Source organism: Melozone crissalis, unplaced genomic scaffold (assembly GCF_028551555.1).
Source record: "Melozone crissalis strain CALT ecotype California unplaced genomic scaffold, PUWL_Pcris_2 ptg000013l_1, whole genome shotgun sequence".
Classification (NCBI taxonomy): domain Eukaryota; kingdom Metazoa; phylum Chordata; class Aves; order Passeriformes; family Passerellidae; genus Melozone; species Melozone crissalis.
The window spans coordinates 16,112,911-16,401,268 of NW_026535791.1; the positions used below are offsets into that span (position 1 = coordinate 16,112,911).

A 288,358-nucleotide genomic window follows, 5' to 3' on the forward strand; every position below is an offset into this window, starting at 1 on the left:
CACTTCTTGCCAAAGAATTTAAATTAGATTTTCCTGGGAACACTGAATACCCTCTGGGTTTTGTGGTGGTTTTTTGGTTTGTTTTTAAAAATGTACATGGGTTTCCATTTTGTTGTTTCCACTTGTTCTTATGTTATTAAACCAATATTTTGAGTTTTCCACGGTGTATTGCACCAATCTCAAGGAAACCTATATAGCCACAAGAAAAGGGGAAGTTAGGAATGGCAGGGGTGCTGGGTGTTGTTTCCATCCATCCCACTGAAGCAAGCTACCAAAACAGGCTGAAAAAACCAAGACTTACTCTCCCTCCCATGCTGTGTTGGCTGAAAGGCAGTAGGAGGCAAAGGGAGGGGCCAAGACTGCTTGTTTGCTGAAGGCATGTGGCTGCAGAGTTAGAACAGGAGAGCAGCTCTTCAGTTATTTGTGTTGCAGTAGTGGCAGTCATAGTCCAGGAGCCCATTGAGTCAGTCACCATACAAATGTGGAACAAAAGCAGCAATCTTTGAGCTTTGGTTAGCCAGTATTTCATGCCCCTTTAAGGGATGGGGATTTGCATGTTTATGGTTGGGAAATGTCTGAGTCCATTGGAGCCTCTCCTGCTACCAGTGCACAGGGGACTGTGTAGATGGGAAGAAAAGAATCAGTGTTACAGCCAGTGACCATGTACTGCATCCAGCCCTTTCCTCTGAGCGAGGCAACTGCACTTCATTTCAGGAATAATTATTGAGCCCTGGGTATTTTCCCCGTTTTTCTCAGCTTCAAATAATTTTTGTGACAAGCCATAGTAGAATCCTGTTTTCATCAGAAATGGAAGTTAAGTAAACCATGTTTTAATTCTCCTAGCCAGAGGGAGGATCTGTGACAGCAACTTCTTCCATATGCCCATTTTCTATTTTCAACTCTTATTTCACAAATAACAGGCTTTCAGAATTGCTCACTCCATACTGCCCAGCTCTACTAGCTGCACATCTACGTCAGAGGACTTGCATCCAAAACTAGAGCTCAGAGCATTTACACAAGAGGGAAGCAGTTAAAAAAAATAAAAGAACATGGAACACCACTGCAAAGCAGAGGCTTTGCCACTGTAGACACTTAAAAACCACGGTTCTGCACATTCAGATTTGTCCTGCCGGGGCACTGAGAAGCATTTGTATTGCACCACTGTATCCAGGGCTGCTTGGGCTTCCTGAAAGCAAATTCAAGGAGCACACACCTACTCAACACTTAGCAGAGTGCCTCGCTTGGCACTTGACACAGATGTGAGCTTCCCATTATCAGAGCAAGATTACAAGCTCTCAGTGAGTAGGAGAAGACAACAGAGGAAAAGAGGTGGTCACCAGAGACAGAAGTACCTGATGTGTTTTGGAGGGCTTCTGTCAACATGGTCAGTGCTCATGAGAGGGTGGCTAATAATCGAGAGCCAAATGCAGTGACAACTTTCTTCTGATCGGTTATTTGTTGCTGCCAGTTCCACAATATCCCTGCCCCCCAGCCTGGCTCCTCTGAGATGGCCAGGATTGTGAGAGGTTATCTGTGAAACATGGTAGGGAGAGCCAGGCATGGTCATAGGAAACACAGAAAGATCACAATTTCTTCTAGAAAAACCCTACTTCCTAAGATGGAAGGTGATTGAGAGGAATTTGTACCTTCCTTGAATGGAAGGCCATGTAAAAAACAGCCTGCCACACCTATGTGCAGGCTGCTCATCAAATCCTTGATTAGCCATTGCTGTCTTTTCATTGTCTACCCATCTGTAATCAGTAGACAACCAACCCACATTTGCCAGGTAAGGTTCCTGCTAAGCTGTTGGCCTGAATCTGTTCACAGAAGCAAACAGCAAGTGCCAGAGCCTGAAGTGGAGAAGGAGAATGAAGAAATACAGTGGGGAGAACATAAAAAGCTTTTAGCAACATATTGTCAGAGAAGCTCAGGAAATCACACAGATATACATATTTCAGCACAATTTGTTACAGTCTAGGTGGCACTTCAGAAGGAAAAAGGAAATCAGCCTTGCAGATCTCAATTTATAGATTGAGGTCTGCAATTTTCAGATCTCTGCAATAATTTAGATGTCTGGCATCCTGAGGTGTCCATAGCTTTGCACTGGATATAGGGGTGTCCCTATATACCTCAGAGCTGTCCAGCCTTCTGGATTTTTATGAATTCATTGCCTGTTAAACCAGAAAGACTTCAGTGAAGGTGTAAGCTGCCAAAGAGAAGATGGACTACACCTGTTGATATCACTACAGGGCTGTTGGTTTTCATTACCTGTCCCCTGGAGAATCACCTTATGGCCCCTTCAGTGCTCACAAATGACACAGCTGAGTGCCGTGGTCCTGAGCAGTGCAGGAGCACCAAGGGACTGCTGGCGTTCCTCTGCCACTTTGGGGATGGATGCTCTGCAATGCCTGAGCTAATCACCAGTGCACAGCTCACCACCTGCAGCAGTCCTCCAACCCCTGAGCAAACAACTCATGCTCTCTCTTATGGATCCCAAAAGAATTTATGCATGGCAAATCTAACAGCTTCATCCCAGTGGTTTGAATTTTCCTGGACAGGTATTAAGACATGCAGGGAATGTGTTACTAATAGAAAAGTTCCTCCAACTTTAGGAACTCTCAGAGCTCATTTGAAATACAATCAAATGCATGGATTAGGTAACATTTGATTAAATCTCTCCAGTGGCAGTTAACAGACTCCTTTGGTGCTTGATGCCTTTTGTGGATTCCTGGATGTCTTTTGCACTGTCTACAGAGCCTGGCCTCAGGCAGGTATAATTTGCTTGCATTTACAGAGAGGCTTTATGACAGTTGACTACACAGCCCAAACTAGGGGTTTACTACATCCCCTCAAACTAGGGGTTCTCTGTGCTAGGCACTGTATGGGGAAGAGGAAGACAGTTCCTGCTCTGGTCCTTGCTTCCTCCCTTCTGTGTTGCTTTAAATATGAGCATTTATCATATTTATAGATCATATCATATGCTTGACCTCTTCCTAGATGCTGCAGCTGCAGAAATGTGAGAAACCACCCTTTTCACCTTAAATCAGTCCTAAAACTACCATGTATTAGTTCTTCCACCTTACTGCATACCTAAAATACATCTAGGAACCTCTCAAAACCTGAGCCTCCTCCTAAGTGCTAACAGCACGTTCTCAAATACTTTGTCTAGACTTGAAATATGTTCAAGCAGCAAGGTCCAAGTGAGGAACAGACAACATGTTTAGTTCATGATAAATTAACTGGAATGAAGGCTAATCTTCAAGGCTGACACATTCTGTCTCTCTTCAACAGCCTGAAGGCAGGAATGGAGTTGAGTGAAACTTTTTGCACAGGACATGGGATTTCCCAAAAAAGCCGATCTGATCATCTGTGGGCTCAAACATATTTTCCCAAAATGTCTGTTCTCCAGTGCTTTGAAGTAAGTCTAACCAACTGCCCTCTCAACTTGAGATCCCCACATCAGTGCCTACAGACAGCTAAGTTATACAAACACGAGTCTAATTCAGATTTTGAAGCACATACAGAACAATGACCTCTCTCCAATACCTGAAAGGAGGAAAAATATAAGCATTTCCCCACACTCTTAGTACAAAACAACACCTACAAGACTTCAGCGTTTTGTTACTATGAAAATATTCTGGATGCAAGGCTTCCCTCTAGTGGAAAATCCACGAACTTTTCATTAGGAGCCGCAGTTAAAGCTTGGAAAAACAAATGCCATAAGTACATATAATATTGCTGCTGAAACAGCAAGTGGCAAGTGCATTCACACATGCCAACACGATTATGTTTCAACCTTCTGTGTCACACTTAATGCTTGACCTCTTCCTACATGCTGCAGCTGCAGAGATGTGAGACACCGCCCCTTTCACCTTCATTGCCAGTTCAGGACTAAATGTTGGCTATCTGTACATGTATCAGGTCAGGGTTTTCCATTAGGGCCTGGGTTTTGGAACAAGCTTATTTTCTATGATGAGAAGTTGTTAGCATTGGGGTATGCCGGCCTGCAGGAACAGGAGAAGGAAAGCGGTACTGTGTGAGATGGCAGGACCCAGTGTGAGGTTAGATTAGATGCTAAGTCAATGAGTTCTCTTGGCATTCATGCTGTTAACACAATTATTCAGTTGGTGAAGGGATCAGCAATAGGAATTTTTAAAAAGCCACTAGAAACCAGCTCAAAAGAAAAGGTTTTCAAAGATTCAGAAAACAAGACACGTGAGTAAGTAAACGTACTGTAATTATTAGCAATCATAATCAAGGCATCTATAGTTTCACATCCAGACTGTGAAGGAAATTTGAAGGTGTTGCCAAGACTGGTAAAGAGCAAATGAAGCCTAATTAACCTATATAGCAAGAGACCACAGAATAATTCACACAATCATAGGGCTGCAGAATATCTGGTGGGGGTGGGCAGCAAACCTAAGGTCAAGTCAGAATTGTACCCGTGCCTTGTTGCACACATATCCCAGTGGGGTTAGTCCTTCATTCATCATTATGCATTCAGGAAGCACTGCTGCTACTCTTGTTGTTCTCAGCTCCTCCTTCTGTTGGAAGGGCACAGCCACAGCAGATCCAGACTGAAAGGCCAAGCCAGAAGGGCAGCTTCTTGCATCAGAAGTGCAACACTTCTGATACTCTGCTAGTCAGCATGGATAAATCCTGAGCCACGCTAGCTGGCAGTGCTGGCAGTGTCCCAAGCAGCAGCAGTGCCTGCACTGCAACACAAGAGGAGCTGCCCTGCTTCAGAGCACTGCTGCCACATTTCCCTGCACTGGGTTCTGGCCAGATGAGTCTGATGAACTCATTAACCACCAGAAATCAGAGCAGTCAAAACATAAAACATTTTTATCAGTTCAGGCTGCTCAATTTAGCTCATGTCTCTGAATGATCTAATGCTGCCAGGCTTGTTAAGGTAAATGAGGTCCTTCATTCTGCCAGCAGCCTTGTGCTGCATTTGCTTATTTTCCTTCTTTGTGCCTGGACACCTTAAGGTGCTAGGGTACACAGCACACCCTGCCCATCTGCAACAAAGATGAAATTTGGAAGAGATCAGACTGCCAGGCATTTGTTACCCCAAGAAGTTCACACCTGCAATGACAGCCCTGAGGAAAACAGCAGGCTGCATGCCTCCAGCAGTTCTAAGAGAAAATGAAACCACTCACTGCATAACAGAAGACTCAATTTCCAGAATTAAGTTTCTACAACTCTTAGCCTAGATATGAAAACCATTCATCTACATTATCAAGGAATCCACTGCTGAAGAGGAACCCTGCGTGTTTTTGCTGACATCTGACTTCAAGTGTCAAGTTAAACAGCACAGGACTGGATAAGTAGTCCTGTCTAGAGTGCCACAGCCTTCTTTTTGAAGGCCTAAATTACATCTCCAGCAAGAGAAGTATTATCACTAAAAAAAGACAGAAGACACTGTATCACTTCATGTCTTCACCATACAGTGCAAGTGGTTCTCAGGTGCTGCTGAGCCAAAGCAATCCCATTATGGTCCACCTTTCTCTGCCTAAGACATCTTTGAGCCAGGTGTTCCACAGCAAACAGCTCATGGTGAATACTTAAGACAAAACCACATCACTACTTCTCAGTATTACTATCACAGAATCATAGAATGGTTTGGGTTGGAAGGAACCTTAAACACTGCCTGATTCCAATCCCCCTGCCATGGGCAGGGACACTTTCCCATAGACCAGGTTGCTCAGAACTCCATCCAACCTGGCCTGGAACACTGCCAGGGATGGGGCATCCACAGCTTCTCTGAACACTCTGTTCAAGTGTCTCACCACCCTCACAGGAAATAATTTTCTCCCTGCTATCTGATCCAAATCTATTGATTGCAGTCTGAAGCCATTACTATCTATAGATACACATCTCAATCTGCTAAATAGTCATGTTTTTCATAACTACTTACAGTTAACATTAAACCAGTGAATACTGCAACTCCATAGAAAAAATGAAAATGATGGGTTAAAGTTTGATTGCCAAAAATATGCAAAAATTCCAAACCAAAGGCAAATGTGTACAAAATAATTTATTACAGCATAACATATGTTGGCAATATCTTACAGTGAAATTTCCATTCAACATTTTTTTAATCTAAACAGATGACACACAAAGGAGAATTTTAATTAGAACAGTTTATTTGTCTTAATAAAATCCCCTCTTCATGAACTGGTATTTGCCTTTGAGGGGCTAGTTAATATTACTGAAATTATTTACATTGCAGTGAAATAAAAACAAACTGAGATTGAATAATTCCATTACGGTTTCCAGAAATTTTCTGTACAAGCCACAGTATAATTATGTTTTGATAGCAGTCTTTATAGAATGTAAAGCTGTCATGTGATATGTAGCCATTTTGTCTAGCAATGCTATGCTTTAAATAGGTATATTAGATTTAAACTTCCATTTTGATGTGTTGTATATTTAATAGTTAATGCACCAGAATACAAAGTAAGAAAAATGTTCATTATGATTTATAGTCAGCCTCTTTGTGCTCCCTTAAACAGTTTTATAATGTAAAACATATTTCTCTGTTTTGCCTTTCAGCACCTACAGCAATAGCATTTAGGCAGGAGAAATTCTGGAGTATTGGCCATAATACTTAAGTAGACAACTAAGACTTTTAATGGAGGTAATACAGCACACCCACCAGTGAGTTTTTATGATGTAGAGAAAAACTGTATTCCCCATTACTGTACCTTCTGCACTTGCACAAAATTGGAGCAGCTTTTTCATCCTAAGTGTCAATAGGTGAACAAATGGGGAGAAACCAGAAGAAAGAAGAGGAAAGGGGAGATGGAACAAAGGACAAACAACAGTATTCAAATTCATTATGTCTTCTCAGGGAATTGCTTCAGGATATTAAAACCTTAAAATGTTAAACTGACCATAAAACTAAGAAAACGATAGCTATGGAACACAAGATAGAGGGAATAGGTTTCAAAAAGCCTTAGATATTTGTTGGTTTGGGTTTTTTTACACAAACCTAATCTTCATATCTGTCAACACTGGTTCCATATAAGACACACACCTGACAAAAACATGCAACCCCCCGCAATGCTTTCATTGTTGCTGTGCTTCAAAAGAAACCAAACTGACCAAAGATTAAAAAAGAAATCCAACCAAAACAATCCAGAAAAAAAACCCTAAAGAACAGTAAAGACAAAGAGGGCAATTCAAGCAGCACTTCAGTCTTAATCTGCTAAAAACTCTCAAATGATAATTTATTAACAAGATATGTTCACATATCTGCATATGTAACAACACTTAAGTGAAAGCAGTCTTTAATATCCATATTATTGTGAGGGAGGGCTGATGAATTATTAAAAGACTTAAACCTGTACAAGTATAAACATGAAAAATGCTGATTAAAGATGTTTACATAAATATTGGCAGTTTTCATTGGGAGGAAAAAAACCCTAATAGCATACTCCATTTAACTATCCAAATATTTTGTTTTAGATACCTGTTAAAGATATTAAAATACAACCTGGAAAAGTAACCCTGATCTGTATCCAGCCAGCATGTAATGAGTCAGAGTTTCATAAACATGTGTGCATGTAGGTATACACACACACACACAGGGGCTTGCACACACTACTTCAGATTTCATTGGACAGCAAATCATGGTTAATGGCCGTGTGATTCACAGATGCAATGCTGCTGTTGTCTTCGTTTGTGGCAGGCATGAAGGCAGATGTAAAAGGAAACAGTTTATGACATGCTGCTTGATATTCTTCACATTGAGCATGGCAGCTTCCAAAACTGCCATCAAGCAACGCCTCAAAAACCTTCGTTAATGTCTAAAGAAACAAAAGCATCAGTTAATAAATGTAATTCAAAATTGTTTATTTTTAAGGGCACATATTGTTAAACAACACTAGTTTGAGCAAACAGGTTTCTCTGTTGGTATTTACGTATCTTCTACTCACAGGAAAGATTTGAAACCTTGTTCTTTCAAGTAATCATTTATCATGGTTAATATAAAGCATGCACATTATCCTGCATTAAATTATACACTATTTAAGACCCCACACAGTTGGTGGCTTTATATACTGTATCTTTTACCTTCACATTTTTGTCTCTCATGTTTTTATCCAATCTAGTTGCAACAGCAATTGCCTTTTCTTGTCTTGATTTGTCCAGGAAATACATCATCTTTGCACCTTATCACAAGACAAAACCCACACTGTTTAGTTTTCCTAAATGCCATACAACATATACAGACAAACAGAACCTGAAAACTTAGACATAAACGTGAATTAGACTTCTTACAAGTTTTAATAAACTATATCTTTCTCCCTGATTTGCAACTGGAAACTAATGAAACTAAAGCCATTTTGAAATTTATTAGAAGCATAAGGATTGAATAATACAGGAGACCTGTTCCTGCAAGAGTGACATGCCTCACTTGACTGACAGGTCTTCAGGAGAGAAAAATATCACAGAGTACATTGATAACAAGCCCTTCAAGTCAGCAGGCTAAATGAAATCCATCCAACAAATGCAGGAGTGAGTAATTCTCAGAGACACATTGAATTCTCTTTAGAAGTACTGGAGCTAAGTGAACAACAGTTATTAAACAACTGTGGAACATGACCCAGTAAAAGTTCAGACCAGTCCACATGGCAGAACACAGGGCCATGGCTCCTCACCCAGAGTTAAGGACAGCTCAAGTACAAGGAAAGTGCAGCACAAGTTTGGGGCTTTGCCTGGACCAGACTACACTGGTGGAAAGGAACTACACAGCTTCTCAGAGCACAAACAGATTGTCAAAACTGGCCTAGGCATCTCTGCAAAATTCTGCTCCTTGTATCACAGCTGCCTTAATTTAAAATCCCACCTTAATGAATGTGTTGGCATTTCATGTACTTTCCCCTTTCCCCAAGTACAAAGTCCAGACCCACACCACTATGTAATCTACTCCAAAACCCAAAAAGCTTAATCATTTTACTGGAAAAGTTAAAACCTCACATTCTGGATGTTTTGTCTGTCTTTTGGTTTTGCTCAACTCATTTCCCCAATTATTAGTTTTCCTAATTAAATAAAATTTCCTAGTTCTTACTGCTTTTTGTAGGTTTAAGAAAATAAATTGCTAGACTCTATGCAGAGCCATTATGGCCCAAACCACTAATATTAGCCTAGTTACTCTTGCCTAAAGTTAGGGAGGCTTTGGTACAGAAATTGGAAAGAGGTTAGAAGTCTGCTTAGAGTTTTTCACTAGTAATTTTAAGCTGAGCAAGCACTCATTTGTGCTCTCAGACTTAGGGTTTGGTCTTCCAGATCTTCATATGCAAACTTTAACTAAAGTAACTGTTCAAGAAACTTTAAAATTGTACAGTAGGTAAATCAATTGCCTCAAACCTGTTCCAGCATAAACAGAAGATGGACACACAGTTGAAGTCCTAAGGCTACTAAAAACCTAGCCAGGGACTGTAGTGTTTTCCATAACACTGGAGGATCAGAAAATAAGACCTATAAAGCAGACAGTGAGATGTTCAACAGTCTCAAGAGTGGAAGAACACATCCCTGAGAATTAGGACCAATTGACTGCTGAGAGATCTGTACTTGACTTCCCAAATCTTGACCCTGCTTGCAGGAAAGAGGTAAAAGTATTTCTCTAAAAATGCTGTCCTGAAACACAGATCTTACAGAAGCCAATGGAAGTTTGTGGTACTCTACCTAACCTTCTTTTAGAGTAAATGAGCAATCCTCTGAAGCTAACTTCTTCTGGTTATTCTGGAGAGACCCTGGGTCACTTTCAAAGACCAGGTGAGGTTAGCACTAAGTACTTGAAGTGCCTGATAAAACTACACTTACTTTTGTTCCTTAACTGCTTGAAATGCATTTTATTTTCTCTACCAGCTTATCAAGTCACATCAATATTCCAAAACTTTCCGTAATCATTCATAATTTTCTTTGACTTAGCTCCAGCAGCTACTTGTGGCTCTTCTATATAAACAGTGTCTGAGTGTCAGATTTCAACATTTTCACTGCTGACAATGAAGCAGAAAAGCAAAGACTGCATAACAAGTCCATCATGGTACTTTTATTGATGCTGTTGCTACATGATAAAGTTATGAGTAGGAACAGAGATATTTCAGCTGAAAAGAAAACAGGGAAAAGCACTTGCTAATGGATATGGGATTTTGTTTTATATTTTCTAATACTTAAGAAAAAGAAGCTGTAACAGGAAGGATGACAGTGCTTCAAAACTTGAGTATCTATAGTGGTTTGACTGTACTTTTTGAAGGTAAGGAGCAAATTTCTTATGCATCTAATAAAGTGAAGTACATTTAAAAAAATGGTACAAGCAGACAGAAATGCCTTCCCCCCCCCCCCCGCCCAAAACCACATAATTTTACATCTCATTAGAATTTATGTATGAATTCATAGAATGGTTTGAATTTGAAGGAACTTTAAAGCTCATCTAGTTCCACATGCCCTGCCATTCCCAGGGCCACCTTACACTGGACCAGGATGCGCTAAGCCCCATCCAACCTGCACTTGCAGATTGCAGATAAAGATTCTGGTTTTACATCACTTAAATCATCTCCTTTTCAAGAGCATGAAAAAGTTAGACAAACCTGACAGCTGGTGCTGAATGGAGGTAGCATTGTGTTTGAGAAATTCTTCATTAAAACTCTCCAGGTTTTTATTAACAAATATTTTCTGCATTTCTTGTGTTAGGACCTTGCTCACAATTTCTGGGAGGTTACTATGGTCAGACACTAGAAAAGGGTAGGCAGGGGGGAGAGAAGCAAAAAAAATTGCCATTTAAACAACTGTAGAAAACACTGAAACCACATAAATCACTGCTAAAAGTCCCAGTTTTAGAATTTGTGCACAGAAACACAGATCAAAATGTGTCAACACAAACACTGCTGATGCATTTACAGAGGAAACTTTCATAAAGGATGCTCTGTCATGTAAACTTTCTATTACATGTTCACCACACAAACTGTTACAGACAGAATCGTTCTCCTATATCTACCACTTATTTTCTTAAATATTAAGCTTTTCCAGGATCCTTAGAACACTCATTTTTCTGTGAAATCTAGCCAAAATGAGTTGTTGGGTCCACCTGGTGGATTAATGGAGGAAGGTATAATACATACAAAGTACACTGGGTAGCACAGCCTATGTTTTCTTTGGTATTGCCATGAAAGAAATATATTTGTTTTTATTTTTCTTTATTTGTGTTTCAAGAGTACACATCACAAAAATATGTAATTATGTACTTGCAAAATGTAACTTGTATCTTTATAATTACACAAATATCTATTTTACACACATACCAGCTTTAGAGAATTTAATCAAGCACTCATGTAGCCATGGGTTATTCCTGTCGATAGCAAAAGCTCTTTTGACAGACTGTAACATTAACAGAAACTTGCCTGCCGCAAGAAAAAGAAAAAATATTAGGAAACCAAGATTAAGAACACAGAACATTTTCTCTTCATAATCAATTATTGTTTTCTTTAGTAAACCTAGTAAAATACTAGAAACATCAGTTTCTACACAGAATTAGAAACTAAGCTTATTTTCCCATTCATATTGCTTAATAAAGCAGAAGTTCTTGCTGCTCCAACTCTGCCAACACTGCACAGATGTTACCACCTCTTTAGCTTTGGTCTCCTCTAGATAATTAAAGATCACACCACAAATACCATTCCACAGTATTTAAGAGTACATACCACAATATAATCTGCTCTTAGGGCTTTTTTTTGTTGAAGGGTGACTAAACAAAAATGCTATTTACTCTATTATTGGGTATGATGATTGCCTCAGCTTCAGTCAGGTAAGTATTTCAGATCATTTTCCACTACACTTGGATAACATGGCTGAACTGAAGCAATCAAATTTTGTAAAGCAAAAATAAAATTAAGCAGTACATTACCTTTTCTAAAGTATATTTCGAATGCTAATAAGTGTGTTTCTATATCATCTCCAATAAGATTCTTAAGTGGTATAAGGAACTTAATGGCTTCTTCTAATGGATTTTCTACCTGTTTTAAGAAAAGAACAGTGAAAATTATGGCTTAAAACAAACATCAAATAAAGTCCACCAATAATTTCTGTTACTCAAAGCATTTAAATAATCAGAGGTCAAAGGTGAGGTGAAGCCAGCTTTCTGAATTAAACTGCACCATAACAAATTTTGCTGTTTAAATAAAAATGTTAAAGCATTTACTCATCATCTCATGTTGACAAAGACAACATCATTGCTAACTCTGGCATTGCTTGTGCACTCAGTGCTGTAATTTAGCATTTAGGAAACTATTAAACACAACCACTTTAGATAACAAGCTTGAAGTTTACTGTGATAATGAAGGTAGCTCTTCATGCATAGCAAAATACTGGCTCATGCCTTCAAACTTTACAAACTGCAATAATTTCTGTTACTTTTTCCACTATTCACTGTATGAAAATCAGATTTCTTCAAGCAAAATGCCTTTTTTTTTTCAGTATCTATTTTAATGAATATGACCTACTGCTTGGAAAAAATCCCTGAAATCTAAGGACAGTAACAATGTTAATGTACAACTTGGATTTATTGATGAAAAATACTTCTCTTCAGTGTAAAAAGAGATGGACTACAAAAAAGTACCTCTGCACGCAAAAATGATTTTATAAAAACACCTGGATTCTTTTAGGAGAATCTGATGGCAAACCCATATTATAAGCTTTTTATGATAATCATGGGAGTTCAACAAGAAAGACCATGCTAACCCTTTCCAGTTTTTCAGGAACCAACTCTTCCCTGGGTCCACTAGTTTCCTCCTCCTCTTCATCTCTCTTCTTCTTTTGATTTTTTTGCTGTCGTTCTCTTTCTGCATGCTTTCTTTCTTCTTCAAGTTTTGCTTTCTTCTGTGCTCTTCTTTGCTTACTAAGCATTTTCTTCAATTCTTTGGCTGAGAGATTTTCTACAGATTAAAGTAACAGACAACATATAAAGTATTTAATTCAAAATCTTGTTTCTCTCAAACAATTCAGGTCATTATGCTTCTCCCCATCTCAATTTGGCAAATTTTTAAGTGATTTCCATAACTACCAGCAGTCACAAGAATATCACCACTACACAGGCCAACACTCCTGCTGGATTGGTATTTACAGCCTAACACAACACTTGATCTTGCATATTTTCTCTTACATGGCTGTTAAAGAAACCTCAGTGATTTCAAAGGTTAGCTACATAAAGTTGTTACATCTGTCACAGGTCTTAACTTAGAAAATGAACAACGGTAACACTAAGCTCTCATTTTGACTGCAGCTTGGCCCGCTTCTAATGCCATCTAGAAATATCCAGATGGATTTACACTCCACCTGAAAACATGCTAAACTTGCTATTTTCCATTAAAGTGTCTGACTAATATACAGCCATGATAACTGTACCGATTTCAGGCAAATGCCATGGGATAACAAAAGGGAAATTATCAGTTTAGCCAGAATAACACTACAGCCACCAGTCTGTTTACTGCGTGTTTCACTGAGAATAGAATTTTTGCTAAATGCGGCAAGGCACAGAAAAATGAGCTCCCAAGGGACTAACACATCTTTTTTGAGGCTAGGGCAGCATGACCTCCCTGCTTGGGTCATCCCTATTCTGACACAAGGAAGCACCATCCACACAGTGCTGCCTTCTCCCACAGGTAAGCCTACTGGATCCCAATAAGCAGCAGACAAATGAACTAACATGACTTCTTAGACACCACCCACCTTTATGATATACTGCTATCCTCTGTGATAGATCCTCTGCCACACGCTAATCTTACATTATATACAGAAACAAACTAGTTGGAGAGAAAAAAGGTGCAAGTTCAACTATTCCAATATGCCTCTTCATTATTCATAGGCAGGTATAGAAAAATTTATTCACCTCTGAATAAAGGTAAGAATTTATCTGCAATATTAAGTGGCATTTTTAGTTTAGCATCCCTTTTTCCCCATATCAAATATCTTTCCCTTTGCAAAAAGCCAGACATGAATTTCACTGCTTTAGTCAACAGCCACTGCAATGCTGACAGTAACTGCAATTCCACCAAAGGAGAGGCAACTATTTATCCTAAAGTTAAAAAAAATCTCAAATAATCTGCCATTGAATCCTCAAATTTCCAAACTACACCCCACTGGCTTCCTAAGAATGTCTGTTGTCCATTTAATACTAGTTTTAAATAATGTTCTACATGTATTAATATCACTAACACATTTATCCATTTATTCTTTGGTCCTCAAGTTGTGTGAGAAGTGGTAAAACTTAATGCAGTAGTAACTAGTACTACCATGTAATTAATTAAATGCATGAGACCAAAATCAAATTCTTCCACAAAATCTATCCATTGCTCCATAATTAATTTGTTAATAATATTTATCTAATGGCTGAACTGAATCTGATTTTAATGCTCTGAAATGTCACTCTTCCCCAAGTACTCCAAAACTACAGTTAGGTTCATTCATGTTCTAGTTCTGCAAAGTAATGGGATGTGAACAGAGCAAACTGTAGCCTGTTACCTATGATCTCTTTTCAGTTATTACAAAAGATGAGAGGAAAACTTGTGTTCTATTTACTCTGTAACATGTAACTTACTTAGCTTAAGCTTTTACATGTGTCAACATATGAACCTTCATTAAAGTGTAGATACCTGAATTCACTTCTTGCTCTTTGCTTTCATTGGTAAGAGGATTATCATGGAGCTTCAAGTAAATTTCAATTGCTGATCGGGCAGCCTTGAAGTAGAAGGCATGTTTCCTGAGCACATCTTCTAATCTCAGAAGGTCTACATAGGCACGGAGAGTCATCTTTCTCATGCAGTACGTGTGGAAGTCAAATTGATCATCTGTTATCTCAAAAAAATGCTTTAAAAAAAAAAGAACACACTCATATATTCATCCTTTACACTTAGTCTACTTTTTATTAGAGACAGGTGAATAAAGTTACAATTGATATTATTTACAGACAATATTCAACAAGTATAGACATATCCTTGTAATGTTGACTGTTCAAGAGAATGTATTGGTATGGAAAAACCTTAGTTACCAAAGTCTATAATGTGATTATCCAAAGACTTAGGCACTCTAAAAGCCAACTGAAATGTGACTATTCTGATTAGAAACACAATTGTTAGAAGTCAGCATAAAGTAAATGTAGGAATAGCTGCATAGAAGATACGGTATTTTATACTGAAACATTTTCACTTCAATAATAAGTCTTTCACATAATAGCTAGAGAAGACATCTGTTACAAAAAATCATCAAGTATTAACCTGTTGTTAAAAGCCATTATACTAGAAGTTTTATATGCTTCTAGCATACAAAACTGCTGATTACAACAACAAATATCTTCGTTTGAGTATGAGAAATACTGGGGAAGCAGTGGGTGGTGTTTGCAGCTACTTACCCTTTCTACTTCATGACATTTTTTCAAGGCATCACCGTACTTCCCCAGCCTTTGATAAGCTGCAGCACATTCTGTCTGGAACCACATACACTGCATCTCATTAAGGTTCTCCATTGCAGAAGTTCCTTCCTGAAAGAAGAGCTATCATCAGGTTTTGCTATTGTAATTTACCAGCTGCATCATTCAGTGCCTGGTTCAGGCCATCAGGAGCAAACAATCAATCCTTCAATGTGCTTGGAATACAACAGGACATGAACACCCAGTGTTCAAGTGAGAATAACACTTGTGATATTCTGTGCTCCCCCAGACAGAAAATAATAGATTGAAATTATTTAAAAACTCCAATTACCTGAAGATTAATGTCTTAAGAGGTTTTTTAGATGAACTCAAGCTTGCACAGTCTCACTTCTACAATTTGGGGGGCACAAAATAACATTATTTAAAAATAATGCTTGAGTTCAGCAAACAATTTTAGCTAGTTTTTCCCCATCAGGTAAGTGGCATCCACCAGTCTATAAATCCACCAATATATTCATTGCTTTATCACACATTTCTTAGAACACATTATTACACATTTCTTAGAACTTGCTTGTCTAAATAAGCAAAGTTAGATTGATACATGATATTTTGACAAGAAAAAAATCCTAGGATTGAGACTTTATAATAGTCATAATGCTCTAGAGTAAGTGAACTGGAAAAACATCCCATATGTCATTAATATTAGCCATTAGGCTTTCAGAACAATCTTTATAGCAGATAAAAGACCCAGTACTGTTACTGAGGATGATATCCTGTCTTTCCAGAAGTCTATGATAAAGTTCTGTCTTTCTTACTTTAACACTTCTGACAAGCAAACATGATGAGTTTTAGTAATCAAATTTTCAATTATTCCTAGAAATACCTAGCAAGCTTGAATCCAATTTCAAGTGTTACCACATCTAGAATTTAAAGGAACGAAGGAGCCTAATTTATGTACTCCACGATATCCCACAAGTAGTCTTCATGTTTAGTTACAGAAATTACATGAAAATCTGATATTTATTAATACAAATTTTGTCCAATGTAAAAAAAATAGAATTTGAAGTCCTTATCCCATCTTTTAGGTATAGACTGTTTTAACAAAATTTTTGTGTGTAATACTAGCTTCAAGGAATGAAATGTTCAAATATAAATTAATTTATATTAATATTAAATCATAATGAGTATAGTACTATGCTCCTGGGCAGTTAGATTGGAAAGGGGAAACAACGAGGTATCCATCAGATGCATTTCAAAAGCAGTATTTTGAAGTATGGCAATAAAAAATACTCCTGGACAACTGCCCTTGAAAAACCTTTTCCAGTATTTAGTGGGTCTACAAACTGGAGTGCTGCATCTACCTCTGCGGCCCCCAGCACAAGAGGGACATGAACCAGTCAGAACCGATTCAGAGAAACACCATGAAAAATCAAAAGGCTGGAACTTGTCCTGTGACAAAAGACAGAGAGTTGAGGTTCACCCTGGAGAAGAGCAGGCAGGCTCCAAGGAGACCTTACAATAGCCTGCCAGTATATAAAGGAAGTTCATAAGACAGAAAGAAAGAGACTTTTCACCAGGATCAGCAGCAACACCAACAGGAGCAAAAGATTTGAAATAAAAGAGGGCAGCTTTATACTGGATGCAAGGAAAAGAAATCTTTTCTGTGAGAATGAGGCAATACACTGGACTGTAGTTGCCCAGGAAAGCTGTGCATGTCCTGTCTCTGGAAGTGTTCAAGACTGGGATGGATGCAGCTTTGAGCAACCTGAGTTAGCCAAAGGTGTCCACACCCATGGCAGTGGCATTGGACTATTCAATCTTTAAAAGGCTCTTTCCAATACAAACCTTTCTACAATTCTGTGTAGTTCCTTACCATCAGGCACAGAAGTATTGTAATAAAAATGGATACTAATAAAAGATATTTGATCAAAAGTTACCAGTTAAGAAGTACCAGAGGCAAGCAAAACACCTCTTAATTAAAGCAATATACTTGCCCTTGTGAATTTAGAGCACATCTCCTCTGCATCCTTCACCATATTTGCTCGCAGCATGTATTTAGCACATTTAGAATTGATAAATCTGTCTGCAGTATCCAAAGACTGTGCTTCATCCATCCATTTGGCAGCTTCCTTGATGTTACCTACATGCTGTTAGGGAGAAATTAAATAGTTAACTTTCAGTAGAGGCCTGCTATTGACCAGCTCCTGAAATCTGTACTTGTTACTGGTATTTCTCCATCAGAACCAAAACCAGTGTTATTCTCACTCCCCCCATTCCCAGATTTTTTTCAGAATTACAATTCACTGTAATTTGTGACTGGCTTTGCAAAACCCAAACAAAAGGGTTTTCATTTCCTTCCTGACAAAACAGTGCCCAAAAAGAAACCCGCATGAAAACTGATGCCCATAACAACTGCTAGCTGAAATATTACCCACACATTCACACCAGTCTGATGGGTTGATTATTTTTTTAATACACTAGGTACTCCACGTGTCCAAATTCCCCTTTTACCTTGTAAATTTTTGCTTTTAAATAGAATAGCTCTATTAATGTTGGAGTGCTTGCAATTGCAGCATTAATGTAATCCAAGGCCAAAGAACACTGGCCAAGTTTGTCAAAGTGCTGTGCCAGGAAATACCGAACCCAAAGCAGTGTTGTTGGGGGCTCTTTCTCTCCATTTTCTGCAACAAAATGGGAAAGGTTACAATAACCAGTAAAGCTGAAGACTGCATTTAAAAATGAACACAAAAACAAAGCTTGGCAACTTCACCAAATATTTCTTGTGATGAATTATTTTACTAGAAAATACAGTAACTATTTTTTTTCAAAAAGTATCAGCACTTCAACGGTTCTTGATAACTTTCATGAACAGTATTAGTAGTTACAGGGTAATTAACATAAGACCACAGAAACTTACCACTTGTACTAAAAAGGTCACAAGTTTTCAAAGAGGCTTCATAACCAGTAACAAGTTCCTGGATTGTAGAAACCTACATATAAAAAATAGCATGTGCTTAAGTTTTGCTTTACTATCATTTTAACAGAAACAAATACTCTGAAAAAACCACTTGACCAAATTAGAGAAACTATACAAAAATAACTACTTAATTTGGAAAAAAATGGATGTATCTTCACTTAGTTTACTTCACCTTTTGCAGGTATTTTGATCACCCATTTTAACTAGTGATGTGGCAGAGAAACGTGTTGATCTCAAGCAGCTTACAACAGAAGGTGTTCAAGTGCATATGATTAGTATCTGATGTAAAAATTCCAAAACATAACTTATGCTATTCATTTTTAAGCGTTGAAACGGAGACAATTAAAAAAAAAGTACCTTGAAAAAAACCATGCATGAACTTCCCATAACAATGATGAAACAGACTTTTGTGGTTTTTTGGCAGGTTGATCTGTATAACTAATGATTTCTGTTTTGTTTGAAAGGTATTGTTGCCTAGACTGCAGGTTCTATCTTTTGACAAAAATCTATACATTGACTGAAGGATAATACTTCCTGAAATCAGACCTTGTCAACAATATTGGTTTTCATTTCTAGGTTTAAGACTCAAAATTCATCCATGCATTTTTAACTCACATTTTATAGGTCTGAAATTGACAGTAAGTACAAACATTAGGATCTGTACATTTCATGGCAACTATTCCAATTCCAGGTCCACCGCTCAAAAATGCTACTCTGTATTTCTAAACATTTTATGAAGTGCTCAATCTGTTTTGTAGCTTCATTCAAAACATGCCTGCCATATCCAGCAAGTAACCAGTGAGCCTCTTTAGGTAACAAGAACAATATTACAGAAAAAATATGAGGGACTTTAAAATGTAAGACCTGACTGTAAGCACAGCAGGGTAATGGCTACATTCACCATCAGATGAAATCTCCAGATGGTAAAAACCTAAAACTTCAATGGTTAAAAGTTATGATGATCCTGCATTTAAAAAGTTGATTGCAAGAGTAAAATAGAATTGTAGGGAGACAGTAAAATTTTTTAAAGGGACAAATTTACAATGCATACATTCACTTCAAGATATATTTTGGGAGAGAAGGGAGAAGAGAACAAACCTTGTTTTAGAAGATCAAAGTATACAATTTGAAGGATACTACTTTATTTAACCTAATCCAGCACAATAGGCAAAAATGCTTTCAAAGAGAGCAGAGAAAGCGACAGGCCCAAGTCACACACAGCCACTGTAAATATCTCAAAAGTGTAATAAAATGTATAAGCACATATATTCTGGGAAGCTCTGGGCAAATCTCATAAGAAATGAGTTTCAATAGCAAAATCTCATAAAATATAATAAAATGTTACTGGACTTCAAATAACTACAAAGTGATAAAGGAATGTGAAGAAGTCAGAAGTAAATGGATGAAGGCAAACAAATGCATTAAGTTGTTCCCTGGCCTGCCTCAGACATCTGTTCACTGGAAGAAAACACCCCCAAAAATATCTGAAGATTCTTTTCTCTAAAAAAAAAGTTTAAAAGCAGAAACACCTGCTTCAGATAGCAGGGCTGCAGTGTGTATATGCAACTGTGTGTTATTTTCTTGCTGACTTTCACTGCAATTTCCAAATATTCCCAAATTTTCCTCATCTGGCTGCCACTAACCTCATCATCAGTGAACTGTGCGTAAAGGGAGAAAGACTGCTTCAATTCTTGAATAAACACGCCCCCTCCCCATTCTAAATAGAAATGTTTAAATTATTGCACACTTGGGAATACAGCTTCACATCTGGACAAAGACCAAGCTACCACCAAAAAGAATGGCATCACCATCCCTGAGCCACATGTGGCTGCTCCCTGCTTTGGCTGAGTGCTAGTGACTGTATCCAGGGTTATGAGTGATTCCTCCCTGTTCCACCTCAGTGCACCAATGCCCAATTACTCTTTTACTCTTTACTCACTGCCACTTTCCATCAGCAGTGGGCAGTGGCAGTGGACAGACCTGGGACATCCTTGTATGAGGGTCTTCAATCAGCTGACATTAACAGTTAAATAAAACATTCTGAATCTTGGTGAGATGGAGAACAGCAACATGTGTTCTGTTGTTAAAAGATGCAAAGTTCTTCCAAACTCAGAACTCTGCAGAGGTTTTGGCTTTTGTAGCTCAAGAAAATGCACTGTAATTGTCATTCTGGAAGCTAGTATGAGCAATACATTTGGAAACAAGTATTCAGTGAAACCAACAGCTAAGAAAACACAAATGGAACAGCTGGATTTTTGCAGACATACTCCATGAAAATGGCCGTATCTTTTTCCCTTATTTTTTATTGCTTATGCTTCAGTCTCTTGCTAGTAATTTAGGAAAATAATTCCAGGTTGATGTGCCCCTTCAGGGAGCTAATGATCTGGAAATATGAACCATAATTTCTTGTCCGTATTAACTGCAAATTTAGTTACAAAATCTGTCTCTTGAATTTGCTATTATCTGTATTCTAGAATTATCACTGCCATCTTAAAGGCAGTAATATTTGACTTTTAGAAAAGCCACGGCATTCTTCATAATTTTATAATTTCCAAAAAACTGAGCTGAGGTATCTGGAAATACCATACTGTCCACAAGCTAATTTCAAATAGAATTATTCTAGGAAACCAGTGTTTGTTCTCTTGCCATTGAGTTGAGAAAGCTTCAGGTATCACAAAAGTGTAGCTGAAGTCACCAACAAATCTCTTATTTCATTACAAAAGGACTGAATTGATTCCTGGGGTCACCAGTTTCAGAAGCCTCTTAATCAAAATTCAAGCCTCAAACATTTTCATAGGTCACTATTCACATCTTTCATTCATTATGGAAGAACAAAGAGCTGAGCAACAAGAATCCAAGAAAGAGGAAATGGGCTTTAGCCTTCTCATTTGCACAAACAAGTGAAGTGCTCATTTTTCCTCCTATACCCTAAAGATTGAAATTGTACATGCTCACAAACCATTATATATTCTTGCCAACTGCAGTAATCCTGAAAGTCAAAAAAACATCTTCCACACTTGGTACTACATCAGCTAAAGACTCTACAAAGGTGGCAATGCTCTTCCATTCCCGTGCAGTTTATTTCCATTGGAAAGGACAATTTTGTAAGTAAACTTTGAGTAAATGTCTTAAAATGAATAGTTGAGGAATAGAAAAAGACAGCAATAAATATAATGCACACACACCTTAATTTATTTTTAAATTATAAGTAACAAGGATCCAATTGACTTAAAATACCTTTTTCTGTGAGCACTAATTCATAGTTACCTGATTACACCAAGATATGTTTTGTGTTCTCTTTGTAAGGGACAGCCTAAGGGACTGTTCCCCAGGTAAACAGGCAATGACCAGAATTCTTCTACCATCTTTTGTAGCTATCACAGTGGCAACCATAGGCCAGTCATCAAATCAAAATGTGTGCTGCATGCTATGCCATACACCAAATGACTACAGCTGCAGACATTTTTCTTTAGACAAAAAGTGGTCTATAAAAGGCCTTAAAAAACAGCAGGTAACAATTACAGTAGCCTAAATTTTATCTTGATTTTTTTTTCTATATTCCATGTTATAATATGTAATTAAGTTGAATGAGATGACGAATGTGAGGTGAAATACATAATGGAATATGACCTCAACAGCCCACTACCACAAAGCAAGGATGCAAATTTTTCAAGCACAAGGCCTAAATTCTCTGGTTTATTAATGGAATCTAAATATCTATATTCCATAGCCTATTTAGCCTATTAAAACTGTAATAGACTTCTGTTTCAATAACAACCTTCCAAACACCAATACAGTATTTTCTTCAACAAAACAACTGCAAAAAGAGGAACTGAATTATTGTAATGTACTATAAATTGGTTAGATTTAAGTTGTGTCAATAGTAATTTATAGACTTCAGCTTGTTAATTTATCAGTTACAAACACTTCATTTAAATACTTCTGCAAGTTTGAAACCCCCTTGAGCTGGAGACTCTTTCATATGGGAAAACTTTGGCTAATCATTCTCATAACCTCCTACAAAGGGCTAGAGGAGAAAAACCAGACAACAGTTTTCCATCAGGCAACCTAACAATGCTTCTCTTAAGCAACTTCTGGGTACTTGTTTGGTAGTCCTTAGAGCAGATAGGCACTGGAAAAATAAAAATTTCACGAACCTCACCTATTCAGGTTTATCTGTCTCAGAAAGCTCCTGAACAAAAATGTAAGAGAAGGATGACATAGAGGAATCACTCTACATTCAAAAGTCATCTAGTATCAGACTGGAAGAAACAGAGTGAAAGTCTGGGTGCTTCTTATTCCCCATCTAAGCAACAGAACTCATTTAAAACATCCAATTGTGAAGTACATCAACCTTCAGTTGCAGGAAAAAGACCTGTAACATTCAGGAATCAAAACTGCCCTGGTATTACTGAGCGGGTATCTTCCAAATAGTTAACAGTCTGAAAGTTCAAACACTAACTATATTTTGGCACATAGATCAGATATATTCTCTATGGGCAAGCCCTTCATTTCATGGACTGTTACATGGAGCATTACCTTCTGAATTTCAATATGCAGACAATTTTAGAGACAACTGTAGCACTTTCCTGAGGAGGGCAACCATTTGCTGCCAAACTTTTCTCCCACCTTCAAAATAAGGGAGTAATTTTAAAAGAATATAATCTTATATTGATAAAGCACTTCTACTTTAGCAGAAGTTCTAGCAAAAGGCCAACTAATGCAGAAAAGCCTGGAAAAGAGACTGAAAACAGCCGGCAAGAGGGGACACCCTTTATGAACATGCTCATCCTCCACAGGATGAAGGTATTCTGTGCTGTAAAATAAACAGGATGATTCCTAAAACAGATGTTCTCTAATCTGGAATCTGATAATTTCACTCAGATGGCAGGCAGCTTCTTATGATTTGCAGTGTTGATATGGGTGGTCTTCACCACTGGGAAGATGGATTTTTCAAGTGGTTCTGCAGCTCTGGAGCTGCAGAGGGACTGCAGAAACCAACCTGCAAAGGCAGTATTTCCTCATGTTGCGTTTTCACTTAAGGCAAAATGATGCTGACAGGGGAAAAAAGAGCATGTATTCTTGCCCTTCAAGGAAAGATTATGTCTTCTGTCCTTGAAAGTTAGAATTGAACAATGTTTCTGCTTAAATAGAGAATTCTCCACAGAAGCACCTTCCCCAAAGAAAACTTGTTTCTTGCAGAAAATACATGGTGCTGACATTATTGGTCCTGCTGGTCACAGAAACTGATCCCAAAGCAGCACTTGCTTTATCAGCAGCAAATCAAATGTCTCTGAACCAAATGAGTACTTATTTTTGAAAAACCAACTCCTAAAGATGCAAAAACTCCAATAGCAGAAAAGTACGTCTCAAGGCTGAATAACATCTACATCTCAAAGTACAACTGAAATTTTCCAGGATCTCCCTTCACTGGCTTTGCTAACAGGAGTGCTGAAAGTGAAAGCTTTCTGGTTCCACAAGAATAGTATTCTTTATTGAGGAATATGGAATTTTATTGAGTTTGTGACACCACTTTTCCAGCCCAGCAGAAGCAACATCCATTAAACTTATGCCTATTTGTCATTATTATGCCTATCTGAGAAACTGAAAAATAGCTGTACTTATCAAAATATCTGACCCTCCTATATCTACATATCTCCATATTGACAGATTGAGATATTTAGAAACCATTTGCAAATGGCTTTGCTGCAGAGTACCCAAAAGAAACTGATGTTGTGCAACTTCAAAATAGTTAATCCTCATCATCTAGAAAAAAATGGGATACCTAGAGACTGAATGACAAACAGCTTTTTAAGTATTATCCGTATTATCCTTGTGCCAGAAAACCATGTTGACATTAACAGAAAGTCCTTGTGACCAAATTAGGAATATCTTTCACAACACAAAGAAACATCTACTGCATGCCCTGAGGCAATACTCTAAATGCCTCTTGGGAAATGGAGAAGCAACAATAAAAACAGTCCACAAGAGTCCTGTGTCAATACTTGAAGTCTTTGCCAGAACGAGATTTTATCTAAGAGAGTGATAAGAAGGTGCATGAAGAGGTAACACTACCAGATCATGCAGAAGTGGTATCAATCCACCCTGACTAACATTTATGAGCCTAGTACTAAATAAATTAAGACTGAAAACATATCATGCAGTTGCTAGCACAGAGTTCTGGAGAAGGCCTTTGATGGCAACATTTTTAACAGGGTTTGCAGCTGGTCTGTAGAACACCAAGCCAAGTCTTTCTTGAGTTTTCTCCAGTATCAGTCCATTTCTGAAAAAGTGCTAATCATTCACACACAGAGCCAGCCAACACAACAGAGCTGAAAGCTGAACTCACTAAAAATGAAGATTCCCACTATAATAAGCTAGTTCCCTATTCTTCTTTTGATTCTATGGTCTCCACACCATTCCAAACTGAACTTTCCCCAGAAACAGCTTAGCACTAGAAAAAGCTCTGACACAACAACAGCACAAACAATAATGTCTCCTGCTGCTCACAGAGACACCTTCATAGTGTCTTTGTGAGCAGAGACTTTTACTTCAGTAAACTGAATATTCAAATAAATTAGTCCAATTGTGAAAGCCTAGTCAGCCTCATACAGACAACTTCCATTGCTTGCACATAAGGCTAACATTTGAATGAAATAAAAAAAGCCACAATCAAAAGTTATTCTACAACCTTCACACCGTGAAAATCAAACCAGAAAAAGAGGGCAAGCACAACTTGTCCTTTACTTAACACAAGTCATCTTAAATTTCTTGTTCATCTTTGACATATGCAGATATCAAGGATGCAGCTTTACTGTTTTGTTTAACACCCAATGAAATAGTTGCTTTAAAACTAACAGCAATTCACATGGTGGTACATCTCTAAATTTATTCAACTGAGCCATCAATATTTCCTTCTGCTTCCCTGAGAAAACCATTTTTAAATGTGTGCATATGCTTATGTTACACTGGGAAAGACAAAAATACGTAAACTGCAGTAGAACACACATCTTATGGCATCATGGTTAGTCACCAACTTCAGCATTTCTCTGTGTGTGGTGGTTAAGCAGACATTTACCCTCAGGAATTTTGCCACAGAGCTACCAGCTTGTAAGGACTGGCTAACCACAAAGCAGTAATTTTGCACTACCATATTTAAAACCACTGGTGTCCATTGCTGCTAGCACTGCTAACAGCTGATCTTGAAAAAAAACAAGTGATACTTTTTCTAGTGTCAATAGCACAAATGAACACACAGGCTATCAGAAACACTAAATTCCAGAAGAAAAAACTTCCTCCATTTATCTAAGTGAATCTAGTTTGCGTTTGTCATTCAAAAAATAACTTGTAACAGCTATTCTGTATGCTTGCTCTGGCGAAGCAACGTGCCCTTAAAAATAATTGCTATGTACAAGCATAATCAACTGGAAAATTTATAGCAGCTGTAGCAAAATACAAATACAAATTCAGAGCACACCAATACTAAGATGACACTATGGTCATCACAAAACTCATTTAACAAGAATCTGGTTTTCTGAAAGCTTTTGGACAAGTCGGGAGACTGCACTAAAGAAATCAAATCATTTCACATGAGCAAAACATCAGTAAGAGCAATCATGAACAGAGGTATCTAGAGGATTTCTTGTGAGTCTCCAAATGGGTTAATCCCAATATAGACCACTCAAACTAAAAAAGCTCTCTTGATAAAATAGTTCATAAATTAACTTCTAGACCTGTCAGCTCCTGGCTTACATGTTACCTCAAAGACCTAAACTGTCAGCCATCAGCGTGTTTTACACTCCCCATTCACTCTGCAGAGTGGAAGCATTGTATCCTTGCGGTACCTACAACGACATATCCAAGCTTGCTCCTTCCTCTACTTACTTTAAAATATTTCCTTACTCCTCCTTATCATCCAGCAGCACAATACAAATGCTATCTTTCGCTATGAATGTACCAGTTGTCAGCCAGATCCTAGGTAAATCCACTTACCAGATCACACTTCCTGGAATTTTAACTCAAAGACACTACTTCCTAACACTTGAAATGATGGAGCCAGCATGAACAAAGGACTGTCCTTGGTTAATCTTTCAGAACTATTTCTTCTAAAATGCAGAGAGTTTCCTAACAGAATTAATGTTTTTTACTTCCTTATGTAATCCACCAATAATCTGCAGATAACATCTAACTAAAAATAAAAAAATAAAAATCAACCAACAGTGGCAACTTGCTTTGTGTTGCTTTAGCTTTCCACATTAAGGAAGAAATATGCCTTCTTTCCAGAAAGGTTAAAGAAAGTTCTTCACTGAAGACAGCCTACCTTCCTGTGTAGACAGTCTTACACCTTTTTTTGAGACTGTTGTTTCTGATGTTTCTTCCAGCCAGACATTTTCTGTCATCCAGTATTTCCTCACAGTCTCCATGATTTTAGATACTCAGAAAAAGGGCACATGGTGCACTAATGTCGAGCTTCAATGGAATCAACCAATGCACCTGCAACACAATCGACGTAAACCTTGATGTTGACTAATTGAAGATCTTCACTCTTTGGATTTTTTATCTCATGGATGCAGAGACCAGCATGTATGGGGAACCAAAGAGGATTTCTGAGCATTGATCAAGTACAAAGAGAATTTTCTGGGGAGGAGGTGAGGGTAGCACTTCAAGATCCATTTCTGTGAGGAAGAGTAACAAATGAGGCTCTTCACAGATATTTCTAATACATCTGGACTGTAGCTTACAGAATGTGAAAATTACTTCATCTCATGTAATTGCTTATACTTCAGGTTATTAGCTTCCAGCAGAAACACGTGGCCAAGAGCCACAGTTACATTCACCCTGGGCAGTAACTTTGCATAAACATCAAAACTCATAATAATAAAGTGGCACCCCTAAATCCTAGTTTCTCTTCTCAAACATACAAAGCCTACAGCTTATTCCTGACATAAGAATTACACCAACTATGCAAATTTTATTCAAGCAGAAAGATATCAGTAGGATGTCATTTAGTCAAGTACTCTTGCTAATTAGAAGCTAAAAAAAACTGATAAAAAGATTTCGTAATCCTCCATATTATACAGTAGGCTTTTTAAAATAAAAGTTTTACAAAATCAACTGCCAATATTACAAAAAAAGTAAGCAGACATTGACTCAAATGGCCCTTGTCCAACTGTTCATCCTGCAATTCAATGCCCCTCTCCTTATTCCAATATTAGAGTAATTTTATGCTATGGCATGGTGTAAACTGGACTCAGGATACTGAATAGTTGGAATGTTTTTTTAAAAGTATATTTATATTTTTATATTTTTTGTATTTTATACTATTTGCAGTATTTTTATAATCAAAAGTTCTATCCAGGAAAATGGCTATAGTTTGCTGATATCAGTATTTTTATAATAACAAACTCCAGATACTACAGCACAAAGCAAAGTATAAACACTATGAAACCACTTGTAGCATAAAAGAAAAGCCCCACAGCTAGATAGAAAATCTCTGCCTGCATGGGAGACTAAGACACCCACACTACAGTACTTAAATTTACACACAGACTATATTGTGTTGAGACCTTTTCCTTGTAAATGCTCCATGTTTCTCAGCATATAAAAATCCCCATATATACAGTCACATTTGAAAACCTTTCATTCACATAGTAGTAGTTTAGGTGATTATTCCAAAAAGTCTCAACAAATGATGAAAATTAAATTGTTCATACCATTAGAGAAATATCAACTGTAAGTAAAAAAAATACAGTAGATTTATATTTTTAAAAGCTGTGTTTTAAGTAACATCTCAAAGTTGTAGAGGAAAGCAGGTTATCTTGCAAATAAAACTCCCAAAACACAACCATATAAGTTTCTTTGTGTTGGATGAAGTTTTTTTTATTATGGCTATCCTCCCATGTATCTCTCCTGCATAGAATTCACTGTAATTAGCCACATACAATTCTTACTACATGGTCTTTGGTTAAAAGTCACAAATACCAGAAATTCACTTTAAAATACACGTAACCTCCAAATATGTTTATGAATTGATGATGCAAAAATCTTAGTATTTTATGGCAAGATCAAGAATATCAAGTGAATAAATCTCTAATGGCAATATGAGAACTACATGTCTTGAATGTTCTTAAGAAACTACTTTTTTTCCGAAATAACTACAATTCTTCAAAACACACTATCATAACTGGCCCCACTACGCACAAGCACCTCTTGTAGATTTTTTGTTTAAACATGTCTGTGGACTTTCCCAACTAGGACAGCTAGTATTTTTTATTTTCACATGTTTAATCCATGCATCTTTTCGAGTTTGGCATTGCAGAAACGCTTTGTTGAGCAACTCCATTTTAGCTTATTAGCACAACATACAAAGGAAAAAACTGAGTACAAATCTAAAGCTGTACAGACTCAGACACTGGTACTCAAACACTTGCACTGTTCTTTCAGCAAAAATGGCAGGGCGGAACAGACAATTGGAAATGTGAATTACTCTGTCTGCAAGTCAGGCTTAGATAATCCATTCTGAATTGCATGAGAGACTCATAAATCAGCTTTTTAAGAACATAATCTGCTGGAGTCCTATAAATTCTGTGTCTTTTATTCTCCCCTTCAAAATACACAGTATAGAAAGAACAAGAACTTTTCTGATGCAGAATTTCTATATATTAAAACTCCAATATGAGGATGACAGCTCATGGGACTTGTTTTATCACCTCCCATAAAGCAAACTATTTTTTGGGCTAAAGGCCATCTTCTCTTTAAACACATGGCACTGTAGTTGTCACCGTAGATCACAGTAAGGCACCAGGTACTGGCAACAGCAGATACAGGTAATAAGTCCTGATCTCCAAAGCACAGCACCTCATTTATAAACTCACATATGATACTTGTCAAGCCTTAGACAACTGCACCACTGAGCACCTCCCCACAGCTGCACACTTACACAGCACATCAAGGATAGGGGCAACAGCACACTGACCCCACCAGTGTCACACCAACAGTCCCATCTGCATAATGTTACCAACAGCAGCAGGCTTGCTAGAAGAAACTGACTCCATCAGCAGAAACCTACTCAGTGAACATGAGCTATCCCACCTGAGAAATTAATCTGGATGCAATTGTGACTTTATTAGACTTTTATTAGTATTTTGTCCTCCGCTTTTCCTTCATCATCTAGATGGAGGCAAACTCATATTCAGCGAGCATCTACATCAACAGCCTGGCCAAATGATTGCTGAATTCTAAGCTGGACGTATTCTTTACACAGCTCTTTTTCTTTAATTGAGACTACAAGCAGATGATTACTGACAAAACACCAAATGCACAACACTTGTTACTAGGATTTGCACTGTGAAATTTTGCAGAAATAAAGACAGATACCATATGTGCCACTTTGAGAGCTCCAAAATTAAGGCTGATGAAGGACTGTATGGAAACAATCATATGTGATATACAAATTACATCCTCAGCCTAGCTCCACTGCACTCTTTAATAAACAACCTGTTCTTTGGCCTACCTTGAAGCATCAGCTTCACATGCTTCATGTGCCCTGTGGTGAACCATGCATTTACTCACATATAACATAAACCTAATGTGGGTCTGCAGCTACTCAGCTGTATTTTGAAGTTAATCCATTTCTAAAAGCCAGATTCTGTGACAAGTTTTTTCCCTTTGTGAATAGCCTGAAACAAGAAATTCTAGGAAGTGATTATGGCTCTGCTGGCAAATGGATATAAAAATCACAGCTGGAGATTCCAAATTGCAGTATGTGGATTAGGGATCTCAGTGCTTCTGTATATAGGCATTCAGGCATATCAGCATGTCAGTCTTTACTGTGCCTTCCTGCACTGTTTGCTGCAGTGTCTCAGTGCCGCCACACTAACATAAAATGCACTTGCCCTGGCACCACAGCAGCAGTTCAGACAAGCCTGCCTGTTGGCAAGTAAATGGAGACAAGCTGGTCCTGGACTTGCAGGTGAAACAAAGTAACAAGATTAAGAATTATGAAGGTTTGAAGAGATTTCTACAAATTGCCTAGTCCAACCCCTTGTTACAGAACAGGGACAGCTGAAGCAGACTATTCCTGGCCATCTCCAAGAAGGCAACTTCACTACCTCTAACAAACCTGTTCTTATGTTTGACAACCTCTACAACAATTATGTCTTTTCTTTTGCTCAAATATTCTCTTGTATTTTAATTCATGCATGTAATATCTTGTCTCTGAGCACCAATGAGAAGCATCTGCCTTGTCTTTTCTCGTTCTTGCCTTCAGTTAGTTACATACACAACATTCCATCTAAGCCTTCTCTTTTCCAGGTTGAACTAAGTCACTAAAAGATGCCCCCACTACTGGCCCCACTGTCACCTACTTGGGGTCACCAGCTGGAGTTCATGCAGCAGGTGACAACACTGAGCCTGGCAGTTCAGCCAGTTTTCAGTACAAATTACTGTCTACTAAGGTGTACTTCAACATGTTGTCTGTGTTACTACAGATGGTGCCAAAAGCCTTGCTAATACACAGGATCAACTGCTGTCCCCTTGCATGCTGAAGTAATTTTGTTACAGCAGGCTATTAAGTTACTCAAGCATGAATTTGCCATCATAAATCCATCCTACCTACTGTCCTTTGTGTGTTTGGTAATGGTGTCCAGGATTATTTGCCTTATTAGCTTCACAAATATTGAGATCAACCTGACTGGCTCATAGCTCCTCAGATCCTCCTTTTTATACTTGAAAACAGGAGACATTCACTCTCCTCCAGACCTTAGCAAGCTTCATCCATCATGATGATCTCTCAAAGACTGAGGAGAAGTACCACTACATTGTCTAGCTCTGCTAAGAGTTGGAGATGCATCCCAATCAAGTTTGATGTGCATATCTAGTATGTTTAGACATTCTGTCCTCCAGTACCAAGATGTGTGTATTAAAGAAAGCAGTTAAAGTGACACCCACATACCCTCAAAAATGACAAAAGTGGTGTACATTCCCTGCTGCCTTGATATACCAAACTACATACTTCAGCAACTCTCAGAAGACTACCAGAAGATTTACCAGAAGAGTTGAGCTTGAAATGAGAATCTTGTTAGAAAAGATGACAAAAAACAATATCATGGAAGGTGCTTTGAATTTTACAGGACTCTGTCTCATGAAGAAGTGTGAAATTGTATTTTCATTCATTTGCTATTGTTTTTAGCAAAACAGCAAAATTGCCAATGAAGTCACTAACAATTGGTATCTTCTGTTTCTCCTTGATAGGTAACAGGAATCCACTCTTGTACATGCAAAAGAATAAACACATGGATCATCAAGACAGCACTACATGCACCAACTAGGCATCAGCTGAGCAATGCACTCCTGTTGTGCTGTATGCAGTCAATTACAGAATGTATGCAGGTGCCTTAACTGAGTCTCCTGATTTAAAAAGTGTCCTATCAGAGGAGCAAAAGTCCTAGAAGGTGAAAAGATAAATATCACCATATCCAATGTTTGTCTTGGTGCTAGCAGATATGAAGATGCCAGATGAGATGACAAAAGAAACTTAAGTACCTGCTTGGGACAGGTCTTCCTCCCCAGAAGATGAGGCACATGCTGTATCTACCAGTTAAAGCCATAGATGCAATACATATGAAGAGTAAAGTCTAAACTGCAGATTTAGTGTCAACACCACCATGATGTTGTTTATCACAGAGTGCTTTGCCTTTACAGGTAACTCCTATCATAAAATGGAAGAATTCTGGGGTAAGAATTAACCAAATGAAGTTAACATGGGGGGGAAAGGTCTGAGAAACAAACAAACAAACATGGAATGAACTTTGAGAGTTTTGTAGAGCAGTGAGACGTTCACAGGGTTCTCTCAGGATGTCTTAAACAATAGCCAGAACACACAATGTGTTTCAAGATGAACGATGTGAACAGGCAAAGGCTGGCATTTGAGAAGTTGACCGAACTCAAGATTAGGTGAGAAAAATTAATACCAAGCTCAGAACACAAGTTCTTTAACACCAGTAACCTGTAGAGGAAGCTCTCAGCTCTTGTTCAGATCAGCCATTTCCTTTTTCCAAACCTCATGGGTGAGTAGAATCTGGTGCAAAGCTTTTTACATTTGTGAACCATTTGTGAACTTTGCCTTTATATAACCAGACTCATTTACACTACTTCATTATAACCAAGGGTTTTCACGTTTAAAAAGCCTCAGGCTGCCATATAATGAATAGAAGGAAAGCACAGCTAATTTCTTCACAATGTACAGTGGTTACTTTAAACATCACCTGAAACAAGCTGATAGTGATGAACATTATATTTCAAGTATTTTTTTTTCAACACAAAGCCATCAAGACAGTGTTCCATCAAATGATTTTTCTAATATTTTGCAGATAAAAGTGATCTATGACTGAGTATCAGCCACGATGTACCACTGAACATAGTGTATATATTATAAACTTCCTTTGAATGAGACACTGGAAAACAGTGTAAGACTGAGTCCAGCAGTCTCTATCACCCTCCAACTGACCTTGCCTTCAGTTGGAAAGACATGCAATCTGGCTGTGTACCAGTGCAGCAAGTCAGGAAGTGATTAGTGCATGCCTTTGGTAACTAGAAACAGGGAGCACAGTAACAATTATCACTTGAGAAATAACTTGAACTCTTTACATCCTAACTCCTTTTTCATGCACATAACCTGTACAAAATCAATTGCCAGTATTACAAAAAAAGTAAGCAGACATTGACTCAAATGGCCCTTGTCCAACTGTTCATCCTGCAATTCAATGCCCCTCTCCTTATTCCAATATTAGAGTAATTTTATGCTATGGCATGTTACAGAACTGGACTCAGGATACTGAATAGCTGGCATGTTTTTTAAAAAGTATATTTATATTTTTATGATTTTTGTGCTTAATATTTTTTGCAGTATTTTTATAATCAAAAATTCTATCCACAGCACAATACATTGATCAAGTTAAATTGACAGTACAGTTTCTAGGCAAAAGACAATCGTTAGCCTCCTTTCTTATGGCTTCTCACCCTTCAGCATGAACTACTTAAGTCTCCTCCAGTCTAGGTGGCTTGACAAAGAAGAAACAGTAAAAAAGCAAACCAGTTCACATGCTACTTTATTGCAGTAGCATAACAGCACAAAGCCTGAAGAAATCCTAACCTCATCTGAAGAGCTTTGAAGGATTAAAGCATGACTTGTATAATTCCCTTCTAAAACTATGGAGAAAAACATAAGTCAGATCTTCGACTTGCAAGCAGTGATGGACCACAAAGTCTGAAACCGGGTCTTGCTGCAAAAGCATGCACAGTAATTTACAGCAAATCCAGTTTAATACCTTCTACACATCAGGTTCTGTAGTTCTTTTAGTCTGCTTTAACATAATCATTAGTGGGTTACCACCTTCCTCCTAAGAGGCAACAGTATCGCTGGGAGTGATGAAATCCAGCACCACCTGTCCCAGGTTTCACCACACCACCTCTGTTACTTTCTCAAGCATCCAAGTATCACATTTACCAAATCTTGAAGTTTACTTTTAAACCCAATTGGGCAGTTAAATATAAGCCTCTGCACATCACAAACTGAACACAAGGCCAACACACATAAAATTTTTTTCTGCTCCAGAATTATAGGAAAGGCATAGATTGCATAATGAAATATGAAGCATATTTTAACTCATTAGAGACTTATTTATTAAGGAATTATTTACCTCAAAACAAGTCTGAGAGTATACATAGAGCTTTGTTGCTTTTTGGCAGTCTTTCTTTATTGAACATATTTCGGATTCTCATGTCTTTGGTTGCTGAAATAAGGTTTCTTCCAGCAATAACCTTAAAATTACTTTTTTATTGAAACAAACAGCTTTACATTTCCTACTTACAGCACCCTTCTGAGACTTCACCCAAAGGATCTTAAACAGTTCTACTTGCACTGTGAAGGAAGATTAAAACCACCTTTCCTACTTAATCAAAGTAAGGCTTATTCTTTTATGAAGAGCAAGTTGCAATCCACACCCTTCATTACACCAATATTTGCACAAGTATGTAAACAAATTTCAATCCAGTAGCTGAAAAAATAACACGTCTTGCACCCAGTTGGCACCGGTAATTTCAGTTTTATTTCTGGTAGGGCACTCATTAATTCTTTCCAGAAGCAGCTGGGAAAGCTTCCTCAATGTTAGTTTCATAGATATGAAGTGCTCATGTAATAGATACCTTGGGAAGAAACCTACCTAGCACAGCCAAAAGGCCAAGTACCATCTTACAGAAATTAGATAATAACATTTTCCTGAACACATCTAACAAATGTTTGCCTTCTACACAACCACCCTTTTCTCCTTGCTGTTCATGCAAGATCACAGACCTACCTGGGGCTCTAGAAAGAAGGAACTTCCTAGCCTTACATACCAGCTCTTTCATCAAGTCTTCATACCTATGACACTTCAAAATCCAACCACAGCTGACTGTGCCAAACTACACTTGTTTCCAAAGAAACACAGGGGCAACTTTCTTCCTAACTGGTAGCAAAATCAGAATTTTGCTAGGTATTTTCTAGAAGGCACAACACAATACTGACTACAACCCTCTTTCAGTCAAACTACGCAAGTAGTTTATGTAAGAAGCTACTACTAAGCTCCAACTTAGACAAATTAGATACCAAAATAGAATATTTTCCTTAAAGATGTAGGACATGTTAGTTGGTCACAATTTTCTGCCCTCAACCCCTAAATTTTAATAATTCTAAAATTCACTGTCAGAGACTAAAATTAAGTTTCTCTTAGTTTCAAAGATTCTTCTGTCACACTACAGCTATAAGTAAACACAAGCAAGTGAAATGTAAAAGACAGCCTGCTTTTGTAAGGACATAATTTGAAAATGGCAAAAATGTTTTCGCAGAAGTTAGCAGCACAAACACATCCCAAGCATGTTTGGAAAAGGCAAAGCTCTTGATTTTAATTACTTTTTAGGATTAAGCTGGCAGTCTTGAGCAGCACTGATTTGGTATAATGAAAATGTCTACCAGAAAGGAACCTTTCTGTGTAAGTTTGCCTCAAAATATGGTAGCCCTCTTTTTTAACCCATCATGTCGAAAATTAATTAAGTGCTAAAAATCTTTTCAGATGCCAAATGAGTTAATACATATCTTTCAACATCCAGATTCTTTGCACTTCAAATAGCAGAAGTTAGACTTCCCTACCATTGACTGTGCTTCTATCTGGATACCCTGTGCATCACAATGTAAAAAATTTCAATTCCACTTCATTTACATTGATAAGTGTGCATCAGCAATAGGCACTATAGAGAAGCCTGTACTATACAAGTATCTTGTTTCTAGCTGGGATAAAGTTAATTTGCTTCTTAGTAACCAGTAGTACAGTGCTGTGTTTGAACTTAGCATGAGTACAGATAAGACACTAATGTTTCAGTTGTTGCTAAGGGGTGCTTGCACTGAGGTGAGGACTGTCCAGGCTCCCATGGTCTGTGGGGCAGCAGGGGAAAAAGAAGCCAAGAAGGACCATGGCCAGGACAGATGACCTAAAGTAGCCAAAAAGATATTCCATACCATACAGTGTCGTGGCCAGTATATAAATGGGGGGGAGTTTGCTGTGAGCTGTCAGTCACTGCTCAGGGATGGGCAGGGCACTGGTCAGCAAATGGAGAGCAGTTGTTCTGTGCATGATTTGTTTCTCTTGAATTTTATTCTTCCCTCTCTCCTTGTCATTACAATAGTTTATTTTGATTCAACATTGAAGATAAAGTCCTTAGCTCAGCCGACAAGGTTTAGGTATTCCTGATTCCACTCCTCATCAGGCAGGGCAGGGTGAGCAAGCAGCTGCATGGCACTTAAATTGCCAGTTGAGGTTAAACCCCACCAACATGATGCCAGAATTTACTAAACTTATGTCAGCCTTGGAAAAAGTAGAGATTACAGAAATGTACCGAAAATTTCATGTTACAACCCCATCAAAGAAACTCTTTAAAGAAGAATAATTCTAGTCCAAAAAAGGAGTATTCACTTTGGTTGAAAAACTGCATCATGTATTTAGGGTTTTTCCAGATACAAATCCCTCTTTTAAGTCATGAATGGCTTCAAATACCTATAATGTTTGTAGCAAAGATCTGAAGAGATATATCTGAAGAGACTGATATAAATTATTCTGATTTCTACACACTTGAGTAACATGCTTTAGTTCAAAATATTTTTTTTTGGTATACCTTACTGTCAGTTTGGAAGGAAGAATTACATTTGAAACAACAGTTCTTTTGTGACACAATTACACCAAAACAGTTTAGAAGTACAAAAATATACACTGAAGTTTTAGTGAAAGACTGAAAAAGGAAACAAGCCTTTGTGGAAAATACTTATGTATTCATGCAATTCAGAAATCTACATAGAACAACAGCCACCTGTTATTTTAAAAGCATTACTTCTGGTGACATCATAAACCATAAGTTGAAAAAATTCCGTAACACTTGCACTCAAAGCATACAAAGTTAATGATCTTGATTTTTCAAGAACCTCAGTGCACTCTGTACCAATCTGACTTCAAGCATTTTGACATCAAGTGATCATTCACATATGACAAAATAGCACATTAGGGAAAAATGTTCAACAACTCTAATTGGCAGTTTACAGGGAAAGCTACAAAAACTCTTAGATAGTCTATTAGCAATTCAATACAGAAGACTTCATTAAAACCAAATAAATACTAAATTTTACCTTTTCTGGATTGTAATATAAAGATTTCAAAGTGGTAAACAAGGGTGGGCAGCCTTTACTGAAGTTAACCCTCAGGAACTTATCCGTTAGTTCTCTAAATTTTTCACCTAGGAACAAAAGTGTGTTTGGTTATATGTCAGTGATTGCAAGTGTTATATAAATATACGCACTAACTGCTGTGCAACTCTGCATAACAGAGGAACTGAGAAACTGCAATTGAGGCCTTTAGTCTTTCCTGTTATTTAATAAGACACAAATATGCTCCAGATTAAAAAACAAAAAAACCAAAAACAAAACCACAGAGTAAAATGCTTAAGTTGCTAGTGCTTAGGAGTCTGCTGGCAGACATGGTAACAGTCCTCAAACCTGCAGTCTATTAGAGAAAATATTGAGTGCTGACTACAGAGGATGCAGCAAAAGCCATTTAAACAAACACTGAAAACACCCTATAATATTAAGAATAACAATGGAGATTTTGCAAAACCTCCATCATTGGAGGGTTTTATGATTAAGTTAGACAAATATGTGTTAGGAGTAGAGCAGATATAAAGTATCCTGATTTGAGGAAGAAGGATGGATGAAATGAATCCTTTGCTACTTCTCTAGTCCTATTTTTATTAGTAGGACATGACTTGTGATATGATTGTTTCTGGAATTAGAAACAAGACTTATTGTTTCAGAAACATAAGCTCCATATCAGAATCACTTGTATCAAAATATACTTCAGAAAGCTAAAAATCTGATCCAATTATATTTTCAGTTAAAAATTGCAATACTTGCAGTTAAGTGCTACCTTTCTGCAAAATGTTGTTAAAAAACAAAACCAAAAACCAGTACTTCTAACAGAAGACATCCAGCCAGGAAAACAGCTTGTTTTCTTTGTTTCTTGCTGTGCTGAAAGTGATTGTTTACAGCTGGGGGGGGGGCAGGGGGGGCTAGAGGGGGTGGTTGTTGTTTGGTTGGGTTTTTTTCTATTATTTTTATTGACTTTGTTTACTTTGCATGGGGATGAACTTTTTCCACACTTCAGTGCCTCCTCTGTTGTGGACTTCTCTAACTTTCTCAACAAGAAAGTACCACACTTCATGTAATTCTAAGATTCACCCATAAAATTGACAAAACTGTTGAAATAACTTCAATAAGAACACATGAAAAATTTTATTAACAGCTTTTTTTAGATATTCAGAAAACGCAGACACTACTGCTTTGTATACATTTTCATTTACTCCTCTCAATTCTCAATTGTCCTACAATGTTATCAGCAGTGTTGCTAATGAATACTGAGATTAATGACAGTAATTCATGTTCTCATCTTGCTGTACTAAACCAAACTGCTGCATATAGAAACTCCTACTACCTGTGGATTGGAATCCATAATTGGACTGTAAGCACGTGCTTTATTACAGATGGATTAATTAAAATGTGTTGTCTCACAGTACAGAAACTCCCTTATAAAAAGAAAAAAATCCATCTCAGTCTCTCCTGTTGAATTCTTCTAATTATTATCTTGCTGGAAGAATCATAATTTAGAATTTAGGAAAGCAAGATTCAAGTGTCCCTATTTACTTACAGAAAACAACAGTTTTAAAACAAAATTAAAAAAAAAAGAAGGCACACAGCTGGGCACCCACCTATGACAAGAAGCTGAGTTTCAATTTAGTCTGGGGCACACACCTTACCACAAGAGCATAAACAAATCTAAAAATGCATGCACACACACTTGATCAGTAAAATTGATGTTAACAGCCTTCCTCCATAAAGGTGTTTTCCAGCTTGATCAAAGAGCTAATTTGCCTCAAATACAAGGTTAGGATTCAATGCACAGCAAGGTCTGGACAAGAACTTGTCCTTGTAGCATAAGCCTGGATTTTAAAGTATTTTAATTTTTAAGAGCAATTTAATTCTGAATCAAACAGCGACAGCTGTAACTGGTCAGTGACCACACTGGAACAGTAACTGCATTTAGCCAGAAATTGTATCATCTTGAAACTTGCCAACATTTTTCTGCAAAGATGTTTCTTTCTACACTTCCATTCTCACTATCAAATTTCAACCAATATAAAGTCTTGCCTCCTGTACTCGTAAACACAGAAAATCATTAGTAAATAGACTAATCTCTACAGGATCAAAAACAGTCTTACACATTCATGCCTGGTAGGCTTAATAAATAAGTTAGCAGAAACAAATTTTAATTTTGAAAAATTCTTATTTGTAATAAAATGCTACAGAAAGCAACCAAGAGATTTTTCTTGACCAAACTAATAATGGATTTTGCTTTCATTCATCCTATTGTTACAGCATGAGCAACTAATTCTTGTTACTATACATATTTCTACTTAAATGAACACAAGCTGTGAAACTGCACTGCCAGGTGTAAGGCCACCTAGAGCAAAACACAGAGAAATGAAGTCAACAGCAAAACACAATATTAATAAAGATATAGGAACGTGTTTTGCAGGTTATTTCCTTGTTTTCTGTGTTACCATAACAATCTTATTACATATTAAAAAAAAACCCCAGAAACAATTACTCATCACCCAGCTTTTCAAAATTTGCTGAAATGCTTTAAAATTTGCCCCTGTATCTACAAATAAACTAAGGTATACAGGATGATAAAAGGCACAAGTGGTCACTTCTTATGAAGCAGTTAAAATCTTTGGATTTTACACAGGAAATGTGTATGCACATTCAGACACATGAGCAACAGCAAGGGAGTGGAATAGATGCTCTGGAACATTTAAAGGTTGCAACAAATGTGGTGCTGAGCAAATTAGCTGAACTAAAAACTAACCTTAGAAATTCAAAAGCATGAGGAGGTATGTTGGGAAACTGCAACTTGTCTCAAATTTCTTGACGTCTGATATCTAGCTCATGTACTTTCCAAAAGTCTTCTACTGGAATTTCAGCAGCTAGACAGCTACACACTAATTATATATTTTTATGGTATTTACCATTTCATTTAGTTTCCTTCCTTTCATTTTAGAAGAGCCCAGCTCTTTGTTATTTTAACAAGTATGTACAAATTTTCCTTCCAAAACTGAGGGTATTTGTGCACCATATTTCAAAACAAATTTTTCAAAGGGAAAAGTCACAAAGAACTTCGCTATAAAATGAAATAATTTGGGCTTCATAATACTGCAGATATTTTTGTTCCTTTTCTTATCAAAGGTAGTTTTTCAGCACAATGGTAGTTTTTGTTGTCAAATTAAGTCCCAATGGCTCTACAAGAAAGTAGGCGTAGGTTTTAGTAGTAAAAGTATGCATATTAAAGATACAGGAGGGGGTATGCATACATATATACACCCACACCTTGAATTAAAGTGTACTATACCCTTCATTTTAACTTATGATTCTTAACTTGCATAAAGTAAAAAAAAAATTATGTATAGAAATTCCTACAATCTACATATCATTCTGTACTGTAATTTTATCATGACAAATATTACACTGCTCATATCATCATATTTGAGTGTATGAAGCTCTTCTATCAACTCCTAAAACATAAAAGAATTATGTCTAACTCAAGAGAAATGCATACATTTGATTTGCCTATATTGTTCAAGTAGGTATTAAATGCACATGTAGGTATTAAATACACATTAAACAGCCTGAGGAAAACTGCAGAAAAATATAGGAAAAAAAACTATTACAGAACAGATATGCAACTTGTTACCTGAAACAAAGTTTAAAGGTAATCTTCTAGGTGAAACTGCTCTGGGATGTCTTTTACTAACTTCTTCATAAATCTGAAGCCTTTCTTCTAAAGTGCCTATTATCAGCAAATACAACAGATATAAGTAACAGACATAAAAACCTATTCCTTTATATGTCTTTAGATGTTGAGAATTAATCGAACTAGACTCCTTATGTGGATTTGGAACAATTTAAACATTTCATGTTACTTCTTCCAGTTAATCATAAACAAAAATTGTACTGAGAATACACTGTATATACAATACACAACTACCAGCATTAATCACTCTAAGGATAAACTGTAAACAGGACCATAACCTTGCACATTCAATCACACAGAGCTGGAGTTTGGTTTCTTTCAGTTACATGGCCCTTCAGACCCATTCACTCATTGTATTACATTCATAGGTTCAATTAACCCTTTTTTCACTATGCATTCATTTCAGACTTAAAGCATTCAGAGAAACATGCTGCATTTCTAAACCACAGATATACAGCACACTATACAAGTACACCTCTATTACAGGTCCTCTGGTGACAGCAAAACCAGGGTACAATACTGCCAGTAAGTACTGAGCACCAAACTCTTTATACCTTAATGTTTAACAAAAATAAAGCTACTTGAAGATTTTCTACCCACTCCTCCCCTTTCCCCCATAATATGCTTTGGAGCTCCAATGTGGTTAGAACTTAAATAACACTAATCTTTTGCTTTAAAATGCCATTTTTCATGTAAATAAAATCGATTTTGCTTAAATATTAAAATATTAAATTCATCAAACAATTTAAAACTGAATGTACAGATCAAGGCTACAATACACATGTATTAAATATATCTGTTTTCCTTTCATATGAAAAACAGTTCATCTTGTCACTGAGCTCAGATGTTGGGGAAGGGGGGGGAATCTATTACCCAGTGTCTCCAACAGATGTAGAGTTATAAAAGTAATGCTAAAATATTGTTTGGACTGGAACTAAAGCATATAAAAGCCCTAATTGAAGTCACAAGTTGGAGCTCCAGAACTTACCATGGGGGAGGAAATAGTCCTAAGACCACCTAAAAAATAAAGTAGCATTATTAGTTTTATAGAATTAGTACAGTTTAGTCTACATAGGATTTTAATATGTCAAAAACTACGGGACTGGTTCTTTGTTAAAAGCTACATGCTTTTGTCAACAAATTTGTTGTATCAGAGAGAATAACCGAGTTCCTGGGTAGCTTAATTTCTGAGACAATAACCATGTGATTCAACTCTATGGATTCACCAGGAAAACCACTCAAAGAGCAACACTACACTCTGAATACATTTAACAAATTAAAATTTATTTTCATTACCCAATCACTAGCTGTATTCTCAGAGCTCATGAGACCTAATGGTAAAACTTTCTAGAAGAAAGTTGGTTGAGAAACGTAATGCAGCTATAACATCTACAAATAATATACTCCTGAGCTTATGATTTATGATGTCATCAGAATAATTCCAATAAACTTTCACTAATTATTGAAAAAATGAATACAAAGAAACCATTCCTGTATAAATGTAAACACTCTGGAAAGTTATCACTGCAAAACACTTAATATAGCATAAATAGTTGCAATATTGCACTTTTGAAAAATGAGCTATTTTTTCTGGAAAAACAGTATAGCAGAAACCTGAGCTGGCATTGAAGTAACAAAGGCATTAACACATTTATCACCTTTACCTTCTGAAGTGCCAACTTAAAAAAATAGGGGAAAATAGGGCATTTTTTTCAGATAGTCTGCCTTAAAAGGCCATCCTAAATAGATATCTGAGTATTTCCCACATGCCCCTAGAAAGAGGTACCACATAAACACATTTCAGAATTCTAATTACATAAAATTAATTGTGGCATATGATAACAGTCTGATAATCAACTACTAGACAGGAATTATTAGCCATTTGGTTTCCAAGTTCACATGTGGCAAGGTAATGTTCTTCATATAAGCACCTTAGTAAATACCACCCTTAGTTCCAAGACGATAAATACTTGGTATTGGTATTTTCATGCATACAAATTTTTCAATGAACATTTTAAAAATGAAAGAACTTATTAGATACAATTCCAGATCAGAAGGTATATGATTTTCTGTCAAGTAGAACTTTCTAATCTAAAGCAGGGCCATATCAAACAGTGTATCCTATACCATAAATATTTTCACTGTATCTGTGTAGCTTAACTTACTGGGTTGTAGGGCCTTTTCCAAGCCTTCATAATAATACCAGTTTTCTGCATTACGCTCAATTAACTCCTTGTATACTTCACCAGCTTCTTTCAGTCTTCCTAACTTCAGTAACATCTCTCCTAGAAACAACACAGTACAGAACTATGAATTACATCACAAAACACGTGTGAGTAAAGTTTACAATACTAGATATATAAAACTGTTCTTAAACATACATAGACTCTTAAAAAGAGGCCTTATTTCCCAAAGGCATGTGCTGCATGTTACGAATGCTACCTGAAGCTACCACATATCGAGCTCAGAATATTCATCACCTGTGAAGACAAAGACTACCTGAATGTCTATACCTGAGTATTTAAAATAGCTATTGGGAATATCAAATAAAAGCAACTCCTCCTTCCAGGACTTCATCACATAACTAGATCCGTTTTTATCAAGCTGTTTACTTAAGCACATTTTTCACATCAACTAATCAGTTTTTAACTGATTAAATCACACTGATTTCCTGCTAAGTAAACCATTGTCTACCAGGTTTAGCTTGAAGGGAATTCATTTTCTTCACAGCAGCTCATGCTGGGCTGTGTTTTGGGATTTGCGACTAAATGCTGGTAAGTACACCAATATTTCCACCACTGCTAAGCAGTACTTGCAGACCACCAAGGCTTTGGCTTTTTACCCCTACTCTGCCACCCATCAAGTAGACCAGGGCGGACAATAAGGCAGGAGTGGACACAACGTGGCCACCTGATCCAAAATGTCCAAAGAGATATTTTGTGCTATTTAGTTTTTACTAAGCAATGAAAATTAAGGAGGAGTGTTGGGGCAGGTAGCCATTGCCTGGAGACTAGCTGAGCATATGGGAAGTGTACAGGGACTGTGTAAGTCAAGGAGCTAGGTTTGATTTTCCTTCCTTTTCATCACTCAAGCTATCTTCATCTCCATGCACAAGTTCTCCTCCTTTTGCTCTTCCTATTCTCTCCTGACTTGACAAGAGAGGCCGGGTGAAGTGAGTGGGCAGCTGTGTGGGGCTTACCCCACAACTGTGCAGGCAAGGAGTAGCTGAAGAACAAGTGCCATTACTCACACATATTCAGAACTCAGTCTTAGCACTGCAAATCCACAAAACAACTCAGAGTTATTTTTAACCAAAAAGGTCAATTTCAGTATTCACTTCAATAAGTAAGTGCATTAGGAAACTTGAAAAGGAAACAAGAACTTGATACTTCAGTCAAAAAAAGAAAAATTTATGTTTGTACTTCAAACAGTATTCTTTATGAAATTCTTTTTCATAAGATTAAAATTGGATTATAATAGTTCTGATTTATGGAAAGCTACTCTGGTGTACCAACATAACCTCTGAGATTTCCTCTATTTCTGTGTCAAACCCAGAGAGACTACCTGCATCCACTACCACCTTTGGTAAGAAAAGTTATTTACTCATGCACAAAATTGTAAATCTGTTAGTATCAGTTTTCCTACAGTAATTGTTACAAATAAATTAAAGACTTTACATGCTGTATTTTCTTCCTTTCACTGCTTTATTGTACCTGTAAGCTATTAGCAAAAATTTCTAACAAAACTGGGTAAGGGAAGAACAATAATGACTTACCTTTGATTTCTTCGACTATTAATTTATCACATATTTGCTTTTCATAGGTCTCTATATGTTCTAAAGACTCCTGAAAAAGATCTGCCTCTCTCATCACTTGATTCTGATATAAAATCAGTTCACTATATTCATAATCTATTTTGTTAGGAGGAACCTGGGGGGAAGAAAACAATGTAACAGTTAACATTTACCTTACCTTAAATGTATGCTGTATTACAGAATACAAGATTTAAGCCATGGACCATAACTAGGTCTGTTTATATACACCATCTAAACATTCAAAATGTAAAACTTCCATTACTCACAATCAAATCAGATTCATTTAAGGATATCCATTGTAGTTAACATTTTAGAAGAAATCCTTTATTTCTCTTTTTTCTATCACTGTGGCAAGCTAATTAAAAAGTGAATTGTATGAAAGAAAGCAAACATCTTCATACGTTTTCTTTCTGAAGCACTTATGTGCTACACAACAACTTTGACATAAATTCTACAGCAGATGGCTGGGGTCTAACAGAATCATTTTTAGTATACCAGAGTTCTGGATCAAACTATTTCCAAGAGGAATGACCCATCAATACCTTGAAAACTGGAATTTTTCAGATAGAAAACTTACACTATTTCTCTCTAACCAAGTGTTCTCTGTATTAAACTTCAATTCCCAAGAAAATACAGCGCACAAGCATATAGAATTTTTCAAGCAACAGATAATTATTTTTAGGCCTGCCTGCAGTTGCAAACCTAGGACTTTCTAGAGGCTACAGTACAACTACTGGCTTATCCACCTTGCAGGGCTAAAACAGCCAGGGAAGCAGGGTAACACTGAAAATCATTCCTTTCAGAGATGACTCCCTAAAGCGGATTTAGGCAATGAAAAGTCTTGCCAGAGTTATAGTAATTCTTTTCATAGTAAATGCTCTTCACTAATATCCAAAACTACTCCAATTACAAGAATGTTAGAGAGCAAATGCAATCTCCAGAAAATGCCCAACAGAGCAAGAAAATTATATGAAACGTACTGTCCCAATAGAAATTGTGAGAGAGACTTATAACCTAACATGATTTTTTACATAATAGAAGATGAGAAGTGGGTGAGTTTCACAAATGTTAATGATATTTTTCCTGTGACACTACATACTTTGTTTCTTCCTGAGCAACCAACACTTCAAAGTCACATCGGTCACTAAACAGTTTACTATGATTCTGTTCCCTAAAAAAAACTTTTCCTTGATCTTTAAAGACAAATTATTTAATAAGAAAAAAACAACACAAACAACAAAAACATTACACTGGGTGAAAGGAATTTTCTTATTAAGAATAGAATCCTAAATCACTACTTCCAGCCCTCCCAAAGCAGAAACAGATCGTATAGGATTTAGCATTTGTGATTGTATGCTCTTCAGATTTTGAGAGCTAACTTTTACAGTACTGCTAGGCATTTTTAGAAATATTTGCTTTTATATAAAAGTGGTCTGAAAGATAGTATAACTAAATAAAATACTGTAAAGATGTATGTATCTGACAATGAACTATGAAAATAATATCATTCAAGTACGTTTTTGACCAGCTCATACAGTATAGCAAATGATCACTAATGGAACAAGACTATACCATACACAAACTAGTGAGCAGGTAGCATGAAATTCTATACACTTCTCAAAGTAGCTCTCAACCACAGTTCCACTTCCATTTCCACCTTTGCACAATTTCTAGTCTCTATCACCCACTGGACATCACTAATAAAAACACTGTTACCAGCAAAGCATTTTAACTGCTTCACAGCATGGACTCATGGAACGGGGTTAAGCACTACGCATGATTCCTGTTTATCCTTACTGCAGTACCATGGAACCAAACTGCAGAGCACCAATTCAGTTCTTTCTCCTTCACCTCCTCCTAAAAATATCCTCTCCTCCAACAAAACACACATATCTAAATTCCAGATTCCACAAGCAGCACAGCTTTTTTGGCACCTAATGAACTGGTTTTAGGCCTTTGGAACACAGATTACCCAAAAAGCCATAAAGAATATATACACAATACATATCCAATATATACAGAAACATATCCATTGACTGCCTCATGGCTGTTTTGGGTCAGCAGGATAACAAAAAAAAAAAAAAAAACCAAAAAACCCAAACCAAAACCCCAAACAAAAAAATCCCAAAAACAGAAAACCAACATAAAACCCCACCAATAAAAAAAAAAAAAACCAACCAAAAAAACCACAAAAAAAACCCCAGCAAAACAATTAAATTATTCTTACACATAGAGTAAATCCACCAGAAAGATACTGCACTTACTATCACTCCATTTAAGAAGTTATTTTTAAAAGTAATTTTAGGAAAAGTCCATTTTCAAAGATACCTTGACATCTCATCAATTTAATGAAGATTTAAATCTGTAATTCATCAGAAGGCAAGCAGTTAACAACCCCAGTAGTTAATCTGAATAATCAGATTGTTTTATAAAGATAAGATACTCTATAAAGACAATGTCCACACCATTGTTATTGCTGCTTAATACATCTTTACTCCTCTCTCCCCCTAGAAGAGTTATGATTCTCCCACAGGAGATGTCCAACTTTCTCCTGAACTCAATTCTGCTGTTTCAGAATAGATTTTTTCCTCTCCTCTTGGACCAAAGAAGGATCAGCTTTTCAACCACAGGCCCCCTAACAACTGTCACTGAAAGAATGTGACAAGATGCCAAAACATACCTAAGAGGAGACCCCCAAAACTCCAGAGGTTTTCTGTCCATATCTGTATTTGTGGGCCTGATGCAAAAATTAGGAATAAAATAAAAAATTAAGAATAAAAAAATTGTTCCAGAAAAGAAGAAAGGAAAAATGGGACATACAACAGTAAAATGAATTGCATAGTTGCTTTACACCTTGGTTCCCAAAATTTTGATTCTGAACTGACTCTTACATAATTTTGACTTAAGCTAGGACAGCACAAGTTGTTACATTTCCTGCAGTGATGTCTGCCTTTTACCTCATAACCTGTTTTTGACTGAAATATTGTGCATCTGGCCAATTTACAGCTTTCAGATGACAGGCAACATTGATCTTAACACACTAAGAGAAAATTCACCATTTCCAGTGATAACTTAGCCACTAGAATAAAACTGTCAAGGATAAAAAGCAATTTATCACTTTGTTGATCAGCTTCCTGACACTATTCCTTCCTTTATTTTCCCTGCTAAGCAAGCTTCTTAGCTACTACTCTTCCCAAATCCAGCATACAGTTTTAAAGTCACATAGGCCTTTTTCTGTTTACAGTTAACAAAGAAACTCTCTGCCCTTCAGACAGCTTTCTCTGTAGTCATCTTATCTTGCCATATTCTTTTCATTTTCTAACTTTTTTTGACAACAGGCTCATCACTAAGTCTTGATCTCTCAGTAATGAGTACTTTATGGATAAAAATCCCTGCTTAACTAAGAGTGTACTTTACTTTTCACCCATAAGCTTGCCCTGAGGGACAGTTTTACAGCAAACTAAGTCAGACTAACTGCAGCCTGGATCAACAAAGGCAGCTCACTTCCCTCTATTATTCCTCTTCCTCTATCACCTCACAGTTATTCAGTTCAGCCAATCAATCCTTCCCAAGAGTGATTATCTTTCTGGCACTTAGGCTTCCTGAACCAACCCTCCACAAGTCGGCCAGTACTGCACAAGGAAGTGGTGTGAGCACACAGGAAAAACTCAGATTCCTGGTTTTGGCAACAACTTGTAGCTAGATTAGCTACATTATTTTGTAATACTGCATCTTCAGATATTCATCTACGATCACTAAAATGACAGTCCCTTGATTTTTTTTTCTTAGTTTTGCTGCTTGGTCTTGGCTGTTTGCATTCATATCTGAAAGATATGAAATATGAAAGAGCTGCCTGAGTAATTCACATAAATAAATATCATCATCCTGGATTACCATTATTTCTCAATTATTGCAACAGCAGCATTTTAGGCAACGTGCCTTGTCTATTCATTAACATGAATGGTAGACAGTATCAGGCCTAATACAGATTGCCATAAAACTCCTCAAAAACATCAGCTTGTGGAAGAGTGCTGCTCACAAGTAATTTGGAAACCCTTCAGCCTTTTAATCCTCCTTTTAAATTACCACTTTTCTATTGCAGTCACATGCAATTGTCTGTAAAGTCCATCACAGAAGTTCATCCATCAACTTGAGTGCATATGCACTACAGGCCAAGAGGAGAGACTTGGGAAGGCAAGTAAGCAATATGTGTATCTCCTCAAAGATGCATGCAATGTCCTGAACTTAATTATTTTAACCGCAGGACTGAAAAATCCAGACACTGCAAAAGCAGTACATTTGGGGAGTATTGTGGAAGAGCCAATGCATGGCAAAACTGAGCTGTGAGTTCGCCTGGGCTCTCCTGACTGTTCTGGACCCAACTACATAGATTCTCTCTTCCAGTGTTTGGGGTTCCACCTGGGCCTACACTCTTCAGGGAGCTGGCACAACAAAGCACAAGACTATGTTCAAGAGAAATGCAATTAATGTGTGCATACATATTTTTAGTGTTTTGGAGGAGAAAAGATAATATACCTACTTAACTGTCTCTAACAATCTCAAAAAAAAGAAGAGAGGCTCAATGGGACTAATTTCCTATAAAACTATGTTGTCCAATATTTGTAGCATATTTCTGTCCTTCAATGCCTAAGCAGCTTTTCCACCACTTGCCTCTGACTGACGCAATACTAACCAACAGTTAAACCAGCTCATTGTACAAGTACAAGCCATCTTCCTATTTACGTGAATTTCCCAAATAGCTCCAGCTTTATCAGAAAATGGCATCAGTGTTTGCACTCATCTTAAGATCATCTTTGTTTGGGTGAGATTTGAGATGGTGCTAACTTGCACAGAAGACTCAGCAGATACAATGCATTCATCTACAGTATTTAAATCTGGCTTAGTCACTAGACTGCACAGTGTATCATGACAGCCCTCAAACAAACATATTTACACACAACCTTTTAGGGAGACAACAACACAAACACCATCACTTCCAAGGCGCCAATACCACTACTAAGCTCTCTTTGTCCTTCACGAGCCTCAGTTTCTCATGCGACATTTTCTGGTTTTCCATCTACTATATAGTCTTTCTTTCTAACTCAGTCATTTTGGTACCCAACTCAGACTGGGTGCTGCTGACTCATTTGAGAATGACGACTTTTTGGTTGTCAAACACTCACAGAAGATGACCCAATTTTGATTAAAAGTTACTCTTTCCAGTTTTTACTCAATGCTGAAGTTACAGCTCTTCCGAAATATCAAGCTATATATACCCAGCCTGCAATATCCGTTTTTGACCATGATAAGTGACACTTAATCCCATATATAACAACTCAAAAAGGATATGAGATTTTTGTTTTAAAAACACAGTTTAGAGGTCAGGTAATATCTTAGTATTTTTACACACTACTTCCCAGATGCCTCCCCAGCTGAATGGATGTATAAACATGTTTCTTTTTCTTTCCACACTGCAGAATAATCAACACATCAACTCTGTTCTGCTAATATAGACTTTATAGCTCTGCATTACCACTAACAGAACAAGGGAATAGCCTCTCTCTAAACAAGGTTAAATTCAGTGATTTTAGGATTGTACGATTTGATTTACTCAGATCTTACCAACACCACATCTGATCAAAGACTCTTCAGCTACACATTACTGTTACTTTGAAACCAAGCATTGATTTTAAGTGTACTAGATACAGATGCATACAAACTATTGACAATATTTCATTCTTTGTAGAGATGTAATGGCATCCAGACTATGGCAGGAGAAAGGGCAAATGAGCACATCCGAAATATTAACGTATTTTCTGTAGTTTCACTTACTGTAAAGGGGCAGGATCATCACAGGTTTTCTCTAGCTACAAGTTTCACAAACATTAAGTTACTTCACATGAGACTACTCTTATAAACTAAACTCTTACAGTTTATTTCTCAAAGCAGAAAGCTTCACAAACAACAAATTTATTCCAAATTCATAATTGTTTTCTATTTTTAAAGAATTAATTCCTCAGATTCCATCACTTATACAAAAAGTGTTCTCTTTCCAGACCAGGAAATCTTACCTGCTGGGTTTTCCTAAACTCTTCAAGTAATTTTAAGGCCATATCATAATCTTTTAGTAGGTGGTATGCAATAGCATATCCAATCCAGGAAGCGCGTTGTGTGGGGCGCAGTTGAAGCAGCTGGTATCTTGTCTCCTTCAGTAAAAGAAAAGCAATTTTAAAAGAAGAATTTTTAACCAGAGTTACTACACATGTATCATGATTTAACACCAAGACAGCTAATATTTTCAAAGATTTTTTGAAAATTAAAAGTCCTAGGCAACCTTTGAAATTCTAACAGCATGGTGAAAAGCAGCACATTTCTGTTTCAAAAATTTGGAGGTTACATTGTAAATACACAAGCCATGGAACAACACATAAAATCTATTTGAGGAGACAAAGGAGATGTCATTCTCAAGAGCACCTCCTAAGGGCTTAAATTATTTCCAAAGATAGAGCTTTGAAATCTCAGAAAGCCCTTTCCAGCAGAAGGCAAGAGCTCACTGCCACTGAAAGAGTAGCATTCACTCTCAGGTACAAAGTCCTCACAAACTACTGTAACACTTCTCAGAACTTGTTCTCGAGTCAAATCATATCCTTGGGTCAGAGATTCTATTTTCCCTTGGCATTAGCAAATTCAAGGGAATGAACATCCTTAGTAAGGAGACCAACTAATGCCAAGCCCACAGTCCAGTCCTCTACTTCATATGAAACAAACAAATCAGTTCAGCCATTTTGAAACAACTCACTGGTTTTGGACAAATTTTAAGGTTTTATTTATAATAATAATCATCATCACTGGGATTCCAGAATCAGTCATCATGGGGCAAGTTACCCACATACTAACAAGAAATGTCATAGTGTACTTCTTACCAAAAACACCCTCAGCATTTGCACCCAAAACAGAGTTTGTAGGGTTCACAATTGCTTGGTAAATACTTGCTAATTTAAGTACTGTACCTTTTTCTTACTATTTTAGTAAAAAATTAGTTAAGAACTATTTTTACAAAGTGACTAGTGAATCCAATTGCACAGAACAAATATTTCTAGTTCTTCTCTCAACCTCATATAGAGCTTTACTGCAATATCTTTTCCTGCTTTCCTAAACAATAGTTTAAAATATTTTTGAAACAGATAAAGAGTGGCAACAGAAATACTACCAAGAAAAGGCTCCACAGAGGAATAGAACAAGAGAAGGTGAGCAGCAATGAGTGGGAATTCAAAGAGAATACTTACTCTATATCCTTCTAAATCCCTCATCTGAATCTGCAACAGAGAGAGATCTCTCAAGATCTGTAGGTTATCTTTATCTAGTTTGAGTGCATTCCGGTAACACTTGATGGCTTCATCATATTTCTTATCTGAACGCTGCAGAAGACCATAGACATGCCAACCTAATGCAGGTTAAGGAAGATACATTTACAATTTTCACAAAGTAACTGCAGTGCACTTGTGTTACAGGCCAAACAACTTGACATCTTCCTTGAAGATCAGTACCCTTACAAAGGAAGATGGATTACTGCAGCCAGACTTTACTAACACATTGCAGACTATTAAATGTTTCCAATTTTTTTTAAACGACATGTTACTGCTTAAGTCACATTCAGAACCCTCTGAGCACTGTTATACAAAATAAATTATCCAAATTCCACCAGACTGTAAGAGTTAGGCACAGATTTATTGTTTAAAACATGCTGCCACAAGTACAGTAGGAATTCTTACTCATAGAAGTGTTTCATTCTAACAATGGAATTCGTGTGTGATTTCTACTTTTCCTTCCTTGCCTATCTGTAACCTCAATTAGACTCCAGCTTTTACAGTAAGAAAAACACACAGAACTCCACTTGATTCGCCAACAAAAATTTTGTGCATCAGAAGTGTTTGTCACAATCTCAGCATCTTAGACTTCCATCAGCAGTGTGCCATAGCAAAACGATCAGGTTTTGTACTACAAAGGATACAGACGTGACTCTTCACATCATTACGAAGTCCTTTCCGAACAAACTCATATGCTTCCTCCTTCTTCCCTAAGCAGTTCAAGGTCAGTCCTTTCATCGCAAGAGTCTCTGTAAGAAGTATCAGATACTTATGCTTCTGACTTCCATATGCCAGCTTCACAGTGCAGTTTTCCTTTGAAGTTGTTACACAGTAAAGTCCCCCATTAAAAAATAAATTTAGATCACGACAGCAGCCTAGCACAGCTGAAGACTATTACATGGATCATTTCCTTTCTTGAAACTCATTCTAAACAGATCACTTGTAGAGCATCACGCAGATGTGATGAAAACAGACAAAACAAACTTTTATTAATTAAAAAATACACTTACCTGGCTTTGAGGGAGTTAACAATAAGCTAGAGCAAATTTAAAGAGCTCCTCAATGTGTATTAAAGCTCTCCATGAAAAGACCAAGGGGAAAAAAGGGCTGTGTCCACCACAAGAAACAAATCGCTGTCACAGTCTGTTCCCCCGTTCCAGACTTCTTACAAAACATGAGTTAAGGGAAGCACATTTACTGCTACCCTACTACGAGTGTATGAGACCACAATGCAATAACATTTTAATCAACATTCTGAGAGGCACAGGATTGCAAACAGTATGCTGGTATGACTACTGCTCTCCCTCTTCCCCCATTCTTCAAGGCACACAGTAGACAAGCAAGTTGCGTGTAATGCATGCACTATGTCTGAAAGCTGTCCCAGATTCATATTTCAGTGTTTTTGTTAAATAAAAGACCGCTTGTTTTGGTTCCTGCCAGAAGATCAGTCACCTTTTTCATCATAATGCTCTGTTTTTCCTCCAACTACAACCTCTTCCCCAGTATTAATAGCAACAGACCATGACCTCAAGGTCACCTGCAACAGCAGTCTGAAGTTTTGTTGATAGACCCATTTTACACTTTTTCTGCACAGTACACCTATAAGTGAATGATGACCCAAAATTAGTCAAGGGCTTTTTTTTGTTGTTGTTTTTTAGTTGTCCTACATCCACACTGTAAGAACAGAGAAAGCCAGAATGATACCTTTCAAATAACATTAAGACATTTTATGAAGAATATCTGCACTGTTGGGAAAGGGAGCAAGCTAATCCTGCCGTCCCACACCAGGGAGATAACTGCCCAGCCACATCAATCCATCTCTTTTGCCACCTTCTCACTAAACTTTTGAAACTCCTTTTCTCTGAGGCTTAAGGTGACAAGTGCAGCTTTCCACCAGATCATTTCACTGGCTTAGTTCTGCTTCAGCTGTCCATTCCAGGCTTTACTCCCAAGGTTCAAAGCCATGAGTGGCTCAAAGCCACGCAGTATGTGGCTTGCCAAGGCAGCTAGCTGTCCTGGAAAAGTTTAAGAGGCAGTAAGAGCAGAAAAAGACAGATCTGTATACTGAGATGTTACAAAAACAGAAGTGCTAGTAGAGACAAATGCATTGGGTCAGAGCTGAACCACTCTAGATTTGAAGCAACAAAAAAAAATACTTTTATCTCTAGGGAAGTAATGAAGACAACAAAGAAACACTAGACATGGATGGAAGCACAAAAAGGATTAGTCAAACATTTTGACAAGATCTGACAACATCAAGTAGGAAAATAATTTTACTGACACAGTACATGCACACTCAGTGTTAGGTTGCTTCAACAGAAAACAATCTCCCAAAAATCCACTGTATCAGAAGCAAAGTGTCTGAATAATGTAACAGAAACCTGTAATACAGTAAGACTAGAGTATCCTATTGAGGATGTAAATAGAATTTAACAGATGTAAATTGAAGCAATATTCTGCTGCCCTGCTTCCTACAATACTTATCAGAGCAGGATCACCAGATTCTGTCTTCAGCTTCAAGTATTAACAGCAATAGTATTACACTTAACTCTGCTCCCTTTAAGCAGCAACTTGGTATGCAGTGCAGGAAATTTAAGCCTATGAACTTGACAAAAAAACCGTCCAGATTTTTAATTTATTGGCAGAACACATTCATATAATATTCAAAAAAAAGGCTGGGCTTGCTTTAAATAGGAACATAAGGAAAACCCACACTAGCATTCTGACCCAGAAACCTAGAAAGGCAAGTTGGAAGCTTCAGTGAAGTGCTGCTTCCACCACGTATTTTCATCTTCAACATCCCAGTGCACAGGAGTGTTTGACTGAGGCAGAGTGGAAACCTGATCTGAATCCACAAAGACTGAAAATCTAGAGTAATTATTCAGTCATAACAGAATCACATTCCACAACATGCTCTTTTTTTCTCAACAGTATGATGTAGACTAATAAAACATTTAAGCTCTTGACAGGAGACAAAAAAATAATCTTTAGTCTGCAGTTACCTCCATGTTCAGCAAATTTTGGGTTAGAAAGGATCATCTTGCAGAACTTGAGTCCATTTTTGTACTGTTTTTGTTCGTAACATTTCTGTAAAAGATGTGAAATATAATCATTGAAATGCATTTAAAACCACAGTACCTTAAGATATGATTACAAATGTAGTCACTCGTCCAGCAAGGTATGGTGATCAGATCACCACCAACCTCTAGACAAATATACCTATTCATATTAAATTGCTTCTTCTCAGCATTCAGAACATGCAACAAATACTCTACCTCATGGTCTACTTTTTTATTAAAAAAGTAATTCCTTTTCAACAGAAATAGGAAAGGGAAGTAGCAATATCTACTTCAATTCAGAAATTCTTAAAACAGAAATCAGTTAGGAATCTTGACTCAACAGAAGTTTTGAGGAGAATTAATCTCAGAGTCTAGACACTTCTTTCAAAATCCCATTTCCTTGGCCTAGTGACTTCCCAGAAAAAGACATTTCAAGACAGAAAACTTTCTTAGTTGCCGATAGACTTTTAGAAAAAAGAGAAAAACCATGAAGTAGGAAACACTTATTATAACCTCATTTGATTAAGTGATAGAGGTATCAGGGTGGGAGAATTTACTTACCTATTAAAAAAATAAAACATTTAATTTCTACCTGTAATAGTACAGCTAAAGGCTACTTATAGATATACTTAGAATACTATTTACCTAATTACTAGGTAAACTGGCAAACTGTACGGTTCAGCTGTGGGAACAAATGGAAGAAACAAAATGTGAACGTGGATCCCTTTTCCTCTTTAGGAAGATACTACCTAAATCACGAAGGTTTTAGCAATTTAAATCAACTACCGAGCACTACAGTGGATCACTAGGACAAATCTGTTTAAACCAGTTAAAAGCATGCTTGTGTCAGTAAGCATGAAAGTGATTCCAGGTCACTTATGGTTTTTAACTGTAGGAAAGCTACCAAACCAGGCTTAACCTGGCATCATTTTCAGCTAATAAGGAGTATTGTCCTGCTGTAATTTAGATAGCTATTCTCAGGAGAAGATAGGTCATTTCAGTTACGTGCTTGAGTGCTTTAGCAGTCTCTCATAGATCATTCCCACTCCATCAATCTTCCAGGATAAAGGCAAAATCTGTGTTAAATTAATATGGAGATAGTAACTCCTTTGCAATCAGAACAGATTATCCCATTATTTCACAGGGTAAAAGCAATACAGAAACATATGCATGCTCACTTCGGGGAATTGGCTAAGGTGGCAAAACAAGGGTCCTCCCCCAGTCTGTGAGGAAGGGCTTAACTGCAGTCAGTTTTTAGGTTCTCGCTGCCTGCAACTCGAGAAGTTGCAGCTAATCATGACTAAGTGCAGATTGAATCATAGAATAATTTAGGCCAGCAGGAACCCTTGGAGGTCACCAAAATCAACTCTCAAAACAAAAGAGCTAACCCTGATATGAGATCAGGTTGATCCGCCTGACTGATTTCTGGCAGGATGGCTAGAGAAGCAAACAGTTGTACTACGGGAATTGCAATTAAAACAACAGCAACTGAAAAGATCTGCTTGGCTTTTTTTTTTTTTTTTTTTAACTGAGAACTAGTTTCAACATCTTTTACCAGAAATCACATAGGTTGTGGCAAAACTTGGAGTCCCCTCTTGGGAGGGTGACACTTTCCTGTTCACCTACTTTCTTCATTAACTTAGGATGCTTTGTATCATTTTTAGGGAATCCTAGGAAAATGCCAACAATGTTGTATATATTCTTTCTAAACTTATTCAAGCATGCCTAAAAATTAGCAATAGTGAACATTCATTCACAGTTCTACAACTCTTGCAATGTTGAGTGAAACCCCAGATATACAGCAGTGCTGAACCAGAAGCTATTTGAGACAAGTGTGCACTGAAAATAGATTAACTACTGGAGAAAATCAGATCCATTATCCTTGTTCTGACATTTTTATCCTATAGAATTCAGTCTCAGACCTAGAATAAGAACTGAATTGAAGATAATTAGAGACAAATGTGATTTTTGGAGGACAGACAAGATGACATTTTCTAATGCCCAACAGATGAATGGGAAGAAGAAATTAACACACTTCACACTGAGAGGAAACCTGAGTTCAGTATTCAGTTTTTTGGCTTGCTGACAAGACAACCCACATCCTTAATTTAGGTTGAGAGAAAACCTCGGAGGCCCAAGTCCAAACTTCAATCCAGTACTGCCAAATCCACCTCTAAACCGTGTCCCCAAGTGCCACATCTACATATCTTGTAAGTATACATGGTTGGTGATCTAACCCCTTCCCTTGGCAGCCTCTTCCAATGTTGGACAACCCTTTCAAGTCAGGAAATTTTTCCTCATATCAAATTTAAACCTCCCCTTGCAACTTGAGGCCATTTCCTCTTATCCTGAAGCTTCTAGGAGAAAAGACCAACCCCCATGTTACTACAGCCTCCCTTCAGGTAGGACAGATGGACATTACACAGTTGGGAAACCTGATGTCTCCATATGTGTCCTCAAGGTTTTTTTACTTATCAGGACAAGTGTAGCTGAAATGCATTTACTAGAATCTGTCTCATTGCATGAAGTCTTGGTTCACTAAAAGCACAAGTTAATTTGCTGAGTTGTTTTTTTTAACTGTCTTATCTGTAGTGCTTAATGTGATGCTCCCCATCACCCCCTTATGGCAATCACTTCCTGCTGAAGCTAAAATCAGATCGCGAATGTTTACACACTGGAAACCTCAAAGGGAAATTGTGGCAAGACCAAAATGTTTTTCAGAACTTCTGCTATAAGATGTTCCTAGAAGGATCCTACCTCATCTGGCAAAAATCTCATTTATTCCCTTTTTCAACACTAACTCAACCATATAATCTGCTTGTAGACTGCCATACCAATCTAGATATCATTTTGTGTACTCTCAGGTAAGTATCAAGTGCCTCTACACAGATGTCAAATTGGCACTGCATCTGAGAAGAATCTGTAATTGTAAAGGTAAGAAATCCTACTAACAAGGATACAACAATGAAAAACAAGAAAATATTTGATTCCTGTATTACAATTCTTTGCTGCATCTGCTTAGCAAAATGCCATTCATAAATTCTATTTTTTTTTGTATGTTATTTTTTTAAAGACCTAAAATCCCTTCCACTACTAAACATGAACAGAATCAAGGATTTGAATCACTGGCATTACTTGTAAAACAGAAGGACTCCACATATCACTACTCAATCACATGTGTCATTTATATCTTACTTGTGTTTAACTATTTACAACATCAGTGCAGGGATGATTTTACAAACCACATCTACCTAGACATAGCATCTGCTGCTTTGAAAAAGGCCCTGCACTGAGACAACAGTTACATTTTTCACACACAGAGTTTAATACACAGGCAATTTTATGGCTGAAGAACATCCTATTATCTCAGACATTAACACTCACTTCCAAGTAGTCACCTTAACAAAAAATAATCTCAGCTGGTGACTGGAAGAGAGACTGCAGCTGCAGCAACCAATTCCCTTCTTCACTCCATGGCCCCAGTGCCTCTGAAGGTATTCAAGTGATGCATTATTTCACAAAGCATTTTTATGTGAAGACTAGATAAAGAGCAGTATCACAGTCAAAGCCTGAGGACAGCTATTGCATCAAACCAAATAGTGTTAAACACAGCAAACAGGCTTCCCTGATCAGCTTACATGTTTCAATAATTTAAAGTTGTTTAAGATGGTCTGTGACTGTAACAAAGCTGCACTGACCTTCAATCCAAATTGTACGCTGACCCACCTGATGGTGAGCTTGTGTAAAGGGGACTTGTAAGAAAGGTGGGGACAACTGTTTAGCAGGGCCTATTGTGATAGGCTAAGGGGTGATGTTTCTAGCTAAAAGATCAATTCAGACTAGACATAAGGAAGACATTTTTTATGATTACAGTGGTGAAACACTGCAATAGGCTGCCCACAGAGGTGACAGATAACCTGTTCCTGGAAATATTCAGGGAGTTCTGAGCCATCAGATCTAGCTGAAGACGTCACTCCTAATGGCAGGGGGTTGGACTACATGGCCTTTAAAGGTCCCTTCCAACCCAAGCTGCTCTGTATTTCTATGTGCAATTTCTTTAACAACACCACTGCAATTTAAAAATTGATTCTGCTGTCTCTTGATAAGAGCTTATCAAACACAAAATCCAAACCATAACCAGCATTTTAACATTATTCTTCGATCCTACTTGTACAGCCCACATTCTGTTGAGACAGGTCTGCACATCAATAGGCTGCCTTGCCACAAACATGATGGAGCATCAGAACCACCTAAGAGAAAAATAAGCACTTCAAACCAAATTAAACAATTTTAACATAGCTGGGTAAACACAGCTTCAAGTTTTATTAGCAAAACAAATGAGAGAAACATTAGGCTGGAAATGACCTCTACAATTGCCAAGTCCAGCTGCCATGTTCTCAATGAACTACGTTCACGAGTGCCATATTTACACACCTTTGCAAACACTCCCAAGGGCTGGTGGCTCAACCACTTCCCTGGGCAGCATGTTCCAGTGCTTAACCACCCTTTCTGTGTGGAAATTCTTCCTCATATCCAATCTAAAGCGCCCCTGATGCAACTTGAGGCCATTTCTTCTTGTCCTGCCACTCTACTGACTCCCACCTCATTACCACCTTCTCTCAGGCCGTTATAGCAAGTGATAAGGTCTCCCTTGAGCCTCCTTTTCTCCAGGCTAAACATCCACAGCTCCCTCAATAAGGGATTAAGATTAATAATGTTTAACATTTTTAAATGTTAAACATATTAACATTAACAATGTTTAAGACATCACTTGTTTTAGTCTTCCCTGCTACTGTTCTTCCATATAATCCTGCCTGCAGACCTCTCAGCACTCAACAGTTCCTACATTCTTCTTGCCAAGTAGTGTCTTGGCTCCTGTTGCCAAGATTTTGGTGTAGAACTCGGGGAAGATTTCAGCAACACCTAGGATTCATTTTAAAGAAAATTACTCTTCTCAATGCTCTGTAACACTGATGGAAGTGCTGCTTAAAGCAGGAAACCAAGGACTAAATGTGAAACTTCAGAGCCTAGGGAAAAAGGGCAAGACTTCCATCAAGCCTTATGGGAAGAGTGTTGGAAGTCAGTTATGCCGGAAATCTCTCCCAGTCACAATGGTGATCAAGTTCAGTAGTAAAAACCCACAGAGTTATCAATGGCACAGCTTCTCATCAGCACCTTTTCCTAGGAGCTATCTGACAACTACTTTGGGATTGATCCAATTACTGATACACATTTCTGACCAAAACCAGGCACAACCAATACAGGAACATCAGCAAGCTGTCAGTATACTTAATTGGCACTTGACACTCGGACCTTTTAAAAAGGCTTGTTTTACTGCACATCTATAAAACAATGCATCAACATAAAACAGGCAATCCACTTCCTACAGCAGCTGACAAAATTAGTTGAATCAGTACCTTAGATTTAGGCAACACTCAGCAGTTACTGCTTCTAAGCTAATAAATAATTGTTAAATTATTCACCAGTTTGATAGCAAGGTCTGTCCATCTTGTTTGAAGGCATTCAGCATCTGTGTTGGAAATGCTCCTCATATTGCAAACTATATGAATATTTCCAATGCTGATACACAAAAAGAAAGTATCATGATACCACTGAAGTTCAGAAACACTAGAAACCTCTTCATGAGGTTTTCCAAACAGCATCCCTCTCTCTCTCTCTCCACACTGACTTCAAGTCACCAGTGTTTTAGAGAATGAAAAGAAGTATCAGCTGGAAGGGGCTTTGGGTCATGGAGGCCAAGAAAACCCTGTCTCAAGCATCTTAAACTTCTAGTCCCAGGGTAACCATTCCAGAGTATCAACATGTTTTTCTACACATTCTCCATACCCTATCAGGATTTTGTATATGCATGGCCACTCCATGTCTGCTATTACTCCACTGGTAAGAGCAGTTAACATAACCTCATCATCTGAAATAAAAAGAGGAAGACAACATGGATACATCCTTGCTTGCTTCAACTGCAAAAATGGACAGGCCACATCATTCCTGCCCAGACCTGGGGACTTAGCAATGCAGAACAGTGCTGAGTCAGAACACAGACAATGATGTGCAACAGAATAAGCAGCCAGCACTACACGGTGGTAACATTTTGGTCAATGTATTAATGCCACAGTAATATCTAAGCTTTCACTTTCATGATACTCTGTATACAACAACAGCATTTTTTGCTCCTCCACCAGATTTTCATAATTATTCAAGTTCAAATCATCAGAAGATGCAAAACTTGGTACATAATGCAGCTGGTAGTAACAGCTGTAATCACTTGCTGCTTGTATTCTTTATTATTGGCAGAATGAAATTGATATTCTATTTATTATGGGAAAGAACATGTACGATAAGAGAATGTTTTTTCACCATTTATTGTCCACAGACCTCTTTAACAGCCCCCTAAACTCCACCTCTTTTTAAAGGGGAAGGCATTATCAATAAGCTTGACTTAAGGCCTAGTGTAATTTTGTGCTGTACACACACACTCGATACAATCTCAATTCCTAGAATATCCTTTGCTTTAAAAGGGCAGAAATAAGAAAACAGAGTAGAAAGAGCTCTTGCTGGCAAGTACTTTGCATTTGTAACTTTTCATTGCTTGACTTAATACAGTTCTCTCCTGTTTATGAACATGTGTGGCCCTACAAAGCAAACACCATAACAGCAACGCTAGAAATGAGACAAGTCATAGCCCAGACAGACATTTTCCAGTAATTTTCAATCTGCACTTTGTGCAGAAGTACTGAGGAGCCCAATCTACCCCATCTCCTGGGATAAATTGCAATTTCCTTAGCAAGAACTCAGACTAAGCCGGTGGCTCCACAACCTAGTGGAACTGCATCTGAGAGCAGTTAAGTAAATGAAACCATGAACACCAGCACTGTTTTGTGGTATCTGATACAAAACACAGTAAAATAAGCATCAGGCTTTAAAAGTGACAATTTTATTTTGGCATCTTCAAGCAAGTTCAAGACATTTACCAATGCAAGCCTTCAACATCAATTTAATATTGACATTCCATCCTTAAGAACACAGTGATTCAGCCAAAATCGCATGAATCACAGCAGATCAGAGCTGACATCAGACACACCCGGGACAGGCCACTAGAGGGAAGATACAAGGGCTGGATGCAGAGGGAGGCTTTTGAGTAAGACAAGCTCTACTGCAGTTCTCACCAGAATGTTCTCAGCCTCCACTTGTTTGTGCCCCGTCAACTTTCCAAGCAAAGGGTTTATCTTCACTCACAAAAAGTTTTGTTAACAAAAAGGATTCCACCTTTTTGTTAACAGCTTCTTGTTTGGAGCCTGCTACTTTGCAGCCACTGTTTCTACGAAAATCAAAATAAATCATGATAGCTTGAAGACAGGCAAGTACTTAACTTCTGAATCTTCTGTTAGGGTCTTTCTCCTTCTAATTTCATACTCCTCCTTCCAAGGAGGCCTGGGGGAGGAAGCAGGAGAAAGAGCAAAGCACACTGCACTGCAAACATAAGACTTGCAGTGTACTTGGGCAGCAGCACAACAGCCTATGGATTTCCCAGGAATCACCAGTTTTCAATATATAAGGGGAACTGTTTTAACAAAACTTCAAATACCTGTAAAAATCTCAAATCTTGGGGCAATCCATCTCACAGCCCATACAAGGTCTGCAATAAATTAGGATTTCCAAGTCCTACATTCATGTACAACCAATTTTACATGTTATGACTCAACTTGCTCCAAAAACATGGAAGCTTTCAAGTGGCCTTCACTTTTTGTGCCACAAATAGTTCAGAACTGAACTCTTCTTGCTATTCAGTGCTTGTTCTGTTCCATATAAACAGCCAAATAAGAAAAAATTCCAGCATAAAACATGGAGAGACTTAACTCTGAAAAATTAACATTTTTAAAAATAAAAGTATAAATAAAAGTCCAAAATCAAGAAACAACCCACAGCATTCCACAGAAGCCTCCTTTCTGAGCTTTGCATGACGGCCTTCACAAACACCTTTTGAAAAACTAAACCAAGAATATCTATCTGGGATTAAGTCTTCTCCAAATGAGACTGACAAATGTGAAGTATGACTTTCCCTTTTGAAAGCCTTCCTGACTCTTAGCACCAGCCTGGCATCTGTCCTCTGCAATTGTGTCATTTCAGCAGTTGTCAGTGGCCAGGCATCCTCACTACCTCGCCTGAAAGTCTGTACAGAGGGAACCCCCTGCACTCTTCCTGGGCCGCCTGTCCTCCTGCACAAGCAACAACCACACCAAGAATCAGTCCTAAGTTACACCAGAAGGTTTTAAGCAACTGCTCCAAACTCCTGTCTTTAAAAGGAAGGGGTCTTTAAATGTCAGAGACTTCAAACATCCACTGCTCCAGTGGTGGGTTAATAATGGCTACCTCAGCTATGGTATCTATCTCATTTGGAAGACCCTAACTAGCATAACATAACTTCCCAATTATCAAATTTAGTAGTTCAGTAACTTCCCCACATCATTCCCAGGAGACTGACTAGTTCCATGCTTATAAACTATTATTATTTCATTAAATAAAATTTTAAAAAAGCTTTCAGAATTCTATGGATAAGAATTAATTAAATCCTACAAACACCTGTATATTTATATTTTATCAAAAAATAAATCTCTAATGTTATTGAAGAAGCTGGAGAACGAAAAGGACATTACAGAGAAGTTGAACCATTCCTCAGAGAGAGCACTTTAAGTAATTTCTAATATTTCCTTACCCTGAAAAATGGAAAATGTATGCCTGAATGAACTGAGCAGCAACAAGCCACTGCTGCAAGGTTATATACTTCCAGACTTTTTGTGTCTTATTAGCTGAAGTCATCTGCAATTAAAGCAGCAAACCTTATTTTCGGCAACAGCAACATGAGGAATTTGCTAAGAAATCCTTCCAAAGGATTAGTCAGTTACAGGTACAATACTATCCACAGTTCTATCAAACATGAAACATCAGATCAGCCTTACACTGCTTGAGCCTGGGCTCACACCAATACATATCAGAAGACAGTAACCATTTCTTGAAAACAAAACAAGAACAACTTGGCAAGTGAGCCATGAAAGCAAGACAAGAACCCCAAGGCTTTCCTCTAAAGCCTACTAGATTACTTACAAAGACTGCTGCCATGCCCTGTACAGACAGGGCTGACTTGATTCCATAAAGCCAATGTTTAAGACTATCTCTGAGACAGTTTATAGCATGGATTCTTGGGTGAAAGAAAAAAAATCAAAGCTGCTTAAACTGAAACAGACTCTGAAGGCAAGTATACAGCTCAATTTTCAATACACAAAATAGAAGATTAGGCTAAGCTTACTAGAAGTAAACACCAAATACATGACACCAAACTTCAACCTTAACAAGAAGCCTTTCTAAGCTACCATGAGTATGCTTATTTTAGACAGCATCTGCCCCATTCACTTAAAAAGTCACCTAAGCTGAAGACCGACTTTAATTGGCAAGAAACACACAAGCACTCCTATATTAGTTCTTATTTATGATGCTTTTTCCCTTCCATGAGAGGGGAACGTATTCAAATACTTCATCCATGCCTTCTGTGAGGCTGTGAAGTGGCAGAACTTGAAGCTGCTCAGCCCCTCACTCCCAAACAACATCACACCTGTAAGCACAGCAGGTCTTCCAGGGGAAAAGCACCTAGACTGAGAAAGTCTCTGCAGAACAATGAAAGTATGGCCTAGGAAACAAAACAGAACTGGAAGACAGAAGAGAGCAAGAAAGGAGCCTTAGCACTACCTTACAGCAGTCCTGATCAACTACTACCTACACCACAATTGCTATTCCTTCCCTCATCACCTAAGTGCTAGTTTTAAGTCAGCTTGTTCAAGCCCTGCCAAACATGCAAGCACACAAATTGATGTGGCTTAAAGACTATTTACTCGGCTTCTCGAGCAGACTTCTCAGCTTACACTGATCTCCAAGGGGCCACACCAGCCAGGGCAGCTCTGACAGCTTTGCTGTTACTTGGGCATCTTGTTCAGAACATTGATAACCTGTCTGATATGTTACATCCACCCCTCCAGTCACTGTGAAGGATTTCTCATGATCTCCAAATGAGTTTTCCCTTTTTCAACTGCTAATTCTCTGCAGAGCATTCATAAAAATACTAAAGTCTTAATCTATGAGTATAATTTCCTTGCATCTGTCCCAAGTGATTAAATCACTACATGCTTGTAGGGTCTTATTATGCAGCCTCCCACTTAATCCCTGCCCCCAACTTTGGAAATTACTAGGAATGCTATGGGCATTTAAAATATTATAGCAGTGCCAAAGTAAGCAAAAGCTGGTGTGATTAAAGGGCCTTTAGCACCACAAGCTATACTACTAAACAAAAATACTCTGAGACATGTCAAGCAAACAAAGGGTTCCATTTGTAGTATGCCAACATTAGTACTCCAGAAAGAAGTGCACCATAAAAGAGTCAGAGCTAGTCAGAAAAAAATTTTAAGAAATTAAGTTTCAAGAAGAGACACTATATGAAGAGACAAACTAGTAGCTTTGTGAGCAACGCTTTAGGACTGCAACTGGCCACTACACAGCACCAGTTAAAGGCTTCTGAAAGCTTTAGAACATAAGTACATTTCTGCATGAACTTCACTGAAGGTTTATGTATCTCTCCTCCTTGCCTAAGCACTAATTTCCAACACTTTTATCCATCGTTTAATATTAAAAAAAAAGTCTAAAATATGATCTCTAAAAAAGCCATTCTATAATCCAATCAAAAAAACTTTGTAAGTGGCTGCTACTGTGAACTTGTCTGCTGCTAGTAAGAATAATCACTTAACTGTTCTAATATTAGTCACTTATTTTTAGCCGAGAGAAAGAGGAGTGCTAGAATGACTTACTAAGATGCATACCATAAGCATGCAGTAAGCAACAAATCACCATTAAGAACCAGTAAGTTTTTAAAACCTGTACACTACGCAAAGCAGCCAAAAAAAAACAGCTCTGAAGAACCAGCTGAAAAAAACCAGCTCTGTACAGAGTACAGGAGCTTACTGCCACTGTTTGACCTCAGCTTCCTGAAGCCCAAATGTCTACCTCTGAACCACTACGGTGGTTCTGAAGCACTGGAACTACCTAACCAACTCCGAGAGAACTAAAGAAATTTCCACCTGCCAGCAGGATTGCTTAGCGTGCTGCACAGACGTCCTCTGCCTGCAGAGTGGTAAACTGAAACAAAACACCTCAATTTTGTTGAGGCTGGAACTCCATTACTATCACACTGACAAGCTCGCAAAAAAGGGAGTGTGGTGTTTTCTTGTCTCGGGAGGGAGGAGTGGGGCTTTTTCTTTCCATAAGGTGTTATCATGATAAAGTACAGTGATTGAGTTAGAAACTCACAGCTAAAGCGAGCTCCTTCCTCAAAGTTATGTCGCGAACACTAAACGTCCCTTGCACCGTTAAGCCTCAAAGAGCGGAATTCGTCCAGCACAAAGGAGTTGAGACAAGTCCTCCAAAGGACGCACGGAAGCAGGACACCTCATTCCACCACACGTCTTCAACTACACTCAAAACTGCTGAGCGAGCGAACTACTTTTAACCCGGTCCCTACACCAAAGCCGAAGCTCGTGCTGGAAATGAAGCGCAGATGGGAATCAACCAAGCAACAGCAAGCCCTGCCGCACTCGCACCGTGCCTCGAGGTCTCCTCCTTCGGCGCTGCGCGGCGTGGGGAGGGAGGGAGCGAGGGAGGGAGGGGAGCGGCGGCGCAGCCCCGGCCGGCCCCGCAGTCCCCGCGGCGGGCGGGAGGAAGGCGCTCGGCGGCCCGGGGAGCCCGGAGCCCGCCTGGCTCCCTCCCTCCTTCCCGCCCTCCCCCGGCCGGGGGCCACACCAGCCCTTCCCGGCCGCCAGCACGAGCAGGGGCGGCTCGCCCGGCCTGCTCGGCGGGCCCCAGACAAAGGAAGGAAGGAAGCGGGGACGAACCGGGGCGAGGAGGCGACGGCAGCCCGGCTCCCCCCGGCGAGCGCGGCCGCCGCATCCGTGTGCGCTCAGCCGGGGCCAACTCCGGCGGCGGGCGAAGTGACCCGGAGGGCACCGAGCGAGGCCGGCGAGCCAGAGGGAAGAGGAGGGAGAAGCGGCGGCGGGAGGAGGAGAGAGGAGCGGGGCTGGTGGCTCACCAGGATCCGCTTGAAGAGGTTGCTCTCCTTGGGCGGCAGCGGCACGGACGGCATGGCGCGGGCGGCCCTGGGACAGGCACGGCTGGCGGGGGTGGGGGCGGCCCGGGAGGGGCGGCTGTCGGTACGAGGGACGGGAGGAGGGGGGAACGCCGGGGAGGAAAAGCCCGAACTCGGCGGGGCGGCGGCGGCGGCACTTTAACTCATAGCCCTGCGCCTCCCGCCCTCCCCGCCGGCTCCCCCGGGCCCCTCTGCGCAGCTGCCGGGGCGCCTCGCCGCCCGCCTGACGCTGCAAAATGGCCGCCGGGGTCCCCTCGGCGCAGGCGCACTGCCGCTCCCCTCACAGACACCCCCTCCGCCCGCCCGGCCCCAGGGCAGGGAGCGAGGATTCCCTCCGTGATTCCCTGCGCGTTTCCCGGAGTGGCGGCTGAAGCGTTCCGTTCCCGGCGCTCAAACGGCCGCTTCGGAGAGCCAGGCTGCCCGCAAGGCTGGGAGGGAGGCGGCCTTGGGAAGGAGCGCAGCCTCCGTCGGCGGCGGGGCTCGGAGCGGCTCTGCGGGCTTGCAGTGCCCTGGCTGGTATTTAAGGAAACAACAGCAAACTTGGCAGCCAGGCTTTGAGCGAGCGGGGACGGCCCCCGTCGCATTAAGGCATTTTCAGCAGTTGGTTATGTAAAACTTCCCGACACCATCGGGCGTCCTCAGAACAGCGGCATTTTTTCATCGCTTGGCTCCTTCACCGAAGGAGGTCTAAGGTCTTTTTTTTTTCCTTGTTATTCCCAAAAATCGTTCTTAAAAACAAAACCAAACCAAAACCACCAACAACCAGGAAAGCTAAAACTGCATGGCCTAGGGCATTACTTAGAAGGAAAATCGGTTAAACTGTCAAGGTTATAACCAATTTAAAAAGCCATCTTAGAGGGAAAATAAACTAGGGGACTGCAATTAAAATCTTTGTTTACATAATTAACCTTTAAAAATATTAATTATATTTTGGCATTTATTTCAAAGTATCTTAGTTCTGTATTAATATGATTACCCACCTACAGTCGCAGATGATGAACATGATAGATATCCCCAAGTAAAGCAAGTGTGCAAAACAGTAACTCACAAGAGCCAATTAGAAAGTCTGTGTACTTAATATATTTTATTTGGTACTCTGTAAGCAGATGGCTGTGAGACTGAAGATCCCAAGCAGCATGTCCTTGACTTGACACGAGCCTTGCTGGAGCTGATGACATGATAGCTGCTTTCCTTTCTGGCTAACAGAGGGAACAAGACAGTAGGCAATTTCTTGGAAGAGAGTAACCTGCATGTCAGCCTAATAACTTGAGGACTAATAAGTTAAAAAAAAAATAAAATGGTATGTTTAGGAAGCTCCCTGAGATGAAAATAGTAAAGATGAGAACGTAAAGTATATGCTTTCCTATAGTTCTTTATAGCTGAGCCATTAGCTTATGGACAGTTTTTGTGAATGGTTGTTTGCTTCCGTAGTTAATCTGTCTAGATGTATGGTCTTTCATAAGGAATATCTCGGTTGTGTTTATTTCTCACTTTTTTGTTCTGGCATGCTTCTAATGATGTCAGTCAGCAGGGTTGCTGATCACAGGATGTGTGTTTTCCACACGCAGTACCCAATTCACTGTTCTTTCTGCTATATGCTATAGTAGTGCTGCACTGGGTATCCGATTTTTACAAAGCAGGATTACTACTGAGAGGGATGGCAGCCTTGGCTTTACCCTGCAGCATCATTTTCAGAGCCTGTTTGTACCATGGCGTGTCTTCAGCACTTCTGACAACTAGCTAAAGCCTCGACTCTATGAACCCTAATTTCTGTCTTGGCAAAAAGGCATTTTATGCCTCTGGCTGGGCTGAATGATAAACTGATGCATCATGGAGAATGATCAGACAAATATTGTGCTAGGTGGACCTTTGATCTGAAGCAGTAAGGCTGTTCTTCATAGCTAAAGGTCTCTGTTTCCTGATAGTCCAAACACTATCCACTAGTCCACACAAAAGAATGCTGCCTGAAAGTAGGCAAATTGCAAATAAGAGGCAGGGGTTTGATTTGCATCTAGATGTGTCCATATTAAAAGTCTGTTAAAAGCAGCAAGAAAAGGAAAGCAGAGAGGCAATTAAAAAAAATGTTTGCAGGCTAGCTGGGAGAGAATAAACAAAGAAATGAGCTTTGTGGGAAGGCAGAGCTCCAACTGAAAGTGAGGTTTGGGAGCGCAGTCAAGAAAACTTCTTGTCATTTAATCCCACTGTGCTGGGCAAAACAAAGCTCTCTCTACAGGCTTTGTTATTAAACAGGACTGTATTCAAGATGCGTGTGATTCTGTCACCGTTTATTCCTTCAAACAAAGATTTCAGAAGTCTGACCTGTTTGGGCTGAAAGGGGGGAACAATACTGAAGTGTTACATACATTGTAACAAGTTTGCTATTTTTGCAGTGTGTCTCTTCGCTCCTGTGGAAGTTGCTGGGAGATGCTGGCACACCACTAAACCCAGTTAGGGCCCCCTGGGCGAAGAAGGGCCCCCGTGTGGGCATGGACCTGCCTTCAAGCCAAGTGTGTTGCAAGGCCTGGAGCCTGTTCTGTCTGATGAGCCATCCCTCTGCCTCCAGTTTCTAAATTGGCAGGTTAACAGTGCCAGCTTTTAAAGTACAACACCACCATATCTATCCCAAAGCCCCAGAACCCAGCTGTCTTCCTGCTGTGACTCTTCCGTTCTGCACCCAATGTGCCTGTGGGCTGCTGAGGAAGGTGGTGGCACCCTGCCCCAAATAGCCCATGCCCCATAACCCCTTGTCCTCACCAGCTCCATCAGCACCTGCTGCTCCACCCGTGCAGGTTTTAAGGCATTGAAACAAACTGTGAGAGGGGTAGAAGCAGATTTCACATCCTTCTTACTCAGTTCCCATACTGCAGTCTAAAAGTGCACGGTAAACTTAGGGAAGGAGTGTATCTTACATATTGTGAGTATGAGATGCATGGACAGGTCCTGTGGTGGATGGTCCCTGGCAGCCCTGCTGGCTGCACAGAGTCCAGCCCTTGTCTTGGCAGTGTTGCCCCTGCGTGCTTTGCTGCCTGGTAGGGAGGGAGCAGGACTTTGTTACAGTCTCTGTTTTCACACTTAAAACATTCAGCCACAAGGCATAATAAAAACTGAACATGATCATGTTAAATCAGAAGATTCAATGCAATAACCATTACTGACTGGAGTAGAAGCTGATTTGATTTTCCTTGGCCTACCGTCTTCTTTTAAAACCAATTTTGGAGCATGAAGTCTACTTGCAGTTTCAGATTATTAGGTTCCTGGTTGTCCTCCCAGAGAGGACCTTCCCAATACTTTTAAGTATCAAATTGCATATTTAGAGTACCAATGCAAGTACAATTTTATTATTTCATTTCACTGAGTCCCAGAAGTCATAGTGGAAGAAGAGTGAGGTATAATGGGAATGGTGTCTGGCTGATGGAATCTCTAAGGGCACATCAGTGTGGGCTCAGGCCTGGGGAAGATTTCAGGATGCCGTTCCCTGTAGCCCTTCCTGTGGACCAACTCCTGTTCTCTGGAAGTGGCTTTCCATCTGTCTGCCTTGCCTCCCGTACCCACGGGTAGAGCAGAGCCAGAACCTGTCCTCAGGCCTAAACAAGGGGTTAGTTGTCATTCAGGCACTGAGCTTTGATCCAAATCCTACCCATTGATTCATCCTGTTTTCAGTCTTTTGGAATATTTACTACACCAAATCCCATGTTTTATATGCCAAATACAAAAGTTTTACCTTTTTTTTTTTTTTTATTTCATAGAATGACAGCAGCTGAGAAGAAGAAAGGTATTTTGGTGATTATAGGTATAAAAAAACCCATTGCTTAAGTATTTTTAAATTTTTAATTAGGGAGGTAGAGGTTTAATAATAGCTTTTAAAATGTCCACATACATAGTATGTTTTAATGCATACTTTATGAGGAAGCTGCAACTAACTAGCATAGTCATAATCAGAATGGTAATTATTATTAATATTTTGCTTGCTTTTAGTAGAATAGTAATTCATTTTAAGTAGAATTGAATAGTGAGCTTTGACACAAAGTGGAGCTTAATGTTATTTCATTCAGATGTCTCTGAAATTAATCTTTTACTAAGCAGATTGGCAAGGCGGAGGCCGCCTTTGCCGCCGGCGCGGCTCAGGCGCGGTGCCGGTGGCGGCGGGGGGACGGGAAGCGCGTTTTCCCGCAGGCATGCTGGGACCGGGAGCGCGCCCGCCGCACTTCCCGTCTGCCGAGGGCCCGCGGGCCGGGCCGCGATCCGGCGGTGTCCGGGCCTGCGTGCGGACGGTGAGAGCCGGGGCCCCGCCGTGGGTACCGGGCAGCACGGCCCCCGCCCCGCCGGTGAGCCTGCCGAGCCTGCCCGCTCCTGCCTCTCCTCCTGCCCGCTCCTGCCGCCTCTCCCTGCCCGTCCCTGCCGCCTCTCCCTGCCCGCTCCTGCCGCCTCTCCTGCCCGCTCCTGCCGCCTCTCCCTGCCCGCTCCTGCCTCTCCTGCCTGCCCCTGCCGCCTCTCCTGCCCGCTCCTGCCTCTCCTGCCCGCTCCTGCCGCCTCTCCCTGCCCGCTCCTGCCGCCTCTCCTGCCCGCTCCTGCCTCCTCTCCCTGCCCGCTCCTGCCGCTTCTCCCTGCCCGCTCCTGCAGCCTGTGGCTGCCCCGTGAGCCCCGCAGCGGGCCCGGGCTGCCGGGGCGCTCCCTGCGCGGCTGTCGGGCCTTGGCTAGGTGGCCGTGGTGGAGGCAGAGGTGTGTGGGGGGCGCTCCCGGGGCCCGAGCTGCTCCTGGTCCGGTCGGTGAGCCTTGCAGTGCCTGCTCCTGCCGTGCGCCTGCGGATCCGTGTGTGCCCAAGTGCTGCTGCCTGGCATCTTTGGTTGTTAGCAATGCATTTTATAACCTCTGAAAGAGTTCGCAAGATTGAGAGCTCTTTCCCGTCTTGAAATTCTTTTTAAAAAAATTATTATTTTAATTGGACAATTACAGTTGTCACTTTCGCTTATTGGTTTTTGATTTGTGGCGTGCACGAGGGCGTTTTAATCATATTTAAAAGTTATTAAAATCTGGTTTGGAGATCATTTAATAGGTCATCTAATGCTTATAGCTCTGTAAAAATTATGTCTGTTTATTTTTATGCAAATAAGGTGTGGCAGCCCCACTCTGAGGAGGAGATATTTTTTTTATTTAACATAGCAAAATGATTTTGAAATTTCTGACTTCCTTGAAGGTCTGTGTTATTTCATTACTTTTTTTTTTCTTTTAAACCCAAGAATATTATTTCTGAGAGCTCAGGCAAAGCAATACAGCAAATGTGTTATTTGAGTGCATTGCTTCTTAACTACACCAGTAAAAATTAGCTAGATGGTTGTAATTAATAATTAATATGTTTAATGAATTAATTAAAATAAAATATAACATTAATGTTTTAAAATTGAGTTGACGATGGTCAGCACTTAGCCAAACAACAGTGGGCCATGCTGATCTGGAGCAAGTCCATATTCATTAGTGGAATTAGGTCTTTGGAACTGAGTCCACTCATGCCAAAATCTAGGATCGTGGATGATGAGCCTGGTTTGTGTTTTTTGCTGTGTTCCTGGTGAAGGGAGCAGGATCCCTGTGCTGCAGCTGGTTTTAGTCACTACAGGATTCCAGGAAGGCTATAATTTTCTTTCTGTACATTAAAGCAGTCTTGAGATTGCTGCTGTGGATTCAATAGCACCTGCCGACTGGGGAATCTGGGGAGGGTACAAAATAGAATAAAGGTCCTGGCCTCCTTCTGTAGGTAGTAAAACAAGCATTCAGACAGGATGCAGTACTTCTGGTTCTGCTGCATATTGCTCTTTCTTCATTGTGGACAAATGCATGACAGTAAATAGGTGAGAATAACGGGCGAGTTGAGAAGTTAGAGTGTCACAGTAATTTGTTGGTAAAGTGCATGAAGATGCACAGAAGGTCTTGTCACTGATGAGTAAAAAATAATTTTGTCAGGAAACTGAAACGTGTGTTTCCAGGAGATCTTGTTGCAAAAAGATTCATGCTCTTATTTTCTCAGAATCCACATTTTTGTAAAAATCAGTGGGCAGATGGGACCGTGGCACTGGCAGGGTTACTAGGAATGCTTCTTTGTATGTTAAACCTTTCCTGTGTGAGTAGCCCTAGAGTAAGTGTGATCTCAATGTAGTTTTCCTGGCAGAGCCTAGCAGTCCAATATAATATTTTAGAGCACAGCTGTAATTCATAACATAGTTTGCAATGTTGATGATATAAAGTGAAGAGGAAATGAACTTTCATAGAGCAGCAGTAATGCTAAGGGGAGCCTGGGTCCTATAAAACTGTAGGCCAAATGTCTCAGAAAAATACAGGAGTTGTATTTCAGAGTACCTGCTTCTTACTCACTTTTTGGATGGAAAATATTATGTTGGTTAAGTGTAAATATATCACAGTAAGGAGTATGCAGGGGACATAAAGCACATAAAGAAGTTCTCCTGTCTTCTTCTGTCCTCTTCTCCAGTTCACTCACTTCTCATATGAGTGAGTGATTTTTTGTAAGTGCATTAAAGCCCTGTTGACTGATCTGTTGTGTGGTCATCTACTAATGTCCTCCTTTTATGGTAGTGGATGTAATTTGACACATAATTCTGGACATTTATTACATTCTCTGTATAGAATTCTTTACCTCTAGTATTGATTTGCCTTCTCAGCAGCATTTTTCTTTCTTCAGTAAGGCATGAAATGGTTGGATTTTTCTGATGAGACATATGGCAAAATGAAGCTACTGTCTGTAAAGCCTCATCCACAGGAGCTTTTCCATAGTATAAATAAACTGTTTGAGGAGGGGGGAGAAAAGACTTTTTCCAACCCTCAGTCAGTATAATGGTAGTGATAAGAGCTGCTGGTTTAAACTGGGACTGAAACAGGAATAGTTTTGTCCATGACAGTTGCATTTGTGTTGGTGTAATCAAACCAGGATATGGCCTTGATACCATCCTTGTGTTTGTTTGTTGTGGTTTTTTTTAATAGAATGCTTTCTTTTTCTAGATAACAACACTGGCCAATGTACTGTGTACTTTTAATTTCAGGAGGTGGAAAAATAAGAAACAAAATGAAACCTCTCCAAAAGGTCTGCCGTTTCAAGAGCCTGCTTGCCAATTGCTGCTGTCACAGCCAACTTGACAGCTGTCTTCTCCCTCCTGTTGCAAAGAAGATGGGCTGCATGGTGGGACTGCACAGCCATGGATTTTGGAGGCCAAAGCCTTTATTGGACACAGCTAGATTCACTCTGTCTTTTAACAGTTGGCACAGAAAAAACCATCAGGATTCTCAAGCTTTGTGGAAGAATGAGGCTGTGCAGAAGTATCTGGAGTCTCTCAGCAAGGAATACCAGCAGGTTAGTCATCAGTTAAGTGCACACTCATTAAATGACTTTGAGCAAAGAACCCTGAGGAGAAGATGTGCCGATCTGTCCCCCATTGCAGCTGCGTTTCAAGAAATCAAAGAGGCTGAAAGAGAAGTTCAAGAGTTAGAAGCGATGTGCTCAGGTAAAGGAAAACGCATCTACTTGCTTGCTTCAGAACAGCAGCTGTGCTTGGGATAAATTTCATTGCCCAGCCTTTGAGGAAAGCTTGTGAGTAAGTTCAGCCAGACCTGGAACACTCCTTGGTCCCCCCTGCTCCCAGGAGCTCGTGTGCTGCAAGGGCTTTCTGCATCCTGCCACATCCTTCTGGTTTTCATCTCGCCTCATCTTAGTTTGAGGTCTTAATATGATAATTTTGGGAGAGTAGGGATTGTCTGGAACCTCAGGGATATCCATCTAACAGAAATAGATGGGAAGTGTTCATTTGGAGGTTATTTTTTGGTTGAACTGAAGGAAAAAAATTAGCGAGGCTCAAACCTTTGATAGATGCAGACTTCCGCCGTGTTATTTAAAGTGGGATTCCACCTGACCAGTTCAGTGATATTTGTTGAGCAAATGACATGAACTTTCATTAGGCTCTGAGTTGTCAGCTTCCAATTTAAATGGCAAAAGCTAATATTTCTTTGAAAATATTTGGGGAGTCCTTTAAGGAATAAAAAAAATGGTTTAAGAAGCTGCTGTTTTCATAGTTTGCTACAGTAGAAGTGGTAAAAAAGAATTAAAAATTGTAACTGGTTTTTGTACCAAAAAGAAAGTACAGAGGGAATAAATAAAAGAATTTACAAAATAAGTAATGGTGCAGCATTTGGGAAAAAACCCAGCATTGTTACAAGTGTGAGGAGGTGCACACAGTAGGAAGGAAAAAATGGCATCCATTCTGCTACAGTGGCAAGTATTAAGCCAAGAGACGGAGACACTGACCTGGAGAGAATGGGATTTACATTAAGGCAGAGAAGGAGGGGAAAATCAAAGGATGGGAGAAATCAGTACCCAGCAGTGTAGATGGAGGAAGACAAAAGTTCATGGTGCTTTTCAGAGAGAGACAAGGGGTGTGGACAAAACAGTACTGAAATAAAGATGTAAATGTAACTTACTTAGAAAGAGATAGAAAACATTTGTATACTTTAGTTTTAATAGTAAATAGATGTTTGTGCTTTTGGAAAAATGTGGGTTATTTAAAATATTTTAATCCTCAACCCTCTCTAATTCTCTTCACTGGAGAAAAGAGGAAAATGAGTGAAGGAGACAAGGTACAAAAATTTAATGCTGAAAAATAAATGCTCTTGAAAGAATCAAAAAGTATTAAGAAAATTCTGGAAAATTTGTATTTCAGCTTAGGCTGGTTTTGAATCAAATGAATGTAATGAATTTTTCTAATTCCATAAATTATGATATGGAGGGATGGAGTGAGTTCTAGTTGAAAGAAGAGACAATAATGGTAAAAAATTACAGTCCATAAATTACTTAAATAGAGCCAAATTGTTCTGTCTGTATAAATGATAAATGTCTGTACCATTTATCCTGTGGCCAAGTTAAAACACAGATGTCCCCTTCATTTGGCTGTTCACTGTTTTCCACTTAGCTCCCTAACTGACCCTCTTCTCTCTACTACCTGAATTCCTGACAATTGATGTAGGATTTTATATTTGCAACACTCAGTGAAGCAGAAAAATATTTCCCAGTTTCCCTCTGGTGGTGTGAGTCATGAGGTGGGTTAAGTGAATTCTGTTTTGAAGGGAGGTAGGAATGGGATACCAATCCTTTGAACCTGAAGCTCACTGGTCACCACCAGACCATCTCTGTTGACAGTAGTTAATTTGATACTGTTTATCTAACTGATCAATACTTTTTGGACCAGCTAGAAGCAATTGAGAGTCCAGTTTTATGCTGCATCTGAGACAAACCTATGGTTTCCATGCTGGCCACAAGGCAGAAGGTTTTCACCTTCTCTTTATTGCTTTGTTCCCTCATTCTTACTCCCAATTGCTCAAAGCTGGCTTCAGCCATTCCCTCCTCATTTCTGTTGGTAATTGTCCAGTTGTAATTTAAATGTAGTTCGACTTGGCATGGTAAAAATGTGCACGTATTCAACCAGATTTGCTTTTTAATTTCAGTGAGTTGAATTGTTTCACTTTCTGGTGAGTAGAAAAGTGAGTAGAATAGAAAAGTAGAAAACTAGAAAGATGAAAAGGAGAGGGGGTTCCCTGTTTTAGCAGTGACAGGTTTTTCACTTGACTCCAACTGTCTTCAGTTTTCTACCTAGTGTATAATCTATTGCTAACTGATCAAAAATTTTTATTACTGTAAGCTGGAACCTCTATAGCAGAAAAGGCTTGGAGCTTCTGTAAGCTTTACTTGAGAATGTGTTGTAGTTTGTTAGTAAGCTCTAAAATGTGGGATGGTAAAGGTAAAATATCTGCTGCTCCTTCTAGTACATCTGGAAAATATGATCATTGAGTTAGCAATGTGCATCCTAGCTTGGGCTGCTCTTATTTGAGTATTTTATGCTGGCAAAACTCTACAAGCTTCTCTGTGCTGCAGTGCATGTCTTTGGACAGCTGTGTTATAATTTGCTCTTGGTGAGATTGGCTAACATCAATTCCTGTTGTTTGAATTTAGAGCTAGACAGCAGAGATGAGAAACAACTTCTAGAGCTTGCCTTAGAAGAGAAGGAAAGCCTGGATAAAAAAATGAACATGTTGTGCAGAAAGGTGAGCTTGAGGTAAAATTTCACTGCTTTGTAAATAGAGACGTCAGAAAACCTTTCCTCTGTGGTCTTACTAATAGATTCTGACACTTGAGTTTAATGAAACAGAAGTCCAGCTTTTGTATTCTGCCTGAAAAGAAGTGGCAACATTAATTATTAATAAGCTTGTTAGTGACAATTGTGTCTTAGGAGATGATTGAGTAATTTCTCTTGCTTGTCTGTCTGCAAATGCTGAAGGGGATTAAAAAAGTGGTGAGTCTGTGCTAGTGAGATTTGACATAACATCCTAGTAACTGTTTGTGGCAGTGGAGCATGCACTCTTGAGGGATTTCTGATTGGAACTTGCAATCCTTCTTTTTCTCTTCAGCTGACAGCATCCCATGAGTGAGGGAAATAAAAGCAAAGGAGTTGAAACAATTCAGTGGAGACCACTGTGTTTGGGCTCATTTCTATACTCAGACTAAAATAATATGAAATGTGATTTTCTGAGAAATAAGATTAATGTAAAGATTGGCTGGGTTAGCTAATAACTTTGTCTCCATAGGTAGCTGGGGCTGGGGTGGGTGACCTGGCACCTGACTTGGCAGGACTGGACTTTCAGCTAGCTTTCATGTGGATGCACTAGCATGTTGCATTTCCACACTGACTGCACTGAGTTTCAATGGTCATTGGACAGTTTTCAGTCCTACTTAACTTCATTGTCAAAGGAAGTCAATGGCTGTGTGTGCTCAGGCTGTGGCAGTTGTGAAGTCTGGCTGTAAATTTGATTAAGCAAAGATCCAGGGTCATGACAGAGATAATGGCGTTCTTTTTTTTTTTTTTCAGCTTTTCCAGCTTCTAGTGCCAAAGGAAAAATATGATACAAGTCCTGTCATATTAGAAGTGACAGCTGGCAGAACAACTGGAGGTCAGCAAAGCCCCTACAGTGAAGATTACTTCCAACTCCATCCAACTCCATTAAACCTCTTATGGGTTATTCTTAATGCTTTTTTTATACTTTACTGGCATAAAGCAATACTTTCTAAAGATGAGCCTTAACCTGCCTAATGACTGGGGTTGGAGTTGCAGATAAATCTAAAACGTGCTGTTTATGTGGTAATGCTTTTTGATTTTTAGGGGACATCTGCCAACAGTTCACTAAAGAAATGTTTGACATGTACCAGAGCTACGCCGACTACAAGCGTTGGACCTTTGACATCGTGAACTATACCCCGGCTGAGATAGGTACAGCAGTTCTTCAGAGATTCCAAGACAATGGAATTGGAAGCAGTGTTTCTCTGCTGTATTTGTCACACACTGTTTGTCTCTCCAGGAGGTTTGCATCATGCTGCTGCTCATATTTCAGGAGAGAATGTCTACAGGCATCTGAAATATGAAGGAGGGACTCACCGAGTGCAGCGAATCCCTGAGACGGGCTTGTCATCAAGAATGCAGCGTATTCACACTGGGACAATGTCAGTCATTGTCCTCCCTCAGCCAGAGGAGGTAAACTGTTCATTGGTTTGCTAAGGTGGTGCTGAACCCCTGCTCACCCATTTTGGTATTGGAGTAGGTGTTATTTAAAAGCATGTTATTGTTTTGGGGATTTCACTGATAACCAAGTGCTTCGTGCAAGTCCCAGCAAATGAAACACAAGTGCTCTGGCTCTGGGAGGTGATAGTCCTTGGCTCTGTACCTTACATGTATAAATGGATCATCAGAAGCAACTTGGCAGAGATTTGATGTTGCCTGAAATGGCACGTAAGTGAGTGATCATTTCATTAAGTGTTCCAGCCCCAACACTGACACGACTCACTGCTTTGAGTAAGCCAATTTTAAATTACATCACGTACTAAGACAGAATATATCCAAGAAAATACTCAGTGTTGCATAGTAATGTGATTCTGTACATCCTTTTGAGTTTTTTGTTTCATTTAAATTATTGGTGTCCTTCTCTGGTAAATCAAAGATAGTCTCCTTTGAATGTGAATGAGTGTGTTGGCTAGTCTGTCTGAGATCACACTGATATGGACAGTTCTTACTTACACCATGAATTTTCACAAAAAATAAAAAAAAAACAGATCCTGTAGACTTTTCCTGCACCTTCTCCTGCTTCTTCGTAATACTTTCCTTGCAACACTGATCAGATCTGAATGTTCCTTTCCCATCCACTGAGCTCAAACTATGGTCCAGGTCATCATGGACTCCTATTTCCAGTGTGGCAATCCTTACTTGAATAGATCTGGATATGCCTATTCTCAGATGATTCTAAGTACTCTTGCAAGAATCATTCAGGCATGACTCATGAACAAGATCCTTGCACTGCTGTTTAGAAGTGGTTTTTAAATATTTGCTTATTTTTTAGCCTTTCTGCCAAAGCTAGTGGTTTTGCAAAACAGTGATTTTGTTTTGTTTGACACACACACACACATACTTTGTTTTGTGAAGGACCTAGCATAAGAGTTTGAAAAACTACGAGAAATCTTTGAGGCATCATTTGCTTTTCAGAGATATTTGACACTCTATTTTTTTAAATTATAATGACTGTTACTTAGGAACAGTTGTACAGGAGCAATTTTTTGAGAAGTGATTTCTTATTAATGCTGAGTGTCACTGACATCCAAATATTTTTGGAATGACCAGGAAGTAGTAATTTTCTTTGCTTCTAGGTTGATGTTAAAGTGGATCCCAAAGATCTGCGCATAGATACGTTCAGAGCCAAAGGAGCAGGAGGGCAACACGTTAACAAAACTGACAGTGCTGTGAGGATTGTGCACCTTCCTACAGGTAAGTCTGGCTGTACTTTGCACTTCTAATCACACTGAATCTGTATCTTGGAAAGGAAGCTTGTGTTCCTGCAGGTTGTCTCTTGCAGGGCTGGGCCTTATGCCAAGAAAGGAGAAGTAGCCCCTTCTGGTTCTGTCCCTCTTGTAGCCAGGCAGTGTGAGAAAGGGGCTGTGTACCAGGGGCACAGTGATTATGCCAGTTCTGTCTTTGGAGGGAGTGTTTCATGAATAAACTGTCTTTGAAGGATGAAAGAACAAATGGAGGGTGACAGGGATGGGGTAGAAGATGTAAATAATTTGCACTGTGTGCTCTTTACCTTCAGCAGTAATGGCTGCTGGCAAGCAAAGGCATGCTTAGCCTAGCTGGAGTCTGTGTTGTTACATGACTGATTAAAAAGAAGGCTTAAAGATCTTCATTCAATACTAGATAATGCTATCATGTGTTAGATAGAAAGGAAAATGATTATTGATGGGAAAGTACAGTGTAGATTGGACCATTGTGTCTTTTTTTGGGATTTATTTTGTTGAAACTCAGTGAGCTTCTCTTTGTAAGATGCAGAATCACTTTAGGTGCAGGAAATTGACCTGAAAACAGCTGTTCCCTATAGGCCTTTTTCATTCAGAAATCAAATGAGAAGTTACACATTTCTTTTAAAGACCTAAAGGTCTTGTTTTGTCTCATTTTTCATAATTTAGTTCAAGACTCACCAGTGTTAATTAGGCACCCCTTTCTCCTGGAATAATGAATTTTCCAGTCTCCAAGAGCTTATCTGGACTAAGATTTTAAAAACTTGTGTTACACTGTTTTAAACATCCTCTTGTAGACCGTTCAAATTGCATTTTTAACATATGGCAGCTAATTGGAGTGAATTCAGTTTCTAGAGACAATGTCAGAAACTTGTTTGCTTCATGAAATTTTAAAATATCCCTGACTTTTCCATAGCACAGAACAAAAACCCCCCAGTGCAGCTGTGACAAGTTTAAAAATGCACTAATGGTGCTGGCCAGTGTGTTAAAATGACTTTTTATCCTGCAGCTGAAAGGCCCTACAAAGCAGCAGCACTCCAGTAGGTTTCATTTGCCTAATGTGTTAGAATTAATTCAGCTTGTTTGTTCTCTGTTCTAATGGGCTCTTGGATGGCTGTGTGCAGGGCTGGCAGTGGAGTGCCAGCAGGAGCGCTCGCAGCAGCTGAACAAGGAAATGGCGCTGCGGACACTGAGAGCCAAGCTCTACCAGCAGGTCCTTGAGAAGCAGCTCAGTCAGGAGCAGAGTGCCAGGAAGCTGCAGGTGGGGCAAGTGGTGCCTGAGATCTGGAGGGGGTGTTGTGTTGTGTTGTGTTGTGTTGTGTTGTAGATTTGTTTCTGATCTCTTTGGGTTGAAGGGACAGAGCAAGTGGGAGTGTGTGTCTAAACTAGGGGTGCTCACAAGGGAGGAGAATCTTGTACTTCAAAATGGTAACTCTGCCTTTACTTACCCCACTTCAGTGGTATTGTAGACTTCTCAGGCAATGAAAGGAGACATCAGCTGTGGCTGGAAAGAAGGGTCAAAAGAATGGCTGAAATTTTTCAAAAGAGAAAATTCAATATCGTGTACTGAATGCCCCCATTAAGGCCAGAGTTACACAAATTCAAGCATCAGTAAAAAGTTACATTCGATGGAAACTAGGATCAGGAGTTCTCAGAAGTTTCTAAAGGAGAGTATCTTAAGGCCATACAGAGGTTTTGAGAGAAACAAGTAAAAAAATGAACAATCCCGCCACAGTGCAATTAAGTAGCAGCTTATTTGATACAGTTTAGGTCACCTTTTGAGGAAGAAACAGCCTCTGGAAGAGTTACCTCAGGTTAGGCTGCCAAGTGTGCTTTTTGCTCAAAATGTCCTGTCATTCTTTTCCCATTCTTTGAGTATTTTCCCATTTGTGGTTCAAACTTCAACAGTGATCTATTGGAATTAAAATGCTTCAGAAGTAGAGAATTTCTTAGTACTCCAGATTTTCCAGCTCAGCTATTTAGTCACTTATTTCATGTTGCATGTAAGTGTATTGTCCCTGCAGATTATTAACCCCATCATTGTAAGCAGTGAGCCATTTATCTTTATTATTAATTTCAGTTTGAGAGCCTTCAAAGCTCCATAAAGGATTTAGATTTATATTAATATTATTTTTACTTTTATTTTATTTTTATTTTTATATACATTTATATGACTAGTGTGGAAAATCAGGCAAAACTGAATTACCTTTCCTAATGCTTCAGAGTTTATTCAAGAAATTCCATGTTCTAAAATACACATGTTGAGTGCAGATGAAATTTTCACCAAAGTGAAATGAACACCTGTTTATTTCTCTGAGCGTTTTTTAACATTCAATTCTCCATTTTAGTGGAGACCAGACCACAGTGTTTAGTGAAGTGTTTAATCCCAACAGTGCTACATTTGGGTTTCTGCTTCAAGTTAAAATTGTTGTTTGCACTCTCACACTTCACCACTAGAGGGTAACTTCACTTTTTACTCTTAATCCATTTTGGTGTTAATTTCCGACAGCCACACATTGACTGTGCTGCTTCCATTATTAATGGACCCTGTTTCCATTATTTTGTGTGGAAGCTACAACCCTCTCCCCCCAGAAAACCCCACTTGTAAATTTTTTGAGGTAAGGACTTTGGTACCTTACACGACCTTTGAAAGTGATGTGATTCTTTCAGCTACAGAGGGGGAACAGGAATGTGCTGGAGGATATAGAAACTTGGTTTGTGATACACATCACAGACAGTACAGTTCAGTAATGCCAAGCCAGTGACCACTAGGCTGGTAGTTGGAACAGGCTGATCCATCACTGTTTATTTTGAGCATCCTGTTCTAGAGAAGTATTTGGTTTTTTTAAAACACAACAGATTTTGTTTTTTCCTGCTTTGCTGCAGTTGGGAACAAGAGCCCAGTCAGAGAGAATTCGTACTTACAACTTCACTCAGGACAGAGTGACTGACCACAGGATCTCATATGATGCACGCAATATCAAGGTAAGGGCTCCTTATGAGAGTACTTAGATCCTCACATTTACCATAAAAAGAAAAAATTAACTTAGTGAGTACAGCTTAAGATATATATGAAGAATGTAGCCAGTTGTGCTCTGACAGAACACTAGATTTAGAAAGCTTAAACTTTCTTTCCTGCCTTCTTGTAGTCTTAGAGATGACTGGCACAGGCTGTAGCTCACTGGCCTACACCACTGTGTGTTTTTCTCCTACTATGTGAGTGGAAAGTGACCAAGCATGTAGTCCTCAGCGAGATCCATGAGTCCTTTGGATAAACTGGGCAAGTGACCTTTGAGATTCTTGCAGCATAGTACATCCAACAAAAAACCTGACAGGAAGGACTTTTTAGTTTTGTTAGGCCATTCTTTCCTCCTCCTAATGCTCAAGTAAAGAACAAGAAAAACTTCTACGTTTTCATCACAAACCACAGTTAAAAGAAACTGAAATGGAATGTTTTCATTTTAATATTATCTGAGATCTTGTGTCCAAGTAAATATCTACATATGGCTTGAATCTTACTGATTGTTCAACCTGGAAAAGAGAAAGCTTTGGGGTGACCTAATTGCAGCCTTCCAGTACTCAAAGGGAGCCTACAAGAAAGAAGAAGATTTTTACAAAAGCATGACAAGGGGGAATGGCTTCAAACTAAAATAGGGTATATTTAGATTAGATGTTAGGAAAAATGTCTTTACTGTGAGGGTGGAGAGACACTGGAGCAGATTGCCCAGTGAAGCTGTGGGTGCCTCATCTCTGGAAATGTTCAAGGCTGAGTTGGATGGAGCTTTGATCCAGTCTGGTCTAGTGAAAGGTGTCCCTGCCCATAGCAGGGGGCTTGGAACTGGATGATCTTTACTGTACCTTCCAACCCAGGCCATTCTATGATTCTGTTTATTGGGGTTTTTTTACATTGGGAAAAAAAACCCCTAATAATGGATTTTTTAAAATTAAATTTATGAAAAACAAAGTTTAGGGTGATCCCTCGATATTTTGGCTTAGGTATCCAGTTTGCTGTAAGTGCTGTTGCATAAGGAGCAGCACATTTGAAACTGTACCCACAGGTGTCCTGGGTAATGCCAGAAAATGCATACTGAATATGGAATGGTTCATAGTTAATGGAGTGCAGAATACCATGGCAGAGGAAATAGTTCCATGATTGCATAAAAGTGGCTTTCGTTAGTCAGTTCCTTAGAGTTTGGATCTTTCTTGAGTGAAACTGGAGCCATAAAGTGCCTGACAAAAGTTAGTCGAGCTTTGCTTGCAAAACAGCCTCGCTCTTGCCGTGGCCAACAGTATTTGAGTGAGGTTCTTCAGTCCTTGATTGTTCTTGCAGGGAATTCTCATGTAGGTGCATGAAACCAAGGCAGCAGAGCAGCTGCTTTTGTTGCTGCCAGAATCCATGTGCCTTGCACACGCAGGCAGCTGATGTCCTGCTGCTGTCCACCACTGCTGCTCTCGCATGGGAGGGACCTGAAAGGATGAGCGAGTGGAGGGACTGCAGGCAAAGTGCATTTCAGGGGTCTGAGTAGTTGGTGTTTCAGAATAATGCTGAAGAACAGTCAGTGATGCTTTTGTCTGGTTTTTTTCCATAGGAAATTCTAAGTGGGAAAGAAGCACTGGATAAGCTAATCAACAGACTGCTGGAGTTTGCAGAGATAGAGGCTGTCACCCAATATCTAGAAAATCTGCAGGCTTTAGAAGGAGGAGGCTGAAGACCTCAAGTAAAATTAAAAGAGAATTCTTGTGTTTGGTAATCGAATAAAACAGATATATTTGTTAGATTATATGTTGATTAAAACCTATTTCTCTGTTTTTCAGGGTGTGATACTATTCTTTTTGTATCTTGGTGGAAGTGTGCTGAATTTTTATTGCAGCAGCCCTGGCAAAAAAACATCAGCTTGGAGTTCTGTGTGCACACTCCTCCTGTCTTGGCAGCTGGGCTTTGTTAGGCTGATCTTTCTCTTGACAGTGTTGCAGCTGGAAAGACAGAGAATTGTGGTGGTGGAGCAGAATAAATACCACATAGTGCACTTTTTGTTTGGTGGTGGGAGATGTTCCTCTCTGGGTGAAAGAAACTGAGCTCCCCTAACATAGTCTAGAATCTTGCCTCCTGAATACTATTTATTTTTTTCCACTTAGTGTGTGAACTTCTTAAATTAAGTACCTTAGAAATAACTTTGTATTAAGATGCTTTATCTTTTTTAGAGGAAATATTTAAAAACAAAGGGAGTGAAAAAGGGCCAGAATGTTATAAGAGAAACCTGTTAAATTTCTTCCAGGAACTCTTGGGTCAGCTTGTGGTGGGACTGGCCCACGTGCTGCAGTGTAGAAGTACGTGCTCTGCTTTTCAATGAAGTTTATGAGGTAACAGGCAGCTCCTTGTCTCCTGGCAGAGAAAACAAGTTCATACTGCAGATGCATTTCAACAAACCAGGTAGCTCTGGAATTGAGCTCCTGTCTTTGGGAATGTCTGCCTTTGCCTGTCCTTGAGGGGATGGATCCAGGTGTCTCCAGGGCACACCTGGCTTTGGCAGGACTGGTGCTGGAGTTTTGCCCTGCACATGTGTGGTGCTGGCAGGCACTGAGCACCAGCAGGCACTCCTTGTGTGCCTGACTCAGGAATGCTCCTTGCTCAGGGCGGCACGAAGATTGGTGCTCTGCTCAGCTGGCTTCACTTGCCAGGTCATGGCAGCTTCTTTTCATCCTGCTCGTCCCAGGTTCTGCTGGAAAGCTGCTCTGCACTGTCTTCTGCCCAAGAAGAACCAGTTCATTGTTGCAATTTAAATTATGCCTTGTGGTTGATTTATATTTGCATATTTACTTTGTAACCAGGAATGATGCAGTGTGAGAAAATGTTCTTCTAAAGGGCGTAGTTTTTATTACTGTATATATAGCAACAATTGTAATATTATTCAGCTATATTAAGAAAAATAGATAGAATTTCTAACAGGAAGAAAGCAGGGAAATTATACTCAGTTCCTCCATTCTGCAGTTTCCCATTCTTTTGTGTGTTCTTATCAGCAAGCTTTGTCTGACAATTTCTCTCTTGCTTCCAACACTAATTACAAAAGCTTTGGGGCTTTGGTTGAGTTGGTTGTTTGGTTTTTTTTGTTTAATTGGTAGCTCTGCAAGTCAATCAGAAAACTTACTGCTGTGCAATTCAGGATTCATTTGGACTTGGACTTCTTTCAGTAAGCAGTCCAGAAAAAGAACCCTCCAGAAAGATCTGCAACTGAGCATATACTTCTTGCAGTGCCAACAGACTGGCAATAACTAATATTATCAGCTTATTAATATCTCCTTATTAATAGGAGAATATCCAGCTAACATGGTCATTGAATTACCATGCTCACTATCATTATGCAATTATATGCACCAATTAATTTTATTAATTCTATCTCTCAAACATTTCCAAGTTTCTCTTAAATACTTCCTAAAAAATTTAAGATTCTGCTTCCAGGGTTAGTGTCTATGAAGTTCTTTACTATGAAAAATTATTGAAACACTTAAAAATACGAGCTTCATTTATTTTACTGGAAGACAGTGATATTTCTGCAGGACCTTATGGATATTTGTGATTGATTAATTTCTGTAGCCCTTTCTTGTTGATGGTTTTGTGCAGAGTGATGAGAAGAGGGAAAGCAGACAGCAGCTCCCCTCTTACTAAATTTTGGATATCCTGAATATAGGTATTGAAATTTAGAAGTCAAGCCCCTTCTGCCAGCCTGGCCCAGGAGATCCTGAAGGGTCTTTGTCCTAAGCTTTTCCTGCAATTGCATTTACATGTATATGTCAGCCAAATACAGCTATGACAGCTGGGATAGAGTGGAAACACTTCTACTGGAGGCCAGTGCCTGCAATGCTCTGCTTTACTAAAACCAGATATATTTGCTTCTCCTCATTGAGAACACATTATTTGAACTTGTTTTCTCCAAACTTAAAAAATACTTGAAGCCATATTTTATTCTGAGCTCTTCCACCCTAGCCTTTCTGCGGGATGGAAGAGCTGCAAGCTGAGAGATTGTGTTTGACCATGGCCTGGCACTTTGTCCTTAAGGAAAGGGTGTGCAGCATAACACTGCTATTTCTGAGGTGCTTTCAGGATGGAATATTTCAGCTTGGGCTTTTTGGTTCCTACAAGCAGTCAGGACTTTCAGCAGCAAAATCAATAGCAGGGAAAATTACACTAAGAAAGCATGGGGAAGAAAAGGGAAAACAGTTTGTTGGGAAGAAACAAACAGCACAACAGTGCAAGAGAATGTTCCTCTGCTGGAAACAGCCTTCTCCTGCACTCTTCCTTGTCAAATAGTGCTACAGCAAACACAAGCTTCCACCCTCTGCCTGGCTTCCCCACAGCTGTCACATCACAGCTCGTGCAAGGCACCAGCTTCACCGCTCTGCAGCTCCTGCTGATTGATAGGAATTGTAGTTCCTGGACCCCTTTCATTTCTTTGCTGAGGTCTCACCCAGCCAGCAGGGAAGCCAGACAAAAGCTGTGTGTGCCTGGAAGCAGCAGCCCTTCCATGGCAGTGCAGAGATGGATGTTCCCCCTCTGCTAAAGGAGGGCAGCCTGGGTGCCTCGCCTCGATTGCTTTCAGTGAGTCATCGAGTGTGTATCTGACTCTCAGAGCACTGCTCATTGTTCCTAAGGCCAGCAAATACATGAAATACTGAATCACAGTCAGTTATCATCAAAAAGCTCATATATTCAGCTTTATTTTGAATGTTACTAACAGTAACCGCAACAAATCTTAACCTGAACTCAGTTAAAAACTTTTAAATAAAAAATTAAAACCCGAGGTTTTTGTTACTCATAACTGATGCACAGAATAAACCAGCTTCCAGTTACTGCTTAAGGTGCTACAGGAAGGCACTCAGATATTCTGTTGGTGGCCACAAAATAAAATAAAATAATAAAAGTAATAATAATATTATTTTTAAGAAGCATTTCCATATTAACGGACCTATTTTAGTTTATATTTACCCCAGACTCCATTTTTAACAGAATCTGCACCCCTGAATCTCCCAGGTTGCCCTAAACTCCCTGAACAGATACACGATGGTACCAACACAGATTGTTCAAATGAAAGCTTTATTCAATATTTTCATATAAATTCCACTTCAAGAGCTTGCAATATTTTGTAATTGCAACTGAGAAGAGAAACCAGCTGTTTAACTTTGCAGACTTACTTATAAACTAAAACAAACGCTTTTCAATCACGCCAAGCAAGCCATTAAAATCCACTGTCTCCAGTCCATGGTCTGTAAAACACTGTCTGCTGGTTTTTAACAGGCTATTTATGGTTTTACAGGTAAAATCAAATCTGCTTTTGAATCCTGGGAATTCCCTAAATTCTCCAGGAATCTCTGAAATCTGGTTCTCTGGAAATCCTCTTGGGCAAATTTAGCCTTTTGTCAGATCATAATGCGCAACACTTTTTGCTTTGTACGGAAACTTTAATTCAAGTTCTATCCTGAAACATTTCACAAAACTAAACCTGCTAATCACACAAATAGTTAACACAAATTCTAAGTTAAATAATTTAGCAGGTAGAAGGTAGGAGCACTTAAGAGGTAGATAGAAGAGAGATTGAAGAGGTCTGGCTGACAAAACAGAACCCAAGGGTTGCCACTGCTGACAGAAGGAGGTACAAAGACAGCTTTTGTACCAACAAGCAAAAGGATCTAAGGGCTGCAAACCCTGTGCAAGGAATGGAATCTGGCATGGGAAAAGGAATTATCAAGCAAGTCAAAAGAGCACATGTAAAGCCTTGAAACAGCTTGTGTGTTGTTGGAAAGCAGACAGGGCTCTTTGGGGCACAGGGCAAACAGGCAGCAGAACCGCTCCTGGGAGCCGGCACCCGGACACACGGCGGCTACAGGAGAACACGGAGATTTCTGGAAACCTCAGCAGAGCAGGGGAGAAGTGAAGGAGGACAACAGAAACACGGCACAGCGGTGATAGAGATTTGCGTATCTGGGAGTACTGGAGGAAGACAATTCAAGGAAGACAAGCAATAATAAGGAAAGTACTAAAAAAGCGGAGACACAACTCAAAAAACAAAAGAAACCAAGCAGCATGAAATTGTTTTTTACTCCCTTTCTGAGATGCCCAAATTTGCACTGAAATAAAATTTCTTTCAGGGAAGAAAAAAGAAAAAGGGGAAATACTTATCCATGCACAAGTTGGTGAATTTAACTCAGATCCATGTCATGATCTCCCCAGCCCTCCCACTTCTAAAACTGAATACTGGAACTGGAGGATGCTGCAGGCACAAATTTTATCTATAAGGGTGTCAAATTTCATCTATGAGGATCACTTTCCTATTAGGAAAGTGTGGATTTCAATCTACAAATCCCCAGGTGAAGGATTAAAATGCATTTTAGCCTAAATAGGAACAAGGATTATTCTATAACATGGGTAAAATTGAGCAGTCTCTGCACAGCTCCTGGCATAGCAAATGCTCAACAAAACAATTTTTCTATTTTCCATATATGCAATATCCCCAACTTCAGGCAGGCCCTGCTGTAAAAACACACATGAGTCTTATGCTGTGAAGCTGCCTTTCTAAGCAGACAGGGTGGATGAAAACATGAGGCAATGAAAGAAAAGTACAGAGCAGTGAATTGACTGGCTCAAAACCACATAGAAGAAACCATCATCATCAAAAATTGCAATGACTGCACCCTGCTCTCTGGCTCTCCTCATATTGCTCATAATGCTTATGACATCACATAAAACCAAAGGTGTAGTCAAAGAGCTGGCAATAAAAACAGGCAAGCAGACAAAAACACTGTCTGATAGAAAATAGATCAGCCAGAAAAGACAACTCTTGGCTGAAACAGTAAAAGGAACGTTCCTTTGTCAAAAGCCAGCACAGCCCAAAGAAGGGTTAGCAGATGAGGAGTGTAACAGTGGCAATACCTAGAGGGCTCCTATAGCAAATTCCAAAAGCAGAAGAGTTTGCAGGGAGCTAGGACAGAAGGGAGGGAAATCTGTGCAAAACAGATGTCCTGGAAAAGCAATGTCTGCCTTAAATCTCACACAAGACAATGTTTTTGTGTAGAGCAGAAAATATTTGGTTTAGATACACAGTAAGGAAATTGAATGACAGCATGGTGCAAAATTAAACAATGGTTTAGGATATATCAAAACTCAACTGGCCCTTTTTATAACTTACACTTAAGAACAAAGAATTAACTGGTCTCTGACTTTCAGAGGTAGTGGAGAGCAAAGTGCTGTATTTCTTTGTGAAATGCAGGCTTTAAAAGTCACATCAGCTAAAACCACACGTATGGTATTTAAACTAACTTTACTAGCTGTAAGCAAAGAAAACTTTCAATCTTTTTTCCTAATGTTCTGGTTTGTCTACTTAATACAATACAGAGACCTTTGGCTCATATTACAACTAACAGCAGCTCCACAAGGAAAGAAGTTTTGAGCACTCATTTTCAGATGTCTTTAAACATCTGCTCAAGAGATTTAGTTACAGGTATCTTAAATCGCTGCCTGTGACCACTTCAAAGTGACAAAGCATTTTAAAGGAAAGATGCTAATATTTCGGGAACCTCACTAAAAGAGGAAAGCTATCCTCCTCAGAGGACATTAAAAGTGGAACCTACAAGAAAACTCTATACTACTCAACAAAACTGTACTAATAAACAAAACCAAAATTTTTCAGAAATCATAATGAAATGCATATACTTTGGAGTAACAGAAGGAGGATGAGTACAGCAGTACAAAAAAATGTCTAAGAAAATAAAGAATTGTGCTTGAAAGGAAAGCATGACCAGCTGGTAACTCAGCAGCTGGCGAAAGCAAAGGAGCAGAAAGAATAGTGGTAAGTCACTGGTGACGGTGCCCATGGCCGACAGTGTGTGAGGTCATGGGAAAAGCAAATGAGGTTTAGGGAAGTATCAAGAGTTACTTCCAATATGCTAAGAAGTACTGGTGATATCATGCATGGCCTTAATCAAGGTGAACTAGCCCAGGGAAATCCATCTAGGCAAGTGTAGTCCAGGCAGACACAGGCTGGAATGGGTGAAGAGAAGCACTGGTGGGACACTGAAGATCCTGTCACACAGGGATGCTGTTTATGATTTCAAAGAGAGATCAAGATGAAGGAAAGCTACTTAGCAGGACTTGTGTAAATTGGAAGAGTAAACTGGCCACAAACACAAGAAAACTTCAAGTTAGAGGAGGCTCCCAGAGTAATGCGCAAGCAAGAACAAACCCTAAAATATCTGATTAAGAAACCCTCTTCTGGGAGTACATGTCATACATTCCTGCATCTCAGAATTTGAAGCATCCTGCATGTGTCCTGCATCTCTAAATAATAATGCAGGGTCAGACATTACAGTAAACTTTCCAATTTATCAGAACAAACATCAGCCAAATTCATCAACCCTGAGGAAGCCAAGAAAACACATGGGATTAAATACAATAACTAATTCTCTTCTAAGAATAGAAAAAAGAACTTCAACTTCCACTGTAATACAGAATAAACCAGATTCCCTATCCTGCACTCCTTTCTCAGTTGATCCAACAGATTAATAGTTGTTTTCTCAAAGACATTCAAGCTCAGCAGTTACTAACTCTATGTTGCTGGACTCTTGACAACTGCCTTAGCTGCATTCCTTTTTTTTTTTACTGAGACTCTCCTGAACAAAACACTGTGAGCTTTAAGATTAGAGACATAGTTTTTAACAGATTCATTATTTGGACCTTTCTGGTTCACTGTTTGATGGCTAGAGAAGCAATGAGTGCAGCTATATTCTGACACAGACAATGAATCCTGGTGATGATAATGCAGACCAATCCCACCAAGTGGGACAATCCTTAAGGAAATGTCCAAGTCATCTTGGACTCTACAGCCATCAGCTCTGCTGATCTTTTGGTTTCCTCCCCTGTGGTAACGAGAATGATGAAGCTTCAACACACTTAGGCCCTCAGCTTATCCAACACTGCAACCATGAAACACACACTTCTTACCAAGAGAAAAAACACAACCACCTCAAAAATGGTCCTGTATGCTGTAGCAGGGCCAAGTCTCTAAAGTACTTTTTCATTAAAATATCAGGCAAGTGGTTTTTTGCTAGGAAATAGACAAAAAGAAAGCAAGACTAAAAAAGAAAACTTGATAAGTAAAAGAAAGGAAAAATTCAAGTAGACAACAAAGCAGGAGACAGGAAGATATCACAGAAATGTCTACTCCAACAGGGGTGGCTCTGGTGCTGTGACTACAAGTTAGGATTGATCAGAGTTAAATCTTCTGCAGAGGTTTAATACATTTACCATGCACATACACAAATAAGTTTTCAGAACATCATTTGGAATGGGTGGCACTGATGTGACTAACTCTTCTAAAAACAGCTTCTAAATGATCAGTTTGAAATGCTGGCAGTCTCACCACCCACTCTTTTGCAAGCGATCAGACAAAGGTTAGTAAGCACAATATTTTACTTGTTAGTGAGAAACTACACCACATAAACAATCTTGGGGGATGATTTTACTCTCTAGTATATTCTGTTGATCCAGTTCCTCTATGAAAATAGAAGGTCTGCTTCATTTTTGTCAGATTAAGGATTACTGCATTCTCACATACTTAGAAAAGGAGTAAAAAACCCTTATGAAATGTATTTAAAACAGCATACACAGAGCAAATAGAACTTGGATGGCATGGTTATAATAAAGAATACATGTATGTACAATATTGCATAAGTAATTTCACACAAACTTCCATTCCAAAATCAATCACATCAAAATAAAATAAAAAAATATTAAGCTCACATATACTTTATTACCTATAAATTCTTAACTTCTATCCAACACTTTCTTTATAAAAGCCTGTTGAAAATATTATACTTTTGATTCACTCTAGCTCAAACAGAATCTAAAATGATTTGTTAAGTATTACTGATCACTTAGTCTTTGTCTTAAGTTTCTAGATTTTCCATTTTCAAATTTCCTCTTCTTAAACATGGGCACCCCTTCTGTCAGGTCTCCGAGGGAGGTGACTGTCTTCTCTTTAAATATGACTGTTTCCTCTTCTGGATCCTCTAGCACTGGGGCTGCTACATTGTCACTCTCTGTACTTGGAAGCTCCAGGTCCACTTTTTCACTGGAAGAAGAGAGGAAAATGTAAAAGGGTTAATCTACATGCAGAAAGCAACATGGTGTACTGCAGTCAGCAACAGATATTTTTATTTGACAAAACAGCTTTGAGCTACATGCAGTCTTGTAGTTATCAACATGACAGGCATCAAGAAAAAACACCCAAGTTCTTTGTTTCTTCTGCGTGGGCTGCCATAAAAAGTAACAAATGAATACCTCATTCTGTACAGAACTTATAGCATGGCCCAAGCACTCATTGTGTCGACAGTCCTGCAAGAGGTAACAGGGCTGTATGTCTGCACATGTAAGACTATTGAAAGATGGGAGACAGTGAGTAGTAGCAGGGTTCACTGCCAGAACACCACTGAGTTGTTTGCCTCAAGTGTCCATTCTGAAGGGACTGCACGGCAGAAGAGAGACCCAGCTTACCAAATCAGACAGCAATCCTAAGCTGGGAGAGGCGGCTTTGGAGGGCAGGATCACAGCCAATAATGATCCAAACAAATCAAAGACAACAACTAAAAATGACCTATCAATTTTAAGGGGTCAGCATTAAAACACTGTGTTCCACAAGGATAACCCGTGGCACAAACATATGACGAAGAAGAAGAACCAAAGAGCTGGCAGAAAGTTACCTAAATCACAGGTATTGTACCCGTACAACACTGCTGCAGAGATACTGGCCAATCCACACACGAATACTTCTGCTACTACTGAGTGTCAGCCTGATGTCAGCTCGTGTACTACACCCAGTCTGAAGTTCCACGCTTCTAGGAAGACATGGATCTGGTTCAAGAACTCAAATAGGAGCCACAAGAATGATGGCAAGTCAAGAAAATGTGATTGTTGTAGTATCCCAAAAGTGTAAACTTTCTGGAAGTGGTTGACACTGTTCCTAGACTGAATTTAAATAATGAACAACTGCATTTGTCTCATTGACATGTGTGCTCATCTCAAGCCTGTCTGCTGAAGTACAGACTGATCTATCAGGTCCAGTGGCTGAAAGCACTTTTTACTACACAGTACTTTCCAAAAACCCAAAAACCCCTTGACTCAGGAGTCGAGGAGCGGTTTAGCTGGTGCAATTCAGGAGGTGTTATGTGAACATTATCATCTCCAAGAAGTGCATCAGTGCTTAATTTAGTATGAGCACTGTCAGAGGTCTACCTGCTCAATAATGTTGAAGAATGGAGGAAGCATAAGGAGAAAGACTCTTTTCACTCTCCAAAACCTATTTTTGCCAGACTCCTTGAAGAACCCACAAGAAGAAGCTGACAATAAAAGAGCATACTTCACAAGGAAGAAACAAAAGATCCACCACAGGCATTATGCAGACAAACAAAACAACCCTTCTGATCAGATGCACTTCATGACAACATCTGCAGTTCATTGGTCTGACATGGGGGAGAAAGAGAGAGAGATCATAGGAACTCCTGGGGCAGCTGAATCAGTTTGTTGAAGGAGATGATGTAAGGAACATAAGCTCAGAGTAACAACATTTAAATATTTGATACTCAGCTTCTGAAAAAACAGTGCATGACTATGATTCTAAAATCACTTCAATTTACTTTGTACTCATGGTGAACTTGTACACAAAACCCAAAACACCTGCAATGTCTGCAATGGAGAACTATTACTTAAAATAATCATTGTGAAAAGCATTGTATTTGGGCAATATTTCCAGTCACAGTTGTGCTAATTCTGCCAGAATTCAGAGGAAAAAGCTTCAGTTCTTGCAAACAACATTATGAAAGTAAGGATGGTAAAAAGATACTCACCCTGCTTCTTCTTCTTGTTCTTCCCCTACTTCTTTAAGTGCTTTCCATTTTCCATAAGGGTTGGTCATGTTAGATCCATCACTAGAGGTTTCTTGGGAAGCTGATGTAGTCTCCTCTTTATCCGTGGTTTCTTCTGACTTAACTTCTCGCCATTTCCCATAAGGGCTTAACTTTTTAGCTTTGGGAGATTTTTTCCCTTCCTCTGATTCCTCACCATTATCTCCTTTCCTCTAAAGAGGAAAAAACCCATCTTAAGCAAAAAAGCCTAAATAAAAACATAATGTAGCTTTATTTTACATCTTTTATTTGCTACTATTATTATCTACTATTCATGCTTTTCAACCAAGAGTAACTTGAAGCAATAAATTCATATTGCAATATGTGGTTTGTAGATTTACAAACTTTTCTTCTTGAGTTTTATAGATGAAAAATATATCTTTAATGTCACAAGAAATTAAAGCAGGAAAATCCCATCTACCAAGGCTGAAGTTAGCAAACTTACAAACTCACTGGAAAACAAAGCTTAGCATATCTTAAAATAAAGATGAAAAATTTCAAATACAACTTCCTCTACATGCAGATGCACACACTTATTGCTAATACCTGGTAGCAGTTTGTAATGATGCACAGTGATACACAAGTATGCGTTTTACAATTATTACCTGTCTATGAATACATTTTGTATTTAAATTGCCTGTGTCTGTTCTGAATTACCAGCTTCAGGGAAACCATCCAGCTCAACCAGAGACATTATCAGATGTTTTATCTCAAGTTTTAATGTATGTTTAAAATATGTAATTGATACAGATTTTGTACTATGTGCTATATTTTTTCTCATTTTAATAAGGAAAATACAACCATTTCATTTCCAGTCCAAAGAATTCCCTGAAGGTCTACTGGCAGTCACATTTACCAATGAAAGGTTGAAGTCATCCTCACACTGAAATCCAAACCATTTTGTGGATTATTTCAGAGCGATGACAGTGACCTTTCTCAGAGAACATCACATGTCTTGTAGAATTCAAGGTACTTCTGGTGTGTTGAAGAAAGGATTATGCTTTCTATTCTGGAACAGTGCCACTAATGAGCCAAATAATTGAATAAAGATTCATTTAATTAAGCAGTGCAAAATTTTACTTTTGGTCACACATTTCAATCTCATTTCAGTAAGTACAGCCTACCACAAATCATCAAAGATTCAGTTATAAGTTTCTATGCAAAATAAATCTGAGGAAAACTTACCTTGAAGTTTGTTTCTGAACTCTCTTCTTCATTCTCACTGTCTTCTGAGTCTGATTCAGATGCTGTTTCTGCAGGCTTGTCACTCTGACCCTTCTCATTTGAAGATGAAACAAAGCCAGCCGGTTTCTCCCATGTCGATACTGTCCAAGACATTTGAACAACCACATTATTTATGCTTCTTGTTTTGATCTCTTATTGCTTTGACAACATAACCTTTCAGAAGCAGTGCTGCCTTATGCAAAAATACAGCAAATAATTTAGCAAAAAGCTTTTGCCTTTGTTTGGTACATTTGTTTTAATAACCATAATCAGAAAGATAACATTTCTTCCCAGCAGAGACACAGTCAGGACAGCTGAGTTCACTGTTGATAAAACTTGTTTTAATTAGCTCTTACAAAAAACATCACACACAGTGAACTGTGACCCACAAGACTGTGGTCCCTCTCATCCTTACACAGGAGAGAAAAATAAATTAACTGCCCTGTAGATGTGCCTATTTGATTTGAGCTGTTCATTGATTACAAGGACAGGATAAAGTAAAGAATGATAACTGCAAGCTTCAGGTCTCCAGGCAGCCAAACCCTTTTCTAGTGCTACTTTTCTTAGTAATGTTAGGTCTCTAATTAAAAGAGCTCTCAAGCAAACAAGGAAATACAAACATCAATCTGAAAAGACATGAAAGTACATACACGATATGCACATACACATATATCCTCATTTTCAATTTAAAAGTAGTATTGCAGTATATACACTGAGAAGAAATACTCAAATAAAAGTTGACTAAATGGTCTTAAAACTGGTTTTAGTAAGAATACGGCAAAAGTACCCCAACTTTCAGTCTATAATTTTAAATAAACTTTCAGATGTAAAAAAACCCTACTTTTTTTCCTAACTGCAAACAATACAACATATATGTGCCTAGATGTATCTTGAAGAAATAAAGATTTAAGAAACTGGCAATGAATGGATCTGCATGAACAGCAGAGTCTCTTAAGGGTACTGCTGTCACCTGGCTTCAGATCAGTAACTGAGCAAGTCCACTTTCCCAGGTGCCACATAAAGAGTGCAGTAGGTGCAGCCTCCCAGACTGGTAGCACCAAGCCTGGAGCCATCAGTCCCCTAAGTTATGTGACTGACACGAGACACTTATAAGTATTTATCTCAGTTAAAAATTTGTCTTGTCGTTTAGAGGGTGGGATTACTGTTAACAGAACAGAGAAGTAATTTTCAAGCACTCCCAAGACACACACTTACAGCTATATAAAAGTGTATATATCAATTTGAAATCTCAAAAGCCAAAATTCTGCCAAATGTGATGACTAGAAACATCTTCTTCAGAAGTGTCATATGTCCATGAAGTACTTAAAAGAACAGCAAACATAGGCAAAAATGTATCTGAACTTGAATGGCAAGGTTTAAAAATAACCAACATCTCCTTTCCCTTTCAAAAGAAATTGCAAATCTTTTGGGCAGGGGAGTGGGCCAATGAAAAACTGAAAGGTTTTGGATTAGTTTTATTGGTTGGTTTTTTTTGGTTGCTTTTTTTTCCCCCCTATTCTTGGCATCATTAGCAATGCCACTTCATACCCAACTGCAGAAGGAAAACTCATAGTCAGCAAAAAAATCACTTGCTCTCCAGAGAGGCATCATTGACCTTAAAATGATTCAAATAGATTTAGAAAACAGATGCTATTCTGAGGGAGTTACCACAAAGTTCCCCATGTAGGGAGAAAAAAGTGGAAAAGTAGTAGGAGGCAAGATTCTGGACTTTCTTATCAACGCTACGTCAGCAAGAGGAAAAGTTTGGAAGGTATTCTTAGTCAGTTCTACATGCCCATCAAAACAAAATCCTGCCTTCTTCTGGTTTCCAAATTGTAATTCCAATATATATGTAGTAAAGATGAATGCCTAATTTAGAATTATGAGTTGAATGTCCAAAAAAACCTCTGAAGCAAAAACATATGCACACTGACAAGGCAGCCAGAAAGCCAGTGCTGACTTAAGCAACTATTTTATTCCAACTTAGACAGCAGCTTAAAAAATACAGAACTTAGTAAAAAATTCAGCTATTTGCAAAACAAAAAAAGAGGTTTTTCTGAAAACCCTCTCTCCCAATGCAGTGTTTAAGAAGAAAGTACTTACCTCCAGTTTGTGTGTTATAGTAATAGGTATGACCATCTTCAGTGACACCTTCCACCCACTCTGCTCCCTAGGAAAAAGATGAAAAAAATCATGAAAAAAAGTTTTCAGGATCAGCCAATGCATAATTTATGAGTCTATTCAATCCTTGAGTACTTTTTGTCTGTGACCACCTTACTGGTTTAAAGCTTGAATTCCCAATGTTGTTAGAAAGTATTCCCTCTGACTCCAATGAGATGGAATTCCATAACTTAAAATACTGCAAATGCACCTACACAATTATTTCTCAAACAGTGGATAATTAGTATGAGGCTGCATAGTAACTGTTACCATACTGTTTAAATTTTTATATGGGCCATTATTTTACTTTTGGGTTTTCTCAAAGTATTCACCCCTGAGGCTGTAATTTCCTATTTGTGTCATTCTCTTTAGTGAAGACTGCTGAAAAAATTCTCTGGGACTTAGGTCTTTGTGAGGGCTACAGAAAACTAGTACCATAAAATTGTATCTTTGTGAGGGCTACAGAAAACTAGTACCAATAAATTGTATCACAAATTAAATATACACAAACAAATAAAATTTATCCCAAACCAGAAAATTACAACAAATAATTATAGAATCAAACTTTGCATGCAAACAATTTAACTTCTTTACTAAAGCATCAATTTCAACAATGCACTTTTTTCCCCTACTGGTTAATTAATAAACATGAAATGTGGCCAAAATTGCTGGTATATCTTTGTGGGTATGTAATTTTTTTTCAGAATCAGTTACAGCTATATAATCAGTTATTACACGTCCTAACATCTTCCTTAAGAAAACAGTTTTCATCCCTTCTTATGCACACAACTACCTCCCTGCTCCTTAAGCACCAATACTTCCAGCTCTGTATTGGGAAACTTCACCATGTATTATTTTGGTATTAATAAATGCATATTATGTGTACAGAGATACACAGACAGGTTTTTGTCGACCTACACATTTGCTTAATACTCTCGTTAAAACTTTGGGTTTTTTTTTAATAAAAGCACAATACAGTCAGAAGGTAAAGTTCTTGCACCCACTTTGTAAACACAAAATATTGTACTGATCGTTTTAGAGCAGGCAAAGGCACATAAGCCTTCAGAATCATGCTTTCTCAAGGTTTTGCCCTCAGAAGTTTAAGTGTGTTTTGACAAAAGAAGCAAAAGGAAAGTTTATTTTAAGGATAAGGAGGCCAAAAACATATGACCCATCTCTTTTTTTTATGAATTAGATCCAGAGCATTTGTAGACCTATTGGTTGGAGGTTTTCAGCCAATACTGACGCTAGGCACACTGAGTGTGACCTCAATGCTGAGAAGCACACTGTCAGTCTAACTGGTTATAGGCAGCCTTCAACATGCCCCTTCATGTCCTCCCCACCTCTTACCAAGTCTGAGCAAAACCTAACTTGCTGTAAAGCCAGGAGGGCTCCTGGCACAATGTACTGCAAGTATGCCCTTTAATTTCTGGGCAGTGAGTCCTAGTCCTTGCTAGAGATCTGGAATGTTCCCAATATCCTTAGCTCAGACTAAATAAGGGAGCAATCAAATGCTTGTTTTTAGCGATAGTGAAAATAACTCAAGACAGGACGAAGTCACTGAGCAGGGTGAGGGAGGAATGGCAAAATACAGAAATACAGCTGTGTGGTGTTAGAGATACTGGGGGCTGAAGGTGTGTGCTTCTGATATGGCTACGATAAGCTAACTTCAAATTGATGCCAAGAAGGGAGTGCCTTCTCACCCCCAATCTGCTCTGCCCACATTGGCATTTTTTCTGATTATTCAGAATGCTGATAGCAAGGGAATAAGTCTCCAAAGCACTAACCTCAACTCTGATGCCTTCACTGCCTGAACTAGGTCACTGTCAGGGTAAATATGTACCAAGGACCATATAAGATTAGTTTTAGGACCACATCTTCAGTGGAAGGCTACAGTAAGACTGACTTTACATATTGCAATGCTATGCATTGACTGGAAAGATAAAGTAGAAGTGCTGATTAACAAGTTGTGCAAAACCACAGGACAAGGGAATCAGAAAGCCAGAGTAGCATGCAATGTAATGATACAGAGCTACAGAATATCAAGCACTCTGAAAACACCAGGTTCTTTTGAACTCTAGAGTAAAATCCAACATTGGCAAACCCAACAAAATTGTCATCAAATTAAAGTGTATATATGACACCAATCTTGAAAACTGCGAAACATGACATCACAGGAGTGTTGGAAAAATCCCATTTTTAATGCTGAGCAGCACAAAAATCCTGGAGTGGTAAGTATAATAGGAAAACCCATTAATCATAATAAGAATTTTTTCTTATGTAGCCTTTGGACTATTTTACAAGTTTTTCTGTGGCTCAAATAAGGAAAATTAAGTAATGTGGTAAATTACTAATTTTGCTGAATAATTGCTTGCATATAGGCTCCATGATCGTAAGAACCCCAGTAAAACACAATTTATTATGTAACTGTATCATAAAACAAACACAAAAAAATGGGCATTCTTTTTTTTTCAACTACTACAATGCAGTCTCAATGCTGCCTTAGATAAAGGAAGCTTAACTACTCCCACTGTGTAATGTTTAGTTTTTATAATTACATTTCATTCAAAAAAGGTTTAACAGAATTTATTCAGAATTTCCCAAAAGCTTTCAATTTTATGGGTTGAAGCATAAAATAAATATATTCTGCAGGAACCCAACCATCACTAATTACTTCTCTTCCCTTGACAGAGAAATTAGCCAAACAGAATTTCTATAGAAAAACTGCAGTTTATCATATAAGATTTTACATATTCAAATTATATTTTCCTAACTTTAAAGGGCAAAAAATTAATCTTCCTCAATCAGATGACTTGCAAATTGCTTAGATTATTTAAGTGTTTACAAGGACAAAAAACTATTGATAATTTGATTACCGTTTGTGAGTTTTGAGGGTTGCCTTGGAATCCTTTCGGTTTCTCCCACTGTGATTCTTAAAAAAAAAAAAGCATATTTCACCCATTTCACATCATTCAATTTCATTTATATTTAATAATCTTTACTAAAAACAGATCTAAAGGATATGACACTGCTGCGTGCACATATATAAACAAATTATATAAATATATATACACCATGCTGGAATATGAATAATCCTTGACCTAACTGTGGTAGGAACAATAAACCAAAGTATCATATTTACAGCTGGCTTTACTGGAGCTAACAACCCTCCAGACTCTATTACTATGCCTGATACAGAGACATGGGATTTTTAGTTAAAAAAAAAAATTATAAAAGACTACAGTAAATACTAATGTTAATCCTTAAATTTATAAGAAACATTTTGTAATATTCTCATCAATCATAAAAGAAGGTTGCTTTTATATTCTAAAGTAAATCACAACATGAAGCTCCTCAAGAGAAGTCAGTTAGATAAATCCTGTAAATGTGGAAAGACACAATGAGTTTATTTCACATCCTTGATCACAAAGCTTCTTCAGGAAGAACACTGCTATCTTTGTGTACTTAACCCCTGGCAGGCCAAACATTTCCAGAAACTGGAATTACTGTATTCTTCCATTACTAATCAACAGTAAAACCAGTCTGAAATTCTGGATACCCAAGTCTCAAATGCTGTATACCAAAACTCCATCTACATGTTCACATTTTAATTAACAGCATACTGCTGAAAGAGCAGAGAAGTAAAAAAAAAAAAATGCAGATAGTCTTTTCTCACTTAGATTTGGTAATAATATCTGCACATGCTCCTCAATAGCTTTTACCTCCAGTTTTTGTGTTGTAGTAATATGTATAGCCTTCGGGAGATAATCCTTGCACCCACTCCTTCGTTTCAGTTTTTGAGGCATCCTGAGGTGTCTTTTTTTTCTTTTCTTTCTTTTCCTTCTTCTCTTTCTTTTCTTTCTTTGCTTTAGTTTCCACTGTGTTACTCTGTGTTTTACTCTGTGTTGAACTGGAACCTACATCATCTTGGAGAAAAAAAAAATCCTTGAAAAAAAGAGTACTATTCTGAACTTAAATATTAGTCACTCTTGCACCACAGAAAATAGGAAACTTTGTTCTTATGAGTATTCTCACTAATGAGTGAAAATCATTAATGAGTGAAAATCACTCCTAGCAGGGGCACTTAAAAGACTATATTAAAAGAATCATGCTTTTTACCACTACTATAGCATCATAACAATAACAAGGTCCAAATTTAAAATGATGAGTTAGAAAGAGAAAAATCATAAGGACCAATGAGCTCTAATTGAACAACAAAAGAGAAAATAAAAGAGTTATGAAAAAGACAGCTGCTATAAGGGCCTGAAACTACAAACTTGTTTTTAAAGGACAATTTTGTCTTCAATGTCCAGAACAAAGGTACTTGTTGGGCTGCAAGCTGACTAGGAGATTCTCATCTCCACTGTTTCACACCAGTGGGAACCCAGCCTCTCCTACTCATGAGAACTTTTGCCTCCAACTGGCAAAAGTGAAACATAAAATTAATCAAAGGAAGCTGCACTGCTGATTCAAAGCACCAACTACAGTCTAATTTTCTGTTAACACATTGTTTAATTTTTCTACTCCAAATTTGATTGTTCCATGGATCAGGGGATACCATAGCTATAAATACTCTGTACTGCAACTTCTACTGCTGCCAATTTGCAGACTCCATTTTTTTAAAATGAGCAACAGTCCTGGAGGCCTTCTCTCTCGCTCCTAAACCTAATTTAAGGCAAAACTTTTCTATTTGATATTCTTTCAATTCTGTCTTTAATCTTCTGGCAGCTATATGAACTACCTGGCTTAATTCCAAGCCTTTTCATGTCCTCTTGATATGCTTTCATTGCAGCCTCCTCCATTGCTGCAAATTCTTTTGACATGTTTTCTTCTTCTTTTGCCTTTTCCAAGCTTTTCTTCTTAATCTAAAATAAAACAACAACAACAAAAAAAACCCCAAGAGAATAAATTAAACCAATCTGATAATGAAAAAGAGCAAAAATAAGCATTTGTGCAATTAAGATATTTGAGTTACCTCACTAATTCTCTTTGCCACATTTTCTTTATGATTCTTTCCTCTTTCATGAAAATCAATGCTCTTCAAAGTAAGAAAAAAACCAAGAAAAGTAATATGTATTATACAATTTCAAAACAGTTAATTTTAGTTAATTGAAATTTAGTTGGACTAATTTTAGTTGAACAAGCCTAAATGTAACCTGTTCTGAGAAGACTTACAGCAAACACTACAGCTCTAAAATGGCTATAGGAATAAAGGAACACTGAGAAACATTCAACAGACAAATTATAAAATCTCATAATATTTGATTCTATGAGTAATCTCATAGATACTATGAGATTACTATGAGTAATCTCATAGTATTAGAATAAGATCCTTTATTTTTTCAAATAATACTGCTCAACACACATGTTAGAGACAAATAACAGGGAATCTGGGTTCCCTCTTCATGCTGTCCTTCAGGATTCTATCATCAGGATTTTTTTTGCCCCTACTCTCATGCAAACTTTTAAAAACCACATGGGTTATTTAGAGTTCCAAGTATTAGCTACTGCTCTTAATTACATTATGCTGCACTTCAGAAATATCTCATTAATTTAAACTAATCTGCAGGTTCAAAAATCTGAAAAAGAGGGAGAGAAGGACGAAAAGGCAAAGTGGGTGAGTTGGATAACTAAGGATAACAGAACAGTCTGCAAGGCAAAAAGCTGCCAGAAAGACTGACACCAGTAGGAGCTGGAAGGAGTTCAGAAGCTCAGGTACAACAGTGGTAGTCCTCATGTGGTTCTCACATAAAAACATCTGTGCATTTGGGTGTCAGATGCCTAAGCCTGACCTTTGCACAAACTGATGTGCAGAGGATGCACATCCCAGGATGACTCATCTCGTTTAGAGACAGACTTTATCAATTGCTCAAATCCCTCCCTTGACATGTATTTCTCTTCACTTACTCCTGCAGATACCTGCAGTTCATTTGAGCTAATTAGGTATCTTACTGTAAGCCAGAGGAAGCTCAGCTCTAGGAATACCCCTGGCATCCAGTCAAGAATGCAAAATCTACTGCTAAGGAAGACACCAATGTGTCTAGTAGTCTGCAAAAGGCATCTGCAAGTCTGAAACACCTTTCTGTAACCCAGTAATGCTTCTGTGGGCTGTGTGAAATGAAAGAAACCTGCTTAGGAGCTCAGAGCACTGGCTGTACTGTGCCTACCACATACAAACAGTACAGATGCCAGGTTTTGCTTTCTACTTGCACATGAAAGCGAAGGACAGGCACAGAGAGTTTCAAGACAGACCAAATGTTAAGTTACAGAACTCGAAGAATAAGCAGGGTCAGATATTTAGTCCCTATCTGTACTGCCAAGGAGAGCAGCAGACACCATCTTGTATGTGGGTATCTGGTTCTCATGCAATAGATTTTAAGCACTACACGTACTACAAAGGCATTATTATAGAACAAATTGCATGCATCAAGACACTAGTATCAAAAAGTGATGTTTAAAGCCTGTAATTCAAATTCCTAACGTTTCAAATAATGGACATAGTATGGTAGACCATCATACAGGTCTGTTGTCTGCTATCCAGCACTTGCAGTAATCGCAGAATTTTTTAGGCTGAGATTTCCAGTAATCGGCCCTGGGGAAAGAAAAAAAAAGATGTATAATCTGAAACAATAACCAAAGCCACAGGTTTTCATATATATTTATATATATCTTCAGAAACTAAATTTAGTCTTCATTGGGTGATTAAATACTAAGAGTTTGGTTGGTTTTTTTTAAACCAAGTCTACCAAGAGTAGCTGTATTAACAACTGTGTCTCATAAAGCACAGTTCAGTATTGGGACTTTGACCATCTGACCTCCAAAAACTGCAGAATTTTTACAACTGAGGCGGTGCTGTAAGAACCAGAAATACAAGACAAAGCAAGCCAGAGATAAACAAGCAGCTCTAGGTACCCCATTTAAACATGGAACTGTCAGAAAAGTGCAACTTGCACTGTTTTTCATAAAAATGCTGGACACTGTACACAGTGAACTCAGCAACACAAAGGTGCAGTTCTGGACAACGCTGAGCTACTGTGGGGAGTGAATCCCAGACCAGGTTCTGACCAGTGGGGTCACAGACACAGCAGTAAATTGTTTGGATGTTTCAGTGTAAAAAAGCAGGAATTTCTGACCCATGTAATTAGATAAGCGAGGAAACTTGAGGAAAATTCTTCAGAACTGAAATGTTAGTATATAAATGTATTTAACAATAAAACCAACAACCTCCAATGGCTGTTTGTTCATCAAAAACTGCTTTCTAGTGCCAGATGAGACTTATGTATTAGCAATTCTATTTCTCATTGGCTTGCAGCAACAGACACGATGCTTTGGTTCACCAGAACACATTTGAACAACAGACTTCTATATTTTTAAGTTAAAATGACAAAGAATGAGGGACAAAATAAAAAAAAATATTCACAATTACACTGATAACATCAGAAAATTTGAATCTTGGCCTTTTGTCTGAAGACCACTGTACAAAATTCAAGGACAATACTTCCTGATATTCAAATATTCAATAAAACCAAAACTTCTTCCATGCACAACAATAGCACCCTCAACCCTTATGATATGTGTGAGCAGTTCTTTAATTACAATAACAGACCTGACCAACTCAACTCCTACAATTGAAGCAGATATTAAAATGCATTTTCCCCACCAGTGTTTCACACAAAAATGCAATTGCCAAGAGGCTATGATTATTTGAAAGTCTAAGTAAGTCTAAGTACAAAGGATGTACTCTGCAAAAATATATCAACCTATAAGCAACAGCATGGTTAGCAATGCACAGCTTTTCAAGCAATTTCCTGGAAATCTAGAAAGAAGCAGCTGGGCTTTCCCTGATTTAAACAGAAATCCGCTCATCCCTACATGGTGTACTGTAGAACTGTGTGATTACTTAATCACACATTTAATTAAAAGGGGTTTTTTGAGACTTACACCCAAACATACCGGGGCAAAGCCCAAGAAAGCTAATGCTCTGGCTGGTAAACCAGCTGAGTGGGAGGGAAAAATTCAAAGCTAAGAAATACCTCAAGATCTCTTTTCCTGCTTGAGCTATAAATTGTCTCTAAACTCTTTGACATCATCTACAATAAATTTCCAGCTAAATGCAGGGTTAAACTTCCTACAGCAATGGACCAATTTTGACAGAAAACATAAACTAAGAAAAGCCTCACTGCATGTTTTGGATGTGCAAGAACCTCTGCCTTCTTCCAAGTTTAACCTAAGACAGGAGGCTCTTTCTCTTCAACAGAATCAAATGTAAGCGCTAAAATTAAGACTGCACAGCTGCACCTACCACAAGTCAAGACCTGAGAATTTGACAAGCCGTATTTTCACAGCTCTATTTTACACCCACTTCTATCCTAAATGCTGCTGGCCACCACATCTGTTGCAAACCACTGCAGCAATACATAGAGTAATCACTCTGGAGAACCTGAGGGCACACCTGTGACTTCAGTACAAATCCACATCTTGATAAAAGTCTTTTAGTTTCATCTCCTATTGGTTTTCATAAAACCCTCTCTCTACTGTTACATATAAAATAAATGTAAATGGTAGTGTGCACAGCTATCTTAAGAACTTTAAATTCTGCACTTCTTGATTAATGAAATTAATTGCATAACTTATGATCTCAATTCTGTGGTTTATGAGCATAAATCTTATATAACAAATAATTCTCTTAAAATTTTTCTACTTGAGCTCACACCACTGGAAAAAAAAGAGCAAGCTCAGCTGAAATGTCCATCAAATAACACCTGCCACTGTAACAACAACAGAACTTGCAAAGTTGCAGCGGTGCTGCAATGAGGGCAAACCAAAGAGGAATATTTGGAAAGGAGCAGCAAGTGAAGTGAAACCCCACTTTATCGAGGTGCTAAAAGTTCTTCATGGACTCCAGTCACAATTCACATCCATGACAATTTTTTAAGTCTGTGATTGTTTCATCAATCTGACGAATACAGGCTTGAGAGTAAAGTAGTAGAAAGGTTTTTTATTCTTGAATAATTGTGTACAAATAATGGGAAACAGCTATTTTATAAAGTCATTGCAGTCAAAATAGTACAGCTTTTAAGACTCTTTGTCTTCTGACAGAAGTTAAGGTTGATTCTTGTTCTCATGTCCACAGCTGGGCCAACCTCCCAAGGACTAGAAAGCTGGCCAGCACCAGTACAACTCCCTTTCTCCCTTTTAGTAAAACAAGGAGACAGAATAGAGTACATCACGTCTGCGTGGTTCAGGTTTAGCACTGCTCACATTTTGCCAGGTGTGGCTCCCAAAAGGGGCTTGGTGACACAGGCCCAGAGAGAGGTGCCAGTTTTACTGTGAAGCTCTAACTCGGCACAAGGTTCTGGTTCTCTTTGGAGCCCGACTTTCCCGAGCTGGCTGAGCAAGTTGATTTGGCAGCCTGCTGCCAGGGAACAGGGCAGCACCAATAGATGGGCACCGGGAAACCTCTGCACAAACTGCTGCAGACCCAACCAGATGGAAATCCCACACTAACTCATAACCAATTTGTGTCTCCCCAAGAACAGTGATCTTCCTTCAACTTTTACTGGTCATACCACTGAGAAGAAGAATGTACAACATTTTAGGGGGCTAAAGGAAAAGGAAGGAAAAGGAGGAAATGAACATGAAGCTTGTTGTTTGGAACTCCTGAGATGACAAACTCTTGGCTGCAAACAGCAGACTGGAAATTGATCCATGTTAAAAATATTTTCAGATTTCTGAAACTAATTTAAAACATCAGAGTGAACAAGAAGACAAGAAAGAACAAGTAGCAACTCTGCATTTACAATGCCTGTTATTTGCCATTCCAAAAGATACTAAAATGATGAAACTCGGAGAGAAAGCACTAAAACTCAGGTACTGATACTCTGCACAATGCATTTCTTGAGCCAGGAGAATGACACAGCCCGTGCTGCAGTGACCAGGTTACACATCCCAGTGCAGTGTTTGGGAGTATGCCAAAAGGACAGGTTCAGAAATAACCTGCCTCACGTATTACAGTCCAGGGCTCTGAACTCTCAACCTGCAGGCTGCTTCTCCTCACAAGTTACTGCACCAGTAATGTTTCAACAGGTGGTGCACACAGCTTTCCTTACACAGAGAAGGTTATAAACCCTCATAAAGTAGCTATCTTGGGCTGAGACAGCTTTGCCAAACTCTATGTGGAAATTGGGCCAGAGGATTTTGTTCCTACCATGTACTGAAATCAAGAGGGAAAGAGAAACAACTGGTTTAGGTGGTTCTGAACACAATGAAAAAGAATTTTATTATACAAACAAAATCTGGAAGCATTTGCTTTGAATAGCTCTTTTCTAAAACATCTGACTTGAAATCTGGCAGGGATGCAGGGGGGTTGTATCAGGGGTAAAAAATGTGATCTGTCCAAATCAGAAGCCCTCAGGGGTAAAAACCAGAATACATGGGCTCAGCAGACTTCTTTGGTTTGAGTATCTAAAACCCCCAAACATTTTACAAGAATGTAACATCTTAGAGCTTTCTGCAAGTTTGAGCACTAAAGGGCTGCTATGTGCATCGTCACGTGTGTGAATAAGATTCAAGTTCTTGAGTACACAAGCAAATTAATTCAGGGTAGATAGTGCAGCTGTTCTGTAACAGCCAGTCAAAAGGACAGAATCTGTTATTATTTCTGAACACTATTTGAAATACTGTGTACTTTGAACAAAAGTAACACTTCTGTAACAGGAAGAAGTAGAAAAAAAAAAACAAAAGAAAAAAAAAATTCCATGTCTTTCACAACAGACCCTCCTCCACATGGGAAGCTGTTCCAGAATAGCTAATTCTAATTCAAATATCCCAGTACTGGTGAGATCTAAAATTGCAATGCTGAGATTGGCAGAGAAGAAGATCAAAAACGTTTTCTTGAACTGTGAACAGGTCCCAGTGCCATGGCCCCTACTGACTCACACTCCCCAATAATTCACAGCAACACTGTTCATTCATAGTTTACTAATGTACCCTAAAAACTCTTAGTTAAATACCCTTAACTTTTGGGGGGTTTTAAGGCATTTAAAAATAAGGTAAGGAAAAGACTACCCCTGAGTCTGTGTGACTGTCCTGCCTAACCCCAGCTTGTTGCATTTCTAACAGACCACACAATATATGGTTACATGTGGGCTCCTACAGAGTAGAGCCAGATGAGAGTTTCATCCACATGAGACATGGCAGTTCTCTGAAGGGCTGTGCTCTGGCCCTCAAGTCAAATATATTTTTGCAAGCCCTTGGTAAATTGTAATTCACAAACCACATGTCTGCTTCTTTTTAGCATTCTATTAGCCCCCTGTGAACTACATACAAATTACAATATCCAATGGAAAACAGAGTCTGCAGGGGTTGCTCAGCCTGACCTGTATTCACATGAATTTGCTATGCCAGACCTCTTTTCAAAATTGTAACTTACAGAATCACAGAATCATTAAGGTTGGAAAATATCTTTAAGGTCATTGAGTCCAACTCAGCCCAGCACTGCAAAATCCACCACAGAACCATGTCCCTAAGTGACACATCTATGTGTCTTTTAGCTACCTCCAGGGATGGTGACTCAACCACTTCCAATGCCACAAACACTTTTAACATACAAGAATGCACAAAGATATCAGGGAAGGCAGCCTTCTGCATGTATGGAGCTGCAGTTCTCTGGGTCATCTCCTCTAACTTCAGTTGTCTAAACAGTGAGGTAGAGTTGTCTCACTTCTCCCTGTCAATAGATGGAAACTGCCATCTCAAAACCAGCACACTTTGCATCTGAAAGAGACACCTGAGAAGCATGTTGAACTCCTTAGGTGTATGTTTCATCCTTATACCTAAAGGGAACCTAAAGTGAAGTGTCTGAGCCAGCTTTCAAAAGTCAAATATCTGAAGTCAGGGATATCTCCTGAGAGCAGAGGTCTGCTGCTGTAGATGCAGAAGAAGGATATGGGCTATGTCAGGAAGAATGCGATAAGAATTAGAAGAGAGGAAAAAACCAGCAACATAAATTGGGTCAGGAATCTGTTCAGGTATAATTTTAGCAACAACTAAAATTAAGAACGCTGCTGTACCTAGCATCAGTCTGCAAGGCAGGCTCACACAGCTCACCATCAAGTACTGCCCCATAGACAAACCTCTAGAGAAGTTTTTGATCACGTCAAGATTCTTTTTCTTCAGCAGGGAAGTTAGGATATTTTGAAAAGTAACAGAAACAAGCAGATAGAAACACCTTTCTATATGCCCCTGTCACCTAATAAAGACAGCAGCTTGGATTTTTACACATCCGTGCCCCCAGAATAATACCTGTTAATACCTGTGGTCAGGTATTAACGCAAATTTTTTAATTAAAGGCTTCAAGTAGGTAAGGCTGCCCAGGTAAAACCAAGGCACAGACAATTTTCTTCCTCACACTTCTCCCAGAACCAAAGGCGGCAAAGGAGGCCGCCAGGTGGGGGGACCTGGGACAGGGAGCGAGGGAGGCCAGGGGGGACGGAGAGAGGGGCAGGAGGGAGAGAAAGGGTACAGAGAGGGAGTGCAGGGCGAGGAGCCACGGCCCCCACCCCTCGCAGCTTCCCGGCCCGCTCTGAGGGACGCCGAGCGCCCCATGCCTGGCACTGAGGGACGCCGAGTGCCCCACCGGCAGCAGGCGAAGCTGCCCGGCCTGTGCTGGGGCGATAAGAGCAAGGCAGCGCAGCAAAAACAAACAACCTGGATCGAGCGGCAGGCCGGACGGGAGCAAAGGGACCGGAGCGACAGTGAAACACCTCACTCAGCGGGCCGGGGGTCGCCGGCCACAGCTGGGGCACGGCAGCAGCCTCCCTAGCCCCGAGCGCCCCACGGCCTGCGGAGCCCCGGCCCGGCCCCCGCACCACACGCCACCAGCCCCGCCCGAGCCCGGCTCGCAGGGCGGGGGGCTGTGCCCACTCCCTCCCGGCCCCCGGCACTCACATCGCCGCTCCCCCGGCAGCTCGCCGCGCCGCTGCCCTGCGCTCCCCTCCGCTCGCCGCGCCGCCGGGCTGCGATGGGGCGGTGCCGGCAGAGGGAGGGAGCGCGGCGACGGGAGCCGGGAGGGCTCAAGCCGCACTCTCCTCCCCGCCCTTCTCCACCTCCTGCCCTCACCCGCTCCTCCTCCCTCGTCCCCAAGGAGGCGAGCGCTCAGCGGGAGCCGCCCGGACCAGGAGAAGGAGCCGCGGCCGCTCGGTGAGTGCCGCCCGCCGCCCGCGTCCCGCGCTCGGGGGCACCGGGAGGCTCAGCCGCCTCCCCTGGGGTGGGGAGAGACACCGTGGACCACGGGTTCGAGCCCCACCGCCGGCAGCCTGGCAGTCCCTGCCCCGCGGCACCCATGCGAGATGAAAGGTGTGGGGAGAAGGGCGGTGACAGGGTGCGAAGGGGCCGGGGAGGCTGCGGGCCCCGGCCGGGCGGCGGAGCGCGCCCTGGGGCGGCGGCCAGCGGAGCCCCGTCCCGCCGGGCGCCGCTGCCAACTTTCTGGGAGTTCGGCGGCGCGTGTGTCGGGAGGGCTCCTGCTGCGTGCCAGCTTCATCTCCTCCCTCTCCCCACTGCCCCCGGCGCCCCCGCCCTGCCCTCCCTCTGTCCCTGCCTGCCTCCCTCCCGGCCGCCGCCGTCGTGGGGCAGGAGAGGGGGGCCGAGGGCGGGCGCCGAGCCGGGGCGGGGGGACGGGGAGGACACGGTCACGCTCGGGCGTCCCCGGCACATCGGCCCCGGATCGCTTCCTCCGCTGCTTCCCCCACGTATAAAACTCACCCCGGGCTGGTGTTCCACCGCACACCGTCACCCCCTCCCTCCCCCTCCGCCCTGCCCTGTGTGACTGATCTCCCCACGGTTCTGCGAAAAAAGTCGTGTTAATTCACCGGCTGGCAGCCTGTTTGCTACAGTCACGCACAGGGGTGGAGGAGAAGCCTGCGGAGTGAGTCATGGCTGTAAGAGGCCCTCCGGTTGTTTATGGCAAAAACAGGGGGTGGCTCATTCAACATGTGGGAAATACGGGGAGTAAGAGTTGCCTCGATCCTTCCTGCGAGGACAGGGCAGTGGTACCTGTACCGGGCACCCCCTGCCCCAGCTCGCTGTCGAGCTGCCTGAAAAAGGAGGTGGGGAGGTTGCCTTTTCCTCTCACAAGGAGGGCTTGTGGTCAAACTGTCATAGCTAGCTGCAGGAGTTTTGCATTTGTCAGCATTTCCACTATAAGTGTACTTTTTATGTAGTTCACAACATGGCTATAAATATACGCCCTGGGTTGAAATTTGGTTGATGGCGTCTTCTCCATCTAAGCAACTTTTGAAATTATTCTGCGTGGATGCTAAGTGGAAATCCATGAAAAATACCGGTTTTTTAATGTTTCTTTCAACTTTAAAGTTTAGCTGCTTACACACATGGACTCATTTATAGCCGTTGGTCCAAAAAACTTCCATCGCCCTTCAGTTTGTTAAATTGGGGAAGAGTTTAAAGGCTTTATCTCAGTAGGCACTGGTCATTAATTAGTGCAGCAGAAACTCTTACAAGGTCCCTGCTACCTCGAGTGAGGGCACCCAGCTACAAGAGGGACACGGGACACTGTGTGTCCTCGCAGCTCTAACCCCCGAGGGCCAGGGCGATTCCAATGCCTCAGCACCACAGACAAGAAGCTGGTGTTAAAATCAAGGCAGAATACGCTAACTTCCCTCTGTGGGATTTAATTTTTTTCTTTTTTTCTTTTTTTCTTTTTTTCTTTTTTTCTTTTTTTCTTTTTTTCTTTTTTTCTTTTTTTCTTTTTTTCTTTTTTTCTTTTTTTCTTTTTTTTTACCGTGTTCGTTCAATTGCTGCTTCTGAGACAGGGAACAAGCCCAGTATTTGGGAGCTTTCGTTTTGTGTACCTCTGTATACGCGCTGGGTCTGGATCCCGTGAAACATGCCTGCCACCCAGTGGATGTCGCTGATCTCTATACATTCTATACATTTACCGCCTCTCCCCTGAGCCCAGCCCTACCCCGCCGATAAGTTTGCAAAGCAAAGTGCTCAGGATGCCGGGCTCACCTGCCCGCCTCGGAGCTGTGCCCGAGGATGGTGTGACAGGATGTGCCAGCATCCTTCCCGGCCAGCTCGGGACATGACAACGTGTCCCCCAAGGTGTAGCAGCTCTCTGGCTGGGCAGCAGTGACAATGGGGCAAACAACTGTACGCAGCGGGAGAGGCAGCTTCGGAGCTGAGACAGCTGGAGAATCGGATTTTGCAGCTTGATTTCCTTTGCCGTTGATTTCCACATAAGCATAAATGTTTTTGCCCGTGGTCTGTTGGGTTTTCTGGGAGCCTGGCCTGAGTCTCTGGGATCTGCTTTGCAGTTATGCTAAACTTAACCATCTGGAACATAAATGAGTGTCTGTTTGGTCTCTGTGTACAGAAGATGTTTTGCAGGTCTAAGCATGCTGGAAATACAAGCCTTGAGTGTCAGATTTGCTGACTCAGTGTCCGAAGTTTTTTGCTTTAATATATCTTAGTTTCCTGTATTAAAAATATGTGGATAACAGTATCCTTTATTTTACAGATTACTGTAGTGATGAGAAGTATATAAGAACCTAAGAGAAAAGAAATCATTTCCTCTGTGATTTGAAAGTGTTTTATGATGCTCTAGAGAACAAGGGCAAAAAGAGGAGTTTGTGTGTTAATTACAGCAAAGCTTCAGTGGGAAAAAATGTGGCCAGGTCAGCTGCAAATACAGATTTATCTAGTTAGAGATTGATGCATATGAGCACTAGGAGACATTTTTAGTTAATGTAAACCACTTAGTTCTAATAATTTCTAAAATCTACTTTGCTTATCATGCTTTTAATACTGCATTTTGTAAGTAATTTCCTAGATTTTCTTTCCCTTAGGAAAAGTGCCAAAAAGCAGATAGGCAGCCTAGGGTGGCATATTTGTTCACTGTCCTTCATCAGCTGGGTTCATAAGGTAACACCTGGGACTCTGCTGTCAGAGCCTCCTGTTGAGGGTAACCAGTGGTGGTTGGTCATGGCTGTGCTCTGTGTTGCTGTTCTTGCTTGTAATTGCTTGTGCTGTCTGATCACCATGAGGAGCTGAGAAGAATGTGGAGGTGGCCTAGCAGACACCTACTGAAAATGCACACAGTGCAGCTTGGTTTTGGACATTTGACCAAATGCAGGTGGACTTTTCACGAGGGAGACCTCCAAAAGGGCTCCACCCCCCATTCAGATCTGTCATCGGGAGATGGAAGAGCCTTAAAGCCTTTCACATTTCCAGACACATATTGCCATTGGGAGACACCAATTTCCCTGGTTTTGTTCTGAAAACAGCTCAAATATTTTGGCCAAGTTCTTCTAATCCCAGTCTGCCTCTTTCTGCACCCCTCACTCAGAGGTAGCTCCTACAGCACATGGAACAGAATTTAGCCTGAGGCAGACATTCAACTTGGAAAATTTCAACCCAAGCAGTCAAAGTCTGGCCAAGTTACAAGCAGCTGGAAGCAGCATCTTGCATTGGAAGTGTTCAGCAGCTGCCTAATAGGCAATGCTGCAAGCTTCACCAATCCTGTGTATATGTTTATGTACATGGGAATGTGCTGCTGAATTACAATGTTATTTGACTGGTTACATGGTCTACTAACTGTTCTTTTGGTTTGTTGTTTTTGGTTTGGTTTTTTTTCCTTACTAGAGAAAGGAACCTAAACATCTTTGGTTAATGCTATGAATGATTTTCCTTACTCACATTATTCATTGTTTTCCTGGCTGAAAAATTGAAAACTTTTAAAATGGAGCCTCTGAAATAAATGACAAGCCAGGGCTCACTCGCTCTGAATACTTCAAAATGTCTTAACGATTGTTAAAGACCAGTTTACAGTAGAACTAAAGCAAATAGCTTCCCAGCATTTTGAATTGTCAAAACCCACATCTCCCAAATTCCTAAGCTATTCATCAACTGCTCTATTGTAGCAGACTCACCCTATATTGTGTCCCTGATAGATCTATTAAGTCTGCAGTGAAGTGTGAGTTTAAAACAATTGTGCCATGGAGTCACTGTGGAATAAATACCACAAACATTGGCAGAGTTGCTTCATAAATCTTTCTTAGTTTAGAGAGGAACTTAGGCGTGCCTTTCTTCTATGGGAGCGCAGCTGTTTCTTGTGAGGTTCCCTGGGGGCTGGATCTTGGTGTAAGGCTGGTTAACATCAATATATTCACAGCTTCTGTGATGATATCGCCTCATTACCAGCATATTATGTGCAGGTTTGTGCACGTGTGGAACAAGTTACTAGTACACCATACTCCAAATAATTTTTTTAAATGATCAGCATCCATCAGAAGGCATTTTTCATGCAGCCATGTACAAAGGAACCAGGATTGTGGTTACACCAGCACGATAGGGGACTGTCCTCAAACTGGTAATTTATTGAAAGAAGGCTTAAGAATTTGTGCAGAGAATCATCTCAACAGGAGTTTTCATTGCAATGCTGCAACTGAAGTGTGGTCTTTGGCTGTGCAGCAATATAAATATTGCACAGAAGTAGGAAAGTACGTGGCATTAGTAAGATCACAGGAATTCCATGTCTGGTTTTGCTGCTCACACGTGAGGGAGGATGTGAAATATTAATAAGAGCACGGGGACCAAAGTGATCCAGGGTTTGGAGACCAGGTGTCACAACTGCAGATTGTACATCTGAGGAACTATATGGTGCCTGTATATATCATACATGTGTGTAAGGAAAATACATGATATTTACTTGACCATCCAGTGTCTGAGAGATGAAGTTGGGCATGTTGTACTTTGAACTAATAAGTAGCAACGAGGGCAGTAAAGGATTGTAGTGGATTTGCAGTTGCTGAGAGTGTTTAAAGTTGCTGGGTTTTTCTTCTTAAAGATATGCTTTCACTTGCTTTGGTGTGGAGGATGTTTCTAGTGTGTGTTAAACAGGGAAGGACTGTACTCCATTCACCTGCATTTTTCCCTAGATTGAGAAAACAAGATTACTTGCAGTGCTTTCTGTGTATTGTAGCACATATTGCTACCTTGACAAGATTACAATAAAATGCCATACTTTAGAACTTGGCTGGTTTTCTCTTGGGTCAGGAGCACCATTTTTTCTTGGTGCCTAATTTGACTTCTGGGAGTGTGATTAATTATTGTGTACTTCCCTCTAGAGTATCACCACATCTGGTGGCAGCTGGTGACAGGATATCAGATCTCACTTTACACAGTCCCCTCCTATTTCCAGGTCGGTGTATCATCTTTCTTTGTTCAGGATGCTGTCAGTTATATTCCCTACATATATATAGGGATTAAAAAGGTTTTTTCTGCTTTTAGATAGGCAAGAACATTGCTCAGTGTTCAGAAGTCAGCTGCTCACTGCTCTTCCCTTAGCCATCCCTCTGTCCTTCGGGCATTCCCCTCCTGCAGCCACATCTGCTGCAGGCAGACAGAGGCAGGCAATGTGCGCATGGCCTGGCAGCAGAACACCCCTGGCAGTCACTAAAACAGCAGAGGGTACACTGGTGAAATCTTTTGTAACCTGAAACATGACTGACTGCCTGAATCAAGCTGAAGCATTACCTGCAATGCTCCTTTCCAGGCAGCTTCACAATAAAACTGAAAGTTTAATTTAGCTTGGGAATTGAACTTGAGCCTAGATAGCTGCGGGATGGTGCTTTACAATTCCATAGTCCATTCTTTTTTGATATAACAGACACATTTTTTCCTTCTGCAGCTGAACTAGAACAAATAGACTCTATAGAGTTGAAATATTTCTTTCTGTAAAAAATGTATTTTATTGCATGTACTGTAGTGTACATGGTATCAAAAATCTGATGTTCACTCTTTTACTGTGGTTTTGGTTTGGCTTTTTCATTCACACTTTAAGATATCCTATGAAAGTTTTAAGTTAATAAAACAATTTCTGTATAGGATGAGTTTACTGGAAGTTTTCTTGTTGAGAACAACTGAAACTTGAAGAGATGAAGTTCTTGTACGTTACTATCTTTAGACTTGAAAGTATGTATATACGAGTGTTTCCACGGACTTGGAAATACTCAAGCACTCCTCTCAAACATGATTTTCAAATACACTTTCCTCATCTGCTCTATTGAGATGTTCATGTTTGGGAAACCAGTGATGGTACAGCCTTCTAGGGTTTGGCCCATCTGCCTGTTGCTATGTTCATTGGAGTTAATAATAATTTCCTATTGATTTCTAGGACATGCAGGAGCCAAACACAAGTACAAATCAGATTGGATGCTTTCAATTTTAAAGAGCTCTAGTTAGGCTATTTAATAAATTTCTTCTCAGAAAATGGCAGAATCAGAGAACAATGAATTTGGCATTCGATTTTGACGTTTCAGTACTTGGATAAAACTTGTGTTAATATGAGATGATAATGAATGTTGCCACATTGTGTCTGTTTTGAAAGTGCAGTCGTGGGTTGTAGTTTGCCACTTTGTGACATCTTACTGTGTTTGTAATATTTAGTGAGTTTCCTTCCCTTCCTGGTTGTGAGGTGAAACAATGTTTGAGGCTGAGATTAAAATTGTCAGAATTGTTAAGTGTCCATCTCGGAGGCAAATCAAATTTTAACTTAATACTGTTAAGTAGCTGAGCAATATAGCTGACTGTTTGTATGTGCAACAGCACAAACTTATGTGTGTAGGATAATTATGCACCCTGAATTAACAAATACTAGAAACAGTAGTAGGACTGTGTTATCTGTCAGGTTTGATTTTCCACCTCACCACAGCCAAGTGTCACTATAATCAGAATAGTCAAGAGTTAGGTGTTTTTATGGAATGCATTGCTCTGTACCTGTTGTGCAAACTTCCCATTTGGTGCCTAATCCAGCACGCTTGTGGCCAGTGAAGATGTAATTTTTCCCACTCTCCAGAATTTAACTTCCTTTTATTCGTATGTATGTACAGAATGATTTTTTCATGTTAAAACCTAGTACTAACACCCACTTGTCTACTCTAGGCAGTGGATATCCTGATTTTTTCCCCTCCATGAATACAATAGTGACATTAAGCAGTTACATTGTCTGGAGTTGCTGGCAATACAGGCATCAACAAAATTTAATGAGGTGTTTCAGCTTGCTTGACCTTGTTCTGTGACTCATTTGCATGTCATAGGTTCAGGTAGAAAGCCAAGCACTCTCCAAGCCCTGGCAGAAGGTTGCTCACACAGTGTCTGCTGCTGCAGATTCTGTTTGAGCATCTGCTGCTGCCCAGAGAGGCTCTGCTGCTGTGCCATTTCAGCAGCTGACACGTCAGCCTGCGTTGGATGATTCTGGGTGTGTTTGGGCTCTTTGGAGAGGGGGCATGAGCTGGTGGTGGAGCAGTGGAAAAGCTGTAGGGTTCTGCAACTTGCTGCAGACCTTTCCCAGGCGAGGGGGCATTGAACAGCATTCTGGTTTTCTGTTCTCTCATTCTGTTAAAAGGGAAAGGTCTAGGAGAAATTGAAAGGTCTGTGGTTTCTAAGGTCCACTGTTGATCAAGAGAGCTACAGCAAATATGTTTGTTTTAAGGGAAGCTGAGGGTGGACTTCGTCACCAGTTTACTGAAGAGGTGACAGGGTTATGCCATCCTGTGCCATGGGATTTGTTTTTTTTTTAAGATAAATGGCAAGGGAAGTGGTATTGTGGGTAGGAGGACAGCAAGACTGGTCAGAAAAAGGGTGTGAGAGTACTTAGTGTTCACATACTGCCATAGGAACACTGACTGATCCAACTTTGTCGTTGTTGAATCCAACATCCAGTTGTGTTGTGATAATAATGTGTTGTCTAAGGAACAATGAATCTCTAGAGCATAGCCCATAGCTGTGATGTCTGCTTGTCTTGCATCAGTCATCCCCCCACCCCTGGCAGCTGGTCACTCATCTTCTGCGTGCATTTACAGCCCCTGACCTGCCAGCTGAAAACAGGAACCCTTCTGTTTCTGCCAAAACTATTTTGCTTAACTTGCCTGGTTAAAACATAGATTTATTTCACTCAAAATGGACTGGGGAGCCTAAGTGGCAAAGCTGAGGCACTTTCTGGTAACTGTGCTGAGAAACTGCTGGGGGCAAGTGTTAAGGAAATCAGTGGTGTGTTAGTGGAGATATTGGAAGTGAGATGTATCCGCAGAATCTAGAAATGTAAACTTTTCTCCAATCTTGTGCTGGCAGACCTGTGCCAGCATTTTATGTTTGCCTCTGCTAGAGGGGAATTATACCCACATGTAGTTTTGTGCAGAGAATAGATCCCCCAGCACCTGCTTACTTCCACTGAGGTAGAGCTGAGCTCTTTTCTTGTGTGTTTGGATTTTCGTGTGCTCTGTGCAGCTGTCTTTCACTGGATGCCTTTTCAAGTGAAACCTTCATCTTAAGCCATCCAGAACAAACCTCTAGGGATCTTCCTCAGGTTTTCTTAGTTGACCTAATTTTATGGGTTAACAGATTTGATCTGAAGGCTTTAAAGAAATATGACTAAGAATTTTTCAAATGCAGTTTTCAAATGTTAATATTATCATGTGGCAAAACTTGGCAACCATTACAAGTATAATATTTTAATTAATGAAAAAACTGGTTTCTGATCATAAGCATACCACAGCCATGATTGTGAGAGGCAGAAATACACTTTTATATTCTTTGCAAATGACTGTTTGTGAATATTTTTCCAGGATGTGTCTATTATGTTAAATTGTTTTATGTCCTTAAGATTAAGTATACCAGTATACATCTATCATTACTGTACCCTTTTGGGAGGGGAGGGGGTGAGGGCATCATTGTGTACCTCATTTGAGGTGAACTATTGCAAATGCATGACCTAAGGTCTGGTGTAGCTGCTTGCTTTGCCTCTGGAGGTACATTTTGGGGCAGTCTAAAGCAGAGGTCAGACAGAACAGATTTTCAGGGCAGCATGTTTTCAGGATGTTGTTGGCATAAAAGGTCTTCCGGTGTTTTCTGCAAGAAAACCATTATGTTAACCTTTGTAGATGTTGTGTTTTGTCCCTCTGAAATAAAAGCTGAATCAGAAGTGGGGGTTTGTAGTCTCTGTTTTATCATTGTGTGTGACTAGCAGCTAAAAGCTCAAGTCTTACATGAGACTGTAACTGTGCAAGCCCTTCATTGTGTTTACTAGGTAGGTGGAGTTTTCCTTCTTTTCCCAAATCTATACACATTAGTCAAAGAAAACTACTAATTTCATGTTTTTCTGAAGGGGGAAAAAAAAAGTATTTTTAGAGATAATGCCTTTCCTGTGGAGAATTTCTGCAAAATTCTGTGTTCTTCATGTACTTTGAGATTCAGACTAGGTTTCAGATCTCATGTCTTTGCCTCAACACCCATCAAGAATATTACTTTTTAAAAAATTCTTTAAGCCTTTGGGTCTCCTGGATTCACACTTTCCTTTTTTCAGATTGACATCAAGATGTGTAGCAGCATTAAGTGTAATTAAACACTGTGTAGTTTGTTGGAGTTTCTGGTTTATGATGTGGTGGATAACCGTATCAACTCTCCCATCTTTTTTTGAAGTTGGAACATGTACGTTCAGATAAAAGTTTCTGTTCTGCATATGTTATCATCAGACTGAGCAGTAGTCTTGCTATAGGTGTTCAATAGTGTGCAGGTGTCATTTAAGGGAGAAAATGCATAATTGTGGTTCTTTTGCATAGCACTGTGATCATCTTTGCAGGATGACTGCTTTTTAGCAGAGCAACCTGTCCTAAATGGGAAGTATTAGGGAAACCATGGAATTTGGATATGGTGTTAAACTGGAGGACGGATGCGAAGGTGGCCTTATGAATGCTGTCACTGGTACTTTGCTGTTTGTCTGCTCCCACTTTCTTAGTTGCATTTTCAAATCATGGCTTTCAGTTTGTTACTGAACTGGAGACAAGTAAAAATAAAATTTTGGAAGGGCTTTTTTTGGTTTCTTTTTTCACTGTTCTGGGGAGGAATCCCTTTTTTGGGATTACTTGTTTCATCTGCCAGAAAAATATTACTTACCATCTCCAGATAAGCAGGGAGGAAATTACAATTGTATGTGGATTCTGACTGGAACATGATCAGAGCTTGGGTGGCTTAAAAGCAGATGTCTCCAAGCTTTTGCTCTGGAGAGCCACCACAATCAAATTTTCCTATCTTTATTATAAAATGTATTTGAATGTTCATTTATATGCCTGAAGAATAGGGAATAGAGCTGGAATGAAAGAAAATAAGATAAAACAAATTAGAGAGGGAAAGAAGTAGAAAAAGGCAATCCAAACTGGCTTTCTCCTTCTAACTGGAAGAACATGAGCCAGGGAAATGAGACACAGAAGAAATTGAATAGTCCCACTGGTAAAGTTGTGGTAATTTAAACTCCTATTGAATAACTGAGAGCTAGATCAGTGCTTGCAGAAGAATGTTGGGTTTAATTCATTACCTGTAGTGAGACATTTACATCCCTCTCATCCAGCTTAGTGTGTGGATATTTGTTTACTGAAGGATTTTTTGGTGTCCTTTTAAGAACAAAGTGTTACCTTTTGCTAAATGTGAGGAAAACGGACTCAAATCTGAATGCTGCTACCAAATAACATTGAAGACCAGTTACCTGTAATTAGAGCTTAACTTTCTTTCCCCTTGTATCCTGAACATAGTGTGATGTAGTTTTGAGGAGATTAAGAGCATGAAGCATGGACAAGCAGTTTTTTCACCTAAATAATGATCAGATTTTCAAAGTGAATGGTAGCCATCAGAGCTTCTCCAGTTGGATATGACCAAGAGTTCAAGCTCAAGATCTTCCAATTCCTTTTAGACAGTCTGGACTTACTTTGCTGTGCTTTACACATGAGGAGGGAGATACAGAAAGCCCCAGGTGGTTCTGTGGGAAATCAGGTGTGATTGTTAGCTTGGGATTGGTGACAGTGATCAGACCTGAGGGGAAAGTAATGGGGAAAGTAAGTCAGTAAGGCCCCATCAGTGATGTGGAGAAAAAGAGTAAATGAATTTGCAGCCTACCACCAGCTCTGTTTTGTCACAGTAGTGATATTTTTTCTTTTTGTCCCCAGAAGATTTCAACTCTTTGCACTTCTGGCATTTAATAAAAGTGAAAATAAATGGATGACAAGGAGATATCTTTTGGGGCTTTGCTTGCATGACTAGTAGAAGTGTATTTCTGCTCTGCTCAGAGTCAGAGAAATGGTATGGATGAACAGGTGTCCAAAGTCAGGTTGGGCGGGGCTTTGACCAACCTGATCTAGTCCATCCTATTCACCATGGTGAATAGGATGGACTAGATGATCTTTGAATCCAGCTCAAACTACTCTATGATTCTGTGATGTTGATGGCAGGGAGGAGCTTTGTAGCAAAGCAAAATGTCAGTAGCCCTGTGGAGAAGGACTTGGGGGTTCCTGATGGATGAAAAGCTGGATGCGAGCCAACAAGTGTGCACTTGCAGCCTGGAAGGTTGATCACATCCTGGCCTGTGGCCAGCAGGGTGAGGAGGCGATTCTCCCCCTCTGGAGATCCCAGCTGGAGTGCTGCATCCAGCTCTGGCATCCTCAGCAAAGAAAGAAGACAGGGACCTGTTGGAGCAGCTCCAGAGGAGAGCCATGCAGATGATCAGATGGCTGGAGCACCTCTCCTACAAAGTCAGGCTGGGACAGCCTGGGAAAGAGAAGGCTCCAAGGAGACCTTATTGTGACTTACAGAAAGGAGGGATAGGGACTTTGTATGTCAGATAGAGGCAATGATTTTAGGCTAAAAGTGGGCCAACACAACTACTACATGATTATGCACCATTTTCCCCATTCCTCTGTTTTGCTTTGTCTATGTAGATGAACAGCTTTTTGCTGCATTAGCTCTGCCCTGCAGATCCTCAGGTCAGGTCTTCACCCTGCTCCTTCCTGCCTACAAGCATCAGCTGTTCCCTGGGCACTGTACCTGTTGATTTGTACCCAAAGCAGGGTGCTCTCTCCTGTGTGTGCTCCCTATATGATCTCCAGCTGCCATATCGCCACAAAAATGCAAATCTTCATTTTCTGATGATGCAGATAGCATTTTTCCTGTGTGGTGAATTTTCCAATGTGTTGTATAATTTTGTTTCATAAATCCTGTACCTCCAAATCTGACTTTTGCTGGAATGGTGCACAAATAATTTATTTGGGTAGCTTTGAAAACATTCACTGGGTAATGTCATATACTTGAGTAGAAAGGGGAAATTTAATATTAAGCTGTTAAGGAAAATGTGTATATTTTCAGAAAATTAAGTAGAAGTAATGCACCTAACACTCTTACAATCACCTGGAACCACAACCCTGAGACAGATTGTTTAGGATCTTCTGGGGAAGCAGCAGCCTGCTGCATGCAAGTAAGGATTAGCAATAAAAGAATTAAAGCGTCCTTGTTTAGAGTAGGGGAGTTCATTTTCTCGAGAAGCAGAGTAGCAGGAAGTAAGCTGCTGTAGCTTATGCAAAGCAGCAAGGGATCATATCATAAAACCAACAGGCCTGAGGATGAGAGCAATTAATGAAAAAAACCCCAAAAAAGTAATTTCCTTTACTCTTTCTCCGTCCTCAGTGAGATCATTGACTACTGTCATAGAAAAGGTTGTTTTAATTATTGTTATTCTGAATATTAAACTTAAATTAGTTTGATGTTACTCTTCAATTACTCACACAGGAAGATGTCTGTGCTCTCAGTCACAAGTGATATATTTTTGTCTGTTATGCAAAGCTGGAAAACATTTCTAATAAGTCTTGCTAAAAATGGGGAGCATTAAAAGGAAAAGTTCAAGAAATAAAATTAGTTACAGAGAAGCAGTAGATGAAACGCTCTGAATGGAGGCTACTGTGCTAGAATGTGAACTCCTGTTCCTTGGTGGAGGGAGTTGAAGTCACTCAGTTCTAGTGGGGTGTTTTTCAGAGCACGGGTATCTTTAAAGCTGATGGACCTTCAATAAATGCAGGACAAAATGGATTATAAGTTTAAACATATATATATTGAAATGCTAAAGAGTCTAATTTAGACTGAAATAATAAGAATTAATTATATATAGTCCTTTGAATGTAGCATTGAGAATATTAAGCCTTTATGACAGGTTATATGGGGAGAACATTGAACTGCTTCCATTAATAACAGAATGACCTCTGTCAGTAGAAAGCAGGAGGAAAATCACATGTGGGAAACTGTGTATGCCATAATGTCTTCTTGTTCTCTTAGCCTCTGCTTTCCAGTTTTGGTTTCAGGGCTCCCTAGACCACAGAACCAAGAAAGATGATTCCTGGGAGGCTTTTGGAAAACACATCATAGTAGCAGCAATTCCCTCTGGAGCTGAACCTCCGTGCCTGTTTAGGATACGTCTGACTGCTGTACGTTGTTTTTATGGGCAAGGGACAATAGCAGAGGTGGTTTGGTTTGGTTTGGTGGACTGATCCACAGGATCTCAGTCCTACAGGATTTGCTGGTAGGACTGCTTGCCTGACTGAAGATGAGCTTAGAGATGGAAACTGTTGTTTTTGTGACTTGAAATGTAGCTGAGAGATAAAAATGTTGGCCTTCCAGCAGCCAGTTCCCCTTCCCAGCAGCGTTGAGCTCCTCTATACCCCTCCTTTTTGTGTCCTGCAGTCTTTATTTTTTTTTTCTCCCTCTCTTCTCCATGATTTATGTATTCACCAATTGGTTAATGTAGCATGTATTTGGATAGGTAAGCCTGCTACTAAAAATATTATTTCCTGAACAAGCAAGTAACCAGGTTGTGTTTCTAGCTAACTGTTCTTTAATAGCCAGGTCTCAGCCTGAGTGAGTTGCAATGGAAAATTGATTCATTCACATGAGCTTACTTTTTTCATAATTTATTTTCTATCTCCTGCCTCTCCAAGTTACCACTTTTATCTTTCTCCATTAATTAGAGCAGCTGCAAGAGCAGTAATAAACACACGTTCCTTTCCTTTGTGTTCACCACCTGAGCAGTGCAGAAATACCCTTTTGCATTCTTGTAAGCATCTAAAATATTCGTGGAACTCTAGCTCAACATTTTTCTAAAAATGACGTTTATCTGGATTTCCTTTATTTCCATGAATTTGGTCTGCATCCATACAGGGAATCAGCACAAGTGTGTGAGGTAGCCAGTGGGGTCTGCATTAGGTGGCGGGATTGAAAGGATAAAAGAAATCGGAATACAAGTAAATATTTTTTCATCTGACTGGAGCAGTAGAAAAACTTTCAGCAACCACTCTGACACAGGCATCTGTTGGGTGCTCTTTTTTGTTATTGTCTGAAACACAAGTGTGGATAAATAATTCCCTGGTACTTCTTTAAGACATCAGCAGTAATTTCCTGTAGTGCGGATGTCATTCTGGGACTGCGCAGCCTCTGAAACCTAACTCTGGTTTTAAAAGAAAATTAATTAAAAAAAAAAAAAAAAAAAAGGCAGCTGCAGAAGTTCAGCTTTGGGTCCAGAACTGTCCAGCTAAGGGCGGTGCCTAGCTGTTGGTCCTCAAGAGAGGGTTTTATGGGGAACATGATGATCCCTCCCCCTCTGCTCCCACCCTGTGAAGAGGCCAAACAAAAACAGCAATACTGACACTGCTGTGCTGTAACTTTGGCATGTGTCTGTGCACTGGTGTCTGGGTGTACCAAATACTTTGTCTGTGATTAATAGCATTCCTTGCATGGAAACTTCTGAAAATCTCAGCTTCATTCTTGATTTTTATACTGATAAATACAGACATTAAAAAATCCACTGTGGACACTGTTTTGGTTTTTTTTTCTTCTTCCTAGTACGTGTTTATTATTCATGAATGTGTTGCAACACCCAGAAATGTAATGAATGACTCACAATGAGCAGAGGAAAAAAATACAGTTACAACTTTTTAATGAGGATTTCTTAGCCAAAGTGTCCTAGTTGAGCCCTGTTGGGCTATATAAAATTTGCCCGGTCCTCTGTTTTATGTTCTTTCTGGATGTATTTGCAATATAGTGTAACTTAGTATATATTTCTGTTCATTCACATGCCCAATAATTTTTCTTTCTTGTATCAGGGATTTCAACATTTGGACATCAAAAAGAAAAACTACAGAACAACATGTTTACAAATAGTTCTGGATTTTGTGTTTGTGTGCATAAAAAGGAAAAGAGTAAAGGCCAAGTTTACCACTACTGGTGTAGTAATGGTTTCAGATTAAGCTGATATTCTTCAAAAACTATCCTTGCAAAGATGCTGAAGCAAATACAACCATCCTGTTAATGCAACATAGCTCTGAAGGAGTATAATAGTGGGGGATCTGAAGCTTGTGGGATGATGTTGGGTGTGCTGTTCTACTTCAAGGATCAAAACTGACTTTCTTTCTGGAAAGAATGGTTCTTATCCTTGGAAAGTCTAGACTTTTCTTCCATTCACATGTTTTTGAATTTTGTCAGTATTTATAAATTTTACTTCGTCTCTTGTACCACCTGACCTTTGTGTCTTTCTTGCACAACAGTGGGAAATCCGTATTTGCTTAAAACCTTTGAGTGCAAATCTGTAGGGATAGATAGGCAACCTAATACTTGTCTTTCAAAAAAGCTATACCAATAAATGATCATTTCATTTGTAAAGTTAAGGATCTAGTATAATCTTACTGCAGTCAGGATTGTACAGATGTGAAAGGAATTTTCAGGGCTGATACACATACTGTGTGAGAAATTGGAATAAAGACATGATATTGCTATGCCCTTGTTGGTTCTCTTGGGATATTTAGTAATTCAGTAACAAAATGACTTCATTTTGACTTTGTTTGTTGCAAGTATGTTGTAGTGAGGTGTTCTGTATATAAAATAGTGTTGCCTTTACAATGCAAAGCTTGGGCCTTGTTAGAATTATACTATTTTCTGCCTTGTTTCAGAAACAGGTTGTGCCTTTTCAAACAGTAAACTCTTCTAGATTAAAAAAAAAAGTAAATCCAGATAGAGTTAGCTCTTTGTTGGGATAAAATGCATTCCTCTGTCCATTTCCTTCTGTTTAGTTGCCTTGTTTCTTGTAGGGTGTGTGCTGGAACAGTTTCTGCAGATGGCATTCAAAGATGTAAGGAAAGTTGGCCTTTTTGTGGATCAGTTGAGTGACTCTGAATGAAGAACTGGAAATTAGCAAATTACAAGTGAGTTGGATTTTAGGATACCAAAGCTTTAACTGTCTGTCTAAGGGTGCTTACCAATAGCATTAGGTGACACATGACAATTTTTCATTTTTCTCCCGGGAAAACCTGGTAACATTGCATTGTATTTGGAAAATATTTGCAGATCATGGTGTAACTCTTTTTGTTTCATGATTTTTGTGAGGTCTAAAGCTCACTGAGAGAAGTAGTATGGGGTATAAATTTGTCCTGTCTCTATTTTTGTTTCTTTGCGTGACTTGCCTTTGAGCTGTGGGTTTACAAGCGTGACTTCTGTCACACCTACTGGCAGGGGTATTTATAGGATGTTAAATAACTTTCAGTGCACTTTCTGAAACAAACAGACAAGAAGTGTGCAGAGGGAGGACAGAATAAGAGCTAGCTCAGGTCAGAAAGCCATGGGTTAAGCAGTATCTCTGTCCCTCCCCTCTTCCTGTAGGGGAGGGACATTACATTACATTCCCAAGTAATGCATCTTTTTTTTTTTTCTTTTTTTTTTTCCTTTTTTTTTTTGTGACTGTTGTGCAATCATGTGAATCTTAGGGTGGAAAATTTACCTGAGTGCAGGCCCAATGTAGTAGTTATTACTGCCACAGAGGGAGGTCTGATGTCTTTGGCTAGCAGTGCTCATCACAGTCTGATCTAGTTCAAGAGCAGCCAGCATTCCCCATCCTCCCCAGTCAGCTTTCTGCCACAGTAAGGCACTTAAATGGATCACTGGAAGGTTTAACAGGTACCACATGGATCAGATCCAGTGCAAGGAGAGAATGGGAAGGGAAAAGTGTGGTTTGGGTTGGTAAAGAAGTGCTGGGGAGAAGTTGGAGCCTGTAGTTTCTGGCTGAGAGTGAATCAGAGATTATCCTGTGTCAGAGCTGTATCTACTACCTGGATTTTTGAAATTCTCTTCCTCCACGGCTTGCTTGTCAGTAGAAAGGAGAACATACCCAGATTTTAAACCATTCTCAGAAATATTGAGAAGAAGTACTTCTCAGCAGCGGCAGACCCATAACAAAAGGAGGAAGGAAGGAAGGAACTTGAAAGAGTGAGGAAAAGTAAATTGTCCTATAGGTTTGCCATTGCTGGGATGTGACCTAGGAATACCTTAGAGGTGATCCAGGAGGAGTTTGTGCAAGGCTGTAGGAGGTCAGGGGTTTGTAGCTGTGTGGGATGTTGCTGTACTGCTGGCAAAGGCAGCATCTTTGCCAAATCTGCCTTCAGTAGGAAACACTGGAGATGCATTTGGAAGGACAAAATGAAAGAGGTTCAAGCTGCCTGGTGCTTGATTGTGAATCCATTTAATTTCAGACACCTCTCTAGCCCTTCTGCTACCAAGGAATCATTTCTGGACTTCTGCTACCGTAGACTTGGGAAATACTCCCTTGTATATTTTGAAAGATGACATTTACTACCTGAAGGATTCCAGTTAAACACAGATGGCCAGGATACCTTCCCTCTCAGCTTTTGAGAAGTATAGTGGCCTTTTAATATGCACTTTATTTACTATCACCTTTCCTTTCCAACAATTCAGCTGAAGTTCAGAAGACGAGCACAATGTAAAAGTAGACTGTATTTTCTGAAATTCATTGTGCTCTGCTTTCACAGTATGCTCTAAAATATCACGGATCCCTGCCTTTAAATTGGAAATTAAGAACTGATAGCTGCATGGGCTGCTCTCCAGGTGTCATCCACATTTCTTCTCTGAGATTCTTGTCTATTGAAATCTCTGAAAATGCAGGTTTGTAGATGGCAAGCAGTTGTCTTAAAAAATATCAAAAGTGTATTGCCTGAATTTGTGATTAAGTTTTTAAATAACGCAATGGTACAAATTTGTCTGTGCCTAAAGTCCTCCTTCCTTTGGGCACAGGAGTAAGCTAATTTATAATCTGGTGCAATTTCTCCATGTGTAAATATTTAGGTCATTATGCATCTGGCAGCACTAGAAACCCACACCAGTGTCAGCCTGTGTTGTATGTGGCATCTACCCCCACGGAAGGTGCCAGCCCACAAACCAAAGTACCAGGGCAGTAACACTGTGATAGATGCATATCACATTTATTGGATTAAAATGTGATTGCACCGCTACTAGTGAGTGTTTCTTGATGTTGTGCACAAGGAGAAAAGAAGATGCAGGAGTTTGGGTGTTAAGACTTGGGTGGAAGCTGGTTCAAGTGTTGTCCTTCCATACACAATTGGGCATATTGGGCATATCCATTGCTCAGGTGTTCTTTGGGGCTGTGCTTGTGAATGGGATTGTTGGAGTTTTTCCTTCCCTTTCAGAGATACCTGAGATTAACTATTTTGCAAAGCTTGAGATACTGGGATCCTACAAAAACAAATTCAAAGCTGAAGCTTCTTAAATCCAGTCTTGAGACAAAGTTTGATGAAGCTCCAAGTCTGTGAGGTGATTGTATGAGCCTGAGCTGGGAGCAGGGTGGTGGGATCTCCTCTTGCAAGAGTGGAAAGGAATTGGAGCATCTTGAGGTGCATTAGGAGTGATACCACAGGGCGCCACATGAATGGGGGCTTGCAAAGGCTTCTCATGTGGTGAGCTTGTGTATAATGTAGCAGAAAAAAAAAAAAAACCTCAGAGTTTTGGATCTAAATTTTCTGCTCCCTTTCCTTCATCAAAACAGTATTTTCTCCTCTCCAACCCCCATCCAAAACCAAAAGCTGAACACAGTCACAAACCTTTCTTTTGGCTCGTGTTTATGAGACTAAATGGTTTGCCTTTCAGGTGGTGTGTCCTCGCATGGTTTCAGTTTCAGGCTGCCCCTTGTGCAGGCAGCTGCTTTGTTCTGCTCCTGTGCCTCCTGGCAGCCCGTCTCCTCCCGCCCTTGCAGAGACCTGGAGCTCTCAAAGCCACTTGTGGAGGAGGGAGGCGATTATCAAAGCAGGGTGTGAAAAGAGAAGCAGCTTGCTTGGGTTCTCACTTGAGGCCAGCAGAAGTGAGAGCCACATCCAGGTCTCTGCCAGTCCAAGCCTGTTGGGCTGCACTGCTCCCCTTGGAGCACATGATTTGGCATGTGTTTCTCTGGGAGCTGGGGCCAGCAGCAATGTGAAAATTGTAGTGTGCATTATTTATTTATTTATTTGTGCAGCCTTAACTTTTCTGCTGGTGGGCTCCACCCTCTGCCACGCTGTGTGACTGCACAAATATTTGCTCTGGGAAACAGTGGGGGGAGTAGCTCAGTGCAAGGAATATGAGGCTGGGATGGAGTGGAGGGCTAAAGCTGTTTAAATTGGCTTAAGCTGTGCTGTTGGTCAGTGTCTAGCTATGTCTTTTGGGCAAATGGTGATCTAAGTTTCGTGGAAATACTCATCCCAGCATTGGGCAAGGTCACTTCTTCTTCAAGCCAAAATTATAATTAGCAAGAAACCTGATACAGTTCCACTGATGAACATCCACCTGCATTCTCTCTTGCTAAATATGTTTACATTTTACATATGCTTTTTAAAGAAATACTGCTTCCAGATTTAGCTTAGAAATAGCAAAATGTTTGCATAGCTTGTGCTAATACATCACTACAAAATGATTTTTCAATTTAGTTGACTGCTTGGATAAGAAGGTGTTGTTTCTTTCCTTTCTAAAACATAACTATTAGACTTGCTTCAATTATTAAAATGGTGCTCTCCCTGTGCCAATGTTACAGTTCCTTGTAACCGCTGTGCACCTGGGTCAGATTTCTTCCCTCCGTGCCCCATGATTTACAAAGGGTTGTGCAGCACAAGAAACAAATGCTTTTAGATGTAAGATTGGATTAGACTTAAGTTGTTGGAGAGAAGGAATATACATCTGTTGTGAGAGGTGGAAAATATATAGTAACTAAAATAATGACACAGTGTTTTCTCCTCATGGACTTTTTTCAACTGAGAAATACAAATGAAGTCATATTTTGATAAAGAGCTGTAGTGAAGATATTTTAGTACTGACTTAATTGATACTTTTAATCAGTAAGTCATAAAAAGTGTGCTGCTGCTTCTTTTTTCAGATCTTTCATTAAAGCAGGCTGCAAAAATAGGATAATAAACTACATCTAATAAAGTCATACATGGGTAACTGCCCTTTAAACAATAAACTGAGACCAAATTTTGCTTTTAAGTGCCATACAGGTGTGTCATAAGGACTCAATTACTTGGAAGTAACCCCAAAATTTTCTTCTTGGTAATTAAGCATAACCAGTAATTGGAGATATTAATGTCCATAAAACGATGGGTTTTATGCAGCACAAAACTTGTGGGACTACTGGTTAATTATTACTGTAAGCGTTAATGACAGCTCTGCTGAAATACGTTTGAATTTATCTCAATGTGTTTGCTAGAAGTAGCTTCAGGTTTTTCTTACTCTCATCTTCCCTGCTCATTGCACGGCTGCTCCTGCTGTTTCCTCTCCTCCCAGCTCCTTGCCATGCCGTTGCACCCTCTCTGCTGGCTGTGTGGCTTGGGTCCCTGTGCCACGGCTTCCCTTATGGCCTGTGCGCTGCTTTGGACTCTGCCTTTCTGGGAATTTGTGGGAAACCAGTGCACATGCCAGCCACAAACAGAGCATGAGCTTACCCTTCCTACAGAAACAAGGTGGAAGTAGCTCTGTCCTCATCGTCTGTGCCATGTTTTTAAAATTACACCTCTGTCAGGCCTTTCAGTGCGCCTTATGCAATCATAGAGCCTGTCCCAAGCACCTACACTGCTGAGGGCTAGGCGGCTTCCAGTGTGTTGTTTACTAGGCACGAGGCTTTGTTTAAAGAACATGAAGATGTATCAGAAACTTACTGGGAATCCCAGAAACCCTGGCTCTGGCATTGGCTGTCTGTCTATGTTCCATTGGATGCTGCATTCTAACTCAATTTCCCCAAGCATTTTGGCCTTCCAAAGTTTCACTCTTTTTCAGGAGTTAACCAGTTTGGTGTGAGCAAGATGATACTGGTTGAAAAGATGAGATGTTCCTCAGAAACGTGTTTGTTCGTTTAATTTAGGATGAGAGAACACAGTCTTAGAGAACGTGTGTGAGGAGATTTAGGTTGGACGTTAGAAAGAATTTCATCACAGAAGGGTGGGTAGACATTGGAATGGGCTGCCCAAGGAGGTGACAGAGTCACCGTCCCTGGAGGTGGCACTTGGTGCCATGGTCTAGTTGACGGGCGGGATTCTGGTCATGGGTCAGACACGATGATCTCAGAGGTCTTTTCCAACCTAATTGGCGCTGTCAATTATTACTGGTGGAGGGGTGCGGGGCGGGATGTTCCGTGAGGATGGGAGGCAGCGGCGGGACCCGGGCGGAGCGGACGGCGCGGCTCGGGCGCTCCCCGCACACGAGGGAGCGGGGCCGAGCGGAGCCCGGGCGGGTCACGAGGCCGCCGCCGGCCCGTCCCCCCCCGCGCCCCGCCGCCACCTGCGGGCCGGGCCCGGCGGAGCGCCGGCCGCCGCCCCGGGGCGTGTCGTGTGGTTCCGAGCCGAGCCGCCCGGCCCCGCGGTGAGTCACCGTCCGGGGCCCGGGCACAACTTCCCCCTCTCGACAGGAGCCATTTTAGCTGCACGACGCTGCGGGGAGGCCGGGGCGGCGCCGCGGGCCCCGCGGCCGGGCGGTACGTGCTGCCCGGGCAGCGAGAGCCGGGCGGGCGGGAGGGCCGCGCGGCGCCCCGGGCTGCGGGCGGCGGCTGCCGCTGCTGCCTCGACGGGCGGCCGCGCCCGGGGCAGCGCTCCGCAGCCGTCGGGAGAAACTGCGGGGAAGAGGGAACTTCTGGAAAAGCGCAGCAGCAGGGAAAAGCGAAATATAAATTGGGCCGTGAGTAGAGGGGCGTCTCGGGGCAGCGGCGCCGTGAGCTGCCTGAAGCTGTGCCTGTTGCTGCGGGCAAAGGGCACCGCGGCTGTGCTGCTCTGAGCAGCGCGCTGCGCGAGTGTGACAGCTGGCTTGTAATGCTGCTGCTTTTTATACTTTTGTCTCCTTTTCAGCGTGCGGGGGTGCCAGGCTGGCTGCCGGTCGGAGCCCTCCAGCCGCCGCTCAGCGGGCTGTAAAATTCACGTATTTTATTTATTCTGAAGCTGTGTGTGCATGGACTCGGCTAGCATGGAGCAGGGCACGGTCCAGAGCGATTCGGGCAAAGTGTTGGCTATCAGCGCTGCGGCTTTGAACACCTCCGCTCCGCTGCTGTTCGCCCGGTGTGGTCCGTGGTGACTTTAAAATGGCAGATATAAAAGATCATTTCGAGGATAGATCATTCTCTGCGCCCTTAAATTGAAGTTCTCTTTCTGCCGAAACAGAGCCATTAAGGGCAGCCGCCGCGGTGTCGTTCAAAATAGGAGTTAAGTTGTTATGCGGGCAGGTACTCACCTTTTCCTGAAAATGATTAAGAAATGGAAGTTATGGTGATGGGGTACATGGCAGACGAATTAGAAAATATGTTTAGTGGTAGTTGTAATGAGAGAAGGAAATCTTGGAGGTAATTGTGGTGCGTCAAATTGCTTCTTAATCTTTCAGTGGATGAAAATCACCTTGATTCTCCTAATTACGTACTTCTGGACTCTAGCAAAGTTTTGGAAAATGAATCTCTGTTTCCACCTTTGTTGAACGAAAACCTTATTTAGAAGTATTGTCTGAGTATATAACTTTGGACCATATATTTCCGTCTGTCATTTGAGAAATCCAATTTGATATCTTCTTACTGAAAATTAAATGACAGGGCACTTGAGCTGTCGTGCACAAGGGAATACTTTCCAGGTTCATTTACTGACTAGAGCCTGTATCTGAGAAGTATCATGGAGTCTTGCTTAGTGCTGTGATCAGTTGCAGGGGAGGGAGAGAGAGGGAGGCAACCATTAAGTAAATGGTCATGTTTTGGGTGAGGCTGTCCCTTGTCTTCAGCCTTCTGAGTGTTCAGCTGCATCTTTCTTCGGCATCTTACAGTACAATGTGTTTTCACTATCTTTTCATTTTACATTTTGTATTTTTTCTTTCTGAAAGCAGCAAGTTTTGCAACTGTTTGGAGGATTTATTTGGCACATCGTTACATGTTGAAAAATCGCAGATAAAATTACAGAGGAACTACTTGGAAAAAAAAAGAGTTAGTAATAGAAGTTTTTTTCTGAGAAATTCTTAAATATATTTGCATCTTTCTTTTTATCATCGTGACTTTCATTTTCAGATTCTAGGGCTCTCTGCTTGCAACTGGTAGAACGTGACCCTCCCTTTACTTATCTCTTTTCTCCCCTCCTTTCTTTTGCACCAGACCCTATTGAGACATCCAACCCTAAAAATTTGAGGTTTTAAGTTTTTCTTTTTAAGTCATCTCCCAAGCTGCACCTGCTTATCTTGGGAAGAAGGCTTTTTGTTTTCTAAAGGGTAAGTGGCCGCTGCTACTTTCTCTTGATCAGGGCTTCACAGAGGAGCAGTTCCTCTGTGAAGGCAAAAGCTGCCATGTTCATTCTCTTTTGCTGCTGTACAACGACTTTGCCAGGGCTACGGACACATCTGTGGTGCAGTGGTGGAGCTAGGAAAAAGTGATTTGAAAGTCCTCCCAAGACTTATGGGTGACAGCTTGGACAGATCTAAAAGGCAGAGAAATGGATTAGAAGGTACAGAGAAGTGGTGTTAGTTTTTGTGTAGCTGAAGCATGTGTTTGTCTCACAAAAAAGAAAAAAAAATCCCACCTTTCCCCCCACCCCCAAGGCAGGGATCTTTCAGTTTGAATTGTTTGTGATGAGAGAGCCATGGGAGTGGTGTGTCATCAGATGCCAGTTAGCTTGAACATTATTTCCACATCCCTGCCTTTACAGAAGTGTTGGTTTTCTAATGTGCTCTTTTCTCATCCGTTGAATATTAGAGTTGTCAAATCCATGGTCTTGGTCCTCAAATGAGAAGGAAAAAAGAGATAGACATCCAGATTTGAAGAATGTTGTCGGCCTGGTATAGCCTGATGTTTAAGGATTGCTGAAAACTCATACTTTGGTGTGTGTTACTTTTTAGACACTTGATGTATGAAAAAAGCCGAATATATGAGGTGTATTTCAGCACAGCCATATTCAAGGGAGGGAACTGTGGCAGGAGTGTGCTCAGTGAGCTGATAGAAAAGAAAGAAAAATGGAGGATTTCCCTCTGTGTCAGAGGAGAAGCTGTGATCTCCAAATCAGCTTTCTCTTCTTGCAGGTGTTAGCAAAAATTTCTCAGCTTTTGCTTGCAGATTTTCTTGATTTCACTGACAGTTTTCATAACTCACTGGAGTTTGTTGGGTGTGTGAGAAGGAGCAAGGACTTTCCCCCTCCACAGTGATTCAGCACAGGAGTGGCAGGAGGTGGAGTTCACCTTTCCAGCCTTGGTTACAGTCTGCACCATAAGCTCTGAAACTTTGCTACCATATACCAGTGATTTATAATGCTTATAATTTCTGACATGTTTTAGAGATTACTTGCATTCTTAAATCTTGCTTTCTTAAATCTTACCTAAGTGTTTCTTCACAGATAAAGTAGTTGACAGAGACTATACATACTGGAATTTTAAGTCTTTTGCTTATCAAAAGTCTGCAGCAGCTGTGTGAAAGGCTCTGGACATTTTCACTTTTCTGACCTGACCTGGCTAATCTGTGTAGAGGTAAAAATGATTTATTCTTCAATATAAGCCTGTCCTATGGCAAATCTTCCTGCAGTCAGTGTGTCAGTGGTTGTGCTGAGAGGATCCCATTGGCTAGGGACCAAAGTTTATGCATTCTTGCCTTGGTGTGCTTTAGGCCTTACCTGTCAGCCATCTTCAGTGTTGAATCAGAGGGCTGGAGCTCAGGTCATTTATTTGTCCTTAAAGAGATCACTCCCCTTGTGTCGTGTGTGAGTTTGAACTAGGTTCAAGCAGGCTTCAATGTGAAATTGATAATACTTTTGTTAGCCTGGAAAGAACCTCCAATTCCTAAATTTATGTGTCAAATTTTTTTCTCTCTGTATTGGGGGAAAATATGGTTAGGATAATTTGCTAGGAATAGGAATGCTAAGTGCATAGGTTGGAAACTGTGGGAAAGAGTTGCTTTGGGATGGATTGAATGTCACTGTCTTCATCTATAATTAGACATTTTAGTCTATTTCTAGAACAGCCTATATTTAACTCATCATGAACATTTCAGTGTGAATTTACCAAATACATTTTTTGTTTGGAGGGGAATGTGCTGCACTTCTTGTATATTGCCGTTAGCGTATTAACGGTTTCATCGCTTCACTTGCGAGCTCCTTCCGCATTTCCCTCACCTTCTTGCGTGGTAGTGGTTTGACTTCTGAGGTGGGCTCAGTATAAATGTCATACCACACAGCTCTTGAGTTCCTGTGTTGGAAGAAAGAGGTGAGCTTGGGTGATTCAAATTTTTGTCTACTCTTGAGAGAAAGAAACATTTTTATTGCAGCTGCATATACTGTTCCGATTTAAAATTTGATTGTATGTTCCTCTAGCATTACTAGTGTTTTTCATGAGATCCTTTGACAGAGTGAATAAAGCTGACAGATTAGAAGAAAACTACCTTGCTCTTCTGAGCTTTGTATCAAGTCACTTCTGCTGTTCTCCAGTTTTCAGTTATCTTGGTGTTTATTTGGTTTTAAGTTGCAACTAGGGAAAGAAGCAGCAAAATTTGATTGTGAAACTACAATTACACTTTGTGATAGCCAGTGCTGACCACTGTCAGAAAATTAATGTTTAACTTGCTCTTCCAACCAGACTCAATTTCAAGTTAAAAGCAAGTTGACAAGGATACTGTCAGTTTCCTCCTCTTTGTGCCTGCTACATGTGCTGCCCTACATAATTTTGGAGCTAACAAGAATAGTTTCCCAAGTATGTGATGACATGGTTTGTTTTTAGTGGAGGCTGTCTTTCCAACCAGAAGATGACCCTCTTAGGAAGAGCTTTCATGAAAACTGTGTCTTGAAGGCACCAGGGCTTGCACATTGTCTGCTGATGACAGAATTTGCCTGGCATTGTACTCAGAGGTGGTGGTTTCGTTATCCACTTGCGTCCTCTTGATGCATTTTCTGTTTTGTACCTTCATCCCCCACCTCCAGAGCCTCTGTAAACTATTTACTCTCTGTAGCTATTCAAGCTTTGTCCAGATGCCTGTAAATTAAGCATGCAAATGAGAGTATTAGCTATCAAGAAAATAATTGTGAAGCGTACGGCCATGGAGGGCAAAGGGTTGCAAACTGCACACGTTGCAAGAATTCACTGCCCTGTCTCACGGTGCCTCTGAAGCAGCTTGTGGAGAGCTCTGTGAGCCCAGCACAGGGCTCCAGGTACTCTTGGTACTGAGCTATTGAGAGGCCATCCTGTTGGTTCGGGTTTTTTTAAAAAAGACCAACTAATGTTAATTTCAAAAAGAGAAAAGAAGGAACTGTAGAGAGGAAGTGTCTATTCGGGGACCTTTTTTCTTTACAGAAAAAAAGATGGTTTAGTCATATGAATGAAAATGAAACTTTCTGTGTTGAAAAACAGTCTGAAGTTTGCTGAGGATGCCTTGCAGCATTTTCAAGCGTGTGGGTCCTTTTTAGTGAAAAAAATGTATTTATATTAGTATCAGTTCAAAGCAACAATGAAATAAGTAGTTTTTGAAGCAACTAAGTGAAACACAGTTTTAATTTGTCTGAACAGGCTGTAATCTGAGCAACCTGATTTAGTTGAGGATGTCCCTGCTCACAGTAGGGGGCTGGACTAGATGACCTTTAAAGATCCCTTCCAATAGCAACTATTCTATGATTCTTACACAGAAACCATTAATTTAGACTATTTAAATATGGATTATGACGGAATTTACAGAGAAAAAAAGCAGAAAGAAAGTTACTTTTGGCAGAATATTTTCCTATTTGGGCACTTCTGAAATACATATGTCTGATTATGAATGCTTGATGTAATGCAACATTCTACCATTTGTTTTTATAAAGACCTAATTGTCTTTTAGTATGGTCCTTCAAATGACATGTATTAAATCTTGTTTCAGTGGTACTGGACTAGAAATAATTCTCAACAGTAAGAAATATTGAAAAACTTTTGCCAAACTACAAGATAAGACCTCGGACTTACAAATTTTAATTTTTATTTAAATTATAACAGGGGCATTTGCAGAAATGGTTTAATAATTTTGAAGCTATCTAGCTAGAAGGGTATATTTTGTGTAGAAATTCTGGTGTTTGTAATGTCTAAAGTGTCTCTTATGGATGCTGTATGTTCAGGTGGCTTCGGAAGCATTTTGTTAATTTGTACTTTTACACTTCATAAACAGAAAAGCTGTGACGACATTTATTGATATATGATAATGTGAAATCTGTGCTTTTGAGGGGAGAGTTGGTAGCACTTATTACTTGCAGAGAGCTAGCTGGGTAAAATCCCATTGCCTTGAGAGAGGAAACCCAGGACTACTGATGCATGCATGCTGTACAGATGCAACATGTCAGTAAAAAAAGGAAATAGAAAAAAAAATCAGTGTGAAGTTTGGTTGGTTCATTTTTGCTTCCTTAAGTGAGGATCTCTAGGTGGGGTGAAACCTCTGCTGTGAGGAGAAAGTAGTTTCTTTTTGACAGAGACTGCCTTCAGAGAACCTGTTACACTGTCTGTCGTGAGCAAGCCTGGTATTTATTAACTAGATGGGACAATAATGCTAATGCCTTGATGCTGGCCCTGGTGTTTTCACATACCGGGTGCTTACAGAGCTTAGGTGCACACTGGAGGTTCTTCAGCCTCACACCAGCTGCTTTTTCACTCATAAGTGAAGGCAGCGTGTGTAACTTCCCTGCTGGCTCGGTGGCACATCCCATTAAAGCCATGCAGCAGCGGTTTGCATGGATGTGCCCTGGAGCACAGGAAGGAGGTTTGGGCTAAGCAAGTTTTACTCGGATAGTGAACTCTCCTGGAGGTGATGGGTTGTAAATCCTTAAACAGCTCATTTAGCATCTGCCCAGGCCCTTAGCTTGCCCTTAGGTAAGACTCAACAGTAAAGCTGTATTAGTTGAGGTAAAGTTGCAGTTTAAACTCTAGACCGACATTTTTGTGAGCACCAGTCTAATTTAATTTAAAATGTGCCTTTAGCAAAACAGTCAGAGGTGGGCATGGTCATCCCTCATCCAGCTGCTTGAGGACTGCCATCCTCATTTTTTCTAGCTGACAGCATAGATTATTTTCTGATGCTTTATTGCCTTCCCCTCCTATCTGCAGACCAAGCTGCTTGCGAGAGCAACCTTTTCCTTATCTGGTTCAGCCAAGATGAGCCAAGTTGGCAAGTCAGATGTCAATGCCACAGAAGTTGCTGGCCTGGTTGATTGAACCAGGTTAGGGATTGATTTCCGAGTGGTGGAGCTGTGGAGTTTGTAAGAGCTGGGATTGAGCAACAAGGGGAAGGACGAAGTAGCACGGTTGTCCTTGGAAATGGACCACATTTCATGGCCAATGCTTCAGCAAAGCAATACTTAGGATAATTAACTTAACTCTCTTCTACATGTCACATCAAAACTTGTTTTCCAATGAATTATCTGAACACCACAGCCAGATGCTTCTGATTGAGAAGAAGAATGTGTTAACTAATAAATTAAATATTGCCCAAAGTTATGTAAAGGAATAAGCCTTGATAATATAAAATGGGAGGAAAAGGTATGTGCTTGTTAATTTGGGATCATGTGCAAATAAAAGCTTTTTTGTTCTTTTTACTTCTGTGAGAAGAAGGGGAAGGAAACGCAGGGATGAGAACTGCATTGCTGCAGTTTTGAAAGAGTGTTAACTTCTTGCTTTGTTTAAAAATATTTTAGTTATTCCTGTCTGCTAAATCAGGTTATTGAAATGAAGTGATGACCTTTGCTCTGAGCCTGAAACAATGCAGAAGAAAAGCAGGTGTTCGAGAAGATTAAACCTCTTACCTCCGCTAAGAAGTGTTCTGGTAGGGCTGAGGTTCTAAGGGCGCCATATTCTTGCTGAGACTAAAAATGTAAGAATGAGGAAGAATTTTAGAAGTTGATTATGGTCAGTTGCCAAGAGCAGTGCCATGATAAATTATTAACTCATTGCACTGTACTGCCTTGTAGTGCAAACAGAATAGCTGGTTATTGTGCTCTGCTTGGTAAGTCAACACTGTAAAAAATTCCTCAGTTATCTGGAAAATGTCTTCTTTGGGGTGTTTATTAAAGGGATATGGTAGAAATAAAAATCATGTTCCCCTCTGCTGAAGCTGGTTAAAACCAGTACAAATCCATGGAGGCAGTTTCTTTCTTTCTGTCTGGGGAGCCTGATCAGCAGTTGTCAGCCAGCTCAGTTTCGCTTTAGCTCCTCTCTTCTCACAGTGCTTTGGTGAGGTGTGGTCCCTCCTACCTTCCCAAAAAACACACCAGAGCCAGGCAGTTGGGCTGTTAGGTGCAGAGACATGAGGCAAGTTGACTCACAGCTGTTCTGCTGGAAAAGCCACTGTGGAGACCACTCCTCCTGTTAGCTGTAACTGAGTCAGATGAACAAACGCAGGAGCGTGTGGGTACCTTCCCGATGCCATGCAGCAGCAGTCTCGAGGAGTACATTTTAAATCTTTTAGAAATTAAGTCATCCTGATTTTTGTTTTGCCTTTAAAAATGTAAATACCACAACATTTACCTTTTCATTTTTGCTTCAACTATTCAGAGCTTGGAAAATTACGTGATTTTAAGGTGTCTCAAAATAATTTATAAATGAACATTCCCCTCCCCCTCTTATATTAACCCCATCCTTCTTACATTAAATTTCTAAGTTAATAATCTATAATTCACATAATAGATTTGAATTTGCATGTAAATATTACTTTTAGTGTTTGTTGTGCTTGGAGTTAGTATCATAGTAATACACCATGAAAATAAATATGTATGAGAATTTTGAAATGTTTGCTGTGATAAAATCTGCTGTTCTGTGTTGGACACAGATGAACTTTCAGGGTTAAAAAGAATATCTAGCTTGAGAGCAAACCATTTCTGGACCAGTGTCAGCATCTGCCACCCCAGTTTTCTTAGGAAAACATTGAATCCTGCCAGTACATGTTGCAAGATATGACCAACGTGACTTACGAACTAAGAAGCAAATCTGCAGAATGCTGTTGGCTACATAGTATTGTTGGAATCTGAGATGGAAAATACTTTTTTTTTTCAGTTCTCCTTTTGCCAATCCAGCAAAATTTAGTAAGATTCAGTTCATGCTGCAAGGCTTTTTTGTTCAGAAAGGCTTTTGAGCAACCATTACTTTTTGTATCTTTCTTTTTTTTTAAATTTGTTGGCTGCTTGGGATTGCTTGAGTACTTGTTAAGGGTGGGACATGTGTCTTAAATGGATGTCAGAAATGTGCTGAAGCAAACGTTCTCTTAGTGTCTGATGGGTCCTGGTTTAGGGCTTTCATTCTGATTTCCAACACATGAAGTGGTGAAGCATTCAGTGACATGGAGTGATGTAGTCTTGTCTTTTTAGGTAGGGGACACATGTGGTTCTGTGGAATAACCCAAGTGGTCACAGAACTCATGTGGGATCACATGAATGCCAGGGACAAAATATGCTGTATCAGAGGAACCTGATGGGGAATATGTTTCTAGTTAGAAATGAAGAGAATTTGGACCCTGCTTTTTTCAGGGAATTGCAAACCTCTGACTTTGAAGTGGCTGTTCTACTAAGAGAATAAAAAGGCATTTTTATTCTGAACCATGTAGGGATGGGGACAGAGACCATGTTAGGATGGAGCACCTTGGTTCTGTGAAGGGTAAAATGTGTCAGATACTCCTTGAAATCTAGTGAAGATGTGTACTGCTTTTAGGTTTATGCAGAAAATTCTCCTAGACTACAGCAATACATGATAGTGTAAAATCAATTAAATATCTAGTGGTCGATATATTTCCCAACTTACATGACTGACATGTCTTCTATTGCTTTAATTGGCAACCCTGCTGATAACAGCACAAAATTGATTTTCCTCCATTTTATACCACCAGTTGGTCATTGATGAGAACAGGTATGAGGCTGTCTTAATAATTTCTCATCCTGCCTGAAAATACGGTTTTTAGGCCGACTAAGGAAATTATGTTTCCTGACAGATGATATTATAGGGAAATCTAAGACTGAACAGAAGACAACTTGTAGAGGGGCTGAGTATAGCATATTGCTTCACATAGGTATACTATAGAAGTTAAAGCTGTGCTGGAGTTTCTGCTTTTCACTGAAGTTGTGCTTTGTCTAGCAGTTGGTTTTTGTGCTTACCACGTGAGTACCAAATGCTTCTTCAGGGTTTCAATTTTGCAGGAGACTAACAGGTGTTGTTCTCTAGGTATTAGTGTTGGAAAAGCCCTGTAGATCTTTAACCTGTCCCCATTTCTAGGACAGGGTGCTCGTAGAAAAGGCTGGTACTGTATTTGGCAATGGGTCTTTTCCCATTGGTTGTAGGTGACATCTGAAGATTTCAGAAAGAATCTTACAAGATTTCATCTTCTAAGTAAAGTAACTTGGTTTCTTGGTGGTATACAAGCCTGGTTGAGGAAGACCAGACTTGAAAACCTCCACAGTTGGCCTGCTTGTTGTCCTGGGCCCTGCTAGATGAGAACATGGCATCAGTGTTTTGTGCACTGCTTCGGTGGCCTTCTGGGAACACCTTTCAGTACGCTTCACCTGTTTGCTTCTTTCTCCATCCATCTGGCCGGCTTTCTGCACGTGGGGCCTGATTGACTTCGTTCTTCTCTCTTCTGTTTCTTCAGAGGGTGTCTCGGAGTGTCTGCTCGTGGCGGGCGGCCGCGGCCCGCGCAGGGGACAGCCCTGGCAGGAAGCGCTGGCGGCTGGGCCCGGTATCTTGGGCTGTGCTTCCTGTCGTTAAACCACGAGCAGGGGAGCAGATGCGCCAGAGATGGCAGCGCCGCCTCCCCAGGCAGCCATTGTGCAACCAACTGTCTCCTCAGTGCCACGCTCTGCGCCCGTGCGCCCGGGGCCTTGCTGTCCCTCACAGCCCCTTCTTCAGGCACCTGAGAGTAAGGATCAGGGTCTGTGTAGTTCAACAGAGAGCAGGACTTGAACTCCTCAAGCGTGAAGAACCATGGGAGTCATCCTGGCACAGCGAGAGCTGAGGTCCAGCATTTCGTTTTCCACAGCTCCCAGCGTGGGAGTTTTTAAATGCATCTGAGAAATGGGCAGGTTGGGCCTCAAGTTGTGCAATTTCATTAATGTCTTTCTGGGTAGTTAATTACCACATTACCTGACCAGTTTTTATTGTAAAATCTGTGATCTTCTGAGTGGTTTTTTCCCTTTTTAATTATTAATTTTTTCATCTTAATACACTTGTAGTTTTGAGGCAGCTCTGGCTTACAGTTAAACAGCTTTTTGGAAGTGCACAGAAAAAGCACATAAAACCTTCTATTATAAACAATTCAATTTTTTTAATGTACGTTGCATGATTTCTGAAGATATAGATGTTGTTGCAACATAATTAATTTCCTGAAACTAGAACTCCAGTAGTATCTATCCCAGCACTAGATTTTAGAGAACCGAGTAGTCTGCACATCAAAATTATTTTAGAACTGAAACTGCGCATACATTTCAGCCTTTTTGCTTCGTTTGGTGATCTTTTCTTCCTCATCTGACAGCATTGCTTCTCCCAGAATATTGTTTTTTTTCTCTTAAACTGTATGTTTGTTGACTAGCCAGCATTGAGTAGGGATGCCTTTGCCATGTGATAAAATGATTCCGTACTATATGCTCTTTAAAATATAGGGTCTCAGCCTGAGGGTCACATTCCTCGCGGTGGGGAAGAGTAGAAAGGTTGTAGGGGTAGTAAGATTGGGTGGATAAGGGGTTTGGGGATTTTCTGTTGCTGTTGGTTTAGGGTTTGTTCTCCTGCCTTGCACTGGGCTATGGGGCGCTCTGCATGGCAGCCCACATGAGAGGTTCTGCATACACAGAGGAGCTGCACTCAGAGGCAGGCACCACTCTGAGCTCCTGGTCCCCTGGGTGTCTGCAGGGCCAGGAGCCAGCACCACTGGGCAAAACTCGGCATTTTGCTGCTGTGAAAGGCACCAGCTCTCGCATTTCTAATAGAACTGCACTGGAAACCTTTCACAGCGACAGGATGATTCTGCTGGCCTTTCTCTTTCAGGTTTTGAGCACTGTTCTCAGTACTGTCATGTTTGAGAAAGGAGAGGTACAAACAGGGCACAACCTCCGAGGGGAACACATAGTAAAACTTCCACAAAACCTCCACTGCTTGAAGTGTATGGCATCTTGAAAAAAGGCATAGATTTGGGGGTTTTACCCACTCCCACACAATTCTGATATTATTTCATTCTACCTATGGTCACAGTAAACCACTGAGACTTCACAGAAGCAGATGAAATGTTAGACAACAGAAATGAAAAAAAGAAAGGAGGGTGGAGGATAAATTAAAGGATGGGTTAGAAACTATGTAAAGCAGCCTGTCTCTGCATTACCTTGTTTATTGTACTACTTAGTCTTCCATCTACCATGCAACTTTCCCTTGTGTTTTCTTCTTTTGCTTTTTTTTGGGGGGCTTTTTTTGTTTGGTTGTGTTTTTTGTAGTTCTTTATTGTGGGGTGTTTTGTATAGTTTTTTGTTTGTTTCATGGGTGTGTTTTGTTTTTGCCTTTTTTGTTTGGGTTTTGTTTGTTTTGTGGTGTATAGTGGATTGTTATTTTTTATGGTTTTTTTTTTCTTCTTTTTTCCTTTTTTTTCCCCTCCTGACTCTGTATGGGTTGAATGTTGTACTGGGAGAGGAAAGAGTAGGTTAGAAGTGATACATAAAAAACATTCTGCCTCTGGTTCCTATGATAATTTGTGGGTTTTCATAACAAGGATGATGTCTTCTGAGGAGCTTCTTGCGTGATGAGGCTGTGGTGCTGCAAGAAAAGCTGGAATGTTTGTTTTCCCAGAGACCTAAATGAAAATTGTCAGAGGGCTGGAACAGCTATCCTGCAAAGAAAGTCTGAGAGTTGTTCAGTGCATAAAAGAGAAGACTCCAGGGAGATCTTGTTGCAGCCTTTCAGTGTATAGATGGGACTTTTCAGAAGGACAGAGATGTTTTACCAAGTCCTGTAGTGCCAGGAAAAGGGACAATGTTTTTTGACTGAAAGGGCATAGATTTAGATTAGACATAAGGAAGATATTTTTGTCAATGAGGGTGGAGAGGCACTGGTACAGGATGCTCAGAGGAGTTGTGGATGCCCTGTCCCTGGAAGCTTATGTTGGATGGAGCAATGTGATCTACTGGCAGATGTCCCTGCTTCTGGCATTGGGGTTGGACTTCAATGATCTTCAAAGGTCCTTTCCAATCCAAACCATTTTCTGGTTCTCTGCACTGGGGCCTGCATCAAGTCCTGATAGTTTAGAGAAGTCAGATGTGACCTAAGGAAGGACCTTTCATTTACAGGAGATGGAATCTACATTTGCTCCCATTCATTATATGGAAAACTTAGAGCAATCTTAGTCCTTTCTTCTGGAAGTGTTAGAGGTTCTTAGAATGAAGGAAAGGTAGGAACAATCATTTCCTTGTGGGTTAAAGTGGGGAAGAGCTGCTGCAGGAGAAATATGTCTCCTGAATTCCCCTTCTGTGTATGACACTGTTAGGGTTTCTCTTTTGGGAAGTGTGAGTGGACTTGTGCAGTTGCCCCATTCAGACAATGAGGTCAGAGAGAGGGGGCCAAGTGCATGCTGAAGTATCTGTATTACTCACTCTGCAGAGCTGAAGGGAGGGAGAAAGAGGTCTCCAGGTTTGTGAGCCACTGGCTGTGGTGAGATTGTGCTGCTTCCTTTTCCAGAATGACACCAAGCTGGGCTCACAACTCAGCATGAGGTGATGGGACAATTTTGTATTTTCCTCAGGTGATTTGGTTCCCCCCCAATCTGCCTGCTGCCTTTCTTCTCCCACAGCTGGGGAATCAGGCTGGCTCACAGAGCCCCGTGGTGGGGGCTGCAGCTGGATGGCACAGGCACATGCACAGCAGCCACCTCTGATGCCTTATTTAGTTCTGCAAAAGACATGGGAACTTAAATGGTGAAATGAGGAAGAAGTGGGGCTTGTAGAATTTCTCTACACCTGGTTGGTGGGAGCTCTGAAAGTTTCCAGAGTACACTGATTCTGTGCAACACTCATAAATTCTGTGTCAAGTTCATTTCATTAGCAGTGAATTTCTGTGTCTCCCAGGAGCAGGTGTGTGCTCATGTAAGAGTGACTTAGGCTTCAGTGTACACTTCCTCAGACATTACGAAATGAGAAATACTGGCCTGTCCAGACACTGCCTTCCCTGGAGGGACCTTTGCAAACCCTGTTCCTTTTCCATAACACTCTAAAGAAAAATCTTTTTGCTTTTTTATTTTAATCTTGTTGGTCTTTAAGTTGTGCTTTGTCACTGTTTGAAACCCCATGGTGGGAATTGTTAGTCTAAAAACAGATCAGAAGATAATTTATATTCTCTTAATAGCCAAGTTCAATAGTTTGAAATTCCCCAGACTAATAGTCTCCCTTCTTAATCCCACCCCATGCAAATACTTTAGAACATGAATTTAGGCTACACTGATCTGTAAAAAGAAAAATGTACAAATGGCATGGGAATATTAGTTTCTGTCTTGTTCTGCACAGCTGCAAGTTAATGCATTTATTATTGTAATTATGCTAAACATCATGAAGAATATGCATTTTTAGAATAACCTGGAATGAATATATTGCATTTCAGAGTGCATTAAAATTGGGAGCTTAAAGGCCCAAAAAGCTAACTTTTAATTATGTCTTGAGTGAATGTTCTCCACTACAACTGTGTAAGCTGTCTCTCACCTTGAGGAGGTTTTAAAGGCATGATTTTAGATATTCTCTGCTTGGTTCTTTAACTAAGATTTTTTTTTTCTGCAGACATTTAAATTAATTGAGTCTGTAACATTTTATGTCCTGGATAGATGTTCAGTACAGCAGAAACCTCTGTACTCTTCATACTGTTTATGCAGCTTCTCCAATTCAGTCAGCCTTTAGTACCTCATTGATTTTACCCAGCAGCAGGTTTTGGGGAAGGGCAGTATTGAACAAATAGGTGAAGGGCATTGTTTTTAAAAAGGCATTTGGTTCTGGACCCTTACTGTGCAGGATTAAGGAGCAAAGACACCATCATACTCCAAGTCCAGGGACTGGTGGATGAAAAGCTGAATGTGACCCAACAACGTGAGCTTGCAGCCCCAAAAGCCAGTTGCATCCTGGGCTGCATCAAAAGCAGTGTGGCCAGCAGGGTGAGGGGTGTGATTCTGCCCCTCTGCTCTGCTTGTCTGGGAGCCCACGTTGTGTGATTCTGTGAAAACAGCACAGTTCAGTGAATTTCTGACTTGGAACCTGAAAGGTAATGATTACCTTTTGAAAAGCTGGCTGAAATGAGACAAACATGTGTGAGAGTGAAATAAGAACAGTGTAGAAGCATTTGCCTCTCAAAATGTTATTCTTAAAGCACAACAAGTGAGTAATGCTGAAGATGCTTGTAGGGAGAAAGAGGGAGAGATGATGACCAAGTCTGGAGATAAAAAGCTCAAACCTGCAGCTTCTCTGCAGGGATGAAGGAGTCATCTCTGCAAAGTTTAGAGACAAGTGAATTGTGTTGCTTTTTTCCACATACAGTGGAGAGATACTCAGTGTGTCTACACTGAGATTATTGGTATAACCTGCACATAGAACTCTTTGTGCTATGTGCTCCACACCCATAAGTAGTTGGCTGTCTAGTAACAAGGTGGTTTGTGTACCAAACAAGTTACAGCAAGAGCCTAAGGTCTGGGTTTTGTTGGTTTGGTTTTTTTTTCCTTTGTTTTGTTTTATGAAGTCCCTCTGGCTATGTAATACTCACATTTTCTAACCAAGACCATGTCCCTCCCTCCATGTCTCAGTGCTGTGTTTGTGTCGGTACTTTGTTAAAGTTGTATCCAATCTCAAGTGCAGTTTTAAGCTAATATTTTGAAAGTATTCCTTGAGTTCAGCGCAAACTGGTCAGCAGGTGACTTTGCTCCCTTTCCTGCATGGTGCATATCTTACCTATTGTTTTTTACTTGGGCATATCTGGAGTATTTTGTTCCTTTTTGTCTTTCTCTTTGGTGAGCTGTGACACTGGTACAAATTTCCCATGCAGAAAGCACGTCCCAGCTCAGAGCTGTGACTCATGCTGAGGGAAAATACAGAGTTACAGCCAAAACTAGCCTTTACCCTTCTACCTGTGAATTGAAAAGCTTATGTCCCTCAATCTATAATTTTCAATAAATTTCAAATATTTTTTGTTTGGCTTAAGATGACATGTGAGTTGCAGCCACAGTGATCTGTAAATTATGATACACTGGAAATCAGAAGATTTTACCTCAGAAAGGTGTAACAAATCTCTTGTCTCTGGAGACTCTCTTAAAGAGGTGGTTTGTTTTGGTCTTGGTTAAGAGACCAAGTCTACCCTGGCCTACATAAATGCTGTCTGAGCTACCGTAAAAAATCTGTTTAAGCCAAAAATTAGGTTGAATGTTCTTGTGCTAAAAAACTCCCGACAATTATATTAGAAAGGACAAACAGTGAAAAAGACTACGAGACTTGGTGGTTAGTGGGAGGGAGTTCAGAAGTCTGACTGAGGGCTCTGACTTCCCTGTGTGCAGCTGTTCCTTATCAGTCTGCCTGATTGTAGCTATGGTTTGGTACTTTGCACCTCTTCTTAAATTACCTTTCATTGCCATTTCTACAGACTTTTGAACTAAGTAATTCTGCTTGTGAAATGATAGGAGGTGTTGTCGCCTTTTCTTGGGTTGGGCATTTTTTGTTGCTTTTTGGGGTTTTTTGAATCTATACAAAAGCTCAGTGCAAGTATCAGCTTTGTGATTTTGACAGTAGGAGATGTGCATTAATTTTTCCAAGAGATATGCTGATGGAGATTTGTCTCTTCCATCCCAACATCATGAGTGAATCCCTGCCTGTGTTAGGAATAGTATTGGACTCTCCAAACCCTTAAAACCGAAAAATTCAGACTACTTGCCTTAGTTTACTCATCAAACTATTTTAGAAAAAACTTCTGAAAATAAGTAATCTCAATTGTTGTGACCGAATGGGTGACAAAATGGACCTTTGGGGATGTTTAGAGAAGGTGTATGTTGGGGCACTGTATATGTGCTCTGACTGGTCACAGATTGTAGAAAACAGGTGACTTCTTGCCTGGTGCAAAAGTTCTCACCCATTAATTCCTGTGGTATAACCATTGGAAATGTGTGACTGAGTACTTAATTTCTTATATTTATGGGTAAAGGTGAATGAGGATCTTTGTGGCAAATAGATTAAAAAGCTTCAGGCATGGTTTGCAAAAACATGTTTTAACAGATGAGCTTTACAAATGAGACTGAAATGTGTATCTATATTTTACTCGCATGTCATTGTTAACCACAGTGCTAGCTTAAATATAAATAAAAGTGTTCTTGTAAATGAGTAGAATCTCTCGAAGACCAAAATGCTTGTCTAGTGCTGAGTTAGAGCAGCTTACAGATAAGTATTCGTTGCAGTGCTTTGTGGTATGGGCTGTACTGTTTCTCATTACAAGCCCTCTTAGCCATTATTTTTTTTTTGCTTTGCCTTGACTGTGTCTGTGATTTTTATCTAAAGGAGTAAAAGTTACTTAAGTAAAGATTTAAGTTAAAGCAGTATGTGATTAAAGTTCTTCTTGTGTGTTTCATCTCTGCTCTCTTGAGCTAGCTTGCTTGTAAGAGTGTAATGGTCTATCACCCTGTATTCTCAGCTTTAACAAAATGCACCACTGGTCCCAAGAAGGAGGATGCCTGAACAACTCTGGATGAGTTGTAAGAATATACATATTCATTTGTTAAAACTCTGTTTAAGTCCAAGATGCACAATGAGTGTGTAGGAAAGCTAAGATACCTGTGATACAAGAACACAAAATACTTTGTGTAGTCCCTCTGAAGCACTACCACTGCAGCTGCTGGCCATGGGATGGCCATGCACCTTGTGTAAAGAGGGAAATCGCTGCTCCTTTTGTTTCAGCATTGCAGGAAATTGTAATTTGTAAATTGTATTCTGTGAGAATAGGGTTAGCAGGACAACTTCCAGAAAGGGGAGTTGGGCTAAAAGCCATCAGGGAGATGGTGGAACAGCCATGCCCGGGGCAGCACCATGTCCTGGCTGGGCAGAAGGAAGCCAGTGTTGCTGGGAGAGCCATGGGCTGGAAACACCTTCTCCTTGTGCCATTCCAATTATGTGCTGAGAGCACACCTGCCTGCCCCTGCTCCAGCAGCAGGGTCTGAGGGGAGGCAGGGAATCAGTGTAATTACATGATCTTGAACCTGGAATGGGGATTGGGGCTTCTCAGACCTGCTGAGATAAACCACAAGTGCTTCCAGGCCAGGGCTCTTGTTGGAGGTGGGGTCTGCAGGTGCAGGTTTGTTCTTGGGGGCATCTTGGAGCCTCTGTTCTTGGTGGAGCCTGTCTGTGTTCCACAGTTCCACAAATGAAATCTCACTCCATCGTGTAAACTGTGAGGTAAGAAGGAAAAAGGACTCCTCTGCTGCAAATGTTTTGTAGGTGATACAGTCTAACTCAGAATAAATGTTTCTCCTGTTGGTAGAAAGGGTTAAGCATTGAGGGCAGCAGGTATAGGCAGACTTAGGTATGTGATATATTCGACTGTTTTGCAAGGTGCTATAAATGTTGGCTCCCTGTAATCTGATACCAGGGTAGGACAGGCTAACCTAATGGAGGAAAATAGACAGCAATGTAAAAGAACTGGAAATTCAAGTCTAGCTGACTAATACCAGCCTGCTCCAGAGGCTTTTGACTGTTCATTTTGCTGACAGCTGACAGCAAATGAGAGGCAAACATGGCCTAATCTGCTCTGTATCCTTACAGCTTTTTTAAAGACACTGCAAAGGTAAGACCCCTTATATTTCTCAAACTGGCGCTTTCCGAATGCGGCCTTGAACATAAATATCAGTGACAAGAACAAAGTACCAAACTGAGGCTTGAAGTCCAGGTCTGTCTGTGAGTTTGGGAAAGGGGAGGCCTCAGCGGGTTCTGTGTGGATTAGTGTGTGCCCCTTTCTAGCTGGTGCACGTCCATTAAATTCAGATTTCTGAAACTGCTCAAGTACTCAAACATAGAAATGCAAATCACACAGTACTTCTATGGCTATGCCAGAGAGTAATTTTGAACTTATTAAAGTATTTTGTTTGTGGTACTTGACAGTCCAGTTAGAAGAGTTTTTAAAAAAATTATTTGCAAAACGAAATCCACAGAATGCTAAAAATCTGTTTTGCAGAAGTTGTAATGGGGTTTTTACTGAGCTGGGTCCTGTAGCAACTTTTGCAGAACACTGAATAAGTCCTGTGGGAATTTAACTCCCTGATCTAGATTTACTGATGCTTGGCTGGAAGAGGTTGCCTGGAGTAAGAAACTTTTAACTTGAACTTGATCTCTGCTGGCCTCTTTTTTTTGTTTTCTTTTTTCATATATATATATATATATATAAATATATATATATATATTGCTCATTTATAGTGAAGCTAAAAAAAAAGTTATTGTTTTTGGCCATCAGTTTTTCTTTGGTAAACTTGACTTTTACCTGCAGGTGATTTAAAAATAATGACTGTGGTACTAATTTATAGGCAAAATGTTTTTTAGGGAACGATTGACAGTTTTTTGTCAGTATTGGGTACAGACTAGCAACTGGTAATTTGTGAAGTTTGGCACCCTTCCAAAGCAATTATATTTAGTTTCTCTGATCTTTCTTCCTCCCACTGCCACTACTTCATTTTCCTGTGTGTATGTGTTAATCAAAAGAGCAAGATCTTGCAGGGTCAAAGAGTTCTTCCCCCCTCCACCCCTCTTTTACAGGTTTCCTCATATCCTGTTTTAGCTGTGTTGGAGCTCAGCCCTTCAGCTCTTTCTGAAAGATGCAAGGGAACTTTCCCTTAGAAATCACTGAAATTTGACTTATATGCAGCTCTGTTGTTATAGATGCTTGTAGGCTTGTGGTCTTAATGCTCCATAAAAGGTGCTATTAAATGCAAGAAACCATTTAAAGGTGCTTTTTAAAACATTTATTTTGTGTCACTGGAATAATTCATTTGGTTTGCAAAAATTTTGGGACCCAATTTTGGATTTCATCAATTTACTGTTTTCTTGGTATCTTTTTTTAAAACAGCATTTTGAGGTTTTGTGCAGTGTGAAAAATAGGAAGATATATTTGATACTAATGTTACTTATTAATGCTGGTAATTTGGTTATCTTATTACAAGACATAAAACCAGTCTGCTCCCTGCAAATTTACTATTGGATAAAATAGCATATACTAATTGTTATAGGAGAGGAAGTAATGAGAGACCTTTTGTTTTCCTTTCTCTCCATAATTAGTATCACTTACCACTTGGTGAGCTAGACTAGGTGGACACTTGCAGTGTCATATCCAACTTCTAGTCAATTTATTCTGGTTTTGTAATGTTTAATATATTACTCTTTTTCTGATGGAAAAAAATGTAAATCCAAAAGTGTGCAGTTAACAGGAATAAATGACAGCAAAATCCTACATTTAGATACACATGATTGCAATCTGCATTACTGAAGGTTTGTCTTGTGTTAAGACAGCTCTTTTCCATTGTTTAAAAAGAAATCCTTATGTAATGGGGCTGGTGGGTCTGATTACATTGAGCTGTTTTAAAAACATTTTACAATTTTCCTAAGCTTTTGACTTCTGTTGTGTCTGTAGCAAGGAGTTTGAGCAAGTACATCTAGGCTGATGCATTTTTAATTGCTTTTCTTTCATTCTTTCAAAACTAGTTGCCTTGTTGACTTAATTGAATGTCTCCCTGGGAAATATAATCACCTGATTTTCTCCTTTCTCTACCAATAGTGATGAATTACTACAAAAGGCAGAATCAAGGGGCAGACCACGTTAGTGACTGCCAAGAGTTTTGGACCAGCAAACCACACTTCCCAGCCTCTGCATTTACTGGACATTAGTGTGTTTGTGTACCATTTTGCAGCAGCAAGAGGAGAAGCAGGTCTTTGCTATGAATGTTATGTTTTCAGCTGCTCCTTGGATCCATATTACATTACTGCAAAAGGCCATGCTTTCAGAAACGTTCCCCATAACAAAACCTGATGGTTTTGTTAGGATAAGAGACCTTTAGATAGTCCTACAGAGAATTCTTAGAAAGATGGGCAGTCATGCTGTCAATTGCCAGGGAACTCAGTGTGGTGGTGTGCTTGTGGCCAGCATTTTTCAGGTGGTGAAGGCCTGGCTGACACTCCCTCTCCTTTTTGACAATGCCTATGCACAGATATTAGCTTTCCAAGACCAAGATGTTCATACTGAGGTGTTGGTGCTGCTCCATTCCCTGGCTGGTAGACAGACTCTGGAATTCTTTCAGGCCTGGCAAACTGTGTGCTGTCCCCATGCTCTGTCTGGGGGACACTGTCCTTTTAGATGTCCATTTTGGGGGTGGGGGGGATGCAGTTCATCTTGTTTGGCTTTCAGTGAGTGAGGAGAAGATCAAACTGTATTATTTCCCAGCGGCACTGGGGTGTTGATGAGCAGCAGTGGGTGGAGGTGATGAACTGGAAGCAGAGAAGGAGGACTTTTGTGTATCCCATTGTTGTGTAGAGATGTGGGGGTTTTTTAATCTTTGGTAGGCAAAACAGCTGCACCAGAAGTTAAAAGTCAAGGCAGTAGAAGGGCACACCTTTCATAGACATGCTTTGGTGCATGTGTGCTGCACGTGCACATGGATGTAAGGTGTGTTCATGCAACTGCAGCTGCTGTGTGTGCCTGGGTCTGTGTGTCCTGCAGGCAGGTAGAGTAGGGGCTGTGCAGTGAAGCAACGTTATGTGGCTTTTATCTAACTGTAGTTGAAATAAGAGATTTATCTGTGACCTGAGGCTTCAGTAACCCAAATTCAATCTGAAAAGTTTCAAAGCTCTATGAGTAGCCAGGTGATGGCTAACCACTTCTAAAAATTTACCCTGCTCTTCTCTTTTTGGTGTCTAATGTGCTGAAAGTTGGGCAGCTGCAAAATGGTGTTTGAATCCACTAAACAGTTTTGATTGGAACGGACGGAGAGCTAGGGGCTGGCAGGCAAGGAGGAAAAGAGATCCAATCTCTCACATGATTTGGAGAGGAGTGGTGGAGTGGAGTTGTCCCATCGTGGGGGATAGGTCATGTCCCATCTCCTTAACCTCTTCTTATACTATGCAGTCCATTTATGAAAATGCAAAATTCAGTTATTTTCGTGTTGGGGGAATGGGGAAGTGGATCAGACCCTCTATACCCTCTGGAGTGTCCTTGCTCCCTGCTTTAGGTCAGCTAACTTTTCCTGTAGAGTTGGTTCTACTTTGCTAGAGCAACGTAGAGGGGTGACTAAAACCCGACCTGGCGTTTCCTTGCCTGATCAAATTAGGGAGGTTTGCTCTTTACAAATGCTCAAGTACTTTTGTTTTTGGAGCTCAGGAGCTTCAGTAGAAAAGCCTGTCTCACCTCAGTATCTTTTAGGTCGCTCTTTAGGCCTGGCCTGTTGGTGGTAGGCTGATCTTTTGTTGCTGCAGCATAAATCAATTACTTAGAGTGCTTTACATCTACACACCTACACTGATTTGAGGCTGCCTTGACACATTGAGCGTGCTGGTGGGAGAGGATACAGAAGAAAAAAAAAAGCCTCAACCATGCTTTAATTTTTTTCAGCTTTCCCAGCAGTGCTCTGCCAGGTTGCTGGGTTTGTATACAACTGTGTTACATAAATGTGCTGAATAAAAGGGACTTAAAAAAATCTGAGGGAGCATGGGAGATTGGAAGAAAAGAGTTTTCAGGGGTGGGGGAGTCCGTACACAGTGGTGGAGCCATTACTGTTAGTAGTCTGGAAAGGAATCTGGCCTTAAATTAAAATATTAAGGCTAAAAGAGATAGTTACAAAAAAGAGCTCAAAATGTGAAATTTTTTTGTGATGGCAAAGAGCTTGTTGCTTGTGTTTGTTGTTTTTTTTCTCTTTGGAGTAAACATCTGGTTTTGTGTCAAGTGGGTTCATTTAATTTCTTTGATATTGACTGGCTTTTGTGTCAGTTTTGGGGTTTTATACTTGTTTATATTTAACAGATAAGCCCTCTTACTCTCTGTCCTCCTTGCTGTATATGCACTGAGAGCCTGTGGTTTCCAGACGGGCTGCAAAACAGGGATTTATTGATACTGATGATTTCTTTGTCCTTAATGAAAGCTCAGCAAAGGTCGCTCTGTTGGCTTTTATTATGTCAGCTGCCCTTTGCACAGTTTGCCCTAGGCAGCATGGATGCTCTCAGAAGACTTGAGTCTGTTCTTTATGTTGCTTCTTTCCTTCCTCAGTTCTACCCTCTTAACCATGTTGTTTTTCTATCTCTTTTAATTTGTGTGAGCAGTAGAAAGACTGAGGCTTCAGAAACTTTTTGTGCCAAGTGACATATATTAATTTGTTCTTCTTGTCATTTCATCATTGCAGATGCCCTGGGTCTAAGCACATGTTTCAAGTCCCTTGTCCTGTGCAAACTTGTGATATTAATGGATAGTAAAAATTAGTCCTTAAAGAATGCCACAGAATACTAAACTGTTAACATTTATGCTTGGTGTGGACTGTATGTAAAGATCATTGTTGGTCTGGGATTTCTGCATTAAGAGAATTACAATATTATTCAGCTTTGCCCTCCTTTTTAAGAAAACCTGACTCTATGATGGTACTTGTTGACTCTTCAGAAGGTGAACTGACTCTGGGTTGAACTATCCTTAACCTCCGCTGATAGAATGGAGTTGAAATTTGAGTGAAATGGTGTGGTTACCATCCATGTGTTTGACCTCACCTGAGATGGTTCTCGGTCCTTCTGTTCAGATTTCTGTAATCTTCCCTTTCCTCTCAATCCCCTCTTTTCTCTGTATCCATGATGGGTGGGTGGGGGGGGCTTTTCAGCTTTACATTTCTGTTAAGTCACAACTTTGACATTTCTAGGCTAGTGCTAATGCTACAGACTGTCTTAGGAAATCAATGGGAAAGTCCAATCTCAAGTGATTTATCCCTGTGTTGAATGAGTGGAATTGTTTCGTCAGTAACTCAGAATTCAGATCTGCACTTGAATCTTAAAGCACTAAGCTGGTTCTTGATTTAAATGTATGAATGATCTTATTAATTTCATGAGAAAGGCAGTGCAGGATGATTACAGTAATCCTTAGTAACCCTAAATGGGACTGGATCCAGTAGCTTCCTGGAGGCGTCTTTCAGCTATCTGGGATGCTCTCAGTAACAAGATTTGAGTCTTCTAAGCTCATAGCTGACCTTTAGCAAATTTTTGGGTTTCTGCCTGCTACTTTGATGCCTGCTACGCCTGCTGCAGTGTGGTGCCATTGTCTTATTTTGGTGTTCTGCATCACAGTGCTTGAATGATAAGGTAGTGGCTCATTTTATCAGGATTTGAAGGAGAGTTTGTGGATTCCAGCATGGAGCCTAGTTGCAATATTGCAGCTTCACCATTGGGACCAAAAGCATTGGTTCTGGAGGTATTTCTTAGAAGCTTTGTTGAAGTGGCTCAGTTAGTCCTCAGCGGGCTACGACTAACTGGAAGGCATAAATGGTAAAGAGTGGTGGGGGGAAAGTTATGATGTCTAGCTGATGTTTAGGACAGAATCCTACAGTGCATCTTCTGGGATTCCAGAGTAGCATGTACTAAAGCTTAGATTGACTGAATGTGCTTTTTGACAGACTGATTTAGGAGCTTGTTCCTAGATGTTGAAATCGGTGGGCGAGGGAGCTTCCAGGGGTATTGAAATAATTTGAGTTCTGTTTCAAGGATTAACCAAAATAAAGATGTTTGTTTATATTATTGTGTTTTAATGCTGCTTTTTATAATATATTTGTACAACAATTAGTAAAAATGAAAGCAAAACCTTACTTCCTCCTGAACTAAGTAGTAGTTCTGAAAATTTGATGTAAATTTTATGATAATATATATTGGGTTCCCTTTCTCCTAGGATTATTTGTATGTAGTCAAGCTTACTGTGCATGTGAATAGAATTTACACTTTTTATACTGTTTGCAAATAACTTATTTTCTACTTGCAGATGTATGTAAAATCAGGCAGAGGATAAGTGGCATTACATAACAAAAACAATAGTTGTGTTTATGTTAGCCTATAGACAGCAGGACCCTGTGATAGTTGGAATAATGAAAGCACAGTTTATAAAAATAGATGTGAAGGAAAATATAGCTGGTTTAGAATTCTGCTGGGTTCTGTGAAAAGCTGCTCTTGTTTTCTGTATGGCAGAGAAAGTAATATGGAGTAAAGGAAAACACTTTTGCATTATTCTGCTGTGCTGTTGTTGCCCAATAGATCATTTGCTATTACTATACACTGAACAAAAGTAATGAAAAATATCCTGCAAACAGTAATAGTCTGAGTCCCTAACTTTTATAAAGTTAGATGTAAAAGCTCGCTAAAGCTTGTTCATTCACTTGTCTTTGGATTTGGTACTAATGTTGTGGTAGATGTTTCTTTTGTAAAAAGAATGTATCACTTGTCTTTATTTATAGAGCCCTTGGTGGTTTTTGGGTTGGGGTGTAGGGGAGGAGGAACAGTCTCACATCACTGCATCACCATAGTGCAGAACTCATAAAGCAGCTTTTGACTGACCATTCCTACAGTGGCATCAGATGATTACTTTCATGTTAGCATAGTGTGACTGGTTTAAGCATTGTTTGTGTGGATTAAATGCAATATGCTGCTGCAGTTGCTTAAATGATATTAAATCAGGATAATTAGTTTTGTATTGAGAGTTTTGTTGTTTCTTTTTTAAAATAAAAAGTAAGGAAATATTTCTTTATGGCTTTTAGTAAGTTTACTGCCACAGCTTTTGTATCTTATGCATTTAGTGTACATTTTGGTATTGTAGTATCTACTGTAAAATATTAATGTTTTACAGAATAATGAATAACCTGGCACTAATGGAAGGAAATGTCAGCTCCCAGTGCACGTGGGAAGCTGTTAAATTTTTTAGGGTAGCTTGACCTCCAGTTTTTCTTATATTTAAGACCTTACTGGGTAACCTGTGTCTCCAACATGTCCTTTATCCCGATTTTACATTGGCTGTATTAACTGTTATTGACCGTAAAAAGTTACTGGATCTAAAGAACTTGTAGCCTTTGTTCATCCTTGTGGCTTCAGTCAGTGTAGTGGCTGTGATTATAAACCCTTGCAGTATTCTGACTCTGAGCAATTAGTTTAACCTCTGTTTAAACAGAAGTTTAAATTTGGACAACTGAGGAGGTTCTTGTATTTCCCTGTTTGCTTTGTGATCCTTTACAGTGAAGTTGCTCTTCAGTGATTAGAGGGTGTGAGTTAAAATATTATTTCATCTTGTTGGACAGTTACAATTTATTCCTAAGCAGGAACCAAAATAGAAGTTGTACTTCTATTACTTTATGTAAAGTTTAGTCAATGTAAATTTCCATAACTGTCTTCTCTTCTGAAAAAGTTGATGTATCCCTGTTGGCACAGATTGACCCACTTGAATCAGTGTCTGTAGGCAATATTAAACTATATATTATATAGTTATATACTTAATTTTCAGGCTGATATACAGGATGATAGGAGTGTAGGATGGGCCAAGTTGTGCTTACTCCCACTATGCCGGCAATGTGTGTCTACTCCCTAATGGCATCTTCCAAAAGGCAAGGCCAAATAATTAAGTTTTGGGAAGTCACCCAGGATTATATGGTTGCATGTAATGCTTTCAGTGCCATAACTCTGCCAAAGTATGGAGAAAGCCTCGTTAACTATTCAAGTCAACCACTAAAGTGCAAGCGCTGAGGTTGAAATGGTTCCTACAGCACTTCCTTCTCTGTTCCTGCATGCAACTCTCATTAAAGCAAATATTCTGTTGTTAAGGTTGTGGCTGCTCTTACAAACCTTTGAACAGCTAATTAGAGCACACTTTGGAAGTTGGGGAGGTTCTCCTGTTTGCATAATTTTGGGTTTCCTGATTTCTTAGATGGGTAGGATCTAGTGACTTAAATGCCTAAATGCTCTGCCATCACTACTTAGGAATTTGGGAATACCACAGCCTATATAGGAAAAGCAGCTGTTACATTTCCTAGAGTGAGGGAGTACAAGTCTCTGACATGATCCTCCCTAATTAAATTGCTTGGCAGTGGGGAGAGGAAGATGATCTTCATTTTTTTGAGTTTGAGCCTACTGCAAAAACAAGGCAAAGTTAAACCTCCTGTACAAAGGCACATGCTAATCATCACCAAAGGCACTGATGTGGATTCTCCTGTGGGTCTCACTCTGGATGGGTGCATCTTAGACCTCTGCCCCTTATTCTTTTGTCACAGCAACTCTTAATCGAAGGCAGTCTAAAGAATTTTGCTCAAAACACTAGGAACCGCACATTTTTCTTCTTTTAAAATATATAGATTAAAATTCCTAGGCACCAACACACTCCTTAGGTTCCTAATTTTAGATACCTCTTCCCGTTATTATTTGAAATGGTGGATTTTTAAATTAATGTCTGGGTCACCTGAGTTGCATACGAAGAGTTCTTCTTGCGCTCGCCTCTTTCCGCAGAGGTGGTGCAGCAGCCTCTTGGTCAGCTCACCCTAACTGAGTTTACCTTTGGCACAGATGAGTAAGTAACAGCCTGGGAGCTGTGGGCAGGCATCCTTTCACCAAAGCTGTTTATGTTCAGTAGTTGGGGATTTTTTTTCTTTGTACTGTGCAGTTTTTTTGACAGTTGTAATTTGCTGTGACGTGGTCAGCGCTGTTTCCTTCCGGCTGCTTGAGAGCCTATGGTAGAGATAAGGGTACGTTCACAGTGCATTTTTAACATGAAGCTGAAGATCTGCTTCATGTAGGAACGTGGGCACTCTCTGGATTGTACAAAGAGTTTATTTATTGGTTTCATCATTTTAACACGGGGATTCAAGATCCAGAACTTTTTACTTGCAAAACAACAACTTTGTTAAATTTGAACTGTATGTGAAGAAGAAATGTGATATACTTGGGATATCCTACAGCTGAATAGGTCTGTCTGAGTTTTGTATGTTCGCTTTGAATAAACTTTGAAGATGAGAGGTTCTAATGAATGTGAAAACTTCATATCTGAATCAAATGAAAATATGAATTTTCTCTTTGTTAACTTTTGTAACATTTCCTTAGATTCATGCTTTTAATATGAAACACTTTGAAACTGATGTCGTATTTCCTGAAACAGTTCTGTTTCAGGTAATGAAAGTTCTCATACATTAATCAGTAAAAGTAATACCTTTGGAGACACAAAAGTATCTGACTTGCTTGGATGTAGATAGAACAGTTTTAATACGTAGAAAGCTTTATTGCCACTGCTACAAATTCACATCGCTAAAGTAACAGTTTTTTAATGATAATTTTTTTATTTTTCCCTCCACAGTGGTAAAGGCTATCGAGGCGGGAAGAACAACTCAGGAAAGGATTTGCCTTGGTTTGTTTTGCTTTGAGAAGAGAAGAACCCAGGAACACTGATGATCTAAGAAACACAAACATTGATACTTGATCCATTTTGTGAACCTGCCTTTCTGCCCAGCTGGACCTCAGTGAAGCTCTCTGTTCTTTCACATTCAAGAACATTTTTCTTTGTATGTGGAGCTGAAACCTGGGAATGCGTTATTATGGCAGCAGTTGTACAGCAGAATGAGCTTGTGTTTGAATTTGCCAGCAACGTCATGGAGGATGAGCAGCAGGTATGGGATGGTGTAAGAAACCATATTTGTACAAGTTGGTGTTAGGAGTATTATGAAACACGAGGAAAAAATGTGGTGTAAAACACAAAAAGGAAACATTGAGGTCATTATTGTTGCAGCAGATCTTTGTGCTGTTTCAAAAGCTTCCTGTTGCTTCCCGTAACTTGCATACACAGAACAGAAATTGGCTGAAATGTTATAACCTGTGCAGTATTGCAGAGACATCTTCCTCCAAAAATATTTTTCCTGTTTTGCTGATTTGTGCCAGTCGAATCGATGCATATGTGATATAGAATTCTCAAAATGATGGTATTTTATAGTAGTTTCAACTTCTCTAGTGTACTAGGATAAAATTCTGAGTAGAAGTAGTGGTCACCCTGCAGATGACTGGAAGGAGCAGTACATACCTGCTCACTGTTATTTACAGATTGGTTTCTAAATTGTGTTGCTGCATGAGGCTTATTCAGAAATAAGCTTGAAAGTAATTTGCATTGGTTTCTTTTACACTACAGGGAAAATATGTCTGTTTCTACCTACGCAGACTCTCAGTTAGGTGGTGATTATTTAAACCACATCCTGTGAGTCCTGAAGCTTCAGTGTAGGATTCCTATTGTAAAAATAATGCAGGTTCTCTATAGCTGGTGGTTAATATTAGAGCTTGCATTTATTAACAAGAAATGAGGTGTCAGAGCCTTTTTAAAAGGCTAAGTGCCATGACAAACTGTTCCTTTTTTGTTAATGTAAAAAACATTTATTCTCCTCTCTTAAAAAAATACCCTGCTTTTGGTTTTATGATCTTGTCTATGGTTTTCTGTGTGGCCTAATATCTGGCTGGGTCACTGGTCTGTTTCTGCTGTCAGAGTCATGCGATCATTTCAATGAACTGAGTGTTGTCTGTCTAAAGTGCTAACTCAGTTTTGGGTGGAATTAGTAATGTAACTTCCTTCCCTGTATTTTTCCAGAGCTTGTGGTAGCCTGGGGATTTAGATATGGGAATTGCACAAGCATAGTCAAAAATGAGCCTTACTTATTACCTCTGCTCGTTGTTCATTGCTGGCTTTAGAAGCCAATAGGAAATGGGAGAATTGAGGTAGGGAGCGATACTTCAGTGTGGTTCCTGGGAGGGGTAGTGTTTCGTTTAACCATGCATTCTGCTTTTTCTGCTTTCTTGCAATTTCTTCAGATGCTCACTTGAGAAACTTTAAAAATACTAAGGAGTGCTCAACAGGACAGTAAAACCTGTCTAAACAGAGCTTTCTCCAGCTTCAGAACAAACTCAACCTTGATGTTTATCTCATAACCCCACTAAATTCTGCTCTGGATGAAGTCTAAGCAAAGATGCTCTGTAGCATACCTTAAAGGTGGTGAAATCAAAGATATGAAAGGCTGGAGATAGAGGGTGCATAGCAGGAAGTCCATTGCTCCAGTCAGATGTAAGGTTCTTTTAAATTACTGGGTTCACTGAGTTCAGATATCAAAGATGCAAGTAGCCATCTTGCTGGCTGCCTGAAGGTAAATTTTAAATGCCCAGTTGTAGAAAAGAACTCCTGCACAGGTGAAGACCTGGGAAGTTGAAACAATGTTTCCTTTGGCTGAGAGCTTGTAGTACCTTGTCCCCAAAAGACTGCTTCTTGCTTATACTTGGTTGATCTGTTTCTTACTACACAGGAGCTATTGCTACTCCTGAAGTTTCTTAGTTCTTAGATTAGTTGTATTTTGGGATGGACAACAGAATTTGTGTACTTTGCAAAAGTGTTAGCTCTGTAAGTGCTCTGTGTTGAGCAAAAGTCTTTTTTTGGATCTTCATTGTATACAAATTATGTCATTTAACTTATCTTTTGATAGTTATTTTTGCAATGCCCCCACAAGCTGGAGTTTTAACAACTTTGGTACTTTTCTTCCTGTCAAAGCTTTGCCTGGAGCTCTCTTGTGCCAAGAGTTCTTGGGACATGGGACAGCTGTGGGGAGAGGTTCAGGGTCTAAGTGGCAACTATGCTCAGTATTTTAGGGAAGTCATAATTCATGGCTATTTTGCCTTTTTTTTTTTTTTTTTTTTTTAAGTCTTGGTTAAACAACCATAAATTATAAACAGTTTGCAAATGTAAGCATTCAGTGGCAGATGCCAGTGGGAGGGTCTCAGTCACATGGACCCGTGTGAACGGGAAGGACTTGCTCTTATCAGCTTTATTTTTTGTAGTTTAAAAAGAATGCTTTTTAAATTTTTCATTATACTTGGAGGTTTCATTTATCACATAGTAGATCTGTGGTGAGGAAGAAATGAAGTGAAAATATCCTTATAATTTTCAGAAGGGAACAAGGGGCTTGGGCTAAGGCTACTGATAACCTCTCTGGCTTCTGCTACATGTCAGAGATCTGGTTAAAATAGAGAGCTTACTCTTTTTTTTCCTCTCTTTTCTGTGCTTTTGTTTTGTTTGTTGGGTTATTTTGTTATTGTTGTGAGACAGAGGGAGATGGCACAAACAAAACTGGGGAGGAGTTCCTGCAGGCTTTGGCTGAGTCAACGCCACTGCCTAAACCTGCTTCTTTTTCTATCTGTAGCTTCTTCTCTCAATGCCTTTTTATTTAGTCCTTTGTGAACTTTTTGATCAGGACATTCTTAATTTAAAAAGCTGAATAAAAGCAGGCATAGTGGCTGGATCCATAGTAGGAAGCTTTAAATGGTGTCAGGGAGAAGTTGAATCATTACGGCCATTAATTTGCTAACATGGTTCCCAGCATGACTGCTCTATGTTGGGCTGGGCTCTCTCAGGTGGCTCTGATGCTTCTAGTAACCTGTGCCTGAAGGCCCCTTCTGTGCCTCTGGCATTTGTTTCTCTCCTGCTTTCTTCTGATAAAGAGGGGTCTGAGACCTTAGGTTGAGCCATGACTTCTGCACCATCATCTCATGCCTACCTTTGCTCTTCCATGTTCCTTGATATCTCCAGGGGCTTTTCAGAAAGATTAAGCCACCTGGTCAAGGTGAACGTCTACTTTTTTTGGCTGTTTCTAGCTCCAGCAGAAGGTTCCTTCCCTTTACCCATTTGCAGTTTTATGAAGACTTTAAGGAAAATATGAAATCTGTAATGAGGTTGTCTTCCCAGAAACATGAGCATCGTGTGTCTGCCTGCAGCATCCTCTGTGCAACTTGGTCCCTTCTCAGATGCTGGCAGTGGAACACCTTTAAAGCTGAGAAGCTACCTCTGCCTCTGCACAGGGACTGTCAGCAAAGGAAAACTTCAAAAGCTGTTTTCTAGTCACTAAGGTCACTTCCCCTAGTTCTGTTTAGGATTTTGGGGTGTTTTATTTGTTCTTTTGGCGGGGAGATTGTTTGTTTGGACCATCTGTATTGCGAGTCTGAATGTTGTTGTTTGGTTAAAAAGACAGTTGTTTTTACGCTGAGGTTGCTTTCTCCATTTTTTTTCCCCACGTAGCTTTTCCCTTCTACTATCTATTGCATGTATTTCATCCCACCCATCACTCACTGACACAGAATTTATTCCACACCAGTTAAAAGCTAGTCACCTTATTCCTGGGACAAGTTGTCATCCTTAAAGACTTGCAGTATGAGAAGACAGTACCTCCAAAGCAGAAGAAATCCCCTTCCATTTTTTCCATTTCCATGGCCCGGATGGTGTTTTGATCTTCTGTCAGTTGGTGACAGTTGATGAGACAATTTTCAGAGAAAAAGAGAAACACCTTGTCAGCATGTCAAATGCACTAAAAAAATTAGAGAGTAGAAAGAAAGATTGCTGCCTTTAGCCCTCGGAGGAGGACGGGGTTCAGTTTTCAGGGGATTATGGAATGTAACCAGTGCTTTCAGGGACCTGCTCATGGGACTTTTTGTGAACTTCATCTGTATGAAGTTTGCATTCCTTTGAATTGGTAAAAGTCCATCTATGGGGATTTGGTAGCTAAGATTTGGGAAGATTTTAGCAGTAGCTCAATTGCTTTATGTGTCCAGCAGACATGGGAAATGGGTTGAAGCCAAGTCAAAGCTTTGCTGGAGCTAGGGTGTCATATTTTACCTATATTTTGTATGAGAAACATGAAGTAGAAGAAGTAGGAGAAATTTAAAAATACACAAATTCTTCTACTATGGATCTCTGTACTGATTTTTTGAAAATCATTGCTGACATTTTAATTTGGGACTTAAAAAAATAAATTGGGATAGTTTGCACTCTCTCTTTTTGCTAGGGCATACAGAAGCATGTTTGTATTAGAAATAAATTATTTTGCAACCTTGCTATTAGAGGGGTAATTTGATTTGTGTTAATTGAATCACTACCTTGTAGTTCTTAATTTAATGTTTTCCCTGTGTGTAGTTCTCATTGCACACTAGATTCAAAGGGAGCCATAGTAAAAAAGGGCTCTTTTGCAGTTCCAAATGTGTACAGTTATTTTTCTGTCTTAGAAAACAACAAAGCTAGAGGAAGGTTTAGATTGGCTCCCAACTGGGATTCAGATGTTTTCAGTGAAATCAAGAACATTACCTCACAATAGTCATGTGTACATCTGTATACATTAGTATTAGCTTTTAAAACTGAATGAATGACTTGTTAATGAAATCATAACCAATTGCAAATACTGTATAAAAAAGCAATGGCCACTTCCACAAAAATGCATTTCAAATTAAATTGGTTTGCAGTTGTGTTGAGAATGCTTTTCTTAATAGGAGTATATTAAAATTTTCACAACCATGGCAGGAAGGAAAGTCCATACATCGTATCACTGTAGGGACTGAGTTGGAAGCAGTTATAACAACAGTTTTAAAATAATAGAGCACAAGAAGTGACATTTACTCTGATTCTTCCAGTTCAAAACTGTGATCAAGTTAAAGAAAAGCACATTTAAAGTGTCTTACCACGAGTGAATGCTTTTCTGTTCATCTCCAGCCTTTTGGAAGCATAGCTGTGTCAGCAGCTTCCTTGGTAGTCTGGCACCAAGTTCAGGTGAAGAGGTATTGCCCTGGGGGTTTCTCTGCCTGCAGACAGACATAGCAACCATATCAGAGTGTTGTGTGTATATGATTGTTTCTAGATATGGCCAAAACCAGTTTAATCTGGCAGAGCAGTTCAGCTCTGATCATAGGATCAAACCAAGTACTTCGGAACTGCGTGAAGCAGCACAGTTCAGTACCACAGGAAACATTCTGGTCAGTAGAGAAGCATATTTTAGAAACATGTGGATGTTTGGGCTTTTGTAACTAGGTTTCATAGCAAAGTGAAGAGGGTGTAATATAAACAGGGCTTTGAAAAACTGATCTGAAGACATGTGACAATCAGTTGATTTTATCTGTTTTGTTTATTATTCTGAAACATTTTCCTACAACTCATCTTCTCAGAGGCCAGGCCAGGGGTGTGAGCATCAGTCATTAGAGAAGGACAGAGCTGAACCAAAGTGATTTTCATCTCCAGCAGAAGCTGATGTAAGGCTTATCTCGAGCACAGGCAGATCGGTGTGTGGCTGCAGACACTGCGGCTCTTGAGGCGGTGCAGGGCGGAAGGGGCGAGGAGCGCGCCTCGCTGCGCAGACGTGGTGGGCAGGAGGAAGCTGGCCACTTGCTGAGGAGAGTGTGGGACACAGCTGCCTACACCAGAAACAAGCACCTCAATGCCTCCACCATTTCATAGTCAATGCAGGTGTTTTTAGGGCATGGCATCCTATCATAGCACAGGAGCCTAAAACTGGGCAGGGAAATTGTGCCTAGAAATGCCATTCCTGTTTGTTGGCTAGGAAGGAAACTTGGGGTTCTTAGCTCATGTCCAAGTGCCTGCACCACAGCTGTCTGTAACTTAAATCCCAAAAATTATGTATCATGGCATATTACTGAAACTGGGGTATTTAAACTATTTGCAGAGCATAACTGTATCTCAGGAATGAGGCTGTAATGGACCATCTATCTTGTAGCTTATGGAATGTATTGTTGAAAATAAAACTTTTCTTTAATGCGTGCAGTTTTTTATTTTTCTTCTCTCTTAACAGTGCTTTATCCTTATTTGTTGATGTTGCTTTTACTTAATCAAATCTATTTGTTTATTCTTGCCTGTAAGCAAATAGGATGTTAGGGTCAATAAACAAATAGGATGCAAAATGTGAACATGATTTTTTCTGAAGAACAGTAGGGACCTTTTGACTATCAATGATTTCTGATTTCTCAGCTCCAGTATGATGCAGCATTGGTTAGAGGTGCCTACAAAGGTGTGGGGTAACAGCTGTCCTGTTGCATGACTTGATATGCACCTGTCATCTGGTGATAAGATTGCACAAGAGGGCTTTAACTGGTCTGCACTTTGTTCATTTTTATTGATCTTCTATCATATTGCTCCCTTTTGAAACATGTTTCATAGAATAGGTCATTATTTGGTGGATCTTTTTTTAAAATTTTGGTTTTGTTGACTTTTTTTTTTTAGGGGACTGTCCATGATAGAAGTCCATTAAACCATTAAAACACTATTTTTGGTTTTTAGTTCTTTTTTTCCTGATTGCCCTTTACCACAGTTTTTGCTGAGACATGGTTTACAAAACACAGAGCAATTTTAAGTGGTAATTACTGCCTTTTAAAACTTGTAATTGCACTTTCTACGTTCAGTACTTATGGTCCAGACTCTTCCCTAGGGGAGGCTAGCTCCCATAGCTGCTGTCTGGGTTGAGCAGATAGCTCTGATACCATTTTCTGTCTGTGATGGTGTGTGCAGTGGCAGGAGTGAGAGATGAGTAATTCTTAAACAGGAATTAAACAAGGACATAATCATACGCTTGATTTTTTTCCCTTGAGTTTTTAACTGGTGTGGTTAAAAAAACTACTTGATCTTCCTTCCAATACCCAAAGGGAACCTACAGGGAAGATTGAGACTATCTACAAGCACATATGGTGACAGTACAGGTGGGAATGACTTCAAACTTACAAGATGGTAGTTTTAGATTAGATATTGAGAAAAAGTTCTTTACTGTGAAGGTGGAAGGGTAGTGGAACAAGTTGCCCAGAAAAGTTGCGGATTCCCATCCCTGGAAGTGTTTAAGGCTAGGCTCATGGAACTTTGAGCAATCTGATATAGTGGAAGGTGTCTCTGTCCATGGCAGAGGGATTGGAGCTAGATGATTTTAAAGTTTCTTCTAACCCAGGCCATTCTATGATTCCACGATAAATACATATCTGTGCTCTTCTGTGGAGGGTGAGACCAAATGTACATATATTGGTTTTCTCAGAAATATGTTTTAGCCACTTTTTAGGTTTTTTTCTTGTTGTTAAGCTCAACACATTCATAATGTGTTTTATTTTAGTAGTCAGGGAACCTTAGAGTTACACTAGACTTCCTTTGAACCTGTTCTGCTATCAATCTGCTATAACTTTCTTCCTGCAAAGCACATTTTAAAATACTCACTTTGAAAAATACGGTGTCTGTGGTAGATGTTTTTTGCTGAAAACCTCTTCCTGTTGAGCAGTTGCCTTTTCAGAGACTGTGTTACTTGTTATTATTGCTAGTCAGTTTGATTTCTGTTTCCCAGCTGCATCTTTTCCTCTGTATCTGATGTAAAATGACTATCAAGACCAAAGGATGATGTCTAAATGCCGACTTTGGAAGGAGAATGGCGAGAGGGTGTGGTGTGAGCAAGATCAAATTACTAAAGCCATAAGAATTAGAGAGGGAATGTATTACAGCACTTACATCAACATGTTACACCCCTTCCTTCTGTAACAAGTGTCCCCTAAAATGGTGATTTTCAAATAATGTCTCATAGGGAATTTGTTGCCTGTGAGTGCTTTGTCCAGTCCTCACAGCCACAGGACTCCTTCACTCTCAGCAAAAGGTGAAGGTGTTTGCAGCAAGTTGCTCACCCAGTATTATTGCCAGCAAAGTTTAGCACTTACTGTGCTGTGCCACTCCTCTGTATTGTCAGCTTTAATGCTGCAAAACTCTGTCATGCAAGTCTGGTGTTATGTACTGAAGTACAGTCAGTACAGTCTGTACAGTAGGTACTACAGAAATATTCAGCCTCTGGCTCCTGGTGGGAGCTTTCAGGTGCTTTGCTTTCAGGTGCTAAAAACCATCTTTAGTATTCCTTCCTGACAGTTTGATATCCAGGTGGTTTAGAACAGATCTGTTGAAATATTAGTCATTAAGTGGCTAGAGTGGAGGCAGTCTAACTAATATTTTGGTTTTTTTTTTTCCTCCACCCCCTAGCTTGGTGATCCATCTATTTTCCCTGCTGTCATCGTGGAGCATGTTCCTAGCGCAGAACTCCTACATAACTACTCTGGCTTAACCTGCGTGGATGAACCTAGTGACATGATCACTGAGAACTCTCTGGATGTTGCAGAAGAGCAAATCATAGAAGATGATGATATCACCCTCACAGGTTGGCAATGAAACCACCTCTGTGCTACTCTGCACTCTCTTGATGCAAAGACTTCTCTGTGTCTTTGTATCAAGATGGCTGTGACTAGTGAAGGAAGAAAGTTAAATGACAAAAAGCAGCAGGGAGCAAAATGAATAGTGGTATTGAATGCTGTTAATTCTATACAAGACAGAGAAAATGGCATTAATATTGTTAGCAGGTGGCTTGCAATCCCGGGTGCACTCTTCCCAATGGTAAAGAGTTTTATCCATCAACAATGGATGCTCAGAGAACCAAGAAGGTTTTTCTTTGTTCTTCGTAGGTGTTGTTTGCTTTTAATTAACATGTGATACATTCCTAAGTAAACACATATAGCAGCAAGTAGGAATATGCAGCTTGAGTAGATGCTGCTTTTAGCTTTCCGAGGGTATACAGTTATAAATTAAGATGTGCATGCTAGCATGGCTTACTGGTGTAAGTATACTCAGCATACTCTGAGTAACTCTAGTAATGATTCACACCTGAAATACAGGGGTTTTTTTTGTAAATTCTATTAGAAAAGATAGCCCTAAAGAACAACCAATTCTCAAGAAGAAAGCTCAAAAATCTGTCACATTTTTTAAAAACAACCCCTCACTGAGTGTATATAAAAAATCTCAAAGGTGGAGTAGATGCTTTGCAGAGAGAAGTTTTCTTTCAGCCACTAGCACCACACCTGGACTGTCGCCAGGGATGGAGACAGCTTGCTGGTTTCACTCATACTTTTGACATTATTTCCAAAGACATGCTCTGATACAATCTTTTACTACCAAAAGCAAAACAAGAACTCAACATTAACTTGACATGAGGAACAGTTCACAGAGTAAATTGACATGAGCTGTTCTCAGTATTTTTTTCATAGCAGTGAATTATCTGTGAACAGACTGTGACCATACAAATAAATTAGGTTATTATTCAAGAAGGTTTTTGATACTCAAACAGTATTTTATGTTGAGACTTCTTGCCAACTTGCTGTTCATATTAATTTTTCACACTACAGCTGGCATTTTCCCAATGTGTTACTTAAGCACCACTTAATGCATCTGTGTGCATTTCATAGCATCATTTTTGTGAATCCATATTCACTGTAATATATCATGTGTGAATTTTTACATGCATGAGTAATTGTGAAACTCCACTTTTGTGAATGCCCTTGTTAACCTTCTTTTTCTTTTTCTTTTTTTTTTTTTGGTTGTTGTTGCTGGTCATTTGAGAAGGGTTTTCAAATTGCTGCCAGAAACTGAAAATATTTAATCCTTGTAACCGATGGTGTCCAAGGGTTTCTGGGATACTTTGGAGTCAGACAAGTACAGTATTGTTCCCATTATACATTATAGTTCAAGAAATCTGGTTTTCTTTAAAGGCAAAGTCCTTAGAAATTGAGAGCTGCCACTTTGCAGAGATGATTGCTGTGAAGGAGATGATAACCAATTATCAGTTTCACAGTCTCCATCTTGTGCATGCTGTGGATTTCCTTAGAAGGGAAAGGGGATCAATGCAGGACCAGCACTGTGGCTGGAAAGCTCCTGCTCAGGACAAGGCAGGCAACGCTGGTAGCTCAGGCCCTGGTCTCTGGCAGGAAGCTATCCAGCCTGACTGCAGTGGGGCAGAATTTGGGGCCCAGGGGTGTGAAGGCACCCCACAGGAGAGGAGAAGACACTGGGGAGGGAGGCCCCTGTTACCTCCCTGCCCACTCTGGACAAGCACTGGCTGTAGCCACAGCTGCCCAGTTGAACTGCAAGACTGCAGTGTGGGAGACCCTGGTTCAAGTATAGCTTGCTTTAGGCTGCCTCTGAAATGGGGCTAATCATAGCTCAATTTTCCCGCCTACTCTGTTTTTCAGCTGCTTTTTTTCTTTTCTCCCTTCTTTGAAGTTTCCTTCTTGATTTTGTTTGCTCTCAACAGTGAAATGTGTTGTTTTGCTCTTTGAAGTTAGTATCACTCTTTTCAGTCGCTTCCACGTTATGCCTTTGAGAGAGGATCAGACATCATAAAGACTGTGCTAATTCCACATTAAAATATTTATGACTGAAGTTCACAGCAAAACAAAACTGAAGCCACCATAATTTATGACTAAACATTACTGAGTGATGACTGCTTAATATGAAGGATTTAGGTTTTTTAAAGTTACTTGTTTTTCAGTACTATTTTGTGACTGCCATCCACTGTGCTTCTCTTTTCTCCTGGATCAACAGAAATTAGCAGTAGGCCTCATGAAACTGAAGCAATCAGTTTTTAGGGATCTATCTGCAGAGTAGTGGGCGCTGATAGGTTTTTTCATCTATAGCATGTAGCTTCAGCCCTTCAATAGCACAGCTATCACCTGTTGGTAATTGACCTGTCATATAAATTATAACCTGGAGAAAACTTAAGAACAGAATCTGTTGTACATGAAGCCCTACTGAGACATGGACAGCAATCAGCTTTTTAGCTATATTAATGCTCATGCTGTAATTTGTTTTTAATGAATAGGCAGACGTGCCTTATCACTCTCATCTTTAAAAGCACTTTTCCCTGAAAGAACTGCAATGGTAATTTTATGGTCAGTTTGTTGCCAGTCTTATGGGTTTTTAAATGATTAACTGTCGTGTAGTAAAGAGTCATTATCAAAATTAATTGGAACATTTGGCTTTGAATGAAGTTTTATCTCTAAAGGGAATATTGAAATATTTTTTCTCTGAAAAATACAGGGGATAATATTTTTGTGCAGAAGAACTCCAGGCCAACTTGTCAGAATGTACAATTGCTATACTTTGTATCTTATTAATGTGGCTACTTATGGATATAAGGTGCACAGGAAGGAGGAACTAATCGGATTATGTAGTTCCTGAAAACATTTTTTTTAAATTCTTGTTATAATTTTTTTAAACTTTGTCATGTTTGGTGAGTTTTTTTATTGAAAACCACAGTTAATCAAGGTCTGCCATTTTATGGTTCACCTGTTCTGGCATTGTCTTCATGGGATCAGGGAAGTGGCTGCACTGGGACAGTTTTGAGGGGAGGGGATGAGAGAGCAGGGACAGAAAATTTGCATTTAGATGTCCTGTGACGTGGTCTGAATAGGGAGCATGGAAGTGTGCATTTTCATAGATCAATAATGGTGCTTAATAACCAGTTCATTTTGAAGTCTGGTACCACTGGCCTAGTACATTTTGTGAAGCTCTAGCAGTCCTGCACAAACACAGCTTCTTTGGTGGTCATTTCTGCTGTTACAAAGAAATACACAGGAGTAGTTAGCTGGAAACTGAACTTCATAGTGTTAATCTGTGAGGATTGTGAGTTGATGAGATGCCAGTTGCAACAAAACAGGTTTTGGTTTCAGTTACTTTGTAAAGAAATTATTCACAGCTGCCTGTAGCTCTAGTAAAACCAGAGGGCTTTTTATATACCTCCTCAAAGAGATAATTTTCTTTACAAATTGTAAGGCCTTATTTAAAAAAGAAAATGGTGATTTGCAGGTCTCCTGAAATACCTGTGTTTTTAAACGCAGTTTTCCAGTGTCAGATAACAATCAGCTAAGAGTGGATACTAAAAAGTGCTTAAATTTAACAGCCAGCTATTCTGCAAAAGGGGAGTCTGTCCATGTCTAATGGCTCTCTTTCTTCTTTAAACAACTTTAGGTGTCTTCTGACATTATTTTGAGGTTCTGCAGCCCCTGTTTTCGTCTCTAGTAAAACCAGCAGTGAATTTAAAGACAGCTGTGACTAGCACAGCCTTTATCTCAGCCTGGACAAGGACTTGTGTTGCCCCCTCTCCAGAGCTCCCAGTCACCAGAGAAGCAAAGGGAGTGGGATAGAATTGCCCAAAGTGGTGTAAAAATTTCAAAAAAGACACTAGACAGGAGTAATGAAAGCAGGACTTTGAACTGAGGTGGGGAACTTCCAACATGAGGCATCATTTCAGAGCAGAACACTGTTTGGGCAAGCCCTGTGCTAACGCTGATTCATAGGGAGCCTGGATTCACAATAACTGGGCAGAAATTGGCATGTAGATACAAAGGCTTAAGTTTGTGGCTTGCTCAGATAAACAAAAACTTGTAGGGTACCCTGGGAAAAAACTGAAGATATTTTTAGGTGTGCTTTTCCCCCTCCCTTCTCTTTTTCGCCCTTTTTCCTCTCCCCTTTTCCTTATTTTCTCACCTATTTTTGCTTCCGTGCCTCTTTTTCCCCTTTTCATTTTTGTCTTCCAATGTTTTCTTCTCCCTCTCCCTTTTTTCTTTTTTTTTAAAAAAGCTTCTGCCTATTTCAGATAACCTTTGAAACCTGATACTTTGCAGCAATTACCCTCCCTGCTGACCCATTTTTTCAGCTCTGACTTTGGCAAAGAGGAACAAATAAGCCATTTTATTCCAGTTCTTCTTAAAACTGGCCCTGTATCGTAACAGCCAGTGATTGGAATACCATTCTGCAGCATTATGGAAAAGCTAAAATAACAGACACCAGTTTGCCTTTGGTAGCTGAGCTGGTTATCTCTGAGCACTGTGTCACATTGAAGGATGCAAATGAGCATTTTGCTGTTAAAGGACAAAGAGGTGCTGCTCCACTTTTTCTGTGAGGTGTCCCACACCTTGTTTGTATTAGCTCTTGAGTTCTTGTAATTCAACTTGCAAACCCAGCAATACCCCCAAAACCTTTTCAGACACTTTATAAATCTCAGTTGTCTCCCTATGTGATCAAAAAAGTGTGAAGCCTGGCATGTGTCAACTGACAGAAGTTTGGATCGTAGACCAGGGGCAGAGATGGGAGGAAAAACCACAACCCTTGGTTCTTTCAGCAACAGGGAAATATTAACTGGTCTTAAACCACTTTGTGAAGTCATCTTCTCGGAAGAGGCTTGAAGGGTGTTGGCAAGAGCAGTGGAGTGGTTAAGAAACTTAATTTTGCCATCCTGTGTTTGTGGATGGAAAGATAGAGCTGCTACTTGCAGAGGAATACGTCTGGTCCAGGTAGCTCTGCTGGCAAGCTGCAGAGCGGGATGCAGATTGAGCTCTGGGTGGGAGCCAGACACCAGAGGCTGTGAGCCGCCAACCTTTGGGATAACTAACAAAGGGCACCAGGGCCAGGCAGGCAATGAACAGAGAGAGACTGTAGAAGCTGGGAATTGCTGGAGAAGAAGGTGACAGCAGCAGCAGTGGGGTGGGTGGACACAGAGGGGAAGAGGAGACTTGCCCAGAGATGGACGTGAGGCTGTGAAATCTCAGGGGTTCCTTGGTTGGGGTCCTCCTTGGGGCACCAGCTCGGGCTGTTCCTGTGTTACTGTGCTGTGAATAAATGGCTTTATGGAATGAGACATCTGAGACTCTGCTGTGGGAAACCTGGGGTTGAACCAGTGAGGAAAGCTGGTCTGACTGTGGATGGGTGTGTGGGGAGCCAGGGGACACGTCAGTCACGGGAGCCACCTGCTGTGAAGGGGCTTTGACCCAGCAGTGACAGCCTCTGGCCTGGGGATGTGGCTGCCAGGGAGTCTCGTGGATGGTCAGACTGAGAAGTTTCCTTAACATGCTTAAATTTTTTGTGAGCAAGAAATTATATCAATTTCTATGTTTACATTATTTATATGGCTATTATAAATTCCTTTCATTAGTCTTGGATAGGGATGGTAAACTTGTGGCCACATGGTGTAACAGTGATGTAAAGCTGTTAGACTCTTCCTCACCTGCTATTATTCAGAGTGAAGAATTGGCTCTGCTCCATCACCTTAGTCCCTGAAAGCCAGCAGGTGGGTTTGGTCCTCCTGCAGCTCCCTCTGGGGAAACAGCAGACAGCAGCAGCTCTCTCCTCCCTGCCTGCAGAACTGAGAACCTGGGGGTGCCACTGCTGGCTTTAAAACTGTATGTGGTAAGCCAGCCATGCTCCATGACTTAGCCTGCCATGCTCCAGCTCAGCCAAACCTTCCTGTCTGTTCAGACAGTGTCAGAACTCAAAGAGCTGCTTTGGCAGAGCTGTGTGCATTTATTTATATTTGTATGATGTGACATCTTCTTGAGGTCTTGGTAATGCTGGTAGATGATATGGGAAGTTCTCATCCAGATAAAACAGAACCAGAAGCCTCAAGTCACCGACACCAGTCCAAGAGTGTACATGGCCACAGCCTGAATGGGATGTGCATGTTCTGTCTCCTCCTGATGGACAGGCATTCCCTAGAGATGCTGTATGGCTCTTGGGGCTCAGATGCCTTGGGTCTGAGCTCCTGAGCCTGTCAGCTGCCTGACAAAGTTGTCAGGGAATTGCTGCCCTCTCTTGCTTCCAAGGTCAGGACCATAGTCCATGCTCACTTTCTCTTCATGCTGTCCTCACCAGCTCTGTGTTTCTCATTTCTTAAGACTGTTTGGTGGTGTCAGCCAGAAGGAGCAGATCCCTAACTGTCTGAATGTCTTTGTCAGACATAGGGTGGAGGTGGTCCTGTAGAAAACAGGGTGAGTTGCTGTGTGGATCAGGGGTTCCCAACACCTGTCTATTTTATTCTGCATTAGTCTGAGTCTCTTACACTAGGGCCTCAAGGGAAAATCCAGAAAGTAAGGAGGCTTCTGTAAGTCACAGCTGGTGGAAAAGGTAGGGCTGACGTGTGGATGCCAGCATTCATCTTTGCTGATACAATTGCTGAAGCTGTAAACATTTGTGATGAAACCAGGGGGTTTTGGCTGGTTGTTTTTTTTAATTGTGCAATTGCTTAGTGCTAATTGAACTGGTTGCTTGTTGTTACTGTGATATTTTTAATGTTAAAATATAGAAATTCTGGCATAAACTTCTTGCTTTTGTGTGCAAAAATATTCCAAGGTCATTACATTGTGTTTTAACTTGTATATTTGCTTTCTTTGTCAGTCAGTCTGGTTTTTTGGTTTTGTTTTGTTTTATAATGTGACTGCCCCACCCAAAATTCCTCAAAGCTTAACAGGGAGAGGCGTGTAAAGCCTGTGAAAGTAGCGGAGGTTTCTTGGTGTCCTAGAGAGGGGAATACTAATGCAGCCCTTTCTGTCATCTGTCAGATGCAAGTAAATTCCCCAAAGTTGCATCAAGTTCACATCAAAGGATAAGGAAGCCTGGCCCAACAATTTCCATTTGACGAACAGTAATTTCTAAAAGGATGTGTTAAACAGCTTTAAATGTCTATGGTACCAGGAACAGCCATCTATGTTATTTTTCATGCTACAGTTATTTTGAAAAAAATCATCTGGTAAAGTACTCTTCCATTTAAACCAGCTGGTTTTTTTGCAAAGTGATATTTTATTGGATTTTTTTGCTGTGTACCCCCAGATGATCTTAACGTGTACCTTAAGCATTATAATTAATGCTCAGGACATTTGGGTTTGGCTAATGGCTGTCCTCATGAGATTGATGAGGAATTAATAGAAGTCAAATATTTTGGATAGCTTGCCAACCTTTTATATTGGCTTTCATGTTTCATGTTTGCTTTCCAGTGTGTTCTGGGAGCCTGCACATGTAATTCCCATGAATTTGAATGGTTTAGGATTCAGCTACAGCTTTACGTCACATGGTCTCTAATAGAACTTGTGGAATATTTTTCTCCCCTCCAGGCTAAATGGCAGGAGAGTTTTGATGGGCATCTATTATTTCCCATGAATTTAAATGGTTTAGGATTCAGCTACAGCTTTATGTCACGTGGTCTCTAATAGAACTTGTGGAATATTTTTCTCCCCTCCAGGCTAAATGGCAGGAGAGTTTTGATGGGCATCTATTATTTATGGAATGCACTTTTGCTCATAGAACCACAGAATTGTTAGCGTTGGAAAAGACCTCTCAGATCAAGTCCTACTGTCAACCCAGAACCAACCCCATGTTCACCATTAAATCATGTCTTCAAATGTCATATCCACATGTTTTTCTGTGGATTTTTAAAGAATTATCTCTGGAATATTGCTTATGGTAGTGATATTTCTTAGTTTCATGGGTGTTGTGTTTTACTGCATGTACTTGATCAGCAAAGAGAGGGGTTAGAAAGATGAGGCAGAAACAAAGGGTTTGTTTGAGGTTTTTTATACATGCAATCTAAAAAATGTACTGTACTAAATAAATTAAATTATTGCAGTGTGCATTTTCTCCCCAGCTAATCTGTTGCTACACACCTAGTAGAAGACCATCTCTATCTCTTTTTCTTCTTTTTTTTCTGAGAATTAAATACTAATAAATATAATGTTAAGCTTTAAATCTAGTTTGTAGCTTCTTCATTATTTTTTTCTCCCTTGCTTTTAGTTGAAGCATCTTGTCATGATGGAGATGAAACAATGGAAACAATTGAGGCTGCTGAAGCACTTCTTAATATGGACTCCCCTGATCCTATGTTGGATGAAAAAAGAATGGGTAAGTTTTTATGAAAATCCAATCTTTATTTGCCAGGTTTATTTGTTAAAGGAGGAGGGATTCACTGCAGCATGGTTGCATGGAATTGGTAAGACTTTTTTTGTAATTCCTAGAGGGCCTGTATGTACATAGTTTAGGTATCAGAAGTCCAGTATTGTAGGCAATGGAGGATTTCATCGTCATACCAATGTTGAACAGGAAAGGAAAGAGTCAAAAATTACAGAGGGAAGGTGTGAATGAAGTTGGATGGTTTAGATTGCAGTGTTTTGTTTGGTTGATGTTTGTGTTGTTAGGATAAAAGAATATACACTTAGAGTTAGAGATTGCCTTAAATATGAATGTGTGATCAGCAGATAAATGTGCTTTTTGGGGGGTCTGTTCTCTTATCAACTTGTTCTATTTTAGTAGTGCTTCTGTGTAAAATGTCAGCACATATATTGAATTATACACTTGAAAGACTCAAGTGTCATAGTTTGATTTTATTCTGTTTTTGAGTTTTTGCTCTAAAGCCAGCTTTTTAAAGTCCCCATGGCTGTGTGAAAAACTCCTTTTGTCCCTTTCCCTTAAGCAGCTATGTTTGGTGCAACTGAAGAGGAAGAAATGGTGCCTCCTATCACACACGTGTCAGTCACGCTCGATGGGATCCCTGAGGTGGTGGAAGTTCACCAAGCCCCAGACCCTTATGCTGAGTCACCAGAGACTCCAGAATTTGAACAACCAAAGAAGAAAAAAGGTAAGGTGCTACCTGAGAATAGCAGTGTGCAGCAGGAGAGTAGGGGGTGGCATGGCCTCTTCCTTGTGGGTGTCTGGAACCATTCAGGGTGTCAGGTCAAAATGACTGAGTGAGCTCAGCCAGAAATGCAGGGGGAAAGCATTTTCTTCCTGCACAGTGTGAGCACATGTACAGGTGCTTAGGCTAATGATGTTGTAGAAGTAGCAACAAGATTCCTTATCCTACAGGAATCTCTGCTTGTTCCAATTTATAGTTTCTTCTTCAGAGCAGAATTGCCACACAAGCCACGGAGATTTTGCTGCTGAGAATCCAGAAGTACTTTCATTAGCTCTTATTTAGCTTCAACTGAAGATACTTGATCAGTTGAGAATATGGGATGAGAATGGGGAGGGATTTTTAGCTTTTCTTAAATATTACTGATTTTTTTTTCTTATTAATAAAATAGCTGCATGCTCTAGTAAGTGTTAGTGCCATTTGTAGTAGATTACATTTACATAGTGATGTTCCACTGCAGTCAGTGCTGTGCCAAAGAGTCATGAAGTGGTGTTAGCCAGACATTCTGCTCCTGTTTTCCCACGCTGCTTCAGCATGGACCCCATTAGAGGCTCAGCAGCTGGTGTCTGTGGGAAGAGAGTCATGCTGTACATATAGATGGTGAAAGCTCTTGCCACAAATTAATATAAAAGGAAAAATAAACAAAGGAGGTTATGTTTCTGGAACTAATCCTAGGGCTCACCTTAGAGCATGAGGACTTTATGGGTTCCCCTGTGTAGTAATAGCCTTCCAGAATAAGGCTTCTACTACCCAGCCATACTCCTGTGGAATAGGAGCATTTTTGCTGCTACTTTTGCTGCTAATTCCAAATGTTGGGAATTGTTATGTGTGAGAGAGACCATATTGGCCTGTGAATATCTTGGGGAAGCTCCTGAGCCCCGTGTGTGTCACAAGGTCTCTCAGGGATGGGTGTGGTTCAGGAAGTCTCTGATTCCCCTGAGAAAGCTGAACTGAAACTGCTGTGGAGGAGAGCTTTGCCAGCAGCTGCCTGAAAGCGCTGCTGGGGAAGCTGCTGTGGCTGTGCACACTACTGTGAGATAACCAACTGCAAGAGGATTTTAAACTGGGGAGTTTTGTTTGTTCTTCTCGTCCCTTCTTCTTTTTTAATGTTGACTGCTGTGTGGGTCAAAACAAGGAGCTGCTGTCTGCCAGATATTTAACCTCTTTGGTTTGATGCTTTCATACTCCTTCGTGTTGTGCTTCTGCTTACTCCCACTCCTTCCTCCTCCCTAGCTGTAGGTTAGAAAACCAGTTTCTTCACAGATAATGTGTATTTGTTTTAGGAAAAAAAAAAAAAAAGCTGGAAAAGATGCATCAGCTTAGTGTTTCATTAAGTACTAGTTTTCAGTGAACTCAAGGCTTTGTAAAGTAGATGGTATGGTCTGAGTGATGTAAAAGTGTTACTTCAAAATGTCTGGGGATTTGTTGTACAAAAATTGCTGCAAAGTGTTATCAAGTTTATAGCGCACTTTAGGATAATGTGCAGTGTGTGGGTGGGATTCTTTTGGGGTTTTGTTTGTAGGTTATTTTTTTTTAAAGTACAGTCTGTTTCCCTTCTTTTAGCCAGTTCTGAGGCATGGCAAAGGATGGTGAATGTTTTGCACTGTCCATATCACTCATGATTTTATAGGGTTGTTATAGATTCTATAGATTCTTTTATAGACTTCTAGCATATATATATCAGCCATTAGCTAAAATTAGAGGGATTCTAATGCAGAGCATTGCCAGCTAACTGGGCCAGAATGGCACTGCCAAGTAGAGCTCCTCCAAGAGAATGTTCATCAGAAGCAATGTGGTGGTTTCACTTCCTTTCCTTTTGGCTTGTTGCTGCAGCAGGAGAGCTGCATCCACCCATCTGCTCAACTCCAAACCCGTGTCCAGCATAATGTTTGTACTCATGAATGTCTGAGCTGCTCAGCTATGGATCAGAAAGACAGGAAAACAAAGGAATGTCAGACAAAGAAGCTTGGAGATTTGCTATATTAGTACCTTCAGTTCTGTTTTTGCTGTGGAGGATATCTGGCAGCAGGTGGTCACATAAGTTATATACATCATATTTTAGATATATGTCATTTATTTTGTTTGTACATGCATTTTTTTTAAACACAACTCATTGAAAATAGTGCAAGAAAATGGATTTTACATTTTCTGGTGCGATACAAGATATTTAATCAGGATGAACATTTCGCTGTCTAATGTCACCTTAATTTGTAGCATGAATTTCTAACATCAAGTGTTTTTTAGCCGTGGAAATAGGAAAGTGAAAACACCAATTGTAAATCCAATTAGCTGTCCAAAATTATGGTAGGCCCACATAAGGCTTAGGTCTTGCACACTTTTTATCCTTCCTTTGTAAAATTCTCTCCTAAAAAGGAATGTAGTGTTGTACTCTGAAAAACAACAAATTTGTGCTCTATTGAAGCAAAGGAGGAAGCATGCTTAATGGACTTTAAAAAAATATCTTCTTTTAAACAAAGGAAACATATCTGATGTGTCTCTGTTAACTGTTTTTTGATGGTATCAGTCAGTGCCTGGAGATTATAGCTCACAGTGTAGTCTGAAACTATCCAAATAAAGTATCTCCAGCCCAGATATACAGCAGTAACAGCAATACATTTCTGTAAACAAGTTTCACGTCCTTCACTGGCTTCTAATTTTGGATGACTTCTACAGAGTCCTGAAGCAGTCTAGGCTGAAGAAAGAGAGCCTAGAATTTCTCTTGCAGTCGTATTCATATGTAGTAGCCTTGGCTATCTCTAATCAGAAGTGCATAAATTACATGGGATCAGTACTTAAGTTTCCCGAAGCTGACTAGGTGTAGTTCAGTCCTGACCTAATTGAGCTCTCATCCACTTCATTTCCTTTTAAGAACTGAACTCATTTAGACATAATGTCTAAATTAGTGATATCAAAATAACACTCCCTACTCTTGGTGGCTACATTTGCACCTCTTTGAGAAAGGAAATGAGACAGCAGAATCTTCCCACAACTCTAAGGGGGAAAGCACTTAGCCAAAGTTACCCTCAGGGGCTTCTTGTGTGTTAGAAGCTCATCCTTGCCTGTGACTTCATCTAGGACATTTTAGGTGAAACAGACATTTCTACAACCTTCAGTGGTGAGTGGAGAAAAGCTGCTAAAAATGTACTCCAGTAGTTCTTTATCCTTTTGTGTCATGATATATTAAGAAAATAATGTTGTAGGTTTTCCTCCCCCCTACCTTCTTTCAAATCAAGGACATTACTGGCCAAAACAGTGGGTGTCATTTGTGTCCCATTCTCAGTCATGAATCCTGTCTGGATGAAAGCAAGAAAATGAGAGGTTTTGTTTACTCACTGTAGCTCTCTCAACTAACTATCCCATGCATCTCCTCCCCCATGCACTGTAAAAGAAAGAAAAAAAAAAAAAAAGATGGACTTAGCAAGATTTCTTATGTCAAAAAGTGAGTGCTTAAGTCGAAGTTTCTTATGATTTCTCTGTAGATACTGGCAGTTTAAGATGAAGGAAATAGTGCAGGCTGGCACTGAGCTGTTGGGTTTTTTTCAGAGCTAGTGAAAATACTCTCTCACTGTGCAGCAGAGCTGTTTCCTTATTAAAACCACCCCTCAAAGCAAAGCCAAAACTGGAAAGTTAGAGTGTATGGGATTGCACAGACCTTGTGGTCTTGCCTCTTTAGAACATCAACTCTTTTGAAGTTCAATAAATACAGGAAAGAAAAATTTCTTTAGATTTTTAACTATGGCAGTGTTCTATCTGAACTAGAAATATGTTTCTCTGAGTCTTGTGTTTGCTCAGTCTGTTCTACCTCTCAAGAGATTACAGGTAACAATATAAGTAATGCCAGTGTAGTAAAGGGTCCGTGCAAAACCTGGTAAGACAAATTCTTATTTCAAAACAAAGTTCTGAATGTTTCTGATTAATTACATCACCTGTAAAAGCTGCCATTGCAGGGAATGAGAACTAATAAAAGAATAGGTTCAAGGTTTTATATTGAAAAATATTTCAGCATGACTTAGCTTTTTTGTTCCCTTTTGTGTCAGTAGTTGATTTCCCAACATTTTCAAATGAGGGCTCTTCATTTCTGTAATCAGTTTTAAGTAACTTCTTCCTTTTAGTCTTCCTCACCAGAGAGACACCATGCTTATGACTTTAAAACCTGGTATTTTTTCAGAGCCTGTTACTGTTTCTTCTGATTTTCATAAACAAGTGACTTCCCTTTAACTGCAGCCACTGTAAAAGTGGTGTAAAAGACAACAGGATGGAAAAAATGTTTGTTTCAGATGACAGTGTAGTTTGCTGCTGGCAGTGTACTTGCAATAGATTAAACAAGGAGACAAGCTTGTTTTGTCCCTACCTTCCATTTTGGCAATGAGTGAACATGATAGTGCTCTGTATTTTATCTAACTTTTCCTGTTTAAGCCCTTACACATAGTTAATAGCTTATTTTTCTCTTCTTGTCTGTTTCAAGTGCTCTTAAGAGTACCTAAATAGCCACAGAAGTTTCCAATGTGCATGGACTTCAGGAAAGTGCATAGTGTAGTCTTTTTTTAGAAGTACTGTAAGCGTATAGGAGGTCTATTCTGCCATAGGAAAAAAAAAAAGTTCAGCACAGAACTGAGTTCCCAACTTGGTAGAAATTTAATCTTTTTTGTATTGGAGAAACAAATCTCTTCCCTTTTTAGGTATTTTTTTTTTCTTAAGCTGCTCTTGACTTACTTACTGATGATTTATTTCAGGGAAGAAACCAAAACCGTCTCGTTCTGAGTCCCCTACTACAACTCCAAACATATCTGTGAAAAAGAAAAACAAAGATGGAAAGGGTAAGTCCAAATGGTTGTCACCAAAATGTTTAGGAGAGCATAGTTTCTGAGTGATCTGTAAAAAGAAAAAAAAAATCACCAGTTCACTTGTGATTCAAACATAGGTCTTGTGTTCAGGGGTGGTTAACATCTCAAGGCAAGGAAAAGATGAGCACATGAGTTTTCTTAGTGAAATACTCAGTTCCTTTGGAGAATAATGTATTTGTCACTTTAGTTGCAAGGGTTCTTGGAAACTCTTCAACATCCCTGCAGAGTTTGCTGTGTTTTGAGTGAAGTCTTGAGGAGTGCTTTGCATTGTATTAATGCTTCTTAGGCTGTGGTTATTTTGACAGATGATCTTTGCAAATGTGTTCCATCTGTATGTGTCTAATTCTGCATGAGGCTAACCAAGCCTGCCAGTTGGCAGGAGGAAGTACCAAGTCCTGAATTTTGAAAAAAATTTATAGCACAGCTTGAACACTTGGGCAGAAAACTTGGGGGTTTGATACTTCCATTCCTTCTGTGTTTAAAAAGTAGAAATAAAAAGAAATGCCACATAACATACAATAAATAATTTCTCAGCCTGAAGTGTTCAGTAGTGCCTGTGAGTTTTGTCATCAGCTTTGACAAAAGGGTTGCTTTGCTGTGGGGCCCAACGCTGCAGCTGTGCTGGTGTTGGAAGGGAAGGCTGATCCCAGCCCCAGCGAGCTGTGCTGCCCTCGGTGGGAGCTGCAGAGGAGCCTCCCCTGTGTCACAAGGGCCTGCTGCATGTGACAGAGGTGTTTGCATGCATGCAGTACTTGCCAGGACAGCAGCCTAGCCAGTCCTGGACACTGGTGGCAAAAGAATGCCCCACTCTTGAGGCCAGAAAAATCTCTACTCTGACAAACGAGTGTGCCGGGGTTTCTTTTCTTTTGAAGAGGCATTTTCTGCAATAACAGGAAGAAAAAAAACTGTTGGCAATCAATAAATATTTTACATGTTAATGCCATCAATTTTAAACATACACTGTTGTATTTTTTTTTTTAACTAAAACCTGATTTTTGTGTAAAAATTGAATGGAGTATCAGAGGAACATCCAACTGGTGCTCAGATGAAATGATAGAAAATATGGAAGCAGCCAGCCACAAAATGAAAAGGTGGAAGAGTCCAATAGTTCTGTCGATGATAGCAAGGATACTCCATTATTCACATTTGTCCATTGTTACAAAGTTGCTAATTCTGAAGGGAATAAAATGGAACATGTTGCCTCAAACCACTGTTTGTTATGAAACCCATTTGTTTTGCATTTTTAGGAACACGAAATTGAAGTAAAAAGCATAGTAATACGACCACCCGTGTCAGGGAAGCAGCTAGGAAATCACAAGAGCTGCCTGTCTGTTACCTAGGGGGAACTTGTATGCTAAAATTACAAGCTTTCCATACAAATACATGATATGATGCATAGAGAAAACTGTATTTTCCACATATTTCTTTTTCTACTGTGACTCAGAGGAGTTTAAATATGCTGCCTGTAAGTAAAGCAAACCTGTTTTTTGCAGCCAGTCTTCTTCACAGTGATTTTTAGTGGCTAAGCAGTGACAAATTTTCAGGTTGCCCTGATGCAGTTGAGCATTTTTAGTCTAGACTACAACAAAAACAGCCTGGATTAGATGGTAAATGGCTGGGAATGCTCTCACTCCTGCCTGACACTGTGCCTTGCCTAAGCAGTCTGGTTTTGCCTTTGGGGTATCTGAGGGCTGGGAGGCTGGTTTATGTAAGCTGGGAGACATGTGTTGCAAAGGCAATGTTTTTTCCCTAGGAATGCTCATTTTTCAAGCTTCCACCTGCTGAAGGAGCTGCTAACATTTTTTATAGGCAGTGCTGATGACTTTGATGAATATTTGCTAAGTATAGTTTAGTATTATAGGAATTTCAATTTTTAAGAGAGCTCTTATTGGAATAAGGTTCAGACTGATGGTCATAAAGTTGAAAAAATCTGCTGGGCTAAATTGAAGCTATGAAAAGAGATCCTGTCACCTTCTGATCTGCTGGGCATCATTTTTTGTGAAACTTCAGCACATGCTATCCTTGCTGTTTTTGCACAGATATTTGTGGGAGGTGATACAAGAAGTTTGTTCTTGCTTTCTCAGACTAACAACTAAGAAGCTTATATGCAGCTCCAGATTCCCAAAAGAACATCAAACACCAAAAGCCTTAAAAAAAAACAGGAAAAAAACTCATTAGTCGCATGAGTTTAGACTCCTTAAATGTGGTTTCGGAAAAAAAAATGCAAATTTTGTGCTAGTTTTAAGTATTCACCATCTGTGATTTTTATACTCTTTCTTTATATGTGGCAAACACTGAACAGATGTGATGGATTTTCATATAAAAGTGTTTGTCCTCACTTGTTTATAAAATGAAATTTGAATGTTGTCTACCAGCAAGCACAAGCACTCACTGGATGAAAAAAAAAAAAAACTTTTTTCTGTACTTTGCTATTGAAGGTTTGCCTGCCTCAGCATATATCACCGATTGCCCCGCATAAATCTCATTGTTAAAGGCAAGGATTTTGTTTAGCCTTTTAAAGGATTATAACTCTCACCTCAATTCAGCGAAGCATCTAAGCAACAGCTTAATTTCCATCATTTTTAGGGGGTAGAACTGAACATGTTCCTTTTCAAGGTAAAGCAATGGTGACTGCTTCTGTAACTGGATTAGCCAGGAGGGAAATGGGCACATGGGTGGCTGATGCTGTCTAATATTGGTGGTCCCACATTGGCTGTAGGTTACAGAGTGGCTGAGGTATTTGCACACCTAGATGATGATAACTCACAAGATTATAATAACTTCCCTTCCCATGCCCTTCCATCACTATTTCCTAGTCTTGATGACATATTTTAATGTGTTTTGTAAAGATATCAGCTTCTTAATTTTAAGATTATTTGCATCATTAATAAAATAAAATATGGCCAAATAACTTTTTTCTTTCTTTTTTTTTTCTTTGTTTTGTTTTGTTTGCGTTTTTTTTGTTGTTGTTTCTGAAATTCTTTTATTCTAGGAAATACAATTTATCTCTGGGAGTTCTTACTAGCACTGCTTCAGGACAAAGCTACATGTCCTAAATATATCAAATGGACTCAAAGAGAGAAGGGCATTTTCAAACTAGTGGATTCCAAAGCTGTGTCCAGGTTGTGGGGAAAACACAAAAACAAACCTGACATGAATTATGAAACAATGGGTAGAGCTCTCAGGTATGTTCATTTTTAATAGTAGATTGTTTTTGTTGCTTTAATGTTTGTATGCATTAAATGCCTCATTTAATTTGAATAACACGAAAACCTAGTATTCTATTAGTTTGGGAAATTAAAATGTTATTTCAGCAAAATAAATTAGCTAACTAAAATTAACCCTTGCTAACATCAATTCCAAATCAGTCACCTTCAGTTTCAGCATAGATGTTTTTCAGTACTGCTGCAAAACTGCATCTTCACAGTCAGTCTCTTAATTATCTGTGTCTGAAGATTTCAAGTGGGGCAAACCTTTCACATAAAATTTCAATCTGTTTTCAAAAAACTTGCCAACATTCATGTGTATTCATTAAGTTATTTCTACTTGTTGCCTACAATTCCATCTCCAATGGAAAATACAGTTTTAGAATTCAGTTCTGGTTTCACTTCTCTGAACTTGTGTGTACAGACAGTTCTAAAACATAGAACCATGTGGCACTGCCTGTCAGGCTGGGAGTTTTCTCATACATAAAAAACTGTGCAAAATAAATAGACAACCATGGAGCTTCAGTCTTATCAGCTGATTGATAATTGTCCAACTGAGTTTTATGCATTTCTTTTCATTTTGCCTCACCCTGGCAAATAATTTCAAGTTATCCTACTAATTCTGTAAATATAACAGAAATAGTGCTCTCCTGTCCTGTTCCCTTCACTTTGTTGTAGCTAAAATGTCTGCCTGTGCTCACTGGTGAATAAACAGGAATTCAGATTATTGAAAGAACTGTAGGAGTCAAAAGGAAAATTGAAAGTTTCATGCAACTTTTTACAAAGTGCTAGTTGATAGCAGATCTGCCAAGTCATGGAGTTCTTTTCTTTCTCCTCAGAGTTATCTAAGTTTGCAGTTGAAAGGTGGCATGAAATACCAGTAAAAAAAAGTTGTTTGAGGGAAAAAGTATGCTATTAAATTGGCCACTTTTTATAATGAAGAAACTAGACACATAAAAGTTTTTTGGCTTGCTGGTGCTGTGCTTATTTTCTGGGAGTTTTGTTGCTTTGTTTTGTTTTTGTCAGAAAACCTGAGTAACTTGTATGTGCACTTTAAACAGATACTATTACCAAAGGGGAATCCTTGCTAAAGTAGAAGGTCAGCGCCTGGTGTATCAATTTAAAGACATGCCAAAAGATCTCATCTACATTGATGATGAAGATGCCAGCCCTAGCACTGAATCATCAGATTCAACTCTGCTCTCACCTGCTGTGGCCAACAGAAACCAACCAAGCAGAACTAGAGCATCTGCAAATGCAGGAACCAAGGGAGGATCAGCCTCAGTGGTAAAAACAGGAAACTCAAAGCCTGCTAAGCTGAAGGAGCAAGTAGAAGTTGTACAGCAGCAGACACCTGGCTTGAGTTCAGAAGTTTTGAGGACAATGCAATCTCCACAGCCAGTACAACCTGCTCAGCTTTTTCGGACAGTTCATGTAATGCAGCCATTGCAGCCCCTCACAGAAGGACAAGCAGCTGTAACCAGTAATGTTCCAGATGAATCGCTAAATTCCTCAGTTCAGAATATAAGGTAAGAAAATGCACAGAAAATAAATATTTGAATGATAATATGTTCACTGGATGACGGCTAGATAGACTTGATTCTTTGTTTTGCTTCCAAGAAATGCTAGTTTTCCAGTTTGGTTGAAGTGAAATGATGTCTTTGTGGCTCATTCTAGGAATTTAGAGTTACTACAGCATAATATGACAGGTACACACATAACTGTACTGCCTGTGGTGGAGGGAAGCTCATCTTTTTCCATGGTGTTAAGCCTGGTGCATATCATTTAATAAGGAAAAAATGTACAACTTCTCTTTAAAATTGTCCGTTCTGTCCCACAGCAGAAGTTGTGTTTTCATGGCTGCTTTTACACTGGTGTCCTTGCTTTTGAATTGTACATGGGTTTGCACAATACCTTCACAATTATTTTCCTTCTTGCTTCTTAATTTTTCTTTGTAAGAATTTTTTGTCATTTTTTGCATATTTTCTATTGTCCCCAGTTACAAGGAAAAGCTCCATATTACCTGCTCTTGCATTTTGCTGCTGTAACAAGAACAAGTTCTTCCAATTGTAGGAAACAATTAGCAGACTAATCCTTTGGGAGTTGTGCATCTGCAGACATTTGGGAGCCAGTCATTCTTCCGTGTTTCATCTGTGAGTCATCTGTCTGACACTACACAGCACTCAAGCATCATGACTCTTTTGCACTTACCCCTTGGTAGCAGGATTTACTTGTAAAAATGCACAAGGGCAGCATAGTAAAGGGAAAGCAGTACAGACATAACTGAGGCTATTGACATTGTCAGTTCTGTCCCACAGCAGAAGTTGAACCATATGAGTCAGCAGAACAATAACACTAAACATGAATAGGGGGAAAGTTCAGCAACTTGCAGAGTTAAATAGCTCTAGGCTAGACCTACACTAGATTATGGATCACGAACAATATCAGTAGTATAGATGTTATAAGGAATGGTACCAACAAACAGAATTATCTGTAAGACTTAATGCAGGTATGAAGTCCAGCCAAATGTTTGGAAAGCTATTCAGTGACATTATGACATCTAATTACTGCATTACAGTATTTCCCAGTCAGACCTTGGGTAATAAGCTAAGGGAGAAAATAGTAAAGATGATACATGTGTGAAGCTCAGATGAAACAGAAGCCTTAAATCCTTAGAATTCTGTATTATCTTGGTTCACATCCATTGTTTTTAACCAGAACATTATTCCACGAAATCTCTAACTGTACTTTGCCAAGATGACAAAGTGAAGGAGTTCAAACAGAAGCATCAAACCTTTTCAGAATGGTAGAGAAGTACTGCTGATTAAGAACATTTATACTAAATGGTCTGAGCAGTTAGAGTGAATATAAAAACTACAATCCAGACGTTTTTGGTGTGCTTTTAACTAAGTTGGGACAAGCTGCAAAATAGGTGCTGATGAGTCCTGTGCAATAGACACTGCCCATTTCAGGTTCTCAAAATGTAGTTTATGACAGATATATTTCTGCTCAGCTTTAAAAGGCAAGATTCAAATAGTTAGTTGAGGAAGAATGGCATACTGAACATTTTTCAGAGCATATGTTTTAGGCTTGTTTTATAATAAGGCTGAAACAACAGTTTGTTCAGACAGCTGTAAATCTTAGGCAGATGAATGTACACATTCTGAATCATTGCAGCAGGGCTTCAGTAAGGGTTGAAATGAATGGTCTGCATGACTTGAAAATGTACAGCAGGTATGGCTGCCATTGTAGACTAAGAACTGACAAACCTTCTGATGTATGCACACACTCTGTGGGGTTGTGGTTGGATGCACTTTATAGTGTGGGAAGCATGAGGACAAATAGCAGCTTTGGTTGCCAGTTGCTGTTCAGTGGCTGGGGCATGTAAATAGCCAAGATAATTTGGGCAAAACAGCAACCAGGATCTGGTAATGATCCTCAAAAGATTATCTTTATGCATACCAGTTTATGATTGGGCTCTGTCTTGAAGCGTGAACATCTTGAACCCATATAATTTGTCTTATGCAATTTAGTTTCTAAAGTTTTACTCATGTAAATGTTCACCCCTCTTCTTCATGGAAATAAATGTTTTTCCCTCTGCAGCAATTTGCTTCTGTTCTGTTGTGAGAAGAAAAAAATAATACAGAAAATATTGAGCATCTTTGAGGTCAAAACAACTGATATCTTAACACTTAACCATAGCCTTCAGAGAATGTTTGCACGTGCATCTTCTCTGCTAAGGTTTTTGGTAAAAAAATCATATTTACAGATTGTTGTGAAGTGCTTGTGTCATCATCCCTGACCTGCACTAGGCAGCACTGCCTGGTACACACCACTCCCAAAGCACCACTGGGAGAATGTCGCAGCCCAAGGCCCAAGTTCCCCAGTGCCTCTTGGCAATTCTCAAAGGAATGGGCATGTTGATGTAAATCTGTGGTTGGCTCTTCACAAGACAGGCAGTGACTTCATTTATAGCTGCACAAAGCTTGTATCTTACTCTGAAGTGGAAAGGTCTTGGCTTTTGATGTGCTTTTTGGAGAAATTTTGGTGCTTCTCTATGAAAGGGAGACAAGGAGAAGTGTTACTTACAAAGGATAAAAGTCTCTTTTTCAGCCCCAGTGCTTAAATAGAAAGGCTGTGATGTGCTAACTGAGGCTTGGGAAACAGGGCAGGAGCAGGGTCAGGTCAAGCAAACTGGGTTTTGCTGACTGAGGAAAACATCTAGTATCCCCAATGGGATATTTGGAATTGTAAACACACTGCTGTACTGCAGGTCTAACTGTTCTGGCTCGGTGTATGCAGGCACAGTAACTGCAGACTCCAGTCATGCAACTGAGTTTGGCGCTACATGTTTCCAGTGAGAAGACAAAACCAAAAATGCCTCTCTGGATGAGCATTTTATTGCTTGCTTTTCCAGATGAGCCAGCTTTTATGAGGAAGAAAAGGTTTCTTTGGATTTCGTGCTTGTAAAATTCTGTTTTAACCAGGATAATGGACACAGGTTAACCAGAATACCTGGATTATTTGAGTTATTTTGTTTTGCCTTGGAATTAGGAGGCACTGGCCTGGGATTCAGCTCTGTGTACATTGGCTCATTCTGAGCATTAAAGGGCATCCTTTCTGTTGCTGCAGGATGTGCACCTCTCCTGTTTGGCTAGTGACTTACCTTGGCTAGGGCATCCTACAGGCCTGAAAGGTGCCTGTGTTTGGACAAGTAAATTTCTCCCTTAAATGATGAGGACTACAAATAAAGAGAGATGCATTTTCATTTACCTTTAATCTAGAGTACTAGTGATTTGAGATGGAGTGAGAAGAGATTCTTATATTACTTACAGTTCAATATCATATAGGGAGTAATGTTAACTTATATGTCTGTCTCTGCTATTGGCTGTACAGGACATGGCTGAACCTTCTAGCTAGCAGCTCTATATGCCAAGAAACTTGCAATTAGCTGACTTCTGACAAACCCTGTGCAATCTTTTAGCACACTTCAGGTTTTAATTTATTTCTGTCAAAATTCAGCTTGCTGTTTCCTTTCTGTACTTGCAAGTTGTCATTGTGGTAGCTTGGACAGAGCACGTTAGAAGACCAGAATCACCAGAATCCTGACTCAGTTCTGTAGCTGGGGCTAATACAGGCCACAGAGGACCAATGGGATATGCTCTCTGTTCACTTCTGAACGGGAGAACCTCGACATGATGAATCAGCCACCATTTTCATCTTGATCTTTTTGCAAGCTTCAAGGTAGAAAATTACTTCTGAAGGTGACACAAGCATGGATTGCAGTGGCAGGATCCTGATTCAGGAGGAGGAAGAAGTAGCTGAATGTGAATCATGTTTTTTCAGGGTGTGAGCATTCTGAGTAAGAACAGCAATGAAGCCAAGAATTCACCAGCACTGTGTACTGGTCCCAGTAAGCAGAGTCAATTGCCTTTGAAAGCCATGTGTACCCAAGCAAACACATGCTTTCTGCTGTTGTTCCATAATGTGTTCCTGTGACCAGGCTGTGATGCTTGGCAATCTGACTGCAGAAATGCTGATGCTGGAAAAAAAAAAAAAAAAGAATTGTCTAGCAGGAGTTTATCAACTCTGAAAATGTGATTACAGCTGCTATATCAAATGAAGTGTCTTCATCTCATACCTTATATAGACATTGTCTTGTGTAAGTTGCACAGTGAATGTCAGCATTATTTTCTGTAATCATCCTTCACACCCTACCTCTATTGGCTTTGCTCAAGCTCACATAACCCCACAGACAAAGGAAAGCAGTCTGGCACTGTTCTTCTGAGACTTTGCATTGGCCATCTACTTTCAGTCCCTTTTTCCTGAATAAGTGCAAGAGTCCCATCTGCATGATGTCAGCTAGTGTTGTAGCCCATCACTCCTGTGCTATTTCTATAGGTCTCCTGAATAAAAGCCATCCCTGGTGTAGGTCTTGGTAAAGGGCTCCCTAAGTCTCTCCAGGACTTGATGGGGAGCATAGGTAAAGGGGGATGATGCCAGCTGTAGACTTGCAAATAATCAGAAACAGCTTCTGAAGGCCTTCCTTTGTTCGGCCACCGTCAGTGCACGTGCTTCGCTTCTGTTTGTAATTAGGCAGCATTCTGTCGTTGCTCCAAAGGCAAGCCTGCAGTTCTAAAAGCTCTCCAGCACACTGACTAGTAGGTGTTGTTGGATCTGGCACAATGCTGCCATAGCCTTCCCCAAAGGAAGGGAAACAGGGGACTGTTACAAAGAGCTCATCTCTGTAATCTCTTAAGTGAAGGCTTGACTGCAATCCAGGTTTCAGGTTGGTGAGAAAAATGTCCTTCCTAAGGGAGGTGCTGGTCAGAAATAGACTGTGGTCTCAATGGGCTTCTACTAGAAAAAGTGATTTAGCTTACAACAGGGTGTGTTTGTCAGAACACATTTCCAATATGGACAACTTCTATCACAGCAAAGACCTTGCTTATAACCAAACATTTGATTTTCCTGCAGCTGCAAACGACCTTTTCTTAAGCCCACTTCTGATTTAATTTCTGAGATATGCAAGAAGGTGGCTGCTAATTGACAGAAAGGACTATAGTGTAACCTAATTAGATTAATTTTGTTTCTGCACAATAAGAAGATATCCTTAGGAGCTCTCTTTCCATGTCTTTGGCACTGCTGAAAGAGGTGGAGGTTCTGCAGCTCTGTTAGCAGCAAAGTTCCTGAGTTTTAATCAGGTGACTGTGCAGTTTTGAAAAATTCTGGAAAGAAGACTGTTAGACTTTGTGGTTCAGTAAAAAGGATACAGAGTTGAGTCCTCTGCTTCTGTCCTCTCTTACCTCTCTCTACATATGTCTTAATATTGCTTTGTTTCATTTTGTTACCGTGCTGTGAAATACTTGGTTTACCTTGGCTTGCAGCTTCAATATTTTTGGTATCTTCTCCATCTTATAAATTTCATATAAATTACCATAAATAAACTTGTTTTTCTTGCCTGTCACTATTTATCTCTTGATGAGCTAATAAGATATTGCACAATTCTAAGCCATTAACTGTAAAATATGGCCCAAGAAATAGATGATCATTTTCTGCAAAGCTAAAATGACTTCAGAATTTTTGTCATTCTTTTCTCAGTTGTAATCAGATTGTTTTATGGCAGAATTTCCTTTCCATTGCTGTTGCTCGGTGTTCTTGTTCTTTTTGAAACCTCAGCAACAACTTTTAAAATAATCACGCAAAAGATTTGTACCTTAGAGAAGAAAGGCTGTTAGTAAAATGCCAGTGAAATTCAGAAACATAGCAAAATATAGACTTAAAAGCACCTAAAACAGTGTAGCCCAATGTTAATAAATCACCTTAATTATTGTGTACTTTTTTTTTTGTAAAACAGGCAAAATGATTAACCAAGCTGTATCTTTTTTCAATTGTATTCAAGGCAAATAGTTCAGGAAGATAGATTTAATTTAGTAATCAGGTTTAACAACTAAGGCAAATGTCTTGCTTGGCTGCCATTAACATAAATAAATATTCATGCTGTGCTTGTACAGCTACCTGCTGCATGCAGGTAGCAAGCACACCCTGTGTGTGTATGCATATACTTGTATGTACAGGTCGATGTGTACGTGTATCATGTATTTGTATCTTGGCTGATGGAGAAGACAATGCATCTGGAGTAAACCTCAGGCATGGGACTGCCTTTCAAGAGAAATAAAATTACTTCAGATTAATATGCAGATACTAATTAGAGTGTTCTGAGACAAGTGGTCTGGTTTTGTCTCAGAGCTGTTGCTCCTAGTGCTTCACAGATACCTGTTTGATTAGATGCAGTTCACACATATCGAGCTTATCCTTCAAAGCCACTTGGCAGCTAGCAGCTTTTATTTTTACAAAACAACTACAAAACAAGGAAGTAGCTTCAAGATAATACTTTGAGGGCCTGCTGGCACAGGCTAGCAGCTTTAGCCCCTGCTTTCAAAATTGCAGCTATTGTGTTGTTCTTAATCCTTCAAACTTGGGTAAGTTTTTTCATGGATTAAAGAACTGCCTTGGTATCTATTCTGATTCTTTTGATGCTTTTCTAATGGCAAGTGTCAGTTATCTCTCCTTCAAAGCTGTTCCACTTGCATTTCTGGTCTCTGTAGACTTGCCTGGGTTGAGCTGTACCTGTCTGACATTTTGATTTTATTACAAGTTTATTTAACTGTAGATAGTTTGCTTTTTTAGTTTTTTAAAGAACCTAGTGGATGCCCTCATCCTGTTGCTATTTCTGACATAGACATTAATGACTTTTCTGTCAAGGTCCCAGGGGAATTGCTGGGGGAAAAATAGTTAGCACTGATAACCCTTAGGAGACTTGGTATGAGCCTTGGTAATGTCATTCTGAGCCTTGCACTTGGGCTTGGTTGTTGGTATTTGCTGTGCCAGCACCAAGTTCTCCAGAAGTTTGAAAGAAAGAAGCAATCACTCTAGCTGGTGCTTCACCTTCAACCAGCCCAATTTCCATTAACTTCTTCCTTGGGATTTCTTCTGTTGTGTGAAAAAGAAGCTCAAGATTGACTCTGGCGTCAGTCACATCAAATTTTGTGTCATTGTTACAATGGCTGCTGTGATGAGGCCTGTATCCAAGAATTTGGATTGGTTTGCTGTAGCAGCATTGCTGGGTACTGCAACTGTCTTTCTTGGGAGGAAGAGAAAGTTACAGATGGAAATTTTGTTTCTTGTATTACCAAGCCCTATGTGATCTGGGGAAAAGATTGCCTGCAGGAAGGACTGGCAGCTGGAAGATGCTCAGGGAAGCACCCACGTGCTCTGAGCCTGATACCAGCAGGGTTACTGGGCCTGCTCTTCCTGGAGCAGTCTTTGGAGCTCAGCTAGAGGCCTTTCCTAGAGGATTGTGCTGAGTGGGACATGAGAAACCTTCTACATATATTCCTGCACTTGTCTCTGCTGCTGCACTAAGAAAAGGGGATTGCAGCTCCCTGTGCAGTTGGACTATGACCAGCAGCAGCATCTGCCTCCACATTGTCCCATAGCTTCAGCACCACCTAAGTCCTGCTTTGGTAAGCTTTTTGTTGCAACTGTGGTAGCCAAAGTATGGTTTTAAATGGAAGTTTTGAATATGTTGAATTAGATTGGACTGGTCAGTGGCTAAATGTTGAAATGTCAACTTACACAGAGCTGTGAAAAATAAATTCTGTATGGGTAGAAGGAGTGTAGAATGGAGGACATTCCATGGTTGATGTATGACAGGCAACCCTTACAGCATATCTGAGGTGCAGTCTTCAGAAAGAAGAGCAGGCAATATTGTGCACGGGCATGAAAGTATGAACATTGACAGTAAATTGCTTTCCATGTAAAGTGATTGCAGCAGGGGTAGAAATAAGCTAGGAGGTGGAGATGGGTTTTTTTTGAGAAAACATCAGGGAGAGCTTAAGACTGAAAAGGGGGAGGAGGGCAGGCAGGACTAAACAGAGAAGCAGGAAGATTAGAGACAACTCTGCATGACAAACAGAAGGAAAGAAAGATTGCCAGAAACAGCATGGCACGGTGGCATGGAGCAAGCTGTGTCAGGGTCTCAGAGCAGTTACCCTTCCCTTCCTGTCTCCCTCCCCTGATAACCATTTATGTTTTCTGGGGTTTTTTGTTTTGTTTTAATTTGTGTGACTGGAGTGTATTGCCACATTTCAGTAACCACTGTGTACTGCAGTAACTGTGTACTCCAGCAATACAGCTCTTAATCCTCTGATGTTGTTCCCAGAGCTCTACATCTATTGACAGTCACATGGTACCCAAGTCTGTTAGCCTGCAATCACTCCTAACTTAAAATGATGTTTTGGAAGCAGATTCTGATCAGCTGTTTTACCAGAAGTTGTGTGTGAGCCTGGCAGACAGAGAACTCTGTGTCCTGGAAGTGTGGCAAGGCTGTTCCCAGACACTGCTACCATGTGGATACTTTTGAATACAGTTAAATGTATATGTGGATGTCAGGACAATCAAGGCCTGAGTTAGGCTTGTGATGTATTACTTACTTGGTGTGATTTTTGAAACTGATGGCAGATCTCTAATGGGTTGCACTTTTGATGTTGGTCAGTGCTTGAGGTAGAGGTCTTGGATGTGATTCTTGTGATTCTAGGTTTCCTGATGAACCACTGAATGTCTCAAAGGCAGGCTGTTCAGCTTGGTGTTGGCAGTAGTGTTTATATGGGGTACCTTTACTTTGGGCATCATCTTGCTGAATCCAGGGGTCAAGTCCAGTTCTGGTTTTATTAGGAGAGATTCTACTACCTCTTTTGGGTAAATAAAATGTTTATGATGCCAAAGGTTTTTTCTGTGGTAAATCTATAATTATTTTTTCAAAATCCAGCCTGGAAGTGTTCTGACACAATAATCTTCTCTAATCTTAGCAGGACTTTGCAGACTCCAGCCCAGGTTCCAGTGGTTGTTTCGCCTGGAAATCAGCAGCTGCATACTGTAACACTCCAGACAGTGCCTCTTACTACAGTGATAGCCAGCACAGATCCAGCCTCAGTAACAACAGCACAGAAATTCATTTTACAAGCCATTCCTACTTCTCAGCCCATGACGGTTCTTAAAGAAAACATCATGCTACAGTCTCAGAAGCCAGTCTCACCTCCTTCCTCGATTGTGCTGAGCCCAGCACAAGTGCAGCAGGTGCTCACCAGCAGCGTGCAGACAATTTGCAATGGAACAGTCAACATGGCTTCATCTCCATCCTTCAGCTCCAGCACCCCCGTGGTGACGTTCTCGCCCAGCAGCTCACAGGTGGTGTCCCAGCCCTCGGGCACGGTGATCACATCGGTCATTAAAGCACCGGACACGAAGCAGGTTGGCCTACAAGAAGAGGAGAAGGAGGAGAGTGACAAAGTAGAAGATACTGAGCAGTCGGAGCAGAGATTCCAGCAGCAACCATTTGTCATGGTAGTGTCCAGTTCAGATAATTTCCCATCTAACGTGCAAGTGAAGCAAGAAAATGAGCCATTGGAACCCAATTTGTATTGATAATTAAATAATTAAAAAAAAAGACCCTGTGGATGATTATTTTCATAAATGTGATGGGACCTTTTCAGTTATGTATATATTATTTGATTCTGAAGCATGATGTTGCAAAGCTACTAAATTTCTGCAGTTAATTTTTAGAATTCATGCTTTAGGATGGATTTTGATTTTGTTAATTGCTAAATGTTATCATATAAATAAAATTATATATTACTCATTTTTCAAAGTACAGGCATGAAGGAACATGCTTTTTATGCTATGAAGACTTTCTCCTGAGGTTGTTGGCCAAAGTTCCAAACTTCCCTTATTTTGTTGTCAGTCTGTTGCCGATTTACATTGCAGTAATGTTATTGTAACCTTTTCTGTTTAATCTGTATGTGTATCACCTTTGGAAGCAGCAGTTAGTTCTAGTAAGACAGTTTCATTCCATGTGTTTGAATTTTTATGATCGAGTATCTGTTTCATATCAGTGAATGACATCAGTTTTAGACTTTGATAACCAGGTATCCTCTTGTAGTTTTTGCAGCACAAGCTCTTGTGTGTGCAAAACTGAATATGCACTCCTATTGAGAGTACTCAAAACATATATTCCAGAAATGACAATGCCATGTCTATATTTTATATGAAAACATCAGATATATTTAATTACAGAAGCTAATGGCATCACTACAGATGCAAATGTTTCATGCCATTTTGCGACTATGAAGCTTAACAATCTTGCTTTCTACTTCAGATTATTTTGTAAGGGGGGAGGGAAATTAAATATATACAATTTATGCAGGTTTTTGGAGATTAATACTGCTAAGAGTTCTTGGTTTTTGATTGTAAATACTGTATATTCAATGTTGCAGGGAAGTTTTTTCAGCTAAATTTTTTCCATACAAATTTTTGATAGATGCAAATAAGATCAATAAGATCGTTATGTTTAGAGGTCTAATGTTATATGTATTCATATTACTGAGTGACTTTGTATTTAAAGACAAATTTTTAAATGATGGAGCCCATTGAACCTTGGGTCCTTCTTTTGTATTTTAATTGGTTTATTATGAAAATAAATCAAATGGAAAACCACTTTTCTGTATTTACTCCGGAATGTTTTAAATTATTATAATGTTTTGACAGTCATCATAAATAAGTAAAATACAGTGAGAAACAGGGACAGGGTGATTAGTCAGTGTGGGTCTGTGGTGGAACATGTGCAATTCACTTCTGAACAGACTTGAATATCCTTTGAAACAGCAGTAATGTATATTTTTGTAACTGAACTGAAGATTGAGATAAATGCAGGAACTGGACTTAAACTTCTTCTTTTCCATCATTTCCCAGTATGTTACAAACAACACAAAATTCTGAGTGTAATTCAGAAAGGTAGTTGTAGTTTGTATGATACAACTGGCAGCCCAAGCTATTAGGGCTTCAAAAACTTGCATGTTGCAGTGTTTAAGCAGAGGGTAAGGTAATAATAAATATTTTGCCTGGTATTATGATTGTCAGTATAAAAGGAAAGGGAATATGACTTTTTATGATTGAATTCATGTTGGAGTTTTATTGATTGGTTGGTAAGGTTAAATATAACTTTAAGCACTAATACTAGAAAAACTAATAGGAGCAGCAGAGTGGCAGAGAGAGTATGGTCTTGCTGCTTGACAGAAGGAACTCTACAAACTATTGAACGTGCAGTTCTCTGCCACAGCTGCTGTGCTAGTTCAATGTTCTTCCCTCTGACTCTTGGCAGTCAGGGTTCCACCTGCAAACCCAGCACCTCACCCAGTTACAGGAAGGCTGGTCATACCCACACCAGTGGCTGTTTGTCTGGCAGTGCTCCCTGCAGCTGGGCAGTGCTGGCAATATTTTCAGGAATGTGGATAAGCTTTGTGGGAGCATATCTGGTAACAGTCCTCACCCTGAGGGCTGTGTTAGATTGATGGAAGCACTGGAGATGGAAGCTATTTTTTTAATCAAACTATAAAATAGGGATGTTTTCCTATACTACAAATATTTCGTAATTCTAAAAAATCTGAAGTGATAATGCTTGACTGACATTAATTTTTAGATGCAGGGAAGTTGCTTTGGTGTTTACTGGAAATGTGTGTGGGGGAGGGAAATTGCACCATAAGGTTACATCTTCACAACAAAACATCATGCCATAGATGCAGCCATTACACATGGAAAATGCTTTGTCAGTTTAGTTTATGTCAGTTGCAGAAGTGGTGGAAATCTCCAGCAGCAGTAATGTGTCTCCAGCAGCAGACTGTTGTGTAACAGACAGTAAATGGAAATCACTCCCTCCCCGTGTCCCTTGGGCTCTGGTGTGCCAGCCAGGTGGATCTGCACTTTGAACTCTCTTTGATATGGCAAAGGAAGGGAAAAGCTGGAGTCAATCATGAAATGGGAGCTCACATTGGGCGTTTGAGCAACCCCTCCCCTGTTACAGCTGCCTTTGTGCCTGTGGCAGCAGCCAAACAAAACACGACAGCTAAAATCCCAGCCACTTCTGAGTCAGAAAATAAAAATTGAGGCCGCAGTTCTTTTCCACACGTGTGTGAAGCCACAGAGGAGAAAAAAGGCTCTTGTTTATTTTTGAGGCATTTCACAGAAGGAAATTCCATCTGGAGGAGGCGGAGGAGGATGGAGGCCTCAGGCCGCCTTTGAGAAGTCCTGTCCACAATGTTGTTGTCCTGGACATGGGCTGGGTGCTTGGTGCACAGCACCAGCTGACACACTGAAAGGTATTTCTGTTTTTATTCTGATTTGCACAAAGTAGGGAGCTAGGTGGCAACCCACAAAAGGCTGGTTCTCTGATTACTAAAACTTCACACTGGTTATAAATTTTAACAAAGGCATCAGCCTTCATTGGTTACAGATTATATAACTTTTTTTCTTTAATGAATACTCTAACCCCTATTGCTAGTGGTCTCAGAAACTGCACCAGGGGAGGTTTAGGTCGGTCATTAGGAAGAATGAGGGCAAGTAGGTATTGAAATGGGCTGCCCAGGGAGGTGGTGGAGTCACCGTCCCTGGAGGTGTTTAAGGAAATACTCGACTTGGCCTGGTCATCGTAGTGCTGTTCAGTCAGGGGCTGGACTCGATGATCTCAGAGGTCATTTCCAACCAAACTGATTCTGCCATCTCTGGCTTCTCAGGCCTGCGGGCGCAGTTCTGCCCTCCCTGTGAGCCCGGGCTCCGCTCCAGGCGGTGCTCGGGGGGTCAGTGGTCCCGATGTCCCAGTGCTGCCATGACCTTCCCCAGTTACTGCCCAGCCCTGCTGCCTGCACTCCCGGCGGCTCCCGGCCAGCCAGCCAATTCCTCTGGTGACTGCCTTCCCTTCTCCTTTAAAGCGAAAGATCAGCCACGCGTACGATGCTCACAACGCAACTGCGCAACTACTGCACTGCTCCAGCTACCGGTTAACGACTGAAAAAAACAAATTAAATTGCCGACTTTGACACAAATCTCTCCAAGCCCGAGGGGCCGAGGTTCCCCGCGGCGGGCAGGCGGGGGCGGGCGCTGCTGGGCAGGAAGAGGCGGTGGGCAGGGCGGTGCGCTCGGCTCCGCTCGGCTCGGCCGGCGCCTCCGCTGGGGCGGGGCGGGGCCTGCGCGGCCGCTCCCGCGCCTCCCGGCAGCCCCCGCGCGGCGCGGCCTTGCGCGGTGCGTGCGGCGCGGGCGCCTCGGCGGCTCCAGAAGTTTCCTGGGGGCCACGGGCGGCATGGAGGAGGCGGCGGCAGCGGCCCCGCCGCGGTGAGCGCACTCCCCCGCCCTGCCTCCCCCGCGGCCCCGCCGCCCGCCCGCCAGCTCGCTGACGGCGTTGTGTTTCCTTGGCAGGTTCTCGGACGCGGACGTCGACCGGGACCCGGGGGCGGCGGCGCAGGTGAGGGTCGGGCCGGGCCGGGATTGGGCCGGGTCCCCGGGAGCCGGGCTCAGGTGAGGTCGGGCTGCAGGGGAGCCCGGCGCGGACCTGGCACAGCTCTCGTGCTGCCTGTGTGGCAAAGAAGGGGTGGGGGGCAAAGCAAAACAAACTTTCTCTTCCTTGAAGGTAGTTGGTAGCTCTCACAGCTAAATTAGTTGAGATTTGTGGGTATAGAACCCCCACGCTTATTGAAGAGAGGTATTGCATCTTAGTTTTTATGCTGCCGTGGTCTATTTTGTTTTGCTCTCCCTATATTTTGTGGGCACCACGACTGATCTTCCTTTCATCTCGACAGAGAATAATTTTTATGTAGTGAGAATGATCACTCACTGAAACACTCCCCACGGACACGGTGGAGTCCCCAACACTGGAGGTTTTCAGGACACGAAGGGGCAGGTTGCTGGATACTCTCATCTAGGCGGGCTTTCCCATGGAAGGTTAGACAAGATGATCCTTTGAGGTCCCTTCCAATCTGGCCTGTTCTATGACTTCGTCAGTTAATATGTTTTAATCTATTTTCTAAAGGCAATTTTTACTGAAAACAGATGGTTAATGAGAAGACAGAACTGGAGGGTGGATAAGTGTTTCTATTTAACTACTTGGGAGGGGAGAAGATGTAAAAGGTTAGCACTGCTTGAAGAGAGTGGGTGGTAGAACCATTAAGTGATACTAAATTATCTTTCTGCAAAGAAAATGGTGAAGCTAAATTTTTCAGTTCTTTGGGGTTTAGGCTGTAACTTGTAGAAGTTTTCAAAAGATAAATGACATTTAAAAACCAGTTTGGAAGAGCCAAAATCTGTATGGCAGAATAAAACTAATTCAAGATGTAAAAAAAAGAGTAACTTTCACATTTTGTGGTTAAAAATAGCCACCAGCAAACAAACCAAAAATCCCTGACACTAAAAGGTCTTCAGAAGTATTAGGGAATACTGCCAGAATGTGTTTTTGTATTTTTTTCCTGGATTAACATAGTTGTTTTGCTTTTCTAGCTTATATTTGAGTTTTTTGTGCATTCAGTGCTTCAGGACATTATGTAACACATTCTATAGGCATTATTCAATACCTGACACAGTAATGCTGGTGCCAGTTTAGGCCTTGTTTCCAAATCCCTGCACTGAGTAGGCAGATTTGCTTGGTGCTCTCTGAACTGGGAAGTGCCACAGCTCAGGGCAGCATTTTGCTGACTTGGGGGCTCAGGTCTCCAGGTGCTGCTCTGTGCTTGCATGAGCTTATGGTGGTCTTTATGTTCATGTGCTTGGTATTTCTCATGTGGGAGACAGTTCTGTAGAAATGGTGCTGTGTAATGCTTTCACACCTGGCTGGGCTTCTGTCCAGTTGGCCTGGCATTTCTGCACTGTGTCCTTGGGATTTTTGATTGCTTTAATTCCTGGAGATTGTGCTTTGGCTTTCTGCACCTGGCTCTGATGCAATTGAAAGATCATCATCCACCTTCTAATACTGTCTGAATGACAAAACTGTGAACTCATGAATGACTCCTCATTTTAAGTTGAAAATGTAAGCTGCTGTGTGGAGACAGAATCACCTTTAATTCATGCAAACTCTTTACTGAATTTTCCAGTGTATTTAGAAACAGATCTGCAATTTGGTCACATAGTAAGGGCCTTTGGAGTAAAAATATGCAGATATCACTTAAGTGTGAGGGCAAAGTCTAAGCTCGTTCTAAGTGACTGCTGCAGATGTCCATAGTCTGGAGTTCCCAGTGCCAGTCCAGTATTACATGGCTTCTCAAATAGCTTACAGGAGTTACTTGCTCCATGTCTGTGCCTGGATGAGATGTGGTAACTCACTGATAAAAAGCACACAAAGAGAGAAGTTTTTACACTGTTGAAAATGCTTGGCATTGCTTTGCTTTCCTTTCCTGGGATGAGGGTTAGTTTTGTAGGAGGGTCCATTCATATGCTGCTGGCTCCAATTGGTGCATCTGTCATCAGCATAAATCACAGGAAATGGTGTTTGGGGGAGAGGTGATCTGCCAGAGCAGGGCCTCTGCACCTGGATGTGCCTGTGATGTTCAGTGTCAGAGTCAGACCCTGCTGGGTTTCACATGTCAGAAGTACTTCACCTCTCAGCATAATATGAACCAATTTGAATATGTGCAGGGCCTCACATCCCTGCCATGTGGAATACCTGCAGCCATGAGTATTTCCATATTGACAAATGCTTTTGAATAACTTTATCTCAGGAAGTACAAGTAGATCAAGTTACTGCTGCCTGCCCCTTTCTTCAGAGACCCCCAAGGATTTAAATTCATGTGCTGTGTCTCTCTAGAGGTGTGTGTATGTTACATAGTAAGAATTTGTGCCGCTGCTAGAAGAAGCTGTTCTGGCCCCATAAGTCCTAGGTGGCATAAACACTTTATGTGACATCTGTTAGAAAAAGACACTGGCCTGAATTAGAGCTAAGGCAAGTCCTCCTTCCCTTCGTTTTTCTGTCTTGGTGGAGGAGAGTTTTGGCAACTGTGCTGTAAAAATGTTTCTGCAGTTTAAAGCTTGTATCTTAGCTACCTTCATACTTGCTAGGTTCCAGGTGGAAGTCTGAGTAGAAGTCAACTTAGCAAACAGAGTTGTAGCAATGTACTGTAGTCCATTTTGGAAGACTGGCTTCTAGCAACAGGAAGAAATTCTCTCACCAATAAGGAGAGAATTCGAGATGCTCTTTCCAGGTGTGTGCTTCAAGTTGCTGTGATTTTATTCTGTGTGCAAAGTCATGAACTTTTCTCAGAGAGAGCAATGTGTTATTATTTCAATCCATATATCCTGTGATTCCCTTAACAAAGGACTACTTTATGCTTATTTCCACTGTTCAATAATACCTCCTCTGAACCCTCTGATCCATAAATCTTTCCTTCCTCTGCTTTTGTGCTCAGCATAAACTGAAACAATCTCTTAGCACTATAATGCGTGTTACATGGTATTTTGTAGCATCTTATCTCCACACAACTGTTCTGACATTCTGCGCATTGACTTCCAAACTCCTGATACTGCTCTGCTCTCTCAAATCCAGCAGACCTGTGTACAAGGATACTTAGAATTGTAGGAAGGTTTTTGGAATAGAGAGGATCATCTGTGTTAGACTTCATGTTTAGAGCATTTGAAATCCCACTTCCTTCACAGTAAGAAACAGTCTGCTTGAATTTGGTGTAATTGGCAGGTTCCTTTTACTTCAGGCTCTGATGTTTAGCTTTGTGCATGAGAGCTAAGCAACAGGTAAACAGAAATACCAGTTAGGATTTTATCTTCTGAAATGTTCTCTTACTTGACAGAGTTTGATACTGTGTTTTTATGAGGATTTCTGAAGTACTCTTTCATTTTTTTAATGTGTGTTTACAGGAACTGACAACAGCTTTGGAAAAGAATCCAGATGATGCAGAATGTTATTGTCAACGAGCTTATGCTCATATTCTTCTACAGAAATATGCTGGTAACATCTTCAGTCTAAGAATCCTTTTACAAGTGTATCATAACACATGTTTTACAGGAGATGTCTTCAATCACAGTAACGGGGGAGTGTGTGATCTGTAACTTAATATGCTGGTTTTGGTGTTGGTACATAATCTTGTCGTTTTCTTAGATTGTTTTGTTACTGCAAAACTTTCAGTGAAATGGGTTTGCTAGAGTCCCAGCTTTCTATTTGATTCCAGTCTAGTATTACCTTGGCAGCTTTTTATAAGCAGACTTCTTAGGCAGATCTTGAGGTTTTTGCACTGTGTCTTCCATCATTGTGTTCTTGATAGAGACTGAATCCTGTCATGGTAGGAATGTGATAAGTGAATAATGCCTGGGAAAAGATTGACTGAATAAGATCTGGTTTATTTTTTCTTTCCAGTAAAAACCAAACAAACAGAATCACGCCTCACATCTAAGCAGAGTATTTAGCTAAATGAAAGTCTTGCTGCATTTTACATAAGAGCTCTGCAGTGTGGCAGTTGTGGCTAGACTTGATTCAGACAGCATGATTTGTGTTCAAGCTAAGAAAGATAACATAGTTCATCCTAGAAAAATTTCACTACTGAAACACTTGACAGTTCACTGCTTTTTATAACATTATGTTTCTCAACTTTAAACTGACTTTCAACAGATGCAGTTGCAGATGCAAAAAAGTCTCTAGAACTCAACCCAAATAATGCTGTAGCGCTCCTTAGAAAAGGGTATGTATCATTTATGGTACTTTGGGAATATTGTGCTAGTCTCCAGGTCAGTATTAGAGTTTGGATTGTGGTTCTGTGCAAACTTTTTACAATACTGAGAATTAATAAATTCAAAGCCATGCTGCTTGCAAGGCATTTGTAATAAATCCATGTAGTTTGGGGTGATTATTGTAATACCTTTGCCTTTTCAAAACCACACCTTTTAGGTAATTTAAATTCTTACACGTCATTTTAACCAATACAGCATGTTATCTATAGAATGTGGACTCCACTGAAAAGTAATCACTGTTTTCTTGTATTTTTCTTTATTTGTGTCAGGTTAGGTGAATATCATATCAAAAACTATGCATCTGCTTTAGAGTCTTTCAGAGAGGGACAGAGGCTGGACAGTAAGTATTAAAGTTTCTTGTGTGTATTCCTTATGTTAAAATAATGGGTAATGTGTTAGATTAAAATGGAGACCAAAGATTTTTTTTTAAGGCTAATGTACTGGGTCCCTAACACCGTCTGTCTGACTTTTGAGAGCCTTTATGCAATCACTGCATGAAAGTGTTAAACTGTTTAAAAATGTGTATCAAAGTTCTGAGCAATTGGTAGCAGATTTATTTTTTGCTTTATAAGTGTTTTCCTGCTTCCTGGAGGTCTTGAAGATAAATAGTAGCAATATTATAGTGTTAAGTGTCATAGAAAACATTTTAAATAGAGCAGGCTCTTTAGATGTAGCTGGAATTTCTTCTTAAACAGTTTTATAGATAAGTCTTTAGAAAGAATGTGCAACTTGGTGGGTATTCAAACTGACAAAGTGGATTTTTACCTTACATTACATACCACTTAATTACAGAAGCTATTTTTTATATCTCTCTTTTCATCCCGCAGTGTTGGCTTTCTGGCTTTCTTGGTACTTTTTAGTTTGGGAACACCTACAGCTTTTCTAAAACCTGACTCTATTCAATAAGCAGGAAAGGAGTTAAAAACAGAAGGCTTTGGTAGGACACATGGGGAAGCACAGAACAAAGCAATTGCAAGATGGTTGTGACCCCTTTATCTTCTCTCCTATCCCCCAGTATAAATACAACTTCATCCACTCTTCCAAACAGCAAGAAAAGGTGGTAAAAAAATAAAAGAGCACCTTGAAAGGTTTTGCAGAGCAAAATGTCCTAATCTGATAAGAATTGTTGTGGTCTCAGATCTGTTCAGTTTGTTGTCTTATCTGTAATAGTAGTGGCTGGGACATGTAGGCTTAGCAAAAATATTATTACTTTGCATATTTCAAATAAGTGATCTAATCCTCTGATTTAAAAGTGGAGTTCCATGGAAGTGTAAGCTTATACTTGATGCCAAGTGATCATGCTCCTTATTACTCTTGTGTTTGTTTAGCCTCTTGTTTCAGTGCATTAAGTCTGCAGAAAGCTACTATTTTTAAAGTCTTTCCTCCTGGATGAATGTGTTGAAATGGCCCAACCAAGGGTCTGAGTGCTGAAGCCATCAAAAGTGAACTGGCAGAGCAGCGTTGGGCCAGTGGTAGGAGGGAGATGTGGTGAAATTGCGGCAACTCACAGCTGTCAGTTTAGGCTGGCCTGGAACAAGAGTTGAAAATAAGAAGTTTCCTGAAACTCCTTCTGTATTGGTAGTTTGGATAACTAGATGGTCTATATTAATTTTACAGTAGAGACAGGTTTGTCTTTGTCCTGTAGTCCAGTTCTCCATTTTGTAACTTTCTGTGAAAGGAAGAGATTCCTTCCACTAAACTATGTTGCTTTCCTTACTTGGTAGGTTACTTTTTGTGCATCTCCAGGCTCATCGCTGCTGAATTTGAGTGTCTAATCTTTACTTTTCATACTCTTGCCCCACCCCAGGCAACCACTATCAATTTGAGGTTTTTCATGTGCATGGGTAACCTCACATTCTATTGATGTTGTAGAGTATAACACAGAACTGCAGATATCTTTTAGATAAGTGAGTGAATACCAGGGTCCTCTGCTAATTCAGAATCCCCAAAATTCAGCACATTTTCTTGTGTTGAATTGCTTCATTTCTACCTGTTTGAATTTAATTTGCTGTTGTTTTGCTGCTTACTCAGTTGAAGAGTTTCTGAAGCTTCCTAGCACTTCCTGATTACTGTCTTATCTGGAGATACTTTCTGCTGTGCTTCCTCCATCTCATTACAAAGTTCTGTAGCCTGCTGTGAGTTGAGGAGTCTCCTGAAGGCCTTCTTAAAATTACAGACTTAGTTGATTTTCTTTCATATATTACCTAATTTGCTGGCAAGTTTGTGTCAGTAACAGAGTTTACCTTTGTGGAATGTTTCATGGATCCCAGGGGAAAACAATTGTGAGCACAGGCATTTTGGCAACACAATTAACTTGCAGTTAAATGCAGCTAATGCAAAATGAACAAAGCACAGAGGGAAAATTTGCAACATTCACTAGGCAGGTGATGAAGAGTGGCTTCAGCTGTTGCTGCCTTGGGAAGAATTGCTGTGGTGGGGAATTCTTTGCTGGCAAAGCTGGTTTCTTTGCCACACAAGTGGGCAGAAGTACATGGATACAAGTTTCTGTTCTTTGCTAATGTAAGGGCTGTTTAAATTCTCAATCTGGAATGCTGACAAGGATGAGCTTCCTACTTGTGCTCATCACTGGCAGGCCCAGGGTACCACAGCAACCTTCCCATTACCCACCTACAAGGATATCAAAGTAGGACTTCATGTGATGAGCTGTGGAATGTACAGTGTTTCTTTATTTTATGAAATAACATTGGAAAGCAGTACTCCTTTGGTTCAGCCGTGTGATGCATGCAGATTTTTGCAGTTCCTACTCCCTTAGTTAAAGAACGAGTGTAACCTGGTACTCTTCAGTGTGCTATGTAGATTTAGGACAATTACTCTCAAATTTTCTTGGGGTTTTTTGCTGTGACCACTGAATGAATTTAGTAAAGCTGGAACATGGCGACTTTTAAAAGAATTTTCTTACTTTTCTTGTATTTTAGGAGCTAGTAGATTTTCAGCAGTGAAGACCTGGGAAGGTTTTCTGAACTACAGTTTTTAGTAGAAATAAGTTATTTGAAAGGATAATACCATTTTAGAGATCAAAATTCATTTGCCTCAAATTATAAAATGTGCCAGGATGCAGGGAAACAGTTTGCTCTTCTATAAAAATAGGGAAGTTAACTCTGCACTTTTCTTTTTAGGATTGTATTGCATAGCAATCTAGTCAGAGGCCATGGTTAAAAAGAGAATTCCTCACCTGCTTATGAGGGAGGTTGGATCAGTGGAGACTTTGCTTAGACTGCAAAGTTTGGAAGTCTTTTTAGGTTGTGTTGCTAAGTTTTGAAAATATTGATTAATTTAGGTTTCATGGGCACTCTGGAATTCCTGTAATTCTGTGCTCTGACCAAAAGTAATATTAATTTTGAACTTGCTTGTGTTTGCTTGAGGCTTTTTACTATTGTTTTCCAAGTATCTCCAAAACTCTTTGGACAGCTTGCTTCAGGGTTTGCCCATTCTTTTGGTAAAAAATTTAGATAACTCTTAAGATATCTGGTCAGATGGCAGAAGAAAAGTGGAGGTGAAATGGCTTGAGGAATGGGGTAGCAATTTCATCACCAAAGGTGCACCTCAAAGTTGATGTACATTTTATATTTAGAGGGTTGGGGTACATTGTGTAGCTTCAGTGGAGTCAGACTTGGTGTTACGTGCGTGTCTGCTGGGAATTTTGTCAATCTTCTCCATGTTCTTTGCCTCATAGTTAACTGTGTGAATTTACTTGTAAAACTAGAAAAAGTTCAGCTATTCTTAGCAGTTGGTGAGCATTATTGCTACTGTTTTACTTTCTTCACAGTGAAAGAGTTTTTGGGAATATTGTTGAAATAAGGTGATTGCTCTGTTGTTACACTATCATCTTTTTAGCTATTTCAGTGCTATTAGCTATTTTAGCTAATTCCAGTGAATTAATTTCTGTCTGGGAGGCTTGCTTCTAGGAGAGAATACTTGTCAAAAGTTGTACAACTTTGGGTTGTCTACACAACAGACCATCTCTCTTGACATTTCTCTGCAGAGGAAGCGTGTGGCTGTTTGAAAAAGTAATTGAAAGAAAAATGTGTAAAACTGGATGTCTTGCTTTCTAAACAGTTACATAGGAGTTGAACAGACTGGAAAGCAATGGCATATTCCTGTCAGTTGGACAAAATCTAGCCTTCTACAGATTAATTAGAATTTAATGAAATATAACACACAGTGTAGTTGTACAAAAAGACTTAAAGCCTAAGTGAAATGACAGAGCTTACAAGGAGGTTGTAGGAAATAACACCTTTTTTAGTAAATTGCTACAAGTTTGGGATGGATTTGTTCCACTTGGCAACTGAGAGGACTTTTTCTTCATGCAATACATGTAATGCTTGAAGGAGTTTTTATATTACTGTGTTTTGATCTCTTCTAGATGTAGATGATACCTTTACTATTTGGATTAAAAGATGTGAAGAAATACTGAATGGTAAGAAAAACCACATTTATTTAGTGAGGGATTTGTTATGCCCTGTGCTTGGAAGCGGTGTTATGTTTTTCAAAGATTCACTACTTTCCTCTTGTTTAGAACAAAATAATTTGTTCTAAAAGAAAAATCTTTTTTAGAAGTCATATTTTTCTATCTCTTGTTTCTGTTGGAGTAGACACCCTTAGCACTTGTATGCTTCATTCAGATTTGTAGGAAGATTTATATTGGGTTTTTAGAGTAATAATTAGCTGTGCCAGGAGAGTACCTATTTAAAGATCAGACAATCATAATTAATTTTAACTTATTTTCATACACAACTCTGAACTAATTTTAACTGTAGAAGTGTCAGCTTGCTATCTAAAGCTTACATCAAAGTAAAATTTCAAGTCTTACAGAAGATAAAGTTGGAAAGAGGTAGAAATTTGGAGATTTTGCTCCTTGGTTCCATGTGGAAAGTTGCATAGATGCTAATGGCTGTTCTGGTGACTTACCCATGGTAGTCACTGAGTGTAAGCATAGTTTCCTTTCATACCTTACTACAGACAGCCAGCCCTGACAATTAACTCATCCACAAAGCTTAGGCTGCCTGGGGATTCTGATGAAAGAGAGCAGAGCAGAATAACTTTGTATCATTTCTTCCTCTGCCTCTTGTGACTTTCTCTCCTCTCTGTACTGCATACTGAAGAATGGGACAGTAGAACAAATTTGTGTCAATGTGTTGACTAAAAACCATATAGAGGAGAACCCTTTTGTGTTGTAGAGTGATGAGCAGATTTCTGCTTTGTGAGACACTTTTTGCAAGGTTTAATTTTATTTGGAGGAACTAGATAAGTGATTGGCCTGCATGGTCTTTTTTGCAAAGAGTTACTTTGGGCGACAATTTTTTCTGAACAAGGTTACAATACACTTTTATCTTTAACATTGTATTTATATTTTGCAGTATTTTGCAGTAACGTTGTATTTATATTTTGCAGTTATATTTTGCAGTAGCATTTTATATTTTGCTGTATGTTATTCAGTTTTATCCTGAATATTCACTGTCTTGTCTTTCTGAACCATTTTCTTAATTCTCTGATAAACCAGCAAAACAAAGCAAACAAACCAATAAAGGCAGTAACAAAGCAATAGCTGATTTCTTCATTGCAGCTTAATATTTTTTTCTCTTTTTGTCAGTGTTCATTATAAAGAAGCAAAGGGAAAGTTTGTTTCTTTTCAAACATATTTAATCTGAAATATTTTAGAAAAAAATAGTTATAAGATGGGAGGATACAAAGCTATAGTTTAGATACAAGTGCTACAGTACATTTAGGGTCATGTAAGTGAATTTCCATCTCATTCCCCAGTGGGAAATTTCCATGTCATTCCCCAGTGAGGTTTCCCTAGCACGAGATAAAAGTGTGACAAGAGCTTTGTGCTGTTCCTGGGGATGGATGGATGATAAACCTAGTGCAGACTCCCAGACAGTGATTTTTTTTAACCTCTTATTTCCTGTGATGTTGTTTTAATTAAAAAATGCCTGTATCCATTTCAGGTAGGCAAGGGAATGTAATGGAAAATTTCTTGATTCAGTTAATCAGAACATGGTTTATATTAGAGTTGTTGGTTTGCACAAATTGCTGGTTGAAGTCTGATTAGAAAGTAGTGTGTCATGAAAGCAAAATACTATAGGTAGAACTGATGTGTTCCTACGTGCTCTGCTGTTGAGACTGGAGTGAATGCAGCATGTCTGGAGTAACTGAAGCAGCTAGGGTAAGATTGTGCCTTGTAAGTTCGATATGTCTTTTTCTGAAAATGCAATTTCTTTTTTTTCCAGCCTCACAGACTGATTTGGTAAGATATTTTCCTTAATATGTTTACTATTTTCACTTTTCTGTTATGCTAGAGTATATTTTCTGCTTCAGTGGCTTCACTTCCAAGCTTTAAAAAGAATCTTTCATATTGTGTGCAATTCTGAAGTATTTAACTCTTCTTCTGAACATAAGTGCTTTTGAGAGTGAGGCTGCAGACTTGAGCCCTGGAAACTTTTAGGAATGCTTAACAAATCTGGCAATTACTGTGCATCCGTTGAGGTAAAATTTAACTTTCTGGCTCGCCGTCTGCAGCCTAATTTACAGATTAACCAGTTGTGGTTAATTGTGTTATTGTGTTGTCACTACTAACTTGATTGGAACTGTTAGGAAGTAACTTTTTTTTTTTTCCAGAAGCTTGCAAGTGGTTTGTGTAGACTTTTTTTTCTGTTACAACCTGCTCAACTTTCAGTTGTCTTTTTTTTATTGAAAATCTTCATAAGAAATGTTGAAATCGACTTCTCCTTCTATTTTTTTTAATTGTTGGGACAAAAAAAAAGGGGGGGCGCTTTGCATTGGATATTCTGCTACCTCTTTAATAGTTAACTTAAATTTTTTACGCTTTGAGAACAGGGTAGAGGAGAAAAATGTACAGGAAGCATGGTGGCAGTATGTAGAGACAAATCTTAGATTTAGAAGGATTTTATGTTTAAAAGTTGAAACTTGAGTTCTCAGACCTATTTTAGGTTTCCTTCATGATTTATAGATTAGCAGTATAGTCACTGGATGTTTTCTAGGTATGCATCTTATCCAGGAGGAAATGAGTTTGAATTGAACTTAATTGCTATTTATAAAATATATTCAGGTTACAGACTAACACATTTAATGTAAATTGAAACTTTTTAATTTGTAATCTGCCATAAATGATTTAACAGTGGAGAACTTCAACCTCAAAGTTAATGTTCACACATAAATCAGGGAAGGGGAGCAGTTGGAATCAAAAAAAGGGGAGCAATCGGTGAAAGTTATTTGTGCCTTGAAAAGTACTTCATGGTGTATTTTCACTTACATTGATGTAACTTTCTTTCCAATTGAATGTGCTTCAACTAGAATATGCAGCAGCAGCCTCTGCCACCAAAGATCAAGTAAGTTGACTTCACATTACTGTGAAATTTAAAGTAATTGACATATTTGCACTTTGGCTTGGGGATTGGAGAAGCAGGATAATGACTGTAGGAGGTTTTTTTGGGGTAACTTCAGAAATGTGGCAGTCCAAGTGAAGTGTTACTCAGTGCCATCACTTTTGTTCAGACTAAATGGTGCTTTCAGGAGGTTAAACCTAACCAGGAGAGAGGGGAATAGCATCAGCATTCTGACTTCTGTTTTCTTATTCTCATGCTGAGCTTAATTCAAAGCCTGTTCCATTGTGCCTGGTATAGTTAATGCTTTTGAGTTATATTAAAGATTCTGAACTAAGAAGTGAATGATTTAGGAAAGTGATCTAATTTTATATGCTGTGTGCTTTAAAAAAAAAGTTCCTTCTTTTTTTTTTTTTTTCAAGATATGACTGGTACCAAACAGAATCTCAAGTAATTGTGACCATAATGATCAAGAATGCACAGAAGGATGATGTCAGTGTGCAGTTTTTGGAGAGAAAGGTGATTTGTATTGGTTATTGCTACTCATCCCTAAATTCCCTGAGATGCAGTACTCAAGCCAGTGAACATTACATGCTGCAGTAGCACAAAAAGAATGGGGAGGGAGCCATGGGAAGGGAGCTCTGTCCTGCCTGAGCTTCTCTTCTGTACAGTTGTGCTGCACATGAGTGTGCCCAGTCAGGGGATTTGGGATGGGTTGCCACAGCAGTGTCCATAGCACTTAAACACAAGCACTATGAGGTGTGCGTGCTGCAAGGGAACATTTGGGTTTCAGCTGCCTCTGTGGAGGGGTGGGGGAAGAACTAATCTGGGTTTAAATTATACATGCATCTGGAGCAGGACTGGGCAGAAACAAGGTATTCTTAAAATAGGTGTGAATTAGTAATGTTTTGCTCTAGGACAGTTAAAAAAATAAACCCACCCACCAATATCCAGTCTTTCTTCCATTTGGCACCACTAAAATCATGGCAGCAAAATATATTTTTTAAGGAAGTACAGTAATCCCTTTAATGAAGTACCATATGTTGTACCAATGGATTTCATGTTTAATTTAACTGTCAATATCAAAGAGTTGGGTTCTTAGTCTCAACTAACTTGATACTTCATTAAATACCAGAAGTACTTGGTTATTATTATCTAGTTTAGGTTGTAAAAATAGTCCGAGCACTTGTTCTATAGTTTTCTTGTATTAGAAGAGAAGCTGCAGATTGTTTTCATGTTCATGATCATGTTTCATGATCATTATTAATATGTTGATACTCCATTTGTTGTATAATTCCTTCCCTAAAGACTTAAGATCCAGCTGACAAGATAGTAGGGTTTTTGAGTACATGTAGCAAGGGCTGAAATCTTCTGTTCATTTTCTAATGTATCTTAGAAACATCTCGTCCAGTACTGCAGTAGTGTAATGGCATGGTCTGAAATGATATTAATTTAATCACTTCATCTCTGTGTGAAATGACTGTCCTTTACTTGAAAATGGAGCTGCTGTCAAAGATGACCAGAGACGTGTTTTCAACTTTTAATAGATGAATGCATCAGTGAGACTTCCATCAGGTGAAGACTTCAACTTGAAGCTCGATCTTCTTCATTCTATAGTGCCAGAGCAAAGTACGTTTAAAGTGCTTTCAACAAAGGTGAGCTTCTTAAAGTGTAAATCATTTCTTTGACTGCTGCAATCCTGAAAATATTTCTGTTCTATTGTCTTGTCTCTCTGCAACAGTCATAGTATCTTGCTTTTTATACAGAAATGCTCTTTTTTTTCTTCAAGGTGTCTTTCAGCTGGTGGGAGACTTTCTAAACTTGTGCAAATATCAGAAATAGTAATACGATGGCACTTACTGAAGTGCAAATGAAAGAGTTATGTTGACGATTCTTTTACTTCTTGCTAGAGAAAGGAGACTGTAATCTTCACTGTTAAAATTCAGGTAATAGGAAAGCATGAACACCCTTTTACAAAACTTTCAGTAGCCAGTCTTGCCTGGTGAAGCCTTGTTATCTTTGTGTGCCCAAGAAATACAAGTCAGACTTGGAAAATTTCACTGAAATTGTTCTCTACCGTTTCATAGCTTCTTGCTGGTGAAAGTTAACCATGTGGTTAACTGTCCATGGCTTTTCAAGAGAGTGTATTCCATGCTGTTCCTGGAAAAAGTACATGCCTGGGGACACTTGAAAATGGCATGGTGTGAGAGAATGCTGCTGTTTCAGTTTTTTGCTTCTTTTATAGTACAAGTATAGGAAAATAAGGAACAATGGTCTGGTATAGCACTTGCTGTTGGCATAATGGATAGAGAGACATATGCTTTGTCCACAGAACCAAGTCTGAATCCCCAGTGCTGGAATATGATGTTGTTTCTTCTCTTGTATTTCAGCAGTGGTTCTGCAGAGCTTATGGGAATTCTCTTGTATACTCATGTTCCATTTTACCTGTTCTATTCTCAAAAAGGTACCTATAATAATTCTTGTGTAATTTCATGGAAGAGAGACTTCAGGACAGCATGAGAGGATTGCCACAGAAAGTTTGTTTTGTTTTTCCACTCCTTGTACAAAGAAATCTGGGCAGGTTGTGTGATTGAGGACTTTACTTATTCCCCCACAGTGTAGTAGCTTTCATGGCTCAAAGTAAGTAGAAATTCTGGTAGAAATTCATTAGTATTTGTATAAATTTGAGTGGAATGAGGACAGACATTGTCAAGAACAGTAGCTGTGATGTCCTGTTTCCTTTATGTTCTTAACCTAGCTTGTGTTACACTTCTCATTTTCTTTTGAAGTTTACCATTACTTCTTTTGGAAGTGTCTACATTAACTGAGTACTGTGAAATTCACTTGACTTTGTCTTTTCCACGCTGCCATCTCTACCCTGGGTTTATCTCTGAAATAATCTCTAGTAGTCTGCTGCTTAGTTTACTTTGAGGTTCCAAAACTGGAGTGGAAGGTTGAGTTACGTTCAGGCAGTGTTTGAACTGTAAATATTTTGCATTTATTTTCAAATGTTACTATTCCTAAATACTTGTGAGAGACTATTTTTGAGATAAAACGGGTAAGAGGTTACACAGAAGGTGTTCTAACTGCAGAAGTAAGGGCTTCAGCATGTCCTTACTTTTGTAGAAAGGAGTAGTATTAAGCTGCCTGTGAGGGCAAACTGAAGGAATACAGTTTAAACTGCCCCAGCTGGTTCTTATTTTGACCACCAGATGGAGTCTGGAAGGAAAAAAAATTTAAAAGCAGCTTGATGTTAAGTACGCAAAGACTTCTTTACAGGTTTAGAATATTTTTCTTAGAAAAATATTAAGTACTTTAAGGGAATGATGCAGCCTTAGTGTTTGATTACCACAAGTTCAGCTTTCTGTTCTTAGCTTTGTGTATATACTTGGCTTCTATGAGCAGCATGGCAAATAGTCAGGTAATACTTTGAGTAGATTAATCTTACTGATTAAAACTTTTCAAACCATTCATATATTATTTTGTGCTATTTACATATATTCCTTTTGTAAGTACTTGAAAAGAAAGACATAATCTCATTATCTTCCCAATTACATGAGCTTGTTGCTATGCAATCCTAAAGAAGTTGAGTTTTCGTGGGATAGAGAGGGATCTATTCCTGTGGATTATTAATTTCAGGTGAGAATAACTTGATTTTTTCATACTGCTTTATTTTGTGCTGCCGCTTTGAATGCATGAGCCATGTTGCCACTAGTGTCATACAGTCATCCCTGGGCAACAAAGATCTGGCCTTTCTTTTTCACTTATGTGAGCAAATATATGAGGAAATGGTGGAACATATGAGCAGGCTGTGTAGTGAATAGTTTGGGTCCATCAATTTTGTACAACTGAAAAAATTAAGGGATAGAGAATGAAACAGCAGAACTGGCAGAGAGTAGAACAATCCTGTGTATTTTGGAGATAAGAGGAGCTGTGGAGATACTCAATACTGCTTGAGATTCAGCATCACTTGACAAATGCAAAGGCATGACTGTAAGGATGCAAATCCAGGAGGAGAAAACAGCCTTAAGTGTATTTGCAGAACTACAAATTCTAAAGTCTGCAAGGAGCAGACAGAACTCATAGACTCCTGAACTGGTTCTTTCAACGAGTGTTGACAGTAGTGAAAAATACAATTGCGAACATAAGGATTGTTTCTTTCCCATCGAGGAAATGAAAAAGTATACCTTTGTATCCGTGTTGTGTCAAGCTCTGAGATACAAAGTCTGTTTGGAAAAAAAACCAGGACTAGCAAGTGTTACCAGGGTAGCATAGATAGATGTTTTGAGCTGTTTCAATAGTTTCTGTGTGAGCAAAAATAAATTAGTGTTTGTCATCTGCAGACTTGGACTTCAAGCTGTGAACTAGAAGATGTAAAATATTTGATGCCAACTGAAGAGCAGCATAATGTGTGGATGAAGTCCAGTTTTGAGATAAAAATTGTAAATTGGTCTTCGTGCATCCTCTAATATTTTATATTCTCTAATTGTAAACAGTTTTGCAGATGATATAGGCTGCCTTTAATAGTGACTATATCTATTATTACCATACTTGAAGGCTTTTTATTTTTTTACCCAATTAGAAAATTTACTTGCTGTTCAGTAGGTAACAGTGCTGGGAAATTGAACTTTGAGTTGCTTATGGTTCCTGCTCACATTTAGTGGCAAGTTACTCAGAGTTGCCTCTTGTTGTTCAGCATTTATTTCTATTGCCTATGGCCTCAGGTTAATGTTAGTGTTAGAAAATGCTGAATACCACTGAATTGAGCCCTTCTCTTGCAGCTATATCTACATAGCATTTTGTACATTAGCAGCACAATTGATAGATCATAACTAAATCAATTGATGTTATTGATTGTACTCCTCATCTGTCAGAAGTGTCTGACTCTAGCAATCTGATCAAGCAAAAAGTAACAGCTGCTCCTAAAAGCAGTGTAGAAATTTGAGATTTGTGTCTTACAAATGGAAGCTGAAAACTGTGTTGCACTCAGCGTTTCACAGGAGGAAGGCATTTTCAGTAGTGCTGTTTGGCTTTTTACTTCTTTCCAGAAGAGGGAGCCAAAATGTAAAGGCTGGACCAGGTTTGCTCTTTGCAAGCTGCCTGGGTGCAGTTATTCTGTGGCTCTGTGCATACTGTCATCATGCTCCCTTCACAGAAGGAAGAAGGCATAAAATTTTAAATTTTTATGGGACTAAATATGTTTAAGAAAAAACTAGTAAATATGTGTCTGTCCAGAAAATATGTCAGGAGAGTAAAAGTGTACAAATAGTGTAAGGATTTCTACTGTTATTAAATATGCACAATCAACCTCACTTTCTTTTCCCTTTTCAGCTCAGTCTATGTAGTCAGTGTATTTTGGATTCCAGGGGAATATTTTGCAATGTTCCCCTGGGAACTTAGGTGACATGAGCAGTTTCTGTAGGTCTTCTGTTGAGTTCTAGGTGGTGCTTGGGATTTTCTTTTCCTCAGACTTAGAAGAGGAGAGTGAAGATGACTATGTGCTTTTAGTGCTGGTGCTTATGACCTTGAAGGAAACTTGAGGTGGTGCTTTCTGGTTTTCCTCCTGTCTACAGATAGACTGAGGACAATTGCTGTGAGTTTTCAGTTTGTAGTGCTTTGGGCTTTTTGCAAGCAGTGACTTGCAGCAGTGTAGAGCCATTTGAAAAAATGGTAAAATATAGTTTCTTTACCCCAGAACTGTCCTTTAATTAGAGATCAAAGTTGTGCTGCAGACCGAGGAGGTGTTAGAAACCTTCAGCCTCTTTTACAGTTGACATTTGTTGCTTAACAGAGATGTCTGAGGGAGAAGCACACACTCAGCAGCTTCATGCCAAGAATATGGTTGTGTGCATCAGTGGAATGTTGTTTTTTTCCTTGAACCAATATTTTGATTTGCAAACACTGGAATACCCTGTGAAGCTAACTGGAACTGATGCCTGTTGCTGAATGTGAGGGAAAAGGCAAAGAGTGGAACTGTTTCACACGCTCTTGGACTGTCATCAGAGTCTCTATTCAGAGGCAAATGTACACAAAGAGATAAACAGAGGAACATATCTATTTTAACTGAAGTTGGATCTTACCACTGCAGTCCAGTCCTTAAAAGATACTTTCCTGTTTAGGGTGCTTGCATTAAATTGCTTGTAGGGACTTGAATGCAGACTTGGCTGCTCTTGAGTGCCTGTTTTCAGTGTAAGAGTTTCATGCAGATTGATATCTCCCATGTATTTTCTCGAGCATTTTCTATAAATTATAAACTAATATTTAAGGTGAATGGATAATTTTCTGAAATTTCTTGCATCTTTTAGGCAGGGCTGGTCAGAGCAGTTTCTTCTTCTATGATTGACATGATGTTTATATATTGAACAATAAGTTTGATTTTATTCATTTCTTTCTGTATGAATGAAGATGGATTTGAGACAGATTTAAACTTGGTAATACTCTGAGAGCTATTATTTTATACATGCATATAAGTCAGTGTCCATGCTTTATATAAATGCATAAAAGAAAACGATGCATAAGGGGGTTTATGTCTTGAGATCTATTGGAATAATGATGGTTTACATGGAGAATAAAGTGACAAATAGCTTTAGAATACCAAAAGGATCTCTGTTGCTAGCTTCTCTTCTAAAATTTAAAAACTTTGTGTTGGCTATGTAATATCAGTCAAAGGAAACTTGAACCTTTTTCCCTCCAGTTCCCCATAGTACATAGCTGGCAAAGAAATAAATAAATCCCTTCTGTTGCAGTATACTCCATATAGAATAAATGTCTTAATTATCATTGTGTGTGATAACACTGTAGAATTATTTTCATCTTAACATATTTGGTTTAAAGCTATGGACCAAAAATCTTGGAATTTAGAGTACAAGCAATATATAACAGGTCTTTGAATAATTAGGACACCAAACTGTAGGCATATGTGCTCTTAGAGGCACATTTGAATAGTTCTTATATTTTTAGAAGACTGTTCTATTTTATCCTACGAAATTCATGAGATGATCACAGAAGGACAGCTCCAAACACTTAAAATTTATGACTCAGAGGAGGTAGTCAGTAGTTCAGTAAATAACAAAGTAGCTGATCAGAAACACTGAATTCCTGTTTTCAGGTGTTTGATACTGCAGAACACCAGAATTGAAAAGGGTACTTTTGGTATGTCTTACAATTAATGGCTGGACTGTTGTTTAAGCTTTGCCAGTTTTGACCAGAGCTTGACAGAAATTTGCCAGTGGTAAATGAACTTGCTCTTACCATGGACTGTAAAATATAAAGCACAGTAAAAATTAGGAAAAAAACCAAAAACCCTTGTAGTTTGTCAGTGTACACCAGAATCTCCTTTTAGGGTGGAAGATAAAAATTCTTCCCCTTTTCATGTGTCCCAGTTAGACTGCCACTGCCTGTCCCAGAAGGGAAGTTCAAGTGAAATCAAGCATCGGAGGTTTCAGCTTTTTAACAATAAATATCTGCCTAGAAAATAAGTGTTGCCTAACTAGTGTTGGTCTTTTCCAAAGAGGAGAAATTATTTCTTAAAACTGGATTAAACACTCTTTTATGCCAGTCATCCTAAAATAAGATGTTGTTGTTTTATTTTTATGCCATCAATGAAATGGTTTAGGATACATTTTGAGAGGAACTGTGGTTCCTTTTCTGATAGCTATCACTTGGATTAAGCCCCAAACGAACATGTCCAAATCTCTGGTAGGCTTTAAAAAATTGATTACTTTTATGACCAGGAAACTCTGGGTAGAAATTTACCTGTGTCCTTTCACTGTGGGTGGTGTTTCTTCTAGACAATAAATCCCTCTTTTAACTCTATTCTGAGAGGGGTAGGTTTCTCTGAAGATGGTATTTCAAGCAAGTAGCGCATGAATTCCATGTGTCTTTTCCTTTTTGCTTTGCTCTCTTTGAACCCAAAACACAAGGGACTTTAAGGAGAAAGTGTATTATATTTGCATTGGGATTTTTTCTAGATCTGGAGTACCATGATCCATTGTAGGCTTACCAGTGCAAGAAAGGCGCTGATGTAGTGAAGCAAGTCCTAGCAGAGGGCTGCCAAGATGGTCAGGTGGCTGCACAGCTTGAGCTACAAGGAGAAGCTGAGGAATTAGGCTTGTCCTTAGGTGGCATGCAGAGCATTTAATTTGCAGTTAAATTTTCCTGTCTTATATACTAAAGTTGGCACGAGGCACACAGGCATATGTTTTATGAAATATAAATGTTGAATCAAAGTAGTTGGCAAAGTGTTGATGTATTTCTCTTGCCCAAGTGAATTTTTTTCAAAGGAGAGGAAAAAGCTAACAGTACTTTTTTGCTGGATATGACATAAATGTCTGTGCTGATGTGTTTCTTTTCTGTGTGATAGCTATCAGTATCTGTATTAAAACCTTCATTAAAATGCATTCATTGCCATTTGTGCACGTAATTGGGACTCACTGAGTTGTCCCTTCTTAGATCAAATAGAGCTCTCAAGTTGAAGAAACACGCTCCTTCACAAGCAGAACTTTATAGCTTTATATTTTTGGAAAATGTGGTTGTATAATGGTATGAAGTTAATGATTTCCCCAGCTTTGCTCCTGCCTGCCACTTTGCCTAATGAGTAACTTCAATTGAAGTGGATGTAGTAGACAGAGTAGAAGTTTAATCATGTCAGAAATACATTCTGTCTCAGTTCTTCAGCTGTGTGCACTTCCAGCTTGGCAGGGTTGAAATGGTTTAGAGTTAAGAAATCTGCATCTTACACTGGGAATTAGTTTGTGTCATTGGCTTCTCCTTAGGGCTGTTTGTTGTGCAGTACTGTTTTAGGGACAGTTTTAGAGAGGAAAATGTAAGGGCTAGCAGATTAGAAAAGAAGGGGGATTACTGGAGCAGCAAAACTAAAGTTGTTCCTTATTTTCTTCTTATTATGCATGGGCAGAGTACTGTGGTGAATAGCCAGTGGTCTTTATAAGGACTCATTGAGGAGGATTGTATTCTGAGAAGAAAACAGTCCATGTTTAGTAGCTCACATCGAGCATTATATTGCATTAGAGGTCATTTTTGGTGTGGATGAAATAAGCTGTATTTGAGATACTGGAAGGTATTGGTGGAAAGCCTGAAGTGTAAGGGCAAGAAGAATTAGTGAAAGAAAAAAAAAAACAGAGAAACTGAAGAGATATAGAGGAGAGCAGTTTCAAGCATCTGCTTTCCTCCCCCCCAAACATTTTGGTAGATGCACTAATAAGTAGAGTATAAAATCTGAACTTTAGAGCCTCAACTGAAATGCACAACTCAATCGATAATAGTCTCCTCAGCTGAGAAGAGTTTATATAAGAAACAGAGGAGAGTGGTTTTAAATTAATACTCATGTTCACTTGTAACTAATTAGTTCCTTTGTAAGTAGCTAATTAGCTTAAATGTTTGGCTCAGGAGATCCAAATCCACTGGGGAAAGAAAACCTGCTAGTTCTGCCACTTGTGGAACTACTTGATTGTCTTAAATGCAGATATTCAAATGTTTTGCTTCCTTAAGCTAATAACAGAACATTAGATCTGTGAGTGTAGGTGCTATTCAAGGTTGCAATTTTCAAAATGTTTTTAAAAGAGTCCAGTGGAGGTAGCTTTACTGACTTCTTTTGGTTTACTGAAGAGTAATTCTTCTGCATAGTTTAACAGAAATGGCTGCATCCGTACAGATTGCGATACTAAACTCTGAAATACAGGCCTTTTTTAGGGAGGGTAGCTTGGTCATCCAGACTAACAGCAGTTTGATGTTATTTGGTTATTTTTGGTTCTGTGATGTTACTTTCAAAATGGATACTCTGATGCCTAATTTGTGACTTGTCAAGTGGCTGAAAGTATTAAAAAATCCAACAGATGCAGGGAGTGGGAAATCAAATACATGTGGGTGTTGGACTTAGAAGTTTACTGAAGCTCTTGCCTGCCTTTCATGCCTTTACCTTAAACTTTTTGTTGTTCTCAGTACATGTTAGTGGTGGAAAATAAGTATCAAAGCTTATCTAGGGAATTTTTAGCTTCCTGAGGGAAAAAAAACCAGAAAACATTCATAACTGAATATTCTGTTTCTTAAAATTCATTGTGATTGCAAACATGGAAGCATTAAAACTTCAGTGAGCTAATTTTTTATATTTTGGTAGGATACCTCAATCTGTTGCTTACCAGTGATTGATTTAACAATGGATTAAATAAAGTTCAAATTTCAGATCAACATAATGCTGTGCAATGAGCTTGGTGTTTGAATCTAAGGTTAGCTTTTACAGTGGTGCCTTTGTTCTTGGGTCTGCAGGGATCCCCAGGTTGTAGTGGCTTTAGGTGGAGCTAAGAACTTGCTTCTGCTGAGCTGTTTGCAAATAAGGAAGCACTGAAGTTTAGCAAGCACTGATTTCAGTTAATTAATGGCATCATATGAGCTTTGTGACATCTCTTTAAGTGAATAGGAGTGATGTTAGACAGTCCTTGTTTTGAAACTTTGTAACCCTATAACCAAAGGAGAAGGTTAATTATGAAAAAAAACATTTCAGTGTGGTTGTCTAAAGGGATTATGTGAAGTAGTGAATAGGGCATGACATACTTCACTTAATTTTGTTTCTCCTATGGTAATTGCAACCACATCCATTTTTAATTGCCAGTTTTGTCAATGAATACTTGACAATTTTCTCCATAGCAGTGTTTGTTCATTGAACCAAATGAATACATCTTCTGAATTTCTCCAGTGGGAAGATCTGCATAGTCCCAGGGTGTTTCTCTGGTTTGTGTAGTACACATCAAACATGGAATTTTTTGGTAAATGAAATGTAAACTTAGATAAAGTTGGATTTTGTAGTCTTTCAAAACTGCTGCTTATTAGAGCTGACTGCCAAGGAAGGGATGCTTGAAAGGCAATACCTTGGAGCCTGGCAGTGTAGAGACTTTGGGACTGATCGTTACCTTTGGGATGCCATAATTTGCAAAAAGAATCAAGTGAATAGTAAGTAAAAGAAAGTTAAGTGCTCCTGAACAGAAAAGTAGAAGTCTGATACAAAAGCTGCACAGGCACATGGGAGCTTGTTTGATGTGTGACTTGAACTCTAGTAACTTTGTCTTGTAAGGTAGGTAAACTTGTCTGTGATACAGGTTTCATATTAGAGGCTGTGTTTCTAAAACCAAATGTTTGTATTTTCTTACAGCCACAGGATCCAACTACTTTGGAGCTGCATGGCATAATTGTTTGCATATGGATTAATTTGTTCTTTGTCTTATGTTTTGTAGGTTGAGATAAAAATGAAGAAGCCAGAGGCTGTAAGATGGGAGAAGCTGGAGGGCCAGGGAGATTCTCCTAAGTTAAAACAATTTACACCAGGTTTGTTCTCTGAACTATTTAGTATTAAATGGTTTATTTGTATTGAGTGAGTTACAGTTATTAATAATAGTTCTGTGTTAAATATTGTTTATAAAACCACAGCTTCATATTTGCAGTGAAAAGCCTAATCATCTTGGTTTCACTCTGTCAAGAATTGACAGAAAGTCTGCAAGCCATTAGTGAAACATAGGTATTAAATTTAGTCATAACCTCTGTTAATCTGATGAATTGTTAAGGGTATACATGTGCTTGTCAGTAAGTCTGCCTATCTGCTTGGGTCCCTGTTCTGCAGTTCTGTACATTAAGTGTGTTTGTTGTGGTTTAGCCATGGTACCTCCCAGTTCAGTGCCCCATTGGGCCCCTCCCAAAGGACACCATCGAGGTCTCACTCTCCTTTCCCCTCCCCTTTCTCACTGCAGTGGGATGGAGTTGAGAATTGGAGGCACAGTAGGTGAAGGGTTGAGATAAAAACAGTTTACTTGGAACAGCAATTAAATTAGAAAGCAAACAGTAACAGCAACAACATTAATAACAAAAGGCTACAAAAGAGAGAGTGATTTACATGCAAAATGCACCAGTGGACCCCAGTGACAAGGACCAGGGGATGGATGGTTTCCCCCTCCCCACACCTTTTTCTTGGCTGGAAGCCCTACCCTTCTTCTGGGATGCCCAGATCATCCCACCGCAGCACTGATCTGCCCTGTTGTAGAGTATCATCCTGGCATGTCCACTGAGCTTCAGGCCCCACCCCTCACCACTACTGCAAAAAATTAACTCTGTCCTGGCCAGACCCAGATAGCAGTTATGTTATGTGACCTGTTGCTTAAATAATTATTGTTTCCCTGAGTATTGGATTTCACTTGGAGACTAATACATTGGAGTTTTTCTGTATCTGGAGTACAGATAAACATTCTGCCTTTGACAGAATTTGCATTTCCTGATGTATTGATTTCAGATTTTTTTTAAATTTAGCTCAACTTATTCTATGGCTCTAGGTTGCTGTTTTGGTTTTTTTTCTGTCAGCCAATATGTCTTTTTGATATCAATTATCTGTGTTGCTGCTGGCCAGCTTTTTGTGTGTGTGTGTTGGATAACAAAATTACATAACTGTTTACCTAAAAATAAACTTCTGCATTTCTTAGTTTCCTTTATTTTTGTTTCTGCAATGCTTATATCAGTTCAGAGGAGTCCATTTTACATTTTCATGTCCCATTATCATCTCTGATTCATCAGGTACCTGTGTCTGTGTTCTCTGATGCTCTCAAAGTAGTGAGAAAATGCTTAGTTAACTAACACTTCTGTTTTCAGATACCCAGCACTTATACCCATCATCGTCTCACTATACAAGGAACTGGGACAAACTGGTAGTTGAAATCAAAGAAGAGGAGAAAAATGAGAAATTAGAAGGAGATGCTGCTTTAAATAAACTCTTCCAGCAAATCTATTCAGATGGTACAGATGAAGTAAAACGTGCCATGAACAAATCATTCGTAAGTCTTCATTCTTTTCTCTGAAGAAACCTGTGACTTTTGCACACTGAAATGATTTACTAGATTTCACATATGTGGGAAAAGCCTGTTACCAAAATTTTATGTCTGTAAATGAATAAATTTTGGCTATGGATCTGTTGGAGATAGTGGTACAACTGCACTCACTGAAAGCTACAGGGCTGTACTCAGATGAATGTGACTTTTTATAAATCCAAGGTTGTGCTTTGTCACTGGTCTCTTCATTTCAATCTGTATTACCAAAAGAAGTAGAGGCTTGGCTCATGTAGAGCTTGAAGACTTGCCAGGGGGTGAAAGGATCAAATTCCTCTTGATTACTTGACTCTGGTTTAATTTGTAGCCATCACAGGCAAGAACGTGACTGACCCTTTAAAAGCTTCTTGTTAATGAAGCAGCATCTCCCTGTGTCCAGTAGTGATAAAAGTACTGCTGGGCTGGAGATTATGGAATGATGGCTCTGTCAAATTTTATTTCATAGGTACACAATTTCTGTGTAATCACTACTCTTTGAAGTTTGCTGTAGGAATTGTGGCTTTTAAATTGCAGGAATGCTCAGCAAACTAAACAAGCTCTTTCTCATATTGCAGATGGAGTCTGGTGGCACAGTTCTGAGCACCAACTGGTCTGATGTTGGTAAAAGGAAGGTAGAAGTAAATCCTCCTGATGACGTGGAATGGAAAAAATTCTAATCCTATTTCTGATCTTTACCATCTATGTGTTGCCATAGTCATGTACTGACCACTATGTATGGACATAGCATTCTTGGATTCAAAGCACTGAATGTTCCCTTGAAAACAGGAATTGTCTGTACATTTTGCGTGCTTTAGAAATTCCTTCATCTGCAGATCTTAAAGATATACTCAAGAGTGGAACCCTATTTTTATCATCTGTCTTAATTTCTGGGAATTGAGTCCATCAGTCCAAATTTTTTACCACCTTTATCAGCTCTCCTCTTTGGGATAGGGTGATCTCTAATGGCTGGTCAGGATTATTGCCTTACACCTGGTATTTCTGTTCAATAACTTATTAGATCTTGGCAATTTTGGGTAAAAACACTTTTCACAACAGTGTTAAAATTGTTTGCTCCTTAACTCTGCTAAATAAAACTGTAAATACAACTTTTTCTATAAGGAAGCTGCTTTATTTCATTTTTAGTGTTGTTTTTTGATCGGGGAATCACTTTAAGCATATAGGTAAGGATAAGGTAAGCATGTGAATGTACTGCTTCAAAAGAAAAGCTGGCATGTATAGAAGCTAAATGTGCATTCAGTGAAGAGGATGAGATTACTATTCTTGATGCAGACACAAACCACCCACTTTGGAGTCCTTCCACCTCTGTGATAAGTTGAATTGTAGTCACAGTCATGGAAGATAACAAATTTGTTGTGACTGGAAATTTTTACAGAAAAGTAGGTCCTCTGTCTACCTTCTAAATTCAAAATAAATTTACCTGGAATCAAAGCCAGCAAGCAGTTGCTTTAAGTTACGTAATTTCTGAATAATAGAAACTGTTTAAAGAACGACTTGTATGCCCTTAATTGCTTCCATTAGTGCAGCTTTATTGTCATGATCAAATTGTAAATAACAATAGAGAAAAGGAATTGAGAATCTATGTACTGTCTGTGCTTGTACTTCCTGAATACAAGTTTGCAGGGACCTAGAGATGCTCAAAAGCCATCTGGATATGCTCCTGGGCACCTGGCTCGAGATGCCCCTTCTTGAGCAGGAGGGTTGGACAAGGGCACTTCCAGGGGTGCCTTCTGACCTGAGCCTTTCTGTGATTCCATGGCAGATGAACTCAGAAGGTTGTGCTAAATGTGCCTTGTCTGTGTGCCACTGTCTCTTGGGAATTCAGAGTATGTTGTAATCATAGAAACACCATGAATTGCAAATATTGACAGCGCCATGAAAGCAACTTCATTCCTTGCTAATAACCATTGGATGCTGTTTTAAGTTTGCTACTTTTTCTTGCTTTCCTAATGATGTGGGGTTTTCCAGACCATTTGTTATTCTGCCTGTTGTTTTTGTATTGGTCGTGTTATTTTCCTACAGTGTCAACTGGATGAGCTTGGTAAAATAGAAAGGCTGTTAGAACAGGTGTTTTTAATAGCATGAGTGAAGTCTGCAGCTGTTACGTATTAAATGATGATTGAAAATTATAGAGGAGGAAGGAAGGATCTGTTCTGTTCCTGCTGAGATTTTGCAGTAATGCTGGGAAAGTACAGTGGCTTTTCTCCACTACTGTTACTGTGCTTGTGCAGTAGAGAGATACTGAGGCTTTAAAATCTTACAAATGTTAAAAAGAGAGGGATTTTTTGGATGTAGACTATGACTACAAGTCTTGACATAATTGCAGTTTCTTGATGCACTGAGATCACGATGATGCAGTGCAGGCTGGGCAGTGATTTCTTTTGCCTCACTTCTGGCTTCAGAATTGATATATGTTTTCCAAAGTTCAAATTTGGTAACCTTCAGAACCCAGTGTTACCCTGCTCTTCGAATGCAATGAACCGAGTTGGATGGGATTTAGGAAGGGTTTTGTGTGCCTTACCTCTTGACATTTACTGAACAGTGTCTGCTTCTTGGAAGTTTCTCAAAGCATGAACTTGGGACATGTTTCAAAGAAGAATTTTTAGCTTTGGTGTGGGGTTTTTCTTGACCTTCAGAGAATTCTGAGTAGCTGGTTGCTCGATATGTAGAGCATTTGCCCATCCATATGGGATGCTAACATTGGAGTTGATTTGATTTGGAATAGGTACTTGAACTCCACTCTCCCAGATAAGTGCTTTGCTGCTTTTTATTTATGTGCAAAAGCATTTCTTTCTTTTTAATGTAGAAGGAAGACAAACGTCTGAGTGCTTCACTTTGTCACAAAATTGGGTTCTTGTCTCTTGGCCAGCCTTGCTTTATAAATGTCATTCAGAGTACTTAACAGAGCTTAGAAAAGGCTTGCTGTGGGGAAAAGCCTAGGTAAACATCTCTTAAATAGAAATTAAAAAATAATTTGAAGATGTTTTCTGCCAATCAAGTTGCTCTTACTTACTGAAGAGAATGTAGCAGAGGTTCCCTTGTCTTTGCTTACTGAAAGACCATGGGAGCATTATGTCAGATAAACACAATATATTGTTGTATTAAGTGGGTACTGTTTCACTGCTTTGAGATTCAATTCACTTAGCTTAAGGCAAAAAGTAAAATTAAATGCATTGCTACTTACGTACTCTTGAGGCATATGTAATGCAAATATAATGCTTTAGCTTCAGGCTAAAACTTGTAGCAATCAAGTGGTAGAGCTCTCTGTCCATCTCAATCCTGTAAACCAAGTTTGCAGGTCTAGACATAATTCCAGCATGTTTCTGAGCACCAGCAGATAATCTGTGTGTGTTCCTCCTTCAAGTTAAGGTTAATCCATAATGGCATGTCTTGTTGCCTTATAGGTAGGAGGGGAGTGTGTGTGGGGGGAAGAGGTATTGGGTTTTTTGTTTGGAGGGGATTGGATTAAATCAGTAGGCAAAATTTCCTTAGAAAGCTGGGGGGGAAGGTGCTTCATGAACAGAGTGTTTTGTTCTTGTCAAAACACACACACACAAAATGGTACCAGAAGCTGTAGATCACGAGAATGCTGGCAGTAGCTTGGGCGTTGAATAGAGGTTCTGAAAAACAAACCAGTGACAAAGGGAATTTTGGGACTGGAGAGGGTGAGGGGAATATGTAGCAGCACTGATAATGAGTTGGCTGGAGGAAGGGAACTGCCTGCAAGGACAGAGTGGATGATATTTTAATTGCATTCAAATTACTTGAGGGTTTTTTCCCTAAGCCTTTTGGTCATCTGTACATAGTGCTGTCTGGAAGGCCAAGGCAGTGTCACCTCAGTGCTCTGAAGTGAAGTGATGACCTCAGTGATCTGTGTACTGATGGAAATACTGGAAGAGGACAGCAAGAGGTAACAGTGCCCATTTAATACCATAGATGGGATTGCTCTCTGCTCCTGCTCTTGGGGAAGATGCCTGCTGCAGCTTAAGGCTGCCTCTCTCATCTTTGATATATGTGATTGTGGAAGACCAGTTTGTAGATGTGGATTTGTAAAAGGCCAGCTGAGCCTCTCAGAAGCAGAAGATGGTGCTCCTGGTTCAGTCTCTCTTTTGCCCTTTCTGAGCAGAGATTCTCTCCACCCAGACATGTCAATCAGCAATCAGTTCATTGCCAGCTGTAGTTTTATGCTTCACTACTTTTTTTTTTCCCCACACTGCATGGGACAAGGGCTTAGTCTGTTCTTCACTGAAACTTTCTGGGAATTTTTTTGTGCTGCAGTAGGGGTGAAGTGTTACATGGGAGGTAGAAGCCACATCCCCCCATGGCTCCCAGCTGCTTTTTGCTTTTTCAATGTAGATACAAGTGGAGGGTGATTCCTGTATGAAAAAAGACAAAGGCCTCATTTGTTTTAAGTGGGGAGAAAGGAAACTAGATTTAGTAAAAAGATTCCTTCTGCCTTCCCATCTCTGGCTTTCCATCTATTTAACCATATGAGATTGCTCCCTGTTTTCCATCTCTTTTTCACCAGCCTGAATTTATCCCCTTTTTCTGCTCTAATCTGCTCTGCCATTCTAATCCTCCTAGTAGAATCACATGGGTAATTAAGTTTTAAGGATAGTAGTGGAGCTGCAGTGCTGTGACAAACATACACCCACCTGTGGTGGGAGACACTGCTGATGACAAACTCATTCCTCTTCTCTTTCCCTAAACTTTGGCCAAAGGAAGGCTTTCAGCTGTTTTCTGCTGGCCCGGGGTCAGGTTCGAGGAACACCCTGCTCCATATTTCCCCAAATGATGATATGTTGTAACCTCTTGAGTGTGCCAAGGCATGACATTTGTGATGGCAGTGAGAAACTTACTCCTTTACTGGTACTAAATAGTGTACGGTAGTGAAAGGATCACTCTGGATGGTTAGAGCTGGAGTCTCAGCCACAACCTCAGGGAATATCACAACATCTTTTCACACTGATGGCTTTTTGGTTTTACTGCTATCCCTGTGTTGTCTCAGAACTTTTCCTTCAAAATCAGATTTTGAAGGGAAGATTGTTTTTTTCCAACCTTGCTGCAGCATGAGATCTTTACTTTTCTCTCTTTGAATCCAATATGAATGTAAATAGGAATTTGCTCACTAGAAGCTTGAGTTGGAGGAGGCATTTTGTTTCCTACCTCTTGGAAATGGATAAATGTTATGGTCACTGTGGTTTTTGTGGCATGGTGTGCACAGACATGTTCTTGAGACGTACATGCCATATGTGACAGCTCTATATCCATGAGCAGGATGCTGTTTTTACTTCTTACATGCTTTGTGACTGCCTATGGAAAGCAAATGATTACAAGCTTTTGTTAAAAATTAATTCTGTTAAGTATGTGTAGACATGGAAATCACCTACCAGAAAGTTGGTTTTGTGTCTTCAGAAGGAGGCTGTTTTATTGGGGGACACAGAGAGAAGCAGATGACAGGTTGCCTCAAGATGCAAAAGAGAGCAACGGTCTAGTTCAGACATACACACAGTCACATTTCTCTCTCTTTGCCTCCAGTGTTTCACTTGCTGATGCCCTTCTTTTCCTCCTCAGACAGTTCTTTAACGAGTATGTGAAAGAATTGTTACACCTTCTACATTGAAAAAAACACAGAAAGCAACTGGGTTTTTTTTAATGTGTTTGTTTAATCTGCAGTAAAAAAAAAAAAGGAAAACTGACTTTTCTAAGCATATGATAGATGTACTTCTAAAACAACATAATGATCAAGGTCATTTCCAGTTTAAAAAGCAGAAACTCAAATTTAACAGGCCTTGAAATCTCACTTTAAGAAGTTTATAATTTAAATATTTCAAAGCAAGTCTGTCCTTCAGATTAAGGGAAGGTGAAGTTTATACTAAAAAGCTACAATAGAACAAAATACTGAATTCTACTCTCATCTTATTCTCATTTAACACTTTGCTTTTCAGTTATGCAGTTTAGCATTCCACATGAGGTTGTCTTTATTTTCTTTAAGCCACGATTATGTCAAATTAATTCCTCTTTTTCTGTGTGTCACGCAGTGTTAATAACATTACTGGGCTTGCAACATCTCAAGAGCTGTTTAGTCACAAAAATGAATGCTCCAGAAAGCAGACTGTAGGAAAAGCTGAACCATTTTGTAAATAAAGATCATGTAGATGGCTCCATAAACTTGAAGGTAGGGTTCAAGATACATAGTATGGATAAAGGCAGTGTAATACCACTAATTTTGTTTTTCAAGGCTAGAAATACTAAATTGTTCCACCTTTGAGTGTTTCAGCTTAGTACCTTCCTTAGAGATTTAATGTGTAATGGGATCAATCCAAATAATTGCAGAGTTTGCCTTAGCAAAAAGGCTTTTCTTTTTTCCCCCTCCCTTCTGGTAAACAGTTTCTCTTGTGGGGAAGGGATGTGAGCTTCAGCAAAACTAAAGGAACTGGTGTGAATGGCTGCTATCCATGTGAAATAAAGAGGGGTTGTAATCTTGTGTCAAAAGTGTCTAGTTCAAGGATTTATAAATAACAGTGGCTGTTGTACATTCTGAAGGGTCTTGAGACTCCTTGGTCTGTAACTGCATGTAAATACTTTTGCTGTAGTAGCTGGATAGCAGATACTTGTTAGACACTACAGTGGTATCATGGATACAGGATTCTTGATGCTGGGGCTTCTTTGATGTTGGGATGTGCAAAGGGTTTTGATTCTGTGGCCACTCACATCCCCTTCCACAGCCCCTTTTCCTGCTGTTTGTTTCCGATTTAGCACAATGTGCGCTTTCCCGTGTCCCCTGGAGCAGCTTTGTGGGAAAGGTATGCTGTAATTGGTTTATAACCATTCATAATGACCTGGCAACTCTGAATAGCAACAGGGAGCAACTTAAGTTGTGATTTATTTAAGTAAGCTACATGGATTAAAGGCACTCCCAAGTGTACAAGTTGAGCTAGTTGCTTAATTGGGTGTAAATTTTCACATATAGCTTGGAAAGAGAGGCGTTTGTTTTGAAAGGATGAATTTAGATATATGGGCAAGCTTCTGGACTGCTAAACCAATTTTGAGCAAAGTTTAATGTTGTCTTTTTTTGGGAAGTCTCAGTTTTTTAATTCAGCAATTGCTATTGTACCCTTGCCTCTTGTAAAGCTAATGAAATATTAACTTGAGCATTTAATTTGCAGCTGGAATATCTGACCTTGCTTTTGGTGCAGAAAAACAGGCTCTGATTTTGTAAGGCAGGATCGGTACGGCTGCTTTGGTTTTAGTCTTTTACAGTTCATTGTATTCCTGCTCATTTTGTCAAGGCTCCATTGAGTTGGTTTTGTTTTGGTGGAGGGATTTGCTCACACGACGCCCATGATGCGCGCGACCCACCAGCTGCAGGGCATGATGAGGCGGCAGGCGCTGCGGCAGCCCTGGTAGTTGTAGGGCCACGGCTGGAAGCCCATGAGGGGCTCGCAGATCCGCTGGCACTGCGTGTAACTCCGCCGGCACTCGATGCAGCACACGCCCAGGTGATCCAGCATGGGGTCAAAGGCCATCCCTTCGCCTTCCAGCTGCTGGAACGTGAAATGTTAAATGTCATCCCAGTGCTCTCATTCTCATGGAATGGCAGAATACATCCATGCTCCCCTTAACCCCACAAAGGGTAAAACCTGCAGTCTTGGGCTGTGGAAGCTGACAAAACTCCCGCTAAGTGTCCCATGCATCTTGCTTTATTATTTTTTCTTTTGACTTGCTCTCTTCGGCAGAAGCATAGAATTGGTGCGATCACCCTTGCAAAATGGAAAGAGCAACAGGCAGCTTTAACTTTGCTATTTTTCTTCTACTGTCCTTGCAAAAGCTCCAGCAACAGTAAGCTCCTCCCAAACTTTAAATATTAGTGACAGAAATGATTTCAAGATAGTTACCTGAATCTTTAATGTAGGTGAGAATTCCTGAAATATATGATGTGGTTTTTATGATTAGTTTTAGATTCTGTATTTTAATGCTTTTTACAGCCCTTTTAGGAAACTATTCCTCTGGTCCCCTGCAGTTTCCTGAGGATTTGGCTCTTGTCTCTGAGTCTGGTTCCTTCCCTCCCACCCCACTACACTTAGGTGCATTGTTGACAGTGAGAATTGTGCCTGTTCTGTAGCTGACAGTAAGGAGTTATATGGAGTAAAGCATGCACAAAATATCTAAAAGCCTTTACCCTTCAAAATTCCTTTCCTCATTTCTGGGGAAAGAAAGGTAACCTGATATTCTGCTTTTGGAAACTTGGGCCGTTCTTTGCCCATTGGTGTTACTTCAAGAAAAGCAGCAGTAATGCACAAATGCTGAAGTACCAGTCAGCTTTTTACCTAAGCATTTGTCATTCATTTTTGGAAAGTAGTGGCACAACAAAAAAAGTGACACAGAAAGGTGCCACCCCCTGTCTGGGCTTGCACAGGACACTAGTGACAGCTGGGTGTTTTTAGGGACCCCAGCAACTCCTTCCCAGTCCTGAGAGCAGGGAAGATGTTTTCTTGATTAGGATTCATCATCCTTGAATTCAGATACCTGCACCATGAACATCACCTGAGCTCATTGTCCAGGCTCCACTTACAGTGAGTAAAGAGAAATAGCTCTAGGGAGGGTTCATTTCATCCTTCAGGAAAGGCCTGGAGCATAATGAATGGTGCTTGTCAGTCCAGTGGCTGGCTCCAAGAAAGCCTGGTGATAGGCATGGGTGCAGGAGCCGTTGGTGAGGGCAAACCCCGCCCTGCAGGCTGAGGGAAGCCTGATGGCTGCCTCTGTCTGGCCCTTCTCCATTTGGCCTGGCTGCCCCTGGCTGGAAGAGCAGACCTGTGGCACTTGTGCCTCCAGAGGCAGGGCAGCTCAGACCTCATGGAGATGGTCACCTTAGTGGCTGTGAGGAGAAGCTACATTCCAGTGCCACTGCTGTTTAACTGACCTCGTGAGAGAGTCGATATAGATCCACTTTATTTGGAGTGATTAATTTAAGTTTAATTAAGGGATGTCAACTCGGCAGAATGCTGTCACAGTATAATGATCTCCTGCTGTTGCATAAATGTCAAGTCAAAGCTGGGACTTACTTCCAAAGCAGGAGGCATTTATCTTGTGACAGTGTTGTATTAAAATGACTTACTCCTGCTGCACCAAATGGTGGGTGTAAATTGTCTGGCGCTGGTGCAGCAGACTGGAAGGTGCCTCCTGCACAGCCAGTGTTCCTGCAGCGTGGCAGAGGTGTTGGGACGCAGCAGGGTGGCTCCTCTGCTCTTTCTGGGGGCTGCTGCTTCTTGAAGGGTGAGAACAAGTTTTACAACAGTCATCCTCCACCCACTGCTGCTGTCTCAAAACAGATTCTTCTCTGTCAGGTTATTGCCAGTCTAGGATTGCTTACCCTCACAGAGGAGAGGCTGAGCAAGAAATTTATTTGGCTGAACCTTTATCTCTTTGCACCCAGACACTTCTGCTGTGTTCCCCTGTAGCAGTCATGTCTGGTACTAATTTCTGTTTGAGAGCAAAGCATGTTTCTAGCTACTGGACTCTCTTCACATAGTAAATGATGGGTCTCAGTTGTCTGATCAAGACCAGCTTTGGTTTGTTTCGAGAAGGTGCTACCCTTGTCACATCTCCAGTGCTGTTTCCATATGGATCTGGAAACCTCAAAAAGAAACTCGGCATCAACTTGCCTTAACCTTGTGATCTCAAGCACTTGTGCTTGTTTCAGACTTGTTTCAGAACTCTAAAACTGAAGAAGAAGGGAGAAGAGGATAGAGGGAAGACATTTTTGAGCTTCTTAGGTGTTTTACAAGTCTATTATTTCATAGAAAAGCTGAAAAAGCAAAGACTGTGCAGATTAAAAAAAAAAATGACAAGCCCCACATTACCAGTGTTACCTGTCCAACACAGTCCTGAGCTCTGAAGGAAGAATGCAGTGTAAATACTCACGTTGTATGGGTTGTCTGGATTAAATGTTTGATCAGTTTCTTGTGCCATTGGCCTGGTTTCATTAGTCTGGTGGCCAAGCTCTTGAGTCAGCTGCACGGTGCGTGACCTGGGGTTTACTTCTTCAGAAGCAGCTTCCAAGTCTTCCTCATCGAAGTTTGGTTCTGACTGGCGCTTGTTTCTCTTCATTTGTCTCCTCTGGTTATCTGAAGAAATAATCACCAAGGGACAATCTTACCTTGAGTGTGTCATTGTAGTTACCTAATATTTCAGTGATTTCTTTAAATATTAAAAAAGGAGAGGATGGAGGGCAGAGAGAAAGCCAAAACTGTACCTTGGCAAACTTGACGTGCATCGCCATGGGAGCTGCTTGCCTTCCTCCATTTTGTCTGCAGCCAATGCCAGTCCAAAGCAGTGTGATTGCCTTTCCCCCCCCACCCCCATTCTCTCCTTAAGGCAAAATTTGAGATTTGTTGGGGCTTTTTTGACCCAGCCTGTGGTCACTAACCCAGCAGCAGTTAACAGCACTAGCAAGACCAGCTGTTCACATCTCACTTATTTTAAAAAATGCTTTTATGATGGAATGGTGCCCTGCTCTCAAGGATATCTGGTTCTGGACAGCTTTGATACTGTTTTTTTGTTGGCCAGTGGGATATGCAAGGGAAGTGGAAAATATTGGTAGCTTGGTGCTTAGTCCACAGGTGTTCTAAACTGTGGTAATTTTTTTTTTTCACACGTTGTCCCACCCAAGTGTTCTGATATTAACTGGACCAAGGAGGAATACATATTTTTGAGCCTTCTCTCCTCTGAAGCGTGGAAGTTACCCGGAGGAATTGCCATCTTCCTGGTGACTCCTGAACACCTTTGCTAAGCTTGCCTCTGGGCCCCAAGTTCAGAGCTGGGACTGCCCCCGGGTCTCATAAACCACCCACCAGCTGGCTGGCTTAAAGCATCTTGCTTCCACTCCACTGAATTCCTCTGGGGAAGCAGGGTAGAAAACAGGACAGGCTATGGTCCCAGACTCCTGACACCTGTTACCTGGTGTCAGCTGCCTACACATTGAGGGGGCTAGTTTAAGCTCTTGCCTTGTCCTTCTCTAGAAGTAGACTAACCTCTCTGGAAATGTTTCATTTCCTAGCAAGTCACCCACTTGGGTTATGCAAATTGTCTGAGTAAATACAAGGATGGAAAATATCTAGGGGATAAACTCCAAACCCACAATCTTGGCTCAAGCCCAGGAAGGCGTGGGCAAGGGAGGAAAGGAGTCTGGTTTCCCAGATGTGCTAGTTTCAGTAGCAGACCTGATGAAGGGAAGGCATTTAGATGAAGGGAGGGATAACATACTTTTCAAATAAAAGAAATGTTACCTTTGGGATATGTTGGTCGCAGCCAGAAAATTGGAAGATCCCTGCAAAGCTCTAGAATTTTGGGGCTTAGGAAGCTGTTATGCTTGATAGGCTCATCTGCAGCCACCCAGATAAGGGAGTTTTTGTCAAATCTCACAGGCATGATTTCATCTTCCTGCAAATAGAAGAGCATAAATCCTTTGCTGCTCAGTGAGCAGTCATGTGCCTGCTCGCTGCTAATTCTTGAGCACCAAACTGTATAATTATCCGCTGCAGCTAATGCCGAGCATCCTTCTATGTCATCAATGTGAGGGAATCGTGCTGAGCCAAAGCCTGGGGAAAGGCTGCCTCCACTGAAATGAAGGGCAAAGCCTCTGTCAGCTTTGCTGGGGCTGTGATTTCACCCATCTCACTCCTGGAAGGCTTCTGCCCCATGCATGAGGGCTGGGTGATAGAGTTCTTTCAGCCCAAAGCACCAGGATTTCAGGTGCTGGAAACCAAAGTTCTACCACCTTCAGCAAAGCAGCAATGGAATACCAGCAAAACTCAAGTCCTTCATCTTTTTTTATGCCCTGTTCTCATTTGACATACTCCCAATATATAACTCTATTTACAACGTGTATATGGGGGGGTGAGGGGAGGAATCTTGTTCAAAAGTTTTAGAGAAGATTATAGCTTGAGAACTGCTCCAGCTTCCAGTTTTAAGTCAATGTGATCGGTCTGATTAAAGGTCTTGTTTGGTAAAAGCAATTCAATTGACCAAAAGCTTGAAGTGCAAGTTAAAGGAGTCTGCCTTTTTGAAGTGTACCCTGCAGGTTTTTGGTTCATATCTTCAAAGTAATGTAGGAAAATGCCAGTGATTGATTCTTTAAAGTTGTTAGTTCAAAGTATTATTTTACATAAAATGTGTAAGTATTTTATAGCAACGGTGAAATATTAAAAGAAAACTAACTTTTGAATCATGAAAACCAGCATGATTTCAAAGTTAAAATTCTAAATTGCTTTCATAAAAGTCATCAAGACTTGTTATATAACTGACTAGATCCATTTATTCCCTTGAGTTGTTGTTTCTTTAGCGTTTATTGATTTATTTTGTAGGTCTCAAGTCATTTAAGTTTGCTATCCAATCTGTCTACTGCTCTTTATTTACATTCTCCCACTTAAGCTTTTATCAACATCAGAAATATCTGACTCTAATTTTCAGAAATAAAAATATCCTTTGTTTCTGTTTGAAACGATCCTGACTTGTGAGCAGCCAGAACGTGGGTTTCTATAAAACTCATTTACTCAACAATTTCTGTAGGTAGTGTTGCTGTGATGCCCATTGCAGGAAAACAGCATATGCATACTTTTTCCTAAATACTTCCATATCAGAGAGATGACTTGGCCCAGAAAAATAAATACTACTTTGCCAGTCCTGTAGTACATCTGGCCTGGAAAATTGAGTGAGGGGGAAAAGTTAATGTCTTAGGAGTAGCTCTGCGCTGCTTGGTGCATGTGATTCATTGCAACAGTCACACAGGTGATGCATCTTGGGAGAAGATGCACAAAAAACAGGACAAGGAAATAATTTTACTGTCAGCAGGTAGAATTAGAAATAAGTTTTTGATGATTTAGGATAATGTCTTCATGTCTGTGACTTCGTTTTTACAAAAAGATGAAAAATTCAATCTTTGACTCCAAGCAGTAGTGCTAATTAAGTCAAGGCCAGCTGCCTTTAAAATTAGGCAAGGCAGGAAAGATGGAACTCTCTGGAATTCGTGCAAGTTCTCTTTCCCATCATGGGGAAAATCCTGCCAGCTTCAGGAGGCTTTGTAACATTTGTCAGCCTTTCTGACTCTATTAGGAAAGATCTTTTTCCCCTTAATTTTAAAGCAGATGTTCAGCAGTCACAGCAGTACTGCAGGGAGGTGCAGCCTTAACAGCGCCACTCTCCCCACTAACTTGCTTTTATTGTCCCAAGAGCAGAGCAAACCCAGGGAAAGGGGCTGTGGATCCCCTGTGCTCTCCTGCCAGTGACTGAGCATCCAGCTGCATCCAGCCTCAGCTGGACTCAAGTCACTGGAGCCACTCCTGTATAAGCAATAACTTTGGGGGTCTGGGCTCTGGGAAACTCAGGCTTTGAGCACATAAAGCAGTTGGCTTTTGGGCAAATGTGAGGAGATTTGGTGGTATCTGGGTGAGAGCTGCAGCTTCTGTGCTGGTTGTGATGCAAATTCTATGAAATTTAATTAACATGTAAAATTAAGTTTTATGCTAAGAAGGCTAAGTCATATTTTTTATAATAAATTATTTCTTCTGAAATATTTTAAATTTTGCCATGTTTTCCACAATTCCCTTTTTACTGTCTAGAGTGATGGAGTTCATGTTTCTGCTCAAGAGCATTGATAGAAATCTCCTGGGATCTACCACAGTCCTCCTTTGCATTGACTACAGCAGCTGCTTCTTCCAGGCCCTCCCTTCCAGCCTTGTGCACAGCCTGGTCCCAGGCAGGTGCTCTTGTCACGGAGATCTCCTGTGGATCTGGCAGAAATCACAGAAGTCTGTGGCTTCCCTGCTCACTAATCTGCAGCCTCTCACAATGTCCCTGGACACAGTGACATGTCTTGACACCAACCTTGTTTTTCTTACCTTTTAGGGACTTCTTGCAACCAGTCATTGAATCCCAGCTATCCCACCCTGTCCCTACCATGAGCCAGAGTGGCTTCCAAATGCCACTTTTATTTGTATTTAAGTACCTCCTTTAGGCTCTCTCTATACAAAGATTAGTTAAAAAAACCCAACAAATTACCCCTTACCAGCTCAGATGAGAGGCTCGCTTTAGCCATAGCATCAACTTCAGGGATGTGAGCTTTTGGCTGGGCTTTGATGTAACACTTTTCTCCTTCAGCAAAACGGATCCCAGTTATGCCCTGCAAAAGCAGAAGGCAGGGGGTTGTGCACAGCCCTCCAGCTCCTCACCACCCCCAAGAAAGTGCCTCAGCTCTGCTAAAATTGCCACTGAGTTTTCAGTCTGAAGGGTAACCTTATTTAAAACCAGAAGCAAGAAAACGCTCTTCCCTTCATCATTTTAGCTTCACAATTTTGGTCAAATTGGTCTGGAAGTTTTTGCTTGATTTCTCAAAGTGGGGGGGTGTTTTATGTAAGTGCTTCCATGCAGGCTGTAGGCTACCTGGAGTAGCTCTGTTAAGGAATTAGTTGACATGATTTGAACTGTAACTTAGCACCTAACGTAGGCAGTCTTGAAACTGTGCTAGCTGGTGGCATGGTACCCTTGTGACACAGTTTTACAAAAATGTGGGGGCAGTTTGTTTCAGTCTGTACAAATAAGTGACTGTGACGGCAAAGGGAAGTTTGTGACGGGCAGTTTGGTGCAGAAATCTGTGTGTGGGACTTTGTCTGGCCTACTAGGGTGAAATGCAGTTGCATAAACCATAGATGTCTAGTTTTGAGCAAGAGAAGGAGCAAGTTTCCTGCAAGTCCTGGGACATACCTTCCAGCCCATGCCAGAACCTTGGGCATCAACATCTTGCCATTGTCTGTAGTGTCTACGTTTTTACTGTAGGCTTTGAGTATCCGTAAAAAAGCTCTCTTCTACATTATAAATTTAGATACCTCGTTGTAAATGGCAAAATTGTTGTGTTTTTCATGCGATTGCACAAGTCAACCACCTAAATATAATTACCTAGTGTTCTTTAAGTTGTGCTGGTTTTCTGCCTGGCCTCTAGCTGCCAGGAGAAAGGGGTGTGGGTGTCAGCATGACCCCTCTCATCTGCCTTGAAGGGGTATCATGGATGTCTTCGTGTGCGGTGTTGGGTGCCACACTGGCAGACATGAAACTGTTAGGGGGTGTCCAAAGGAGGGGGACATGGTGAAGGGCCTTGAGGGGAAACTGTGTCAGGAGCAGCTGAGGCCTGTTCAGCCTGGAAGAGACTGAGGGGAGACATTGTTGCAGTTACAGCTTCCTGGTGAGGGTAAGAGGAGGGGCAGGCACTGACCTCTGCTCTGTGGTGGCAGTGACAGGACCCAAGGGAAAGGCCTGAAGCTGTGTCAGGGGATGTTCAGGTTGGGTATCAGGAAAAGGTTCTTCACCCAGCGGGTGGTTGGGCGCTGGAACAGCTCCCCAGGGAAGTGGTCACAGCACCAGCCTGGCAGAGACCAAGAAGTATTTGGACAGTGCTCTCAGGCACACAGTGTGACACTTGGGATGGTGCTGTGCCAGGAGTTGGACCTGATGATCCTCGTGGGTCCCTTCCAACTCAGCAGACTGTCATGTAGTGCAGCATGAGATGGGATGGTGCTGGGGCACCTGAGCCATGTTCTGTGTGTCTGCAGGTCCTGTGTAGCTACAGGACACAGCTCTGTCACAACAAAATGACTACAAAAAGCAGTGAGAGAGGAGATGGCTATTCAAGGATGGATGCATTAGGATATAAGGCTTTGTGGTATACCAGGTGTTCTAGGAGTACCCTATATTGCCAAATCCAAGCCTTCTCTGACCACGCAGTCATTCCAGCAGTGCCAGTCAATCCTAAACTGTTAATGTAAATACCAGTCCGTTGGAAGCCCATCTCTTCAGTTGCTTTCTCCTTTGTGTGCATTCTTGGCTGAAAACCCAAGTGGCATCATCCCTTTGCTGAGGTTGTCCCTGGCCCTCTTTAATGACAAGCAGGCACCATCCCTGGGAGGTCCCTTGAGCTGGTTGGTGTTGGGATCTGATTTGTAACCTGGCTGTGACAGGCAGTATCTCACAGGCAGCAACACGTGGAGCAAACATGAATTCAGCATCTCTCCAGTGGACTGTGCTTCTGTGCAGATGTGAAATGGCAAAGGCAAATGAGAAGAGCTCGCTGTGGATGCTCTTACTCAGCTGCTGATAATGTTGCTATGGTGATGCTAATGAGAGTTGCATAAAGGCAGAACCACAGCTGTTGGGGAAGTTGGGGGTCCAGCATCTCCTGGCATGGGTTTGTTTGTTCTTGCTCAAAAGCCAAGGAGCTGGATTTCCTTGCCTTTCTAGATGCAGCAAGGGAAAGGTGGCTGCTCCAGAAGCAGAGAGGCTTCCTAGCAGCAGCGCCTTTGTTTTAGGTGCTGCTTTGACTTGCAGAGGGCTTAACTCTGAAGCTGTTTTGCACCTGAGAACATTTAACTGCAGGCTCTGGGCCCTGTGATGGGTTTGTGCAGCATCACATAGATGTGCCTTAGTAGCTCAGGGCAGCTCAGAGACCTGCTCTGTCCGAGCTGCTGAGCTCTGCTGAGGTTTGGCATCTGTCAGTTCAGGCCCTGCTGAGTAGCCACAAGTTGCTGGGGTGCCCAAGTGTGTTTGCTGTCAGCCCGAGGGGCCCACACCTGGCATTGGTGCACAGATGCATAAACTGTGCCAAATGCCTCCATCCTCTGCCATGGGGATGAAACCAGGCCAAGCCATGGAGAGCAGCTCCCATCCTTGACCTCAGGGCAAAGGAAGCTCCCCAAGTCAAGCACTGCAGAGTGGTCTCTCCTCAGTGTCTCCTTGTCTTACTGTATTGACCCTCTGCTCCTCAGACAGGGATGTCTGGGAAGGTGTTTCTGTCACTTCAAACCACATGAAATCGTGAGAGAGTTGTGTCACAGCCTGACAGAATGTTTTCCTAGTTAGACCCCAAGGTCTCATGTCACATCTCTGCTCAGCGGTTTGAAAATGCAAAGTATTTACATGGAGTCAAACCCGATGCAGCCTAATCCACACCACTTCCTGGAGTGGTACCTGGCATGGCTGATCTCCAAAAAGCACTTTGATTTTTGTTTTGGAGGAAACTGCCTGTCTCCCTGGGAATGCAAGCCAGGACAGCAAAAATGTTTGTGTGGATGGTTGGAGGCTGGAACCTGAGACTAAGTGGGGCAGAGAAGTCAGGGCAGAACAAGGTGTCCTTAAGCATCCAGCACTGGAGTGTGTTACATGAAGGACAAGAGTGGCACTACTTACGATCTGAAAATCATGGACTTCAACTGCCTCTTCACTCCCACTTCCTGTTTTGAATGTCTCTAAGTTGTTTCCAGCATCTATTTCCATTGATCCATCTTGTACTTTTCCATTAATGCTCATAGTATAGTGAACGTTGTACACCTGGAATCAATAAAAGAGCGGTAGCACATGCCAGTAATTACTTACTGCCTTCCTCCTACACCAGGCAATGGTCAATCTGACTCTCATATCCCTATTTAGCTCCCAAATTTTGCTGGTGCGGGCATTTGATAACCCTCCAGCAACCAACAGTGCACTACTTCAGCACTGTGGTCAGCTGGCAGTGGGGCAGCCAGTCCTGAGAGGTTGTTCGGTCTCCATCCTTGGAAGTTTTCACAGCCTGACTGGATAAAGCCCTGAGCAGCCACCTCTGACCCCACGGCTGTCCCTGTTCTGAGCATCAAGTAGGACTAGAGATCTGAGATCTCCCTTCCAGGGAGTGCTTATAGTTTGCTTCAAAAACAATGTGGGGGGAGTCCACATCCATGTTCACTCTGGCCTAAAAACCCTCTTCTAGGACATTTAGGAATTTCTTGTTATGCTAGCATGATTCCCAAAGGACAGCAGGCGTGAATGTCCTGCTCTGAAGGAAGCCAAGCCCTGTTTATCTGTTAGGATGTTCTGCTGAGGCACACAAAAACAGGTTCCTCTTGAATACGAACACACTTCCCAGCTTGTAATGGATGTGAACTTTGTTTAAATTGGATGTGAAGTTGTATAGGCTGGTATTTTCCTTGTCAGCGTATTTGCCCTTATCCTATTTTCAATGAGGAGAGCTACGGAGTGGTTTGTATTTGCTGGAGGACCACAATCTGTGGAGGGGTTTTGTGATTCTCCTGTGCAGCTCTGCTAAAAGTGCTGCACAAGCAGTTTATTTTGGGTCTTAAAAAAGCCCTTACAGCATTTTAATGAAAAATTTACACTGACAGCTAGAGACAAATTTCTTCTTCTCTCACCTTCGCTCAGGGAAGTCTAAGGTGCTAAAGATTTATGGTTCCTCAGTTATACACAGTCACTCCCATATTTCTGCTTTCTAGGACTCCTGTTGAGAGTGGTCCATAAAACCAGACCAGTGTATGGTCTCCCCCTGACAGGGGCTGAACTAGAGTTGAGACTTTGATACCCCTGTCATTTAGGGAAGAATTTAAAGATATAAAATAAAACCAAGAATTTTAAAATTGTGTTAGTTTTTTAAAATTAATTACCCTGGATATAATTCTTGCAGTTGCTTCCTAAACATTTGCAACTCAAGTGCAGCATTCTGAGTATGAAGGCAGCTTGGAAAAATAACTCTCAGCTTTCCCAGTGTCTTCGCCTAGAGAGCAGCTTTGCAGCTTAATGGAAACTGTGAATGTGACATATTTTGTATGGCTGAATTTAGACGACAGGAGCATTAAAAAAGGGAAGCATTATCTTGTACTCCACAAATGCACCTACCTGCTCAGAGCTGAAAGCACTGTCCCCTGCCTATGCCACCATTTGCATCCCTCTCCCTTTTCAAAAGCCCAGAGAAACACACAGTTCTTGCAGCACGTCTTAGAGGTCAGCAATGTGTCCTGTCTTTTTGCTGTAAAACCTTGTACTTTTCTTTCTGATTATCTGAATTATCCCTGTGTGTAGGGGTGTATCTCACAGGGCCACCTTTGCTCTGGCTGCTGGAATTCACACAAGGCTCTCCTTGATGAGGGCTGGCGTGTGGCCAGAGGCAGTACAAAACTTCTTCCAAAGTAAATTCAAAGGTACTAATTTAATTTATGGAGAATGGTACAGTCATGTCCGTACCCTCATGTTTCAAATATGTTTTAAACACAGATTCTGTGTAAACAGAAAGAAAAATTCATCTGTAAACATGTTATAATGCTCTGGAGTTTGAGTCTTTAACTCATCACCAGCTTCTCAGTTTCATTCTTTGCATAAAGTGTTTCTCATGCACCCCAGAAACTGTAAATAATAAAACTTAACTTTAAAAATTGCTCCACAGCTGCAAACCTAAGTGTACGCACAGTATACAAAGCACCAAAACTAACAGTGCCTGTTAATGGGTTAATTACAGTATTATGTACTTGAGGGTCCTGGTAGAACCTGGACTGAGAATGCAGATACTATGAAAAAAGAATTTACACATTTCAATGTTTTTTTGTCCTGAGAGCTGGAGTTTGCCCAGGATGTGAATCCCCAGGGACTTGTTGGGGTTTGAGTTCACTGAGGATTTGTGAGCAGAAATCAATGTGCAGTCTGTGCTCTCAAAGATGTGTTTCGTGTTTGCTAATAAATGTGCTTCCAGGAAGCTCCATCCACACAGCCACCAAAGACAGCGATTATGGGTTTGGGTTTTTAGGTGTTTGGGGGTTTTTGAAAGGAAAAACCCTACAGGTCTGCTTAAAGACCTCTTTATAGACCTCCTCGCAAGGAGCGCTTCCAGCCCGTGCCTCCCGTAGGTGCGGGAGCTGCCCGCCCTCCCGGCCCGGCTGCGGACGAGCCCGGGGCCCGGCTCACCTGCCGCTCCGTGCCTTTCCAGAAGTAGAAGGCGCCGATGGCCCCGGCCAGCAGCAGGAGGGCCCCGGCGATCAGCACCGCGGCCCCGGCCTTCAGCAGCCGCCCCGGCGCGGGGGGCGCGGCCGCCGCGTACGCCTGCGGAGAGCGCGGGTGGAGCAGGGACCCGGCAGGGACCCCGCCCCGGGACCCCCGGCCGGACCCGACCCGATCCGACTCCTTTCGTCCCGATCCGGCCCGCTACATCGCGACCTGTCCCGACCCCACCCGTTCCCCACCGTCCCAAACCAACCCGTCCCGTCCCGTCCCGACTCGCTGGCTCCCGTTCCATCCCAACCCATGCCCACAGGTTTTGTCCCGATGCCACCCTGTCCCGCCCGGTGCCAGCCGGCAGCACTCACGGGCGGCAGGCACAGCTCCACATCGTCGGGGCCCACTCGGGCGATCGGCACCTTCTCGGAGCCCTCTGCCATGGCTGCCGCGGGAGGGAGACCTGCCCGGGCTCGGCCCCGGCCCCGGCCCCGGGCCTGCACCGCCCCGGCCCGCCCCGCTGCGGGCCCCGGCCCCGGCCCGCGGGGAGGGCAGCCCCGCCCAGCCCCGGGCACAATGAGCCCTTTGAGCTGCTCGGCAGCCGGGGGAGCTCCCTGGGGCTCTGTCCTCCTGCCCCATCGCCATCCCCTCCAAGCGGGCCCTGGGTGTCGTCTCCAGCGTCCCATCTTCCCGAGGGGACCGGGGATGTAGGGGACCCGCACCCCGCAGGCCGGGGCGGAGAAGAGGGGCGCCCCGTCAGACAGACTGCCGTCGTAAAAAAACACCAGCTTTCAAAATAGAACAACGTGTTGACTGATTTTTTACACTTGCCACAGGAATTTACAGGCGCTGGAGCTGACAAACTGCTGGTCGGTGACTGCTCCACAAAACACCTCGCTGACTGGCACAAGCCAACAGCCTCCGGCTGAGCCCCGTGTCCAGGCTGGGCACAACCACTCTAATATTGCACATGGCAAGCTTTTAAAGGCTACAGCTGGCTATGTGTGTCTATCCACGTGTCTGTCCATGTCTGTGTTTCCTTCACACCCCTTATGGATGTCCTGCCTGTACATACATACACATGCCTGCCTGTGCGCACTTTGATGCTGGAAAATAAACTGTGCTGGACTCCTTTGGGGCTGATGGAGTCAAACACAAAGCACAGCATCCTTTGTAAGGCTGGAAACCAAGACACAGACATCAACTGCAAAAGGAGTATGATGGGGGGTGGATCTGAGTTGTGCCCCATCCTGCCCTGCCCTTCTTGCTCATTGTGCCAGCTCCAGCTACCCAGGCAGGCAGCAGTGAGGAGGGTTCATCTGGGGAAACCCTGCCGTGTGGGGCCCCTTCTCACTCCACAGCAGAGCCCACACCAACCAGCTCTGCTGCAGCAATGTTCTTTTTTAAAGTATGTGTCTCTATTTATATTTATCTTTCCCTTTCTTCTCCATTTTGCTCATCTGGCAGGTTGTTCAGTTGTTACACACTACTGATACGTTTTCCCCTCCATCTTAGAATTTCTGGGATCTTGATAGTGAAAGCCAGCTGATGACCTTGTTCCACCATGGCTCATCCCACAAAAGGAAAGTCTGGCCCCCCCTGTTGATTGCCTACACCTGACTCTCCTCTGTGCCCCACTCCATAACAGCAAAAATCTTTGTTTTTTCATGTCTGAATCCCCTTAACTGAGTTAACCAGTAGTTAAAAACCCTGCATCAGGCACTGCGAAAGCAGAGAAAGCTCAGGCTCTCCCGACCACCTTGTGTTTGCTGAATCCCAGCAAACTGTGTTGACTGAGTCCCAGAGACATACAATTCCCATTTTCCTCCCCTTCAACCTAAATTCATCCTTTCCGTCGATTACTGTCGTTAACGATCAGACCTTCAACCAAATTTTAACGGGCATAGTTGCTGCTGAAAATAAACACAATCACAGCTCATTAAATCAAAAGCAAAACCCACTGTGCAACTTCCTAAACTAGGACATATTCCAACCCGCTCTTGAATGACATACTGTGGTAGTTCAGGCTAATAATGAGATTATGATCCTCTTCATTAGCAAGTATTTTGTTACACCAAAAATCTCGTGAATGGATATGTCTATCTTGGCAAAATGTGAGAATCCCAGCCTTTGATCTCAAACCTTCATTTAGCATCTCTGCTTTAAAAAGACAGATTTATTTTAAGGTCCCTGTGCTTGTCTCCCATGGGAAAATGTGCCAGGGAAGGAGTGCTTGCCCAAGAAGAGCTGCTGCTCACTGGGGTTCAGCTTGTTTGAGCTGCTTCCCTGGGACTAAGGAGAGGAAGCTGCTGTCCCTCCCATCCTGGCATGAATCTGAGTGCCCAGTGGCTCCTTTCTTGGGAGGTGACTGGAAGGACAGAGGGAGGCTGAGCTGTTTTGTCTTGCAAAAGTGTGGCTGAGGCTGCCCTGACAAGGACGGTTAGCAGAGACACTACCAGTGCAAGAACGAATAGGTGGAATTCTGTGCTGGATATTCACAAGTGGGGCCTTCACTCCAGTGCTCTGTGGTGAAATGCAATATGCCCCCTGGAGCAAAAAGGATAGAGTGGGAAGGCTCACCCCACCCTAGGGATGGGGCAGCAGGGGCCCTGGCAGGTTTTAGCATGGGCAGGTTCGAGCAATTCCAGGCACTGGTGCCAGCTGCAAGCTGACCCACAGGGATTGGTGCCTGGCTGCTGCTCCTTGGGAAGCTGCAGTGTGAGATGGGTCCTGCTCACCTGGGGAAGTGTGGGTGGGAGAACCAGTCCAGTGGGAGGGAGCTGTTCTGCCTAAACCCTGGGAGAGAAGCTGTGCAGCATTTCCTCCTCAAGCCAAGGTGCAAATACCCTGAGTAATCCTCCAAACATATTTTTCTCATGCAGGGAACAATCCCAGATTATTTTTTTCCCAATTCAGAGCATCACTGCCTTTTCTTCTTTTGTTCCATAGACAGAGGAAGAGCAGCATGAAATTTCAAGCAGTGAAAAAAATTGCTCCTGTTACAGGGCTCACAGCTTACCACCTCTGGCTAACCCCTATGCTCTTGCTTTGCCTTTTGAGTGGGCACAGAGCTGTTTTCCTTGGAGGGTGCAGGGAGTGCATCTTTTACCGTTTGATTGATTAGGTGACAAGAGAGAAAACAGGAGTTTTTAGACAGATGCAAATCTGTGCAAACAGCTCTGCATTCAGCAGCTCCAGACTCTCGCTGCAGAGTGCAAAGACGATTGCAACAGCCACTGTTTGCAGGGCTTAGGACAAAAAAAACGTGACTTGCCTTTCACTGGCTGAACCCTTCATTTGCAATAAAGATGATGGTGATAGCAGTGTCTGAGCTCAGTCTCCTCTCTAAATAACATGTGTGTGCTCAGCTGGATTAAGCCAACTTCTGAGACTGGAAATCATAATAACAGTCTTTTACAGGACAGCCTTTCTGGTCGTCTAATACTATTATCCTCTGGGCTGAAAAGCATTCCAGAGCACTTGGAGTGCTACGACGAATGTGAGGCTGTTTAGCTGATAGTACTGGCTTGTCTCAAGGAAGCACATTTTCTCATTATTTTCCAGTTTAAAGAAAAAGTTTAGAAGAAGAAATAGAAATATTAAAAATGAGAAGGATTTGGTCATGCTGTGTGCCTTTCTGAAAGTCTCTTGTGGTGCCTTATGCATTTCATCTTCATTTTCTAAGTGGTCCAAACAGTTGTTTGAACTCCATTATGGCCTGAATGAAAATGTATGAGGGTTTCTGAGACTGGGCACCTGATTCACTGCTCTGCTTTTCCATGGCTTTATACCACCATAACATGGTGCCGATTCAGGTTCCACATACTTGATGTCTCTTCAATAATAACCCAAGTCCTTGGAGGAAAAAGTCCTGCAGAGAAAGAAAATATTGGCTTTGGTGTTGTGGTGGGCTGAGCCTGGCTGGATGCCAGATGCCTGCCAAAGCTCCATCACGCCTCTCCTTGGCTGGACAGGGGATAGAAAATATAACAAAAGGCTCATGAGTCAAGATAAGGATAGGGTGAGATTAGTTTGATTTAGTACCAATCAAATCAAAGTAGGATGATGAGAAATTAAACCAAATTCTAAAATCATTTTCCCCCCACCCCATCCTTCTTTCCAGGCTCAACCTTACTCCCGATTTTCTCTCCCTTCTCTCCTGCAGTGGTGCAGGAGGACAAGTAATGGGGTCTGTGGTCAGTTCATGGCATGTTGGCTCTGCTGCTCCTTCCTCCTCAGGGAAAGGACTCCTCTGACGCTGTCCCTGCTCCAGTGTGGGGTCCCTCCCACACAGACAGTCCTCCATGAGCTTCTCCAGCATGAGAACTCCCCATGGCTGCAGGTCTGCACAAACTGCTCCAGCCTGGGTCCCTTTATGGGGTACAGTTCCTCAGGAACAGGCTGGGCCCCCCATGGGGTCACAAGTCCTGCCAGCAAACCTGCTCCAGCTGGGCTTCTTTCTCCATGGGGCCACAGCTGCTGCCAGGAGCCTGCTCCAGTGTGGGCTTCCCACATGGCCACAGCCTCCTTTGGCATCCGTCTGCTCCTGGAGTACCCCCTCCCATTCCTTCATTGACCTTGGTGTCTGCAAGGCTGTTTCTCTCACATATTCTCACTCCTGTCTCTGTTTGCTGTTTTGCCAGCTTTTCCTCCCCTTTCTCAACTCTGTTACCCCGGAGGTGCTACTGCTGTCCCCGATGGGCTCAGAGAAGGCCAGTGGCACATCTGCCTTCGAGCTGGCTGGCATCGGCCCTGCTGACACTGGGGAAGCTTCTGGCAGCTTCTCACAGAAGCCCCCCCAGCTCCTCTGCTCCTAAAGCCAGTTATTTAACTTGTGACAGCCTAAGAATTTTGATAAACTCTAAAGATTCTTGCTGGCAGTGAGGCCAAAGCATGAAAACCCACGTATGTTTGTCATCATCATGGCTCTCATCTCTGTGGTGTCCCTGGACTCTGCTGCTCCAGGGATGCTCAGTTTTCCTCCTCTCCTCCCCCAATGACACAGTCCTCCCTTCTCTGACCAGCAGCTCATTTCAAACACCAAAAACATTGCCTTTCCTGGTAGGCTGTGAAATTCTCCTGGAAAGCCCTGCAAGGTCCATGCTCTAATGCTACTCTCCAGAGAGGATGAGCATCCCTGTTCGCCCTGCTTGGGATGCACCTCCAGCAGGACAACCCAGCGCAGCTGAGCTGGCCCCAGGATGGCCTTAAGTGTGCTTGGTGCAGGATCCTGCTCATCCCAATCCTCCCTCTTCTCTCCTGTGGTTGGGTGAGGACATATGGCCCATCACAGTTTGCTCTTCCTCACCCCAGGACACTAAAAGCTGATTTGTTTTTCCTCAGGGCTGGCTCCCATTTATCCATATGTCTTCATCTTGTTCTTCTTAATTTAGCTAGTGGCTATGCCTTCTGTTTTCCTTGCATTAAAGAAATAAAATAAAATAACTAGCTGTCATTACATGCTTTCATTCCTACCTTTAACAATGTGGTCTCTTTTGTAGCTGTTCTGTGCAAATTGCTCATAGGCTACTGTGTTTCTTAACCTCCAACCACAGCTTCGTGCTTTGGAGGTAGTTATTATCTTAAACAACTTGGTAGCATCAATCTGTTTCTTTCCCAGAGACTTCTTTACACTTTGATGAGAAATCTGCTAAGTCTCTTTTTGCTTTGTGGAAAAGGCTGAGCCTAGCTTTCGATTTAATTTTTTTTTTTCCCCTCACCCAAAAACACCCATGAATCAACTCTATTTCTCTTTTTCGATCTATGGGCTGCTTTCCTAATAATTTCATGACCTGACTTTAGAGAATATTTCCAATGAGATTGTCCCACAGGCGTCTGCAGCACCAGAATGTTTTTTACAAATCCAATCTCTTGAACTGTGTATTTTACTCACCCTTCTGACAACCCTTTAAACATTTTTGCTCTCATCACCTCTGTGAGACTTTTGAAGGAGTTCATTCCAGTAGATTTAATCCTTATTCACCTATTTTCTATTCTATTATTTTGTCTCTTACATCAAGCTTTTTTTCTTTTTACTTCTTCCCCTATATTAGATCTTTTTACTTTAAAAAATATTTTTTTACAAAATGCCCTCCCTCACATCAGATTTCATAAACTAAGCCTAGGAGAGTGAACGAACCATGAGAAATTTTAGTCCTGTGGGGCTTTTTCACTTCAGAACCTTTTCTTGAGCCTGCTGGCCCTCAGAAATGACTGTGAGATTACAACATCAAGGACCTCTGTTCTGAGGTCCACTGAAGGGCTGTGAGAGCTGCATTGCCTCTAAGGACCTAAGGTTGGGATATGGATGAGAAAAGGGCTGAGTTCCTGCTGGAAAGTCCAGCAGACAGTGCTAGGACTCCGCTTTCCTTGTGAAATGAAGCACTAGCAAGAATGACAATTTTGGCCTGGCTGAGGCCAAATCTATCTCAAAGATGTTATTTGGTAAGCCTGAGGCAGCAGGGTTGTTGTGTGTGTCCAGTGTGGACTGCTGAGGGGAACAAATGCTTGAGAAATAGCATGAATAAAGCTGTGAACCTTTCACCTTGGACAGCTTGGAAGAGTGAGGGATGGAGGGAGGAATGGCAGCCTGTGGCCCTGGAGGCCAGGTGAGTTTGGAGAGGGAATTATGAGCTGCTGGGAAGAGCTGGCTGCTCTGGGGCTCACAGCTGCAGCTGCCTCCAGGATGCCCAGCACATTATCAGGGCTTGCCCCACAGCACCGCGAGCAGCCATTTCCATGGTGTTCCCAAATCCCAAAAGGGGAACTGTCAAATAATTTGAACTCCATGTGTTATAGCCCATCTGCTCTGGGCCATGCATGGCATGGGAGAGAGCTGAGGGTGGCAAACACCACCACAGGAAACCTTTCTGATTGGAGAAGGGGTGGCAGTCCCTTTGTCCACCAGTTTGTCCTCCATGGATTCCTGTGAGTGCAAGGGCAATGCCCAGCACACCTGTCTGGGAGACGCTGGGGATGGGCATGGCCTTTCCCTGCTCCTCACCAGCCGTGCTCTCCTGTGACTGACAGACCTTCTGGTTGCTGCCTCAAGCTGTTCCCCTGTCCTTGCACAGTGTGTCAGGGACAGGAAGGACCTATCATCAGCAGTTTTGGGGCTGGTTTGGGGGATAAGAACAATTAGCTCACAGAGAGCCAGATAAATGGCTCTGTAGCATTGTGACAGGTGGACACAACTGCCTTGCAGCTGCTCTGCCTTCCTGTCCTCTGTCTCCCACAAATGCCTCTCCACCTTCCATGGCCTTGGTGGCCCAGAGGAGAGGCTCGAGGTAGCTGATTTCCTGGCCTCTGCCCATGGAAAGCCAAACTTGTGGTCCTTACCACCCACAACTCCCCTTTCCTGCAAGGAGGTGGTTGCAGCTGCCCCAGAGTATCTTGTGGCCACAAGGGAAACCCGTCTTCCATCTGGGATCAGCAAGTGGCTTTGTGGGAGAAATGTCCTCCATGCAAACTTGGTCTGATGAAAAGAGCTTTGTTGCCTCGCTGCCTCAGCTGGTTGGTGCTGAGGAAACCTGGCCTCCAGCTGTGTGGCAACACAGTTTTAAAGGAGGAAGAGACTGGCACAGCATTTGCTCTGTGGTCGAGATGCAGTTGGGTGGTCCCTTGTGTGATGAATTAGTTAATGTGTGAAGAGCTCTGAGGAGGATATAAAGCACTGAGCATTTCTAGTGCCTTCTGAGGATAATGCATTTTAAAGATCAACTTGGGTTTGCCTGCAATGTGATTTGTTTAATTATTTAAAGCCTGTTAGCATATTTTCCTCAAGGGATGGAAAATCCTCAGCAAAAGGATCCTTACACCAGAACACAGGTCGCCATTGTATGCTGCAGGTTTGTGCTCATGCCCAGCCACCAGCACTGATCCCATCATGCTGTGCAAATACCCACATTCCCAGCTCCAGAGGATGCTTCATCCCAGCCTCTTCTTCACACCTACAACTCACCAGTCACTAAAGGGCACTTCGTGGGGCAGCTAGGGTTATAAGGGGTATGGAGAAGGCTCTGAAAGACAGTTCTCAACCTCAGTCTTTTCCAAGCCTGTGCTTGGCTGGGTATGTCCGCATGGTTCAAGGTGGGATAATATTAAGACAGAGAAGTACACCTGGGATTCTTGTTGATGCCCAAGGAGGAGTTTTTGCTTCAGGAGTCTCATCTCCACATGGCTGCACACCTGTATAAGAAGGTGCAGAGCAGGTTTGGGAGCAAATGGCCTTGCCACAGGACTAAATTAAGTGGATCCCAGGTGCTCTTGCTCTGTCTGGAAACAGTTTCTTGCTCAGTTTGCTAAGCCCGCTGTGACAAATGGCACGTACAAAGCTGACTCCACACTGCTGAGATCCCAAGGGATGGAGCCTCTCTTCTTCATTGCTCCCCACCTTCAAATGACAGCTTGGAATCTCTGGCTCCTCTGTGCCACCTAGAAGTCTGACCTGCAACCTCCCACTTAAGAGGGAAAAAGCTCTCAATTGCTCCCAACTTTGAGAGAAATCACTGTGTTTTATGTGAGAAGATGTGTGTGCGTTGGACTGGGTGAGGTGGTGAGACAGGGTTTGTCTTGAGCATCACGGTCATAGCTGGAAGGTGTTACACAGCAAACAAGCTGTGCCAGCACCTCCTTTCACCTCCTTCTGCTGCACTGAGCCACGGGGGCTGACAGAGGTGCCATCCTGACTGCGGGACAGTTTGGAAACATTTTGGACATGGTGTGACAGAGCACTAAGGCTTTCCTGTCCTTGGCATGGTTCATGCCAGCTTCTCCGTGAGGGAAGAGATGTCACCTGTCTGGCAGCTCAGAGACTTAGAGAGTAAGGGGGACCTTGCTTCCCCCATCTGGGACCACACGTGGCACCCAGTTTTCCCAGCACTGCTCGGTGTGGCAGCTGCTGATGTACCTGGATACTGGAGCTGGCACCATGTTGCCTTGCGTGTGGCTGGAGGCTGCAGCACTGCTGTCTTTCACTGCAGCACAAAATGCAGGCATAGCTCTTAGATTTGCTCTGACATTGTAATGGGGGACCCCAGAGACTGAGCACTGTTTACACTGGCAAGGCTTGACGTCCTCGTGGCATTTGAGCTGGGTCACCGCAGATTCAAATTGTTGTTGATTTTTATTTTGGATTTACCCGTGGAATCTGGACTCAAGGCCCAACTGGGGCACGGTGGACGGTTTCCACGAGGTCCATCCTTCAGCCAGTTTTACAGCTGAGTTGGCTGAGGTGCAAAGAGGTCAAGAGCCCTGAGTGAAACACACCGAACAGGAGGCTCATTAAGGGCTGAACTCCAGACCCATGTTCCCAGTCCTCTGCTCTAATCACCAGGCGAGACAGGGGAGAGCCTCATGGGGCTGATGCTGATGAAAGAAGAGTCAACAGCTTTATTTTGCAGCTTTATTAGCAAAACGATGTAAAGCCAATGTGCCTGACTCTATTATTGAACCAGTAATCTCCGTGTGCTTACATCCAGAGCTTCCCAGCCATTTAACTAGGAGGCTGAACAATAAAATATGTTCGGTCTGAAATGGCGAGAGCAGAGGCAAAGCAGGAGGTAAGCTGTCTAATTGGAGAAGTTGCAGCGGGATTCTCACCCCAGGGGTCTGTCCCTTGGGATTAATGGTTTGCTGACATCTGGGTTGCGCGGCACTGCTGCCTTGCCCTGGGTCCCACCAGGGCTGATGGCAGAGAGCCAGAGAACAGAAAAATAACTCCCCAAACTCTTACAACAGGGAAGAAGAAGATTTTTATGCTGTCAATGTGGAGGCTGTTGAGAGAAATAAACTGGCAGCTTCTACCCTGAGACATAGGGGTGTGACTTCTCTTGGCTTGCAAAGCCACCTAAGGAAAGAGCGGGAACAGGGAAATGCAGTCTCTTCTCCTGACACCAGGGGTTGTCCCAACAGAGGCAACCCCACTGTCTTTTCCCATCCAGTTTTAAAAGCCTGAAGTGTTATGTCTTACACTCTGCTGAGGGATCTGGACGGGCTGGATCAATAGGCCAAGACAATTTGTACAAAGTACAGCGTGGCCAAGTGCAGGGTCACAACAACCCCAGGCAGAGCTACAGGCTGGGGGCAGAGGGGCTGCAAAGCTGTCCTTTGGAAAAGGGCCTGGGGTGCTGGTCAACAGCAGCTGAACATGAGCCAGCTGTGCCCAGGGGGCCAGAAATGTCAATGGCATCCTGGCCTGGATCAGAAAGAGTGTGGCCAGCAGGACCAGGGCAGGGATTGTCCCCAGCAGTCGGCACTGGTGAGGCCACACCTCAGCTGTGTGTCCAGTTCTGGGCCCCTCACTACAAAAAGACATTGAGGGGCTGCAGTGAGTCTAGAGAAGGGCGACAGAGATGGGGTGGGGTCTGGAGCACAAGGCTTATGAGGCAGGTCTGAGGGTGCTGGGGCTGTTTAGCCTGGAGAAAAGGAGGCTCTGGAGAGACCTTACCACCTTCTACAGCTCCCTGAAAGGAAGATGCAGCGAGGTGGGGGATGATCTCCTTTGCAAAGTAACAAGAAGTAGGACAAAGGGAAATGGCTTCAAGCTGTTCCAGGAGAGGTTTAGATTGTATATTAGGAAAAAAGTCTCCACAGGAAGGGTTGTAAAACACAGTAAAAGCTGCACAGGGAAGTGGGCAGCCTGGGGGTATTTAAGACATGTACATGTGGCACTCAGGGATGTGGTTTAGTGGTGCACTTGGCAGTACTGGTGAGTTGGACTTGATGATCTTAAAGGTCTTTCCAAACGAAATGATTCTATGATTTTATGTCAGCTACTCAGGATGATGCCTTCATGGCAAATGCACGGGCATGTGGCATCCTCTCCTGGTTTGGCAAAGTGGTTCCAGGTCCATCTCTATCCAGGCATGCACATGTTTTTGGCATACCAGGATCTCTAGGCAGGACTTGGGCTTCTGTATACATCTCTTCTCAGCTGCAGGCACTACTGAGCCCTCAGCCACTACCAAGGACAGATTCCTTCTGTCCAGATGGGGTGCCTGAACTAGTTAAGAGAAGGAGGTAGCAGCTAGAAGTTGGAGGAATCACCATTTAGAGACACTCATTTCTTTCACTCTCATGAATGAGACGCTGCTGGGTACTGGCTCAGATGCAGACCTTTGGGAACCACCCAACAGGTGAGACATGTCCCACTACCAGCCAGTTGTCACTTGCCTCTCCCTCTGGGAGTCTTTCCAGATGAAACCAAGTCACTGCTCCAGATCCCCTCCTCCCCTGTGATCCCATTGGAACCATCTGCTGATGCTGATGAAAAACTGAACATGGAGAAATAAAAAAAAAGAAAAAGAGTGTCCAAATGTGCTACATCTCAGGGACTGAATTGGACGCATAAGCTATGGACACCTTAGGAGGGCCATCACCCCAGGTCAGCTGCTCCACACCACAATGCAGAGTCTCACACAGGCTCAGAGCTCACAGTAAATCCAGCTAAAGTACTCAGCCTGTTGTGAAATCTACCCACACTCCTGCTTTTTACAACCTCAGGAAGAAAATGGCAAATTAATCCTTTTTTTAAAAGGATGAGTCGGTTCCTTGTCATTCTCTGCATGGCTCAGGATGTGATAGTTTCTGCTGCATAAATACAGATTGTTTCTTTTCACAAGTTCCCTTTCATCAGACTGATAGGAAGGCCTGGAGGTTGTTTAAAAATGTGAAAGAAACTTGCTTCCCAATTAAGGTCAGTCTCTTTTATCAGAGTCTTTGCATATAAACCTCACTTTCATAAGGATTTCTGTAAACTCCATCCCCAGCTCTGACAAAGTGGGAGATGCCCAAATCTCTGAAGGAGCTGGAGAAGAGGCTGCCTTCCTTCCCAGCTCGCAGCGCAAAGCAGGGATCTGATCTGTCATGATGACTGAGAACATGTCACAACAATCTGTTTGCGTTCTTCAGGAAAGAAAAACATCTTTCTCTCCCCAAGCTGTAAGCTAATTTGGAGATTTTGCAAGCTGACATGCAACCTGATTAAAATGACCTCAGGCCAACAATTCTTCTTAGGCAGCTCCACAATTAAAGTCTAGACCTATCTGTAGCTGAGGGATTTTTTTTTCCCTTCAAATCCCTTTTAGGGAGGAGAGTTCTGTGTTTTTATTTTTAAATCTACATATTTGGAATTTTTCTTTTACACTTTGCTTCTACTGTAGCAGAATGTGCTAAGGGGATCTATATTTTTTCACATTTTGAGCAGATGAAACTTGTACGCAGAAGCCCCAGTTTCTTGCCTGCTGGAAAAATATACTGAATTTCGGAGGAAATAATACATGAATAAACTCGAGGACTCTAAGAAATACCCAAGGCACTTTATGGCCTACATAAATCTGCCCTCTGAGGTAAAAATGTTGTGCCCTCAATTTTCCAAAGTCAGTGGATATTTTTGTAATGACCATCGCACTGCTACTCAAATCACTTTTTTTGCTTTTCTCAGTTAGTTAAGCAGTGGGATCAGCTTATTAATCTGCTGAATTTTTGTGAGCCCAGAGATTGTCAGGCAGCAAGCAATGGAACATAAATGGGTGCCTTCTGGCCAGACATTTTTCAGACAATGAGTAACCCCTAAACTTAATTCAGTGTTCTGGGGAGATTTGGTGATTTGTCCATTGATGTTTTAATGTCCATTTCTTTAAAAAATCACTGGTCATTTGTCATTCGTCATTCACTGGAGGTAAATCCAGGAGAGATTTTTCTTCCCCTTTGCTGATTTGGCTCAGCCTGCATCATCATCTGGTTTCTAGCTTGTCAGCTGGCTAAAGTGATTGACAACTTGTGTTTTGCTAATGCTCTTCACAGAGTAATGAGATCCCCTAAAGGGTTTTATTTATGAATTCAAATTATATACTTTTGAATTACCAAGTAAACTGGAGTGACTTGCAGACTAACTTTTTAGCATCCCTGAAATACCCTGTACAGCCATGGTTATTTGACACTGGCTCCAGGCCCCTGAGCTGGGGTGGGAGTTTTTCCTGGGTGCAAGGGTGGGATGGTGACAGGAGATGCTGGTGGCTTTACACTGGGGACCCACGGTGGGTCATTGCGTGCCTGTCCCCAGCCCAGGCAGCTCCCTGCCTTGTGTTCCTCCGGCTGCTGGGGGGGGGTGAACACATGGGCTTTTCTCACCTGATTGCACCACCCCGCCTTGGCTTTTGCTCTTATACAAGACTTCTCCTCTTGGATTACTTCAAGAGGAATTTGCCTCCTGGCTCATTTCTTTCTGCAGACACTGCTCCAGCTCAGAGGTGGAAATTTCCCCTGAGGAGGTAAAGGACATGTCTCCTGGGAGCACAAACCCTAGGAAAGTCAGATGGAGGCTGTCTCACTGCTCTCACAGGGCAACCCCCCCTGCTCCTTCCCATGCCCCAGGAGAGTCCCTGCTCTGCCATGCCATGTTCTGCTTTCCCTGCTTCTCACAGGGCTTCATGTCCCAGTCCCGAGTGGGAGCTGACAGAGCCCAGACAGCTGGCATCTGTCTGGGGAGTAATACTACTGCCTTTGGTGAAGTTAGGGGAGAAGGACATATTCTCCAACCCAGCTTGCTCCCAGGACCCTGGCCATGCAGGGGCTGGGTCAGAAGCTTTTTAGAAATAAAACCATAAAATGGTTGGGGTCAGAAGGGATTTTAAAGATCATCTGGTTCCAAATCTCCAGCCATGGGAAGGAATACCTTCCTCTAGACCAGGTTGCTCAGAGCGCCATCCAGTCTGGCTTGCTTCACGGGATGGGGCATCTGAGACCTCTGTGGGCAGCCTGTTCCAGCATCCCATCACCCTCATCCCTCCCTAATATATAATCTGTACCCAGACTCTTTCAGTTTAAAACCATTCCCACTTGCACTGACGCTACACGTCCTTGTCAGAAGTCCCTCCCCGGCTCTCTTGTAGCCTTTTGAAGGGCTATAGGAAGGTGCTACAAGGTCACCCTGAAGCTTTCTCTTGTCCAGGCTGAGGACGGCCGGCTCTCCCAGGCTGCCCCCACAGCAGAGGCGCCCATCCGCCGCCCAGCCCTGATGCTGCCGAGCTCAGGGCTGAGCCTCTCGCCCCCGCCAGGCTGGGAACTCCGAGGGAATAAGGGGCTCGGTCACCAGGGAGCTCCTCGGTGGTACCAGACACCAGGATTTTGGCACATCGCGCTGCCTCTCCCGCCCCGCCGCTCCCGCCGTTCCCCGCAGGGCCCCATGGCGGGGCCGGGCCCGCACCGCCCCCTGGCGGGCCCCGCGGGCAGCGCCCCGGCAGCGCCTCCCGGCCTCAGGCGCCGCTTGGGCCCCCGGCCCGGCGGGACAAGGCGGAGCCGGGCTCGAACAGAGCGCACACCCGGACTGGAAGGTCCTGTTCAGAGGGACCGCCCGCCCTGGGGTACCGAACGAGCTCTGGATCGTGGCTGCGCTCGGATGGGCTCACGTGTGGCTGCCGGTGGCAGCGCGGGTGCCCGGGCGCGGCTCCGAGCGGGGCTGGCACCCGCTGCGGCCGGGGCAGGTTCCCCCGCCATCGCATCCAGCATCATCCCTTCCAGCCCCGATCCGTTCACGCCTTACACTTCTGATTGTCTTGGATTAAACATTACCAGAGGAAATAATACTAATAGCCTTTCACAGCGAAGAAATCAACTTCTAAGGCATTTGTTATGGAAAGGATTATAATAAATTAAATGCTTAAACTAGCACTGTGCAAGCATTTTTGTCTTGGATCAAAATGTTTGCACTGGCTGTTTAAACATTTAATTTATTATAATGAGAAATATCATTGTAAAAATAAGCATGTTAATTAAACCTGAGTTTTGCAAATGTGAGTCATCCCATGTGGACACAGTATAATGAATATAGACAGGTAGAGTCTGCATGCCCTTTTTTTTCTCATTAAGAAAATTAACATTTACATCTTTAAACCCTGCAGCTATTAGTTATTTTTAATGAAATGTGTTGCCATTTCAAAGTTAAGCTCTTATATGATGCAATCAGATATTGCTAGGTCAGGGAAGAACTTTGCAAATTAAGTTGCAGAGAAGTTGTTTGCCGCAGATAATTGATTAAAGTTGTTACATGGATAATCAATTTATGCAGTTAAATAAATAAAAATAAATAACTGCTGAGAAAACGCAGGTCATGCCAGGGTGGTAAAACAAAGCAGTACCCCGGCCATCCTGGGGCCCAAAGGAGCCATGAATTTGGAAGCGACAGACTGAACCTCTTTGTTTTCATCTGACAGGGGACTGAGGGACCCTGGGGACTTCTACAAGGGGGATTTGGACAGTGATGGCTTGCTGCTGGTGTGGGTGAGAGAGGATGGAGGCAAGACTCTCTTTCTCTTTCAAGTGAAGTGACTGGAAGAAATTTTTTCTACCTTCTCATGCCACTGGTCTCTGGTGCATGCATCTGGTCTTGTCCTGGATTCATTGCATGTGTCAAGCCGTATTCTGATATGTAAACAAAACACACTTGGATTTACTCCCAGCTCTCTCACAGATATGTGGTGTAGCCTTGAACATGTTCCTTTACCTCCTAGAGGTTCATATAATGTTCTCGGCTACGGCATTGCGAAGGGTAGAGGCAGTGTTACTCTGTTTTAATTAACATCCTGCCAAGCTGTGTGCTCAGAAGTACCTCGGGTCTCTTGTAATTGTGCATTACTCCAACAGGCAAAGGTCACAGCAGGCTGCTGGCCCTGCCTGGATCCGGTTTCTGAGGTGATCTAGCCCTCAAGGGAGGGAAGGAGGGAGGAGAAAAGTCTGGCACAGAAGTGAAACTAAACTCTAGGGAGGGAGGAGACCTTGGTGAATTATTTTCTAGGAGCTGCAGCAGAGTTGGGGCTGGAATGTCCTCACTTAGGGGTCACACCCCAAATACACTGTATACTGTTGTCCCCATGCAGGGATTCAGGTAGGAAATTTATAAACAAAAACAATATTAAGATTTTGATTTGCAGAGGTGCCTCTTCATGCTATTCTCTACCTAGTTGTCCACTGAACTCGCTCTTAGTGTCTGCTGTAGGACTTTTGGAAAGTCAAGGTCCTTGAATTTCTTCCAAGTCCAGTGGACATGTTTTGCATGGGAAAAGAGGATGAATTAAGCTGAGGATCCTCTGTACATAATGAAATTGCTTATTTAACTGGGGATCATCCTCTCAAACCCTTGTGTGTTTGCAGCCTCTGGACAGCTTAGTCCCCCATCATGTGGGTCCGTCTCTCCTGTCTTCCCAAACTCCCTGCTTGTTTTTGTCTTCTCACTGTGAATGAGAGAAGATTTTTTTCCAGGTGAAGGGCGGAAGCTGTTGCCCTTTCTTCTTCTTCTTTTTGTCCCTCCGTTCCTCTGAGCTCTGTATCATCATGACCTCTGCTGATATCCCACAAGACTCCCCTCTTCTTACAGGACCAAATTGAAGTTATTAAGTTATAATTAAGTTGTGTTGCTTTAACTGCAAAGGAGTATTTCTACACAGAACATGAACCTGTGGGAAAAAAGGAGAACTTGTCTGCAGAGACCTTTGGGCAGGTTGTTCTCCAGTGAGTTGCCCCATCCTGAGGGGATGGAGCACATGGCTGTGGTACAGTGACCATGCACAGAGTGGCCAACCTGGACAGGGTCAGGACTCATCACCCTGGCAGAGGGCTGCAGGCAGCAGCCAGGGGTGTAAAAGGTCCTGGAAGCTGGGCTGCAAAGGTGGGGCTGCCTAGCAGACATCTGCAGGGACAAATGTAATTCCTGTCACCCAGCACTGGGCCATCCACTCAGGAGAATGGATAGGAGGCAGACTCCACTTCTGGCCTCCAGCACGTTCATCTGATGTTGGTTTAAGGCAAAGGTGCACAACTTGGAACAGTTTTCAGATCTGAAAGATGAAGTTGCCACAAATACCTCTACATTCTTTAGCAGCATTTGACTATAGCACCACACAGGGTTGCTTCCTTACCTCAGATGTAGGACTGGTGGGTCCTCCTTACTCAAGAAGTACCTCTAGGCACAGTAGCCAGCCATCCACTGCAGCAGGAGCTGACAGGCAAGTGGGGTTTGCCTGCTGCAGGCCGAGTTCTCACGCCTGTGACCCTGAGGATTCTAATGCCCACTCAGAAATAATTAATAATTATCAACTGAATGAACCTACTGGCTTCTCACACCCAGACTAAGTAATTGCATTTCTCAACTTGGCGGCCATCTGCTTCCTTTCTATGGGCACCATGGGCAAGAGTGTGAAATCAGCTTTGTGTGTCCAGCTCAGGAGGGATCTGTATCACTGCTGAGGGGGAAACCAGCTCCAGGGAGCTTCTCCTAACCATCCATTTAAATAAGGAATACTTAGAGACCTTGGTGTATATGGTGGGAAGTAACACTTCAGTTACTAGCCCACATTCTTCAAGCTAAATTTGAGCTTAGGTGACAGTTGAAGAGTCAGTGGGCATTACCACTAGTAATGCTAAGCCTTCAAATTATCCAAAAGGCAGTGTTTTCTCCTTGATCAACCTTGAAATCGATTAGAAACCTCAAGAGGTTTTATGTTACATATAGGCTGATCTACTTTGTTGGCTGCTGCTCAAAACCACAATCCTATCTTCTTTCCAGGCCCTGGGGCCCTCTTCTCTCTCTGCTCTCTTCCTAACATTTGCTTGACATCTGGATGAGCTAAACGTGCAGCAATCTACCTGATTTTGTTACTTTGGTACATCTGTCCATGAGCAGATGACTTTCCTGGGTGGTGCTGTCAAAGCAGTCAGGGGAAAATGAAGATGAAGCTGGAGAGGATGGACCCTCCCTTTAGGTGACAGTGCACTCACCTGGATTTCTATATCCACAAGGTCTGTGCCTGTGTTTAGGACAGGTGCCTAGTCTGCTGTCATGTACAGTGGTGAGGTAGTCAACACAGTTATGGGAGACCAGAGAGCAATAGTGAAAAGAGGATGCAGGTGCCTAGTGTGAGATGTCAGCCCCCCTAGACCCCCCTGAGCAGCTCTCCTTGTCTGCCACAGCAGTGCAGATGCCTGTCATCCATCCTACACATTGGCCACAGAAGTCACATCTGTCTGAATCTCCAGCTAAACTCCACCTGGTGTCTCTCTGCCTTCAGGGTCTGGGCCAAGGCAGCATTTTCTGACACATTTTCAGCACGTCTTGCCTGTGTTGAGTACACAGGATTAAGCCCCTACCCCAGAGGTCACAGACATGTCCACTTACAAACGTGGGTGCTGCCACCCTGTTTTAGGAGGAGTCCTGTTCCTACAGCATGCACTGCAAGAGCCAGAACCAGGCACCTCAGTGGTGTTTGACTCCATCACACATCTCAATACATAGAGCATCCTTGGAGGCATTCAAATGGCACAGGACAGAAGAGCAGGTCAGTGGGAATTTGACTAATTTTTTTGGCTGAAGCACCAGAGAAGTCATCCCTGGGATCTTGTCTCCTTGGTGCACATGGTGGGTAGATCTCGGTCAGCAGCCAGACCCCCTCTCCATTTCTCCTCAGCAGAACACGGGTAGAAAATCAGATAAAAAAAGCTCATGGTTCAACATAGATAGAGAGAGATCACTTACCAATTACTGTCATGGGTGAAACAGACTTGACTTTGGGAAAATTAATTTAAATTATTGAGAGTTAAAAGAGATTTGGAGGCTGCCTGCCTAAGGTCTCCAGGGTGTCAGGCACGATCCCAGAATATGAATGGGGCACTCAGGAGACATATTGCAGCTACGCCCGAATGGCTGTGAAGGTACACCTGGAAAAGAGCCTGTGGGAATTACCCACTTCTATGTTTCATGTCCTAAAAGTGCCTGTTTCTCCCCAGTGTCTGAGGAGGGTGTTGAGGATGCTTGTCTCCATTGTAGGTGACTACCAGATATTTCAGCAGGAGCCAGCTCAAGATCAGGAGCAGGCTCAAGCTCAGTGCCAGTGCTTTTGTGATGTCCTGCTGCTGTAGCCGGTTTGGGCCATGGAATTAGTGCTGGCTCAGTGAAGGAGTGCTGTCTCCAGTCCTGTGTCTTGGCACCCCCTCCTCACCTCTGCCCTCTGAGCCAGGGAAAGGCAGACAGGAGAAGTTAGCTCTTTGTGAGCAAGAGGTTCTGTGGTCATACAGCCTCATCATGCAACATAGAGCTGATGTTGGCAAATAAATGGAATTTAACTGATTAACTGCTGCATTAATTCCTGAAGTATGTTAGCAAAAATCTCAGGATAATCAAAAACTAAAAGAAAAAAACTAGGACATATACAGTGAAATAGCATCAATGGAGCAAATGTTTGATCCCAGGGACTTAGCCCAGGAGCTATGCCTTGGGCTCCCCCTGCACTCAGCTGCGCTTTGGGTGGCATGTGCTCTTATCTGATGGAGCTTGGAGACTTCCCTCATCTAATTTTAGGCATGTAAAAGTTACAGGAGTCTAGACTGCTGCCCCTTGCCCTTACAAGAAAAGGGGAGATCAGGAGCTTCAGTGATGCACCTGAATAGTCCCTGTTGCCTGGCCAGGTCAAGATGAGAAGCTCTCAGAAGAAGTCTGTATCTTTCCATTAACTAGAGTCTCTGTGAAATGATGGGCTCAGATTTAAATACCAAGGGGTATTTAATACTAAAATCTCACATTTTAGAGCATATGGGATGCCAGAACAGACAGATCCCAAACCCCAATGAGACTGTAGCTTCTTGCTGCTGAAAGCTGTTATGGGAACAGGAACAAGTGACGTTAGTTTCCTACCATTTGATGGTTGCCTTGCACTGGGTTGGTCCAAACTCCTGATCAGGCAGTGAGGAGCACCAATCCACTTAGAGAAGGGCACAAGCTCTGTTGCAGGAAGCAGCACAAATTTGATGCCAAACCCCAGTGCGACGAACCATTCTTCATCTGTGGCTACATCCTGCTGGCCCTGCCAGGGGAGTCTAGGAACCAGCTGTGAAGATGCTGGGGTATGTAACCCTGGCTTTTCAACTAGATGAGGAAGAATCAGCTTATCAGAGAGCTCTGCTTTTTTTGACAGAGAGCCTTTCCCTCCCTGAGCTCAGTTATGACTAATTACTTCCCATGCAGGCGTTGCTCTCTGCATCACTGGTCATTAGCCAGAAGGGAGGCTACCAGCTTTCTTTCTCAGGACCCGTCCTCCAGCCACAACTTCAGCTCTAAATTTAACCAAGATGACCCTCTAAGTTCATTAGATGCATCACAATTTTTACTACCAGACTTTAGAGGAACCACCAGAAATGCTCACCTGTTTTCCTGACCACAGGAGATGTACCACAAATGTAGCTTCCCAATTGAGTCTTGCATCAGCCTGATTTAAATTCCCTTTAAGTACAACCTCTGAAACTCTTTGCCCACCACAAATCTTTACACCATGGTATTTTTGAAGCCCCAGATAAAACTCAGACCCCGTGTGCATAAAAACTTGATTGGCTTCTGCCACTCTTGCTACAGAGGCTTGAGAAAGCTGGAAGTTGGGGGAGGAAGGGGATTTTTGTTGGTTAAGGGACATACAGGTGGGATGTTTTCGGCTTACATTTTGAGGCACAAAGCCAAATAGAGCCTTGTTTATGTCTAAGAAAGTTTTATATTTCCTTGGTGAGCCATATTTTATAGATATGTACCATACCAATTAGATAAATAGTTATAGAACTCTTGATAAAACCCCAAAGCTTTGCCTTGTACAGATTTTTGGATTATTGATTTTTACAAAATGTGAAGTTATATAGTCCACAAAAGGAGCAGTTCTCCCTTTTGGAAAACTTCAATCAAATATTAAAACTCCAGTACAAGTGTTACTTCTGGTGTAAGCATTTTTTGAGCACAGGAAGAAACCTTCATGCTTCATTTTGTTTCATTAAATGCTATTCTATACCTGATTTCAGCAGAAGTATTTGAGATCTGCTTTTAGCTTGAAACCCCCATAGGAAGGAATTTCAAAGCTCTGTATGTTTTTTTTTCCAGGACAGTAATTTCAGTGAGAAAAGAAATATGTACCATAGAAAATGTCAATCAACATTTTTGATTCCTGTTCTATGCACCTTTCTCTTGATGTATGTACACAAACACAAGCTACTGTCCTTTAGTAAGGGTGCTTTAACAAGGGGTAAGCATTGAGCCCACAGCCATAGAGCCTGACTCAATGTCTCAGCCAGAGCAGAAAGCAAAGCGCGCGGGTGGCTGCTGATGCAAAGACATCGGCACAGCACGGACGTTTCCACTGATGAACAGAGCTTCCCTTGCTTCCCTAAAACCACACCAGTCCCCACCCGAGAAGGATCGAGCTGGGAGAGCTCAGACCAGGCAGTGACAAGCAAAGGCTGGCTCTGTCACCCCAGCCTCCCTCCCACACAGCATTAGAAGCTTTAGAGCTAAACCTGCAGAGGTATTGCCAGAGACCAACGATGGGCAAGACTAAAGATAGCTCCTTCCCACTGCACTTCCCAGCACAAAATACTTTTGTTGACCTGTGAAGACCTCTATGCTCTGAAGCATGAAATCCATGAACAGAAGCCTCTGAACATCACAAAACCTTTATTAGTGTTTATCAGTGATACAGATTACAGGAACCAAAGGCAATTAAATAACACTTAAGTTGACCACAGACTCAAGAAATACAAGTCACATTTGGCAAGGCAAACTTCTCAGTACACTAGATTGCTTAGGTTATTATTACACTGTGAAAGAGGAATTTCCCTTACAAGATTCTACATATTCAGGATATTATTATTAATATTAATTGTTATTACTGTGTCTTTCAGACAGCTCCTTTGGCAAGAATTCCCATTTTTAAGTATTTATTATATAAAAATATAACAAATTTTCATTATGTACAAACATTACATTACACAATGTACAGGTTAAAAACACTACAAAAAATGGCAGGCCATGGGTAAACCAAAAGTAAAAGAAAAAACCCAATGTAGAAAACATGAAAAGAAATTTAAATACTGCACATTTCATAAAAATTACATTAACTACAAACAATTTTTTTTGTTTGCAAATATCAAACAGTACTGATCTGATTGGAAATCTTTCCCAAACGACTTCATTTTTAAGGCACATCTTGCATATTTACACATACGACACTAGATCTGGTCAATAACTTAAAGGCTCTCGGGAGTGACCTAGTTGTGTGCGCAGGGAGGGGTGCACTCGAGGGGGAGCCCTCTGGGCTACGCCTTCTCAGTTGTCTCAGTCTGGGGGCCCAGGTATCTAGTTGAGGGGGCTGGGAACAGGGGCACCCCAATCTCCTGAAGGTCGGGGAGCCGTGCAGGGCGCGGCGGGGAGAGGAGCGTGATCGTCCGGTCAAAGTCCCTGTGCAGCACCTTCTCATAGACACTCTGAAGCCCCACTGTTTTGGGCAGCTGGGCTTGATAAAAGTTGTCCCTGCGAAGGGGATCCCTGGGCAAGGACGTGCTCTTGCAGAAGGTGGAGAGGGGTGCTGAAGGATATGGAGAGGGGTGAGGGTTGGCTCGGCCACAGGAGGGGCTCCAGCAGCGGTCGGAGTGCCCCAGGATCTTGCATTCAGCTGTGCATGCCCACAGACCTAGAGAGAGAGATAGGGGAGGAGAAACCTGTCGTTACTGCAGGAATAAATCCACACCGTTCACAATCCTTAGAGTTACCAGTCACAGGATGATTCACTGCACCGACGGTGGGAGTGGGGAGGCTTTACAGCGCAACAAAAACCCAGGCTTGGTTAGGTAATGTTGTTAGGGACACTCGTCGCAATTCTAGCTTTAAGGGAACCTTTTTTTGGGGAAAAAATCCAATCCTACAGCACTTCTGACAAATGCTAATTTGTGCTGGGCTCTCAGTGCAGAGCGAAACCAACACCTAAAAACAGCCTGCTCCGAGGAGATGGGCAGTTTGAGCCATGCAGTGTCTGGCTTCCCCCTCCAGCTGCCCTGCCTGACCCCGGTGCCCCAGGGATGGGTCCCTTCACCCACCTCCCCATCCATCCATCTTTCTGTCTGAGGTCCAGTGGGGAGCAGGGGCAGAGCCCTTACCGTTCTGCATGTGTGTGATGAGATCTTTCTTCAGGGCATCTCCGCTGATATCCGAGTCGCTGTCGTTAAAATCACTGTCGCCTTTGCCGCTGTCTTTGCCACTGAACTTCTCTGCCTCCCGGCCAGAGATGGTGTTGAAGGAGTGCCCCTTCCAAATGGCCACGGGGGGAGCAGGCTCCTTGTTGTAGCTCGGAGTGGCAGCAAAACTCTGCTGGTGGGGAGGAAAATCAAAGGAGACATGAGGGAGGGAAGTGGTGAAAAGTAAACCAACATTAACTGCACCTCTGCAGCTAATTCACATCCTCCAAGACACCCCCCAACCCTTTGCCCCGCTCCCCTCTGGTGGGACCTTACCTCCCCACTCTGTCCCCTCAGCCTCTTCTGACCCTCATAGAGGCAAGTGCTGTCACTGCCGCTCTCAGTGGTGGAGATCTCTTCAGCCGCTGGAGAGGGGTCGGGGCTGGTGAAGGAGGTTTTGCTGGGAAAGGTTCGGACCTCAAACACGTTCCCCCTCTGGCTGCCCTCCTCCTGATGGCCCTTCTCCAGGTGGGAGATGTCTATTTGGTCCTTCAGGGCAGCGTTGTTTTTGATGTTGTTCCCCTTCTTGCGCCTGTTGCAGGTGGTGGCGATGGTGATTATAGCCACCAGGAGGAGGGTGCAGCTGCCTGCCAGGACAATGATCACGATCAGAGGGACGTCCCACTGCAAAGCCTTTCCTTCCCAGGAGCTGGGCTTGGCTATGTCTTGGATACTGGACGGAGCAGTGGCGGTCACCAGGAAGTTGACCGTGGCAGTTGTGGCCAGGGGAGGTCTGCCATTGTCTGTCACAGTGAGGATGACCTTGAATAGCTGTCCCAGCTCCTCAGAGAGGTCACCCCTCAGCACAATGTCCCCAGTACTTGGGTTGATGGTGAAGAGGTCTTGCTGGGACTCTTCCAGGAAGGCAAAGGTGAGTTCAGCATTGGCCCCATCATCTGCATCTCGAGCTTTGATTTGGGCCACCAGGGAGTCACGGGAGGTCTTGCTGGACACACCGATTTCCACAGTCCCGTTGGTGAGCACTGGGTGGATGATGACAGGAGGGTTGTCATTCTGGTCCACCATTCTCACTTTGACAACAGTGCTGCTGGAGAGCTGTGGGGAACCACCATCAGTGGCCTGGATCCTCAGGTCCAGCTGCTTGAGGATCTCATAGTTGAATGTCCTGAGGGCATAGATGGCCCCAGTGGCGGGGTCCACCGAGACGTAGGTGGAGATGGGGGCCCCCATGACCTGCGTCTCCAGGAGCCGGTAGGTGACCTTACCATTGTGGCCAAGATCAGGGTCACGAGCCACCACGGTGGTGATGTAGGCACCCGGGGGGTTGTTCTCTGGCACAGCCACCTCGTAGAGGGGCTTGGCGAAGAGCGGCGCGTTGTCATTCTCATCGCTCACCCGCACCGTGTACTGCCGGACGGTCTTGAAGGGCGGCGAGCCCAGGTCCTCAGCCACCACGGTGAGGTTGTACTCGGGGATGCGCTCGCGGTCCAGCGCCGCCGTGGTGACAATCATGTAGCTGTCCTCGTAGGCCCGCTGCAGGGCGAAGTGGTCGTGCCCACGGAGGCTGCAGCGCACCTGCCCGTTGGCGCCCGAGTCGCGGTCCGTGGCGCTGACGAGGGCCACGAAGCTCTCCGTGGCCGCCGCCTCGCTGACGTAGGCCACGCCGGCCGCGCTGGCGGCGCCACGGAGGGCGCTGATGCTGATGCGCGGGGCGTTGTCGTTGACGTCGGTGAGGCGCACGACGACGGTGCAGGTGGCAGCACGGGGGCTGGCCCCGCGGTCCTGGGCACGCACGTCTAGCTCGTAGGTGCGGGTGCGCTCGTAGTCCACGGCAGCCTCCAGGGTGAGGTGGCCCGAGCGCGGGTCGAGGCGGAAGAGCCGCCGCGCCTCAGGGGGCACCTGGCTGCTGAAGGCATAGACCACCTCACCATTGGGGCCCTCATCAGGGTCAGCAGCATCCAGATCGAGCAGCAGGGAGCCGGGCGGCGCATCCTCAGGCAACTCCACCGTGACTGAGCTCTGGGCAAATGTGGGACTGTTGTCATTGGCATCGAGAACACGGACATGCACGGTGGCTGTGCCTGAGCGCGCTGGGCTGCCACCGTCCTTGGCCACCAGTTCCAGGGTGTAGGAGGGCTGGCGTTCGCGGTCCAGCTCCTGGAGCAGCACCAGGTCGGCACAGCGTGCCCCATCCGCCCGTGTCTGTGCCTCCACACCGAAGTGGCTGTTGAGGGAGACCTGGAAGCTCTGGATGGAGTTGGAGCCCACGTCCTCATCCACAGCCACCTCCAGTGGGAGCCGAGTGCCGGGTGCAGCACTCTCTGACACCTCCAGCGCCATCTGGGCATGGGGGAAGCGCGGTGCATTGTCATTGATGTCACGCACCTCCAGCTCCACGTGCACCAGGCGGTAGCGCTCCCGCCAGCAGCTCACCACGTCGAAGGCCAGGACACACTGCGGGGCTTGGCCGCACAGCCGCTCCCTGTCCAGCCCCGCTTCACCGATGCTCAGCTGCCCGTCCTCCTCCCGCACCCGCACCAGCGAACTGTTGCTGAACTGCCGCATCAGGCGAAAGCTCATCTCCCCCGGCGCCTTCACCGGCATCTCATCGGCCAGAGTACCGATCACCGTGCCCGGCGCGCCCTCCTCGTCGGTGCGATACCTCACCGTCTTGCAGCGGGACAGGGCCAGCAGGCAGGCGGCGGCCAGCAGCCGCAGGGGGCTCATGGCAGCGGCGCGGGGCTCAGCCTGACGGCGCGGTGCGGACGGGACGAGGGCGGGCGCGGACGGGACACACCGGGATGGCTCCGCCGCCGTCTGCGCCCGCCCGCGCGGCCGCGCCGCCTTTCATAGACGGCGCTATGCAAATGAGCGGGCGGCGGAGCCAATGGGAGGCGGCGCAACGCGGGCGGCGGGCGGCCCCCGGCGCGCCCCGGGCCGGGCCGGGAGCGGGGTCGGGGGGCGCTCGCCTTTGTTTTCTTTAACTCTGCGGGGTCTGGGGGGGTTCTTTTCTTTTTACCTTTTTTTTCCCCCCTTCCCCCGCACCGTCGCTATTTCTTTTCCTCCGTTCATTTATTTATTTTTTCCTCCCTCCTTTCCTCCCGCTCCCGTCTCTTCCCTCTCTCCGGAGGCGCGGCAGCGGAGCTGGCGCGGGAAGCGCGGAGTGCAGTGCGCGGTGGGGTTTGTTAATCCTGCCGGCAAGTCGGGACAGGTGCCGTGCCGTGCCGTGTCGTGCCGTGCCGTGTCGCGGCGTGTCGTGGCATGTCGCGGCGTGCCGCGCGGGCGGGGGCGCGGGCGGGCGCGCATTAGCGGGGTGCGGGGGAGCGGCGGGGGCGGCATTCAGCTGCGCCCGGAGTGGTGTGTCACTCGCGTGAGAGCCTGTGATCAGCGCCGTAAGTCGCCTTTCAGGAGGTGTCCCCGCATGCTTTAGTATGCATGTCACCGCCCGGGTTTCTTAAGCCTGGGGCACTAGCAGGCGAGGAGGAAAAAAAGAAAAAAAAAAGTTCCAAATAGGATTTAGCATAAGCTTGAGGAGATTTGGAAAGGTTTCAAAGATCAGGCAGTATCAAAGGCTTATGAAGCCCTCGTTAGCTGTAGAAATATAATAGCATGGCAGGCTATCCCATTCGAGGAACCAATGTCTGTATTATTTCACTATGACAGGCTAAAGGGAGAGAAAGTTGAACAGTTTCCACAGAGGAGTTGGACTAAGTTGAATATAATGAGCAAACGCCACATGTATCCATTATGTCCCTCTATTCATTCCCAATCACTGCCATAACTCTTTGACTAAACGATGATGAGCGCTGAATTACACACAATGCCCTGCTCATATTAAAATACATTTAAGACCTATCCCTCCTGGTGCCCTGTTACGCCTATTCACAGGATTTTCTTTTTGTCCTAATAGGGCCTCTCTGGGAAGCAACACCAGTCTCGTTCCAGAAGAACAAAATAACAGCATGAGGCTGAAACCTGGCACGAACCGGGGGGAACGAAACCATCTGCCCCGCAAGGCACCGAGGCCCTGCGCGGAGCCCGCCGCAGCCCCGCCGCGCCTCAGCAGCGTGGGGAGGGCGGCTGTGCGCCCTGGCCCGCAGGGGGAAGCCCTGATGGGGAGGGAGATGGGGGTCCTGGGGGGCAACCGCTTCTCCGGGAAACCTCATGCCCTTCCTCTCCTCTCCTCTCCTCTCCTCTCCTCTCCTCTCCTCTCCTCTCCTCTCCGTCTCAGGGAACCCAAGAGAGGCAATTTAGAGCAAGAAGGTGACAAACAGAACGCGGTCCGGTTTCCTTTGCCAACCCGGGATAACAGCGCTCGGCTGGGCGCACGGAGCGCGGTCGTATCCCGGGGCTCCATCCCGGGCTGTGCGGGATGCGCGGGGCGGCACGCGAGCGGGGGGCGGCGGGCTGCCCGCAGCGCCGGCTTATGGAAATGGGATTTAAATCGCGCCTCGGCCCCGGCTGCGGGGGCGCGGGGAGGGGGGCACGCTCAGCCGCCGACAAAAGCTCCCCGAAGGCGCGGTTTCCATACGAACGAGCCTCCGCGGGGCTCTGCCCTCCCGCCCGCGGGAGCTCCGCAGGCCGCCGACCGGAGGGGCGCGCAGCTTTCGGGCCGGGCCGGGCAGAGCTCCGGGGTGTGGAGACCGGGACCCGGCTGCCTGGGAACGGGGCCGCCGAACGGGAGCGGGCAGTGGGCAGCGGGGCGGCCCCTCGTGTGTAACAGGATTATCTTTGCCATTTCAAGTTCCATGCAGCATGTAATTTATTTTTAATTAGGATTAGATCGAGCAGGGAAGGAGACCAGACCTTTCCCCCCACCTCCCCCTCCCCGCAAAGGCATGGCTATTCCACGAGGAGCTCTTATCCTTTACAAAAAAGCCAATCAATCGATAAACCAGGACCTGTGTTCACCTCCCACGCACTTTGCAGGAGAAAAGGGTGAAAAGGGCTGTATTTTCAATGTGTGCTCAAGTATCTGAATCAGAAGGGGAGGCTTGGAAATCCTTTCCTTTCCCATCTACCCAGTCCCACTCTCACATGCTTTCTATCCAAACTCATTTTTAAGAGGGACACAGTGGGGTCTTGCTCCTCATGCCTTTTTTTTTGTGTGTGTTTCTTTTGTTTTAGAGTTCAAATGCACTTTCTGCCTGCTTGGGTTATTCTTTTCCCACTGTCGTGACTTTGATTTCAAAAAACCCCAATGTATCAGTCTCTCTGCCTTCTCCCCAGTAGAGCCCACCACAGAAATGTTCTGAAAGGCTAGTGAAGAATCCTGTTTTACAGCTCAAAATAAACATACGGATCAGCTGCATTAAAAGCACTTCTTTGAAATATTGTGGTTAAACAGCCCAGATTGGTTGATTGCTCCATGTGGGGACATATGTTCTTGCAAACTGTGCGTATTGTTACTAATGGGGATTCTCACACCACAGCCTTTCCTTTGAATCTGAGGCACTGGTGGTTTCTCTGGAGCTGTTGCAAGGTTGTTTTAATAATTTACCAGTTCTCTTGCACTTAGTGTTGTTGCGGAGACTCAGAGCATGCAAAGAAGGAGGTGTTTTGCGGTGTCCAGAGGTCTGATCTCTGCTGCCAAGCTCCTTTCTGTACCTCTTTAGACACAGAAATCAAAGCTGCTCCGAGAGATGGGTGCCAGGCAAAGGAAAAAGCAAGGCTTCCCCACACACCTCTGTGAACCTGGGATCCTGGGTAATGTGTTGCTCCCAAGGAGGGGGAGCACTCCTAGACCAGCAGCCTGTTGCCAATATCAGTCAAGTAAGTGATCGCCAGCAAATCACTCCAGGTTTCCCTTTTTCAGTTTTATATTTACTTCTTTCTCCCCCCCGTTCAGATCTTGGAAATAAAGTTTGTGGGTGCTTTTCCCTCTCCCCAGGGAGTTATTGCCTTACGAGGCGTGGCAAAACCCCAGGACCTCATCCTGTTCTTCACTCCTCCAGCTGAGCGATGGCACTTCAGCGATTTTCCCATCGCTTACAGCACAGTAGGTTCACATATGTCTCAAGGTGTCAAGCGTTCCCAGTGCAACAGGGTAAGGCTTCCCTCCTAGCAACAGGTGCCTGGGATCCTGCCCAGGGATCTCTGTTCATGGAGATAAGCTTGAAGGTCTTATGTTTTAGAGGTGTGAGAGAAGGCAAGGCTCACATTGAGCTCCCATCTAGCATCTCAGGACCACGTGTACCACACTTGAGGGAGAGTGCGCAGCTTCATGCGAGCACGGGGCAGTGTGCTTCCTTGTTGCACAATATTTGTGTGTCCCTGTTCCCAGGAGATCTTAAGGGTATCAAGCCTTGGCTATGGAAAGTGCTCCTGTCTGGCCCTCTCAGCACAGACTGTATAGTGAGTGCATGCCCTGGGGGTGGTGGGGTGGGATCCCTTGTGGCACAACCCCTGGGGTGGTATGACTGACTCCCAGGAGAAGCCAGGCTACCTGGGCATGGTCTCCAGCTGGTCCTGCTCACCCACATACCAGAGGATCTGTTTGACCCTCTCTTCAGACATGAAGCTGAGGTGCAACATGTCCCCCCCGCCTTGTCTCTTAGCCTGCAGAGTAGTGGCGTGGCTCTCCCTCCCTGGAAATTCATCTCCATGCTCAGGCCCTGTCTCTTTCTTCTTGGGCATCCCCACAGCTTGGCTGCCTTGGAGTGATCTACAAAAACAAAGGAATTCCTTCTGCTTCAGGGTCTAAACAATCCCCCCTGTTTAATCATTTCTGCTGAAACTAGGGAAGTGTGGGTTAACCTGTCAAGCTCCACAAGCCCGGGCTGACCAAAACCCCTGGAAAACAAAGGAGTGGAACGAAGCAGTGAAGGGTTTTGTTGCTCTCTGGCTGTTTGTGTTGGAGGGTAGCAAGCGGCATTGTGCTTCTGTCTCCAGCCATGCCGGCTATAGAAGACACGCTGCAAACCTTCCCGTGAGCTGTGGGTTGGTACCAGGGCTATAAATCATTCTGATCATTTGCTTATTTGCTTCAAATGCTGCCCTGCCTGCATCTCCCCTCTGTGAAATGTGGGTTAGAAGAAGGAGTTTGTTTTGCAGAAGAAAGAAATTGTGTGCCCATACCCCCTACCCTACAAGCAGTTTTGATTCCACAGGGAATTTATTTTTTAATTGGATTAATTTCTAGCCTCTCCCGGAGTAGCAGCTGGGGTCTTTGATACAAGAGGTTAAAACAAAGGGGCATGAAACAAAAGACCAGTTTTCTGCATTTCCCACACAGCGTGGGTCTCGTGTGAGCTGCCTGGAGATATCCTTGGCACAGTGCATTCCTAAAGGTCTCCCCATGTTGTCCTCAGCCAGGGGCTACTGCAGGTTTTTTGGGGGTGTTCTCTGGTCTGTCTGGCTAGCAAGATATCTGAATATGAGGCTTTGCCTCCTAACCCAGCTGATGTTCCCACATGACCTTACTCCTTGGTGTCCCTTTCATTTTCCACTCTTCCACCCACCCTCTCACCACCCACCGCTTTTCCAGCTCTATTTACCCTCTACGTTTTGTGCCCCAGTAGAGATAAATGAGGCTTTCAAGCTGTTAAACCAGGAGGCAGGTTCTCATGTTCAGTTCTTAACTCTCTCATCTGGAGGAAGGCTCAGCCCCACCAAGGTCTGGGATATTTAGGTATTCAATTATTATTGAATTCTGTGGAAGTTGGACATATTTTAGCTTGACTGAGGACTTGAGGATCTCAGTTTCAACCCCTCACGTCTATAGACCATGGGTGCATTGGACAAGTGACAGCCCAAGTCCTTCTTTTTGTCCACTAGGAGGACTGTTATTAGATCAGAGATGCCCTTAGAAGTAACTACCTTTATTATGCACATCCCTTATGGCTATTTTGCCTTAATGCCTTTGGATTTAGGGAGTGCAGGTAGCAGAATAGCTATTCATGTCTGTCCCCAGTCTGGACTTTTAGAAGAAGTGCTTACCTTCTCCATAGCTTGAGGTCTGATCAGATCACTAGGATGTTAAAGAAGGGACTTGCACAGCTTCTCTCCCTGGCTGTTGTGGATTGGTGCTCCTGCTCCATGGCTGCTGCTACATGCCTGGCTGGGATGTCTTTCACAGCACTTTGAAGGTGTCCGCACTGATATATTTGGCTTTCCTCCAGCAGCTCCTTGTTTCCTCCTGGGTCTCGTTCACACTCTCCTCCTTGAAGGACTGTTTGGAATTTTAGACTTTTACAAATGATGAATGGGAGGAAGAAATACACCTCTTAGCTCCCAGAAAGATGTACAGTCCTCTGCGAATACTCCTGCGTGCTGGTTGTGATGGGCTCCACTGATTTCTCCGAGAAACAGCTCCCTGGCTATTTGGTGTGCAAAGTCCCTTTCTGCATGTCCTTCCACTGCCCCTGCCCAGCCAGTGCCACCCACCCAGTGCCACACTCAACAAGTATGGTCCGGTCACTCTTTGGGCTCTGCCACCTTCCCACAGTTTCGGAGGCCCTTCCCAGTAAGATCATATCCTTACCCAAGCACAAGGATAGTTACGGACATGCCAATATATTTTTACTATGCCCATAAAAAGAGCCTTCCCATTTCTCTGCTATCTAAATGTTTTCAGTATCACCCTGCACATGTGATTTCTCACCCCCTCCGCTGGTACATCTGTGGCATAGGAGGGGACATTGGGAAGCAATCCTCGTTAAGGTCCTGGAAAGGGAGAAGTTGCATTAGCGTGATGCCATGCTGGAGCTCATTAGCCCAATATCGCAGCGGGGTTAATAGGCTTGGGCACAGTGCCACAGCCTCTGATTCCAAGGCTGAGGGGGCCTGCAGGTTCTAGCCCTGCTCTGCTCCCGGTTGTTTCCCAGAGGATTACAGTGAGAGGCAGCACGGGGGGAGAGAACACGACAGGGAATCAGGGACTCAGACATGTGCCACGAGTCCCTTCCTCCATCTCGCCTCTCCTTCTCCCCCCTGCTTCCCCCCTCATCCTCCATCTTAATCGTGCCTCAGCTTGCAAAGTCAGAGCCCCCAGCTGTGAAGGACTAAGTCTCTTCTTCTCCCAAGCTCCTGAGCGGCAGCAGGCTGTGAGCAAGAGTGTGCCTGGTGTCACTTCTGCTGAAGAGGCTGTGAGAGCAGGGCAAGAGCTCAGACGCAGGCGGCTGCCGCACTTGGCCGCCTGCCAGGGCAGGAGCACACTCTGCGAGCATCCTCCCTCAGCCGGCTGCTTCCAAGGCTGGGAGTCTGCCCAGCACCAGGTTTTATTTTGGCACAGTGAGAAGCACCCCACAGCTGAAGGATGTGGGGGGAGTGGTGGTGAGTTCCATCAGGCTGCTCTCCTTCATCCTGGTTTTGGGATCATCTCCCTTTCCAAAGTGCAGGAGGGCTCAGTGTTAAATGTCCCTCTGCCCCCTCCCAATGTGTTGGGTGATGGATTTTATCTTCGATGTCTGCCAGGGTGTTGCTGCCTGACATGCAGCCAGCTCCAGGCAGAGCAGGGCAGGAAAACAGCACAAAGCTGTACAGAGGAGGATGGAGAGCAAACACATCCCATTACAAGAGAGATGGAAAGACTTTAGATATTCCTACTGAGCTGAAGAGAAGTAAACTTTTCTGAAGCTTGGCAAATCTGATTCTTAAATCATTTGGGTGCTCTTGAGCGTTTAATCCAGGATTTTTGCTTTGAGGTTTTCTGCTACTGCATTCTGCTGCATTTCAAGAGCTTGGGGTATTGTTCAGGATTAGATCAGATTGCTATTCAAGGCCACTGGGTGACTTTTTTTTTTGACCATATCTGCCATTCTTTGACCTCTGCAGCCCCTCCAGACCTATGAAACATTCCTGTACTCACTGTTCATCTTTCATGTATGGCATTTGCTAGTTCTCCACATATCCTTCACTGAAGGGGTCTGGCTGAGGAGGCAGAATGTTGGCCTGGGGTGATGTGACCTGGGACTGGAGCTGGTGACAGAGTGGAGAGGACTAGAGCTGTTGCCATGGCTGAAGGCTGCGTGTGTACCACAGCCCTGAAGGGCACGTTTGCCCATCTTTATGAGTTAGCCAGTCAGTCCCCAAATGTCACCCGTCCCTCCTGCACCTGTGAGTGTGCATCACAGCAGGACAAGGAGGCAATTTGGAAACCACTGCAATCTCTATGGCTACATCTACGGCACTGAATGAAATGCTCCATACTCTGGCTCTGCTTAGTTTACTTCTGCAGACATATTTTGTGGAGATATAGCCCTTTTACAGTTTGGGGGAATTACCTGTTTGCCTTTTCGAGTTTAGCCATTTGATGCCTTCACTTATTTAACTCACTTTAAAAAGAGGCGCACATTGCTACCCTGTGTCTGTGGGTTTTTCATCTGGAAATGCAGACACCATCACATATTCCACCTCATGATCCCCAGGAAAAAAATCATCTGCCCCCAAAGTCTGCAGAATTCTGTTCTGAAAAGTTAAATAAATTGTTATCGCTTCTTAAGTGCCACAATAAATGTATGGAATGATTTCACATAAAAGCTGGAGGCTTAGAGAGTAGGTGCTAAAGAAATGCATCAAATTAGACCCAAAAAGAGGCATAAAATCTATGTTATCCCAAAAGATAAGGGCTGGAGGCTTAAGCGACTTTTCTGTTTGCTGCTGTACTAAACATCAAATTCATTTTTCTGCCTAAAAGAATTTGCATCTCTGCAGTGAGCAGATCTGAAGGCTTTGTTTTTCCAGAGAGGTACATGGTGGTGAGGGAAAAGTAGGAAATGATGCAATCAGGCACGATTTGTAAGCGAAGGGTCACAGATGGGTGAAGCCTTGCCAAAGATAAAACTAACAAACAAGCAGTTGGAGATGCTCTTGGAGCATCCTGAACATTTAGAACTGAAGAGGTTTGAGTTTGCCTCAGCAACATTATGTATGTATATGCATGTGTTATATATTATAATGAATATGATAATTACAGGAGATAATTTATAATATATGTGTATTATATATGAGTGCCTCCTCAGTAGGCTAAAACAATGCCATGAGAGTGTAAAGAAATGTGAAATCTAATTACTGTAGCTGTGTAAGTGAAGTAATGAGGAGCTTGAGAGTGTGACTGATATGCAATTAGATACTAAACTAATGAGCAAGCTGTCTACAGTCCATCAAAAGAGTGAGGGAGGCTTGTGCAAGACACCCCTGGCATTGCAAAGAGGATGATATACCGCATCCAAATGCAGCTCACTAACGACTGGAGATTGTGTGCTCAGCTTGGGGACAAAGCCATTACCCAGGCAAAAAGCCTGTGGCAGACCCACAGGAGATAAGGACAGTAAGAAGTACAAAATATACAGAACTGCAAGTATATATAGGAGAGCTGTAGCTTGGATTGAAGGTTCTGGATTAGTGACTCCCCAGAATTTGGTTTGCTGGGCTATATTACCCCAGATAAAAGAGTCAAGGTGAGATACTGGTGTCAGGTTGGGTCGTGTGGGTGGCAATGTAAGTCTTGCCTTGGGAGAGCCGGGCTGGGAAGGGGCAGCAGAGAGTCAGGCAAAGGTAGTGGAGGCAGAGACAGCAGGAGATGTTGGGGAAAGGCACTCAGGGCTCGCTCTGTCCTGTGATAACAACACTTGGAGTGGATAGATGTCTGTCTACAGGAGCTTATTCTTCAGCAGGTATTAACTGTTATAAGCTGAAATTTTCAATCCTGGGTGTTGAATTCAGACTGTTAGTTCTTTCTAAGAGAGTTTCAGGTGAAGCACATTAGTTATCTCCAGAACTGAAGCTAGGGTAAATTGATCCTAGGCTTTATATGGTTGTTTTGCCTGTGGGATAAATATCCAGGGTCTCCCTTTTTTTTCCCCCCTATATCATGGAGTTCTCATTACTTCATTTGAGGATGTGATGTTTTGCAAGAAGATGCAGGCAGGTGACTTGTGCCATTTTGGTAAGCATTCAACAAAACTGAACTACACACTTTAAATGGTGCAGCCTGTAGGAGTTGAGTAGAGTAGAGATTAAGCAGGTAACCTTCTCCTCTTTTTTCCTGGTCTGCCACAAACTTGAATCAGTATTCTGGCTACTTGAGAGACAGAGCCAACTATTTGTCTGGTATCAGAAAAGAGCCATAAAAACCCTCTAGCAAAACATCCCTAATGCTCTTGATTTCTAGAATGGTTGGCCATGATAGCCCAATGCTGGTCTTGGCTCTGTGCTTCCTCAGACAGCATATGGTCTGTATGATGGACCTAGGGTTTGCAACTCTGGGGACAACAACAGGAGATCTGGTGGTGAAGTGACTCTTTTCCAAGATCTGTACCTTAAAATCCAAGGAGATGTGAATAAAGCATCATGGATTTTGCAATGTCAGGTCCCACAGAGTGAAAGGAAAGCTAGCCTTGAGTGTTTCAGCTTAGGTGTGCAAAATTAGCAGATATTAATCTACTAACTTGCAGCTCTGTGTCTCAGCTCACCAGCTGTAATGTGGAGTTAATGATACACCTTCCTTCCACAGGTTCATTATGGAAATAAGATAATTAACATCTGTGAATCACTCTAATTTAAGAGCAGGGAAGGCCAAAGAAAAGTCTATGAGTAAATTATTGCTTCCATCCTGAGCAGGGCTTGAGTGATGTGAGGAAATTATGACCAAGGAGCAAGGACCCAGAGTATGCCACTGAAGCTCTTGGGTCTGCGGAGCAGAGTAGGAGAATGGTGGAGAAGTGACACTTCTTTGGCCACATAAGGATTGCATCACAGTGTGACTGGTGCTGCAAAGACCACCTTAGGCCTCATATTTCCTAGTTTAAGTGCCTGACTTTGCAGTCTTACCAATGTACTTCCAGTGCAGCTCTCTTGGGTGTCATAGCCATGGAAATATATAGGTCTGTGGAGGGAAAACCCTGTCCTGTTTGCCCTGTAATGACACAAGCTGGCATGATGGAGGTTTAGATCAGTGATTGCTTATTAAGCTACAAACTTTGGCTGCCCAGGTGGTGACTTCTTTTGTTACTGTCCTCCAGGTATTCAGTGACCTTCTTGGTCTCCTTTACCCTGCAGCTGTAAACCTTCTTTGCTCTTCCTGCCTTGAGGAAGAAACCTCTGCATGGGACTTTCTTGCTTTGCTGCTTTGGGAATGTGGCTTTAGAAAATAAATAGCAGCAAAGCTTTATCTGGAGGCTGCAGCTTTTTGAGGAAGAAAAGAGACTTCTAAGGTGATCAAAGGCTGAAGACCCAGGTGAGCCTTAAAGCAGAGCTGTGCAAAACTCATTTTGGGTGGCCAAAAATGATGCACAGGCACAGTTTGGTTAAGGTGTGCCTTGAGACTGTGAAGGTTCAGTCTTGGGCTCTGTGTGTGTTTTTGGGCAAGACATTTCCTTGTGTTGCCATTAAAACAGCACTCCACAGAGGGCAGTGGGCTCAGCCTGTCGCTAGGTCCTTTTGAAATCCTGAAATGAAACAAATAATTTTGATTTGTTATAAATAAAATCATACTGATTTTATTTTTCTAAAACCCTTCCAAACACCTAAAATACCAGTGAAGTCTTTATGGATGGGAATTTCCTCCAGACTGACTCTTGGCGAAGAAGCGGACAGGGAAAGGGAGCTGTGGGGTTTCATCTGGTGGGGTAAGCTGGAAGCTGGAGGTCAGCTCCCATTGGGATGTCGGGCCTGTCAGCAGCATGGCAGACACAAATGGCAGGGATGCAGACAGGTAGGGCTCTCTGCATAGAGAGGGAGATGGGGAGATGGGAAAATTTGGGCTGGGAGCAGAGATGGGAGAGGGAAGACCAGATGGTAAAGGGACTTGGTGGGATTACTTGAAAGGGGGGAAATATGGGTATACCCTGGAGGGACAAGAGGGAGCTGTGAGATGGCAAGTCTGTGGTGCAGGGCTGGGGAATGTTATGGGATTTGGGGAAGCCTAGGGAGCTGAGGTCTTGGTGGGAAAAGTGATGGGAGAAATATGGTAGAGAATGCTGGCTTTGCGCAAAGCAGCTGGAATGGGAGAGGCTAGGTCTGAAAGTAGCTGGGGAATTTGAGCTCTGAGATGGTTTAAGAGGTCTGGGACCACAAATGTTGGGTATAGGCACTTTGTGAGAAGCTGAGGAATCTGGACTGGGAAGGGCTGAGGAAAAGCCTCCGTCTTTGGGGGCAGCAAGCACATGGGTAGGGCTGAATTTCTGGAAGATGAGGGATTTTAGGATGGCCTCCAATAGGTATCATCCTGTCCTGGGGTGCAGGCAGAGGCCTGATCTGATGCTTGCTCCCAGAAGGCTATCACATGTCTTCTTGCTATCATAAATATGGTAATCCTAAGCATGCTGGGAGCTTCATCTGTGCATGCATCAGGCAGCTGGACTCACATTAGATATATCACCTGCACAAACCAACTGCCATTAAGTGGGAACACATTGGTCTGGATGTGTTCATCCCTTGAGCAAGTCACCAGGTGATCCTTCCTACTAATATAATAAATTCTCACCTTCTCCCTCTGCTCCCCCTTCTGTGGCTCGTCCCACTTTCTTTCCACCTGCTGTTGAGACAGTGCACTCGCTGTCTTTCCCATCACTCCACAGCATGTCTGGTTGCTCTCACAAAGTAACCCTGAAAAAACCAGTAGACACCCTTATAAATCCTTATGAACAGATGTGTATGGCAGCACAAAGCATTTCACAGAGAGTGCTCCCATGCTGCAGAATGTGTTGTTTAAGGGCATGGTGTCAGGGCATGGGGGATGGTTGTAGGGTGGCTCTCAAAAGGCATTTAGAGCTGCACGTGGGCAAGCTCAAACTGTGCATAGCATGTTGGCTGCCATCCTGTGCTGAAGACCATGTCTGACCCAAGGATGTGAGCTGTCCTCGTTGCCTGTCTATTTCAATTTGCAATATTTCACCTGAAATCCCTCCCTAATCATAAACAGATGAGAAATTACTTATTACAGAGTGCCATAGGTGTACATGGATCTTTATGAACACATGAGGAGACAGATTGCTGCCCTGAAGAACTCACAATTGGATTTAGACAAATACAATAAGAAAGGAAAAAACTATCGGGCTTGAAACTTTAAGCAGACAAATAAATGCCTGTATGCAATTGCATCAGTTGCAGTCCATGGAAATACTCTCTTTTTTTGATTCAAATGTTCAGCTGTGTCACATCTACTGCTGCAGATGACAGACTGCTAGTTCCTTAGGTATAAAATGCTTATATTTTAATGCTTGTTATGTCATGATTTATTAAATCAATTTAAATGTAAAAATCAACTGAAAGGACAAACTTATGTTTAAGGATGACCTGCAGCATCTAAAATGGAGACACTGACCAAACTAGTAGAAGCAAGGTCAGATTTTGTTTAGTTCAGATAATTTATGCCCAAGTTGTAATGCTGATGTAATTTATGTTGCATGTAGTGCTTTGTTTCCTATGAAATTTGACTGTGCAACAGTGTGATATGAGTAATATTTTATGACAGTATTTTTATAGATAGGGCTTGTATCTAATATACACAGAGCTTTTACTGGTTTTTCTTATGAAAGGAAGAACAGGAGGAAAAAGGAAATAAGGAAGTGAAAAGCACAAGGCAATAGCTGTGTGGGATTGCATCCTCTAAATCAGGAATAATATTTTGTTTAATTTTTTGGTGTGCTTGCCTGATAAAAATAAAAAAAGAGGTAAATATATTTTGAAAATCATGGATTAACTAACGTTGCTCTAATCTCCAGAGCAGCTGTGAGGTAGCCCTCCTGTCCTCAGCTCCATGCTCTTTTTTCAGGCTTTTTGTTTATCCCTCAGTGAAGAAGTCCAGCCCCTGTGCTACAAATCAGCTGGAAAAGATCCTGCTCGTGTGCTGTGAAAAAGTGCCACTGAAGTACGCCCTGCACGGCAAAGGGAATGGTCCTGAAAGGCAGCAAGTAGATTTATAAAGTATGACAGCAGAAACAAGAGGTGTTGGTTATTTTTTATGGGCAGCCATAAAAAAAGAAAAAAAGAAAGAAAAAAAAAAAAGAAAAAAAGAAAGAAAAAAAAAAAAAAAGAAAAAACCAAGCCCTTATTTATCAAATCTGAGACAAGGGTCATATAATGAGTTTCTTGAATTCAAGGTGAATCAAAGGAAAATTGTGTCCAGGAGGACAGAGATGCTCGGCCAGCCCCACTATGGCACGGCCACATGACATAGCCAGCGGCAGGGACAGGGCTGTGAGTACAGCTGCCTGCAGACTCTGCCAAGGAGCCAGATGATGCTGGAAGAATATCTTTCACAGCTCTGGATCTGGCTATTCTCGGCTTGTTCTCTGGCTGCGGGAGCTGGAGCTCATTGCTGGGCAGATAAACAGAGAGACTAATAAAGAAGATGAGGAGCTGTTGATCGTTCGAGCAAATCGGAGATGAGCTGTTAAGCGGAGCAGCATGGTGATCTCTGTGAAAAATCACCTGGTGGCTGACACTTGGTCCAGGATGAAAGTGCCTTGGAATAAAACTCTACTCTCCCCCCAAGCAGTCCCTCTCCCCAAATGATTAAATCCTGTGCATAATTACAAAAGTGTAAAAAGCTCTACCTCTTTTATACACTGATTTTTTTTTTTCTAATTCCCATAATTGGCAAGCGGGTGTACATGGGGGAAAAAAGGGGAGAAAGCTTTGATTTTTTTTTTTTAAAGCTGAAAACGTGCAAGCCCTGTGTGGGTTAGGTCCTTTAGATATTTAAAAAGATTGAAGCAACTTCAAAGGAGACGTTCTGTTCTATCAGGTTAAGTATATTTTAATATTAGAGAGGCTTTTTTTTCAAGAACAGAGATCTGTTCTCTTGAGGAAATAAAACATTCTGAAAGATTTTATCCAGAATGGTTTTTCATTGTTTTTAAAGAGACAACACAGGATTTTAAGCATGCTGAAACTGGTAAATGTCCCAGTTTCTGCTTATCGGTGTTGACTGCTCTGTGTTATCAGGTTGATTGTTGATAGTTATGTAAATCAAATTCTTTTATCAACAGACTGCTGGGTTTTTGGTTTTTTTTTGAAACAAGAAGGGAGAAGCATTTGGCAATAATGTTTTTATTTACCTGTTATGAAAGCCAGCATTTTGTGGCTGAACAGGGTGCAGAGTGCCAGCCCTTCAGTTCAGAGACACAAGGGAGTTCTCCTAAGGAGGATCTGCTGAATTCCCTGCGTATGGCCAAGAATATGATGAATTACCAGAAGGCAGAACTATTCTCTCTCCACTGCAGGTGTTTGTTTGAGCTCTCTCTCCTGCCCTGCCTGGTGGACTAAGTGCATTTCTCACTACCAGTGTATTTAAAAACAAACATGAAATGTTTGTTTTCGGTGCTGGACAAATGGGAAGGTGAAGATTTAACAGAAAATGGATGAAAAATCTTAGGAGGAGGGTCACTGCGACAGCTTGAAGCAGGGGTAAAATGTTGTGAGGTCACATAGGGATGGAGCTGCAGAGGTTCAGGCAAAAGCAATGCAAAGTGTGGGGCCCATGGTCCCACAGCTTGTGATCCTCCTGGAACTGCCCTTCCAGGCCCACTGGCAAGGGATGGTGCATGTGGCAAAGATCTTCTCCAAACCCTGAGGGACATGGTACCAATGGGGATGTGTGACTCTGCAGAGCAGTATCCCAGGTGGCACCTGCTGTGGCAGATTCAGGCTGTGACACAGATAATTTGATCTGTTTTTCCATTAGAGGAAAAGGTAGAGGCCATATTTCCATCTTCTGCTGTCAACCCTGGCTTTGGCAGCAAAGCCTCTGTGTGGGATTCGTAGCCAGCTGGTTTAACATCTGGGCAAGAAGTCTGCAGGGAGGTGACTGCCTCTTAGCCTCTTTTCTCTCTTTTTATTGTAATCCAGATAATGAAAGCAACGAGTGGCTGATCTGCCCCCTGTGAACCCCGAGGAGATCCAGCTGCCAGCTTCTGAACATTCTTGTTACTTTAGATTAACCTCCTGGCCTGTGTGCCTTTTGGGGGGTCAGCACCAGAAATAAGGCAGTGAGACAGTTCAATGCTTGAGCAGGATTGTTTCTTCCCTTCTGGTTCAGAAGGGAAGAAACACATAATGTAGCTGGGATGCTTTAGCCTGGGAACAGTCTGGAGAACGGCTCCTTGCCAGGTTCTCCCAGTGTGCAGAGCCAGGGACCAGGAGCATGTGGCAGAGGACTGCTCCACAGGTTTTCATCTGTGCCACCCATCATGAGGCGTAGGGTGGGTAGGAGGCTCTGTGTTTGGTGAAGGTGCTCCTGAAGATGGCTATCCAGAGAACATGGGATGGTGGAACAGGTGATTGTTCTCCCAGGGGATGTCCTCCCACAGTCTGTGGGAAGGCAAGCTGACTTGGGACATTCTCCTGCTGGGATCAGCACAGGCAAAGGACAGAGTATGCTGTCTTGTTACATCCTGTCATTACTAACAGTGGTTAAACATGTGTTTTCATGTATAACATAGTGCATCTGTCCTCGGTTAGCCAGACTCCTGTAGCTGAAATAAGGTCACATCCTCAATGTGTATTAGTCATTCTGAAAATTCCCTCTGTATGTGATGCCTCCTTGTCCTTCAGATCATTATCAGGGGGATTTTAGTTTTACTACTGGGGTAATTTTAGGCTAGAGTGATCCTGAATGAAATCTTGATGAGGCAAAGTAAAGAAGGGGAAAAAAAATAGCAATCTCAGAGCTTCTGCAGTGCTCATGTATGCCTTATGATCTCTGCATGAAGTCTTAATGGTGCACAGCAATGAGCAGAGTACATATGCTCGATAAAACAGATGCTAGACATGTTTCCTTAAATAACTCTTTTGCTAATTCAGCTCAGCTTTGCCTCTCTGCTTGCTCTGGGTGTCCAGTCTGTAATTCCCCTGATAAAGAACTTGCTGGGGATGCTATAGCTTGGTACAGAACTGTGACCAGGGAATTATCTTCCCTGAGAAGCAGCAGAAAAGGAAGATGCCCCAAAAGCAGACTATCCATAAGTGACTGTAGGTAGCCTCAAGCCATAGTTTTGATCTAAAGTGATTTGATCAGCTTCGTTCACAAACTGGATCAATGCAGCAAAGAAAAGTTAACATTTCAATGGTAAAACTGTCTCTTTTTGCTGCTTACTCCTTAGCAGGGACATCCAGGTAGTACCAAATTAACCCCATTCTTTCCTGGATACCAGGTTATCCCACAGAAGGAATTGGAAAATCTGGTGATGCAGATTGAGTTTGCTGCACAAAAAATTATGGTTCATTCTGTTCTTGAAGTGGTCTGATATATAAAATATGCAAAATGATTTAAAAAGTCAGATAAATAACAGTGTGTGTGCTCTCATTATTCATCCTCATTTTTAATTTAGAAACATCATTTTTGTAATAAATGTGACACTGAATGCTACAGAATTTCCAGCCCAGGGCACTGCAGTACCAAAAACCAGAGGCAAGATCTGGTACAAGTGCTCCAATCCCACGTGGCTGGTCTGCTGCCATCT

At 41.5% G+C, this 288,358-nt stretch overlaps 7 protein-coding genes across 15 annotated transcripts; 3 read left to right on the plus strand and 4 right to left on the minus strand.

Annotated features, from left to right (window-relative positions):
- Positions 1-6,027: 6,027 nt before the first annotated feature.
- Positions 6,028-67,462, minus strand: NAA16 (N-alpha-acetyltransferase 16, NatA auxiliary subunit). 2 transcript variants are annotated; one of them, XM_054271788.1, is made up of 20 exons: positions 67,229-67,462; positions 55,030-55,114; positions 52,672-52,776; positions 51,947-52,104; positions 50,732-50,866; positions 44,622-44,775; positions 43,012-43,131; positions 40,787-40,882; positions 37,114-37,220; positions 18,345-18,417; positions 17,939-18,108; positions 17,422-17,574; positions 15,410-15,538; positions 14,655-14,868; positions 12,745-12,938; positions 11,912-12,020; positions 11,310-11,408; positions 10,599-10,742; positions 8,080-8,177; positions 6,028-7,814 (listed from the first exon to the last, which is right to left on the minus strand). In XM_054271788.1, exons 1-20 carry the CDS (start codon positions 67,280-67,282, stop codon positions 7,614-7,616), a joined length of 2,598 nt encoding a protein of 865 aa, XP_054127763.1. In that variant the 5' UTR covers positions 67,283-67,462; the 3' UTR covers positions 6,028-7,613. The 2 variants fall into 2 exon arrangements, with proteins under 2 accessions (XP_054127763.1, XP_054127764.1); XM_054271789.1 differs by having other exon boundaries at positions 15,410-15,534; positions 17,418-17,574.
- Positions 67,232-84,979, plus strand: MTRF1 (mitochondrial translation release factor 1). Of its 3 annotated transcripts, XM_054271797.1 has the most exons (10): positions 67,232-67,246; positions 74,332-74,790; positions 77,286-77,377; positions 78,199-78,280; positions 78,490-78,597; positions 78,686-78,858; positions 80,022-80,139; positions 81,290-81,426; positions 83,052-83,150; positions 84,755-84,979. In XM_054271797.1, the coding sequence occupies exons 2-10, from the start codon at positions 74,355-74,357 to the stop codon at positions 84,872-84,874; spliced, it is 1,365 nt and encodes a 454-aa protein (XP_054127772.1). In that variant the 5' UTR covers positions 67,232-67,246; positions 74,332-74,354; the 3' UTR covers positions 84,875-84,979. The 3 variants fall into 3 exon arrangements, with proteins under 3 accessions (XP_054127772.1, XP_054127771.1, XP_054127773.1); XM_054271796.1 differs by lacking the exon at positions 67,232-67,246 and having other exon boundaries at positions 74,307-74,790; XM_054271798.1 differs by lacking the exon at positions 67,232-67,246 and having other exon boundaries at positions 74,553-74,639.
- A 6,349-nt stretch (positions 84,980-91,328) lies between these two features.
- Positions 91,329-111,521, minus strand: WBP4 (WW domain binding protein 4). The gene is made up of 10 exons (XM_054271799.1): positions 111,444-111,521; positions 105,015-105,087; positions 103,471-103,533; positions 103,237-103,360; positions 102,218-102,421; positions 101,372-101,427; positions 98,439-98,505; positions 96,297-96,436; positions 95,055-95,284; positions 91,329-93,283 (listed from the first exon to the last, which is right to left on the minus strand). Coding segments are annotated over exons 1-10 (1,167 nt in total). The 5' UTR covers positions 111,446-111,521; the 3' UTR covers positions 91,329-93,075.
- A 133-nt stretch (positions 111,522-111,654) lies between these two features.
- ELF1 (E74 like ETS transcription factor 1) lies at positions 111,655-198,827 on the plus strand. 5 transcript variants are annotated; one of them, XM_054271790.1, is made up of 9 exons: positions 111,655-111,695; positions 160,983-161,292; positions 169,476-169,650; positions 177,879-177,986; positions 178,555-178,719; positions 183,507-183,590; positions 186,610-186,802; positions 187,885-188,352; positions 197,194-198,827. In XM_054271790.1, exons 2-9 carry the CDS (start codon positions 161,221-161,223, stop codon positions 197,807-197,809), a joined length of 1,881 nt encoding a protein of 626 aa, XP_054127765.1. In that variant the 5' UTR covers positions 111,655-111,695; positions 160,983-161,220; the 3' UTR covers positions 197,810-198,827. The 5 variants fall into 5 exon arrangements, with proteins under 5 accessions (XP_054127765.1, XP_054127767.1, XP_054127768.1 ...); XM_054271792.1 differs by having other exon boundaries at positions 197,197-198,827; XM_054271793.1 differs by having other exon boundaries at positions 178,558-178,719.
- A 2,639-nt stretch (positions 198,828-201,466) lies between these two features.
- Positions 201,467-227,254, plus strand: SUGT1 (SGT1 homolog, MIS12 kinetochore complex assembly cochaperone). Its single transcript, XM_054272104.1, has 13 exons — positions 201,467-201,544; positions 201,629-201,674; positions 205,064-205,154; positions 205,812-205,881; positions 206,200-206,270; positions 210,315-210,368; positions 212,182-212,198; positions 213,266-213,300; positions 213,717-213,813; positions 214,842-214,949; positions 224,538-224,628; positions 225,937-226,118; positions 226,724-227,254. Exons 1-13 carry the CDS (start codon positions 201,513-201,515, stop codon positions 226,823-226,825), a joined length of 996 nt encoding a protein of 331 aa, XP_054128079.1. The 5' UTR covers positions 201,467-201,512; the 3' UTR covers positions 226,826-227,254.
- Positions 227,255-232,521: 5,267 nt separating this feature from the next.
- CNMD (chondromodulin) lies at positions 232,522-246,403 on the minus strand. Its single transcript, XM_054271861.1, has 7 exons — positions 246,209-246,403; positions 245,934-246,068; positions 243,399-243,539; positions 240,232-240,345; positions 237,455-237,608; positions 236,091-236,293; positions 232,522-233,713 (listed from the first exon to the last, which is right to left on the minus strand). Exons 1-7 carry the CDS (start codon positions 246,401-246,403, stop codon positions 233,498-233,500), a joined length of 1,158 nt encoding a protein of 385 aa, XP_054127836.1. The 3' UTR covers positions 232,522-233,497.
- Positions 246,404-267,415: 21,012 nt separating this feature from the next.
- On the minus strand, positions 267,416-271,732 carry PCDH8 (protocadherin 8). Of its 2 annotated transcripts, none has more exons than XM_054271621.1 (3): positions 269,268-271,732; positions 268,914-269,121; positions 267,416-268,450 (listed from the first exon to the last, which is right to left on the minus strand). In XM_054271621.1, exons 1-3 carry the CDS (start codon positions 271,677-271,679, stop codon positions 268,077-268,079), a joined length of 2,994 nt encoding a protein of 997 aa, XP_054127596.1. In that variant the 5' UTR covers positions 271,680-271,732; the 3' UTR covers positions 267,416-268,076. The 2 variants fall into 2 exon arrangements, with proteins under 2 accessions (XP_054127596.1, XP_054127595.1); XM_054271620.1 differs by having other exon boundaries at positions 268,914-269,124.
- Positions 271,733-288,358: the final 16,626 nt, after the last annotated feature.

Excerpts from the sequence above, each read along its gene's own strand:
- PCDH8 (XM_054271620.1), bottom strand. The coding sequence starts at position 271,679 with ATGAGCCCCCTGCGGCTGCTGGCCGCCGCCTGCCTGCTGGCCCTGTCC. Across the intron at positions 269,125-269,267 it reads TGAGGGGACAGAGTGGGGAG|CAGAGTTTTGCTGCCACTCC; the intron begins GTAAGGTCCCAC and ends CCTCCCCACCAG. Across the intron at positions 268,451-268,913 it reads CATCACACACATGCAGAACG|GTCTGTGGGCATGCACAGCT; the intron begins GTAAGGGCTCTG and ends CTCTCTCTCTAG.
- NAA16 (XM_054271788.1), bottom strand. The coding sequence starts at position 67,282 with ATGCCGTCCGTGCCGCTGCCGCCCAAGGAGAGCAACCTCTTCAAGCGG. Across the intron at positions 44,776-50,731 it reads AGTTTAGGAAAACCCAGCAG|GTTCCTCCTAACAAAATAGA; the intron begins GTAAGATTTCCT and ends TCTTCCCCCCAG. Across the intron at positions 43,132-44,621 it reads AATAGTCGAAGAAATCAAAG|GAGAGATGTTACTGAAGTTA; the intron begins GTAAGTCATTAT and ends TGTTGTTTCTAG.
- ELF1 (XM_054271790.1), top strand. The coding sequence starts at position 161,221 with ATGGCAGCAGTTGTACAGCAGAATGAGCTTGTGTTTGAATTTGCCAGC. Across the intron at positions 169,651-177,878 it reads TGATGATATCACCCTCACAG|TTGAAGCATCTTGTCATGAT; the intron begins GTTGGCAATGAA and ends CCTTGCTTTTAG. Across the intron at positions 178,720-183,506 it reads ACAACCAAAGAAGAAAAAAG|GGAAGAAACCAAAACCGTCT; the intron begins GTAAGGTGCTAC and ends GATTTATTTCAG.
- MTRF1 (XM_054271796.1), top strand. The coding sequence starts at position 74,307 with ATGTACTGTGTACTTTTAATTTCAGGAGGTGGAAAAATAAGAAACAAA. Across the intron at positions 78,281-78,489 it reads AGCTGGCAGAACAACTGGAG|GGGACATCTGCCAACAGTTC; the intron begins GTCAGCAAAGCC and ends TTTGATTTTTAG. Across the intron at positions 78,859-80,021 it reads TCCTCCCTCAGCCAGAGGAG|GTTGATGTTAAAGTGGATCC; the intron begins GTAAACTGTTCA and ends CTTTGCTTCTAG.
- SUGT1 (XM_054272104.1), top strand. The coding sequence starts at position 201,513 with ATGGAGGAGGCGGCGGCAGCGGCCCCGCCGCG. Across the intron at positions 201,675-205,063 it reads ACCCGGGGGCGGCGGCGCAG|GAACTGACAACAGCTTTGGA; the intron begins GTGAGGGTCGGG and ends GTGTGTTTACAG. Across the intron at positions 205,882-206,199 it reads GTAGCGCTCCTTAGAAAAGG|GTTAGGTGAATATCATATCA; the intron begins GTATGTATCATT and ends TATTTGTGTCAG.
- WBP4 (XM_054271799.1), bottom strand. Across the intron at positions 102,422-103,236 it reads AAGGCTTGGAATTAAGCCAG|ATGATGTAGGTTCCAGTTCA; the intron begins GTAGTTCATATA and ends TTTTTCTCCAAG. Across the intron at positions 101,428-102,217 it reads CTACAACACAAAAACTGGAG|AATCACAGTGGGAGAAACCG; the intron begins GTAAAAGCTATT and ends TTTTTTTTTAAG.
- CNMD (XM_054271861.1), bottom strand. The coding sequence starts at position 246,403 with ATGGCAGAGGGCTCCGAGAAGGTGCCGATCGCCCGAGTGGGCCCCGAC. Across the intron at positions 240,346-243,398 it reads AAGTCCATGATTTTCAGATC|GGCATAACTGGGATCCGTTT; the intron begins GTAAGTAGTGCC and ends CTGCTTTTGCAG. Across the intron at positions 237,609-240,231 it reads CGAGCCTCTCATCTGAGCTG|GAAGATGAAATCATGCCTGT; the intron begins GTAAGGGGTAAT and ends TTCTATTTGCAG.